Raw genomic sequence first — 288,358 nt, 5'->3', positions numbered from 1 at the left:
TGACATGGTTGCTAAGCAAACCATGTGACTGAGAGAGAGAGAGACACTGGGAAGCATAAAGTTCTTTCATGCAGCAATGCCAGTGTTACTTCCACTCTGGTGTGCATTGTTGTCAGGTGCAGAAATTTGGATGTAAGTGCACACATTGGTCAGAAAATGATTTTTTTTACTACCATTTATTGCCATTGTATTTGTGAATGGTTGCTATCTGAGACAGCAGCTAAATGAGGACTACCTGTATTTTAAAGTACCATCTGTATTTTCCAGCTCGGAATGCTTGTAATAGTGAACACAGCATACTAATGATTCCTTATCAGTGTTAATGGGTCAGCTTCCCCATGTTGATAACGTAACAGCGGACAGAGACAAGCCCTACAACAGGCCTTGTTTCCTGGAAGGGGAAAGTACTGAATTAAACTGGCCTTGGAAGAAGGAGGAGAACCACTGTAACACTACGGCTTCCACTCCCAACCTTTGGAGATGGTCCAGGAGGATACCATGGTTAATGGTACTGAAGGCAGTTGAGGACAAGGAGGACCAGGAGGGTTACACTCCCACCAAAGCCATCCACAAGAGTGGTCAATGTGGCCTGGCCTTAAACTTGACTGAAATAGTTTGTTTCCTCCAGGTCCCTCCACTACTGCAGCCCTACCACTTTCTCAATGACCTTCCTTATAAAGGGAAGCTGGAGACTGGATGACAGTTCTCCAAACTAGTCAGGTTACAGCAATGGTCTCTTTGGCAAGGGACACACCACTGCCTTTTTCAAGGCTGGAAGCACTATACCATCCCTTACACTCTAACCATGGCTCCTGTCACCTCCCTGGAGGCTTTCACCAACCAGAAAAGGCAGGGATCTAGCTTACATGGGCAGATGGCTTGGACGACCTTGTTGATTTCCTCAGGAAGATTTTGAAGGTGGAGCTCTCTCAATATTGATCACTCCCACCTATTACACCTTCTATATTCCTCCTCCATCCCTGCTAGCCTGATGATAGATCACAGGCATGGAGGAGGAGTGTAGGATGAAGTGGGGGGGGGGGAGAGCTATCTCCTTTTCACCCCATGCCCCTTCTGTGTTTGGAAATAGCACAATTGACAGGTCACACATGTGGAACACCTCTGCACTTGAGACCTGAAAGATGGCTTAACCTTCCATCCCAGACATTCTCCAACACACATCCATCCCTGCTTCCCCATATGTTAAGGAGAACACTTGGCAGTTGGTTTTCCCACCTGTAGCTGAAACTTGATGGAAATGAAGCCAGGAGAATTTGCCAGTTGGCTTTCCTTAACTGGTGTCCCATTAAAACTCTAAAGGACAGAACTCACACTGTCCTTGTTCCTGAGGCACAACAGGGCTCAACAGTCAAGGCAGTATGATTTATAGTTTTTGCTCAACTTAAGGCCTGGAGGATAGCAGTTTAGTGCAGCCATGAGGAAGAGTCAGAGAAGTAGAAGTAACAGATGGCAAGTAATGGTAGTTTTTATATCTGTAAGCATATTTGCATTTCTGTGTGAAGTTGTGAATGCCATGGAAAACTAGAGCAACCATTTCTGGAGTGTAAAAATATGGATGATCACTAGATGTCAGCAAGGAAGTACAGTAAACTTTACCCTTTGCTACCTCCTAACCACTGTCTGGATTTTTGCAGCCCAGATCTGTGTGTGCCTATGGAAAAGAGATATTTGGAAGGAGGAAAGCTTTTTAACAGAGCCTTGGAGTGTTCTGGTTCATGGTTTTTTAGAGTGCCAGCATCCTTATATAGACAATTTGTAATTCATCTCAAAGGAGGAAGCATTCTTATAGGAGTGCTAAAAAGAGCTCAAAATTCCAATCTCTTCTGGGCATTGGGCCTCTCCAGCCTTCCATTTCAAACATTCCCCATAGATAATATAATCAAACAGCCAGGTATGTTAGATAGTTGCTGTTGGTTATTTGAATATGCAAATATACAGCACTTTGAAAAGTTTGTAATGGAAAAGCATTTTAAGATGGGTGAACATGTATGAATGCAGCCACTAATCAGTCAGAAAGGAAACAAGGCAGGAAAGGCAAAGCATGGCTTCTCAAATTCTTTCCAACCCATTTACCAACAGTGGCCATAGGAGGCATCTATATTTTCTTATGTGTAACAAAGTAACATGTTTATGTGCACATGCATACTTCTGCTTTCTCATGTTGCATTTGTGTGTGTATCTGTTTATGTGTACATTGGGAAGCACAGAGTAGATAGCATACATTTTGCTCTGGGTCACATGACCAGAACTGGGGAAAGAGAAGTTGAGAATGGAGCAGTTTGATGAATTTTGAACAGCTGCCTAACTCAAATCAAATCTTTGTTACAGGTAGTCCCCAGGTAAAGAACATCTGATTTAAGGATGACCCATAGTTAAGAATGGAGCCTATTGTTGCAAAATTTGAGTTACATACACAATGATTTGAGTTAAATACACAATGGTTCAAGTTAATTGTGCAATACTACTGGTTCTGGTTTACATAAAAATTCAACTTAAGGACAGACCTTGGAAACGGAACTCGTTCTTAAACTGGGGACTACCTGTACAGTCATCGACTAGCATAGCTGCCTAATTCCTTTTCCTTGGGTTTTTTTTTTTTCTGGAATGTTTTCTCTCCAGCCCCCAGCTGGATCCAGCCCATTTTCAAACTTGAACTTTTGTTTGCAAGCTTCTCCCACCATACCAAATTTGGTCCTTTTTGGAGAGTTATCCTGCTGAGGCCCAGGCAAATGGACAGATAGGCAGCACTCAGACCCTTTTTGCATAATTTATTTCCAACATTCTGTTGAATTGGAAAAAAATAAAAAATAAATCAGATCTAACTCTGATGCATAGGCTTGCATGCATAGGTATTGCAATCTTAATTGATAGCCACATACATATTCATATAGGCAGTCTCTTCCATACCTTTCTGGTCATAAATGAAAACCAGACATTGAAGTATGAATTCTGAGAACTTATATATATGGAGGTGACTCTTTTTACAAGGCCTGGAGATACTAGTCTGAGTTTTCTTTATGAACCTTTGACCAATATGGTCAAATAAATTGACCTAGCTCTTATTTACAGATTTCATATCATCAGCCAACAGAAAAAATGAAGCTGACAATTCAAGCAGATGTTAATGTTGAATTACAGAAGTCTCAAAAAGCCCCAGGAGGAAAAATTAACACATACCTAGAATGAATGTCTAGGCGCTTTTGTTGCGACATAGAAGGGCTTATTAGCTCAAACCATGCATTAAAACTATCATCAAGAGTTTCAATATCTTTATTTAAACACATCAGGTTAAATGCCATCGATATAGGCTGCTGGAAAAATAACATCAACATTTCTGATTACCTTCATACTAAGTAAGAGAAAATTGAGTTGGCCTGGAATAGTAAGTAAGTAAGTAAATAAAGGTTTTTGTAAAAGTAATGTATGCCATTTGATGACTGGAATAAATGTTCCTTTAAAGTTACCATAATAGTCTGCAAAGTATTGCCCTGAATGGGGTTCCTTACTTTAACATGCTGATGATGAAAATCACTGCATGGATTTTGCACAAGCTGATTACAGATTAGCAAGTTGTTGTACAAACCTATAATATAAATTTTCAGAAGAGGGTTAGGTTAAATGCCATCGATATGGGACTGCTGGAAAAATAACTATTTATGCTCTACCTTCCTTAGATGTTAAACCTTCTTTTTCTCTTGGGAAGTCTGCCAAAAGAGATAGGAATGGGAGAAGCCAACGTAATCATATCACTGGGCTCATTTTGAAAATCATTTGGAAGATACATTTTGCACTTCCAAGCACATCTCTCCTATTCATTAAAGGAATCTGGCCTTTTTTCAAGTTTCTACACTAGCCTGAAAATGCTGCTGCTTTAAAGAATCCACTTATTCAAATTAAGATGACTCTTAAAACAGTACAACCTTTTTTTTTTTCAAGTTAAGACAGAAGCCTGAAAAAGCTGGGTTGCTTTATAAAGAGCAGAGAAGTGCTGGGTTCAGCCAAAGCCTGGAATGCATGGGAATCATTTTCAAAGCATGCTCAACTCTGTTCCTAACATAACCATAAAACATTTCCCTTTCATCAGTCATTAGAAAGTGATAAATTTTCATCTGTTGAGCTTCATAACTTGACTTCTTGCTCTTCTTCATCTTATGACTGCTAAGAATGCCTGGAAAGAACTAGAAATGATAGGGAAACAATTTCTTGTATTAGTTATATTGTCATATCTGATTCTAAAAATCATATCAAAATGGTTCAATTAATTATCTTATTCTTCTCTTGAATTTCTCATCTTGCCTTTTGCATCTTATTATGGATGCATCTTCCCACTTCATCTCACTTCTGCACAGTCTTCTGGCTGGCCTTCTTACAACAAATGAGACACCTTTTTGGCAAGGAGTAACAGGAAGATGGTACAATGTTATAGATAATTTGAAAATTGAAATGATAGCTCCCTCTCTTTCACAGAACCATGTGACCTACAAAAAGAAGAATGGTCCATGAAAGTTTTATTCTGATATGTGCGTTGAAGTTAGTACTGGATAGTCTACATTTTAATCTGTCTTTTTCTCCTTAATATTTCTGAGCGGCAGAAAAAAGTAGGAAGAAGTGATAAGGAAACCCAAGTTACAAATAGAAGACTAATTGGACCCCTGTAATTCTGCGAATAAAGTTGAAGGATTACATAATAAAAGTCTTATCTGAGAAATCCCAACACAGAGACCTCTTCCTTCTGTTTGTTTCTGGAGAGCAACACTTTCCTGATTATCTGATGGCTCATAAAATGTTGGCCTCTTCAAAGACAGCCCACGGTAATTCTAAGTGGGTTTTAATGTTTTTTGTTGCTAAGATTTTCTCAGGTCTCCACGGTGCCTCTGAGAACTTCTCAAAGCCTCCTGAAAATGGCATCCATCTCTAGCTTCTCCCCGGACTGATGCCAAGGTATTAAGTGACTTCAAACCAGGCAGCCAGCCTCTCAGATAATATCACAGGGATCTCAGTATGACTATAACAGCTGGATAGAAATACAATGTCTGTATGTGTGTGTATGTATATGCACTAATAAATGTATGCCCATACTGCACTCTGAAAGCAAGTAATCCCATTTTCGATTTACATATCCCCTTCAGCAATTTTCCATGCCACAAATTTGAGTTAGGTATGTAAATCTTTACCTCTTCATCAGCTTTGAATATTAGAAGATAGCCTTGTTAGTGTTCATCATTCCACAGCTTTTTTCTTTTCTAAAGAAATCCACTCTAAATTACACGATTATCATCGTAATCAAGGTCAGTTGTGCAACAGTTTGCAAACTGATGCAGTCTTCATTTTAAATGTCTTTTTTTTTTCTTTTTGTTTTACTCATGCCATAGCTCTGGTCAGAATTTACACTGCTTTATTTTCATGACTTGGTTCTTCTTCTTTATTTCCTTGCCCTTCTGCAGTTGGAGAGACATACAAAAACTGGTATGTCCAAAACAGGCTTTCCACAGTTAAGAAACAAAATCCATACCCACCCAAACTGAGAAACAACAGAGCATTCTGACCCCTTTCCCACTGGCTGCATTCAGTTGAATTACCTGCATTTGTGTCTTCAGAGCATACCAAGACGACTCTGGGCCTGGTGCTCAGGCATTGCAGTTATGCACTGTCCCTCCCAGTTACAAATGCATTATTTGGGTATTACTTGCAAGACAAAAGTTTGGTCTAGGGGTTAGGGTACCAGGCTAGAAACCAGGAGATGGTGAGTTCTAGTCCTGCCTTAGGCATGAAAGCCAGCTGGGGGACCTTGTGCCAGTCGCTGTCTCTCAGCCCAACTCACCTCACAGGGGAGTTGTTGTGGGGAAAATAGGAGGAGGAAGGAGTATTAAGTATGTTCACTGCCTTGAGTTATTTATAAAAATAATAAAGGTGGGTAAAAAAATCTAAAAAAAAAAAGTAGATATGATCATGAAATAACACAGATCACCAGGTAACTTTCTTGTTTATAAAGCTAGTTTTTGAGGTCTTTGATTATTCTTGTGGCTTTTCTCACACATTCTCCAACTGACAGAGTGCTTTAAAATATAGAAGTCACAACCACATACAGAGCTATTAATGCAGTGTATTAAGGAGAAAATATACCTGCATCTCTTTGTTTTTCCCATATTAGATCTTTATGCCAACATATTCCACCTAGATTTCATTTTTCATTATGCAAATCTTATTCAGCTGAGCATCTGGATTCATCTGCAATATGATAAAACCACCAAGGACTGGTTTCTTTGTCATTATGGATGATGTGATTATTGTGACATATATTCAGGGTATCAATCATCCATAGGGCCAATAATTGTGTGCCAACACACTTCCACATAAATATTTCTTAATGGTAGATGCATACTTGTGTTTCAGAATCTGGCTTCTTCTGTATATGTGATATCTTACCATGTATGTACACACTTTTAAAATACGTGCTTCTTGGAATCTTTAGTAAGATGGTAAATTTAACATGCAATCACAAAAGAACCCCAAATGTTTATATTTTAATACATTGAAAGAGATCATCAGAACTATATACGGTGAGTGAGGGTTTTTAACATGGTGATGAGTTTCATGCGTGCAAAATGTTTTATCTTCTGCTGCATTACGCATACACATGAAACTATTATAAATCACTTCTACACCAAATGGTCACATTAATCAGTCTTAAGATGGCAATGCTTACTTTGCCAAGATATTAGAAGAGAAATTCCAGAAATGCTTATAATAATAATAGAATATTTATCGTTTTTTATTGTTTTTGAGACTTGAAACTAATTTTGCAAATAGTTTCTCATCAGTACCTCACAATGAAGAATCCCATTTTTGTTGCCTAAACAGAATAGTGGTCCAAAATCTGTGATCAGGATGCCATTAAACAGTGGAACCTAAGAGGCCCATATGCCATGCTCTGCCTTTCTTGAATAGTCCAGATTCTCTCCTTTAGATCCTTGGTGACATTATTTATAGGGCATTTACTCACATAGTCTGAGAGACATCAAATATTTCTAATTATATCCAGTCATGTCAAATGACAATTATGTCTTTAGACAAGTTTGCCAAACAATGCTTTACTGGGAAAGGTTAGCCAAAAATGCCTTGAGTGAAGAATGGCTGGGGGGAAGGACAGGGGATGGTTCTTATGTTCATCCAACAGTATAAAAGTGTTTCTGGGACCAAACGTGCCTTGTCCTTCCTAAGATTGTAGTAGGTAAGTGCTGGGCAGGGGGTGTAAGGTCTGAATGGGTGCAGCACCAGTACATTCCACTCATACTGGTTCATTCTTACTGCCTTGCTATTAAAGCAAGAGGATTTACTTGGATCAGAGGCATTTCAAAGATACTCATTGAGTTCTAATCAGTGACTTGTAACTGAAAGGCTTAGGAAACAAAACCAAACCAAACCAAACCCATCAGTAAGAAGAGACTGACATTTTATTTTGCAGCATTGGCCAGTGTTGAGCCTGAATACCACCTATTCTCTACATCAGGAGGTAAGACGGTGCTTACGCTCACTCTTTGGGAACTGGGGACAGTCTTTGGGAACTGAGTTTGTTCTTGGGGACCGAGCTGAGCAGTCAGTTTCTGAGCCCTCCTTATTAATGCCATGCATGATGCGTTTTGTAGAGATTTTGTTCGGATTTTAAGGTTTGATGCTGATAGCGTTTGGTCTTGAGTCTGTTAGGTGAGCTATATTAGCATCTCCTGCTCCCTCTAAGCAGATGGCAGGATTCTGCAAAGTGGTTTATTCTCATTAATTATCAAGAGTGATAATTAAAAAAAGAAAAACAGTAATGGAATCTCTTTGGAAACATGCATATTTGGCCAGTAGTCACATAGATTTATAATGACCCTTTGCTTTTGATTGAGTCTTAGAAAACATAGTTGAAGTCATGTCCATTTTTCTTTTCTTTTGCTTTGATTTACTTCAAAATGGACTAAAACTTTCCAGCTGAGTCTGTAGGCCCACTTTTCAAGCTGCTTTATTCTACATAAATGGAGACGGTTGATCATGGCCTAGCATACAGTTCTTGCTCTCAAAGCAATAGGGGGTTAGGATTTATGCAACAGGAATCTACCTTGATTACAAGCAGAGAAATAGAGCTGAAAATATAGGGGGCAAAGGAGACATAGATTAAGTTTGTAGGATATAACAGTCTTAGTCTGTGGTGTAAGCCCACAACCATCAAGATTTGTGTTCCATGGCTTATGGTTTAACATAATGTGGAAACTCAGCTTTGTGAGAGGCTGGTTCTTGACCAAATCCTCTCAAAGTTATTAATTATAAGGAAACAGCTTTCTTTTCTTAACTTTAGGTAAGTAAAAAAGAGGGCTTTTTAATGAAAGAAACAATGGATGGATTACATGTAGAAGACACATAATGTAATGCAGCTTCCCTTAAAATTAAAAGGATGAGGTACAGTGATTACAAAATAAAAATGTCACCTGGGAGCACCTGATCACTAGACTAAAGATCTGTCTTCACTAGCACTTAAGCACAGCACAATCATGCCCAGACAACAAGAACTTTTTCCCTTGCCTCCATGATACTTACACTATGAGAGAGACAGACTTAAGTTGTCACTAAGAGTTCTGTATAAAAGTAATATTTGAGTCCTTATTCCAACACTGGCAGATTACAGCCTTAGGGATGAAGTCAGGTGATCTGTTGTGGTGTCATTAGAGATGTGTTTGGGGAAGGCTAGAAAGTGCAGGCATGACCCGTCCCCTCTGGTTACTAGCCAACCTCTGGAACATCCATTTCTCTCCCAGCCTTTGCCCTTTTCATCAGCACTTGCTTTCATGACGTCTTTTCATATCTGTCACATTTCCCCACCAGCACACTTTTGACATCAACTTCTCCCCAGGCTTCCAAACAGAGAAAACGGCAGACCTTCACTATTTAATAAGGGAAAGAAGGTCTATATTTGTGCAAATTGGCTTTAGAAGTACTGTATTCTGAAACATATAACAAATTCATTATTAGAATAAGTGGTTGTGTTCATCCAATATACTGAACCACAAACTAAACAACCACATTTTAGCAAATTGTGTAAATCAGAGCTGTGTAGTTACTAGAAGGTTGAATACGTTATGGGAATTGAGAATTAGTTAGATTAATTTAATAAACTATGGTTAAGTGTGCCATGTAGACGTGCATATTTTTCAGTTAAACTAAATAGTCTACAAACTTTTCCATAATGTGCCCAGTTTTCCTAATTCTTGCAAGGATTGGTTACCCACTTATTAGTAGATATGTATTTCTTTGCTTGTGTGAGGACATTTCTTCAAATTAGATTGAAACAGTCTTATGGTAGCAAAGTGGGAGGCTGCATAAAATGGCACATTAAAATTGTGATCTCCATGTGAGTTGTTTCTCTCTTCACCAGTGCTCTCTCTTAAGCTGCAGCCATGTCATCTGACAGTGAGATGGCAGTTTTTGGGGTTGCTGCCTCCTTTCTCCGCAAGTCAGAGAAAGAGAGAATTGAAGCTCAAAATAAGCCCTTTGATGCCAAGACATGTGTCTATGTGGTGGATCCTAAGCTTTCCTTTGTAAAAGGTGTTATCCAGAGCAGGGAAGCGGGGAAGGTCAACGTTAAGAAAGAAGGTGGAGAGGTAAGTAGAGAAATACCTTACAAGGAGAAAAGTAAGACTTCGTTATCTTCTGCATGCTTTTAACTGAATTACCTTTTGTTCCCTTGCAGTCTGCGACTGTTAAGGATGACCAAGTCTTTCCAATGAACCCGCCCAAATTTGACAAAATTGAGGACATGGCCATGATGACCCACCTCAATGAACCTGCTGTCCTGTATAACCTCAAAGAGCGTTATGCAGCCTGGATGATCTACGTAAGAAGAAACTGAGCATTACCATTGAATTCAGAATCAAATATTTTATTTGCCCAAGCAACCAACTAGCCATCTGTCTTTTCTTTACAGACCTATTCAGGTCTCTTTTGTGTCACTGTCAATCCCTACAAGTGGTTGCCAGTGTACAACCCCGAGGTGGTTAACGCGTACAGGGGGAAAAAGCGACAAGAGGCCCCACCCCACATCTTCTCCATCTCTGACAATGCATATCAGTCCATGCTAACTGGTGAGTAAATACAGATAAGCAGTTCTCCAGACTGAGTCTTTATCCTTTCCAGAAAATATAACAATGGCCAATTATTCGTGGTTATTAAATTTCAATGGAACCAAACTCTCCATAGTTCCAGTTTACACTGTGTCAATATTTAGGACACTCTTCTTTACTTTCACTGGATCTGGGGTCAGGAGTTGAGGCTGAGCCCATGCATTGCATATGTTGACTTATGATTGATGGGTCTGTTTTTACCTCAGTTTTTGTTTCTATGTGTATTGGTTTTTGGTTTTTTGCTTGTTTTTTTATGCTTTTATATTTTCTTTTAATGCTATTAATCACCCAGAGATTGAAATAATAAATAAATAAATAAATAAATAAATAAATTGGTATTTGTTTATAATTCAATACTGTACAGTATAAGATACATAGGAACTGTAAGAAAGACAATTAGATTAAAATTTATTGTGTGCATACTAGAAGGTTTACATGACTATTAACAAATCTGCTGGTTTGGGGTTGAAAGTTTATAACAGAAATAAACAAGTAACATTCTATTTATTCATAAGTATAACCCAATAAACACAATCATTTATTTGAATTTTGATTACTTCTTTGTTTCTTTGCTTTCTAGATCGTGAGAATCAGTCAATTCTGATCACGTGAGTATACTTCCAATAATCATGTTTCTAATCAGCACAAGTTTCACAGAGCAATACACTGGCTAATGGCGTGGTCTTTTCCTCTGTTTTGACAGTGGAGAATCTGGTGCTGGAAAGACTGTGAACACAAAACGTGTCATTCAGTACTTTGCAACAATTGCTGCAGCTTCTGACAAGAAGAAGGAAGAACCAGAGCAAACTGGCAAGTTAAAGGTGAAATGCAACTTTGGGAGAAGATTAAACATTCATTTCTGGTAACTTCACTACATTTAAAAGATAACTTAGTAGTGCTTCTTTTACAGGGCACCCTTGAAGATCAAATCATCAGTGCCAACCCGTTGTTGGAAGCTTTTGGAAATGCCAAGACTGTGAGGAATGACAACTCATCTCGCTTCGTAAGTTACAAGTTCAAAAATGTGAGAGTGTACTAGTGTAATTACTTTTGTGCCAGTGTTCCCGACAACGTTACCTTGTTGTGAAGTTTGCTAGAATAGATACAATATTACTTGTTTTTCAGGCTAAGAATGCCTTACATCTGGGATATGCAGCAGTGTCAAAATAGCAAAAGTAGTGTTGTGCTGTTGAGTCACAAGCTCCACCCCTTTGGGATGTGTGTGTGACACCAAAATGCATTTACAAAAGGGGCAGGGCTTGTGTCATGACAATGCAATGCTACTTCAGTCATCCTGTCCTTCCTTGCCTACCCCACAGCCCACCCACAGATGTTGATGGAGATGTCCAACCCACTTGGCCAAGTCCCATTTGGAACACTGAAAGCCAGGAGTAGTTTAAGGAAGCTGGGGGCCCAGTGCAACACCAGGTTATCAGCCCTCCTCCCCAGTTTAACGTGGTACATTGTGATACTGGGCTACAAAAGGGCAAGAAGGGTGCTGATTTCTATCTGGGCCACCTCATTTTTCCTTGATCGCAATTACCATCTGCAATGTTTCACATTCATGTTCATCTCATTTCATTAAATAAAGAACAAGCCCCTCAATCATTATCAGCCTTTACTATTGGGTCAACCCATTTTGTCATTATTCCTCATAATAAACCCTCAACTGTTTTTCTCCCTTAACTCACATTTTACACTGTAAATAAAGTTTAATAATTATCATGTCATGAATATTATTAACGTAAAGCTTCAAACATGGTTTATTACGAATTTTGTGCTCTTATAATGGTAAACTACTGCTTTTTTTTCCCCTTAAAACCTCTGAGACAAATTAGGTTAAAAAAAATGCTAAATATATTTGAATTCCATACATTTTGACATTAGGTCAAAGAAATTGAAACTGCCTCTATTAAAACATCTTGAAAAGGAAGATCTAATGGGACTGCTTTGTACCACCTTATTGTACAGTTAATTAAATACATTGAAAATGTCTTGTAATTAAATGCTATTTTCCCACAGGGCAAATTCATCAGAATTCACTTTGGTGCAACAGGCAAACTGGCTTCAGCAGACATTGAGACATGTAAGGAATTTTGGTAGAAGATATTCCTCTCTTTCTCCCTCCCACCATCACTCCTTTTACTAATTCAACTTCATTGCTTTGCCAGATCTGCTGGAGAAGTCCAGAGTTACTTTCCAGCTCAAGGCTGAAAGGAGCTACCACATCTTTTATCAGATCATGTCCAACAAGAAGCCAGAGCTGATCGGTAAAGAGAAGCATCCATTTGGAGGACTATTTCAACTATTAAACATTCAACATTGGCTGATGCTTGAAAATGAAGCCATGTTTGTGTTTCTTTTTATGCAGAAATGCTTCTGATTACTACCAACCCATATGACTATCACTATGTGAGTCAGGGTGAGATATCTGTTGCCAGCATTAATGATCAGGAAGAGCTGATGGCAACTGATGTAAGTAACTTGTAGGATTGCACATATGAAATATTAACCTGATTAGACAAGCAATAATATTTGGTTTAATTGTTTCAGTGGGTATGGGATTTGGACATATGATTTACCTCTACAGTGGCTCTCTTGGAATGATGCCTCATCATGATGAAAGGCATAATATTCCAAGAGGAACACTGGCAGAGAAAATTACAGGCCACTGTAATTGCCAGAATGACACTTCGAGTGAGTTTGAATGGCTAGCTTGGCTCACTGCTAGATTAGACAGAATCCTTTTCTATTGATTGAATTAATAGGAAGCCATTGACATTCTGGGCTTCACTGCTGAAGAAAAGACAGCCATTTACAAGCTGACGGGAGCTGTCATGCACTACGGGAACATGAAGTTCAAGCAGAAGCAACGAGAGGAGCAGGCTGAGCCAGATGGCACTGAAGGTATTTATAAGAATTATGGCAAAAATTGTATTAATAATCCAGAACAGATGAGGACATTCTTTTGCAAAAATCACATGACTCAAGCTTCCCTGATGTTTTCTAGAAGGATAGTCATATTAATCAATTGGAGTAGACAGTAGACTATGAAGTATTATGCTATAATATACTTATTAGTATTTAAGCAGCAGGAAGACTCTTCATTATTTTTACCAATATTATAGTAAGTACCGTTGTAACACCCTCCTTCTTTTCCAAAAGTCACTTTTTGGGGAGAAGGATGAAACTATTATTTTAGAGAATGAACATTCCTAGGATTGAGCCTGTGGAACTCAACCAACACTAACCAAAAGGCTCTTTTATACTTTTCCCATTCTAATTCTGTTTACTATTTAATTATTCCATGCTGCATGAATACAGTGAGATTTATAATAAAAATAAACTCTAACCCTCAACTCTTTCCTGTCTATGCTCAGTGGCGGACAAGGCAGCCTATCTTATGAACCTCAACTCAGCAGATCTGCTGAAAGCTTTGTGCTTCCCCCGAGTGAAGGTCGGCAATGAATATGTCACCAAAGGCCAAACGGTCCAGCAGGTAACGTGACATTAAATCAACCCTCACAAACCTTGGCATCCTCCAAAAAGTAGGGATTTATAATCATAATGCTTGTAATATTAATATTCAAAACTGTAATTAAATATCAATTTTTCCCTCTTATCTATATTCAATATTCTAAGGCACCTAAATAATAGAATATTAAGTATCTAAGTATATTATATAAATATCACCGCACTGAAATAACCTATTGTACCAAAACTGAGAAGATGGAGCAATAAATGGTCACTATGGCTTGATTTAATAATATGTAAAAGAATTGAGCTAGTTCTATAATAATACTTTATATATATATGTTTATTTTTTAGTTTCTACAAAGGTAACTCATTTAATCACTATTCTGTATATTTCTTCTGATTTTTATTAGCACTGTTATATTTTTGGTTGTACTTCATATCTTCTGGCTGATAGATATAGATGATATAGATGATATAGATATAGATATACTGTAGATGAGAAATAAAAATTCTTATGGGGATGTTTTTTCAAAAATAGGTATGAATTTGAACTCCCAGAATTCTCAGCCATTCTCATGGTGGGCAATGAGTTTGGAAAAGATTGCATGAAACACATAGTTTTATTTAACAATCTATGACTTCCTGCCCTCAAGTAATTGTGTAATTGACCAGAGATTGGGACTAATTATTAATTTAAATATATCCATCCCCTATATATAGTGATTTTTGCCATTATCTTGTTCTACTAGGTATACAATAACGTTGGTGCTCTGGCTAAGGCTGTCTATGAGAAGATGTTCTTGTGGATGGTGATGCGCATCAACCAACAATTGGATACTAAGCAAGCCAGACAGTACTTCATCGGTGTGCTGGATATTGCTGGCTTCGAGATCTTTGATGTAAGGAAACAGTGAGGAAAATGTCTATGTAACAGATAAGAGGAGCAGTGTTTTGCTTTACTAAATCAAGTTTGTATCATCTTCTGAAATATTTGCTGCCCAGACTCTTTGATTGGGGCAGCTTATAAATCTGGTAAATGAATAAACAAACAAACATCATAAATTTGACTTAACTAGGATAAAGCAACATGGGGTTCATCATTTAAACTTACTGTATAAAGGTTTTCAGCTATAGAAAATATAACTAATTTGCACAGGTGTTAAGTATATTGTTCAAATAATAACATAATAGTACTGCACAATAGTGGAAGATACATAAGATCTTTTCTAGTGTACAGATCGTAGCTGTTAAGAATTATGAGTATTAACAAAAATATCTCTTCTTTTCCTCTAGTTCAACAGCTTGGAGCAGCTGTGCATCAACTTCACCAATGAGAAACTGCAACAGTTTTTCAACCACCACATGTTTGTGCTGGAGCAAGAAGAGTACAAGAAAGAAGGAATTGAATGGGAGTTCATCGACTTTGGAATGGACCTGGCTGCCTGCATTGAACTCATTGAGAAGGTCTCTTTTATAGTATACATAATTGATGCATTCTGAAATGTTCTTTGTTTCCGGACTTCAGATGGGATAAGAAATGCCTTAGGTTCCTCTCAGAAATAAATGATGAAAATCCCAACTGAAACTACTCATACCATCATCTTTCTTTTGTCCTGCCCACTACAGCCTTTGGCTGCTCCCCTTCCCTTATTATTATTTTTCTAGAAAGTTTAGCTCTCAACTTTTCTAATGGCTTCATTAGAAAGACAACCTGGGAAATTGTCCAAGAATAAATAGAATTATAGCAGGATTCTATTCAATTTATACTAGCATGCTCAAAGCAATTCTTGGCATAAAAAGAAAAGTATATATAGAACATATATAAGTATAAAGTCATGCTAGATATTTCTATTTGCTCATCGAAGTGTGATATGATTTAGAAGGTGTAGTCTAGTTTTCAAAGACAGAATGTGTCTCCATGTTCATATTTGGTTCCTTTTCAACATCTCCATTCTGATTTCACTTGTGTGTGTATATTTTTATGAAGAAGTATGTTATTCCAAAGTTCAATCATTTCTCAATATGCTGTCTAAGAAATCATGTCATTGTTCTTTCCAGCCCATGGGCATATTCTCCATCTTAGAAGAAGAGTGTATGTTCCCCAAGGCAACAGACATGTCCTTCAAGAACAAACTGTATGACCAGCATCTTGGCAAATCAGCCAACTTCCAGAAACCCAAGCCTGCCAAAGGCAAGGCTGAGGCCCACTTTTCCCTGGTACACTATGCTGGCACTGTGGATTATAATATCGGTGGCTGGTTGGAGAAGAACAAAGATCCCCTAAATGACACTGTAGTGGGGCTCTATCAAAAATCATCTATGAAGACTTTAGCTTTGTTGTTTGTTGATCGCCCTCCAGAAGGTAAGAGCTGTAATGAGAGGGTTTTTTTTCCTTGAATGAGAAAAAAAAATGTTCAAGAAATATAAGGCTTATTTATTATTTCTGATCATTTCCATTTTTAGAGGGTACTACCAAGAAGGCTGCCAAGAAGAAGGGTTCTTCTTTCCAGACTGTGTCTGCACTTTTCAGGGTACAGTATAATGCTACAATGTAATTTCTTTGTGAGAAAGAAAAAAATGTTTCATTTAACAATAACAAAACTTATTTGGGTGTTTTAAGAAAGATATTGAATTGGACTGAATTTGTAGAATATATCCTTCTCATTCCGCACCCCGCCCTATCCACTCCTGATTTAAAATGCGTCTTCACATGCTTCTGAATAATTCAGATATAAAGAAAACATATGGAATATTATTGGCTGGTAGAAAAAATCAGTCCTGAAAATAAAATTCATACAAGTGCGATGACGCTTTACATGCTCTTTTGCTTAAAACATACATCTCCTAGTTCTTCTTTAAAGTTCAAATCCAAAGAAGTCATATGCATTTAGGGCAGTTCCTTCCATCAGTAGGGTAGACTTATATAGGCAGGTGCCATTATGGACATTTATATAGCAAGGAAATAAGCTACTATTACCGTGGAACTGCACTTTGGTTCACTGCAAGCACAAATGACAGCAGCCCCAAAATCAAATGACGCTTTAACTTCATATGTTAGGACTTTGTGGAATTTGACTTTTATTCCTTATCATATTTTTAATCCACCCAATAGCTAGAATTTGTTTACATTCAGCAGAGCTGCATACCCCTGCTTCTTTGCATACATGATTTTATTTTGCAGGAATATATTGCTTTCTTGGGAATTTTGTACAAAAATACTTCTTTTCTGGTCCTATAGGAGAACTTAAACAAACTGATGACCAATCTGAGAAGTACTCACCCACACTTTGTGCGCTGCATTATTCCTAATGAAACAAAAACACCTGGTAAGGCATTGGGGGAATGATAGGTATTTACAATCCTTGTCTCTGTATGTAGTTTGGTGCTAATTCTTTCTTTCTTTCTTTTTTTTAATCATCTTTTTGAAAGGCGCTATGGATCATGAGCTTGTACTGCATCAACTGAGGTGCAACGGTGTGCTGGAAGGCATCCGCATTTGCAGAAAGGGATTCCCCAGTAGGATCATTTATGGTGATTTCAAGCAAAGGTCAGCTTGACCTTCTTATAGGGTTCCATACATCTATCTCTCTGTCATTCTCTCTCTCTATTACTCTATCTATCTATTCTCCCTCCCTCTCCCTCTCCCTCTCCCTCTCCCTCTCCCTCTCCCTCTCCCTCTCCCCCCCATCTCTATATAATCTATCTATCGCTGCCCATCTCACATAGTGACTCTACATGATAGAGTACTGCTACCTTAATTTATTTTAACATGTAAACAGGTTCAAGATATTAAAGGATTGGATTAATTAAAAACAACAACAATATTGGTAGGCAGAATAGAATGGTGGGAAGAGGTTCAAGGGGAGTTTGCTCATTTCCCCCTTTTCAAACTTTTATTCCTTTTGACAGTTTCCCTTCCACTGAAACTAATGGGAAGGGAATTGTAAATGTTGTCTTTGTTTAGGGGTGAGTGGGCTTTTGATCCTGCTGATTCAAAAAAAATCCCATCAATCTGTCCTATTTATCATTCCATTTGAGACCAAGAGTGCTGGAAAAGGATATGCAAGCATGGACATGGACGTATTTTCCTCCAAGGACAAATTTATCTCTCTCTATCTTCAGAGGAAAGATCCAGCCTGTCCCATGATACCTTGGAAACCCTTCCACATATCGTTGGCTTGTAACCTTAGAGCAATGCATTAAATATAAATTATTTTGAATTGAACGCTCTTACTTTCTCAGTGTAATGGTATGGTTTAGAGTTTAAGAGAGTTTTCCATTCTGGACACCTAGACAAAAAAATAATTTCATCACCAGTTTGCACAGAGGCTGTGGTTAAGAAGTTGAAAAAGTTCCCACCTTAGCAGGCTAGGAGTTAATATAAGTGGGGAAAAAACAAACCTCCAACTGTTGAGATTTCTGTAATCTAATCTCTTTCTCATTACAATAAACCTAGTTAAAGAAGCCTCTCTTGAGCCTGTGGCTTTTGGGTATAATTGGCTATCAAGAACTTGACAAGCCATATTTATTTATTTGTCACATTTCTAGGCTGCTCAACTCCCAAATGATCTGGGCAGCTTCACAAACTAAACACACACACACACACACAAATACAAAAACAATATCCAGCATAGTAGTCACATAGGAGACCACAAAACAACACAACTTACTTCTACTAACCCTTCACTAAAAGGAGACCCACCCAAATCACTTAGACCCATACAGAGAGATAAATAAATATTTTATAACATTTCATATTTATGTTCAGTTTTTTTTTAAAAAAACTGAGGATAAATAATTATAAAAAACTGCTATGCATAACACAGAAGATTTACAGGTGGTGTTTTTTCTACCAGATACAAAGTGCTGAATGCAAGTGCCATTCCAGAGGGTCAGTTCATTGACAGCAAGAAAGCTTCTGAGAAACTTCTTGGATCCATTGATGTGGACCACACCCAGTATAAATTTGGACACACCAAGGTATATATCAGTCTTTTTTCTAAATACCCTATTGCAATTTGCAGTGCTTACATATGACATTCCATAATGTTTTACTTTTTTTCCAGGTGTTCTTTAAAGCTGGTCTTTTGGGTCTCCTAGAAGAAATGAGAGATGAAAAGTTGGCCCATCTAATAACACGAACGCAAGCTATGTGTCGTGGTTTCTTAGCAAGGCTGGAATATCAGAAAATGTTACAAAGGAGGTGAGAATCTCATAATCATTTAAAGCAAGTGGGTCAGAAGGCTTAGATTGGTGGATCTGTGTTTATTACAAATAATTTAAGGCACATCTTTTAACTTCATTGATAGGGAGGCTATCTTCACTCTTCAGTACAACATCCGTTCATTCATGAATGTCAAACACTGGCCATGGATGAAACTGTATTTCAAGATCAAACCTTTGCTAAAGAGTGCTGAAGCAGAAAAAGAAATGGCCAATATGAAGGAAGAGTTTGAGAAAACAAAGGAAGAACTTGCAAAGTCAGAGGCTAAGCGAAAGGAACTTGAAGAAAAAATGGTGACTCTGACGCAGGAGAAAAATGACTTGCAGCTCCAAGTCCAATCTGTAAGAATTTTGATAACATTAGAGATTTTTGTACTAATAACCTAATTCTAATCTGTGACCTGTATACATTACGTATGAGACAAAACTGCAGAAAATCTTGCACTGAAATTATTTCCAGCTTATTCAATATTTTTATACTTAGCTTATAGATATTAAGTACAAATGGAAACCCAGAAGAAAGCACTATTAAAAATTTTTTTTAAATCTTTGCCTCACCCTTCTTTTTGATTTCACTGTTCTATCCATGGGCTCTCAAAAAAGTCCAAGCTGTAAGCATATAGGATAATATTAAACTTTGTTCTTTTATTGAATAGTCCAGTGTACCTTAGTAAGCCATCATTTAGAAATTGCAGGGGAAACTTCACTGGAAATATCTGAGATTATTTAGAAGTTCACCCATATTGCTACATATATAAGTACCTTATTACATACCTGTACACTGTTTCATCATTGTCAAAGTTAAACAGTAGATGATCTTTTGCATGAAGGTACATAAACACTGTATATAACAGATAAACTATTTTTGTTTTTATATTGTATGAACTAACATTACCAATGTTTATTAAAGAGTCAGCTGGAGTCAGACGACATCAAAAATTAAATCAATATATTTTGTGCATCATATTGACTTGCCCAGTATACAAGAACTAATTACCTTTGATTATTGTTCCAATTAATATAACTACTGAGAGTTGATCTCTGCATATTTCTTAGTGAAATGTTATTTTCTCCACTAGAGTAAGTAATTTTGCATGTGTGCAAATATTTTAATTAGGAAACTTATTTTATCAAAATGGCCTATGTTTTCCTCCAATAGGAAGCTGAAGGCTTGGCAGATGCTGAGGAGAGATGTGACCAGCTAATCAAAACCAAAATCCAACTGGAAGCTAAAATTAAGGAGCTGACTGAGCGGGCTGAAGATGAAGAAGAAATGAATGCTGAGTTGACAGCCAAGAAGAGGAAACTGGAGGACGAATGCTCAGAATTGAAGAAAGACATTGATGATCTTGAGTTGACACTGGCCAAGGTTGAAAAGGAGAAGCATGCTACAGAAAACAAGGTACTGGACAAAAACATACTGACATCAAATTACTATCTACCATTGCCATTTCAGAGCATAGTAGAAGATTATAACCCTGTCTGTTCAACTTTCAAAGGTGAAAAACCTTACAGAAGAGATGGCGGTCTTGGATGAGACCATTGCCAAACTGACCAAGGAGAAGAAAGCCCTGCAAGAGGCCCATCAACAGACCTTGGACGATCTGCAGGCAGAGGAGGACAAAGTGAACACTCTGACCAAAGCAAAGACCAAGCTGGAACAGCAAGTGGATGATGTAAGCACACTATCATCTCCGGGGAAGAACCAGTCTGAGGTGGAGGTGCTGCTGTGACGGCACAATCATTGTGATCTCTCTGTGTTCAGCTTGAAGGGTCTCTGGAGCAAGAGAAGAAACTTCGCATGGACCTTGAAAGAGCTAAGAGGAAGCTAGAAGGGGATTTGAAGCTAGCTCAAGAATCTACAATGGATTTGGAAAATGATAAGCAGCAGCTGGATGAAAAGCTGAAGAAGTAAGTAGTTATGTCCATTGTGATGGATCTTTGTGCTAAGTGGAGTTTTCTTACCATTTAATTTGGAGGCTAATCCATCATGTTTTGTTATAAAAAGGAAAGACTTTGAAATCAGTCAACTCCAGAGCAGAATTGAAGATGAGCAGGCCCTGGGCTCCCAGCTTCAGAAGAAGATCAAGGAGCTGCAGGTCTGTCAGAGGGTGGCTCCTTTGTGATTGGAAGAATGAAGACCCTGGGAGACAGTTGTCAGGGTTCACGGCTGCTTCTTTTTCTCTAGGCTCGCATTGAGGAATTGGAAGAGGAGATCGAGGCAGAGCGGGCATCTCGCGCCAAAGCAGAGAAACAGCGGGCTGATCTCTCCAGGGAACTTGAAGAGATCAGTGAGCGTCTGGAGGAAGCTGGTGGGGCAACTGTAGCTCAGATTGAGATGAACAAGAAACGTGAGGCAGAATTCCAGAAAATGCGCCGGGACCTTGAAGAGGCCACATTGCAGCATGAAGCCACTGCAGCCGCCCTCCGCAAGAAGCACGCAGACAGTGCAGCTGAACTTGGGGAACAAATTGATAACCTGCAGCGTGTGAAGCAGAAGCTGGAGAAGGAGAAGAGTGAACTGAAGATGGAGATTGATGATCTTGCCAGCAATATGGAGTCTGTCTCTAAAGCTAAGGTATACTGTAGTACGTAAAAAAGATACTAGTTTTATATATGTTTCTTTGTTCTGCACTGGAGTTAAAATTGTGTTGTTGCTAATGTTTCAGGGTTACTTATGGGTAGCTAAATAAGAACATTCACAATTAGAATGCAAACCTTAGACTTCAATATTTATAACATACAACTTGTATAATAAATATTCTATTCAATAAACTGTAATACATCCCTATTATATTTCTTCAATGTGTAATATAATTTTTTTTTAATATATAGCAAATTCCTTATTTTGGTAAAGTACACTTTCATAATTCCTGATTCTTTTATTCTATGCCAGACATGCCTTATATTCCACTTTATTTCTGGAGGCTGTTCTCTTTCCTTATACACTTCAGGCACCCTTACTAAATATTGTATGCTATAATATGTCAAAGTGAAGCTGAATGCTAAGTCCTGTGGAATCATTTAAAAGGATGGCTGCCTCTCTTTTCCCATGTATGCTTAGGCCAATCTTGAAAAATTGTGCCGCACACTAGAAGATCAGCTAAGCGAACTTAAAACAAAGGATGAAGAGCACATACGCACTATTAATGACATGAATACTCAAAGGGCTCGCCTGCAAACAGAAACAGGTAAAATGCTGAAACATATTTGGGGGAAGCAATTTGGCTTCCCTTTTTGCCTGATATGAAGACTCTTGCTACGTTAGATGACCTAAACTGCTTATAGAGCTGATAATGAGAGCTAGAGTTGAGCTGATCGATTAAATCCTGAATCTTCTCCACTTCAGAAAATATTAATCTAGCATGTATTTCAAAACTGTCATGTATTCCTTGCTTCAGGTGAACTCTCACGACAGGTGGAAGAAAAAGACACTTTGATCTCCCAGCTGTCCAGGAGCAAGCAAGCTTTTACTCAACAAATTGAGGAACTGAAGCGACAGCTTGAGGAAGAGATAAAGGTGGAGAACTTGAATCATGCGTGTCTTTTATTGTCTTTCATGCTACCAGCAGTACTTGCTGTACATCCAGGGCTGCTTCAGATGGCTTACCTAATATAAGACTTGCTTTTGCTTGTGTCTTTATTGAATCTTTATATGTTCCTTTCCCTCTGTTCTCATTTCTTGTGAAATCTTACCCTGTGAAGATGGTTTTCAGTTATGCAGGATGACCTAGCAATTTGCAGGATCTCTAATGTTTGGTTAACTCTACAGGCCAAGAATGCACTGGCTCATGGCTTGCAATCTGCTCGGCATGACTGTGACCTCCTTCGAGAGCAGTATGAAGAGGAGCAGGAAGCCAAGGGTGAGCTGCAACGTGCGCTGTCCAAGGCAAATGGTGAAGTTGCCACATGGAGAACAAAATATGAGACTGATGCCATTCAGCGGACTGAGGAGCTGGAGGAGGCTAAGTAAGTTCAATGAGATGCTTTATAAAAATATTTAAACATTCTAATCTATTAGCAGTGTGAGTAGAGTTAGATGAGTGGCTTTTTCAGAGAGGGGTGTTTATAATAATAAAGAGAAACATTGTTCATTATTCAAACATAGTTCACTGAATAATATTTTATTGTGTGACTTGGGATTGGTGTCTAAAATAGTATTGTGTATTTATATTAACATCATGAGATTTTGCAATCCCATTTATCCTAAATTTTCCTGAAGCTGGAGCAAAAGTACTCTAATCAGATGATTCGCTTAACAGCTTATTCAGCCAAATCAAGTATTTACTACTAGGGAGTATTGGGTTTATGTTTCTTCAGGAAGAAGCTTGCTCAGCGTCTGCAGGAAGCTGAGGAACATGTAGAAGCTGTGAATTCCAAATGTGCTTCCCTGGAGAAGACAAAGCAGAGGTTGCTGAATGAAGTGGAGGACCTGATGATTGATGTAGAACGGTCCAATGCAGCCTGTGCAGCTCTGGATAAGAAGCAGAAGAACTTTGATAAGGTATTTTGAATTGCTATCATCATTATCATTATTACTGTTTTAAAAGTAGAATGTACTGCACAAAAGCTTTGAGTTTAACTTGTTTCTTGCTTTTTTTGTTTTGTTTTGTTTTAGATTCTGGCAGAGTGGAAACAGAAATATGAGGAAACACAGTCTGAACTGGAAGCTTCCCAGAAGGAGTCTCGGTCTCTCAGCACAGAGCTCTTCAAGATGAAGAATGCGTATGAAGAATCCTTGGATCACCTGGAAACCCTGAGGCGTGAAAATAAAAACTTGCAGCGTAAGCCCATACTCATATATGTGTTCACTCAAGTCTGACTATGATTTTATAGTAGGAGGTTTCTACTTCATTTTCATCCAGTCTTTTTCCTTTGATGAGAGATGGGGAAGTTATACTCCTCCATGTATTACTGATTCCACCAGGTATTACTGAGCTGCAACCTCCACCATCACCAGCCAAGATAACTAATGGTGAAGGATGTTGGAGGATGTTGGTCAACAACATGTGGTTAGTAATAGCTTCCTCATTGTTGTCCTAGGCTGCTGATACCTTTGATCCATCAAATATAAGGCATTAAAATGAACAGTAGAACTTGTATTACTATTAAAGGCTAGATAACATTTCGCTCTCTGTTTGTAACTAAAACAGCAAGATTTCTATTTGATGTTCTACTTTTTCTCTATTTTTGTGTGAAATCAATAGAGGAGATTAGTGACCTCACGGAGCAGGTTGCTGAGGGTGGAAAAGCTATTCATGAGTTGGAGAAAGTGAAGAAGCAGATTGAGCAAGAGAAAGGTGATCTCCAGAGTGCTCTAGAAGAAGCTGAGGTAATAATATAATCATTTTGTAGGATAAATTAAAAAACAAACAAAAATGCATTCTAGGCATTGAACTAAATGATTCTACCAGTAAGATATTCCTGCCTAATAGACTTTCAGATGATAGCTCCATAATGCTTGCTTTGTTGTCTTTTTATTTTTAAGGCTTCTCTGGAACATGAAGAGGGCAAACTCCTCCGCATCCAACTTGAGCTCAACCAGGTGAAATCTGATATTGACAGAAGAATTGCAGAGAAGGATGAAGAAATTGATCAGCTGAAGAGGAATCACTTGAGAGTGGTCGAGTCCATGCAGAGCTCATTGGATGCTGAAATTAGGAGCAGGAACGATGCCCTGCGGCTTAAGAAGAAGATGGAAGGAGATCTGAATGAGATGGAGATCCAGCTCAACCATGCCAACCGTCAAGCTGCTGAAGCACTAAAGAGCCTCAGGAACACACAGGGACTGCTCAAGGTACATATACACTTCTATATTCAAGAAACACTTGCAATTTTTATTGTGCATCCATTTCCCAAGGCAAATATTGCAATACCCTCTTCTAGGATACTCAAATACACTTGGATGATGCTTTGAGAAGCCAGGAAGATTTGAAGGAGCAAGTGGCCATGATTGAGCGCAGAGCAAACCTGATGCAGGCTGAGATCGAAGAGCTCCGGGCAGCTCTGGAACAGACAGAGAGGGCCAGAAAGGTGGCTGAACAGGAGCTTCTGGATGCCAGTGAACGTGTGCAGCTCCTCCACACACAGGTAGAGAAGCTGTTAGCTTGAAAGTAGCTTTTTCTAATGCAATAGTCTTGTTCTGATGGGTAGACTTATATTAACAGTTTTATTCTGGGCTCCTTCTTCCTTAAGCAAAATTGGAAATGCTTTTGTGTTTCCTAATTGCTTCGGGACAATTATGGTAAATCCCAAATGGCTAGATAGTGCTAGTTTGATACCTAGGAACTTACCCTAAATGAACAGTTTTAATGCCAAAGAAGAGAGGCCAATATATAATTAGAAAACAAATCCTAAGTAGTTAACCAAAATCTAACCTCTTTCCTCTATCCAAATTTTAAAGTTTCTTGGGGGTAAATATGCTTATTTGCTCACTGGAAACTATACAAATTTTCTCTCAAATTAGAGCAAAATTCCACTCTTCTTTGTATTCTCCTCTATTCTGCAACAATCATTCTCAAACCCAACAGTTCTAACAGTCAGTTATTTTCCTTCCCTTCCTGGAGAGGACAGAGAATTTCAGCTCTTCAGTGGCAACCAGTTAGTATATGTATGTATGTATGCACGCATGCATGCCTGTGGCTTCTGTGTTTTTTGAAATTTGACTCACTAGATTATTTTTAAACAGAACACCAGCTTGATCAACACCAAGAAGAAGCTGGAAACAGATATTTCCCAGATCCAGAGTGAGATGGAGGAGACTATTCAGGAGGCACGCAATGCTGAAGAGAAGGCCAAGAAAGCCATCACTGATGTGAGTAGAATGAGTTTCCTTTGAAAAGGTTAACCAGTTCACACCAGGCATTCTTTATTTTCTGAACTCCTTGGTTCATTTATTATTAGGCAGCCATGATGGCAGAAGAACTGAAGAAGGAACAAGACACCAGCGCACATCTTGAAAGGATGAAGAAGAACCTGGACCAGACTGTGAAGGACCTGCAACACCGTCTTGATGAAGCAGAGCAACTAGCCCTAAAAGGAGGGAAAAAACAGATCCAGAAATTGGAGGCCAGGGTATGAATAATTCATATATGAGCAATTTCCATGCATATCTTTGTGAATTTTTGATTTATTTGCTTCTTCTGTAAAAGAGAAGTATTACCTGGAAATTCAGAGAAAGATTGAAGAGCAAAAAATATGGTCTGCACATAGTCTGCCCAGCATAAAGTTGTCCTACACATCCCAAGGTTTGCTCCCCAAATCATTTTATCACATATTTAATTTTGTTCACTTTTAACCCTCTTCACCCACTTCCAAAATATTTTTTTTCATTTTCATTAAAACTACACCACTGTTTTTGCCTCCCTTAACCATTTCTTATTTTCTTTGACTACATTGTTTGCAACAATCTTTTTCTCTCTGTACACATTATAGAATAACTTTCTCTTACCTCACTTTTTGCCCTTTTTGCAGACTTTCTCATCTGCAGCCTTTTTCATGAAAACATTCCAGGCTTGTTTTTCATACTTCCCATTGGTGTCATTCCAAAAACGTCTGTGTAACTCTTGTATTCTGAGACCTAACCAGTCTGCAGGATTTTTCAGATTACTGAGAGAAGGTCTGTAATCACCTCCATTCGTTCTTTCAGTACCCTAGAAAGTAATCCATCTGGTCCTGGAGATCTGAATGCATTCAGATTAGCTAAGTTGTATCTTATCTTCTCCTTGTCTGGTTTAAGCTACCGTTCCCTTCTTTTCTCAGTGGCACAATGGTGACCAGCTAGGGCTCTATTTCCACTCTGAAAGAAGACAGATGCAAAACAAGAGTTAAGTAGTTCTGCCTTCTCTCTATTACCCATTACCAGTTCACCACTTTCTACTCACAACAGACCTATCCCTCTGTGGCTTTCCTTTTGGTTTCTAATGTACACAAATAACTTTTTTTGTAGTTTCTGATATTTCTTGCTTGCAAGCCTCAGCTCCTGGTGAGCTTTAGCCTTTCTGACACAGTTTCTGGAGTCTTCTTCTTTGGGCATTCTTCCATTTCCTGTACATGTCCCTTCTCTTTTCCCCACGTGGAGTCCTGGGTGCTCTCTGAGCTTGGCTGTTTCCTTGCAGACATTTCATTACCCAACTAGGCAACATCATCAGTGCAAGCAAGTGTGGGGTTTCTGTCTTTTCACCATGTTAGAGAACTTTGCACGTATCCATGCCGCTCTTAGATTTCTCTCATTTTTTTTTCTCTTTATGGGGATTGTTGTGACTTGCCTTCGGTATCTTGGTTGTAGGATTTCCTATCCTTCCTGGATACTTTTCTCCTTCAAGATTTCAAACCATTGGGTCCAAATTGCTTTCCTTTGGAAGTCAATTCTAAGTCCCGAATTTATGTAGAAATATATGCTTTTCTTTAAATACAGTGTAACACCTCCACTCTTTCTGTTGAGTGTGTTCCTTTCAAATAACTGTAGTGTTTCAGTGCTATATCTTAATTAGGAGTATCATCCCATTGTTTTAGTAGTGCCATATCATATTTGTCTTTCTTATTTAGGCTCTCTAATTCTCCGTGTTTATTTCCTATACTCTGTCCATTGGAGTAGAGACATCTGATGTTTGGTGTAGCACCCCCTACTAGGCTCTCTGTTGCAATTTCTTGAGGCACTCTGAGTCCCTGCTTTCCTGTCTGTGTCCTACATTCTTGGCCACAGTGCTTGGCTGCCTATTTGATTCTGGGCTTTTGCCATTCTCTTCATTTTGTTCCAGTTTAACGCCCTCCTGATGAGATAGATGAGGCAATTACCAAACGCCTCTTTCCCAGATTTCATAAGATATATTCCTACAAGGTTAGATATATTCCTACAAGATTCTCTTCCCAGGAATTTTGGTGAAGGTACCATTGGCCATTGTCACAAAGTCCAAGCCCTTCTTAGTAACACCATCTACAGTACATAGCCAGGGTTTGACTTCCAGGGCTCTGCTTTCTCTTCTTGCACCATGATGCTCAATCAAAAATATTGATGAAAAAACTACTTGGGCTCCCAGTTCCTTCACCTTCCTGCCCAAGGGCTTATATTCATCAACTCCACTCTACTTCATTCACACTACATCCTGCTCCTTTCTCTTAGTGTCATGTATACGCAACATATCTATTTTTCATCGTTTCCTTTGTAAATTCATGCTCTTTACCATTTAGTCCTTTTACCTTCTAAACTGCATTCATCCATATACCATGGTTGTCACTAGATGGAACCGTCAATATTGATCTGTACCTTCCACCATGGCTGTACTCAATTATGGCTTTCCTATAATACATTTTCATAATATAGAACAGGGTAGACAGGTTACCAGCCTCATTTGTACACATGTCACATGCAGCACTGCCTGTGATGTTAAGGAAAGTACCATTCAGTTTTGAAATGTTTTGGCAAGGATGCTACAAATGCAACCAAGGCCTAGTTTATCCTAAGTGTGCTGTCAGGCCCAGCTCAAGAATAACAGGGAAACAATCCAGCCAAGTTCAGTTCTTTATTGCTTACACCATATAGACAGAATCTTGCCAGACTAAATCTGTACTATACTAATGTAATAGATATACTGTGGGAGAATCTAGGGAGTGGCTCTCTTAAGTCTCTTCTTCTTCCCATGCTCCTGCTCTGGACTATGTTACCTTCTGTCTCCCACTTTTCCTTCCTGGAAAGTGCTCCCTTTGTCCTGAGAACCTGGATCTCTACTGCATTCCATCACACATGCATACACTATTTTAGTCAGACTAGGATCTCTAATCTAAGGAGTCTCTTTCAAGCCAACTTACTTTGCCCACATCCTGCACTTTCCAAATGCTGTGTTGGATGCTGCCAGAAAAGTAATGAAGAAAGGAATGGAGAAGACTCGTGTAAAACAAAGTTGGACAAATACAATAGGAAGGGAAGTTATGGGCAGCATTCATCTACATGCTTGTGTAGCCAACCATTATAGCCATGTTTCCACATGCAGTTTCACAATTTAGTGGGCATCTCTACTGCTAGGATAACATGTTTTAATTTTATTTTTCATGTCAGGTTCGTGAGCTGGAAGCTGAGTTTGAGAATGAACAGAAGCGCAGCGCGGAGGCTATCAAAGGTGTACGGAAATATGAGAGAAGAGTAAAGGAACTAACTTATCAGGTGAGAATGGAAGCTGTCATTTATTTCAAATACGTTTAGAAAAACTAATAAAGGAGTAAATAATTTGCATGCTTACTCACTCTCTCCATTCTTTATATCCTCTTCTTAAAAAAAAGTCTGAAGAAGACCGGAAGAATGTTCTGAGACTCCAGGATCTGGTAGATAAATTGCAGCTTAAAGTGAAATCATACAAGAGACAAGCTGAGGAGGCAGTAAGTACACAGAAGGACCTAGTCCAAAAAAGTATCCCTGCACAATTAAAACACGTTATACATAGTGCATAAAATAACGGTGGTTAGTCTTGAAAAGCTCACATTTTATATTTCCTGTGAATATAAAGCTTTATTTGCACGAGAGTTTGTAAAATGTCAGCCTATTCTTATGCACTTCTGATGAATGAAGAACCTCATGGAATTAATCTTTTTAGCATCATGAGATTCTTCCCATGCATCTAGTTTGAGATTTCAGATGAACATTATGCCCTTAAAAAGGTTCAAAGAAGAATTATTGTGCACCTTTTTCTCAGTATAGCTGGCAATTAAATTTGATTCTAACAGAAAAGAAGGAAGGACTTAATTTTATGCTTTCTTAGGAGGAACAATCCAACGTGAACATTTCCAAGTTCCGCAAGATTCAGCATGAGCTGGAAGAAGCTGAGGAGCGGGCTGACATTGCTGAGTCCCAGGTGAACAAACTCCGGGTGAAGAGCCGAGAAGTGCATAAGAAGGTGGTTATAAGCGAAGAGTAAACTCACCTGAAAACTGCAAAGTGACTGAGGAGAAGCGCAAAATGTGAAGCTCTTTGTCACTCCCTGTAATTATTGTTTATTTTGCCTCAATGTCTAGAAAATAAAGATGGTAGAGAACTTTGCATACTAAGAACAGACGTGGCTTCTCTTTCATTCCATTTAATGCTAGAAACTGGAGAGGATTTATGTACTTCCAAATTATCATATTTCCTTTCCATTATTATGCGTACATTTCAATGAGTGTTATTAATACCTAATATTATTATTTCTATAAATGTAGAAATATATTATTTCTGTAATTATAATTTCCATAATATAATCCCCATAATTATTATATTAATTTCTGTAAAACTGGATTTCTCTTGGTAGTTGGAATTAAACAGGTAGCAGAATATAGGGACCTTGGCTGATCTCAGAAAACTACATAGGATTGGAAACTCGTTTGGAGAGCTGAGTACCAGGAAAGGTACGTAGATTAGGAAGGAAAAGAAAAGAAAAGAAAAGAAAAGAAAAGAAAAGAAAAGAAAAGAAAAGAAAAGAAAAGAAAAGAAAGCTGTAGAAGGAAGCAGCGGCAAACCCCTACTATCTTGTTGCCAAGAAAACTACATGGAATTTAATCAAAAACTGAACTTGATTTAGGGGAGCCTTAACCTGGTAACTCTCAACTTTGCAATAGAGGCGTCACAGATTTTAATGGAAAGGCAGATGACATCTTTTAAAAGAAATGGGTAAAATAATGTTAGTTTAAATAGGCCCAAATAGAACATATTTCTATTTTTATGCTAAAGCCTGTTCAAGAGCTGAATGTAGAATGAAACTGAAAGACCAAACTTTTATTGGTCATGAATATATGTGGACAAGTTAGTTAATCTTATAGTATTTATGAAAGCAATGCAAGTTCAAGATATGTGTTTTTTCTACTACTTCTGAACTCTAACCCAGTGAAAAAAATTGGCAAAATAAATAAATAAATAAATAAAAAACCCCACCCAAACCCCAAAACAAAACTGTCCTAGCTTCCTCTTGTTCCAGCAGCAATGTATACAGTTGCCCTGAACTGTAATTATGAGATCAAAAGCTGCGGCTTGGCTTTTGGTTAATCCTAATGATGCACACAATTGCCAACATCACAAAAGTTCAAGAGGCAGAAACATGAGTATATAAGACTTTCATTACCCAGCCATATTATCTCATTTATAATTTTATAAAGTATCCAGATAATCTACTTTTTCATTTTTCCTTTGTTTTCTCACTACTGTTTTCTCACTATAGAAGATGTGTTATGGGGGGAGGGGATGGAATAGTGACACACTGTACAGCCATCATATGTCCCTAAGCAAATAGTTTTCAATACTATCTTGGTACTTAGTCATACATCTGTTTTTAAGGAATCAGCTCAATGATGAAAGAACTTTTAAAAATACATGTAATGGAACTAATACAGACACTGGTTATGAATTAAACTGAAAACAGCACACAGGGGGAATAAGAATAAACTTTATGTTCATTATAACTTTGTTATACAAGCTATACTACAAATAGTATTGGTCGTTTTGCAAAACGATAATTAGATCTTGGAAAACTGGAATTTGAATAGTGATTTATTAGACAACCAAACAGAAGGTAGATCTTGGTGCCTGCTGTTACAAAACTGTATATAATTCTAATAAGAGAATCAATCTTAGCTGTTGGGGAAAAATCTGTACATAGGATTCTACTACTAAAACATCCAGCTTATGTATAAGAGGACAGAGAAATACATAATTATGAACTCACATATGGAATCACTTAGCACACATCACACATATGGAAGTGCTATTTTTGGTGTCGGCCTTACACCATCTGTAAGTGATATTACTTTTGCCTGAATTGTTTCTTGCCATTGTTTATCCAGTTCTTAATCTAAATCAAAAACAAAACCCTAAATTCAAATCGAAATTAGCTAAGCACAAATGAAAATGACATTAACTATCAACTAACTCCATGTAGGCTTGAAATATATGCAGTTAGTTGATAGTTTATGTTCTATCTATCTATAAGTAGATTTCTTCCCCAGAGTTTTGACAAAATTCTATGGGTTTCTTAATCTCTGAGGGATAAACAGTAACTGATTAAGCAGACAATGGAAAATTTTTCTAAAGTTCTAACCAATAAGATCCTCTGCTTGTGAAGCACATCAGTGCTAAATGATGTATAACTTTATAATTGGTTGTGTTGCGGGTCAAGGAAGAGGAGGATGAAATTCAGTGGCCAACACATCTCTTAGAGTAATAATGTCATTAGCACTTAACCCACTAAACAAGTGAAAAAGGAGGAATATTGCAAGCAACCCCCACTCCTACAGCACATCACAGTGCTGAGGGAGAGTGATCAAGCAATACTGAGTAAAGGTGGATAGAACATGGAGAAGGAATGGCACAGTTCCTGGAAGGAGAAGGTGAAACCAATTAGCTTGATGTGGAATTTCCCAAGGATTGTGTCTGAGAAAGAACACATTAAAGGGAAGTTTGAGTTTGCCACTCAGGACTTGGGAAAATACATTGATGCTTTCTTACAGCATACCAGAGCCTCAAGCTCCTTATACTCTTTTATTTTTCCATCATCATCATATCTCTTTCTCAATAACCTTTGGCTTGCTGTTACAAGGCAGAAGTATCTCTTCCCAGCCTCTTCTCTTGCACGCTCTTACGGAGCACATGCTCCTTATAACTCACATTCTAAGCATGGTCCAGAGGGTGTATGAATACTGCCACGGTAATCATAGAAGGCATGCCAAGAGCCCCAAGTCTCCTATTCCTTACCCGTCATCATGACTATTTATCAGGCGTTGTCTGAAAATAGTACACAGGTTTTCCTATTCTCACAAAAATGATTTTATTGCAAAGTAGGCTTTGGACATATCACAATTGGGTTGGAATAAAATATTTGGCAATTATACTTTTTATGTTCATCTTGTGGTAGCACTGACACCATGCATTATTTCACTTCTGCAAAGGTGCAGATGAAAATGGTTTAAGAAAAAGTCATTTAAATGTTACTGAAGCTATTTAAATGTTATGAAGGTTCTTTAAATAACTTTTTAAAACTGATTTCAATGGGAGGGGTAGTCAGTAGCGGTTTTACATTAGGATACTTTTACTGAAAATGTTACAAGTTAATGACTTCCATCAAATATATTTAGAAATGATACAGGCACTTGCAGGAATGCAGTGGCTCAACTCTAAATATATCCAGGGATAATATGAGTAAGAATTATGTTTGCAGTCAACTTTGCCAAAACAATACTTGGCCAGAAATATTTGACCTGTGGCAGAGGAGGTGCTATGGGCTGAGCAGATATTATAAAAGAGTTTCTGGGACCTGCTTTATCTTTGATCTGCCTGTACTTTGCCTACAGATTCAAGGTAAGTCATGTGAAGAATGAACTTAGAATTGGAGGGAAGATCGCAGGCAGGCCTGGAATTCTACACACCCCAGGGCCATCTTGTCATCTCTGGAACTAATTTCTCTGTGAGATTCAGACCTGTTCTTGAATATGTCTATACATTTCCAATCTGTATAATGCATATTCTTGGAACGTTTGGGATTACAAAGAGAATCATCATTTTTTTTTAAATTTATTTTTTGGGTAGTGTTGGCCTGCCTCGAGGCTGCATATAACTTCTTGCAGAAGGTGAGGTAAGGCATAACAATACTAATTCCCATAATATAGATAATATTATAATTCCCATAATATAAATAAACCTGTATTTGAAAATGTAGTTGATATGTAATGTCTAATACACATTAAATATAAACAAATCATTAAAAATGGAGATTCTAGCCCTGAGAGAATTAAAAGAATGTAAGCAAAACATTTTTAAAGTAAACTTTTAAACATTAAATAATAAATGGATCCCCAAATCTATTCAGAAATTAATTTTTAAAAAAAATAAAAGTGCAATACTACAATACTTTAAGAGAGACAGAACACTGGATTCTATTTCAGAACTTATCAGGAAGGCACAAATCTTGTCCTGGACCTCTATCACACCTAATAAAGATGTATCATTTTGCTGGGTATAACAAAGCATGGTTTCCTGGTAACAATCTTTTGGAAGATGCTTTACTTCCAGATGCACAGCAGGATGCATCACAAGCAAGCTTCTGTACTTTCACTTTCAAATTTCTGATAAGAGAGACTGGAATCGTTCTAATTCCGAGGGATAAAGGGGACAGTATTTAATTTCATAGACATAAACATGCTTGTGAATCTCTCTTTTTCAAAACAGTAGAGTAAAAAATAATGAAATATGCATACTTCAAAAGTAGGACAGCCTGGATGCAGGAGATAGAATTAGTTTTTGTTGCTGATTAAATTCACAGTTCCTTCATTACTTTACTCATCCCCTATTGGAATAATATCCAGTGATCAAATATTTTATATATATATGATAATGTTTTATAGCTGTTCTGTGAGATATGTTGCATATAAATCACAATTTTTTTTCATCCACCGACATACTCAACTTCTTTCTCTGCTTCACTGTTTCAATATTTTTTTTTTTTAAATACCTGCTGAATTCTCAGTAGAGCCCTGTTTTGTTACCTATACTTAACTAAAGCCATTGCTTATAGAATACAGTAGGGAAATAGGGTGCTATTATGCCCTGTGCTGAATTATATTTCCTTCCAGGGTTGATGTTCAGCTCTACCAACTGGCATATAGAATATAAAATTGAGTGGGACATAAAGGCAAAATAACAGACATTAGAATGTCACTTTTGTGAACGGAACAGATGTTCATGTTTCACTGGGAAATGGCAACTAATACTAATATATCCCAAGGAAAAAAGCAATATTTATCCCATAAGAGATGGATACAAGCTCTGTATCTTCTCTATCACTATCTTTATCTCTATTCTCTAGCCTAAGCTCATACATCTTTTGTCTATTCATTCACGGTTTATATTTCTAACTTTTACTCTTGGACACCTTGAGTAAAAAGTTGATGGTAATGATGATGACAGGGGAAGGATTCAAACCATATTCTGGTTTATTAATGTCTGCAAGTTCCTAACTGAACTGAAGTGGCACATTTTAAGAGAGGATTACTAGATATATATACAAGGGTGTGATGTGCCTATATTTATTTACTGACATTTATTTATTATCTGTTACACATTTTAAAAATATTAAACCAACTTAACTCTTGGGTGAATTTCTCTCCCTCCAGAAAAGGAAAGATAGGTTCCTTCTGGCAGAGGATGTGGCTTCCATCAAACCTAGAAGAGTCTTGTACTCATAAGCAGTTGCTAAGTGCACATGATGGAAGGTTGCAAAACAAAACAAAACACTAAATTAGCCTTTCAGAAAAGCTTGTGTTGTATCTATAACCCGATGGAACATTTTTCTCTCCATAGTGTTCACTGCTGAGGTGCCTCTTATAAACTGTAGCCATGTCGTCTGATGCTGAGATGGCAGTTTTCGGGCCAGCTGCTTCCTTTCTTCGAAAGTCAGAAAAGGAAAGAATTGAGTCCCAGAATAAGCCCTTTGATGCCAAGACCTCAGTTTATGTGGTGGATGCTAAGGAATCCTATGTGAAAGCCATTGTACAAAGTAGAGAAGGAGGGAAAGCCACAGTCAAGACTGAAAAAGGAGAAGTGAGTAAAAGACACGAAACTTATTGTCAAAAGTTATCCTCTATAAGATGATGTCAGCTTGTCCACTTTTTTTCCTTCCCTAGAGTGTGACTGTTAAGGATGACCAAGTCTTTCCTATGAACCCTCCCAAATACGACAAAATTGAGGACATGGCCATGATGACCCACCTCAATGAACCTGCTGTCCTGTATAACCTCAAAGAGCGTTATGCAGCCTGGATGATCTATGTGAGTGCAGGCATGGTTTCTGTTTGCTGCCTTCTGCTAATGCAATATTGTGGGTTTAAATAATAAATGTACAATCTCTTAAGACTCATCAGGTTCATGTAAAATCTGAACAAATACCCAATAGAGATTTTAATGATAACAGAGTCAATTGATGACTGCATGTTTTACATGGTCTCTAGAAATGGACACTTCCAGGATAACTATCATAGATTAAGAGGAGAATAAACTGCTCAAAGTAAAGTTCATGGAGTCCAGTGTCCAGATTTGATAGCATCCTCCAACAAACAGCCTGTTGAAGCATCATTCAGACTCTGATTTTTCATTGTCAGAATAGTCTATAAATCAGTTTGGTGATCACATATTTCTGCACACAATTAACATTCATATAGCTAAGAGGTGGGCTATTCTATGCATATAAGTGATGCTGGGGGAGGGGAGTAGACCTCTATGCATGAGCTCTATGGGTTGATACAGCAGTTTCTGTACAATACTATGTACTGTGCACATACTTTCTACAATAAGCCTTTAGTAAGTATGGAACATATGATTTTGTTCCCTTCATGCTACACTGAAAATATCTATCATGCTATGGATAAAAGAAATACAGTAGATGGGCACAGGATGACTGAGAACTTAGTGTGGCAAATTTGCCCTTTTTAGTTTACCACTCCTGCTCCCCAGTCTTCCTTTGTTCCCCACCAACTTTCCTCATTTTTTTCCTCCACAACCCTAAAACGTCTTTAAATGACCTTTAATTATCTCTACATCAGCCTCAAGAATCATGATGTTGAGGAGAAGGATTAGGATATTATAGGAAACTCTTTAATAAGGAATAGGAACATGCTGGGCATGTTATCTTTGGACTTGAATTTTGCTCCTCAGACTCAACACTGTGAAATGAGCAAATCAAAGCCAGACAATAAGACACATTTGTAATGTTATATTATATACAGTATTTTAGAAATGGTACTTTCTTATTTGAGAGAAAATGTATGGGTTTCTAAAGAGGACATACTTCCAATTTTGGACAGTGTTTTAATATTTGGAAGGACTACTTTCTCCCACGGTACTGAAAATTGAAGTGTTGAGTTTTTAATCTTAAACTTAATAGATAAAATATTGGTTCACCAAGTTTCAGTTGGTCTGATTTATTTATGTATTTATTTCCCTTTTCCACTCTTTCCCCCTTCCATAGAAGTCTTTTATACATGATTAGTTTCCTTAGAGTTCAAGGAATATAACAAGCAAATAAACGTGGATACTTGTGTTATACTTTTGCAGACCTACTCAGGTCTCTTCTGCGTCACTGTTAATCCCTACAAGTGGTTACCAGTGTATAATCCAGAAGTGGTGGCTGCCTACAGAGGCAAAAAGCGACAAGAGGCCCCTCCCCATATCTTCTCCATTTCTGACAACGCGTATCAGTTCATGTTAACTGGTGAGTAGATGAGTGTCTCTGAAAAAAAACGAGGCAGGGAAAACAGGAGGAATATGGCTTCTGGAATTCTTTCCAGCCCCTTAAGAATAGTTCAACCACAGACATTTATTGTGATCAAATAAATAACAAAATAAATACTACATACAAAAAACAGACAGACAAATACGGCAATGAAATCACAGTGAGCTCTACAGGCAATAAAACAGTATCAGAATCATGCTGATAAGATGGCAACGGTTCTCAATACAGCCTGGAAAATTGACTAAGAAAAGGTGACAAGATGCATCCACACACCTTTATAAAAGGAGTAATGAACACAGGCAACGCACTGAATGGCAAATGCTTCATAGATATGGGATTTTTAAAATTTCCCCTCAACAGTAGTAATTGAAAGTACCTTAAAATGTGTTTTAAGAATAGCTTTGCTCCATGTCTTGGGTAGGGAGAGAAGGGTACTTAGAATGAAGAAGTCACCAAGTTGCTGAGCTGTTGCCCAATGGCTTGTCCCAAAAGGATTAGTTGAGGCAAGTTTTGCGGATTTTTTTTTCTCCCCTCCATGGCCACAGCCTGATCTGGCCCTTTTTCAAACATGATGTTTCTTCTGTTGGGTTCTCCTGCCACACCAATCAGTTAACCTGCTGATGGACTAAAAGAGATTGAGTCCTGAGCCTTTTTACTTTCTTTCCAAATCTCTTAAGTAGGAAAAATTAATTTTTTCCTACTTATGTCCTTTCTCCTTTAAAACGACCACTGCTCAAAGAGAAATAGATGAAAACTACTTATTTAGGATTTATGACACCTATATGCATACATTGGGAAAAGCGAGTTCAGAAATTTAGAGGATAATGTTCTTCTGCTCACTTATATTTAAAATGATATGTTTTGTTTTAAGAATAGCTTTGCTCCATGTCTTGGGTAGGGAGAGAAGGGTACAAATCAAAAAAATGATTTTTTTGAAATGTGTCATATAATTGTAAAAAGTTACAAGTCACTTTTTTAAAAACTTCTTTTCAGATCGCGAGAATCAGTCCATTTTGATCACGTAAGTATTCTTTCTTAAGTGGTTGACTTTTGTTCTATTGACTGCTCTGGAATAAAATTAGGACCACTAGCTCTCTGTTCTGAAACAAACTGCAGGACTCTTGGGTATCACAGGACGTAACTACATTCAGTTTAAATGCCGTAACAATAATAATTCCTCGACAATACTCAGCAGCTCCAAAGATTCTTCACCAAATTGCACTGGAAACAATTGAAGTTAGTCTGGTATAACAGACAATGAATATGCTTATAGTCTTTAGAATAAGTATGGGAAAATTATTTTAGCTAGAAGGCCAAAGGTGGGTGTACCAGCCGAGGTTTGCACACACTCTTTTGTACTCTTTTACGCACACATGAACACACAAACAAAGGATTGAATCCTGACCTCCATTAGGCTTGAAACTGAGATTCCTCCATCTGTCCTCTCACTTTATGGTGCAACTAGACTTGAAAAAAACATCAAAACAACAGCATGGGACAGTTGAGAGAGTTGCAGAAGAGAATTAATTCATCTGCATGAGTTTTTGCTATGTCTTGCTGAGCCAGAATTAATATAAATTTTGTGGGTAGGCAGAGTATGCGGAATGAAAGCTGCAATTTCCTATAGTTCAATCAGGCTTGGAAAGCCTTTCCAATTTCCCAGGTCTGAGGGCAGATGAGGTCAACCCCCATCCCTACTTCTTAGTAAACTGGAATTGGAATCTCAATGAAATGATTTCTGACACATTAATGGAAGTCTTCTTTGGATCAATAGTGGAGAATCTGGTGCTGGAAAAACTGTGAACACGAAACGTGTCATCCAGTATTTTGCAACCATTGCAGCTGCTACTGACAAGAAAAAGGAAGAACCAGTTCCACAAGGCAAAATACAGGTGTGTTTTATGCAAAAAAAAAAAAAAAAAGTGAATACCTATAATTTCTCTGTGACTGAAAAAAATGAAAACTAATGATATTTTCACTGAAGGGCACCCTTGAAGATCAAATCATCAGTGCCAACCCCTTGCTGGAGGCTTTTGGAAACGCCAAGACTGTGAGAAATGACAACTCTTCACGCTTTGTAAGTCCTGTATAAAGTGTGACCAAGTACTTAACTTTCATTTCTGAAAAGTTGAATGCCATCTATGTTTGCAAGTTAACTCTCTAAAGTACATGCAAATTCCATCTCCCAGGATTTTTAACGTTATGCCTTCTCTTCTTTAAAGGGCAAATTCATCAGAATCCATTTTGGTGCCACTGGCAAACTGGCTTCTGCAGACATTGAGACCTGTAAGGGATCTTTCTTGGTGTGTTTATCTGACTCTTTCTTTCTTCCTTAACTAATTCAACTTCATTGCTTTGCCAGATCTGCTGGAGAAGTCCAGAGTTACTTTCCAGCTCAAGGCTGAAAGGAGCTACCACATCTTTTATCAGATCATGTCCAACAAGAGGCCAGAGCTGATCGGTAAGGAGAAGCATCCGTTTGGAGGACTACTTCAACTATTAAACACTCAACATTGGCTGATGCTTGAAAATGAAGCCATGCTTGTGTTTCTTTTTATGCAGAAATGCTTCTGATTACTACCAACCCATATGACTATCACTATGTGAGTCAGGGTGAGATATCTGTTGCCAGCATTAATGATCAGGAAGAGCTGATGGCAACTGATGTAAGTAATTTGCAGAATTGAGGACATGAAATATTAACTTGATTACATTTCCACTTGTCGTGTACCCTTTTCAATGGAATTATGTTGGGGCAAAACTATTTTTAAATGTCCTAATAAAAAGGAATGTGAAATGTTTCAGTCAGAAAGCTTCAGGGAGTAGCAATAGCAATAGTGGCAAGACTTTCCCTTCTTCCATCTTTCTTCTAAACAAAACTTATTGCTACTGCTTCTGCAAAAAAAGATGAGCATCTATCAGTGTTTTGATATTCCCCCTTTCAGATTGTTCTCTTTTTATAATGATACATCATAGTTTAGCACTGCTCAAAAACATTCTTGGTGGGGAGGTGTGGGAGTGTAAGAAATCATGGGAACCAGCAGAGCCTGCTATCCCTCTTCCTCTCAAATGAAGTTATTTCTTGATGCACTGCTTCAAGAATGGACATTATGGAGTAAAAAATGACAGACCACTAATTACTAAAAGGTTCTCCAACTCCAAATAGGGATTAGCATTGAAGAGCTTGCTTTCCTCCAGCGATCAGGCAGCATTTTGATTATAGATTCAATTGCCAGAGCGCCATTGACATCCTGGGCTTCACTGCTGACGAAAAGACAGCCATTTACAAACTGACGGGAGCCGTCATGCACTACGGGAACATGAAGTTCAAGCAGAAGCAGCGAGAGGAGCAGGCTGAGCCAGACGGCACTGAAGGTATTTGAAAAATCCCTCATACTGCTCAGCTACAGAATGACAAACGTTGCATGCTAAGACCCAGAATATGATACGGAGGATGCAGTATAACATATCAGTTACAGGACTGTGCTGTGTAGTCTGCTAAGATATGGCAGTTTATTATAAGTATTTTCCTTACCAGACTAACAAAGACACAGTGCTTTTTAAAAGATTAGCTTTAGAAGCAAATACACGGGAAAATGAAGATGTATTTTAAGTTGCTATTTTCCTATTTGATAGATATACTTCTTGCAAACTTTGGGAGTGTGGTCATCTCCACTTCATACAAAGCTGACTGAAGTTGTACACATCTGCTTTAGGGTTCTCTCCCCCCCCAATAATATATTATTTTAACAATTCAATTGTTAAAATGCTAATCAAATTGGAAGATAGTGAAAAACAGATAATTATGGATGGCCTATTTGGCATAACTTGGCATAACATATTTGGTGGCTGGCGACATACAGTACGTATCACATATATTATATAATTAAGATGGCGGAGACAGAGGGAGCTGTAGTTGGGCTGTACTCGTGTTTGTTGTGGTGTGTTTGAATATTTTTTTGGTGGCATTTACCTGGATGGATGTGGACTTTTCAACCTGTTTGGGCTGGAGGTTTGGAGGAGTGGGCCAGACCGGACTGGAGCATGCCATGCTGGAAGATGGCCATGTTTGTTGTTTTGTCACTGTTTGCTGTTTTGCGGCATTTTGTGGCATTTTGTGCAGCACTTTTGCAGTGTTTTGCTGGCAACACCTGCTGAATTGTCCTTGTTTGTGGCTTCAGCTTTTTTGAACTTGAACCTGGCAATGGTTGGACCTGGTGGCAGTTTTGGGCTTCTGGGCTGTCTTGGAGGAGAGGGCTGAGAAGCGGGCCGGAGGACAGGCCGTGCTTGTTCTTCTGCTGTGCTGGGTGTTCCGACTGTGTCTGTGGACTTGGCGGTGCCTGCAGACTCAGCTGAGTTTGGAGACAATCCCCTCCTGCACCCCTCATCTTGCTGCTGCTGCTGCTGCTGCTGCTGCTGCTGGATGCTTCTTCCTGTACCATCTGCTTTTTTTGCTGCTGGACCCTGGGGCTTTGGAGGTGTGGCCAGTGGCTGGGCAGGGGGAGGGTGTTACAGTAGAGTAGCAGGCTACTGTGGACCCCCCTCCCCCCTTGGAGACCAATTTTGCTTTTCCTCTGAGTAGCCCTGAGAAAGAAGGAGGAAGAAAGAAAATGAGATGGCTCCATGTGCTGACTGAGTTGCCACTGTGAATGGATAATTGATTCTTCCTCTTGGGTGAGAGCCAGAGGAGGAATTGGTGGTGGCTGAATGGAAGGGATCCTCTATCAGCTGGTGGGAGTAGCAGGAGAGGGTCCCTATGAGTAAACATGTGTGAATGCATTGTAGTGTGTGTGTGGGTATGTGTTATGGTAAGTGGGGAGGTGATAGCTGGGTACCCTGATGGGGCTGAGAGCTAGTGAAGCTAAAGTGCCTCGGGGTGTCCGGCTTCCCCTCCCAGGTATGGTTGGAGAGAACAGTAAGAGGTCCCTGGTCTTAGGTCTTGGGGGCCTGGATTTGGGGATGGAACTGCCCGGGGGGGGGGGCAGAGGTGGGCCATAGTAGTGTGGTGGTGATGGGCATGGGGAGATATGTAGGAGACAGGGAGCAGGCCACTCTCAGGAAATGTGAGACCCAGTCAGCAGATCTTCAGTGGCCCTTTCAGCTGCTGCTTCTAAATGCCAGGTTGGTCTGTAATAAGACCTCCCTCATTAGTGATTTAATCATTGATGAGAGGGCTGACCTGGCATGTATTACCGAGACCTGGATGACTCCGGAAGGGGGGTTAGCCCTTTCAGAGATATGCCCAGCTGGGTTTTGGATGTGGTATCAGCTGAGACTCAGGTGCAGGGGTAGAGGTGTGGCAATTGTCATCTGGGAATCTCTTAAAGCTTTCAGGGGTGCTGCACCACAGGTCACCGAATGTGAGACCCTGTTCATTAAGTTGGGCTCTAGAGACCAGCTGGGATTGTTGCTGGTACAAACCAGCTTCCCTGCTGCATAGCAACCTCCCTGCCTGAGCTCCTTGACTTCATTTCTGGGTTGACAGTGGAGTTCCCCAGACTTATGATTCTGGAGGATTTCAACCTGCCTTCTCTAGGAGTGGGGTCTAAGGTGGCTCAGGAGTTCATGGCCACCAAATCCATGAACTCCTAAATCATCCAGAGCCAGACATGGGACGGTGGTCATACACTGGATCTGGTGTTCCTGTCAGAGCAGTAGCTATGTGATCTGAAATTGGAGGAGCTCTTGGTGTCTCCCTTGTCATGGTCAGATCACATCCTGATTTCCATGGGATTCTCTAGTGCCACTATTCACTGCAGGGAGTTGGACCCTTAGATTGGTCTATCCCTGGGAACTGACGGACCTGAATGGGTTTCAGAAGGAGTTGGAGGTTGTTCCTGCTGGTCTGCTGCACAGTCCAACCAAAACCTTGGTTGCTGCTTGGAATAAGGGGGCAGCTGAGGCATTGGATCGAATTGCACCCATGTGAACTCTCCCCTCTCTGGGATTCTGTCACTGCCCATGGTTCACAGAGGAGCTGAGGGAGATGAAGCAAGAGAAGAGACATCTAGAGCATTGCTGGCACTCAACAAAGGATGAATTTGACCAAACATGGGTTAGAGCTGCTATTAAGGCCTACCTTGTGGTCGTAAGGGCTGCAAAGCATCAGTACTTCTCTGCCCTTATTGCATCCATGGAGAGCCATCTCACAACCTTGTTTTGGGTGACATGAACCCTCTTGGGTAGAGGGGGCCCGAAGAACCTTTTGCAGGGGTCTGCAGAGGAATTTGCTCAGCATCTGTCAGACAAAGTTGCTTGGATTCGCTCATAGTTGGATGCCGGCCTTGCTGCAGGTCCAGAGGAGATGCCTGGGGTGGAGTCTTGCCTGGTTACCTGGGAACAGTTTGAACCTGTTGGACCTGAGGAAGTGGACAGGTCCTTAGGACTGTGAGCTCAGCCACCTGCTCTTTAAATCCATGCCCCTCCTGGCTTGAGAAAGCGGACTGGGGTGTGTGTGTCATGTGAGAGGATTCTAGTGGTGGTTAATTCTTCGAGTGAGGGGGTTGTACCTTTGCCTCTTAAAGAGGACTTGGTTCTCCCCCTTCTCAAGAAGCCATCACCAGACCCCACTATGCTGGACAATTTTCATCCAGTATCTCACCTCCCTTTTTTGGGGAATGTGGTTGAGAAGATAGTTGCACAACAACTTCAGAGGACCTCGGATGAAGTGGATTATTTGAGACCTTGGTATGGGACAGAAACGGCATTGGTCGCACTTTTGGATGATCTCTGGCATGGGCGGGATGGGGGTTGTGCATCCATCCTTGCTCTACTTGACCTCTCAGTGGCTTTCGATACCATCGACCATGGTATCCTTCTGGATCGGGTCAGAAGATTGGGGTTGGATGGCCCAGTGTTGTGCTGGTTTGCCTCCTTTCTCCGGGGTCGATTCCAGTCAGTGGTGATTGGGAAGGAGAGATCCTGCCCTTGGCCCTTGCTATGTGGAGTGCCACAGGGTTTGGTACTCTCTCCTCTCCTATTTAACATCTACATGAAGCCACTGGGTGTGCTTATCTGTTGCCATGGGGTGAGATATCATATCTCTACCCCTGGTGAATTAAGCGATTCCATGAATGTCTTACCTCTATGCCTGGAGGCTGTGAGGGTCTGGATAGGGAACAACAGGCTTTAGCTGAACCCTGGCAAGATTGACTGGCTTTGGATTTGGGGGCCTACCAGTTCTAGGACTATGCCATCTTTGGTGCTGAATGTAGTTGCAGTGCCCCAGACAGACCTGGTGCACAATCTGGGGGTCCTCCTAGACTTATGACTCCTGCTTGAAGAGCAGGTGGCAGCTGTGGCTAGGAGAGCCTTTGCACAGCTTCATGTTGTGTGCCAGTTGCACCCATTCCTGGATTGGGGGGCTCTGCTCTCAGTCACTCATGCCTTACTCACCTCCAGATTGGACTACTGTAATGCACTCTACATGGGTCTGCCCTTGAAGAGTATCTAGAAGCTTCAACTGGTACAGAACGCAGTGGCGTGGGCAGTTACATGTGCTCCCAGAACAGCACATGTCACATCTCTGCTCCACAAGCTGAACTAGTGACGTTCTAAAATGGCTCCACCATTGTGGTTAATATTCACTCTCTCCTGTGCCTTGTAGTTATATTTCAATTTTAATAATGAGTGTTTTATATTTTTATAATGATTCTTTTTATATATTTATTGTTTTATTTGATTGTTGTGTGCTGCCCAGAGTCACTTCTTATGAGATGGATGGCCATATAAATTTGATAGATAGATAGATAGATAGATAGATAGATAGATAGATAGATAGATAGATAGATAGTTGATAGATAGAATCTGTTTGAAGACAAGATTGTTTTGATCTTCTAGAAGAGTTCTGAATTATAGCCTTTCTAATGCACAGTGATCATATCTTTCTTTCACGACTCTGCTCAGTGGCGGACAAGGCTGCCTACCTCATGAATCTCAACTCAGCAGACCTGCTGAAAGCTCTGTGCTACCCCCGAGTCAAAGTTGGCAATGAATTTGTCACCAAAGGCCAAACTGTCCAGCAGGTAACTATTTATAAAATTAAAGGGAAAGCTTTGATATTTAAATACATTCCTTAGGTGCTTGTTCTATGTTTTATATGTCACCAATTTGTGTATATATCCTGTTCTTCTAGGTATATAATAATGTTGGTGCTCTGGCTAAAGCTGTCTTTGAGAAGATGTTCTTGTGGATGGTAATACGTATCAACCAACAACTGGATACCAAACAACCCAGACAGTACTTCATCGGTGTGCTGGACATTGCTGGCTTCGAGATTTTTGATGTAAGGAAATGAAACCTTGGGACCAAGGAGCTGGTTTTTGTTATCCAGTCTTTCTAATTCTTTTTTGTTGTGCCATCTTTGTTCTGAAATGCCTTTATTAGTTCCTAACGTAGGCTGTAATTTTTTGCAATTTCCAACTGAAAAAACATTGCAGCAGACTTTTAAAAACTGTGGCAACATGCATAAGCATAGAATTGACCGCAGATATATTCAGAATTGAACAGTTAGCCAACCTGGAGAAAGCTCTGCAAGGTACTAGCAAACTCATGACCAAGAAAGAAAGTTCTAAATACAAAAGAGAAAATAAAAGGCATTTAAAACAAACATATAGCAAATTTATTCAGTCAAAAATTAGTATGAGTTCTGCTTATAGTATCTGTAACTATCTTTCAGGATAATAATCATGTTTTTAATTCAGTATCAGAAGAAAAGTTCTTATAAGTCAGCAAAACACTGGTTTTATGCAGACATACAGATGAAAGATACTTTATAGTTAAGTATTTGGAAACCAAAATTAAGAACAGATAATACATTGTGTGTTTTTAAAACAAATGCTCCCCTTTCCCCCCAAGTTCAACAGCTTGGAGCAGCTGTGCATCAACTTCACCAATGAGAAACTGCAACAGTTTTTCAACCACCACATGTTTGTGCTGGAGCAAGAAGAGTACAAGAAAGAAGGAATTGAATGGGAGTTCATCGACTTTGGAATGGACCTGGCTGCCTGCATTGAACTCATTGAGAAGGTCTTTGTCAAAACTTGCCATAATTTCATCTAATGATCCTTAACTGTCTTGGCATAAGCAAGTTGTACCCCTGGTTGTAGCTGTAGTTTTGCGAGCATAACTATAGTCTTTATGGTGCAGCTGTATTTGTTACAATGTTTCCTACTCAAGATGTTTTAAATGCTTGTTTGTTCTGTTAATGATATTTCTTCATAGGTAGGCTATCAAGAGAAAGCCATTCTTTTTGGCTCTAATGGCCAATACTATGACATTATTTGAGATAATATATAACAATAGAGTCCATGTGGTGGCAACTTCTCTTTCTCTCATTGCCTTACAGCCCATGGGCATTTTCTCCATCCTGGAAGAAGAGTGCATGTTCCCCAAGGCCACAGACACATCTTTCAAGAACAAGCTCTATGACCAGCACCTTGGCAAGAGCAACAATTTCCAGAAACCAAAGCCGGGGAAAGGGAAAGCTGAAGCTCACTTTGCACTGGTACACTATGCCGGCACTGTCGATTACAACATCAGTGGCTGGCTGGACAAGAACAAGGACCCCCTCAATGAAACGGTGGTGGGTCTGTATCAGAAATCTTCCATGAAGACCCTGGCCTTACTGTTTGCTGACCGTCCAGCGGAAGGTAATTCTTAGGACTTGAAACAGATTCATAAACATCATTCTGAGGAGTAACAACAGCTGCCCGTGTAAGGAATACTTCAGTACTATCCCCAGATGCACACTCAGAGGTAGTGCAATGGTAGCCAGTGTTTTTCTTTTTACATTTTTTGAACAGATTGCTTGACACTGCACATTGAGCTAAAAATCCCATCTTTAGCCTTGAATAGTATTTTCTTCTCATTGTCCCCCTTCTTCACATAATGGAAGTTGCAAGGAAGAAGTCAAATGAGCAAAGATCTAGCTGGTAGACAACATATCACTGCTGTGATATAACCAACTTAGCTTGTGACATTCAGGATCATTGTTCTCACTGAAATATTGTAGTGTGTCATATCTACACTAAATGGCAGCAAAGAGTCAGATTCTCTGCATCTCTTTCCTGCCATCTAGTGCATTTTTACAACCTAGATAAAGTGAGCCTTAATTACGGAATGAATTAGATAATTTAGTCAGTTTATCCATTTTTGGGGGGGATAGCATGCTAGAGCGAACCATAAACTAGCCACAAGGGCTGGGTTATACAATGTAGTGGGCTGAAATGTGGTTCGCTAATTTGTAGTTCAGTATGCTGTGTGGGCAGCCTATAGTTGTAAGCTTAAGGAATATTTTCTATACAGGTTAGGGAATGCCCAGCCAAGGAGCTCATATTCGTAAACCTAAAGATTGAAAAATCACATATCTTATACTTGATGTCCAGAGGATCCTGAAGACACCATTCTGATAAATTGGTACTTTGTAAATGATTATGTCCCCAGTAGCAAGCTTTTTGTGAATGGGCAAGCCCCCAACAGCCATTTCGCAAGAGTGTCCACATTCTCAACCTTTCAAATGTGCCCATCAGCCCCAAAAGGTGGTGCAGTCTGCCTTAACATAGCTCCAATCAGATATTTCCTAAAACTTGCTTAACAAATAAAACTGAATACATATGCAGTCTTTATAGTCCTTTGGCTTCTCCTAAAGACCCTCAGCCCATACTTCAGCACAACCTTAACCCATGTTCTATAAATTACCGTAACATTAACATTGGCTAAAGTACTTATGTTTCACTTTTTCTCTGAGAGCTTTATCCTCATGACAACCCTATGAGCTTGATTGGGATGAGAGACAGACTAGCCAAATGACCCACACTGACCCCAAATCACCCACTGGGTGTCATGCTGAAATCTCTTCGCCTATACTACACTTTTAATTTTCTCCCACAAAAACTCCAAATATGTAACCTTCAAATAAATGCAAGTAAATATGATGAGCTGATCTGGTTCAAACATGCTAAGCCACAGTACGCTTCACTGTTTTTGGATTAGCATGACGGGTGAACCTACCAAGTGTGGTTTAGTAACAGACTTCACATCAGTCCCTGCAATAAAACTCCTTTCTTCAGAAACCTGGCCCACATGCAGTAACTAACTGCAGACACATTTGGATGTAGCATGAGTAGCATTTGCATGTAGCATGAGAAGTTCATACTAAAGACATGAAACAAGTCATAGATACATGGAAGATAAGCCTATGAGAGAGCAAGGAATATTTTCAATCTTAAGCCTTTTCCTCCTATTTTTTTCAGATCAACAGAATCTTAATTGTTCTGTCTCCCACCTGAAAGGCTGACATCTGATCAGAGTTGGGCTAATAATGTTGCCTGGCTTTAATCCCTGCCTCACCAGCTGCAGTCCGTACAGCTAGCATCACATACATATAAACTGATATATCTTGCTCAACAAACTGAAACACAACCAATGTGATATAACTATCGTTAGTTACCTGTGCTGCAGAATAATTAAGTCCCAGATAAAAGTGTCTAATTGTAGTCCTCCCCGCCCCCTTTTCTTCTTTTCCAGAGGGCAAAAAGGCTGCAAAGAAGAAGGGATCTTCTTTCCAGACGGTCTCTGCCCTTTTCAGGGTACAGAACTCAGATGTTTTATTCTTTATTCCTTGTTGGACACTCACACAGCAATGATATGCCTCTCTGTACAAACGTAGGATATCTGCAGGGGGTAGAATATGGGGGAGAGATAGAATATATGCCTTACTGCCACACACAGAAAGCAATTTCTGGCATCTGCAGAATTGCAAATGGGAGAGCCACCGTCAGGTCCCTGATTGGCAGTGGCTTTCCAGGGTGGAAGATAGGAAAAGAGCTCAACGGCAGAGCTCTTGCCAGTTCATTTGGCTACATAGATTAACTTGACATAAAACAGCTTTTAATATTCATAAGCTGATAGAGCAATAAACACGTTTAGCCTCCTCAGAAGAGGAAAAACAAGATAAGTACAGTTGAATGTTAGGCCAAAGCATTCTATAACAATTCAAGTCTACCAATGGTCCTTAAGGGGAGAACACATCGCAGTGAAGATTATAGGGACTGAACACAGTTCACAACTGAGCTGTTTTTCTTTTAAGCCACTGAGTTGTGAAACAGTTATTAATCCCAGCAGCATTTAATTAAGGTATCTATAACAGGCTCTCCAAATATAAAGAACAGGCACCGTCCTAAAAAATGTAACCAATGTACCACAGTCTGAATATTAACTGGTACAGAATGGTGCAAAAGTGTTAAATTATGACAAAGGGTGTTTGTGAGAATGTGGGGAAAACTCACAGTATTTTATTTATTTATTTATTTATTTATTCATTCATTCATTCATTCATTCATTCATTCATTCATTCATTCATTCATTCAGCTATCTATGGCAAAATTTGGAGCTCATTCCTTAGTTTTTTCTTAATAGATAAAGATGCTTTTTTTTTTTTTTTAAGAAAATAAGTTTTTGCTTTCAAATCTCACAGGAGAACTTAAACAAGCTGATGACCAATCTGAGGAGCACTCACCCTCATTTTGTGCGCTGCCTCATCCCCAATGAAACTAAAACTCCTGGTAAGGTGCAGAACTGTATTTTGATTTAAAAAGAAAAATGTAATCCACCTACAGTATGCATTATAACTGCTTTTTTTCTTTGGTTTTCTAAGGTGCCATGGAACATGAGCTTGTCTTGCACCAACTGAGATGTAATGGTGTACTAGAAGGTATCCGAATTTGCAGGAAGGGGTTCCCCAGCAGGATCATTTATGGTGACTTCAAACAGAGGTCAGACAATTTTCCAGCTACTGACTTGTTTGGTCTTTAGTTGTTTTTGATGTCTCTACCTTGCAGCAATACATTTTAGTGGCTTTGAATTATTGAATATCACTAGTGCCATATGGTAATGTGGTTAAGGCTGTGGACTAGGAGCAGAGACACCCAAGTTCTAGTCTTGCCTTGGCATGGAAGCCAACTGGCTGAATTTGAGCCAATCACTCTCTCTCAGCCCTAGGACAAAGGAAATGGTAAGCCATTTGAGAAAATGTTGCCAAGAAAACTGCAGGGATGTGTCCATGTAGTTGCTAGGAGTCAGGACTGACTGGAAGGCACAATAAATAAATAAAATCATATAACTTACATTAAGAATATAAGGGGAAAAAATCACAACAAAATCTTATTACTCCTGTTTGTAACTCTTCATGTTACAGAATGGAATTTGGAATATATGATGAAGAATTATGCATTTGGTTCAAGAGTTTCAGATTTTTATTTGCACAGACTTGAGTATATTCAACATACTTATATGTATTACTTTGCATTAACAAAAGCATTTGGAAGCATGATGAAAAGTTGACACTGGTAAAAACTCTCTAGCAAACACAATCACATTGGCCAATCTTTTTGCTTTTGGGAAGTAGTCATAGCTGGTAGGTCTGAGAGTTTCTTCTCACACTGATTGAAATGACTCGTATCAAACAGTGAACAGATACCCACTACCTCCCCTTCACTAGAGGCAAGTTTTCAGTTCTCTGAATTGAAAACCCAGGAAGAAACAGTTACATTTTGCTGCCATCATTGGCTATAGAGAGATGTTCCATTTGAAAGCAGGATACTTAGTAGAGTTCTTGTGTGTGACCTAAGCCTTCCTAGTAATAGATGCTATTAAACAGAGCTCTTATCAAGAGTGTCACCTGGGAGGTGTTGGGGGGGTGCAAAACTGGCAAGTTGGTGGAAATGCGTCATAATGCAAGTCTCATGCTCTTTTCCACATACTTCGGTGTCATATACAAGTTTTGATCCTCCCCATAGACATCATAGATTCTCATTACAGAATCAGACTGTGACTGTGTGTATGTGGGGGGGGGGGGGGGGGAAGAAAGGGAAAGGTAGTCTGATAATCTTTTCTGTGGTTATTTACCAAAATGAGTTTCATCCACAAGAGTCTTCTTAATATTATGGCTTCCAATGATAAGCAGCTGAAACCTCTGCTTTCTTTAACAGATACAAAGTTCTAAATGCAAGTGCCATTCCAGAGGGACAATTCATAGATAGCAAGAAGGCTTCTGAGAAACTTCTTGGATCCATTGATGTTGATCATACACAATATAAATTTGGCCACACCAAGGTAAGATGACTCTTTGACTCATGAATGCAACATTATTTATGGGAACAATTCTTTATTATATTTTCTCTTCACGCCCCAGGTGTTCTTCAAAGCTGGTCTTCTGGGTCTTCTGGAGGAGATGAGAGATGAAAAGCTAGCACAGCTGATTACACGTACCCAAGCTATGTGTCGTGGGTTCTTAGCAAGGAGTGAGTTCAAGAAAATGATGGAACGAAGGTAGAGTTTTGCTATTACAAATAAAAAGTCATACACACAGAGACACATATCGGGATCACCTACAATATCCAAACAGATAGCTTGTGAACCATGAACCATAGTAACATTTGGAAAATCACTGTAGCATCCACATCTGACTATAATATATAGTATAGAGCAATTTAAGAACATTTAGCAATAGCAAATTTGAGAGGTCACAAATACATGATGTAAGTAGGCATGATAAATCTCAGGTCCTCAGAATAGTTCATTATGCAACATGGCAATAATTGTGCATTTAAAGCATATATTTATTTCACATTTATCTGTACAATTTTTTAAAAAATCCATCTTAAAAGCCTTGTGAAGTAGCATTAATCTATATTTCTTACATCTTATATTCTTTAACTTATGTTAGTGAAAATTATATAAATGCAGTGTAGTATAAATTGGTGTGTATAATATGTACAAAACACACTTGTGTCAAAAAAAGCAGAAGGCCATCTGGGCAAATTTAGAGATATCCAAGTATTGAGATTTATTTGTGCCAATCCCATTTTTAAGTCCTTCATTTCTTTATTGCTCCTAGAGATATAAAATTGGAAATATGTTAAAATCTGATGACAGTTGGCCAATGTGTTGTACAATATATCAAACTAACGCCTTATCCTGAAACTGGATAAGAATGGTGATTAAGCAGAGAGCTTGGTTCTGTATTACAGAAATATAGACCAAATTATATATATTCCAGGTTTCTGCTAAACATATCAATTTTATTTTGCCTTCCCTCCAGAGAATCCATCTTCACTCTTCAGTACAATATTCGTTCATTCATGAATGTGAAGCACTGGCCTTGGATGAAATTATACTTCAAGATCAAGCCCCTGCTGAAGAGTGCTGAGTCAGAGAAGGAAATGGCCAACATGAAGGAAGAGTTTGAGAAAACAAAGGAAGAGCTTGCCAAGGCAGAGGGCAAAGTGAAGGAACTGGAAGAAAAAATGGTGTCCTTGATGCAGGAGAAAAACGACTTGCAACTTCAAGTCCAATCTGTAAGCATGTTAGATATTAAATATTGTTGACCTATTGAACAGTCCAGTGTAGTTTAGTGAGCAGTAATTTAAAGCTTGCAGATGAAACTTCACTGAAAATATTTGGGATTATTAAGATATTTCCCCATATTGCTACATATACTTAGAATCTTACTTACTTATTGTATATCTGTAATATTGTTTCAAACTGTTGTAATTAAGCAGTAGATGATCTAACACATAAAGCTACATAAGGTAAACTATTATTCTTTTTACATTTTGTCAACTAACACTACCAATGTTCATTAAAGAGCCAGTTGGAATTGGGCAGCATCACAAATCAAATAAATAATAAATAGTGAATATATTTTGTGCATCATATTGACTTGCCCAGTATGCAAGAACTAATTACCTTTGATTATTGTTCCAATTAATATAACTACTGAGAGCTGATCTTCACTAATATTTCTTAGTGAAATGTTATTTTCTCCACTAGAGTAAGTAATTTTGCATGTGTGCAAATATTTTAATCAGGAAACTTATTTTATCAAAATGGCCTATGTTTTCCCCCAATAGGAAGCTGATGGCTTGGCAGATGCTGAGGAGAGATGTGACCAGTTAATCAAAACCAAAATCCAACTGGAAGCTAAAATTAAGGAGCTGACTGAGCGGGCTGAAGATGAAGAAGAAATGAATGCTGAGTTGACAGCCAAGAAGAGGAAACTGGAGGACGAATGCTCAGAATTGAAGAAAGACATTGATGATCTTGAGCTGACACTGGCCAAGGTTGAAAAGGAGAAGCATGCTACAGAAAACAAGGTACTGGACAACAACATACTGACATCAAATTACTATATACCATTGCCATTTCAGAGCATAGTAGAAGATTATAACCCTGTCTGTTCAACTTTCAAAGGTGAAAAACCTTACAGAAGAGATGGCGGTCTTGGATGAGACCATTGCCAAACTGACCAAGGAGAAGAAAGCCCTGCAAGAGGCCCATCAACAGACCTTGGACGATCTGCAGGCAGAGGAGGACAAAGTGAACACTCTGACCAAAGCAAAGACCAAGCTGGAACAGCAAGTGGATGATGTAAGCACACTATCATCTCTGGGGAAGAACCGGTCTCAGGTGGAGGTGGTGCTGTGACGGCACTATCATTGTGATCTCTCTGTGTTCAGCTTGAAGGGTCTCTGGAGCAAGAGAAGAAACTTCGCATGGACCTTGAAAGAGCTAAGAGGAAGCTAGAAGGGGATTTGAAGCTAGCTCAAGAATCTACAATGGATTTGGAAAATGATAAGCAGCAGCTGGATGAAAAGCTGAAGAAGTAAGTAGTTATGCCCATTGTGATGGATCTTTGTGCTAAGTGGAGTTTCCTAACCATTTAATTTGGAGGCTAATCCATCATGTTTTGTTATGAAAAGGAAAGACTTTGAAATCAGTCAACTCCAGAGCAGAATTGAAGATGAGCAGGCCCTGGGCTCCCAGCTTCAGAAGAAGATCAAGGAGCTGCAGGTCTGTCAGAGGGTGGCTCCTTTGTGATTGGGAGAATGAAGACCCTGGGAGACAGTTGTCAGGGTTCACGGCTGCTTCTTTTTCTCTAGGCTCGCATTGAGGAATTGGAAGAGGAGATCGAGGCAGAGCGGGCATCTCGCGCCAAAGCAGAGAAACAGCGGGCTGATCTCTCCAGGGAACTTGAAGAGATCAGTGAGCGTCTGGAGGAAGCTGGTGGGGCAACTGTAGCTCAGATTGAGATGAACAAGAAACGTGAGGCAGAATTCCAGAAAATGCGCCGGGACCTTGAAGAGGCCACATTGCAGCATGAAGCCACTGCAGCCGCCCTCCGCAAGAAGCACGCAGACAGTGCAGCTGAACTTGGGGAACAAATTGATAACCTGCAGCGTGTGAAGCAGAAGCTGGAGAAGGAGAAGAGTGAACTGAAGATGGAGATTGATGATCTTGCCAGCAATATGGAGTCTGTCTCTAAAGCTAAAGTATGCTCTAGCAGTGTAGACAATGTTTCTATTTTGTTGGACAGAGTCAGAACATTATTCACATCATTTGATTTATTTAAAAAAGTGGGCAGAGCAAGTTTCAATAATTCTTAGGCGTTTCTTACGTAAGCATATGCATATATAAAAATACGGTACAATAAGTAAGCAATTCATATTTACATTGAATCTCCAAATTCTAAAATCATTTTTAAAGATACTTACAAATATTTTACATATAACTTAAGATTATAAGAAGTGCTTACAACAGATCATACACTTATCTGCATAATATTCTGGGCCAAACATGATTTCTACTTTGTAATGTGTGATGGGCTGAATGAAAGGCATAGGAACATGTCGCCCCAGTGATGGACTCTGAAGACATTTCTTCTCACTGTTGGTTTTAAGGTGATGGCCATGATTTTTAAAAATGAGGACATGATTTTTAAAAATTGCTTTGTGATTAACTATCCTTCTGAAGCAAATTCTGGTACTATATCCTTGGCATACTGTTGAACTCTAAAGGACAAAAGTTGATCTAGCAATATTATAAAACAGAAATAACTATTTTAGTACTGTTGTGATTTATCATGTAAATTCATTTCCTACATCCTCCCCTGTCTGATATTTCCTTTTTAATTCTAGTGTAACACTGCTAGCATCAGTGAAAGACAAAAGACATTGGGAGCTGTCTATTTTATCTTTAAAGAAATGCTAAAAGTCTCTATGGAGAACCATGTGCTTGATATATGAAAGGCCACTTTCCATTTTTTTTTCTATTTTTGACATTTTACATTTAGGCAAATCTTGAGAAGATAAGCCGTACATTAGAAGACCAGCTCAGTGAGATTAAAACAAAGGAGGAAGAACATGTGCGCACAATTAATGACCTCAGTGCTCAAAGAGCACGTTTGCAGACAGAAACAGGTAACATAGAGGAGCAAATTATGTTATTTTGTAATGTTTAGCCATTAAAGACCTTATTATTGCATTTATAATACACTTGAATCCTCCTGATTCAAGTGTGTGAATTTAAAACTCCTTCCTTCCTTCCTTCCTTCCTTCCTTCCTTCCTTCCTTCCTTCCTTCCTTCCTTCCTTCCTTCCTTCCTTCCTTCCTTCCTTCCTTCCTTCCTTCCTTCCTTTTTGACTCATGGTGATTGCCTAAACAAGTTTGTGCAGTTTTCTTGCCCAAATTTTTCAGGAATGGTTTGCCCTTGCCCTCTTCCTAGGGCTGAGAGTGAGTGGCTGAAAGTCACCCAGTTGGCTTCATGCCTAAGGCAGGGCTAGAACTCACGGTTGCCCAATTTCTAGCCTAGTGTCTTTAATCACCACACCAAACTAGCTCCCCACCTGTTTCTACACCTGTTTGAAAATAAATCCTACTAATTTCAAGAGGACTTGCTGTCAAATAAATGTGCAGCAGCTAGGTTTAGACATTCTTGTTATTTGTGACCACTATAAAACAAATTATTTTTAAAAATCAATCAATCAATCATTATAAGCAAATGTCTTTCATTAGGTGAACTGTCCCGCCAAGTAGAGGAAAAAGACGCATTGATTTCTCAACTCACAAGAGGCAAACAAGCCTTCACACAGCAGATTGAAGAGTTGAAAAGGCAGCTTGAGGAAGAAGTAAAGGTGTGGAATTTGTCCATATATTGCATGGATCTGAACCCCATCCTTTGGTGCTCCATTACTGTTGTGAATAATTGAATCCTTATTTTTTATGAGATAATGTCACTACAGACTTGAAAAGAATTGGATTTGCATGTTCTTACCAGCTTCCCCATGAACAAATGAATGGAATCCCCAATGTTCTTATTTGAGAAGCCCTAATGAGGCTTAAAAACTTTTTAAAATTGTTTGTTTGTTTGTTTATTTATTTATTTATTTATTCAATTTCTCCCCCGCCCATCTCCCCCCAATGGGGGACTCTTGGCTATGATGTCTTACTAAACCTGAATTCTGCTTATGTTCATATGTCTTAGTGGCATGCTCTAACTTTTTGAGTGTTTATTTTTTTCTAATAGAAAATAACATAATTTACCCTAGTATAACTAAATACTCTGGTATTTACTCTGCATAATTTAATATGGCATGGGGCTGGGTTATCTGAGAGACTGCCTCTTCCCCAACTATGGCCACTCGTCCCATTAGGATTAGGTCTGGCAGGAGAGATATATTCTGGGTCCTGTCTATTAGGAATGCCATCTGGCGGGGCCTGGGAAGGGAGCCTTTTCTGTTGCAGCACCCTCTCTTTGACATGAGCTTGGTCCTGATGGCCTTTCTCATGGCCTTCAAGGCTTGGGGATACAGATGGGTGGCAGAGCCTGTGCAGCGGTTCTGTTGATTTATTGGGGGTGGTTCGGGTTTATCCTGGCTGCTGATTATGTGTGTTGTTTTTATAGTTATGTGTTTTATGATGTTTTTAACTGTTGTTAGCTGCCCAGAGTCATGAATTTGAGATGGGTGGGTGGATAAGTAAATAAATAAATAAATAAATAAATAAATAAATAAATAAATAAATAAATGCTTAGAGAATTAATGAAGAAGGAACTGCTTTGTAAGTTAGGTATTAGATAGCTTCTTATATGGAATGGACTATGATCCATGAGAGTTATAACACCATATATTTGTTTTACATTTTGCACTGACATCCCCTCTTCAGCAATTTTGTCAATGCAGCAAATAAAACACTATAAAATAGATTTCAGGCATAATAAGTAAATAGATAAAATAACATAGACATAAGGTAAAGCATAGAAAGTAAAACAGTATTTTGATTAAGGTATCATTCTGAAAATTATTGCTATTGAATTCTTATGTCAGGCCAAGAATGCACTGGCACATGGCTTGCAGTCTGCTCGCCATGACTGTGATTTGCTCCGGGAGCAGTTTGAAGAGGAGCAGGAAGCCAAGGGTGAGCTTCAGCGGGCATTGTCTAAGGCTAATAGTGAAGTTGCTCAGTGGAGGACCAAATATGAAACAGATGCCATTCAGCGCACAGAAGAGTTAGAAGAAGCCAAGTAAGTGAAAGTGTGTTTGTGTGTGGCAGATATGTGTCTGTGAAATAGAAATGGTGACATCATTAACATGTAAATGTCAAAACATCAAAGATATATCTTGCAGATGTGATGGGAATTTGTCTATACCAGTGATTCTCAACCTTTTTGAAGCTGCCGCCCCCCTAAGGAGCGGAAAATTTTTCAACCCCCCCCCCTTTGTGAAAATCCTGTAATTTAGGGTATGGGGGGGGAGTTACTGAGTTATAAAAGGCAAAAATTTTAAGTAATTTTTTTCAGTAGACTTACACACCAAATTTGTTCGATTTAACTCGATACTTTTGCCCTGGAAGGTAATTCCATTCCTTTTATTAAAATTAAAATGACTAATGCAAAAAAATAAAGATAAAGAACTAATAAGCACACTTATCTAGCCGACTGGCCAAATAAACAATGAAAGTAAATCGAAACTGAGGGGAAAAAACAGAAATGAATCGAACGAAAAGCAACTCAAGAAACACGGGTCAAATCAAACATTCATATTGAAAGGACGCTCAACGCGTGCACTGCAATTAATCGTGCGGGAAGACAGCTGACGCATGCGCTGCGATTAATCGCGCGGGAAAACAGCTGATGCATGCGCTGTGCTGGTTGGGATCGGAGAAGAATCGTAGTGTTGAGTTCTTCAAGGTCAGCCTACCTAGAATACAAATTCGTCTCACCATTCTTAGAAGTGCGTGAGGGCAGCTGTCGCGTAAGTTCGTTTTATTGCTGGTACAAATGGTGTAAACCAGATAATCGATTTAATAAATTTTTTTGGGAGTTTTAAAATTAAGTTCAAATGCCAAAACATGCTCATCGCCCCTCTACCGCCCAAAACATGCCCACTGCCCCCCTACCGCCCAAAACAAGTTCACCGCCCCTCAGCATCCTCCCACCACCTCCCGGGGGTGGTACATACCAATCGTCTATACATACATTTGATTTTAAAACGTGTCTACATGTAAGTGCTCAGGTCAAGTTACTTACAAGGTTTGTGCTGAGGTCACAGTGATGCACACAAATGGCATTATTGCACATGATAATATGAAAGAAGGCTCTTACACCAATGTGTTGGGATATTATGATCCCAGGACTCCCTAAATATTTTCTAAACATGTGTTGTAATTCTATTCTATCAGGAAGAAGCTTGCTCAGCGTCTGCAGGAAGCTGAGGAACATGTAGAAGCTGTGAATTCCAAATGTGCTTCTCTGGAGAAGACAAAGCAGAGGTTGCAGAATGAAGTGGAGGACCTGATGATTGATGTGGAAAGGTCCAATGCAGCTTGTGCAGCTCTGGATAAGAAGCAGAAGAACTTTGATAAGGTATTTTGCTCCTAATGATAAAAAAGAACACTTTGCACCAAGAAGTTGAGCCAATTAAATTAATTATTTTATTTATCAAATTTCTATGCCACCAATGACTCGGTGACCTTTTACAGATTCTGGCAGACTGGAAACAGAAATATGAGGAAACTCAGTCTGAACTGGAAGCTTCCCAAAAGGAGTCTCGGTCTCTCAGCACAGAGCTCTTTAAGATGAAGAACGCGTATGAAGAATCCTTGGATCACCTGGAAACCCTGAGGCGTGAGAATAAGAATCTCCAGCGTAAGTTGTTTTTATCCTAGTCATGGACAGAACTATGAACCTATTAGTTAACTGGGAGAGCTAAGAAAAGAAATCAGATGAGGCAATCATTTTGTTGCTTGAGGCAGAATAATATTCAGTGGCCCATTTTACTCATTTGAGGTAACTATGGATGATCATGTTATTTTATCACTCAATGCAGAAAATCCCTTCAAGTGCTTTTCCTTTCTAAAGTAAGTACAAAAAGAAAAAAAGAAAAAAAAACCCAGCTAGTAACTGATGTTTCACAATATTGAAATAAACATAGTCCTGTATGGCTGAAATGTCTTCATACTGTCCTTTTATCCAAGGCCCGAAAAGTATGCACATGTATAGTAGCTCCTGTTTGATGTGGCAAAATGCAGAGGGTTTTTTCCCCCTTTTTCTTAATTTTACTTATATGGCTCTTTGATAATTAGTTGTTATAAGAAAGCAAATATAAAGTGTGCTTGATGCCAATGGTCTAGCAGTCCAGAACAATTCAATTATTAAAGTAATCATATTTGGCCATAAAGGGATGAGCCGGATGAATCATGGAAATTGCCAACTCTCCATATTCTTATAATTTTTATTTAACTTTTTTTTCTTTACTTGTGTGAAATTAATAGACGAGATATCAGACCTCACAGAACAGATTGCTGAGGGAGGAAAGGCCATCCATGAACTGGAAAAAGTGAAGAAGCAGATTGAGCAAGAGAAGTGTGAACTCCAGGCTTCCTTAGAAGAGGCTGAGGTAATCATGTCATTATTCAAAGAAAAGCAAGTAACATTTTAAATAATTAAACAGGGTACTTAAAAGACTGTAAGAAAGTAAGTGGAGATATACCAGATCAGGGCAAAAGTCCATTTAGCCTAATAGTTTGCTGGCCAGCAGGAAGTTTAAATCAGATCATGAAAGCCCTCTGCAGTTCTTGGCCTTCAGTAAAAGCTACCAAGTACCGTACTGACTCTCAATCTGGAGACACCATGACACTAATTAATCTATTATCACAGTATTTGGCAGCATGCATTCCATATTATATATATATATATATATATATATGAATAAATACTTCATTTTAAAATTTCCTGCTAATAGGTTCATTGGATGAATCTGAGTTCTATTCAGGATCAGGGAAAACAACTGTCTGAATGCATTTTTTTCCAGAGAATATGTACTTTTGGAAATTCCTTTCATGTGGCTATACAAAATGCTCTTTTATTACCTTTTATGCTTTAAGGCCTCACTGGAACATGAAGAGGGCAAACTCCTCCGCATCCAACTTGAGCTCAACCAGGTGAAATCTGATATTGACAGAAGAATTGCAGAGAAGGATGAAGAAATTGATCAGCTGAAGAGGAATCACTTGAGAGTGGTCGAGTCCATGCAGAGCACACTGGATGCTGAAATTAGGAGCAGGAATGATGCCCTGCGGCTTAAGAAGAAGATGGAAGGAGATCTGAATGAGATGGAGATCCAGCTCAACCATGCCAACCGTCAAGCTGCTGAAGCACTAAAGAGCCTTAGGAACACACAAGGACTGCTCAAGGTACATATACACTTCTATATTCAAGAAACACTTGCAATTTTTATTGTGCATCCATTTCCCAAGGCAAATATTGCAATACCCTCTTCTAGGATACTCAAATACACTTGGATGATGCTTTGAGAAGCCAGGAAGATTTGAAGGAGCAAGTGGCCATGATTGAGCGCAGAGCAAACCTGATGCAGGCTGAGATCGAAGAGCTCCGGGCAGCTCTGGAACAGACAGAGAGGGCCAGAAAGGTGGCTGAACAGGAGCTTCTGGATGCCAGTGAACGTGTGCAGCTCCTCCATACACAGGTAAGTGTGACATAGTAATCATAATATCGATTACTGCATTTATGCAAGAAAGGACAATCATGCAAACTAAATATGGACTTGCAGAAGTTTAAAAATATACAAATGTTTTATAATAATCTGATATGGATTCCCATAACTAAAAAAAAAAAACCCTCTAAAGAAAGCTTCTTATATTTATTTGCTATTTATCTGAAAAGTTTTAATGCTGCTCTTTAATTGAAGACACTTACAGCTGGTAAGTAAAGAGACAAAAGCATCTCTGCTTACAAGCTTGCTTCTTAAAAAGCACAACCAAAGAGGAAAACTAGAGAAGAGAAAAGAAGAAATTAAACAAATTTGGGTACCAGTTCTTAATAGTTACATAATAAATCTCAGCTCTGCCAGAGTGAATGGAGTTCATTCCAGCCACAGCAGAATCAGTGGGGGCACTATTCTGCCATCACAGTTTCTTCTGTAGCTTGATTACTAACAGAGGAGACGGTGAAGCAGGCTGGTCTCTCCATTGTAGGATAATGGGTGTAGAGTATTTCTAAATAGCTGCAAATATGTTCAGTTTGCAAAAGAAAAGGAATCCAAATGACAAAGTCAGCCTTGGTGCTTTACAAAAAGTCTGATTTTTCCCCAAATAGAATACCAGCTTGATCAATACCAAGAAGAAGCTGGAAACAGATATTGCACAAATCCAGAGTGAAATGGAAGACTCTATTCAGGAGGCACGCAATGCAGAAGAGAAGGCCAAGAAAGCCATCACAGATGTGAGTTGGACCACCCGTCCTTTGAAACTGTTTAAAATTTACCTGCATGGGTTTCTGAATGGCAGTTATTTCTCTGTAAATAGGCAGCTATGATGGCAGAAGAACTGAAGAAGGAGCAAGATACCAGTGCCCACTTGGAGAGGATGAAGAAGAATCTAGAGCAGAGTGTGAAGGATTTGCAGCACCGTCTTGATGAAGCAGAACAGCTGGCATTGAAGGGTGGCAAGAAGCAGATCCAAAAATTGGAACAAAGAGTATGTATTCCTTGTACACACCTTCATGCATTTCTAACTCTATAATAAAGGTTACTAATGGAAGTGCTAAGTGTTTGTTGCATTTCAGGTGCGTGAGTTGGAAGCTGAAGTTGAGAATGAGCAGAAGCGTAGTGCTGATGCTGTCAAAGGTGTTCGTAAATATGAGAGACGAGTGAAGGAGCTGTCTTACCAGGTGAGGACAGAGATTATCTTGATAGTCCCCCAAAGGTATCAGAAATCTACATCGATAGACAGACAGACAGATATAGAAAAAAAAAACCCTCACAATTTTGCCTGCTTTTCTACTTTGTTCAGTCTGAGGAAGACCGGAAGAATGTTCTGAGACTCCAGGATCTGGTGGACAAATTACAACTGAAAGTGAAATCATATAAGAGGCAGTCTGAAGAAGCTGTAAGTATACTTCTGAAGTTGGTGTTGCTTGAGCTAGAATTATGAATGTGAATGCTAGAGAAAGAGTAAAGTTTTTGTTATCAGTTATTACAAATCAAATTAACCTGCATATGGCACAATGAATTGAGGGATGTAAAGAATAGAAACAAATGAAGCTCATTGTGACTGGTGCAGGAAAGATGACCTCCCTAAGGTAAAGCCTTCTCCTTGTATGGGTCACAAGAGTAAGTCAGGCTTTGAAGGGGAAAACACTTGTTAAAAGTTAGCTATTAAAGCAGCACCAAATAGCAATTGATCATATTACTTTATATCACTGGTCTGCACATTTTCAATTCACAATAAATTGAGTGTATTTGAGGAGTGTAGAAAAGGTATTACCATTTAGCAAAATAATGTATAAAGAATAATCCAATCCATATTATATTTATAGGCTACCTTTTTTTTCAAGATGCTTAGGACTCATTCCCATTTCTAGTTTTGTTTTCAGAACCTGGTGAAGATTAGGGTAAGAAATAGTGCTTGGCCCAAAATTTCTCAGCTAAGCTTCATGGCTTTGTGAGAATCTGAACCTGTTTTTCCCACTTAAAAACAACTTTCTAATTACCACTCCAGGTTATCTCTCAGTTAAATGGATCAGGTATATTTATTTCTCTTAATCAGTGGGGTTTTTTTTTCCATTTATGAATCCACTAGTATATTTAAATATGATTCCTAGCAACTTTTTCCTTGATAAAGATATAATGATACAAGGAATCAGTACAAAATATGAGTGGCTAGAGACATGATTACATGTATATGGAACTCTGCATACCTATCCATACCACGTAACATTAATAAAGATCACCTGGAATTACCAAATGTGTATATGGATCAACGTATAGTTGTCAGGTTCAGCCCAAGAACCACAGCAAGACAATCCAGGAACAGTTCAGTTACTTTATTAGCTTACACCTATTAAGCAGAATCTCATCAGACTCACTCTAAGCCCCAATGATAGCAACTATAACCCTGAATCCCTTAGGGAGGGGCCAATCTCCTTCTCTTCATTTTCACACGCTCTGGCTGGAGGCTGAGGAGATACTTGGAATGCCACTCCCCCTCCCTGTAACCTTGAAGCTCCATTCCAGGATCCTCCTCGCTCATGCCTTCCATCACAGTAGTTGTACATCTTCAGCTGAGTCTGATTCAACAAAGCCACATGGACACTCTTAGAATAGGGCAGTTGCTTCCAGGGCATTTTTTTCTGTTCTGAACCTTACACACATATCCATATTCCCATGGTTGGCTTTGGAATTTGGAGGTCATAGCATTTAAATGCTCACTACAATGTGCAAAGCTGGCTATTTTGAAACATTCCTTATTACAATGCGGTCTAAATGTAATACTCATTTTTGTATGAACATGCCTATTTTTCATTAAATGCTATGAGTGTTAATCCTGCTCAGGATGGAGTACGTACTGAAGATGTTACCTAGCCAGGTAATGAAACGTTTGCAAGAAAACAACCAAGCTCAGAGAACCCCAAGGACTCCACAGTATATTCATGGTACAGTTCCTGGAGAGTACAGCTGAGCCCATGAGGGGAAAGGCTGGAGATCTGAAATCTCATCTCTCAGGAAACTTTTGGGTCATTCATCTTGGCCATTACCCCTCTTGACTGTTGGGATAGTGGCTTGGTAGTTTACGCTGCCATCGCCTATCTTCTAGGGCAGCAGTTCTTAAACTGTTTGACTCAATTACCCTTTTTCCTGGTTTTGAATAATGTCATCCCCCCACACAAAACAAAATAGACTGTTGCTTTACACAGGTGTCTCAGCAGTCCCAAACTGGATCCTTGAGTCACAAACAAGCAATAACAAATTGCTCCATTAATCCAAGATATGTCTAAATTACCCCCAGTTTAAGAACCACTATTATAGGGGATGTCTCACTTGGCATCTTCCCCCTAATCCTGGTGTGTACATGAGAGAGGGCTTTCAATACCTGCACTGCTTTTTTTTGGCAATTAAAATGTGAAAAATAAGTGAAGAGAATTGCAGAATTATAGGGTTAGAAGGGACATTGGATGTGTCTCTAATTCTTGCATTTATATACATTAGCTCCTTGCTGATAGGCAACGAGAATCCAATATGTAATTCCAGTATCTCCTTAATGCTAACTAAATCCCAGGAACACTATGATTAGGCAAAGATTAATAAATTCTGAAGGACCATTTTTTAAAAGATTTTATTTAACTTCCATATAAAAGAAAGCATTCTAAAGATATGTCAAAACAGGAAAATATTTTCCATCTTTTTAAACCCTCCTATGTTTCCCAACACTGCTGGGTTTTTTCCCCCCTTACCTTTAAAAAAATCTCTTATTGAGGGAAAAAAATTACAATATCTGCATAGTGTTTTTTGATTGGTAGCTTTATGAACTTTCCATCTGGAAGCATGCCCAGTGAGGACAAAATGGGGTGCAAAGGAACCGTTTCCTGCTGGTATTTTGCAAGAAACAAAGAATCACCTGTGGATGTGATAAGATAATCTGAGGAGATATTCTGTTAGAGAGACAGAAAGAGGAGCTATTTTTGGTTATACCTACATTTCCTTCCTCTTCCAAAAACTATTTATACTATCTAAGTGTCTCATATCTTAATCTATTTATAATATTTGTCAATACATGGAAAATACTACTAGTACTACCACTACTACTACCACTACTACTAATAATAATAATAATTTTTAGGAGGAACTATCCAACGTGAACCTTTCCAAGTTCCGCAAGATTCAGCATGAGCTGGAAGAAGCTGAGGAGCGGGCTGACATTGCTGAGTCCCAGGTGAACAAACTCCGGGTGAAGAGCCGAGAAGTGCATAAGAAGGTGGTTATAAGCGAAGAGTAAACTCACCTGAAAACTGCAAAGTGACTGAGGAGAAGCACAAAATGTGAAGCTCTTTGTCACTCCCTGTAATTATTGTTTATTTTGCCTCAATTTCTAGAAAATAAAGGTTATAGCAAATGGAAAAACCAATTGTTGTGATTTATTTTGCAATTATTACTATGCTTGTTGATACATCTTTTTCTTGTGCCCCCTTAATAAAAATGAACTTCCCAATACACAGAAGGAAAAAATGTGTTTTGAAATTGTAGAGAGTAAGGAAGATGACCTTGACAGAGATACGCAGGAACTGTTACCTAGGCAAAAGGGGCTGAAGTATTTTTTAAAATCCAGAACAATGAGATAACATTCAGAAGTGGCTCAAGAAGATGCCCCTCTAATTCCCTGGACTATAAGAAGGAGAAGGATGTAGAGCATAATCAAACTTGCAAGTTTAGACACTCTCAGTAAAAGTAGTTTTAGCCTTCCTGCAGAGTTGATTTCCTGGTCTACCTAGTGGGGTTGACAAAAACATATATTATTCTATTAGTTTGTTATAGGAGCTAAATACCATAGCTCTTCAAAGCAGAGATTGCTTCATTGTAGGATTAATGGTAAAAAAGCACTAGATTTGCTTCTTACTATATAAATGTCTCAGGGTAGCTTAAGCTGATAATCTGTTTTCTCATAGCCCACCTAAGAAGATCCTACCATATCAGGTTAAGAGCTCACTTAGTCCAGCATCCTATGTCAAACATTGCATTTGGGATGTCAAAACACAGACAGGACTAAAGCTTGCTTCTATTGTTGTTCCCATGTACATGATATTTAAAGTATGCTGCCTGTGATTCTCAGTGCAATATAATGACATCAAGACAGGTAGCCATTTCTAGCCCATTTGTCCATGTATTCCTAATCCCTTGTTTTACAATCATTTAAATTGGTAGCCATAAATACAACAAAAGGTAACAAGTTCCATAATTTAATTAAGTATTCATTAAGCTTCATTGTTCAATGTATGACACTGAATTCTAACATGGAGCACTTCTAGACATTCCCTCACTGGCTGGACAACATGTATCAGTCTTGTGATGCTCTCCATGAACAAGATTCAGTTCAAATTTCTAAAACTTCTGATTTCTCACCAACATCAGGACCCTTTCCAGTTCTGTCATATTTCCATTGTATCAGCTTAAAATTACACATCCCCATGGTTCTTAAGACACATGGTTTCTTTGCCTTTCTTAGCCATTGGTCCATCAAGAACTGAATAATTGTAATATGTTGGATTTTACTGCAGACAGCTGAGGAAGACAGATTATGTTTACACTGCGTGTCACAATGTTTAGAATTATTTATTACTTTTTGAAACAGCGTGATCAAGGAATGAAACTATTAATTTAATTATCTAAACTCTATTTTTGATTGTTGCATGCTGTGAGAGATTGTACGGTGGCTGAGAAAAAAAAGGAAGAGATAACAATGTGTGAGTCAATTCATAGACTATCTACCTCATAAAGGACAATTCAGCTCAAGTTGGGGAAAATGGGGAAAAAGCATTTCAAAGTATTCAGAAAGATTCTGCCTTAATAAATGAGACTGGGGAACTTCTATTACAATTCCGAGATTCTGTATTTGCTCAGAACTAGCATTAAAGGTACCTTATGAAATCTGTGTAGTTCTTGATTCCTTTATCTTGCCAGCTACAAAGCGTTGACAATACATAGATACTCATCACATTATTCCCTTCTGGGATAAAGCAATATTATGCCCTGGGTAGAAAGACGGTAAGAAATTAAAGGGAATAAATAAGAAAAGAAAATATACCAAAATCTACTTCAAGCCAATATCATTTCCTAAACGTTCAATATCCTTACAAAACATACTTGTTTTACTATATCGTTTCTCTTCATAATATACTCCCCCACAAATGTTGCTTTTGGCCTTTAAGCTACTCACCTATTTCTTTTTGAGAATTTCACCGACTCCATCCAACCATGACATTCTTGTCTTCCATTCTTTCTTCCTTTGCATATGTTTTTCTGATATTTGATCCTCATTCATATGACTGAACCATCTTAAAATATGATTTTTTTGCAATCCGCATTAATTCAATACTCACAAACTTTTGATTCTCTTTGTTTAACCATTCACATTTCTTAAGGACCCCATTGCCACTGCACTCACCTTGTATATTACTCCTGACATACCCACCTCTCACTTCCACACACTAGTGTGGGCAGAAGCAACATGTCATACATTCACTCCACAGCAAACCACCTCCTTATTTTAACATTTCTCCAGTGATAGGATTCTATGTGGGACAAAGAAGCCAGATGTTGTACAAAATAATTAATGGTATCAGGTTTGATGTCAACACTCAGAACAAGTACAAAGTAATATCAGAGCATCCCAGGACACTCCATTACTAATCTCAAAGTAACTGTTTTGGAACAAAAAATCTTTAACAGTATAGCTGAGTGAGAGACTGCTGAAATCACATACCCAAAACTTTCAGGCAATCTCAGAAGACTTCAACAAATACAATGGATGTTTAACACATTACACTGTTAACTGATAAGGTCCTTATAAACTGTCCCATATGTAATATGCATAGTCACCCTGACTTTTCCTCTGTTTCCACCGTGTTTCATCCCAATTTAAATCATACATCGGTTTAGCCACTCCATGGATCGGATGAACTGCAATTCATGAAAGCTTATGCTTTCAATAAAATTTAGTCTGAAGAGATGCCACCAAATTCCTCCTCATTTTTGCTTACTATAGACTAACACAGCTGTGCTGCAATACTGAAGATATTATGGCTTAATCAAGAATGAATTGTCTGAGAATATGTACTCAAAGGATTAAATTAAAGTTTATGTTCAAAAATATTCATAGGCATGTATAGATTTAAGAGTAATCCTAAATCCTAAAGCAATAATATTACAAGCAATAGTGTAATGTAATTAATCAACTTGTTTGAGATGTGGTGCTAGAAAAGGCTTCTGCGCATTCCTTGGATAGTAAAGGTGACAAACAAGCAAGTTCTGGAGTGTATAAAACCAGACATATCACTGGAAGGCAAAATCACAAAATTCCACCTTAATTATTTCGGCCATGTCATGTGAGCAAACTCACTGGAAAAGGCAGTTATGCTCAGAATGGTCAGTGGTAAAAGGAAACAAGGCTGCCAAAAAGCACCGTGGCGAGACATCATCAAAGCCGACACCAACCAGAGCAGAAAACAACTGAAAGAAGTCATATAATGTTGGAAAATGTAGAGAGAGCTGGTCCATAGAATTGCTGAGAATCGGACACAATGGAATGGATAGCATCATCATCATCATTATCAGTGTATTTAAGAAGCATGTGTGGGGAGAATTCTGGCAGTGGAGAGAAAGATGAAGAGATATAAGACAGGATCTGCATATGCAAGAAATCAAAAAGAGATTCTAAGGGATGTTTGGAGCAAGACTGAGGTTACTGCAGATTAAAAAGGAAGTTAACATGCTGCTGGGTTATCTTTTGAAACCTGCTGTTTAATGTATAAGTTACATTCTTACAACCATTATCCAGAAGGAGTACAAGACAGTAGGATACAAATAATCAGATGTGTTGCATATACTGTATGGTTCTTTTCTTAGACTTATCGAACCTACATTACCATGACAGACATATCTCAGTTACCTTTTGCAGAGAACAGTTCCCAAAATAAGAGAAGTCTCCAACTCTAAAATTGTGCTCAAATATTCTGGATCATTGCCAAAGTAATTGACCAGAGAGAATTGTAAGTTCAAAAATGAGATATGTAGATAATGTCACCTCATCTGAATACATCTTTTCTATAAAGTGAAGTTTTCTTCTAATATTTTTTCTATGTTTGGAGAAATAATGGTTAGAAGAGAAATGAATTATTGTAAATTTTATTTATTTATTCAATTTATTTAGCCGCCCATCTCACTTTTATGTGACTCTAGGCAGTTTACAATAAAACAAATAAAAATGCAAAATACACAATACACAATATAAAACAAAACTAAAAACACATAGCAGCCGGGCATGATCTAATCCATCATCCATATAACCAGGAGAGGGGCAGGGGCCTAACCCACGCCCAGGGCCCCAGGTTCAAGCACAAAGCCAGGTTTTCAAGGCCTTACGAAAGGCCAACAGGGACGGGGACAATCTAATCTCAGAGGGAATGAAGTTCCAAAGGCAGGTGCCATGGCAGGAAAGGCTCTCCTTCTGGGCCCCGCCAGCCGACACTCCCGAGCTGACAGTACCTGCAGTATGCCCTTCCTGCCAGTTCAGATAGGATGGGTAGAAACAATTGGGTAGAGACGGTCCTGTAAGTAACCTGGTCCTAAGCCATGAAAGGCTTTAAAGGTGACAACCAACACCTTGAATTGCACCCAGAAGGACACCAGAAGCCAATGCAGCTTGCAGAACAGTGGTGTCACATGTGCCAAATAACTGGTACCAGTAACTTCCTGCACCACTCCATTTTGCACCAATTGAAGCTTCCAAACACTCTTCAAGGGCAGCCTCACATAAAGTGCATTGCAGTAGTCCATTAAAAAGCAGGTTGTGCAACATTGTTAACCGTGGGCTTGTCCACCCTGCCTAGTTGCCCTGTCCCTACAACTGCACAACAACCATTTCTTGAGAACAGAAATGGACCATGTCAGCCTGTCTCATCTCCCTCCCATTGCAAATGTGACCTGTTTACATGTTCCTGCTGAAGCCTGAATTTGCTCCTAGTGTTCATTGTCGGTTTGGCTGGAGCTCTTCCTTATAGGCTAAAGCTAGCAGTTCACTGGCTATTTTACAGAGGAGAGAATACAGTTGAGACAATACTGTAGTTTCTTTTGCCTAAGAGCTCCTAAGACCTTTCTTTTTCTATTCATATTTTGAAAAGCACTGTGGCTAAGTATTTGTACAGAGGTTGCTGGTTCAAAACCCAGTAAAATGTTTTTGTTTAAATTAGTATTTCCTTCATCCACCCAGCTTACTCTAGCTAACTGAGGACTTTGAAAAAGTGTAGGGTTTTAACTCAGGGGATGGGCGAAATGTTGAAACACTGAAACCTTGCCCTTGTTTTTGTTTAAAAGGCCATTAGTTAGCTAGGGAAAGCTAAGTAGGGAAAGAAAATAATAGTATATATATTTTGAAGTTTTTTATGGGTTTTGAACCAGCAACCAGGGGCATGTGCTAGGGTGTGTGTGTAAAAAATAAATCAAGATGGCAGCTGCAACTGTGTAATGAAAGTTCCAACCTTGTTGGATGAGAAGGAAGAACTATTTCCTTTTGAATACCAAATTATAGTTAACAAAAGGGATTGTTTCTCATCACCATGAAGGCCATTCTCTTATGGGTAAAAATGTAAAGTTAGGAATATTTTCAAGATTACCTTCTGGGATAACTATTTGAGTAATAAATAATTTAGGGTGAAAAGGATATTTTTCTGCAGGAAATACAAGGGATACAGTTTGTACGGTGCTCTATAGATATTTAAACAATCAGAAAATCCCTTTGTAAGTAAGTGTAAAGAGATCAGAACTGAGAAGGCCATTAATGTAATACTGTCCTACACCAGCTGAATTTCTGATCCTCAGCTTTCAGATTCTTGGAATGCCAAACACGTCTGTAAATTAAGTTTGTGCCAAGCATGAAATGTGACTCCACAAACTTCCCCTAAGGTCCCATCACTCAAAGTCAGAGCAACCCTGCCAAAAGAGGATGACTGCTCCAGAGAAATCTTGGACTTCTTTTCTGCCCTTTGTAATGAAACTGGGCCAAAAGTAATGGTCCCTAGTTAAGGAAATATAATTCTGAAATCTTTCTAGATCTCAGAACTTTTATGCTTTGCTATGTTTACTGCAGACATTTCTTAGGCAGAAGAGCAGTAGATACAAAAATAATGACTATAATTATTCAAGAGGGCGAGAAAATGCAACCTTCACACTATCTGAAGAGGGGGTATATCTTTTCAAGCAATACATAATCTCAAACACTTATCAGTTTACCTTCCTTAATTTTGAGACTACAGGCATCTATAGTTGCTCATAGAGAAACATCAGACTTATGGAATACATTAGCCTCCATCAGAATCTACTGTCTTCTTTTTACACAGCATTTTCACCTAGTCTACTTCATTTCTTTCTTTTCCCTCCTTTTTTCTTCAGTGTAATCCTAACAATAAATGAAGTGCAATTATTTTTGTATTAATTCAAGACACTTTTTCTGGTGTTCCCTTTATTTTTTCCACATGCTTTTATAGGCCATTCACATTTATAGGCCGTACTGTCTTAATGCTGGTGTTCTTAAATCTGTCACTGTGACTTTGCTTTAGACCCACTCTTTCTTTTACCCTCACCTTTCACGTGTTTACTTACTGTCCTAGCTCCTGTTGGTGATCCTGAGAAATCCATGTTCCTTTCTACCTGTATTGATGACAGTTTCCATCTCTTTAATTTCTAATATTTTTGCTAGCCACTTGCTCCATTTCCAGGAATATACATTTCCAATCCAGGGCTGGAGGTCCTTTAATTCAGTCTCTTGCCTCTAAATTTCACTTTATAAAGAACAGGAATTCTTTCTTAAAATGTTTAAACCGATAACAGAATCAAAGCACAATATATAAATTCCCATCCACATTCCATACTCCTTGTCAAATTATTTATAGACTGATCCATGATGTTGATATGTCTAATTATATCTATTTGCGTCAAATATGGATGAGAATCTTGCTAAGAGTTGCTAAGATTACTGAAACAGTTTTGACCTTAGGAAGAAGAGGAGGGTGCTGTGTATGCAAATCACTTCATATATAAGTGGCCCTGGGACCAGCCTCTTAGGTCCTTGCACCAACAGCTGAAAGGTAAGAGGGTGTAAAAGGAATAGGAACTCACCCTAATTCTTCACATCTCAATTCATTCCTGCTGGTTTTGGCACAACTGAGCAGGGCTGCCTATGTCACTAGGGATTTAAAACCTGACTTCATCCATTTAAGCTACATACTGGACGTTTTGTAAAGGATCTATCATTTTTACTTTGCAGTATTGGCCAGCTCGAGCCTGCATTTAAATCCATAGTACCACACAAGGTAAGACCCTGATTGATTACATCTCTGGGGACAGCCAGATTAATGACAAATAAATACTAGGGATTGATATGCATGCAGTTCAGGGAGGAAGCGCTTCCTTTTAATGGGTTGTGTACTGTGTATAGCTGTGTCATAATTTGCACTGAGGCTGCATTCTAGTACAAGTCAACTAAGGTACTGTCCCCAAAGATATTGGTACGTTTTACCAGACTTTCTAAAGGAATATTTGCACTGCCACAAAACCACTGATCAAATCCACAAAGCACGCTCTATGACGCAGGTCCAAATTCTGGATCATGATAAGCATTAGTACTGCGGGTGCATGCAATCATTTAAAGGATATGGGATATACAAAAGATTTTGACATGGAATTTCCCATAGGACATCATTTGTGCTGCAAATTAACTATGTTAAGCAATAATATATCAAGAACAAATATAGAGTTACTCTAAAGTGTTTCCCAGTGTAGGCCTACTGTTGGCCCCCAGATGGAAATAATAAAACATTGTATAAGTTTCAAATTCCAACAGTTCAGACATTCTGCTTTAGCTGAGCAGATTGCAATAGCCAAATTTAAGTGGGCTTCCAGGGACAGAAACTTTTTCCAGTAAACATATTTAAGTCTGCTGAATTGGACTTTAATGGACTTTAAAGTCCAATCATTTTATGCATGACACCAATAGAAAACAGTAGATAATTTGCAACTAGAATGATAATCTAAATATAGAGAACAATAAGATAAACTAAACTTTTGTGACAATTAGGACATTTTATTTTTTTTTTAAATAATACACTGTCCAAACGGTCATTGTCCGATAGATTATAGCGTCCTTACTTCTTAAATATAGTACCTCTATTTTCATACTTTCCCATATTTTTCCTGCTTAAATGTCTCAGTGTAGTAGCTTGGTTTATATATTTATTTGATTAATTTATACTCTGCCTTTCAACTGCCTTGGCAATTCAGAATAAAAAGCAAAGTTAAAATTCATCAAGTAATTTGGTGAGTGAGCTCTAGCTGTTCTTTCAGCATCAGTGGTTTACATAATCTAATATCACGGATAATTGAACAGATCTCAGGGATATGAAAAGATTTATGGTATAGAATTCAATATTTGTCTAAACAGTAAAATCTTCTACTTCCACATAAAAAGAAACTTTGGTTCAAGTCAAGGAAGAACAAATCCCATGATGTGAAAAAAGGCCAAAGGGAAAGTTAAATATAAGGATTTCTACATTTTCATGAATTGATCTGTGTGTTTCTTTTCTTTAGTTTTCTTCCTTGTTGAATTGCACAACATAAACTACAGCTATGGCTTCAGATGCTGAAATGGCAGTTTTCGGGCCAGCTGCTTCCTTTCTTCGAAAGTCAGAAAAGGAAAGACTTGAGGCCCAAAATAAGCCCTTTGATGCTAAGAATTCAGTTTTTGTGGTGGATCCTAAGATCTCTTATATCAAAAGCACTGTCCAGAGCAGGGAAGGAGGGAAAGTCACAGTCAAGACTGAAAATGGAGAAGTAAGTAAAATATTTATTTATTTGATTGATTAGTTGCCTAACTCTCATAAGCAACTCTGAATGACTTGAAATTGGATAAAAACATAAACACAAAATAATTGCCAAAAAAAAAAAAAAAATCCTCATCAACACCCAGAAAGGAAAATACAGTAACACCATACAGTGTTCAGTTCACTCAAAACACTTTCATTTTTGATGGGTTCATCTTGTGATCTGGCCCACTGCCTGGAGAAAGAACCAGGTTTTCAAGGCCCTACAGCAAGGTCTGAACCTCAGGGGGAACGAGGCTCCATAGAGCAGGCACTGTGATAAAAGGTCCCACTAGATGACATTGTTTCCTAGAAGGGACCCAAAGCATCTTCATTGCGCAGGATCTCATGAGATGTGCAGAGAAAATAAAGTGCAATTGCTATAGTTTTCTTCTCTCCACTTTCTAAGATAATATATACAGGTCTGTTCTTTCCTTCCTAGACTGTGACTGTGAAAGAAGATCAAGTCTTTTCCATGAATCCTCCCAAATATGACAAAATTGAGGACATGGCCATGATGACTCATCTCCATGAACCTGCTGTCTTGTATAACCTCAAAGAGCGTTATGCCGCCTGGATGATCTACGTAAGCATATGCTGTGGTGGCCTTTTTCTATTCTTTTATGGTGGAACTAGGTTTTAAGACCTAAGAATCCTTTACCTCCTCACACCAAATAACTTCTTATGTTAAGTTGCCACTTTGTTGTTAATTAATTCATTAGTAACCCTGCTCTTTAAATCCAAAGTAACTACTTGTTTCTAAATTCTGTCCTCTTGATGTTTCAAGGAAATACATTTATTTATTTGTGTTATAATTTTATTTAATAAATATTCTATTGAAGATGCTTTTGAAGAAATTGTCAACAAAAGGTAAAATAGATTATGCAAATTCTGTTTTATTTTTTGCAGACCTACTCAGGTCTCTTCTGTGTCACTGTCAACCCTTACAAGTGGCTTCCAGTATACAATCCAGAAGTGGTGACTGCCTACAGAGGCAAAAAGCGTCAAGAGGCCCCTCCCCACATCTTCTCCATCTCTGACAATGCGTATCAGTCTATGTTAACTGGTGAGTAGATGGATAGTTCTGAAGGAAGGAATGTATTTTTATGAGAAGCCTCAAGGTTTTTCCTACACGATGTGTTCTTCAGGCCAGACACTTAATGTGCTGAATCATTTGGAGTTACAAATTAATTAGTTCCCTAATAATGATAGTTTTCCTTCAGCCTAATTGCTCACATTAAAGCCTTTTTTATGTTTCTTTCCAGATCGTGAGAATCAGTCAATCCTGATCACGTAAGTTTATTTCCTTACTGAGCTCTGTATTTGCTTTATGGTAGAGTACCCCAAAGTGTAAAGCAATTTCTTAGGATACTTGTAGACTTCCAGAGTGTAGAACCTGATCATGTATGTGAATGCCTTGTTTTATGCTTTTACTATTAGATCAGTAATTACATAAGATATTTCTATAGATAAACTTCATAAGTTTCAAAGTGGGTAGCCATGTTATGTGGCTTATGTGGCCTTTGATCTCCTAGTTTGCTTACTCTTCAGCTATGGGAGCTCCCATTTCAGTTGTGGAGAGGATGAGTTACACCTTAACACTCTGTTACCCTTTTGGTCAACAGTGGAGAATCTGGTGCTGGAAAGACTGTGAACACAAAACGTGTGATTCAGTACTTTGCGACAGTTGCAGCTGCTACTGACAAGAAAAAGGAAGAACCAGCCCAACAAGGCAAAATGCAGGTAGCTTGTCTGCCAGAAAAGAATGACCTGTGATTGTGTAACGTTTTTAAAGGATGGACGATACATAATCTGACAGTAATTCTACTTTTCAGGGCACCCTTGAAGATCAAATCATTAGTGCCAACCCTTTACTGGAGGCTTTTGGAAATGCTAAAACTGTTAGGAATGACAATTCTTCACGTTTTGTAAGTCTTACTGATTCTGAACATAGCACTTGGCATTACGTAGAAATACGTAGAAGATGCGACCTTGGATTTGTGATGATATCCCTTCTCTTCTTTAAAGGGCAAATTCATCAGAATCCATTTTGGTGCCACAGGCAAGCTGGCTTCTGCTGACATTGAGACATGTAAGGGATTGTGCTTGCATGTAAGGGATTGTCCTCCACCCCATTCTTCTTCCCTCTCTCCCCCTTTTTCTTTCTCTCATTCTTTATCTGCTTGTTTGCTTCTCCTTTCTTGGCAGATCTGCTGGAGAAGTCTAGAGTTACTTTCCAGCTAAAAGCTGAAAGGAGCTACCACATCTTTTATCAGATCATGTCCAACAAGAAGCCTGAGCTGATTGGTAAAAGGCATCTTTTACTCTTCCGGGGGCAGCTGCTGAATATGCTAACCTTGAATCCCTATTGTTGCTGTAAATGATATCTATGTTGAATAAAGCAAGTTAACCCCCTTTTATTTTTCCTTCAGAGATGCTCCTGATCAGCACAAACCCCTATGACTTTCTGTTTGTAAGCCAAGGAGAAATCAGTGTTGCCAGCATAGATGATCAAGAAGAGCTGATGGCTACGGATGTAAATAATACAAATACATATAAATATTTTAAAAACCATTAGTGTACTCTAGCTGGAAGTAATATAAAGAATAGTTACTTATCTTGATTCAATTGCCAGAGCGCCATTGACATCCTAGGCTTCAACGCTGAAGAAAAGACAGCCATTTACAAGCTAACGGGAGCCGTCATGCACTACGGGAACATGAAGTTCAAGCAGAAGCAGCGAGAGGAGCAGGCAGAGCCGGACGGCACTGAAGGTATTTTCATAGTTGATGATGGAATTACCTGCCAAAACCAAATCAAACAAAAACCCCTCTTGAACGTCAGCTGCTTTAACGTGAACAGCTGAAGTTTAATGCATAAGAATGAATTCCTAAGGCTGTGGAGGAGTTAACTTTGGAGCAGTATATGTTTATGCTGTTAGTCATATAGCTTTAACATCCTTTCAGCTCTGTAATAATTTCATAGGAGATGATCTGGAAACTTGAATGAAGGCAAATAGACTTCATAGTTGCCCTAAAGCCAGTGAATTTCTTCTCCCCACTGCCCTACCCCCTCCCCATATTTCTGATATTAAGATGACAGCTCCTTAATTATGAAGAATGAATATGCTAATTGCTATTTTGTGCAGTTTTGGATTTGTAATTTTATTTATTTATTTATTTATATTTCAAATTTAGATACCGCCCATCTCACAAAAAAGTGACTCTGGGTGGTTCACAATAAAACATCAATAAATATTAATTAATATACAGTAAAAACAATATAAAATACAATAAAATAGAATAAAAACCAAACACTTATGCAAATAATATCTTCCAATGTTATTAGTAATAATATAACTGTTACAGTAATAGTTATGTTAAGAAATAAGCATTGCAGACAGATCTTGATAAATCTTGCAGGAAAATAATTTGGCTTGACTTCAGTATTGCAGAGATAATAAGTTAGGGTTTGAAATTAATGCTCTTTTTTCCAGTGTCCTACACATACAAAGTAAATATTATCTGTTTTTATAACACACTAATTTATACAGGTAATCCTCACTTACTAACTGGAATTGGCACTGGTAATTCCATCGCTAAGCGACATAGTTGTAAAGTGAAAAATCACGTGACTGCACCTGACTTACGATTGCAGTTCATCACTTCTGGCCGTGGTTGTTAAGTGAATCACTGTAGGTCACTAAGTGCAATGTCACGTGACCACAACTTGCAACTTCCATTGACTTTGCTTGTCAGAAGCTGGCTGTGAAGATTGCAAATGGGGATCATATGACTGCGGGATGCTGCAACCATTATAAATCTGTGCCGGTTGCCAAGCACCTGAATCATGATCATATGAACATGGGGACACTGCGACAGCCACAATTTCGAGGACTGGTCGCAAGTCTCCTCATTCAGCTCTGTCATAACTTTGAATGGTTGGTGAATGAATGGTTGATAAGTGAGGACTACCTGTACTGTAATATCTACTTTGAAATGAAATAAGGAATAACGGATGACAAAATGTTGTCACTAAACAAGTGTTTTTATTTAACCTCATGAACTTAATTTATGTTCAGATAGACATAATTATTCCTTCCTTCCTGCACCAACAAAAATTCATCTTAAGAAAAGATTGTCTGCTTTTTCTTGTACTTATTTCTTGGAAATGTGTCTTATATAAAGTGTCATATAGTGTTTGTCTGTACATGCCTTTTCCAATACAGAAAGCATACATTTTGCTCATAAACCTTTCCTCTTATTTTTGTGCTCAGTGGCAGACAAGGCTGCCTACCTCATGAACCTCAACTCAGCAGATTTGCTGAAAGCTCTGTGCTACCCCCGAGTCAAAGTTGGCAATGAATTTGTCACCAAAGGCCAAACTGTCCAGCAGGTAAGGACCTGCAAGAGAAGGTTTCATAGGCAATGGATTATTGGCCCAGTTATATGCTGATACAGTCCCTTTCATTCTGTTTGTATAGGTATATAATAGCGTTGGTGCTTTGGCTAAGGCTGTTTTTGAGAAGATGTTTCTGTGGATGGTTGTTCGTATCAACCAGCAGTTGGACACCAAACAACCTAGACAGCATTTCATAGGAGTGTTGGACATTGCTGGCTTTGAGATATTTGATGTAAGGAAACCGGGCCTTGGTGGCATAGTGTTGGAAAGTAGAGATGTGATGTTTATAAAATGTTTAAGCAGTTAATGAGTGAAGTACAGTTCAACAATGTTCTGAATGCAAGGCACTAAAGTAGTCAAATCATTTCTGAGCTGTTGACTGGAAGGATGATTTAAATAGAACTATCTGGCACAGAGAAGAAACTGTAGAATTTTTTGGCATGAAGAGTGTGGGTCATAAATTCAAGTCAGCTGTGGCATAGATATAGTCTTTGAAAACACTGGAGGTAGTGAGTATAGGGCATACTGAAAAAAAAATGGATTTAACAGCAAAGAATATTATGAGCAGACCTGCTAGCACTGATTCAAGAAGGAGGTTAGATATTTGTACATTTACACAAACCTTAAATATTTAAGAAAGCCTAGGGAAAGGAAGCTATATTAGGAACATTGGTAAAGGTGATTGTTATTTTCAAATTACTTTGTATTGTCTAGTTTAACAGCTTGGAGCAGCTGTGCATCAACTTCACTAATGAGAAACTGCAACAGTTTTTCAACCACCACATGTTTGTACTGGAGCAAGAAGAGTACAAGAAAGAAGGAATTGAATGGGAGTTCATTGACTTTGGAATGGACCTGGCTGCCTGCATTGAACTCATTGAGAAGGTCTTTTAAAAATAAAGTTTTTAACCTCCAAGATGATATATGTTTTCTAAACCTGATATAGTATACATGTATATAAAATTGATGAATTCTTAATCCCATTCTGCTACAGTCACAAATGCTTAATGCTGACTATGAAAAGTGTAATTTCGGTTACAGTGAAGAACATTTCTTGTAGCAATCTCTCTTTCTTGCTCTCTCCAGCCCATGGGCATTTTCTCCATCCTGGAAGAAGAGTGCATGTTCCCCAAGGCCACAGACATGTCTTTCAAGAACAAGCTCTATGACCAGCACCTTGGCAAATGCAAGAACTTTGAAAAGCCTAAGCCAGGGAAAGGCAAAGCAGAAGCTCATTTCTCCCTGGTGCACTATGCTGGCACTGTGGACTACAACATTACAGGCTGGCTGGAAAAAAACAAGGATCCATTGAATGAAAGTGTCATTCAACTGTTCCAGAAATCCTCCATGAAGACATTGGCATTACTCTTTATGGATCGCCCTGCAGATGTTGGTAACTACATATCCAAAGAACATTCCTTTGAAGTCTAAAGAAATAATGTTATATATTTTCCCAACCATGTTTTAATTGCATCATATATATTTATATTTTTCTCCTAGAGGGTGGTGGCAAGAAAGGTGGAAAGAAGAAGGGTTCTTCTTTCCAGACTGTATCTGCTCTCTTTAGGGTAAGCACAATTCTACTATTTGTGCAGCCTGAGATGAACCTATTTTAAATAAATTGTTAACAATCTATTCCTGAGTTAGAGCAGAAACTGATGAAACAAATTCAGAGGATGCTTGCCCTAGAAAGGGTGATTCAGGGATCCAAAAGTACTCTGTCAGTACAAAAGCATGCAAAAGTGTAGTCAGTGAAGCCTGATTTTGTTCCAAATATTCTCTTTAGTTGTTCCCTTGATCAGTGAGCTCAGTCTAATGGTTAAGATATTGGACTACAAATAGAGAGAACCAGGTTCCAAATCATTGGTGTTTTGGAATTCAAAACAGTAACATTTTCCCCATGGGAAGGATTCTTATAATTAATGTCTAAGTCTTATTTCAAGTCCATCTAGACCCTTAGTCCGTTTATAACTTTCTAAAATCAATGTTCTAATCACCTTTTTGCTGTTTATTCCAAAAGAAGATTTTTTTTAAAGTCCTTAATCTTGTATTAAAAACTTCTTTTGCTAAGGATTGAAGAAAAGTCACCTGGTGAGTGCTATAAAACTTGCTGCTCTGAAGGTTCCTAATAACTGAAAAGCAATTAAGAAGTAATTCCAAAACTGATTAAGACATTAGGCTCAGCTGAATTTTGTGTCCATATAGGCTACATTATGGCTGTGAGCTTGATTGAAATCCCTTGACTCCCAGCTGCTCAACTCACAAACTGACTCCAAAAACCTCGGTTCCTGCAGTCTATTCACAAGGAACAGCTGTCCAGAGTGCAATTGGGCAATCTCACAATCTCTTCTTTTTCTGCAGAGATTTCGCCAGCCAGAATCCACCAACTACCTGGTGATCTGGCTGCAATGCCATCCACACTCCTTCAGGGACATCTAGTTCACTATATATCCTCACTCAAAGTCATGAATCCTCACCTAGATTTGAATTCTAAAAAAAATGATAAGATGGGACTTTGAAGGTTGGACACTAGACAGAACCAGAAGGAACTAAAGATTACAATTAAAGGAGAAGAACACTTAAATTTGCCTTACTAATACAGAATGGAGCAAATCATTGGTGTTTTGGAGCCAGTCTCTAGTTTCTCAGCCCAATCTTCCTCATAGGGATTATGTTATGATCATAAGGCTAGATTCAAAATTGCTATGAATTCCACCTTGAGCTGTTGGGGAAAGGTGGGATAGAAATCTAATAAACAATTTAAAGTTGGCTTTTTAAAAAAAGTATTGGGAGTCATGAAGTCTACTTAGATGTCACAAATATTTCTGGTCCTACAGGAGAACTTAAACAAGCTAATGACCAATCTGAAGAGCACTCACCCTCATTTCGTGCGCTGCCTCATCCCCAATGAAACTAAAACTCCTGGTAAGAATTATACACTTTAATTATGTATGAGCAGCATTGCTCTGAGTTCTATTCTGTACTGCCAATATATTCCAACATCATTTAAGGTGCCATGGAACATGAGCTTGTCTTGCACCAACTGAGGTGTAATGGTGTGCTGGAAGGCATCAGAATTTGCAGAAAGGGATTCCCTAGTAGGATCATTTATGGTGACTTCAAACAGAGGTCAGTGTGCTAAATATTAGCCTTCTTCAACTTTGTGCCTCCCATATTTGTAATTATAATTTTCCTTGAAGCTAGTGCATTTTGATATTTTTAGATATATAAACTAAGCTTCTTCCAACAGATACAGAATATTAAATGCAAGTGCTATCCCAGAGGGACAGTTCATTGACAGCAAGAAGGCTTCTGAGAAACTTCTTGGATCCATTGACGTGGACCACACTCAATATAAGTTTGGCCATACCAAGGTAAAATTACTCTCTGTTACAAAAAGTTTAAAAACTGGGTCTGTTTGAAGAGACCACAACTTTGCATTTTCTTCCCCCTCAAGGTGTTCTTCAAAGCTGGCCTTCTGGGTCTTCTGGAGGAGATGAGAGATGAGAAGTTGGCTCAGCTTATTACACGTACCCAAGCTGTGTGTCGTGGCTTTCTGATGAGAGTGGAGTTCAAGAAAATGATGGAAAGGAGGTAGAGTTTTACCATTTATAATAAGGCTCATGATCACATTAATTTAATGAGCCTATGTGCACAATAAGACAATATATCACAAATACATCAGAATTAACTCAAGCTGATTAATAGAATCATGCTTAAAATTTTGTTTGCCTTCCTTCCAGAGAATCCATCTTCACTCTTCAGTACAATATTCGTTCATTCATGAATGTGAAGCACTGGCCTTGGATGAAATTATACTTCAAGATCAAGCCCCTGCTGAAGAGTGCTGAGTCAGAGAAAGAAATGGCCAACATGAAGGAAGAGTTTGAGAAAACAAAGGAAGAACTTGCAAAATCAGAAGCAAAACGGAAGGAACTGGAAGAAAAAATGGTGACCCTGATGCAGGAAAAAAATGACTTGCAGCTCCAAGTCCAATCTGTAAGAATTTTGATAACATTAGAGATTTTTGTACTAATAACCTAATTCTAATCTGTGACCTATATACATTACGTATGAGACAAAACTGCAAAAAATCTTGCAGTGAAATAATTTCCAGCTTATTCAATGTTTTTATACTTAGCTGATAGATATTAAGTACAAATGGAAACCCAGAAGAAAGCACTATTAAAAATTTTTTTTAAATCTTTGCCTCACCCTTCTTTTTGATTTCACTGTTCTATCCATGGGGTCTCAAAAATGTATCCTGCTTCCATGCATTCCTCTCTAACCATATTTCAAGTCTTTTCCCTCCGTCTTTATCAATTCCATTCCACTTCAATGATGTGCTGTAGTTTTGCTCATCCCCACCTTCCCATTTTGTGGACTGTTAGTAAGGATCAAAGCAATCATAATCAGAACATAGACACAACCTGAACAAACATACATGTTTTATTTTTTCCTACATCCTAGCTTCCATTCAGTAAAACAGAAAAGCTTAAATAGGGTACTGCTGGGAAAACTGAATCCACCATCTGTTTTCAGTGTCCTAAATATGTCTAAGATTATAGCCTTTTTATTTATCTGTGCAGGAGATTAAAATCTGAACTTTCATCCGACAATGAATTAGCCAGGAGGGTTGGGCTCAGAAAGAAAGTAGGAATCATGTAGATAGTTTTTTTTCCATAAGGGATTCTAGACCTTTTAGTCTCAATCCTATCTTCATTGAGTAAAGATGGTCTGAAGGGTCTGTAAACATTTTAAAGAGCCGAATGTAGTTCAAGAGTGTATACTGCAGTTATTCTTCTGAAATATTCATAAAAATGCAATCTTTTGATGAAAAAAAATGTGTAGTCACTTTTATAACAACATGTTAGTATTAGCTACAGAGCATATTCCTTGTCAGTATGAACATATATGTCATTATCTAGAATTGTTTCTTAAACCCAAAAAGAAATGAGAAGATAAAATATTTTTTACAACCCCTTTTTCTTTTGGTACTTACAGGAAGCTGATGGCTTGGCAGATGCTGAGGAGAGATGTGACCAGCTAATCAAAACCAAAATCCAACTGGAAGCTAAAATTAAGGAGCTGACTGAGCGGGCTGAAGATGAAGAAGAAATGAATGCTGAGTTGACAGCCAAGAAGAGGAAACTGGAGGACGAATGCTCAGAATTGAAGAAAGACATTGATGATCTTGAGTTGACACTGGCCAAGGTTGAAAAGGAGAAGCATGCTACAGAAAACAAGGTACTGGACAAAAACATACTGACATCAAATTACTATCTACCATTGCCATTTCAGAGCATAGTAGAAGATTATAACCCTGTCTGTTCAACTTTCAAAGGTGAAAAACCTTACAGAAGAGATGGCGGTCTTGGATGAGACCATTGCCAAACTGACCAAGGAGAAGAAAGCCCTGCAAGAGGCCCATCAACAGACCTTGGACGATCTGCAGGCAGAGGAGGACAAAGTGAACACTCTGACCAAAGCAAAGACCAAGCTGGAACAGCAAGTGGATGATGTAAGCACACTATCATCTCCGGGGAAGAACCGGTCTCAGGTGGAGGTGGTGCTGTGACGGCACTATCATTGTGATCTCTCTGTGTTCAGCTTGAAGGGTCTCTGGAGCAAGAGAAGAAACTTCGCATGGACCTTGAAAGAGCTAAGAGGAAGCTAGAAGGGGATTTGAAGCTAGCTCAAGAATCTACAATGGATTTGGAAAATGATAAGCAGCAGCTGGATGAAAAGCTGAAGAAGTAAGTAGTTATGTCTATTGTGATGGACCTTTGTGCTAAGTGGAATTTCCTAACCATTTAATTTGGAGGCTAATCCATCATGTTTTGTTATGAAAAGGAAAGACTTTGAAATCAGTCAACTCCAGAGCAGAATTGAAGATGAGCAGGCCCTGGGCTCCCAGCTTCAGAAGAAGATCAAGGAGCTGCAGGTCTGTCAGAGGGTGGCTCCTTTGTGATTGGAAGAATGAAGACCCTGGGAGACAGTTGTCAGGGTTCACGGCTGCTTTTTTTTCTCTAGGCTCGCATTGAGGAATTGGAAGAGGAGATCGAGGCAGAGCGGGCATCTCGCGCCAAAGCAGAGAAACAGCGGGCTGATCTCTCCAGGGAACTTGAAGAGATCAGTGAGCGTCTGGAGGAAGCTGGTGGGGCAACCGTAGCTCAGATTGAGATGAACAAGAAACGTGAGGCAGAATTCCAGAAAATGCGCCGGGACCTTGAAGAGGCCACATTGCAGCATGAAGCCACTGCAGCCGCCCTCCGCAAGAAGCACGCAGACAGTGCGGCTGAACTTGGGGAACAAATTGATAACCTGCAGCGTGTGAAGCAGAAGCTGGAGAAGGAGAAGAGTGAACTGAAGATGGAGATGGATGATCTTGCCAGCAATATGGAATCTGTCTCCAAAACCAAGGTATAGGTATTTTCATACATTAGCGAAAAATTATAAGAATTATTTCATCTTCTCAGAAGTGTGGCATGATTTACTAACTACTGGATATGCAGAACATCCACAATATACAATATTAATTACTGGATGAGCTAAGAAGTTGACTAAGGTTTTTCTTATGAAACACAGAAATACATTTATGCATCCACTGCTACCTGTGACTGCCTTTAAAGACAGTTATTCAAAATTTATCTTCATCAGGTCAGATTTTGGGGGGGGGGGGTGTTCACCTAGGAATAGATGGATCAGCCTACTTTACTCTGATCATAATGATCATTTATGAGTCTGTTCCAACTTATTCTTTATTAATATTATTGTTAAGCTTTCTATACTATCAACCTCCAGACATTCCTGGTGGTTTTCAGAGTTACATAAAACCATAAAACCATAGCATATAAAGCCTCTCTGACACTACTAAAACCCAGTGTCCTATAGCAATTCCTCATCAACTGTACAAGAGAGTTCTATCTTCAGAACCCTTCTGGAAAAATTTCAATTGGATCCCATAACAAAGAGCATACACAGAGAAGCAGCATTCTCATGCTCCTCCATACCTGACCTCATTTTAAGAGGGTGTCACTCTTAAAATCCTAATTATGGCTGCAGACATTGGGCTCTTTTCTATGCGGAGCAGGCATTCCTTCAGAAACGTAGGTGCCAAGTCATGAAGGGCTTTATAGGTTACAACCCACACTTTGAATTTTACTTGAAAGCCAATGCAGTGCTTGTAAAACAGGTGCTATGTGGTGGTGGCAGCTCTCACCCACCAGTATGAGAGTAGTTACATTCTGTGCCACCTGCAATTTCTAGATAGTCTTCAAAGGCAACCAGACATAGGGTACATTGCAGTAGTTGACAGGAGAGATGGTGAAGACATAGGTAACCATCACCAGGACCCGAGGCTCAGGGAAGGGCCACAACTTGTGCACCAGACAGGATTGGGCAAAGCCCTCACCCTAGCTCCGTGCCTATCCAGGAGAAGCAATATGTCTAGGAGGACTCCTAAATCACCAGCCTATTTCTTCAGCAGTCAGTAATGCCTATGACAGGTAGACTGATTTTGATGTAGCACTTTGTTTTGGCTGGAATTAATAATACTGTATATGGCAGTAATCCAAATGGATGAGTAATTATATCTGGTCTTGACAGCACTTCCGCTTTACCTTCCTGATTTTCAGATAAAGTTCTCCTTTATTAGTTTGCAGGATATTTCAATACATTTCCATTTGCTGATTTCAGTCAACTCTTGAGAAATTATCCCGCTCCTTGGAAGATCAGCTGAGTGAGATTAAAGCAAAGGAAGAAGAGCAGCAGCGTACAATTAATGACCTTACTACTCAGAAAGCTCGCCTGCAGACAGAAGCAGGTAAGAAGAAGTGGTAAAGTATTTATTCTGCACACCATTAATGGTATTTGAATTTGCCTGTAAGTGCTCAGAAGAGCCATAACTTGCAATTAATGCTAAAATCCAAGGAATACAACACTGGCTAGTGAAATTTGAAATATGTATATGTATATAAACCGAAGTGTTTGTCATCTGTGATTTGACTAAGAAATATACTTAGGTTGCTGCTGAAGGGAAGATTGGCTTTACTAAATTAAGTGGCCCAACTTAGTTACTTCTACATGCAAGTGATCCCATTTTTCTTTCTTGCTGAAAGTTATGTTTCACAACTCCATCTCTGATGAGACGTGCTAATTCTTCTAGTATCAGAGGTATCACAGAATTTATGGGAAATATGAGAGACCCCCCTCTCCCAATTTATATTTCAGGTGATAAGTGTAGCTCAGGAAGATATTATAAATAACCTAAAATACAATTAATATCAAATGCCATGTATTTGATTTTGTTAAAAATTTCCAATTGCTCCTATTCTTCATCAGCACTTTCTTCAACAATTAGTTCAGTCATGTCAACTCCCTCTCGTCTGTCTTCTGCTTCTCAGGTGAATTTGCCCGCCAAGTGGAAGAAAAAGACTCTCTGATTTCCCAGCTCTCGAGAGGCAAACAAGGTTTCACCCAGCAGATTGAAGAATTGAAGAGGCAACTTGAAGAGGAAATAAAGGTGTGTATTAAATCAAGATCTACAGATGAGAAACTTCAGCAGCTTCCAGCACAACCAGCTAAAGGTGCTCTTTTTCTCCTTCTCCATTACTAGAATTGCTAGTAAGACATATGTGCAATTCTGCATTTTCACAAGTAAACAGCTGAAAGGTTTAAATCCCAAAGACCACAAAACAAATCCGAAAAAGAAAGTGGCACAGGTGGGAGGTGCTAATAATGCCACCACTAGATTTGGGCAAAGCATTTACAACATCTTTTCTTCATTTCTCTAGGCTAAAAATGCACTGGCTCATGGCTTGCAATCTGCTCGTCATGACTGTGATTTACTCCGGGAACAATTTGAGGAAGAGCAGGAAGCCAAGGCCGAGCTGCAGCGGGCCATGTCCAAAGCCAACAGTGAGGTGGCCCAGTGGAGAACCAAATATGAGACTGATGCCATTCAGCGCACTGAAGAGTTAGAGGAGGCCAAGTATGTGGAGCTGGGAGTAGTTCTGCAGTGTAAATAAATTACAAGGACAAATGGGGTATAACTACCATAAGATGAAGTAATTTTAGCCGTATCTCTGAGAGCGGACTATGTTGCAGAGCTACCATAAGCTATTCTCCTTCTACACAGGTGCCTCAGCTTGCTGCAAAAAGGATGTAGCAAGAAGTGACATTCCAGTCTTTTTGTAGATATTCTCTTAGCTTAAATTGCAACAATGCAAGAAAAAACGATTGTTAAGTTTGCAGGATTGTTGTAAACCACTCAAAATCTTGCAGAATAACTAATCCAGAACAACCTTTCTTATGGAACAAAATTATTTGCAGCTTATCCCTTATTTCCAATTTTTTCAAACATTGCATTTGAAAAAGAATATTTGTACAGAGTGAGCAAACCTCTATAAAACATTTTATGTAATAATTTCATGACCTTTTGTAAATTAAAATAGTAATTCATTGCAAAAACTAATATAAATATAATTTCCCTTTTGAAAATTTAATAAATCCAAACCCAAGTCTTATGCTGATTATCCATGGAACTTTAGAGAACTTTATAGTTCTTATTACTTGTTGATAACCATTCTCATTCTCAAAGGTTTGCAATCTATCCTGCATGACAAGTTAGTGTTTCATGAGATCATTTGCATTTTGCAGAACTGCTTTGTATAAGTCTTAAAAAGCTAGAAAATGAAATAGATTTCCATGCCCATAGTAGAGAAAAGGGTGTCATTCTTATGATTGTAAACTTTTCTTCTTTTCATATTTTCTAAACAGATTCATGTGTGAATCATTGCTAATACTTAACCATTCATTCCTCCAGGAAGAAGCTTGCTCAGCGTCTGCAGGAAGCTGAAGAACATGTAGAAGCTGTGAATTCCAAATGTGCTTCTCTGGAGAAGACAAAGCAGAGGTTGCAGAATGAAGTGGAGGACCTGATGATTGATGTGGAAAGGTCCAATGCAGCTTGTGCAGCTCTGGATAAGAAGCAGAAGAACTTTGATAAGGTATTTTGCTCCTAATGATAAAAAAGAACACTTTGCACCAAGAAGTTGGGTCAATTAAATTAATTAGTTTAGTTCTTTATCAAATTTCTATGCCACCAATGACTCGGTGACCTTTTACAGATTCTGGCAGACTGGAAACAGAAATATGAGGAAGCTCAGTCTGAGCTGGAAGCTTCCCAGAAGGAGTCTCGGTCTCTCAGCACAGAGCTCTTCAAGATGAAGAACGCGTATGAAGAATCCTTGGATCACTTAGAAACTCTGAAACGTGAGAACAAGAATCTCCACCGTAAGTCTATAAGTTTCTTACTATGTGTTTATGACACTGAAGATACAAAACTGAGAAACTATTGATTATGTAATGGTTCTACCCCCCCTCCTATGGAGCAACAAGTGACAAGCACAGTAAGATAATCTCATATATGCATTCTCTTCATTAGAAGTGTTGTCTGCACATGCTCATACTGACCAGTTCCAAATGGATGAGTTTGGAAGAGCCAAGGAAATATTCTTTTCCCAAATATCCAGCTTAAAACTGTTAATTCTTATCATATAAACACTAGTTACCTGTCCTTCTTTATTTTGTGTGAAATTAACAGAGGAGATATCTGACCTAACGGAACAGATTGCCGAGGGAGGAAAGGCCATCCATGAACTGGAAAAAGTGAAGAAACAGATTGAACAAGAGAAATGTGAACTCCAGGCCTCCCTAGAGGAGGCTGAGGTAATCATTTTATTATGCTTACAGAAAACAAAAGCACAAATTCTTTAATGCATTATAAAGCACTCTAAAATATGTTTAGAGAGCATATTAGACAAGTATGAACAATGCTGTTATTTAGATGACTCATTAATAACAGTTGATATACTTGTTTTTCTTAAGGCCTCACTGGAACATGAAGAGGGCAAACTCCTCCGCGTCCAAATGGAGCTCAACCAGGTGAAATCGGATATTGACAGAAGAATTGCAGAGAAGGATGAAGATATTGATCAGCTGAAAAGGAATCACCTGAGAGTGGTCGAGTCCATGCAGAGCACATTGGATGCTGAGATTAGGAGCAGGAATGATGCCCTGCGGCTTAAGAAGAAGATGGAAGGAGATCTGAATGAGATGGAGATCCAGCTGAGCCATGTCAACCGTCAAGCTGCTGAAGCCCTAAAGAACCTCAGGAACACACAAGGACTGCTCAAGGTAAGTACAAAGCAGTTTCAAGAAACCATCAGAAAATCCCTACAATTGTAAAGATTTCAAGGGCTACCCTAATTTATTTCATAGGACACACAACTGCATTTAGATGATGCTTTGAGAAGCCAGGAAGATTTGAAGGAACAAGTATCCATGATTGAGCGCAGAGCAAACCTGATGCAGGCTGAGATTGAAGAGCTCCGGGCAGCTCTGGAACAGACAGAGAGGGCCAGAAAAGTGGCTGAACAGGAGCTTCTGGATGCCAGTGAACGTGTGCAGCTTCTCCACACACAGGTAAGAATCTAATTATTTGTATCCTCCTATAACCACTAGTTGAGAATGACAGGACCACATATGCACTACTGCAGAGAGAAAAACTGGAGTATTTTGAATATTTGAATATGGTCAGAAATAATTAAGCTATGCTTAAACGATATTTGCAGAGCTTTACATAAAACATCTGTAAAAATTATTATTAATCTTCCTTTCTTCTATTATATTAGATTAGGCGCTATGACACTTCTGTCTTTTTTGAAACTCTGAGGGAAACTTGAGAATAAGACTAAATGAAGAAATACAAAATAATGTTGCAGGCATTATTCTTTCAATATACAGGTTCATTTTTAGAAGAGACCATTATTTTCTGTGTTTTCAAAAAAAATATGTATTGGTTATTTAAATTAATCATTTCATGTTTATTAGAAACTAACAGTATATTTTTCCAAAACAGAACACCAGCCTGATCAACACCAAGAAGAAGCTGGAAACAGATATTGCCCAGATCCAGGGTGAAATGGAGGAGACTATTCAGGAGGCACGCAACGCTGAAGAGAAGGCCAAGAAATCCATCACTGATGTGAGTTGATGGAAGCCTTCTTTTGAAATCTGATCCTATATACACTTGTAGCAGCAGAACTGGATTAGTATCTTTATTAATAGGCAGCCATGATGGCAGAAGAACTTAAGAAAGAACAAGACACCAGTGCCCATCTAGAGAGGATGAAGAAGAACCTAGAACAGACTGTAAAGGATCTGCAGCACCGTCTTGATGAGGCAGAACAATTGGCAATGAAGGGAGGCAAGAAGCAGCTTCAGAAATTAGAGCAAAGAGTGCGTAACCATCCCTCTCTATACGTACAGACTTTATAAGGGTTGAATGCAATAGAGCATAGCTGATATCTAATTTTCAACCTTTTCTCCCTTAGGTACGTGAACTCGAAGCGGAAGTTGAGAATGAGCAAAAGCGCAATGCTGACGCTATCAAGGGTGTACGCAAATATGAGAGACGAGTGAAGGAGCTGACTTACCAGGTGAGGGTGATAAGCATGGGGTGAAGTTATTTATCAACCAACTTGGGAACAAAGAATACTGGGAAAATGGAACTGGCTTTTTTTCATGAGTTATACTTGCATAGGCTTATTTATAGTCTAGCTATTCCAGACCTGATCACAATTTTACTTAGCTGAAAATTTTGAAATCCCTGAATATTTTGAAATCCACATTATATAAGACTTAATTGACACCTTTACCTCCCCCTTTCTTCATTTACAATATAAAAAAAACACTAAATAGTAACTGTTTGCAAAGAGACCTAAAACAAATCATCCTTATTCTAATTAACCAACATTATCACCAATATAAAATATCTCCCTTAAACTTCATGGGTATTCATTTCCTGTAAGGAAGCTCCAGACCTCTCTTGAGTCATTGTTGACTCCTGGTGACTGCCTGGACTAGTCCCTGAAGTTTTCTTGACAAGATTTTGGAAGTGGTTTGGCCTGGCCTTCTCCCTGGGGCTAGGAGAAAGGGATTGGTCACCCAGCTGGCTTTCAGATCTAAGGTGAGACTAGAACTCACTCTCCCAGTTTCTAGCCTGGTGCCTTAACCTCTACACTAAACTGGCTCTCTAGGAAAAAATACTCACTTGGAAAGTCATTTAAAGGGATTTAAATGATAGAAACTCGTATTTTTTCCCCTGTTGTTATAACTTTATTTAGTCTGAGGAAGACCGGAAGAATGTTCTGAGGCTCCAGGATCTGGTGGACAAGTTGCAAACGAAAGTGAAAGCATACAAGAGGCAATTTGAAGAAGCTGTACGTAATGCATTAAAAATGGAGCAATAATTGTATTTCAAATGAATTTGAGTGGCTCTGGATGTTTGGGCCTTCTGGATCTGGGGCTTACCATCTTTGGTACTGGATGGGATGGCACTGCCCCAGACGGACCTGGTGAATAATGTGGGGGTCCTTCTCAAGGAGCAGGTGGCAATCATGGCCAGGAAGGTCTTTGTACATCTTCGTGTTGTGCGCCAATTGTGTCCCTTCCTGGATCTCTACTCACAGTTACTCATGCCCTGGTCACCTCCAGAATGGATTACTGTAACATGCTTGACATGGGGATGGCCTTAAAGAGTATCCAGAAGCTTCAACTGGTGCAGAACGTGGCTGCGTGGACAGCTATATTCACCCCTAGGATGGTGCACATTACACTTCTGTTCTGTGAGCTGCATTGGTTGTCAGTCTGCTTCTGGGTGCAATTCAAGGTGCTGGTTTTGATCTTAAACCCTACATGGCATGGGATCAGGTTATTTGAGGGACTGCCTCTTCCTGATTTCATTTACCTGTCCAATCAGGTTGAGCAGGAGGGCTGTGCTGTGGGTCCCGTTTACTAAGGAGTTCCATCTGGCAGGACCCAGACAGCGTGCCTTTTCTGCTGTGCCCCCTGTCCTCTGGAACATCGTTCTCCCTGAGGTGAAGTTGGCTCCATCCTGGCTTGCCTTCTGGAAAGCCCTTAAAACATGGTTTTTCTATCAATCTTGGGGATCCCATGGTGGGCTGTATGACATCAAGTAACTGTTGTTCTGCAGTCTTGGGTTTTTTATGTTTTCTTTTTTACTTATGTTTGAGTGTTTTATGGTTTTTAAATTGTCATTATGTTTGCATGCTGCCCAGAATCACGTTTTGTGAGATGGGCAGCTATATAAATTTGCTAAATAAATGCTAATCAAAATTCATTGCCTATAAGGTACAGCATTTATAAAATCAACTGAGCTTTAATTTTTATAGAATATACCTTAAAAGCCTTATAAAGTAAACTAATTCTTTATAGAATTAAACAGATTAGATTCAGCTGACTCACCAAGAATTTTTACACTAAATATTCTCAATTTGTGAAAGGCAAATTGAACTTTTCATTTACCTAAAATTGCATAATGGAGACTCAAATCTTTCCTCTTCACCATAGGTAAAAAACATTACATGGAATGCAAAAGGCTATTACCTGTTTGCATTCCATATAAAACATAAGTAGACTTGTTTTTTCACCATACTTTCTTCATTCTCAGGAGGAACAATCCAATCTCAACCTCAGCAAATTCCGCAAAATTCAGCATGAGCTGGAAGAAGCTGAAGAAAGGGCTGATATTGCAGAATCACAAGTCAACAAACTGAGAGTGAAGTCTCGAGAAGTTGGAAAACAGACATCAAGTGAAGAATAAGTTTGTCTAACTGTTTCAAGGTGACTGGAGAAATGCACAAAATGTGAACCTCTTAGTCACTCTGATTTGTAATTATTGTGTTTTCTGTCTTTGGTGTCTAGGAAATAAAGATTGTAGAAACGTTTGCATACATAAGTTGATGTGATCTTGTTGTGAGTTCTGCCCTCCCATATGAAATATGAAGCTTCTCCTTAGAGGAATAACACTATCAGAACATGATAATCATTTGTGTACATAGTTCAGGAATCACTTGCTATAGGTCATGTTTGTAAGGTTTGCCCCGTTCGACAGAGAAACTCTCGTGACACGTGTGGTTCACAAAGAAGGTTTACTCATGCGTAACGTAGTAGTCACAAGCAAAGCCAGGACTGGCTTGGTACAAGTGCATCACTTGTTATATTCCCCCCTTCCCGTGCTTTTTCCCCGCCCCGCGATCACGTTGCAGCTGCGGATTATTGGCCCCCAATAATCCCCCTTGATTGTTCATGATGGCAGGATCGGTCAGGGTCCATTGTCCTTGATTGCCAGTCCCCCTCCGGCTGGGTTGGTTCCTCCCCGTTACGTGCAAGCCCGTGGGTTCTGTGCTGCGTTGCGATCTTGTTTCGCTGCCTGCGGCCCCGTTCATTGCTGGCTCGCGCCATTATCAGTTTATAGTTAAAAGCTTTCGCTGCGGTTTTCCTGTTTGGCTGGGCGCAGGTGGCCCGTTAATTAGCGGCGCTTTCAGTTCCTCTTTTCCCTGCTAGCTACCGCCGGTGGATTCCGCGTGGTCTGGCTGCGAGCTTCCCTGAAGCCCTGTGCTTCCCTGAAACCCCGTGCTGACCGAACCTGACATACCGCCCCCCTGCCGACAATTCCCCCCCCAGCTCTATTTCGGCTTCCCGGGGTATTTTTTGTAAAAGTCCCGCACTAGGTCCGGTGCCCTTATGTGGGTTTTACTCACCCATTCGCTGTGGGACTTGGGAAAATGTTTCCATTGCACTAGGAGCTAGGTCTGCCCCTTGTGCCTCCGGGCGTCCAGTATCTGGTTGATCTCGAAATGCTGCTCCCCCCCGACCATGATGGGTGGTGGCACTCCCTCTGTCTTGTGCCAGGCGTTCCCCGGCTGGTGCAGCTTTAGCAGGCTGCAATGGAACACCGGGTGGATCTTCCCGAGGCTTTTCGGGAGCGTCAGCCTGACGGTTACTGGATTGATGACCTCTGCAATGGGGAACGGCCCCACAAACCTCGGGCTGATTTTACGATGCCTGGTGCGTCATTAGGTTTTTGGTTGACAGATACACCTGGTCCCCACTTTCCACTGCTCCTCGGGGAGCCTCTTGTGGTCCGCGTGTTTCTTGTAGTCGGCTTTGGCTCTTTGCAATGCCGCGTGCGCCGCTCGCCGGGTCGCGTCGATTTGGGCGAACCAGGCGTCCAGGGAGTTGATCTGGGATTCTGGCTGAGGCAACTCCGGCATGGGGACGAAGTCTCTCCCGGTGGCTACTTTGAACGGAGAGAACCCGGTACTCTTGTGGACGGCGTTGTTGTATGCCACTTCCGCGAATGGTAGTAGCTCCGCCCAATCGTCCTGTTGGTGCCCCACGTAGCAGCGCAGGTACTGTTTGAGCCCCCCGTTCAGGCGTTCTGTGGCTCCGTCCGTCTGCGGATGCGCCGCGGAAGAAAGGGCTTGTTTCGTCCCCACCCGCTTCAGGAACTCCCTCCAGAACCGCGCGATGAAGTTGCCGCCCCGATCGCTGATGACCCGTCGGGGCGCGCCGTGGAGCCGGTAAACATGTTGCACGAACAGTCTCGCCAACCCCTTTGCCGTGGGGACTCGCCGGCACGCTACAAAGTGCGCTTGTTTAGAGAATAAGTCCGTAACCACCCAAATGGCGGTCTTCCCCTTACTCTCCGGGAGCTCTACTATGAAGTCCATGGCGACCTCTTGCCATGGGCCGTCGGGTTCCGCTACCGACTGGAGTAGCCCTCTAGGTTTGCCTTTGGCCCCTTTCGCCGTCGCGCACACCGGGCAACCCCCCGAGTACGCCTCCACGTCCTTACGGAGCGTGGGCCACCAAAACTGCCGCCGGATTAAGTGGAGCGTCTTTACGAAGCCGTAATGCCCCGCGCTCCGGCTGTCGTGGGCTCTTTCCATGACCTCCCGTCGGCAACCCTCGGGCACATACAGCTTTCCTTCGTGCCACCACAACCCCTCTTGGCTGGTTAGCGCCTCTCGGTTCTGCTTGAGCCAAGCGTCCCGCTCCACCGCCTCCGCGAACCCTTGCCTTACTTCAGGCGCCGCGTCCCGTCGCTCCCCCTTGGTCTGGCTTCGGGTCACCGCCTTTGCAGCCAGTCTGCTGGCAGGGATGATGGAGTCCACGATCTCCTCCCGTAGGCTGGCGTGCTGGGGCATGCGAGACAGTCCATCTGCTAGGAAGTTGCGCTTCCCGGGGATGTGTTTTAGTGTGAACCTGAACCTCCCGAAGTATTGGGACCACCGCGCCTGTTTGGGGGATAGCTTACGCGGGGTCTTCAGGGCCTCGAGGTTCTTATGGTCCATCCACACCTCGAACGGTTCAGCTGCCCCCTCCAGTAGATGCCTCCACGTGGCCAGTGCCCACTTGACTGCGTACGCCTCTTTCTCCCACACCATCCACCTCCTCTCCGTCTCGGTGAATTTGCGGGAGGCGTAGGCGCATGGGTGGATGGCCCCTCCGGGCTGGGCTGGAGCAGGACTGCCCCCGTTGCCACGTCTGACGCATCTACTTGGATTATAAACCGCCGATCTGGGTCGGGATGGCGCAGGATCGGCTCCGCTGTGAACTGCCGTTTTAGCTCCTCAAATGCCCCCTGGCATTCTGCAGTCCACGCAAGTGCCATGCTGGGCTTGGGGGGTTTCCCAGTGCCCTTGGTCTTTAGCAGGTCGGTTAGGGGAAGGGCGATTTGGGCGAAGTTCGGGATAAACTGTCTATAGAAGTTCGCAAACCCTAGGAAGCTTTGGAGTTGCCTCCGGGTTCGCGGCGCTTCCCAGCCCAGGACATCCTTTACTTTCGCTGGGTCCATCTCAATTCCCCGGCTGGATATTCGGTAGCCGAGGTAGTCTAGTTGCTCTCGATGGAACTCGCATTTCGATAGCTTCGCGTAGAGCTGTGCCTTCAGCAGTCTCTGGAGCACCGTGCGCACCAGGCTCACGTGCTCCGCCAGGGTTTCGATGTAGATGAGGATGTCGTCCAGGTAGACAAGGACGCCCCGGTAGAGTAGGTCGTGCAGCACCTCATTTATTAGCTGCATAAATACCCCCGGGGCCCCTTTTAATCCGAACGGCATCACGGAAAACTGGTAGCTTCCGAGCGGCGTGTTGAACGCCGTCTTCCACTCATCTTTTGCGCGGATCCTGACTCGGAAGTAAGCTTCGCGCAAGTCCAGTTTTGTGAACACCCTCCCCTTAGACAGATGCGACATCAAGTCCTTCATCAGGGGGAGGGGGTATTTGTACTCCGTGCTGATTGCGTTCAGCCCCCGGTAGTCCACGCACATTCGGAGCGAGCCATCCTTCTTCTCCCGGAATAGTACCGGGGCCGCTAATGGTGACTTCGCGGGTTGGATGAATCCCCGCGCTAGGTTCTTGTCTATGAACTCCCGCAGAGCCCCCATCTCTCTCCTTGACAGGGAGTACATTTTCGGCTTAGGCAGGGTCGCCCCTGGCTCTAACTCGATGGCGCAATCACTGGGCCGGTGTGGTGGGAGCTGGTCGGACTCCTTCTCCCTGAACGTTGCCGCCAGGTCTCGATACTGCCTCAGGATTCCGCCGCCCATCGTGGGTTCCCCGGGCCCGGCCTCTCTCTTTGCGGTTGTCTCGCCAGTCGCCGCTGCCTCCCCACACCTCGTGATCGTTGCGGGTCTCCGGGGTCCCGGCGCTGCTACTGCTGCTGTTGCCGGCCGGGTCTCAGGCTCCGTCTGCTCTCTCCCCGTCTCCCGGTGTCCCGGACCCTCCACTTGCCCGTCTGTGGTTGCGGCCGCACCCGTCTCCACGGCTCGGTCCCCTCTGCTCTCGCACTTCGCCGGTCTGTCGACCCCGAACCGCACTGCCTCCGCCGTCCAGTCGACCCGTGGGTTCCGTCGCCGCAGCCACGCCAAGCCGAGTACCACCACGTAGTCGGCCACCGGGACCACCACAAATCTCAGTTCTTCCCGGTGACTCCCGATCGTCATCTGGACCGGCTCGATGTAATACTGAGCTGGCCTCCCCCCTGCCAGCGTGCCGTCTAGCTGGCTGAACGCAATGGGCTCCCGGAGGCGCCTCAGCTGTAGTCCGAGCCCCGAGACCACAGCTGGGTGCATCAAGCAGTGTGTGCAGCCTGAGTCCAGTAGCACCCGCAGCTGTGCCTCCCCTCCGGATCTCACCCCCCGGATGTGTATTCTCACCCGGAACGGAGGGCAGTCCTCATCTCCTACTGGGTCCGCGCGCCTCGACTCCCCTGCTCGCACTGGGACGCCGTTCAGTGCGAGCGCGCCTCGTTTCCCGCCGGCTCCGAGTCCTCTCCGGAGGACGCCGTCTCCGGGGTCGACCACCCCCCGCGTCCTTTCTTGGTCACCGCCGCCACTGCCCCCTTCCGCGGTCGGTCGCCGGCCCCTTTTCCCGGTCGCACGCGGGGGCTTGACTTCAGGCCGTGGTGAGGCTCCTTCCCGCTCCGTCGGGCACTGCGCCGCTCGGTGGCCTCTGCCTCCGCACCGGAAACACAGGTTCGGGGCTCTGGTCGCCTCTCGCACCCCGGTGGACTGCCGCCGACTGCTCCGCCTTTCCTCGGGGGTTCTCTCCCTCGGCTGGTCCCTCGTCTGGTCCCGTCGCCTCGCGCTCTGTTGGATCTGCCGCCATGCCGATTCCGCCGTTCCGGCCAGCCAGATCCAATCTTTCACTGTGGACGGGTCGTCCCGCCCCAGTGCCCGCTCCAGGATCTCTGGATTGAGCCCCCTCTTAAAATACTTCACCCTCAGGGACTCCGGCCAGTCCGTGAGCTTCTCTGCCAACCTCCGGAACTCCAGGGCGTACTCTGATACCGACTTGCCCCGCTGTCTGAACTGCAGGATGTCGTCTTCCGCCTGCTTGGCGCTCAATGTGTCCTCGAATCTGTCCCGGAGCGCCTGCATGAAGTCCGGGAAACTCCGTAGTTCCGCCGCGTTGGCATCGTATAGTCCGATCACCCAGCTAGCTGCTTGACCATCTAGCAGCTCGGCCACGTAGGATACTCTATCCTCATCCCTAGCGAATAGGTGACCACCCCTCTGCATGAACCCCCTAACGTGCGTCAAAAAATGCGGCAGCTGTTCAGGGTCCCCTGAGAACTTCCCAGTGATACCTCGAAGTCTCAGGGCGTCTGCCGCCCGTTGGTCCACCGACCGGGGCATCGTGGGCGGTGCCGGCTGAGGTGCCGGACCGCCACCCCTGTTGCTCGCCCCCTCGCTCACCGCTGGTGGTCCCACTCTCTGTAGCAGGGTCTGGAGCATCGCCTCCATGGCGTCTAGGCGCCGCTCGACTCTCTCCTCTAGTCGGGCGAACTTCTCGTCCCACTCGCGGTTCCGGGACCCTGAACCTCGGGTCATCGTGACGCCTGAACCGTCTGGCCCTTGGTTCACGCCCATCGACCACCGCTCGGCTGGAGGGCGCCCGGTCCTGGCCGCTGTCCCGTCGCTCCCGGGTGGCTCTGACCGTCCCTCCTCGAGCCTGGGTTCCTCGTGCTCCAGCTGACCCACGGATTCCTCGTCGCTGGTCATGCCTGTATTGGAAAGGAAACGCTCCTCGGTGGTACCGGGTAGCGCTAACGGTGAGTCCTGGCTTTATGTAAGGTTTGCCCCGTTCGACAGAGAAACTCTCGTGACACGTGTGGTTCACAAAGAAGGTTTACTCATGCGTAACGTAGTAGTCACAAGCAAAGCCAGGACTGGCTTGGTACAATTGCATCACTTGTTATATTCCCCCCTTCCCGCACTTTTTTCCCGCCCCGCGATCACGTTGCAGCTGCGGATTATTGGCCCCCAATAATCCCCCTTGATTGTTCATGATGGCAGGATCGGTCAGGGTCCATTGTCCTTGATTGCCAGTCCCCCTCTGGCTGGGTTGGTTCCTCCCCGTTACGTGCAAGCCCGCGGGTTCTGTGCTGCGTTGCGATCTTGTTTCGCTGCCTGCGGCCCCGTTCATTGCTGGCTCGCGCCGTTATCAGTTTATAGTTAAAAGCTTCCGCTGCGGTTTTCCTGTTTGGCTGGGCGCAGGTGGCCCGTTAATTAGCGGCGCTTTCAGTTCCTCTTTTCCCTGCTAGCTACCGCCGGTGGATTCCGCGTGGTCTGGCTGCGAGCTTCCCTGAAGCCCCGTGCTTCCCTGAAACCCCGTGCTGACCGAACCTGACAATGTTGGGGCTGATGTAAGTTGAAGTTAAAAACATGGAGAGGGCACCAATTTGAATGCCCTGATATAGTGGATTCCATTCATACATAATTATTTCTTTTGCACCCTTAACATATCATACATTTTTCAGATAATCAAACTATGGACCCAGCTGGATTAGAATAAAGACTAATTTAGTCCAGTATCCTTAGCTGACTAACTCATTATGATATAAATTCAAGAAACAGGACATCAGTGGCACATGATGGTGGTCTCTAGTCTTTGATAGTGTTTCTCTCTTAATGGCATCCCTGGATGTGTATTCATTAATTCATTGAAATTATTTCTATATTATCTTTCATCACATACTCCACCTAAACAATGTTTAAAAACTATAAAAATACAAATGAAATAGTTTAACTATGAGATTAAAATAATACTTAAAACACCTTAAAGCAAATATGAGAAACCACTCAATAAAATACTGGCTGAAAGATGAATATTCAAGGATGGAGGGCATACATATTTCAGAAGAATGGATCACGAATCCATATTCCTACAATTTGGAGAAAATGTCAGATGATGAAGAGCTTTAGGAAGATCTTATTGATTTGCAGACAAATCAAGCTCTTGAAATGCAATTTAGAAGCAAGACTTTGGAGGAGTTTTGATGTGCAGCACTGGATATGTTCCCAAAACTTGGTGGAAAAGCACTCCATGTCCTCATTCCATTTGGAACAACATACTTGTGTGAATCTGGATTCAGTTCTCTTTTGTCAATCAAGACAAAATCTAGGAATTATCTGAATCCACAGGCAGACGTGTGGATCACAGTCAGCAGGAAAGTTCCACATTTTGACAAAATCATGAATGAGAAGCAGGAGCAAAGAAGTCATTGAATTTTATGTTCACAATTGGGATTGATTTTACCTTTTACAATTTTTTTCTGAATAAATTAGAACTGAATTGCTCAGTTTATAATTGCATTTTATGCACTGAGTTAAAAGCTTATTTTTTTAAGTTCAATTTGTTCACCCGTAGTATTGTATGTGGTACAATTTGTGGTTCAAAAATTAGAAATTAGACTTCTTCATCTTCAAATGTAGGGGGTGCAAACATTAATCAAACATTTCCTAGGGGTGTGGGGCGTAGAAAAGTTTAGGAACCGCTGAACTACAGTATTCCATCTTTTCCTCTATGGAAGACTGTGTATGAAAAACTAAATGTTCAGAAAGTATAACAAGGTTACAAAAGAAAAGTCATAAAACCAAAAATTATCATTAAAGACTCATGAAGCCCTCCAAATCTTAAAAATAACCCTTGAGTCTTTGTTAATACCAACATTCACTGTGGTTTATACAATACTATGCATCAGAAGATATGTACATATTCCAAACTGATCATAGGAGGGATTAACAAATGAATTCAGAATATGTGTTCCTCTCAGTATAAAGAAGTGAAGTTGGTCTGCAGGTTTGATTGATTGACTGATTGATTGATTATGTGCCATCAAGTCATTTTCAACTCCTAGCAACCACACAGATAGATTTTCTCCATGACAGTCTATCCCTAATCTGTTCTTTCAAGTCTCCCAACGGTGTACCCATCGCCATCATAACTTTTACATATGTAATAGCCAATGAAGCATTTGGGCTTGTCTGTAAGAAAATAAGCAGCTCCCTCCAAAGTGGACATAGAAGGCTCCTTTCAAACTGCAGCAGGAAAATGTGCCAGAAGGTTGAATTTGTGGTGGGAGAGACGTGAGTAAAGACTGACACCATCAATTTCTGTCCTCAGAAACTAGTTACTGTCCTGTTATGGTGATGGGGCCACCAGGCAGCATAGTTAAGCTCCAAGATAGACTAAGAACATTGATACCACCGTCACTTTCACTGACCAGATAGGTATTGCTGGCGCAATTCTGCCTAGCATTTCAACTCTTCAGATAATTTATATATTTATTTATTTAAAAGACTTATATGGCCGCCCATCTTATATACAGTGACCTTGGGTGGCTGACAGCATAACAATAAGCTATAAAAGCAAACAATAATGCTCACAATAAAAAATACACTTCATGGTACCTCAAAAAGAACCCTCCTCCTTACATCCACTGGGCTCCAGCCGCATCTGAGCCCAACACTTGGGGAAGAACCAGCTCTTTGCGGCCTTCTGGAAGGCTAAGAGGGTGAAGGAGGATCATGGGGGGAGGCTGTTCCATATGGCAGGGGCAGCTACGGAGAAACTGGGGGAGTCATTCTGGAAGGATACCCTGGTTGATGATATTGAAAGTCATGGGAGATCCAAGAGGACCAGGAGGAATGCACCATCCCCGCCATAAGCCTGATCTCAGATGCTGAAATGGCTGTATCAGTATATCCCCAAAATAGAAAAGAAAAGCTAAGCCCAGAATCATCCATTGGATGCAAAATCAGCCTGCTTTGGGGGTGGATGAGAAAGAAATGTATGTGAGGCGTAATTCCATCTCCAAAGCTAAATCACTATAAAGCAGAAATTGAATCTAACTATTTTCTTGAATCTTTTCTGAGTGCTGCAGCCTCAGGAGCTGTTGCTTTCCAGACAGTGAACTGAAGGCCATAAATAGTAAATTTAAAGTTGGCACTGTCTAAATTAAGGCTTTACATGGAGCAGGTGTCCTCAGATATAATATTACATACAAGTATATACAGTTCCATAATATGTAGTAAAACTAAAGACATGTAACATTAATCGTTCTGTGTTGAAAGATGGGACGTTTTAATGCATTTTGAGAAACCTACCCATCTGTGTGTAGTTGTGCTTATTTATTTATATTTTCAAATGGGCTTTAAATGCCACATACTAAAGGGCCACATGCTGGGGGCTGACCTTATCCCCGTTCTTCCTAAATTATTTCTAGTTTTATTTTACAGCTTTTATTATTCCTGTTGGCATGCAGGAAACGATGCAGGCCCACACAAAGCCAAAAGATCCATTAAAGTGTTATTTATTCCTATTTACAACTGTTTACAATAACAAGGCGATGGGATTTGAGTGCATGTACAAATGAACGCAAAAACGATCACCAAGAAATGGTGTGCTTATAAGTAAGAGCAAATATGAATTCCTCAGGAAAACATTAACAGTTCTTATTCTGCAAACTGCAAACTTCCTTTGCCTCCTCCCTCCTCCCCCCGCTGCTGATCTAAAGTGTCAGCTTTGGAATGCTAATTGCTTTCCTTCACTAGCCTGGCCGCTGCTGCTCCCAAAAAAGCTTGTAATGAAAGGGAAAAGGGGACTATGGCCCTTTCATTCAAACTCCCTCTAGGTCTAGCACCTGAACCATTTGGGTTTTGCACTGCAATGGTGCTCAGTCCAAGGCTTCCTTTTCCAGTCCTGCTTTGGTTCTTTTTCTCTCTGCTGCTCCTTCTTAGCTTTCTGCTCCTTCTGCTGCAGATGTCCTCTGGTTCCTTCCTGCTGCTCACCTGTGGTTCGCCTGGGCTCCTTGCTCCTCTTGGTTGCTTCTCTCCTCCTTCTCATTCCATATCTAGTCTGGCAGCATCCCTTACAGAACCTGAAAGACCTCCCCCACCCCTCTTTGGCTTTCTTCCTCTTCCTCTTATATACCTTATCTCTGACATGCTTATATGGCAGCCTGTTGCAGATGCTTCCAGGGAGTTTAGGATACTTTTTTCTCCCTGCCTTCATGCTCCGAAAAAAAGTTCTTCAATCTGGGTAGGTACAATTCTATAAAGAAAATTCGTCTTCCAACAATTCTAATTCTGAAATTTTGAAGCCGAGGCCTTCACCTTGGCTAGGTTAGGTGCAGTACCCTCCACAGTCCTGTGGGGGCACTACAAAAACATTCCTCTTTAGCAGGGATTATGCCCAGCTGGAAATGGCTCTGTGGAATCCCTAAGCCATAGGCTCCTTTGTGGCTCTCTCTATAGGGAATCTCGGAAGAAATATATTTATCCCATTTTAAAGAACTACCCTGGTAGAGAGCACAGTGTTTATCTGTCACTGCTTCTATCTGACCAGGACCCTGACATATCTTTCCAGGCTGGCCAATTTTGTGCTACCATTTGTTGTATCCACCCTACATACAGTTGAAGTTTAGCATATTTTTCGTGATTGCCACTGCTATCTGTATTACAGTTATTATATTAATGCATTTTATGTAATTTTATTGCATTTTATGTCTTTTTAAAATGTTATTAATAATAATAATTATAGGTTTATGTATATTGTGCTTGTGCTCTCTGGCCTAAAGGCCATAATCAAGGTTTTGATTTGTTAAAGAAAATTCTAGAGCCACAAAGGAGCCTATGGCTTAGGGATTCCACAGAGCCATCTCCAGCTGGGCATAAACCCTGCTAAAGAGGAATGTTTTTGTAGTGCCCCCACAGGACTGTGGAGGGTACTGCACCTAACCTAGCCAAGGTGAAGGCCTCGGCTTCAAAATTTCAGAATTAGAATTGACCCTGACCCTGCCATAATCCCTAAAGAATTATCCATTGTTATTAATTAGCATTCCTGGATAATTTATGTAGGAAACAAATTTCAAGCAGTTTTAAGAGCAGTGTAAACTAAAAGCCAGCTTTTGTTGTTGTTCAGTTGCTTCTGACTTTTTGTGATCTGATAGTCTCTTAGCCCAACCCACCTCTCAGGGTTCTTGTTACAGAGAAAATAGGAAGAGAGAGAATTATGTGGCAATCCTGATTGTTCAAAATGAAGGCGGGATATTGACTGAATGAATGAATAAAACCTAATCCCTAAAAACCAGTCACAAGTCCCATATTAAGTTTAAGATGATATCTGGATTGACTGGGAGATTGTAAACTAAATTGAGAAATTGAAAACAAAACAAAACAAAACTGGAAGAAGGCAATGGCAAACCACTACTTTATAGTTTTGCAAAGAAAATTGCATGGATGTGTCCATGTACTCACTGGGAATTGAGTCTGACTTTATCTACCTACATGTATGAAAACAGAAACCTTGCACCCATTGTACTTTCTTGGAGTGTTCTTTCTGCAATTCTGATTAGCTTCAACCAGAATTGGTACGGTTTTTGCCCCAAGTCTATGGAGAGCTCTTTTTGCAAATACAAGATTAACTTGAAAAAAGGGAGCACAATTACAGTCAATTTTTTGCCATGATTTGTTGAATCCTTCTACCCAGTATTGGGGGACGCGGTGGCGCAGCAGCTTAATGACGCTGAAAGTTGCTGGCCAGAAATGGTCGATGCTTCAGCGGTTCGAGTCCAGCCTTCGCGTTAACAGGGTGAGCTCCTGTTTCCTCCCCAGTTCCTGTCAACCCAACAGGTCGAAAACTCACGTGAGTAGATAAATGGGTACTCTCACTCCGGTGGGAGGAAAAATGCTGGCGGCGCCTTGCAAAAAGGAGTCGGGAGCAGTTGCTGGTAAGCGCGAAAAGCCGCGCGCGCCCAAAAAGGGCGCGAAGCCACGGAAACCCCGCCTCCTGCGCTCGCCAGCTGGGCTCTGCTCTAGGAAGGAGGCTCTGGCAAACCACTTCCGAAACACCTTGCCTTGAAAACTGCAAGGACTCGTCCAAGCAGTCACTGCAGAGTCGGTAACAACTGAGCGCAGATTAAAAAACAAAAAAACAAAAACCCAGTATTATCAAAAGTAGTTCCCAGTCTGGGAAACCAATATTTTCACTAGGATGTACCTGCTGTGTTGTATACAACTATAGAACATATAGTACTGAATACTGCTTATTGCACAGATGATATATTCAATACTTTGCAAAAATATTCTTAAGGAACTGGGAAGACTCTAGAGAAGAGCTTGGCTTTTGGAATATAAACACAAAAGAAGATGGTTTATGTAGCTTCCACTGGTATAGAAACACACTGACCTTCCTACACCTTAACTTTTCTCCTGTGAATTTTAATCCATTCCTTTCAGGCTTAAAATAACCATTTTAGTCCGCAGTTGCTGAAAGACATATCAAACATAGATATAAGCATCAGGGTTTATAGGTTTCTTCCATTATGATGTCCCTCCTGCTCTATAAATCATTATGCTGTATTTCCTTTTTTCTGGTCTTCATCAGTTTGGTATGCTTCAGTTGTTTGGACTATAGCTTGCATAATCAGAGTTGTAATTCACTGCATCTGAAGGCCATTGGACCGGGGAAGGTTGCTGTAAGTCAATGAAATGCTCAGCATGTATTGCATAATATCCGAGGTGCCTGTATTGGGTTCCAAAGGGATAGCAGTGGCAACAAGGAAGGTGTTAAGAAGCTGACTTCTCCCACCAAGTGTCTACGTTCAGAGCACTAGCAACTATTTCAGTCCCATTCTTTATGGTATAGATCAGCACACGCAACGTGGCAGCCCAAGGGCCGCCTGTAACTTTGTCTAATTTCAGGCAAGTGATGGTAGCCTTGAGGGACAAAAGACAAAAGGAAGAAGTAAATAAAAATGGAATGATACCAAGAAAGTGAGAAAGAAGAACAAAGAATTGAAAGGTGCTTTGGTACTTCTAGCAAAAGTGAGCTATCCTTCTTCATTGCCTCATTAGTTGGAGAGGGGAGGGAGAGAAAAGAAAAAAAGAAGATAAAAAAGAAGATAAAGTAGGGGGAGGCAGAGAGTAAAAGGATGACTTTTCCGGAGGCATGGGGGCCCTCTGCAGACTGTCCCCATGGGAAATAGGGAGTGCATTCTTTGGCAGAAAAAAAAAGGCTCCTCACTTCTATAAATTAAAATTAAAAGTCTATTTTTCCCATAACTTCTGACTGAAAGGTGAAATGGACATCAGCTGGTGATATACCAGGTGCATGGTCCTGGGTCTTGGACTGTATCTGAATTTGTAGGAAAGGTAGAATCCTTTGTGTTGTCACTTTCATCTAATAGCCATTTAGCGCAATTTACAGGATCACTTATTCTCTGTGCAAATTCTGCTCATACTCTTGTCTGAATAACTTCTAAAATATAACATTACACTCTTTAGTATGGAGATGGGCAACCTTTTGGGGGCCAAAGGCCCCACTTCACATTCTGGGGGAATCTGAGGACCATAGTAATGAGGCAGTGATGCAGCCTGGATGGGTATGTGGTTTTTTTCTGTAGGTTCAGAGGAATATGTATTGATTTATATATTGATTTAAGTATTTATTTATATATTTATGTGTTTATTTTTAAGTAGAGCTTCTACTTTCCATGTGTTTTCTGCCTCAAAATGGTGAGAAATTATTTTCAGCAATTTTTTAAAAAAAAAATCAGAAAAGGCTCTGGGGGCTGCAAGGGAGACACTTAAGAGTCCTAACTTGTTCACCTCTGGTTTAGGAACTATATATTTATTCAGTTCTGTGTTTTGTGCTATGATAATAGGAAACAAAAAACCTGTAAGAGGGCCAGTTAGTTATAGATACTACTGAATTTCGTTCTACTCTAACCAGTTGCAATCAAATTAGTTTTGTAATAAAAACTCCCCACTCCCTTGCTTGCCCCATAGGACTGGTTCATAAGTACTATTTAGTGAAACTGCTATACTGTTGTATCTCTGATACACACAGCCATTTGTCATAACCAAACTGCAGATGAGGAACTTTTCACAGACAAATACAGGGAATTCAAAGATGACTGATGACCCCTGGAAGGGCCTTCCACTGCATTGGTGGGCCTACTTAACAGTGGCAACAGTGATTAATCCTCTAAGAAGCCTCAACATGTCTGTGTTTGGGTTCAGACATAGGCTAAGCCATGTCCCTTTTTAATAATATTTTATTGAACAAGTCATAATTACCTAGTTTACTGAGCCATAAACCATGACTGAGCTTGCACATCACATTAAGCCCAAACCAGATAGATCACATTTTGGTTAGGGTAAATCCTAAAACCAATGCCGGAAACTGAATGGCAGTTAGGCTGAAGGACCAGGTGCTACTCAAGGTTCCCCAGGACAGGTGAACCCAAAGCAGGTATCAGTGGTGGGCTATAACAAAGTGCTGGTGCTCTGTTATTTATACAGAGGCTCTAGGTACTGCTTCTAGCCCTATGAAAGGGTCACATGTAATATGCTTTTTCCCCCCTGTGCAGACACATAGCCGGATGCAGTGTTGTGTTCTTCTGCTATATCAGCATTTATATTTTATATGTGCTGACAGAATGGAATCAAAAGTAGCAGACATGAACTAGAACTTGCCCAGAAGGAGTCATCATCTCAGCCTACTGAAACTTTAAAAACGAAGAATACTTATAGTGTAGTGTTAAGAGCAGCTTGAGACAGTCAGGCAAAAGAATGAAAGCATGCAATGTAAGCGTCTTTTCCCAAGAATCTTTTTTGGATTTGACTTAGAGTTTTTGTCAGAGCAAATTCACGCCATCACTCCTCCCACTTGGTAGAATTAGTATTTGTTGTTTTACAGCTTCAGAATAGAGAAAGATTACAGTATATAGACATGCTGTCAGCTAAATGCTGTAGAGGTCCTTTATCTTACCCATAAACATTCATCACTTGATAGCTCTGCATTAAGTGGAGATTTGCTTGTATGAATCCACTAACAGCAATCGAACAACTTATCGTTTTAATGAAATGGGGTATCCTGTCCTCCCTCCCCCCCAGTTTCCATATCATCAAATTACAAACATGGGCACTGAGCTGGCTTTTAGCTATAGACCTCAAGAGTTCTGCCTACTGTATAATATGGTCCAGCTACAGCATGTTGTAGGAAACACTATTACTCATAAGGGTTTCCCAATCAGCTGGAGCTTTTCTGCTCCAGATGCTCTCAGTGTGAAAAATAACTTCTACTGAAGCAGTATTTTCTTGGGAATGTACTATAATTAATATTTACTTTATTTATTACATTTTTAATTCTGCCAGTATCTGAACTACTATCTGGCTGAATTACAGAAAAAGAATAACATCCAAAAATATCCGAAGTAAAATTATAGTACCTAAATTTCCTTGACAGAGAGGCCAATTAAACATTCCCCGTTTTTAACATTAGGTGAAAGCTTTATCAATATTCCTGCTCTTTATTTTTTTACTTTTAAACCACAGCGGTTTTGACTGAATTTTGTCCAGAAGGCAAAGGAATTTTTAAAAAAACTCAAAGAGGAATTGGGTGAGATCCAAATGGAGGTGTCAGAGGAGACTACACAAAAACTCCAACAGGTGCAACAAGAAATTGAAAAAGATGATACTGAACTAGGCACTACAGATATAGATGTTTCTAAACTTTTGGCTTGAGGATAGATTACAAATGCTTCATGTGGAATATAAATGGAGCAAATGCTCCTCAAAAGAGAGAAAAAAGCATTCATTATTTGAAAAAATTTAATAAGATATAATTTGCTTACAAGAGACACATATTAGAAAAAAGGCCATTCTTACTATTAAATTCATTTATTATGTTAAAAGGTTTTTTTCTTCTTCTCTTTTGAACCTTTGTATGCTATTTATAGCTTTTAAATAAGCTTCTAATTGGATTATGATTCTGGTCCAATTAGAAGGGTTTAAAGTGCTTATTAATTTCAGTTTGATTATTTCCTTTATACTTTTTTTTATTATTGCCTTTTTAGTGTTTAATTTTGAACATACTAGATAAAAATAAGATATATGTTTACATATGAAGCAAAAGTCTGTTGTTTATTGACTGGAAAATCTTTTGGTCAAAAACATTGCATCTGCTTGGCTGCAGACACTCATAGTTTGATTCCAGTGCAGTGTTTGAAATCGTATTAATAATGCTAACAATTTTTTTTATTTTTTTTCTGCAGAGGAAATGTCTCATCTGACCGAACAGGTTGCTGAAGTTGTAGAAGCAGCTATTAGAGAAAACCTGAAGCAAACTCAACAAGAAAAGTGAGGCCTTCAAGCTGCCTTGACAGACCTAGTGTTGAAGATGGATACTTTCAAGTTACAGTATTTTGGCATGCTATAGATGGAGTAATTCTGCCCTCCAGAGGCAGCTCAGGGGCAGCTACTGAAAATCAATTATTTCCACAGTTACCTTCCCTGAACAGTTAGTATTGTAATAGCTGCATCAGTGTCATAGTGCAGAATCCATTATCCAGCTAAAGCCTCTGAAAGAGTTTTAGTGCCACCTCCTGGCTAAAAACAGGATGCGTGATTACACTGAGAACACCCAATTGCCCTGTCATGAAGTTCTCAGAGCAGCCAAATCAAACCAGAAAAGCATCTCTCTTCCCCCCCCCTCCCCCCACGGCTTTGGAGGCTGGCTCAACAAGCATCTAAGAAACATTTATTTTGATATACATGTTGGTTTTCTTATTGCATTTCTGTTGTAAGACTGTAATTTCAGAGTTCAGGATTCTGAAATAAAGACACTTCAGCACCAAGCTGATTGTGGCTGTTTTGAAAAAGCTAAGCAACAGCACATGCAGTTAGCACTTGGATGGGAGACCACCAGGTCATCCAGAATTGTAGGCTAGATTAAGAAATTAAGAAAAAATTCTGGAAGAAAAAAGTGGTAAGATACTTTCTCGTTGTTTCAGACAAACGAACAAAACAACAACCCCAAAACAAACATGGACATTTAATCACTAGAAACTGAGTTCAACCTAAGGAGACATAATGTAATGATGCTTAAACAAAATCATTTAATTATCCTTAAATAAAACTAAGCATTTTAGTATTATTTAAAGCAGTCTGACAAAAGTTTGCAGATCGGCTATTTTTTAAGGGCAAAATCAATCTTCATCCTTAAAATTTAATAGGTATGATACAAAAAGAAAAAAGGATGGAGAAGGAGAAGGAGAAAAAAACAAACTCAGCCACTAGTTCTTAAACTTACATAGTGCTTATAAGGACCAATTGGGATGGAAACAACTCAAGGCACCTGGTCTCTAGTAATATCAGCGAAATTAAGGCCATGTTTTTGGAGCTTCCATATTACAAATTGTGCTCATTATAACTGCCCTGCTCCCCTTCTGGAATAATGGTAATTTTTATCCTAAAATGAACACTCTGTTGCATTTATAGATACCAGCTGTATTTATAGACGTATTTCTTAGCAAGACAGATACTGGTATGGTGACCATTTTCATAGCAGGAACAGTAATATTTTAATGCAGAGACAGAATTAAAATGAACCATTTTGTTTAGTGATTCAGGATTCCATAGAATACAAATGGGACATAATTGTGTGTGTTGAGCTACAGTTGAACCAGCTGAAGCCTGAGACTGACAGGGAAATCACAGAGAAGGGTTAGGGAATGAAATGATTGACAGAGAATGCCAGAATCCCAATAAAATACAATAGCCAGCAAAGTGCAAAGCGGGAACAATGCTTTGAGATTTGAGAAAAGGATTGGAGGGAGTTCTGAATGAAATGCAATCCCAACATGAGACATGCTAACTGTCAAGCCGCAGAGACACAGAAACACTTGAGGAACATCCAAAGTTACTCAAGTTCAACATGATTGCATTCCATGATCTTTTTAATGCTAAGATAGGAGGAAAGAGTGATTATGATTAAAGCCTATAAGGTGGGGAATCCAGTTCCCATCACCTTCACTCAGTATTACCAATTATCAGGGATGATTATTGTACAGTTCAACAATATCTACAGTCCAATAGGATCCCTGGAGGCCACAAGTTATCTATTCTTCTCTATAGATTTATTAATAATGTTTTAAAAATTAATTGGAAATTATTGTTTTAGCTTTATACAGATCATCATATCTGGTGTCATAGGAAATGGTGGAGACAATAAAATAAAATAGTTTATTTTATGTGTGTCTGGGTGTTTAAAAACAATCTTATCAAGGCCCATATTGGAAAAAAAAGATAGAAAAGGTACTCTAGGGAGCCTTCAGTTTTGACTTCTGGGCCAGAACAGCAGAGGATGAATTGCTACTTCACATCTGCTTTCCTTCTTGTAGACTTCCTTCTGGTTTTCACTGCCGTTTGATGTTTTTGTCATAATTTCAGCCAGCTGTAATTGGGCCAATGAGGGATTGGCTTTATTCAAGATCTATTAAATGTGACAAAATGCTGACTGAGCACTGGAGTTAGCATTTTGTGATGATAACATCACATAAATCTGAAGTCCATAAGCCAAGTTACTGGTTTCGTTTTAACATTTTATTATTTGTATAATAATAAAAGCAATTAGAGGGGGAAAAAGTTACCCCTCCCCTTCTCTCTCTCTTTCTCTCTGTCTCTGAAAACACTGAAATTAGCTTTGGGAAAATCTCTCATGTTTGTTCTTCATTTATGAGGAGGCAATGACACAAGAGAGGAATTGACTGTGTTTGTTAAGATTGGACTCAATTCTAATGTGGAACAAAAAGGAGTTTAAAATATTGCATGGAGCATATCATTACTACCGCAACATGGGAAGGTTGAACTAATGGTAAACACCAGCTTCCTCACATCTCCTTCTTTCTAAGTAAAATAATGTCCTCATACAACATTCAACAATGTTCAATTAGTCTGTTCAGTTTCTTGATTATATGTCTGTTCCATGTAACTCGTGTATTAGGATCTGGATATCCTTTGCCACTCTCAGCTGGTCCTGGCTGTTCTAACTTTCCTCTGAAAATGCTTTAGATTATTTTGTGCCTTTATTTTCAGATGGAACTAGAAGAGGTTATTGACTATGTAGAAAAATATTTTCTGATTCTGTTTTAATCCAATAGGGTTGCACTGAGCTTTGTGATATCACTTTGGCTTCAGGTTCCCAGTATTTTGGATCTTTTACTCTGGCACTTACATCTGGAAAGAGTAGATGAAGAGATACCACTCTGTCATTGTAGCAAGAAGGTATGCATTTCTGTCTTTTGCTCAATATTGCAGAATTCCTATAAGGGTTCCCATGGATCTACAATGGGAAGACATATCTAATGTTTCTCTCAAACAAAAGTTCAGCTGGGACTTCCTGTATTGTAAAGGCGATGATCTATCATTCATAAGAAGGCAGCAAGAATCTCAGCATCTCCAGCCTTTCTCAGGAGAGTCTTGACCCATCCTTACATCAGGTTCGACAAGTCCATTTGATGTTACCTATTTAAATCCATGTGCTATGGCAAAATTTATAAATGTAACATTGCAAATTGTGATCCATTTTCTATTATCACCATGTATGCCATGTCAAGCAAATACAGTTTTGATGTGTTTAATTATCATGCTAACAAGTCCTCCAACTGAGCAACTTCTGGATAATTTGAAAAGTGGTCCATTATCACAGTACTGTATAGTCTTTATCACATAGTATGCGCAAGTCAATGCCTACTTTTTCCCTTGGGGTCAAAGAAAATCCTAATCTCTGAAGCATTCCTTTTATAAACTGGGATGATATTATCTGACAAACCTTATACTGAGCAATCCACGTTTCAGTGTCAGAGTTCATAGTAAGTCTACACAAGGAGTCTCTGGTAGGTCTCTGGGATTTCTTAATCCCTGTGTGACTTTCATTTGAGTAGGCTAAAATGGTGGATTCTAATGAGTGATGTATGATAGTGCAGTGACCTTGGGAAGCACACTTTTATATCCTGAAAGTTCAGGCAAGAGAGTCTGAAAACATCCAGGTATTGTACATTCCCATGTCCTCATGTTACCTCAGAACCTTCTTAAGAATTTCATCTACTTTAGTGACCTCTGATTTGCTGCAATATGTGATGCTCACTGAATGGCTTTGCTCTGTGACATTTGCATGAATTTCAGGGCCACAGTTTACTTTGATAATCACCATTTGATCTGGGTTGTATGTTTGAGAAAGAGCATTTGCCATTACTAAATCTTTGTTTGATTTAAAACTGAGGTCAGTCATGAGCTGACTGGCACAATAGTTGCTGTATTTTGGGTGGAGTGTTAATTAGTCTTATCTTCAATATAGTGATCAGAAGTTTGTGATCAGTTTCCACTGTATATTTTTTCCTATGTAGATTAACATGAAATTGCTTGCACCCAAAGAATAATCCAAGTGTCTCTTTTTCTATCTGACCATACCTTTGCTCAGTGAGGGTTAATACACAGGAAAGCCATGCCCTGTCACGGACTGTGTAAATACAAAATAAACAATGGGTAAAAAGAAGATATGACACTGAGTGTAACACTAGAACCACTATACAGAGAGTTAAAGGAAGTGACATCTCTCTAGAGAAAATAGATGAATATCTAAAGAAACAAAATTTACCAAGGATTACAGAGAAACAGAGACAGATTATGAACAGACCTATAACAACAAGGGAAGTTTCTGAAGCTATAAAAAAAGATTAAACTAGGAAAGCTGCCTGGAACAGATGGATTATCAGGTTCTTATTATAAATGTTTTGAGGATGAACTTTTACAACCTTTACAAAACATGATGAACTCTATCCTACAGAGAGGAAAGATACCAGAGAGCTGAAAAGAGGCCAATATAGCATTAATACCTAAAGAGGGACAAGATTTAACTTTAACAAGAGACTATAGGCCAATATCATTATTGAATAATGACTGCAAGTTGTTCACAATGATTCTAGCTGATAGACTGAAAATAATTTTGCAACACAAGGATCATGTTACCTAAAAGACAGTTAAAGGACAATGTTAAAAATGTGTTGCACATTTTGGAATTATTTGGAGCAACATAATGAAAAACAAGCCACACTGATTTTGTTAAATGTAGAGAAGGCCTTTCACAATCAGAACTGGGCTTTCTTGTTCAAGGTTTTGGAAAATATGAATTTTGGAGAGAGCTTTATAAAACGGGTAAGATTCATTTACATTTCACAGAAAGCACAAATTGTTAATGGAGATTAATAAAACCACGTGAGATACAAAAAGGAAATACAAAGATACAAAAAGGATGGGGATGTCCACTGTCTCCTCTTGTTTATTTTGGTTCTTGAAATACTAAATACAGGTAGTCCTCAGTTTAAGAATGAGTTCCATTCCCAAGGTCTGCCCTTAAGTCGAATTTGTTTGTAAGCCGAAACAGTATTATTGTGTAATACTGTATAAGTGTATTGTGTAATGAACTTGAACCATTGTGTATTTAACTCAAATCATTGTGTTTTTAACTTGAATTTTTCTACAATAGCTCTGTTCTTAACTATGGGTCGTCTGTAACCCAGGTGTTCTTAACCCGGGGACTACTATAAGACAACATGAGAGGATTGTGGGAATAAAGATTAAAAAAGAAACATATAAATTAAGGGATTTTGCAGATGACTTGATGTATTGAAATATTATTGGACAAATTAAAAGGATTTGGTGCATTAGCAGATTTCAAACTTAATAAACAGAAGACAAAGTTGTTAACAAAAAATATGAAAATACAAAATCGAACAGAATTGATAAAGAAAACAGGTTTTAAGATTGAGAAGGTAAAATATCTGGGTATCACTATGACAAATATGAACTGTATGTTATTTCAAAATAATTATGTTAAGACATGAAATAAAGTTTAAAAAGACATGTTAAGATGGAAGTAATTACAACTATCATTGCTAGGGAGAATTTCTATGATAAAAATGAATATCTTGCCTAGAATGATGTTTTTGTTTCAGACAATACCTGTTTTGACAACTGATGCACCATTTAAACAATGGCAGAAGGATATATTGAAATTTGTGTGGCAGATGAAAAAAATGTAAGTTAAATACAAGATGTTACAAGATGCAAAGGAAAGAGAAGGACTGGGTTTACCTGATTTGAACTTGTATTTTGCAGCTTGCTATTTGGTTTGGATGAAAGAGCAGGTGCTGCTGAGAAATAGAAGGTTTTTGAAGGATACAACCTGAGATTTGGGTGGCATGGATACTTGTGGTATGACAAAGTTAAGATTAATGTGGATTTTAAAAATCATTATTTTAGATGTGCTATATTGAGGATATGGAACAGATACAAACCCGGGTTGTGCCCAAAAACACCTTTGTGGCTCTCAGCACAAGAAGCATTTTATAGATGAGAAATAATAGCCAGACACAAAGGCTAACTTATCGTGAGATACTAGAATTTTGTCAATGGGAATATTAAATAAAATCAAGAGAAGAACTGGTGGCAGAGGGATATACAGTGGTACCTCGGGTTACGAACACCTCTGTTAACGAACTTTTCGGGTTACAACCAGCTCCGGCTGCAAAAATTTACCTCGGTTTGCGAACTCCGCCTCGGGGTACGAACAGGATAGGCGGCCATTTTCCCTCCCGTGACATGGTCTGCAGTCATTTTTCCACCCCTGATGTGGTCCGTGGCCATTTTTCCGCCCCTGACACGTGGTCCGCAGTCATTTTCCGCCCCTGACGTGGTCCGTGGCCATTTTTCCACCCCTGACACGTGGTCCGTAGCCATTTTCTGCCCCTGACACGTGGTCCGCGGCCATTTTTCTGCCCCTGACACGTGGTCCACGGCCATTTTTCCGCCCCTGATATGTGGTCCACGGCCATTTTTCCGCCCGACACGTGGTCCGCGGCCATTTTCCACCCGACACGTGGTCGTAGGGAGGGGGACTCTCCCTCCAAGCAATAGCCGCCTCCCTGTCCTCCACGCCAGAACGGATTAACGGTAATTACATTGAACCTTTATGGGGAAATTTCCTTCGGGTTGCGACCAATTCGGGGTGCGACCAGAGTCATGGAACAAATTAAGTTTGTAAACCGAGGTTCCACTGTAGTTGTCAATGGTTCTCTTATTTACAATTATTAGAAAATTTTAAAGTAGACAAAAGTATTATAATTCTGAACATTGTAAGACTGAGTTTGAAATAGAATTGTGTACAAATGATGGACATGTAATTGCTAAGTGGATAAACTTTTATTGAAAATTAAAACAGAAGAACAAATGAAAGAATGTATGATAAAGTGGACTAAAAATTGGTTATAATATACAGATGGAACAATGGGAAAATATGTGGCTGAAAGGACTGAAATTTCACTATATTATAAACTTAAAGAGAATTTTTATAAAATGACATACCATTGGTATATGTCACCAAAGAAATTGTCTGGAATGTATAAAGGCACTTCAAATTTATGTTGAAAATGTGAACAACAAGAAGGCACATTTTATCATGTTTGGTGGACTTGTAAAAAAGCTAGAAGATTCTGGATTCAAATACACACACTGATTTTAAAGATTAATATACAATTGAGACTAATTGGGGGGAGGGGAATGAATGGACAAAAAGTTGGAAAAAAGTTATGGAACTTTGTTTTTGTACATGGTAACTGCAGTGAGATTATTGTATGCACAAAGATGGAAAGATTCAGCACTACCTGCAATGGAGGAATGGTTGGTGAAGATGATGGAACTGGCTGAGATGGCTAAATTAATTTATGTTTAAATAAATTATGTTTATTGCTGACTGGAAACCCCTTATGGACTTTTTGCGTAAAACAGAAAAAAAATGAACTTATGATTTATGGTTTGATGATTAGAGAGGATAGATTATAGAAAGAAAAGAGTTACGTTGTAACCATAGAGTAAGAGGCAAATTTATAATTGAACTTATAACTGCTGTAAAGAAGATTGGAAGCTACTGTACTTCTTTGTATCTTTTTTCTTTCTTTCGTATTTTACTTTATTTTCCATTCTTGCACTTTTAGCTTTACTAATAGAGGTGAATATGTGTAATTCAGGGTTGAACTGTGGGGTCCTTGGGGTTCTCTGAACTTGGTTCTTTTCTTGCAAACGTTTCATTACCCGGCTAGGTAACATCTTCAGTGCTAAAATGGGATGGGGTTTGCTCTCTATTTATGTACTGTGGCCCGCCTTGCCAGTGCTGATGGGGGTGGGGTTTTTGTTTTGCTCCTCTGATAGTTCTTTGATTGGCATAGGTTTGCTGCTTGATTGTGTGCCTGGTGCACCAACTAGCAGTCAGAAGACCTGATGAAAACTCCTTAATCTCACAACACATGGACAGACTCAACCATAGTTTTAACTGGGAAACTGTCAGCATTTTAGAACAAGCTAAATCCAAATATGCGAGAGAATTCTTGGAAGCTTGGTATTCAGACAAAGCAGCAATCAACAGACACATAGAGATAAACAGCATCCACATACTAATCAAAAGAGACAAAAGACTAGAAGATCGCCTCACCAGCAATCATCCCCAGCAGTCATCACCCAGATAAGCAAAGGTTACCACCAGGCACACAATCAAGCAGCAAACCTATGCCAATCAAAGAACTACCAGAGGAGCAAAACAAAAAAACCCCCACCCTTACTAGCACTGGCAAGGCAGGGCACAGCACATAAATAGAGAGCAAACACCATCCCATTTTAGCACTGAAGATGTTACCTAGCCGGGTAATGAAATGTTTGCAAGCTCAGAGAACCCCAAGGACTCCACTTTTAGCTTTCTCTTTGATTTTTTTCTTTTCTTTTTCTTAATTTATATTAGTTGTATTAGTTTTTATCTTCCTTTTTAAAAATCTTTAATAAAAATTAAAGATTTCTTAATTCTTTAATTCTTTTTAAGAATTAAAAAGATTTTTATTCTTTTATATATATATGAATGAAAACCTTACGGCCTCATTTCTAAACATAGCATTTCAATACAATAGAAAAAGTATGTTAAACATCCAGCTAAAACTTGAAATATAATTTTTTTCACTTTATTAAAAGTCAGTTTATAACCATCTCCCCTCTCTGGCCACATCTTTGTCCCCTAATTAAGAAAATGACTAGCAATTTCAGTTTAAATATTTTAGGATGGCGTAAGAGGCAATAATAATCTGGAACAGCGCTGATGGTGTTGAATAAGAACAACAAGCTCAAAGAGATGCAGACAGCTCTGGAACAGATTAACCTTGTTTCCCAATTGTATGAACAAGAGCTGACAAATGCAATTGAATGTGCGCAACTGTGACATTCTCATATATATTTTTTTTAAAACAAAGGCCACTGAATCTCACTCTATAACCCTGCAGTGTCCCTTTATCCTTGAGGATCTCCTAATCCCAGCCTCTGGCATACAGAGAAGGCTCACTACACCAAGATTCTTATGGAGGAAATTCTTAGGGGTTACTTGTGATAGACAAGGGAGGACAAAAAACTCTGTCGTCATTGTCCAAGCTTCTCTGGAGCAACTCCCCACTCCTCTTTTCTTATCCCCATGTAGTTTATATGATGAGCAGAAGCTTTCCAATGAATCATCCCAAGGAAAATGTAAAAGGACATCTCTTCCAAAGCCTAGTATCTGAACCCTTTATTGTGGCAAAGCAAATGGGATTGCATTGGAGCATAGAGATAACAGAACAGCCAAATGTACCACAAAAAGCAAGCCTTTTGAACACACAAAAAAAGATGGGGTGGGTCTTGTTCAGTTCCAGGGTGAGATTAATGATGCCGTCCAAGAGACAAAATGCTGAAGAGAAAACCAAGAAGGCAATTTTGCTTGTATGCATCTGCTTGGGTAGTTGCTTGAAATATTATAGCATGTTAGCAGATGCATATGGCAAGCCATTTGTACAGTCTTCATCATGGGAGCTGAAAATCATAAAGTGTTTTTAATTGCCAAGGTCCTGCAGGAAGCTGTACCCAGGTACTCCTAGCTGTTATTTTCCAGGCAGAATTTAGTGTTTGCATGTGTGAATTAAGCTTTATGATGTACAAAGTGGGGAGATGCCTAATTATCTTGTCACCAGAAAAGACAGATCCTTGATTCTTCTGTATTTGAAAACAGTTTTACTTAACAAGTTTTCATTATCCAATTATACCGATCTGTCTACTTTTCTTGCTTGAGTTTAGGTTCTGCTTTAGTAAACTAGTGCTTTTTTCTACAGTACAGCCCCTGACATTGTTGCTTCTTATCCATTTTTCAAGTGGTTTCTTCTAGGTGATATTCCCTGGGGAATATAGGTGAAACAAGAAAGAACTGTGCTCTCACGGAAATATTTGGCAGTAGCACTTTGGCAGATATTTTCCACAAAAACATGCTGTATCTTTAACCTTTCATTATTTGCGATAATTAACATAGCAAAGAATGCTTTAATCACACTTTAAAATTTGATTCTGTTTTTCCCTCAAAGTATTTTGTGTACGAAAGGCCTGCACACCTGTACAATGGTCTGGTTTCATACTCCCTAAGAAAAAAGTAGTGCCCTAAAAGAAGTTTGTGTTTTTGTACTGTAGTGCAAGTAGCAACACAGAGTACACAAACACTGTAGTGGTTTCTCTAGCCAAAAATAAGTATCACAGCAGAATCCCATACGTAAAGATGTATTCTAACCCAAAGTTTTTGCATATTCCAGCTGGATTCTGGATTCTGGATCCCCACCCCAGGAAGACAAAACAAAGAAATGGATTGTGTATACCTCAGATAAATGTCTCCATTGCATATCTTTTTCTCCTTCTTATTCTACCAGTTAACCTATTGTTCCTCTTTTTGCCATACCTCTGAGCCAGGGAAATAATAGCAGGCAATTTCACTAGCTGTAGTGTCAGCAAACCCCTACCCCAAATCACCTGTGCATGAGTCTTGGTGTTATATCAGGAAAAAGAGTGGAGGTACCTGTTTTTCATTCTTTTTCTATTCTATTACCTACATTATCTTTAACAATTAAACTTATTTTTGTACAGAAATCTGAAGAATAAGGTAAGGCTGGTAACAGCTAGTGATTCCATCCCAGGTAGAGTTTCTTTTTTTTCCCTTGGTCAGGGAATATATTCCCTTGGAGAATTCCCTGACCAAGGGAATTGACTCCAATTCCCTTGGAGAGAAATATATACTGCAACAGATTTCTGTCCTGACTTTTTAATATCACATCAGAAATTGGAAACCTATGAAAACATATTTGAATTTTTTTAAAAAAACCCATAATGGTGGAAAATCCTATGGGAATATGGGCAACAAACTTAATACAGAAATTGTAACTTTTCCAGGCCATCATAGGACACTGAGCACCCAAGCCAAAAATCAAAGTAAACATATGACCAAAAAAAAAAAAAGCAAAAACAAAAAACCCAACCCCCCCCCCCCAACTGATGGTGCTCTGAAGGCTGCTAATATTTATTTAATAGGAAGGATATATCATACTTGGATTTAAAAGTATAGACTGAATATTAATTTTTAAATGTTTATAATGCTTTCTGCTATCCAATTACAAGGAAAGGTTAAATACAGAGGCCTCTAGTGAAATGTCTAGGTGAAAAACCCTAATCAGCTAGTAAATCAGGTTAGCTATCCTGCATTCCATCCCTAAGCAGTTGTGCTTACAACTAACAGCTCATTGAGGATTAATTACTAGGTAAACGGATGTGTGCATTTGGGAACATCTATATTTTATTTACATGTTTAGGTTTTTAAAAATGTGATTTATAGCCTGTGTGTTGTTGATTACGAGCATGATTATAACAATAACAACTCCTTGAAGGCATATTTGTAGGCAATTATAGGCATATTTTAAATAATTTAACATTTTTTAAAGTTTAGGGAAACAAGGGTAACCTAAATAAAGCAACAGTACAATCAAATCTTATCAGAGAATGGGCTAAATATTAAAAACCTATCTGGGTAGATGATTTCAGGAGAAGCACAGAGTTAAACATCCAAAACGTAATATTACTCTGTGGCTACCTTTGTAAGTTGAGGTGTTTCTCTGGACACTCCCAATAAAAACTTTACTGTGAGGGGATATTTCCACTGGTTTCAAAGGCCATTTAACATGGGTCAGGAGCAATATAGCTTGGCATAATATGCAGAATACTTTTTATGGGTTTTTTTTTTTTTATCCGCACTCAATTGTTACTGATTCTGCAGCGACTGCCTGGACGAGTCCCTGCAGTTTTCAAGGCAAGGTGTTTCAGAAGTGGTTTGCCAGTGCCTCCTTCCTAGAGCAGAGCCCAGCTAGCGAGCACAGGAGGCGGGGTTTCCATTGCTTCGCGCCTTTTTCAGGCGTGCACGGCTTCTGGGTTACCGGCATCTGCTCCCCGTCTCCCATGCAAGCGCCGCCAGCATTTTCCTCCCACCGGGGTGAGAGTACCCATTTATCTACTCACGTAAGTTTTCGAGCTGCTGGGTTGACAGAAGCTGGGGAGGAAGCAGGAGCTCACTCTGCTGCGCGGAGCTGGGCTCGAACCGCTGAAGTGTCGACCATTTCTGGCCAGCAACTTTCAGTGTCATTAAGCTGCTGCGTCACCGCGTCCCCCACTTTTTATGGTATAAGATCATATTATCACATTATAAAATCCCACATATTATTTTATAAATCCCACATATTGTATAGTACTGAGAACTCACCATTCCCATTTACTACTGCTGTGCCCTTTTTATCCACCATCCCATCATAAAACTACTTGCCCAAGGCTATGTTAGACATTACACAGGAATGAAGTGAAATCCTTTGTTCTACTTCTCTCTCTCCGTCACACACACACACACACAGAGAAACGTATTTATACATAAATCATGTTTTGACCTCAGAAAGGCATGCTTATTAGAGTTCTGCAATTGGAGATAGCAGTATTGTTTTTTAAAGCACAAATTACATTTATTAAATGTATGTCCCATATTTTCATTTATTTTAACAATTACTATTACAGTAAAATACTCATGATAATAACAGTTATATTAATATCACTGACATTATCAGTATTCTTTTCTGTGATGCATCAGGTTATATTTTCCTTCTCAACATCTGCAAACTCAAACCGAATGATATATTAAACACTGCCCAGAAATGTATCTACAAGCTTATATAGTCACTGGAGGTGATTTGTATGCAAGGTTGAACTATAGTAACATGAAGCTCTTTACTCATTTAAATGAATGACCACATGAACAGAATTATGCACAATGATCTGGCCAGCTGAAGAATTCTACAACTCAAAGACCAATATCTATATCTTCTCACATTCAGGGAGAATACTAAAAGGAAAGGGAAAATACAAAGGAACAGTTTTCATTTAAGATTTTTAAAAAATCAAATAAAAAAAAATATGGGATTAGGAATTTAGGAGACAGTAGAAAATGAAAATCAGGTGTACCCATCTCTAGAAATAGCCATTTGTCTTAAAGTAATTTCACTCATATTTACTCATTGGAACATAACTTACTGGTGTTAAACAATGAGCTATTTACATGGCAATTTTTTCCAGGCAACTTTGGAAGCTGCATTTTTTGTAAACTATGCTGTTTGTGGGCCACTTTGTGCTTTATTGAAATATAATTCCCAGGGATGTTTGATTAGGATCAATGAAAACTAAGCTGAAAAAAAAAACCTATCTGGAAATGTTTTTATTTGTTGTATGTTGAGAATGAGTCAATATTAATGCAGACATGTTATTAATGCAAAAACAATCAGATTTGGATGATCTTAGGGACAAGTCAAATCTCATAAATTAGCACTACACAAAATAAAAATGACCAAGATATGGTCACTGAGAAAGAAGGAAGCCGGAAGCATTAAAGTGGGGGCATTGGCTAAAGGAGAAAACCCAAAGGAATACTCTGTACAATATCAGCTCCTATCAAGGAACTAAAAGTGAGTTTAACAGCCGTTGCAAATACTAATGATGCGTTCAAGTCCTAGATCAGTATATAAGCAGATCTGTTAGGCAGGATTTCTTATTCACCCATTACCAAATGCAAATGTTGAAGGATTAAAGTTTTCATGACAGTATTTATTCTGAATTTCTTGGGTTTAAGGAATTAGGGCCTCATTTTTTTATCGTTTTATAAATATGGCATTTTATATTTAATTGTAGAGATTTTCACTGAATGAGTCATGCTTAGAGAATACCAGCTTTATATACAGATGGCTGCTGAACAGAGACACCATTCAGAGACAAATACTGAAATGGCTATGTCATATAGATACAAGTACATGTCTATACATCTAGACCACAGAAATCTGCCACACGCAGTTTTGCACAAATAAAAGAGAAACCTCATTATGAAATTCCAATATACAACAAGCAGCTAGTATGATGTTCTTTGTATTATCACACATACCGAATTGCAGTTTTAGTGTTTTTAAAAAGTAGTATTAGTCTTTATAAGTGCATCAGAGTACCCCAAAATAAGTCAATACTTTTTATATGATGATGGTTTAAGACATGAATGTGTGTGAAAAACTAATTTGTGAACATGTTAAGATCTTCTGGGAAGATTCAGTTCCATGTCCTACCACACATTTATAATGCATCTCAGTGTTTTGTTATTACTACTTCAAAATCACTGATCGGAGTTTTGATAAGGATAATGGTCTTGTGAGGTACTGGGGAGAATGCTGTCCCCTTGCATTTTTTTTTTCTGAACAAAATCACCCTACCTTGAAGATTGTGTTTAGCTATCAGTGTGAGAAAATTCAAGTTTCCTCAGTGGTGGAAGCCACAGTCAGAATAAAACTGGGGGCAACTTAGAGCAGGAATTTGAAAAGGGACATAAGCTTGAGTACTACATGGAAAGTCACTCTTCCACAACCTGATGTCCTCCAGTAGTGTTTAATTGCTACACCTGAGGTGGCAAAGATGATGAAAGTTATAGTCCAACACATCTGAAGGGGATCTGGTTGGGGAAGGCTGTTTTAAAATAGTATAAGGATAATTGTGAGTTTATTGATAAAACAACTCTGATTTGAACAACTCTCCTGTGTCTAATAACACTGAACTAATACTGATAACAATGGAAGACATAGACAAACTGAAATTTAATCCAGATAAAATGAGGGGGAAACTCTGTTATTTGGAGATGTTGAGTCAGCATTCATTTAACCCCGTGGTCAAGGTTTGCTCAACAAAACCCAGGCTAAAGTATGGCTGGGTTGCTTGTGATGTATTATGCTGTACAAATCCAGCTGATTAGAAGTGCTTTCTATAAGCTTCAGCAGAGCCATTGTGATGCAAGAGGGGAGAGGCCTGAGGTATCTACTATTCACTATAATGGTGTGTTTAGAAGCAGAAAGATTCACATTCTAACCTGCTGGACATTCCTCCAGTGTAAGTTAAGAAAACAACCTCCTCCCCGTTCTTACAAATGCCATGAGTAACTGGCTGAGAAAGTCTTCACCTTAGGAATCGGGAAGGAGCGCTGAATTCTCAAGGAGGGACACAATCCAACTGCTGAGGTTTCTGTACCCATATCCTATGGTCTTTTAATACATCTTAATCAAGAAGCTCTGGAAAGCTCTTCCTTTCTGTGAAAATGGGGTGGCCAAGGACTTGACATTTTCTTTGCAGCAACCATTAATGCATCTCACAGTTGAAATGTGTACTTTGGATTCAAAATAGATTCCAAAGATATCACCAGACTTTTGGATAACTGAAATATTTTTATTTTCTCCTGGTTGCCTTTTGTTTCCCAGGAAGATTTATGGTACTGGTTCTTCCCTTTAAATAGCCTGGGACGTGGGTATTTGAAAAACTTTGGGTTTTTGTAATGCCTTCATTTAATAACTTCTTTGTACACATTAACACATCTATTCATGTTCTTCCACTTTCAGAAGTTTGTTGGAATAATACAAGGTGCAGTGCCTTTTCTGTTGTGGCACCGACATTGTAAAATATCTTTCCCTCTACTTCCTCTTCTTTTTATTCACAATACCATACCAAGAACTCTCAGAGGTCTTTGGGAAAAGCTGATGGTTATGCTCCTCTATTCTATTATGCTTCATTCTGGACTTTTTTTTTTTTTGCTTGGATGAATGTTTAACTCCTAGATATACTGGTTTAGATTGTCGGATAACTTTAACTGCTGTTGGTTTTGTTTATTTCAGACCTTTCTCATCCTTGCCAAAGTTCTAGGTAACTTACAACCTGATTTAATAGCAATAACAATATCATGTTATTTATCTTCCCACATTTGGAAATCAAATATTTTGCCTATAAATATGATGTTTTATAGTTAATGTTATAAAACTGGTATTTTTGAATCTGAATGTGCCTAATCCTTTGAATAAAACAAGAGCAGTAGCCACCATGCATTATGGGAAAGGATTTTTCTGAGTGAATTATAGAAGACTTCCTTTTCCTTGAAGATAATTCTACATGGAATGTAATTCTAAAGTTACCTTTTTTCATTTTCATTTTCATTTACTGCATTCCCATCCCAGCAGATGGAGCTGAATACAAACTCATGCAAGGTGCTATTTCAACTTCTACCTTTCTACATATTCTGCAAAACTGTTGTTACGTTTACAAGCATCTTCATCTCACTTGTGGCCTATGGGTTTCTTCCATAAATTAGTGAATCCGGAATGTCTAGCCTGAAAACAGGCTGAGGTATACATAGACTGGATGGGTTCAGACCATGGTTTGTTGAATAAGGCATCATAGCATTATGCAATATGACCTGGTGCAGTGTGGGAATCTAGTTATTTAAAAATATAAGTCGTCATAAGAAACTTAGCATTTAGGAAAAAAAAATAATACTTGTTTTTCCTCACTAGTTTGAAGAAAGGAAAACCCAGTGTAATAAACTTGCATATAGTATATAAATATTGAGGGGACATAGCAGACACATCCACAGAATAAGATAATTAATTCCAGAAAATTATCTCCCAATGAGGGGAGTATGTATTGTAATACCACATAATACATAAGAAAGTATATGTAAAACAAAACACATTGATGTAAAACCAGTTAATACATATATACACATGGAGGTATATGTGTATGTAAAATCTGAGCTGATGACAACTCCCTTCCTAGAAAGGGAAGTTAGATCTATACTACAGAGGGAAGCATTCTGCAGGCAACCCCCCACCCCCCAATAGTCTAAGACCACAATTCCTAAATCTAATGGCAATTGACCAAATTTTGGCAATGTAATTTAAGGGTGTTTTTTTTTTTTTTAAAGGATGGGAATGAAAGCTATTTGCCTCTGGGAAGCCTCCTGGTGCCATCCCATCCAAAATTTACAAAAAAAAAAAAGTCAAAAAAGATCCCCAAACACCCCAAATGCTCATTTTGGGGAGTTAGGGTAGAGTTATTTTTTATTTTTTTATTTTTTATTTATTATTAAATTTATATGCTGCCCATTTTCCCCAGAGGGTGACTCTGGGCAGCTTACAATTAAAAACCAAGACAATAAAAACAATAAAAATATAAATATCCCCCAATTAAAATCACAAATAACAATTCTATAAAAGCCAGTACACAATTCAAGATGATGGGGGGAGCAGTACCAAACATTCCAGCAGTGAGTTCCCACAATGCAAGGGCCCCCAGGCCATCTGGCATAGCCATGTTTTTACACCTTTTCACCTCTGCTCCCATCCATACCTTTACCCCACCAAAAGAGAAAAAAAGATTGAAAATGGATCATTTTCCAGATTTTGAAGTTGTTTTAAGAATGGGGAGCACTTTGCCTCTAGAAACCTCTTGCTATCACCCTCATTCTTAAATTCAACCTAGATCCCTCCCTCCTTAAAGTTAATAAGCCCCTTCCAGTGATACAGCATCACCAGATGGACAGTTATAACATTTCAGAAAGTCAGGAGGCTGTGCCTTGACTCCTCAACACTGTCCACCCCAGGTCTGCACCTTCTGTAGGAATAGCAGGTAATTCCAAACTCAAATGATCATAAAAAGAACTGCAATTAAAACTGTCAGCCCTGTCACATATTTGTACAAATCCATAGTGCAATCATTCATAGAATGCCATGTACAATTCTACATGTCACAACACTCCAAAAAGAATATGGTAGATCAGAGGAAAATGCAGAAGAGGATACCCAAAATTATCAAGGGCATAGGCAATGAGGCCTTTGATTAAAGTATCTAGAGCTTTTTATTTAGAAAAAAAAATTGAGAAATGGGGAAAATGATAGAATGATATAAATTATGCATGGAGTGGAAAAAGTGGATAGGGATAAGTTTATTTTTCATTTAGTATTTTTTTCATTCAAAATACTAAATGGTATGAACTGTGTGATAGACAATAGTAAATACTTCACTCAGTAAATCACAGCTAATTTCTCAAATTCCCTACATAAGAGCAATATTGGCCACCAACTTCAAAGGAGATTAAGCAAATTAATCAAGGGTATCAACTGCTAGTATTGATGTCCACTGTATCTTACTTCCATTATCAAATGACAACAAGCATCTCCATAGCAGCTGACTGAGGAACACACACAAACAGGAAAAAAAACAGTGCCGCTCTCATCTTTTCCTGCTTGTGAAATTTCCATTACCATCTCATTGGCCGCTGTGGCAGCAGAATGGATGGGCCTAGCAAACCAACATAATATTCAGTGCAACTCTCCTTATGTTCCTTTACTCAAACAGACAAAGTGAAACTTGGCCACACAGAAGGCAGAGCGTACAGAAGAAAGTCATGGTGGATTGAATAGGTGAAAGACACTGGCAAATGGCATTTGCTGAACTGCAGGCAAAATGATGTTTTGATGGAGATTGAAGTCATAATATAGGTGGAGTCCAATATGTAAAATAACTTCAACAAGCAAATAAGTCTTGCAGCATCAGAAAACTAACAAATATATTAAGACATAACCTTCTGTAGTTTTTGTTAAGTTAGAAGACAATAAAATACAGAAGGTGCAGACACTAATAATCACCTTCTGACCACTTGATGACGACCTTGTTAGATGTAACACAGAAGTTCTTACATGAGTTTAATTGCATATACTTATTTATGAACATTTATATCCTGCCCAGTTCTACAGGCATATACCATATTGTTGATCAGACAGGGATTTTAATGTGATTTGGAAGCTAACCACATTTCTACCCATCACAAAATCCCAGCACCAACCAAAGTATAATATGCTGTAAAATTCTACAGAATGTAGATCCTTAACACAACTAGGTCTTTCATGTTTCTCCAGCTTGCCCCAGATATGGAACAAAGTAAGCTATCCTATATAATGAGCATATATTGTGCTACCTGCCACATCTCCCATTTCTAATCCAGCTTCAGGGGAAAGTAGTTGAAATTTTTGAATAAAAGGGGGGAAATAGAGGCTTGTAAGATGTCCTGGAATACTTCACCAGGCTGGCTGCCATAGTATAAAGGTGAAAATAAGCATTTTCTCCTCTTTCTGCATATGCACACAGTGCTAGAAGTTTGGGGTAGGACAAAAGTTAGCAGCCTACAGCTATTGGCTAACTCTGGCCTATAACCTCAGTGCAATGTCTCATCCAGAAATGATGAGGTCAATCTGGGGGAAAGCATGTTGAAATTAAAGTGCTTTCAGGATGCTTTGCATATGAACCAGGAATTGGTTTGGAAGATTTCACTGGAAGATAAACTGCCAGGGGCATCCTGTAGCATTTCTTAATCAGTCACAAATTGTTGGTTCATGATAGGCTCCCAAGAGAACCAGTGAGGACAAGATATGGAAATTCAGCAGAGCTGTACACCTGGACACTGTGTCTGCTGCTGTCTTGAAAGTGCTTCAGCTATAGAAAGGAAGTGGGGAAATTCAACATAGAGACATTCATACTCAGAAGTCAACCCAGCCCTGGGTCAGAAGGAAATTGGATAAGAGAGCCCAGCATTTCACAATTAGTGACTGTGGTCTAGTGATTAAAATGAGATTCAGTCTATTGTGGTTGAGGTGCTGTTCCAGGACTGGGGAGATCCAGTTTTGAGTCCACTCTCAGCCTTGCAAACTTATTGGATGATTTTGGGTTGGTCTCTCTCTTGCAGCTCAAGGAAAAACAGATTTCTGGAAGGTCACCCCTCATTTTAATAAACGATTGTCCCAAGAGAAAAGCCATACAACAAATCCCACATGCCAAAGACACTGGAACATTCCTTTTCAGATCCTTGGCAAATGCAATTATAGAAAGGAGATGGGAGAAATTAAACCTGAAGAAGAAACAAAGAGAATGCAGAAGCTGGTGAAGATGAAAAGGTCAAAGGAAGAGAGCTAAAGGTAATCACAAGGCAAAATAGGAGATCACAGGGCAAAAGCAGGAGCAGCAAGACACAGAGAAAGGATTGGCATGGCAAGAACACCAAGAAGGAATGGAAAGGGGGCAGTGGAAGTGGTTCCATGATATTCATCCTGAGATGAAGTAAGGCCAAGTCTAACATTAGGTAATGTGAGGCAGTGGCCTCAACAGCCAGATGCTAGAGGGGCAGGGTACGGATACGAATGGAGAGAAGGTGTTCAAGGACAGAGTCACAGATCTGCATGGCTACAAGGCTTTGGCTCCCTAAACTAGCCTGCTGCTCTGAGCTGCACTGGAGGACTGTGTCTTAGTATTCAGTTGCTTATCTAGTCAGTTTTTATCAATGGAACAAAACAGGGAAGTGGTTTTCGCTCCAGGCAACAGAATCTTTTGGGCAAAGCCTTGCAAGAGTGCCTGATATCCCAGATCCAACTTCTTACCTAGAATTCCTTAACAGTGGGGGGAGGTGGGGCTATGAAAAGAAGAAATGTTAATCTCAGAGAAATACTAATGGGAAGCTGTAAAAGGCAAACTCTGCCTGATCCTTTGCAAAATGGCACATTGTGGCAAGAATTGCCTGTCTTTTCTTACCAGTGCTACAGAAAACATACAAGGTTTGAAACTCCATCACTAATAAGCTATTTTAAGCCTGTTCTTGGTACCAAATTGGAATATAACCACTGATTTATTTAAAAAAAAATTCAGGAAATTATAAGCTAATTTGTTTACTTCCTCCAGGTAAATTAATGTAATATAGAATTGTAGAATAATGAGATGTGTGAAAGAGAATCAGTGCTATTTAATTTTTTTCACAAATGGCCTGGATTTAGTGTGTACAATAAAATAGCAGAGCTTGCAGGTGATACTAAATTATTAAAGAGTTAAAACTCAAGCAGGCTGTGAATAACTCCAAAGGAATGTCTACCAACTGGTTGACTGGGTAACAAAATGACAAATGAGAGTCAATGGATGTATCTGCAGAATGATCCACAATGAAGCAAAGTATCCAACTTCCCAAATATAGAGAACAGATCTCAACTGGCAATGATTAACAAGGAGCTGTGCTTTGTGACCAGATCAGTGAATACATTGTGGGGCAACTTTGAACCTCTAGTTCATCAGAGTTTGGAAATGGAACTGCCAATATCACAATGATGTTATAAAACAAATTGGAATTGAGTTTACACTTGGAATTCTGCAGAAATACAAATAACCTGTTTTCAGGAAGGATATTACAGAGCTGGGAAAGGTGCAGGAAAAAAAAAAGGCTATTGTGGGTATCTTCAATGAACTTAGAAAGCTGCTGCAGCAAACAGGTTACTGGAGTAGAAGAGCCTTTGGCCTTATCCAGAAGGGCTCCCTTGCTGATATCCTTAGGAACATATACTGTACTTTTCTGTAAAAACACATTTTTCCTACTGGTCCTGAATAATGAGAGTGAGACAACCAGCAGTTACTTTGAGTCAACTGAAATTAAAAGGAAGTTAATCGTTTAATCTGTCCAGAAAGCTCCTGCTTAAACAATTAAGTATATATGGTAGTACTTTGGTAAATTACTCCCAAAACTATTAATACAACAGAAAATACCCACAATAGTGACAGTTGTTACAAACACATAAATTGGAGGGCAGTTTTGTTTTTGTTTTTTACATCCCAATTGCTCTTATACTCTGCTGCTCTCTTGTCAAGTAGTTTTCTGTTCAGCAGTTTATGGCTTTCACCTTCTCTGTCTTTTGGAGAAAGTATGCACATTTAACTGAAATTGATCTCTGCCTAATGTGGTCCTTGGGCCTAGATTGGAATGAGATGTGCAAGATACTGACTTTTAAAACCACAGACCATAAAATTTATCAAACATGAAATAAAACATGCATGGCCCAAATTAACCAAAAGTCCTCTTTTGTTTAAGATTTTGCTTCACACTTCAGTCATTCAGCTGCATCTTTGGCTCCTTAAAATGCATGCAACAGGATAATGACAACTGGTAAATTAGGATTTACATCTTGAAGGCCTGCAATAACAATGCAAAACTTAAAAACCCAATATCAAGAATACAGAAATTGATTTCCCATCTCCTTACAGTTTAGCTATGCATTTCCTCAGTTCAATTTATCTAATTCAGAGTCATAAAGGCCTATCATTATTATAAAGCTTCAAAGCAAAAGCACACCAATATTTTCATTTCAAGCATCTCAAGAATAGTAACTTCACTTCTACAGGGCTAAATCAAGCAGCTCTTTGGTAGGGGCGGTGGGGTATACCTACTAGCAGACTTTGTTAAGGAAACAAAAGTATATATTTATAAAACTAATAATTTCATTCGGGTTTGGGATGAGCAAGAAGTATAAAAGATATGTAAATTTCATCATGCTTTTTTGATTTATGTTTACTTTTATCTGTGCTGTGCCATTGCCTATAGATTGGTCATATTTAGCTTTTTTCTTACTATTTTTTTTCCATTTAGAAAGTTGAAAAATTTAATACTGAACTTCTCTAAAACATACACATACACTTCTATAGAGGCACAGATGTACTACTACTAAATGCCATGCTGGAAGTCACCAGCCAATGGAAAACCATCTGTCAGTCAATCACTGCTGTGATTGGTGGATGGTTATGAGAGATGGCTTAGACCCTTGGGGGTTTAGCCATCTTCAGAACTCACTCTGGGCTTTATTCCTGGCTTCCCCAAGCAAAGCAAGACCAAGTTATGACAGGGTTTCCACTATTTGTACTAATGCCACTCAATCCAGACTTTGCCCCTCACTTTGACCCATGGAATGGCAGCAGGTTTGGACAGCGTTCTGGCTTTGTCTGGTCAAACCTGATCAGCTAAAAAAAAAAAAAAAGTAACCTCCCTCTAAAAGCATGCAATTCACAGTTCCAACTTAAAACATTCTTCCCACTGAGGGCCCCAGATCTTACCTATTGATAGCCCAGATCCCACTAAACGTATGGCTTAATTTCTTGCCTTAATGCAACTGTTGGTAATTTGGGTGGCTTGCATGCCATCAGGGTGATTGTCACTATCCACATGTACACTACAGCACTGAGTTAGGTAAACTTGGACAAATGAGTAAAATTCAGTGGTCATAGAAACTGGTCTCACAATTTCATCAATGCTGGCTCAATTCCCCATTTTTTCAAAAAAGACCATATACATATGTATGTATGTACAATGCATTCGGAAAGTATTCAGACCCCTTTCATTTTTTTCAATTTTGTTATGTTGCAGCCTGATGCTACAATCATTCAAATTCTTTTTTTTTCTCATTAATGTACACTCAGTACCCCATAATGACAAAGTGAAAACAGAACTTTAGAAATGTTTGCAAATGTATGAAAAAGGAAAAACTGAAATATCACATTGGCATAAGTATTCAGACCCTTTGCAAACAACACGTGAAATTTAGCTCAGGTGCCTCTTGATAGTTGCTGAGCTGTTTCTACACCTTGATTGGAGTCCACCTGTGGTAAATTAAATTGATTGGACATGGTTTGGAAAGGCATATACCTCTCTATAGAAGGCCTCACAGCTGACAATGCATACTGCATCAGAGCAAAAGCCAGGAGGTCAAAGGAACTGCCTGCAGAGCTCAGAGACAGGATTATTGCAAGGCACAGATCTGGGGAAGGCTACAAAAAAAATTCTGCTGCACTGAAGGTTCCCAAGAGCACAGTGGGCTCCATAATTCTCAAATGGAAGAAGTTTGGCACAACCAGGACTCTTCCAAGAGCTGGTTGCCTGGCCAAACTGAGCAATCGGGGGAGAAGAGCCTCAGTAAGAGAGATGACCAAGAACCCACTGGTCACTCTGACTGAGCTCCAGACATCCTGTGTGGAGATGGGACAAAGTTTCAGAAGGACAACCACCACTGCAGCCCTCCATCGATCTGGGTTTTCTGGCAGAGTGGCTAGACGGAAGCCTCTCCTCAGTGTAAAACACAAAAGCCCGCTTGGAGTTTGCAAAAAAGCACCTGAAGGATTCTGACTGTGAGGAACAAGATTCTCTGGTCTGATGAAACCAAGATTGAACTGTTTGGCCTCAATTCTAAACATTCTGTCTGGAGGAAACCAGTCACTGCTCATCACCTGCCCAATACCATCCCAATAGTGAAGCATGGTGGTGGCAGCATCATGCTGTGGGGGTGTTTTTCAGCAGCAGAGACTGGTCAGGGTTGAGGGAAAGCTGAATGGAGCAAACAACAGAGATATCCTCAATGAAAACCTGTTCCACAGTGCTCAGGACCTCAGACTGGGCTGAAGGTTCACCTTCCAACATGACAACGATCCTAAGCACACAGCCAAGACAACACAGGAATAGCTTAGGGACAACTCTGTGAGTGTCCTAGAGTGGCCCAGCCAGAGCCCTGACTTGAACCCTATTGAACATCTCTGGAGAGACCTGAAAATGGCTGTCCACTGATGGTCCCCATCCAACCTGATTGAGCTTGAGGATTTGCAAAGAAGAATCCAGGTGTGCAAAGCTTGTCATGTCATACCGAAAAAGACTCAAGGCTGTAATTGCTGCCAAAGCTGCTTCAACAAAGTACTGAGTAAACTGTCTGAATACTTAAGTACATGTGATATTTCAGTTTTTTAAAAAATAAATTTACAGACGTTTCTAAAATTCTGTTTTCACTTTGTCATTATGGGGTACTGAGTGTAGATTAATGAGAAAAAAATGAATTTGAATGATTGTAGTATCAGGCTGCAACATAACAAAATTGAAAAAAGTGAAGGGGGTCTGAATACTTTCCGAATTCGCTGTCTGTATGTATGAATGAACAAGACTGTGTTTGCACTTCATGTATTGTCTGCTTTTGGACCTTGGGTCAAGCTGTGATTAAGCTGCAGTGCCATAACCATGGTTTTTACTCAAGATGTCTTGTGATAAATGTACCTTAATTGGGGCTCCAATTAAGAACACCTACTGGGGCTCCAGAAGTTCTAAGTAAATTAACACTTCATTCTAGCTTCCTGTCACAGAGATGGGAGACTAGAATAGCTGCAAAATGATGCTCTTCTAGTCACACCATTCTTTCCCTCTGTGTTTTTTAATTCCCCTTGGAGACACATGGGAGGACATCTGGAGGCAGAAGTAAGGGGAAGCAAATGTTCACATTTCTCATCTGTGTTGACTTTGATCATGGATGGAATACTGGCAAATATAGTTGCTCCAAAACAAACCAGTAAAGTTTTATTAAAATTCTGTCAGTCAACAATTTATCATTTTCAGTTGTCATTGTAGATACAACCAAAGTTAAGCATACTGTGAATATAATTATATTTGATACATTAAGATGCAGAGATATATTTTTGTATTTCAGTGTTAATTAGCTTATTTTGTTTGTCATGGGCCAATATATGCTACCTGCAGTATCTGTAGTGTGGACCAATGAAAACTGTCACTGTTGTGAGATGGACAGCCATATAAATTATTTAAACAAATTGATTGATTATGTGCCATCAGGTCAAAGTCGAATAATCTGTCCCTAAATAAATACATTATCCTTAATCAACAACTTCCATTTGCTGTTGTGGTGGTGATATGTCCAGCATTTCTTAGCCACCAACTACCAGAGGGAAAAGCTAAAATATCATTAAAACATACAAAGATGTTTTAATGATATTTTAGCTTTTCTCTCTGGTAGAATATAACAATTTTATACAGGTGTCTTGCTGTTGAATGAGGGCAACCAGTGGCTTTATTGCTGATTTATGCTGACTCTACATTAATTAAACAATTTGAAGGAAAGGGAGGATAATTTTGCTTTTTTTGCTGGAGCATATGGCTGGCAATAAAACCGAACTGAATTGATAGGCACCAGGCTTTGCCCACCTCTCTATGGCGCACCTGTACCAAACACGTGTTGGCTGAATTCACATACGTCGCTTAAAACCCCGTTGATGCATAGATTGCCTCTAGAGCGTTTTACTATGAGCCCGACGCCAGGTCGCTTTTGATGAAATGTAAACCCCTTTCTGCTTCGGGGGGCGGGGAGGTGAAACTTGCGGGGGCGAGAAGGCGCTCCTGATCCGCCGCATCTCGCCCCCGTCCTCCTCGCCTCCCCCCGCCTGCAATCTCAGCCGAACGCAGAGGGGAGGGCCCGCTTTGGCTCCGGTGTGTGTGGGTGAGTGTATGAGGGCGGGCGCGGAGCCGCGGTCCGCCTGTCCCAGGGGGCGGCGCGGGGAAGCGCGGCGGCCAATCCGCCAGTTGGGCTGACAGGGGAGAGTCGAGAGGGAAGCAGCGGACTCCCGGCAGCCAGAGGCGATCAGCTCGGCACCTGTGGCGGCTCGAGCCGAGTTTCTTGGGCAAGTCGCTGGGCTGCTGTGTGATGCCACCACCCGGGCAGGAGCGGGGGGTGCCTGTGCTGGGGGCGCGCTGCAGAACCCTCTACCCCTTCTCCGGGGAGCGACATCGACACGGGCTGCGGTTCGCTGCGGGGGAGCTGCTCACCGTCCTCCAGGCGGGGCCCGACGGCGGTTGGTGGGAAGGGGAGACGGCCGAAGGACTGAGGGGCTGGTTCCCGGCCAGCTATGTCCAACTAATTGAGGTGAGAGAAGAAGGGGGAAGGAGGGGCAGACCAGCCACTGGCGGGCTCACCTTTGGGTGGCCCTAGTGGAGCGACCAGGGGTAGGTCTTGGATATACCAACATCCAAGCTTCAAAACCTCGTTGAGGGGAGCCTGTCGCTGGGGCGGCGGGGGGCGTCATTCTCCTGCGGGGGTCGGGTGCCTGGCTCTCAGCTGAAGTCTTGCGAAGTTTGCTCCCTGCCGTTGGTGTGGGGCGCCGCTGCCGTATCTGTGCGTGGCTCTTCTTGGCCCTCCTACACGCTGGCTGGGGAATATTCGGGGCGGTTCTGTCAGCTGCAGCAGAGCAGGCATCCCTTGCGGAGTAGGGTTTTTGTTGCGTCTGGCCGCGCTCGGAAGTGCTGAAGATTCGCGGAGGGGGCTGAAGCCTGTTGAGCGTGAGGGGCGGGGCTGGACTCCTTGGAAGCCTGGCTGGATGGCAGGATCTCCTGGGGAGGCGAGATGGCGCGTGGGCTGCTCCCCTGTGCGGAGCGGGTGTGGGGAGAGCTGTGGTGGGAGGCTGTACAAGGCATGCTGGGAGGTACTTCAGGTTAAAAACCAGAATGCCTTTTCGTGGTTATGACTGATGGGTTGTTTTCCCAAGGATGACAAGCAGACGGGCAACCGTCACAGATATTCTCCAGCATGTAGAAAGACTGCCACGTCCTGTTCCACTTTGTGGTAGAGCCTCATTTTTCCACGCTGCATAGTGAGTTCCAAACGTGCATGAAGGGTTCCCTTTTCCCCCACCCCCTTCCCCATGTAGGAGCTTTTGAAACTGCTAAAGGCTCATTTCAGCCCATGACAGTGAGTAACTTCCCCTCCTGCACAGGAAGATAGACTGCCTTATCCTGAGTCAGAGGGTTGCTCCATCCTGCTTCAGATGTTTGGGGATAACAACTCCCTCTCCCCCAAGAGGAAAAGGGCGAGTGGCAGAGCATGTGTTCAGTGCTGGCACCTCAGGGTAGGTCCAGGAAAGACTTTTATTTGAAGCCTTGGAGATCTGTTACCCTTTAGCTTAGAAGACAATTGATCTGATTTTATAAGGCAGCAGTTTGTATTCCCATGAAAATGGGCCTTGGTGTGCAAAGGTGCAATCAGAGAATTGCTTTGCCCTGTTATCAGTTGTCATACATACATGTAATACACACATGGTGCTGTGCAGCCAGCTGCTGCTTTTTTTAAATGGGTACTTGTTCCTGGGTTGCTCATGTTGCCTTCTTGTGGTCATGACATTAGTATGATCAACAGAAATACACTCAAACATGCATATACAGAGATTAATATGCACAAGTGATACATTCACTCTTTCTAAGCTTCCGTTGGAAGACTGCAATATTTATGTATGATTAACTTCTGACAGACCACTTCACTGAGCTAAGGGAGAGTGGTGAGATATTCCTATTTAAACTTACATTAAGTGCTGTAGGTCATAATCTAATTAAAATACATGCATTTTTAAATTTTAGTTGGATTTCTTAAATAATCAGTATCAGCACTGCTCTGCTCACACAATTTTATTCTAGAATGTGTACAATTGTGCAAGTATAATTGAGTGTCAATATAGTATGGTCCTGTAGCACCACTGAGCCAATCTCATCATCTGCATTATTGAATATAATATTTTCACAGATTGCTTTGAAAGGCTGCTGGCAAAGCTTTTAACTTGGCAGGGGATTGTCTAATGTAACAAGTGCTTCTGTATAAAACAGGATTCTGTTTCCACAATGGCCAAACAAATGTCTGTGAGTACCAAAAAGCAGGACAGGAGTACCATAGCATTCTCTAACTCATGTTCCCCAGCAACTGATATTCTATGAGATATGGGTTGCTAACTCTGGATTCCAGCTGGGAGATTTGCCAAATGTTGTTCTGTACCTGTATGTATATTCCTTTTAAAACAGTTTCAGGCTCATAACTTGCTGACATAATCATACTTTAATATATAGTATTCAAAACTACAAGGATTTCTAAGGAAACCAGCATCACTGATTTCACATCTAAGTTGGAATGGGAATTATGCACATGCCATCAAAAATGTGACATACTGCTAAGAAATGATAGGTGTCTATGACAAATTAGACAAGCCAATGATGATGATAATGGACGTAATATTACTTGTTCTGACTGCAAGATGGGTCTTAATTGGCCATCATGCAATTTTGGATTGTTTTCTAGGGAACAAAGATAATTATTGTTAGTGTGTAATTGTTAATAATGGGGTATATTTATGAAATGTAGGTGGGAGTGAGACTTCAAGTCATATGTTTGTGTTTTTGGATAGCAATCTGAATCATACATAGTGTTGCTTAGAACATACTTATATGACCACAGTAATGGTCATCTGATTGAGTAGAATAGTTCCAGGGAACCAGGCAGGAAATCTTTTGTGACTTGATTTTCACACTGTTCTAAGAAACATAGTTGGCTGAATTTGTTGCAACACAATAACCATGAACAGTTATTTTCACACCGCACTGCTTAGATTTACACTAAGCCAAAATCCAGTAAACCACAAAATGGGTTTAGTGCTACTTGGAAATGCAGCCTGCATGAACTTGATGACCTATTTTGGGGATAGGCACATGGTATCAATAACTACTATTGTAACCTGTAGGCCATATTAAATAAGCATCTCCTGCTACCATACATAAGCTGCTCTGATGGCTGTGATTTATTTGGTTTACTTTTCTTTCATAGTGGCCTGAAATGCTAGGCTGTGAAGTTCATTTGAACTCCATATTCAAAAATTTAAATTTGTCCATAAACTCCAAACTTTTTCTATCTACCAAAAAGGACAAAATAGGGATGTGTATGAATAGTTTCTCCTTGTGGGTGTCCACAGTGGGGATGGTATAAGAAGGAACAAGTGATGTTGTATGTATCATGAATTGTATACTCACATAATTTTGCATTGTGATGTGAGCACGATTCACATTATTTGTATGATGATGTCATGACACATGTTGTTTCATTTTGACGTCAGCATAGTGTCATTCTTCTGGACACTTTAGTGCTCCTATAATATCAGTGGGCTAGCTCAGGTCCTGCATTTTAAGATGATGCTGTGCATCACAGCTTATAATTGTGTCATATATGATAAGCTAACAAGAGTCTTTGAGCTGGTTGGCCAGGTTGCCAGTTAAGTCAGATGTTTCTGATGAAAATTGTTCTGCCTTCCCTTATAATATATGGGATTATGGTGTAGTGTTTGTTAATATTGATGCTTATTAGCTGGTCCTTGCAACCAGTAACAGAAACCCTTGAAACTGTGTCTTACAAGAATAAAGAGTGCTTTGGAATACAATCTTAGAAGCTTTAGCCACTGACAGTTTGCAAGGATGTATATATTTGACACTGAATTCTCCCTGGGCACCATTTTAGTTCGTACTAAAACAGTTGTAGCTTTATATTTATGTCTGTATGTTTAAATAAAATAACCAGACCTGGGAGCCAGGTTGTAAAAGATATTTGAGAAAGGACCTATGCACATTCCCATATGGAGGGTAATTTGATGTAGCCTGATAGTGCACTCCCTTTCCTGTTTTGGAAGATTAAAACCCTTCGGCTGGTGCACTAATACCTAATCTCCTCATTGGTGTTCTCAGCTTCTGAACTGCTCCTTATCAGATGCTGTTTGTTTCACTATGAAAATATAATTGCCTTCAATGGGTTTGTTCCTGTTAGGCCTGTTTGAGATGATCGGGTAATGACCATAACCCTATTTATGCTGTAAGGCATATAAATTTATACAATATTGTTGAGACTAATTATAAATCAGAGGATTACACAAAAAGAAGAGGATATGGCAAAACATCTGTAGGGTTGGGAAATATAACTCTGCTATGACCATATGTTTTTAATCATGTATGTTTTCAGTGCCTTCTTGTAAAACTGGTCTGATAAAACAGACCCTGTTTTCGAGTGATGGAATAGTGTTCGGGAACTGGTCTGGTCTGTTCCAGCTCTGTAATTCTTGTTCATAATCTTGGGGTCTGAACAGTAGAGAGATTAATGGAACCAAGATGACCAGAAACCCTTCCTTTTCTTTATTAGGAAGTTTCTCTTTGGTTGTGTAGCTCTCAAAGAAGGAAGGCAGCCAGCCTCTTTACCAGCCAGCCATTCATTTGGGAATCAGGTCTTACAAAGTGGGCTCAAAGCCGGAGATTAGGAATCCAGGTTTTTAAAATTAGGGATGTGAACAGCTTCCATTAATGCATCTGAAATGTAAAAAATAACTTGGTGTCTGATTTGGAGGACACAATTTGATGGCAAGTTTGTCCTCATGAGGACAGAGAGCAATAACTAAATATTTAAAAAATGGCCTGGTGTGGAAATAGATGAAATGAATGCCCTTCTATACCCTCCAACATATCACAAAAGGTGGTGGTGGTGGGGAGATTGCTCTAAGTGTTCGGCTATCCAGGCTGCAGAAATCTGGATGACCATTACATGGTAGCAAAGAGATATAGAAAATTTCAGCTGTCCACATGTTTGCAGCCCAGGTAATATAAAGCCAGAGGCCAGTTCCTCTATTACTGTATCCTGCTGAGGGCTGCAGATAGTGTTTATCTGAAAAAGATTTATTCAGAAAGAATAATTTTCCTACTAGGGCTGCACTCAGTGCCAATATTATACCATGGGTTAATGTTATAAGAAGATCTGTATGCAAAGATTGTACTAAGAGTTAATATGGTTTGTTTAGTTTTGGTAATATATTGTGTGAACCCAGCGAACTGTGATTAATTCAGCAAACCATGTTTAATGAATGGCTTAGTGCAGTGAGTAAATCAGGTTACCATGGTAAATTCTGAGCTTGAACCTGTCCATTTCTCTTTCATCCAAGGAAGAAAATGTTGGGAAAGTAACTAACTTCAGTATTGAGAAGTCTTGGTACTATGCTCCAAACTGTATTCAGCCTTCTTTCAGAAATCAGATACTTAGAAACATGGATGAGGGGGCCGAATTCCAGAGAACAACAGTTTTAGTAACTGATACTAGCAAATAAATATGATCAAATTAATGAATTTTAAAATATGTAATTCATGTTGTCATATGCTACTGGAATAGAACATAAGAAGGATGTTCCATATGAAAAATACTAATGGAATATGTGCCCTTGGGTACATGACCCACCTTTTCTGTTCTAGGTTCCTGCTCCAAATTGTAAAAAAGATATTTACTACAGTAAATGATTTTCATTTCATTATTAAGAAATTAATCAGTCTGTTTCCTGGTACCTCATTTAAAAGGAAGTTACATGCTTTTAAATGGGCAAGAAATCTTGCCTAGCATGGGTGCTGAATTCCAGCTTTTTCTTTCAGGCAATAAAGAAATGAACTGGCATGGGGAAAAATACATTATTGTGTATGCTTTAGCCTTCTGTATATCAAGGAAAGAAATTTCAGTAGAATGCAGTTAAGAACATTCAAAACAAAATTAAAACTTAATTTTAATGTCTGATTTGCTGTACTTATGGTAAGATTGAGCAGTGCAATTCTGTGCATAGTTGCTTGAAAATATAATTTTCAGTACTCAGTGGAACTTATCTCAAATAGGCAGAGGACTGCAGCTTAAATTGTTTCAGTTTGTACACACATACACACATAAAACAAAATTGGTGTGCCACTCCTTCACCAGAGTCCAGGTGGTTTATAACAACAACATACCATTAAAAACAACCCACAATCCAATAAATAAATAAATAATTAAAAAAAGAGATCATTTGGAAATTAATAAAAGACACCAATGCTCCTTAATTCCTAAATGGTTGATGGAACGAGATAATTTTAATTGCCTTCTTGAAACAATGTTCTTCTGAAGGTAAGTGATTCTACAGTGATGGGAAGGCTACGTGAAAGCTCTGTTCCCATGGCCCCATCACTTCTCTCAAGTTAAACATCTGAGGCATCTTCTCTGAGGAAGACTGCAAAGGATGGGCAGATTCATTCAGAGGAGAAAGAAAAGAGGATTGAGCCATATAAGATTGGGTAGATGAGCACCAGTATGTATATTAATATATCAGCTAATAGTTCTCTGCTTGCCAAACCTAGGCCTACCCAGTGAGTTGCCCTCATGTAACTCACTGTTTTCAGTAAATGCAGCTGATCTTGGGATGGTGACACTTGCATGTATTAGTTTTAGAGCAGATTATTTTGCTATATGTATCAAATCTCCTTCTTTTTCTTCTCCTTCATTGATGTAATGAAGCAGCTGCCAGGGTAAACCTTGCACTATTATAAACTATCAGTACTTTTTATAGCTGCTGTCTTCTCCCATAGTTGGACATCTCTTTTATGAAGAATAGTGTATGATTCCAGTAATGATGGAGAGCTTTGGAACTCGAGCTTCTGTCTGCACCCATCTGTTTGCTGAGTTTTTTTTGTCTCTAGTGGGTTGTCTAAAGAAGAAAGACAAGTTTCTCAGGGATTACAGTAAATAGATAAGAACAGAATATTAGCTGAATGCCTTCCTTTCCTCTTCTCAGCTAACTATGGGCGGACATTAGTCTTGTGGCTTCTAGTTTATTTTCATTAGAATCTCAAGGTCCAATGATTGGTAGCAAAAGCAAATACTGGTTTTGGAAAACAAATATGAAATTATGAAGCACCAAGCACATGTTTAACCCAGGAATGTGCATTTGGAACAAAAAATGAAACTTTGAAACATACAGATGTGTGTGTCTCTGCTGGGATTAGAAACCCTTGCTAATCTATTACAAATCTAGAGAACTACCAGTCAATCCCAATTTACATTTCACCCAGCAGTTGGTATAGGGACAGTTTATTCAATAAGGAGATATGGAAATATGACCCCTTTTTGATCATTTACAATGTGCAGGGTTCTCACATTATAACGTAAGTGGCACATGTCTTGTTTATTGGGGTAGTGGTGGTGTTACCTTTCATTGAAGCCAGAAAGGAAGATGCTGTCGCACCCAGTTTGTAGACAGTCATCCTGTCTCTTGACTTGCACAATATTCAGTATGAATCAAAGAAGAGAAGATCCCTGGTGTGGTTTCTTTTGCTACTTAACTGGGAAGGTCTGTTAAAGGGTCAAATCATGCGCAGAAGTTAGTGGAAAGAGCCTCACTTATAGCCCTTGCTCAACTCAAAGTGTGGCATCTTTTAGAAATTAGCTTCTAGTTAGGGCTCTATAGTTTTTGATCCGTGGTAAAACCTACAAACTTTAATTCTAGTTAAAACTAATAAAAGTTGATTAAGTAGTGTTGAGAACATCCTGTAGTAAAGCTACAGGTTTAATTAATGGGAATGTGATTTGAATCTTTGCTGAAATCATGTTCTCACTAAAAGGCATGCCCCTTAATTCTCACTATTTAAAGCAGGCTATAGTTACTTAATAGGAATGGGAGGTCAATTTAATCTGCTCAAGTGTCCTCTATTTTACTCCTCTAATTAATAAACCTTGTATTGTAAAGCAGCAACACACCACCGTTTGGATCTGAGAAGCCACTTTCTTGGGACTTGAGGACATAAAAGTCAGTGTACAGTACTATATCTTCCAGTACAGTACTTTGTATTGGAAAGTTCTTTGCCTAAGCTTTTCTATATGGCTTTACTTGAGTTTTTGAGAGAGGAGCCTTGTTAGTGGAATACCCCTTTTAGGGAAGCTTGTCTAATACCTCATGTTTGTCTGGCAAATGCATATTATCATGAGATCAAATCATATATATGCATACATTCATTCCTAGCTTTTTTGAAGTCTTATTGAAAGGAATTGCTTTTTGCCTGCTCTCACTGTCAGGTCGTCTTCTGTCTCTCCTGTTTTTAATCTTGAGATGCTATAGTTCGGATTGTGTGTGTGTTTTATTGATTTGTAATACTATCCTGAAGGGTAGTGTGTATATTTTATAAATAAACCACAAATTCTGCCAGGCAGGCCTCGTCCAAGATTATTTCCTGTGGCTCTGCTCTGAAGCAGGTTCATTGTTTTGGATTCTTTCCAAACTGTACCACCTTGTCCAATAAGACAGTATTTTTAAAGCCAGAATTTAGCAAGCTGAATCCTTTTTTAAGTTTAAGCAGTTCCAGACTATTCTTGTTTCAGGAAATGTTCTGAGACTGAGCTTTAGATATGAAAAAATTATTCTATAAGATCCCCCACCCCCGGCTTTTCTGGACACATGACATGCTGTAGGATTGTGGGATAGGGTTCCCTATTATAATAGAACTGATAGTATTATAGGAAGTAGAAAATAAGATGAAAGACACAAAGAACTGGTATACATTGTAGGAATGTCAAATTTTATAACTCATGGTTGAGTCAAATAATTCTTTCTCAGTTGTATGAAGTCACAGTCTGAATTGGCATTGACTAGATCAGACTTTGGCAATGAACTAAACTTGGGAATCACAAGACACACCACATGTCCAGCACCACTCATGTTGGAAGTAATTTGTGTAGATCTCTCTTACACGCATCTGTAAGACTAGAACACTCTAGTGCTTGAATGGCAAGGTTGGTGATTAAGGGTATTTAAAAAAGCAAACACTTTTAACTATGATAAAGATTCACTGCTTGGGCAGCTGTTACTTGTCCCTGGACTGTTAATGGCACAAATAACATTTATGCAGTGGTCATATTCCACAGAGCATTCACAATTGCAAGAGAAGCCATTTGGGGAAAAATGGCTATCTTCTAATAGAAAATATTACAGCATGATGTATACTGCTGATACAACAGCGTCTGGGCTGTATCTGCAAAAATGGAGCAACAGGTGTACTATTTTCAGGAAGAGCATTTTGGTTGGATTCCATGGAGAGGCTAATGGCTGTGGTATTTTTGTGCTAAAATCAATCAACTGGAAAGGCCCTCACACTGCCCACTTTGAGACAGATGGATAGATATAATACTGTTTGCTTAAATAAAATACTGCAGCTCCAAACAGGCTAATTACTATGTGTTCTTGTCTTTGCATGTCTTGTTTGCTAAACCCTATAAATCTAGAATAATCCAGGAAATAATAACTATGAGAACTGGACCCTGGGATAGGAGATGCTTCTAATGAATCCCCCTGATAATTGTTTAGATCTGAATATACTAAATTAGGCCACCCAGTATTTTGTAAATCTGTAACATATACCATTGGTAAGACGTATCTCATTTAATCTCTTTGGCCCCCCTTGTGAACAAATGACAGCAAGGGAAATGAATGGGAAATGCTGATGCAAAACAAAACAAAAACAAACCTACTGCATCACTCTAATAGCAATCATATTTAACATATTATATAAGAAGCTAGCTCATGTTTTTCATAGAATAAATACTCAACAGGGAACTACATAAGAGTCTGGAACAAGGACAAGCTATCTAACCCAGCCCAGTCTCTTCTAACTAACAGCAGTTCTCTTGTGGCTCAGGCACAGGTGTTTCCCATCATCTGCTACAGGTAGTCCCCAGGTTAAGAATGCCCTGTTTAAGGACGACCCATAGTTAAGAACGGAGCCCGTTGTAGCAAAATTCGAGTTAAGTATGCAGTGATTCAAGTTAAATACACGATGGTTTGAGTTAATTACACAACACTACTTATACAGTATTACACAATAATACTGTTCCGGCTTACGTACAAATTCAACTTAAGGACAGATCTTGGGAATGGAACTTGTTCTTAAACTGGGGACTATCTGTATTTGATGTTTCAAGACAGGAAATGACTACCCCAGCCCCAGTAAACTAATGGGGTCCATTGCAAGTGCTTACCTGGATCCCCTGGTGTATTTTTTTCCCCTGTCCGAATAGCTTTTTCAGGCCCTTGTCAAGCATCATTTCTGTCCAGCACTGCCTAGAACTTCTCAGGCTACTACGTTGCCTTTTTGTATATCCCAGTGTAATTCAGGAGCATTAAAAAGATGACAAGACCAGATGCCCAACATGGTTCACAGTCCTGCTGCTGCAACTAGGTAAACATAGAAAAACAATTGTCTGAGGAAGGAACCAACTCATTACAAAAAGTTTTCTCCGTCCTGGACCTGGTCTGCAAAATATTATGCATATGTAAATATGTAATATCTGAACAGGCTTTACCTATGTTAAACTTATCCCAGTTCTTTTCACTTTATATGAACTAAATTTAGGCTTTTGCATTAGAGAAAGGGAGACAACTGTTTGGAAACTGTAAACTACTCTTAACGTTTGGGAGACCAAGGGCCACAGTGGACAGGCTGATGATGTAAACTGGATGGATGAGGATCCTTAATTGTCTTTTCTTTTTCTTCCCTTTTCTTGGGCGGGGGGCAGGGGATGAGTATCTTCATTTAAAAAAATCTAGTGTACAGCCTAAAATAAGATTAATATTCTAAAATCTATTTTCAGACTTACATGCTAATGTCTATGTTTCCCAATTCAAAATAACAGGAAATTGTTCTACCCATTTTTAGCAGTTCTGGTTGGAATGGATACCAGGAGCTGCACAAATGTCATGTTGGAGTTGTATGTGACTTTAGGGCATTAGGTTGCCTATCCTTGCATTAGAGGACTCGTTCTAAACATCCAAGATGAGTAACATGGAAGTATAAGATATACTGATTCATAGGATAAAGCTGTTTAGTGAAATGGTAAACATTTGCCTCTTGGTATATTCTATATTTGTGGAGAACTATAAACTGCATGTGAATTCAATAATGAGCCAATTTGGACTGTCTAGTTCAGCCACACTAGAGGGGATGGTAGATCTTTTCTAGGTGTCTATATGTTTTAGATACAATGGGCTGGTGGGCCTCAAACAGACTGGAGAGAAAGGTTAAGATTTCTACAGATTTATTCTCATCTAAAGGGCCAGCCCCCTGAGGTAGGTGAATGGTGGCCCAGTTTATGAGGTGGATTTAATCCAGCCACGCCCAATTTGTGGCTGCTTTAGTTTGAAAGAAAGCAAAACAAAGAGATCAGGGTCCAGTTGCAAAATAACTCAGTTTCTCATTTAGTTTGGCTGTAATATGATAGTTTTAATATGGTTCTTCTTTCCTTTTCTCTTTTGCCAAACAATTTGGTGGTTGTTTTGCAATATTTTTCTAAGAAGTGATTCAGATGACTTCTTTCTTGCATCATTTACTCATCAAGCGTTAGTTTTGGCTCACTTCTTCTGTCCTGTCACTATACGTTCTTTATTTTCATCTTTAAAAAACTGAATTCACCTTTCTTTTGTTTTCATTATGCACATGTTGCCACATATGTTAAAAACTGTGTTTGTTTGTTTTTAAAGAATCTTCTTCAAATTTAACTGGCTCCTAAGAACTGGCTCCTTAGAATGTTTTGCCAAATGAGTCTTGCTCATTAGTTTCAAAATCAAAGGAAGTTTTATGGGGTGGCCAATATGAACATGTAGCTGCTGCCAACTCATTTCCATTGTAACCCATATCTGCATCTGTACTCATTAACCTCATCAATGTCTCATGCTGGCCTAATTAAAATCTTATTGTGCTGATAGCTTTGCCCAAACCTCCACTGATAAGGATGTTCTGTAGGGGAGAGCTGATGCAAATCAGCTGTCTATATGTTCCGGAATGATGTGGCTTCCAGAATATACAGAAAACCTGCACATATTTTCATTAGATACAAGCCTTTGGCGAATGGTACAGCAGCAAAAAAGAGCACCCAGGGCTCCTCGCTGGAATCTTTTCCTTGATTTTGTCATCTGGCCGCACTTCCCCACTGAAGGTTCAGTATATTCAGGGTTTGTTCACTGAAATGGGTGAAAGGAAGCAGTGGAACATGGGATTGAGAAGCAGCAGAAAGGCTACATGTATTCAGTGTCCATATCTTATTGTGTCTGAGACACATCAGAGATGAGGAAACTGGATTTAAGCCACGCTGTCCAGCATTAGGCATGCTGATTGATGTTGCTGGGAGTTGTTGTTTAGTTACATCTGGAGATTTGCAATCTTCCCATTCCTAGACTAGACAGTGTGAATAATACCCAACAGAAGTTGGTTTATATAACCAGCTCTTCTGAAACTGATCACATACTAAGTGTTTCAGATGTTAAAGGAGTGAGTTTCATCCTCTGAAAAAAAATGAAGCCTCTGCTCATTTAATCAAGTTTATTGAGCAATCACCCATATAATTAGTTTAAGTTCCCAAAGTTTTGATGAACTTAGTTTGCCCCAAAACGTATTCATTTAATTTAGAGTCAGCATGTTTTCTAGAGCTGAACATTTTTATATGCAGTAACCAGTGATTTGCTTTTATAAGGATGCAATGCTTTGGGTTGTGCCATCTGAATTGGCAGTGTGATTATAATTGCAGGTATTTTATTAGGGCTTGCTCTTTATTTTTGCTTATAAATATGCATCACAGCAGCATGGGATTATAGCTTCATTTGATTGGCAGCTGTGGGATTTTGCAATCCTTTTCACTAGAACAAAACTAGGCTTGTAACTCACGGAAATGAGCCTCTCTTGTGCAATAGAGAGATGGCTATGCATTTCTTTATACCCTACAAAAGCTTGCTTAATAAAGAAGTCTGTAGCAGCTAAAATGACAAGGACTAAGATTATTCAGCATCATTAATTTACTTTTCCTTGATTATTCTTTCCCTACCACCACTGTATTGTCTGAATGACTTTCCAAATTGGTTGTAGAGCAACAGGTGCTTCATCTGGGAACTAGAATGAGCTCTCAGTTTAAAAAGATGGCACCACTAGCCTCTGTTTATATGGCCCAGAAGCTGATGTTTTTGATAGGTAACTAAAGTTGGACTACTTATGATATGTTTTTTTTTAATACTGCTCTTCAGCATAGTTAATTTGATGAGATACTACATAAAGAGATTTGTGCAAGAGGTCTAAGAAAATAACTACCGAGCATGTGAGTAAAGTCTGTGAATGTACACTGAGTTCTATTTTTCATTAGTATGGATGCTTGTTTCCAACTGAAGAGTGATATATAGTTTTGGGGAAGTAAAAGATCCCCAGACCTTAATATTGAATAAATATTTGGACTATTGCAACACACTCTACATGGGGCTGCCCTTGAAGAGCATTTGGAAGCTTCAGCTGGTACAGAATGCAGCTGCCCGGGTTGTAAATAGTGTCGACTACTCGGCACAAGTAACACCACTGCTTCGGGAGCTGCACTGGTTGCCGGTGTGTTTCTGGGTACAATTCAAGGTGTTAACTGTCACCTTTAAAGCCCTTCATGGCTTGGGATTGGGTTACCTTAGGGACCATCTTTTCCCAGTTGTTTCTGCCTGTCCAATCCAGTTCAGCAGGATGGGCACACTCCAAGTCTTGTCTGCCAAGGAATGTCGGTTGGCGGGGACCAGGAGACGTGCCTTTTCTGCTGTGGCGCCTGCCCTCTGGAACATCCTCCCTCCTGAGATTAGGATGGCCCTGACCCTTTTGGCTTTTCAGAAGGCCTTGGACCTGGCTTTATGCCTGGGCCTGAGGCCCTGAGCGTGCAAAGGGCCCCATTTCATGGTTGTGCTGACACCGACGGTTTTTAAAGATCTCTTGGCTGCATTTATATTTAATTTTCTGTACTGTTTTAATTGTTTGATTGTTTTTATTATTGTTAGCCACCCAGAGTCACTGGTCTGAGATGGGCGGCTAAATAAATTGAATGAATGAATGAATGAATGAATGAATGAATGAATGAATGAAATATGAGTAAAGTCTGCGAATGTATACTGAATTCTATTTTTCATTAGTATGGGTACCTGGCTCCAGCTGAAGAGTGATATATAGTTTTGGGGAAGTAAAAGATCCTCAGACCTTAATATTGAATAAAAGTTTGTAAATAATTGCTTCCTTTATCATTAAATGTTAAAAACGACTGTTTTTGTTTTGCTTCGTTTTCAAGTAATGTATCGTAGTATCTTAATAGTAACTAAGATATTAGAAGTTAGTAGTTGGGAATATTGTTGAAGTAACTGTAAAAATAAGGATTGATATTTTGGCTATTGTGTAAAATATGATATAGGACCCTTGCTATATTTTACAAAATACTACTGAATGATTTTCCATGGTAAGGAGACTAGTAAATTAAATATCATTTGGGGAGATGAATGGGTGGTTTCTGCTTGTTAACATAAATTCACAGGGTAGGTTTTGAAGATTTACAGTCATAGAGGATTACTGAAAGAAATTATTTAATCCTTTCCTCTCTTTCCATTTTTAAATCTCTGTGGCATATTTTCATTGTGATGTATCTTTGTTATGTTCTTTCTATTGTGCAATTTTTATACTAGTACATAGCAATAGCAGAACAAATGACCTTATTGTTAATTGAAACATCATGACCAAAAATGTATAGCAGAAAAATACAAAATTTTCAAGCTGCATTGGAGAGCTAAAATATTTTGACCTGTATTGATTCTTCTAACCTAGCATCTCATTTGACAGTGTTTCACAATGGAATCTTCAATAGTCAATAGAAAGGTTGTGAACTGAGTAATACTTTCCAGTTAACTACAAACATTTGATATGTTAGTGCTGAAATATCTCTAAATATTATATAATAGTTTTAAATACATTTTTCAGTATAAAAATCACATATTTTCGGTGCCGAAATCAAGCATAGCACAACACACAGACTGTGTATCCAGGTTCTTATTTACATTGAGCGTGGACTCTTAGATAGAAACTATCCTATGGGCCTTGATAATCAAAGGGCAGAATTAGATGATCAGTTAGGTGTCTTTAAGCTATGATTCTATGAATGTTTTCATTACAAACCCTATATATTTCCTGAGATGGAGAAAAATTAACCTTTTTTGCCATCGTGGACAGAATAACAGTGCTTTCTTGACTGGGAAGCAATTTCTTATAATAGGAATTTATGTACACTTTTATGCTCTAAATGGACATATGTAGTTTTTATCCATAGAACCTGGTGCAAGTTGGGCAAACCTGACTTCTTCCCCCCACCCGCCCCCCATTGTATTGACCCATGAATGCACATTGAATTATTGACAGAGCTATGATTGCTGTAAATCTCTACCATGGATGGTTTTCCCTTCACCAACTAGAGCAGTAGTAATCTGGAAGTAAGTGGAAAAGTGACTTAGTTACACAAACAGATGGCATGACACAAATTTTGTCTTAGGAAGTTGTAGAATCAAGCTTAGAGAAATCATATAAATATAACTAACAGATGTGACTTAGGTTTGTAAAACTGCAGGTTTGAACAGAAGATTCCTGTGGTCCTTCCAGTCTTTTTGCTTGTTGTTTGTTCTGTGGTATATATAGTAATATATCGTATAAGGCTCAGGTACAGTCTTGCCAGCTGTAATCAGGAATTGCAATTCACAACAGGAGGGAGCTTTCTATAAGCCACAGTGTCAGTAGCCTCTGACTTCTTATCCAGTACCACCTGCTTCAAAATAAGAATACCTCTTAACCCAAAGAATTCCATCCAATTAGCATTTTTGTTAAAGAATTTTATTAAATTTCAACAAACAATAAAATATAAGAAAACAGAAAAAAGGGAGAATGAAAAAAGAAGATCAGGAAAGAAAAGGAAATTTTAAGTGCAGAAAAGGAAAAGGGAAAAGAAAGAAAAAGATAACTTCTGACTTTCTTTGGTACAGGTACAAATATATAATACATTCATCTCTTCTCTTGAACAGTGCTGAAGCTCTTTCCTCTTGAATTTTGTGAAACTAGGTTTTACAGTGGTAATCTCTCAGTAGTGATTGGGATTCTTAGTGCTCCTGTGAAGAATGCAAATGAGTATTTACTTTCTATATATGGTTAGTTTGTTAATTATTACATCTGATGGAGCGTGTATTTATTTTGCATCAAGCACAGGAAGATAGTGCTCTTGCCTTCCTCAATATAGGACTTGTAGAGGGCAACCTTGAATCTGTTCCCATCCTACTCATTGTTGCTAGAATATTTTTTTGATAGTCTATTACTACTTAGTTGTAGTTTATCCCTTACGTTAAGTATATGTTTCCTAAATATGTTTAAAGTTATGTTAAATATATGCACCCCTAAATGCCAATAATTTACATGCATTATACAAAAATAATAGGGTTAGTTACTTTCACACGAAAAAAGATGAAACTAAAGCACTAATTGAGAGAGACTGATGAAGCATGAAGTGTTCAATCCAATTTTGGTATTAGCAGGTACAGATTGTGGGAAAATGAGATTGCTGAATGAGGCCAATTGTGGATCAAAGTCAGTGCAGCAGCGTGTAAGAAGCAAGTGTTTGTAACTGATTAACTCAAGCCCAGTTTCTACACTTAATTTTGACTTGTTTCTAATATATCAGTTTGTGAACTGTGCTACAGTTTTCTAGTTGTCTTAGAAAATGCTATTCTAATCTTTTCCCTTTATTTTTTCCTTGGATGTCCAATATTCTGAAAATAATTAAAAAGGAAAGTTTGATGCTAGTTGCCAGTTCTGATTCTGGCTGAACTGTGCACATAAAGTGTGCTGGGAAATTGTATGTACTGCAGAAAATGATTCAGTATGGGGGTTATGTTGTCTTCCTCCCACTGTGGCTGTTTGCCTATGAACATCTGGCTCATGTCATAATTCCACTATAGATAATATAAGGATGATTTTATTGAATGGCAACTGATTAGATGATAGTGCCAGTGATACTACAAGTTTGAAAGGGCCCTGAGCTTTACCCTTATTGCCCCTTTTAGGTATGCATTTTCTTCTTTTCCATTTTTTTTCTCCTACTCTAGCCCTCTTGCTAAGCTTCATCACTGACACCTTTTCTTTCTCTCTCTCTTTTTAACTGGACATACACAGTATCTTTTCTTTCCAGAGGGCCTTTGAGGGTGTACATTGGGAGGAAGGGTGGGGTGGGTGAACAGGATTAAATCCCAGATTTTTAAAAAACTCTGTGGCACTGGATTTGGAAGTTGTCTAGGCTGCAGAACTATGGACCTTTGCTGGTCCAGCTCTAAGCAGCACTGCCGCTTAAGCATTTTTATACCTAAAGCAAAGCATTATGCAATGTGTGAGTGCAGAATATAGAATGCAGATGGTACGGCTGAGGTGGTAAGAATAAATGCAATACTGCTCCATTCTAAAAGACTTCTCAGTTTTCATATTGAGTGAACATATAGAAGTGTGGATTATATGGATTTTTGTATACAGCTAGGCTTGTCTGGATCATTCTAAATGCAGCTTCTATTAGTGTTGTATGCTGTGAAATATTAGCCCCTTTCATTAAAGTATTTTGCAAATTTCTGAAAAAAATAAAATAAAAAATATACAGCTCTCCCAAATGCCTTCTTTTGGTTTTGAATACAGGCAGTCCTTGTTTAGTGACCACAACTCAGTCATTAAGCAAAGTGGTCGCTAAGTGAAACCGCAACTGTGCTTACAGTCTTACTTCAGCTTCCGTTTGCTTTACATATCTGTGAAGGTCATAAATGTGGGGATTAGTCGCAAAGTTACTTTTCATCACCTTCATAACTGCGAATAGTCACTGTCTGAGGCAGTTGCCAAATGAGGATTAGCTGTACAACTTTTGAATCAAGGAATATTTTGTTATTACTTTAGTGGACTCTGTAAATTCTAGTCCACATTTGCACATCTTTGGTAGATTATACCATTTTGCTTGAAAAGAAAAAAGGGTGATTTTCCATGTGTTTTAAGCCCTAGTATGTACATATAGATAGACCCACCCATTATACTACTCTATTTGGGGGTAAGTAGCATTATGCAAAATGCAGAAAAAGAGTGAGAAGTATTGAGCAGTAGAAATTGGAGACAGGAGATCAATCTTCATACTTTTCCATCCTTGAAAATTATTGTTGCTTCTGTCATTCTGTACACCAATTCATGTATTGCCTCTTGTTCTTTATTTAGACTTTAGTAAGCGTTTAATATACTCAGTCATAATATTTCATAGTATATGCTAGTCCCCATAGTTTGATGCCTGTTTCTCATAGCTATGCAATTTGATTTTGATTTTTCAGTGAGAAGCAGTTATTTCTTTCCAGTGTGTAGCTCTAGCTGAGAATCCTTTACAATTAATGGGAGAGAAAGGAGCCATTGTATGAGATTCATTATATTGGCTGAATATGAGATTCATTATACAATTGTTTTTCAATAGTCTCCTGTCACCAATTCTGTTCACTTTAGGCATCACAGAGGAGGTTTAAACTGGTGATTAAAAAAATCTAAGTTTTCCTCTGTCATTTAGGCAAGAGTTCACGTGTATATTGATTTCTTTTCCATTATTCTCAGAATAATCCCTGACCATGGAATCACTGTTTAACTGGTAATTCAGTGATAGCCCCTGAGGTTTATGTAGGGTTGTATAAATATGTTTTATCGTGATTTTGTATTGTAGCAGCGTTGAGCTTACCAGTTTATGGAGACCTGTAATAATGCTAATTATTAATAAATAATTTCATAGTAAGATCCCAGTTGCATAAATACTATATGTTCATTTGGCACATAGTTCAAATAACAATCCTTAACGAATTCTAATGATCTGATCGACAGAAAAGCTTTCTTCATACAAACATATTAAACTGAGATGGCCCAAGGCTTTTGCCCATCCATGCGACCCCTCTGAATAGCTCATAACAGCATGTAGAATTATAGCATAATAAGAGCATTTAGATGTCATTTTTACTGACCTTTTTCTTCCTTAGGTACTCTTTTAAGATGTAATGACCTATGCAGATTAGAAATGATAAAACTAATTTTTCAGCTGCATTTGGAATGCAGCAGAAAATGCACATTACCACACGACTAAGTTGGTACAGGTATGTTCAGAGATAATTTAACCTTACTTGGACAGCTTTGTTGACATAGTAGGTAGAATTCCAAGCCAGTGCAGAACTGGAAAATCTGAGTACGAAAAGAAACTTGGGCTGCATGTCTCTACATGCTTACATGGGGGAAAAAACCCACCTAGCTATTGTAATTTATTTTCTAGTAAATATGATTTAAAGGTAACCTATTGAAACTAGCTTGGTAGGAATTAAAGTGCAAGCAAGGGAAAAATTCTAAAAGATCATTGTGGGTACCAGAGCTTGTAGATTTGATAAACTTTGATAAGATGCCTGTTGACTCCAGGCAGAACTGGTAAGAAAATAAGAATTGATAAAAGGCATTATGATAAGCTGTTTATTGTTTATTTCTTTCTAAATATTTCTTGGGGTAGGTACCTTCCTATCATAATGGTAGATCAGGTATGAGTTTTTGATGAGGCTGCCATGTTAAATGCTTTGTAGTGACTCTGTTAGTAGAGAAAGATATGAATGTGGGAGTTAGTATCATAACGTGTGGATTAATATCATGTTACTTATCTGTTTCCCTTGTTCCTTTTTGCAGGACATTAGTTTGTGTTCATGAGCTCAAAAAACAACAACAATAAAAAAAACAAGATAATAGATGAGATAGTTTTACTAGCTGGCTTCCTTCAAGCTTTGTCCCTAATTTGTGACAGTATTATTTTTCATCTCCTGCTATTGCACAACAGAGTAGCATCTTGAAGATACCTTGATTCTTTTGTGTTAATACTCCAGGAAAACACTTTGCAAGCCAAGAATGTGATGGAAAAAAGGCTTTATAACTGACTTCCTAAAATATATTACAATATTTAAGTCTTCTTTTTATTCTACTATTTGATGCATTCCAGACTACTCTTTTAAGGAAACTGATTGCTTACTTTTATAGAATTCATTAGAAATCTATATGCTTTAAAAACCAAAAAAGAGAACAAAAAAAAAAAAGAGAACAATATTAGCTATGTTGCTATGGTGCAATGTGGGGGTGGCTAATTAGACACAGATATACACAGTCATCTGGTGTCCATGGCAACTATCAGGCATAAGAAGAAGAAAAACATTACAGAAACTTGATTTTCTCCTTTTCTGAATAGTATAGCTGTTACGTTTGTTTCACTTATGAAATTTTGCAGTTAAGTTAATAGAAAAATAATTTCAGTAAGAACCTTTTAACAGATGGGAAAGGTTGAGCCTGCATGTACTTATCACCTCCATCCAAAAATTAAAAGGAGACCTCTTTATTTATGATACAGTGTTTTGTTATAGTTACTCTTTGTAGCATGCAGGCAAAAAGGGAAACCAAATGTTAGGCTGAGATAAGGCCAATTCATATGACTTGAGTATTTATGACTTTTGTACAGGTGTGCTTTTGACAAACCACCTGTTGTGTTTTTACTAGTGATTAATTGAAAAACACTAGAGTCAGGAGTTGGTTCTCTGTTGCTTGCTTTACTGAAACCTCTAGAAGAACCAACTCCACTGAGCCTGAATTACAATATATCTGTACAGCCAGAGTAATTAAACAATAATACTAGGTCACAGGCATGCTTAATCAGTCAATGGTAACAATAAACATATACAGGTAGTCCCCAGTTTAAGAACAAGTTCCATTCCCAAGGTCTGTCCTTAAGTCAAATTTGTAAGCTGGAACAGTATTGTTGTATAATACTGTATAAGTAGCATTGTGTAATGAACTCGAACCATTGTGTATTTAACTCGAACCATTGTGTATTTAACTTGAATCATTGTGTATTTAACTCGAATCATTGTGTGTTTAACTTGAATTTTGCCACAATAGGCTCCATTCTTAACTACGGGTCATCTGTAACCTAGGCGTTCTTAACCTGGGGACTACCTGTATACTTTGCCCCTCCCAGCCAAGTTACAGAGCCTATCATACTTACAAGTCTAGACACTGTGGTGGCTTTGTATGTGAATAGGGTAACATTTGTCACCGCTAACAGGAACACTCAGATAGTGTGTCTGATGATACTGGCAACCATGGAGCAACCACCTGTTATATGAATACTCTAGGGGTACCTGTTACTTATGGTAATTCAATAATTATGGTTGAGTCTTCAACTACGTCAGGTAGAACTTCTTTCTATATTCATTACGTGATTAGTATGCGGTCTCCAAATATTATCAGAAGCAATCTCTATAGTAAATGAAAGAGGTCCCATTCTTTGTTTGATCTTTCCAATTACCTGCTTGCACTATAGTCCCTTGCTATTGTCCAATGGACAAGTACTTTTTTCAGCATGATGGTATTGGTCAGCCTGTTTCAGCTATTTGTCCTAAATGCCTCTTCTTAAATTAAGTTTGAGAGGTTTCAATCTGGAACATAAACTTTGACCTAAGAAAAACATAGTTGGTGTGTGATTTGCTATTCCTTGTACTGCTTTGCAATATGCAAACATAGAATTTGCAAATTTTGATTCAGTGTGATGTTTTCTTTGGACATTGTTCAAAAAGCATTCTTGAGACTTTGAACAAAACTTTCAGCCAATTTGTAGCTAGGTGATTTGGTGCTGTTGTATATCTGTTTCTATTGTTTTCCAGAAATGTCTAAAACTATAGCTACAACTATGATCTGCTGTCATTCACTAATGGCCTTGTTCTCAAACGAGTTCTTTGAATACATGAGTGGTATGCACAACTTTTGGTAATTGGAAATACCGTATCTCTGGCCACTTTGAACTTACAGGTTGTGGCCATACATTGTCCTATATGAATTCTTTGCCATGGCAAGGCACACCTTTCCTGCAGGGGAAGTGGTACTGTTTTGGGCATCTCTTGGATATGTTAGTAACCTGAGTTACTCACTGCAAGCTACTCAATTCACTGGTCTATTCCTGGCCACCAAACACAACTATAAGCTAATGCCTTTCCCACTTTACTACTACAAGATGGTCAACATTTTGTTTGTTTATTCAGTTTAGGAGTGACTTTGGGTGGCTCACAATACAAGGGAATATAAAAATAGCAATATAAAAATAGCAATCTATATAAACAGTAAACAGATGGTCAACATATAAAACAAATATGCAAACAGCAGGGGTTTTCTGATGGTGTGCCTGTCCCCCCTACTCAGTGGAAGACCCGCAAGTTTTGGGGAGGGGGGAGCAGAAAGTAAACAAGGCACTACAATAGCTACAGGTATATGGAAAAGACAGTCTTGAAACAGAACTTCAGCCTATTTCAAAAGCTGTACAATAATCACACGCCAGAATGCAGAACAATAAGCATTAGGAATAACAAGAAGCATTAGGAGAGGAAAATGTGTGGGTGGTGGGATGGTGGATACAGAACACATGCCTGCTTTGAATGTTAGATTCTGTGCACAGGGTCAGATGCTGTAAACATGTGTCTGCCCCAGCTTCCTAAGGGATTTGGCAAAGTCAAGGCAAGCCAACATGCTCACAACATATCTGAGGTCATAGGTTCGTGAATTCTCTGAATAATGCAGTGCAGTCTTCATTTGGGCTCATGCTGGGGTCATCTGGAGTTAACTGTGAGTTGTAAATAAAACTCTCTCCTCCAAATGGGTTATTGAACTGCACTTTGTGATAGCAGTTTCTGTTAAGAACTTTGGGATGTGTTCCTAGCTTTTCTTCCACTCCCCAATCTCTTACAGCAGAGCTGCGTGAACCAGCCTACCTACTGTCTCAAAGAATAGTGGGAAGAAACAGAGCTTTAAAAACAACGGCAAGCTCTGACATCAGCTAGAATTGTGCTGATTGTACAGAATTTCACAGAAGATCCTTGACATGTCTTTCTGCTGATCTTACCAAGAAAGGAGCTTTCCCCACACTTCAGTTCCTCAGTGTCCCTCTCCCATGTTCCTCCCGAGTTTTCAAAATTTGGCAAGGCTTGTGCTACAGGTGGAGACACAAAGTAGTAGAATGCACATTTGTTGGATGATTTCAGGTAAACACCCAGATAAGAAAGACGGCCATTCACATTTAAAAGAGCTGTTTCCTGCCTTAGAGATACTACAACAGCCGTAGAAGCAGTTCAGAAACAGGCAAAACACTGGAGAGAAAATGGCCACTTTGCCTGTTTTTTTCAGAACTGGGAAGGAGCAAGGTATTATGCAGTCTAACTCAAGATCATCCAACTATGAATCAGTTTGTACAGCCTAATTCCCAGAATGCCCCAGAACAATTTACTGAAGAATAGAAGAGGAACTTCAGCTAACATAAATTCATGAGATTTGCATTTCTCGTAAGTACTAGAGAGGTTTCTGTTGGAATTGGGGGGAAAAATATTCCCAAAGTTTCTTCATTCCACACTTAGATAAAATACACTAAATATTTGTTCAATATTCAAAGTGAATACTTTGACTATAGATAGGTAAAATTTATTATAGTCACAAATACCAGTTTAGTACAATTATTTGCAAAAATGCAAAGGGATTTCCTATAAATACAACCCACAATACCCAAGGTTTATCTCTAAAATCTTAAAAATACCATTCAGTGTTCAAACCAAGTACATTTTTGGACTGTCTTTATCTACCAACAAGCAATGGCACAAACTTTAGCCACACTGTGCAATATGCTTGGATTATATATAAATAATATACATAAAAAGAAGGGTCCTTTTTTTGGCAAACCTCATAGCAGAGGTGAAAGTAAAATCACATAAAAATATCTGTAGAAGGGGCACTGTAAAAAAATATAAGGGTGACTATAAAAGGAAGTGTTATTTATTTATAAATTTTATATGCTGCCGTTCTCCAAATACCTATCACAGCTGGTAAAAAATACAAGTGTATATGAAAAGGTCTGTGGAACAATGTTGTCATCGTATCTGCCCATTAATAGTGCTGAAAAGAAAAAGATTAAATCAAGCCTACCCACTATTTTGGCACTCTAATGCTAGATACATAAGAGTTAACAGTAAATCTGTTCTTAGAAATCTTTCTAAAGGAGGACTAGAAAATGGATGTTTTGTAGCTTTAATAACTATTTTAGCATTTTTCAGGACCAAGCACAATTCCATAAGAAAACTAAGCTGGAAGCTGCTTTTCCAATATCTTCTTTCAGATAGATTTAAATGTATCAATTGGAACTAATAGATCAAAATGATGAGAGCAAAAACAAGTTTCAACCAAAAGTTAAAGAAAAGGAATCAAACATGCATCTCAGTTGAAATAGTTCTCACTTCCAGCTTTATTTATTTATTATATCAATTTTATATGATTCCTTAGGGACAGATTTATAGATTTAGAGGATGTAATATATACAGTACATTTGGACTGCACTGTTATTCTCTTGATATGATGGCATGATACGGAAACTCCAGTGACTTTAGGAGTAACCCTGGTGGGATCATGAGTTTCTGGTAGAGTCCCTTGTGCTGATAAGGTTAAAAGGGAAGGGAGGAAGTTAACAGAAATCCATAAAAGGCATGAGGGCAAGTACGACTGTTGCTCTGGGGGAAATCCAGCTGATCTAGAAGAAAAATCAAACCTGGGAGAAGTGCCAAACTACTTCAGTTGTGTTGCCAAGAACATAGGATATGACTGTGACATTCAGATGTGTTTGGATGCCAGATGATGAGAACCCCAGGTCAAAAAGCACTTCTTAGTTATTGGAGAAGAGTACCAAACTTATACAAGTAGATTTGGAGATGATGATGTGGCCAGACCAAAGTGCAAGAAGTCTTGCCATGAATGGTCCCACTATTGAAAGAGAGGTTTCTCATTTTACACGGGTGTGTACAATGTGAGAAACATAAACCAAGTGAAATTCTAAATTATCAGTGTATAAATGAAGAGTGCCAGTTGGATATCTTGAGAATTAATGAACTTAGGTGGATTTTAACTTAGATTACTATATAATACTGTGTAACATCATGAATGATGTGCTCAGCTATAATCCTATAAATGTCCTCAGATCATATCTATGAGAATTAGTGGATATCAGGAATATCAGTGTTATACAAGTACGTATGCTTAGTACAGATGCAATGAAGGATGTTGCTAGATGTAATATTAAGAAAGAACATAGTATTTCTAATTGGTGGCAAGAATGTAATAGATGACAGAAATGGAAGAATCTGCAATTACAGGACATTTGCTGTTCTATTGCGTACAGCAAGAATTGATCTCAAAAATTTTGTTTGCACTGTTTCCAGTGCATCCTTATTCACATATATTCCTACTTGTGCCCCACAAAGGATTTGGGCCAGTGGTTTAGCCTCAAAAAGTTTTAATGCCGCAGGGATTAATTGTCCTCCGCTTGTATAAAAGAAGTGCTTAATAGCACTTGTAGACCTAAGTTGCACTACGTGATTTTGGTTCATGTTCCAGGTGCCTTTAGAGTTGAAAACCACCTCAAGGTATTTAAATGCAGTAACCTGTTCTAAATTATGCCTTTCTACTCTCCAGGATTGTTGGGTGGCTCTCTTAGCAAAGACCAGAATTTTTGATTTATCAAAATTAAGAACCAGGTGATTTTGTCTGCAGTACCAGAATATTGCTGCTATTGTTCTTTTCAGCCCTATAGGGGTTTGTGAATTATGGCAGCAGCATCAACATAGAGGAATATATGCACCCTGCTAGTTTAGGTGCATGGAAATCCGGATTATGAAGAAGGTCCACCATTAAATTAACATACAAGTTGAAAAGAGAAGGGGCAAGAATACATCCCTGCTGCACTCCTTTCTTACTGTGCCAGAGAGGGACCCTTGGTGATTGCACCTCACTCTTAAGGTGGTGTTGGAGTATAATTTCTGTATGAGAAAGAGGAGGTGCCTGTCAATAGTTGTGTCTTTTAATTTTTCTCAAAGGGCATTGAGTCAAAGGCCTGTTTAAAATCTAGAAAGGCCACAAAAAAGGAGGATTTCTTTTTATGAGTGTATTTTTGTGCAAGATGGTGGAGCCACAGAATGTGGTCTGCTGTTGACTTCCCTTCTCTGAATCCTGCCTGCTCATCTTGGATTATGCCCTCTGTCTATCCAGTCTTGGAACTTGTGATTTAAATGTTTGGCATATAATTAGCTAACAAGACTCAAAAGGCTGATAGACCTGTAATTGCATGGATCATTCTTATTGTCCTTTTTATAAATTGGGACTATTATTGCCAGTCCCCAATCTTTTGGAACATAACCAGTCTGATCTTCGAATGTCAGTAGGGATGCTAGCAGAGGCACCCGCCAGCTGGGATTCTTTTTAACTATTTCAGGCAAAACACAATCAACACATGGAGCTTTGTTCACCTTAAGGGATTCATTCGATTGGGTTATCTCTTGGACAGAGACAAGGGGCCAATTTTGAATGCCCAGTTAAGGCTTGAGACAGGAACGCCTGCAATCCAGGTAAGGGGTTGGAGGGTGATGATAAACTGCTTACTGAAAATCCAATTCTCGTCAATTGGACTGACCCCTTTAGTTTTAATAGACAATTTTCCTTCTCCCTGGAAACAGGCTGTAGAGTAGAAGTTGGCATTATATGGGCTTTCTGTACCATTCCTAATTTCTTTAGGATATGACCAAGCCAAACAACCGCTCACTCAAAGAATAAAGGATATGGAGCTTCAGACTGAAGTTAATGGGCTGCTCCAACATAGCAGAAATTGGATAAATAAGGGCATTTGGGAACCAGCAAGATATCTACAAAATCTAACTTTCCCCAAGCTAAGTATAGTATTTTTCAAAGCCAGGCATAACATCTTACCATCTGCACTGCTGCAAGGTAGATACTCCAAAACCCCATTAACTGAGCATACCTGCCCCTGTGGCGACAAGGAGATTGAAACCATTTTGCATGTATTACTACACTGTAAACTCTACTGGGATATCAGATCTCCTTATATTCTGCCCTTAATATGTAAATTTCCAGGAAGGCCAGACAATTTCTAGGTGAGACATATTCTAGAAGATTTGAAACCGTTTATCACCTGTGCAGTAGCCAAATTCTGTGTTGCCGCAATGAAAATAAGGCATAACTGGTTACAGAAATAATCACTTCTGTATTATTTATCACTTTAGAAGTAACATGTACTAGCTATCTTATTTTTAGATAATATATATATTTTACTTCATAGTCTGTAATATTATAGATTTACACTCGCACAGGCAATTAATGCACCATTATACCAGTGTATGTCACATTTTGATGTGTTATTTGATCTTTGTTATGCCAGTATTTTATCTCATCTATTTGATTTTACTTTGATGTTGCTGTTTTTTTTTTTTTAATTTTTGCTGGTCATTGACTGAATAAACTATAATATATATGCAATTACAGGAAGATTTGTATTGGATAAATTCAGCAGTGTAGAAGAAAGGTTAATAAAGTTCTGCAAAGGGAGTTCTTTGTTTATTGCCAACATTGGCTTCAAGCAGCGTAAATGTAGATTTTGCCTATGGATGGACAACACTGGAATCAAAAAATTACATTACAGAGGATGAAGAAGTGGGATCCATTCAGCCAAGACACTACCAGACAAGTGTAAATTCTGTGGAATTGAACATGAATTACTGGTGTCAAATATATGGGTTACGCTAAAATAAAATCAAAGAGTAGATGTGCTAGCAAGATATGATCTGGAGAACATACTGCCAGAATATAAGATCAGGACAAGAAAAAATCAAGTGTAAAGGACAGATTTAGCACACAACTCATATGAAAGAGAAACTGAGGAGCTATATGAAGAGGTAAGAGACATGTGAAAAGTGAAGCAGAAAAAATATTCCAAAAATCTCAAAGAGGAAAAGAACCAACTGGCTTTCAGTTCAAACTATTATGCTAGCCAGGGAAAGATGGAGGATGAAAACCTTGGTCAAGGAGGATGTACGGCAATTGAATGCATGTTTAATATGTCAAGCAAAAAAGAAAATCGAGAATGTCAACAAATTGAAAAATGTAACAAAAAAAGGAAATATCTTTTTAAAAACATCAAAGTAATCACAACCAAAATTACAGCTAAAGTAGAAATACTCAAGAATAACCCCAAAAGAGATCTGACAGAAGAAAATGAAATTAAAGGAATATATAAATACTAATCTGGCACCTTTATAAACAAGCTTATTGAATAAAAGAAACATCTGCAGAATCTGAATATATCCAGGCATCCATTCTATTGGAAAATGATATAAAACAGACAGAAGATAGACTGTCAAATAAGGAAGCACGAGACTCAAATGATATATGCCATGAATTGTTTAAAACTGAAGAGGCAATTACAATGGTAACAGTTCTGTGTTAACAGTCTGGAACCTTAAGTTCCACAGAAGGCCTGGAGGCTGAAAAAGATTGATGCAGGTGAGGGTGTATACCATGATTGCAACCATTACTGAGCTAGTGCATTTTGCTTAAGTGTTTCTTAAGGATAATAGAGCTCTACATATAGAGAGAAATGTGAATATTCAGATTTCATAAAAGACAGACAGACATGAGATAGCCAACCGAAGGTAGATAATGAAGAGAACAAAGAAACAGAAGTAGGAAATTTACCTTTCTATCACTGATTACATCAATGCCTTCAATTATGTAGAATTGTACATTATGCCCAAATGTGGGACATATTAAAGCTAATTAGTGTACAAGGATGTCTAATTATTCTTCTGAGGAAGCTTTACAATGAACATGAAGTTACTTTAAGAAATGAATTCGGAGAAAGAGAATTGTTCAGAATAGGGAAGGAATTAAACAAGAATGCATACTGTCCCAATATCTGTTTAACTTATAATAGCAAGTACGGTATAAGAATGGCAGGCTGAAAAAGATGGGGACTGGAATAAAAATTGGAGGTTCAAGCACTACCAGTTGGAGATATTTGATTTGATTTGATTGTATACTGTCCAGAGTCAGTTTGGAGTTGGGCGGTGCCTAAATTAAATAAATTAAATTAAGATGCACATGACAGCATTTTGTTAGATAATAGTAAAGAAGACTTAGAAGAACATGTTGTGAAAGTAAAACATCCAAGTTAATTAAATATTAAGAAAATAAAGATAATGCTAGCATAAAATTTATAGCTGATGGGAAAGAAGTGAAGGTTCCCCCACCCCCTTTTGGGCTCAAGAACTGATAAAAATGAATGATCTATTGGAGAAGTAAAGATGATATTAGTTCTAGGGAACAAGATAAGGGTAAGAACATTTTGATAATAACAAAGATCAAGATAGTTTTTTTTCCCCCCACTGGTAATGTATGGCTGTGAAAGCTGATACTGAGAAAGAATGAGAGAAAGAGATATACCTTTGAATTATGGAGTTGGAGATGATTACTAAGAGTACCATGGACTGCAAGAAGAGCCTATCAGCTCATCTTGGATCAAGTAAAGTTTGGCTGTCTGCTTCAGACATGTGATCAAGCAGATGATGGACTAGGAAAAATGGTTATGCTTGGCAAGGTTGAGGGAAGCAGAAAGTGAAGACAACTAATAAGATGGATGGACAGGATCAAAGGGATTACTGGAGTGTCCTTGGAAGATTTATACAGTAGTAATAAAGTCAGGTCAAGATGGTGAACTTATATCCATATGGTCACCAGGAGCTGAATCTGACTTGATGACAACCAGCTAACTGACCTGTAACATTCCAGTCTCTGTGGAAGCTAATCTGTCCTCTACAGTATAGATAAATAGAGCATATCTTCTTCACAATTTTTCAAAGCTTTTAACTGAGCCGCCCAGAGTCACCCTCCGGGGGAGATGGGTAGCATACAAATTTAACAAATAAACAAACAAATAAATTTCTTCTGTAGAAGAATGAAAATGGTGTCCGCACTTCTGTGAACTCATTCCACAAAAGTATTATATGTTCATCTTTCCAGATGTTGAATCTTGGAAGACAATCCCCAGATCTTTAAAAACTTAGGTAGTTCAACATGATTTCTCTTTATTTGTCACCTATATGTTTGTTTGTTTTTTAATCCATAACTTTTGGATTTTTGAGGGTTTACCAAGCAGCTATTCAGATTTAAAATAGGTTTTTAAAATATTTTTTAGTGAAAAATAACAAAGATAAAAATAATGCAGTAGTGATTATACAGATAAAAATATATACATGTTAGTGCTTAAGATGAACTAAAACTTTAAAAAAGGATAGTACTAATTTTTGTATGCGCACATCTGTGCCATCAAGTCTGTCTTGACTCCTGGTGATTACATGGGCAAGTTTTCTTGGCAAGATTTTCCAAAGTGGTTTGTTCATGCCTTCTTCCTGGGGTTGGAGAGTATGACTGGCCCAAGGTCACCCAGCTGGCTTTCATGTCTAAGGTAGGACTTCAATCTCCTGACTTCTAGTCCAGTGTCTTTACTCACAACACCAAACTGGCTCTCATATTAAAATTATAGTATATATTAATATTAATGCTGAACTATTTCTGTCCTTTAATGTATTATTAAATCTAGAACATATGGAAACATACTGCTCATTTTTACAATATAAAGTTAGTTCAGAAAATGATAGATTTGTGGTGGGTAGTAAGTCCCTGGGCTACTCTTCTCAGGCAATCAAGTGTTTCGGGGATAAGTTCTGCATCATCTGCATATAGGAGAATGAGTAGGGATTTACCAATGAGCTTGGAGGAGGATGACAGACACTTGACATGGCACATGTATATAAAAATGAAACGAGAGGAACTAGATTGCATCTCTCCCTTATTCCTTTCTGAGCAGGATTTGTTTAAATAGCTCACACTGAAGTTTACTCCTAACTCTCAAATAAATGTTACTGTATAGCTGTCAAATGAGCAACAACAGGTGCCTATCTATGGAGAACTGCTCCTAATTTCCTCCATAATATATCTCTAAAAGTCAACTTTAAGGTCAATAAATGCAGAATATAAAGCTCTACATGGTGAGACAGTGTGTTTCTAAGCTGACCATGTCTATTTGTAGTTAAATCTTAATTTCATGACTTACCTTTACCAAATATCTGGCAGCAATTTATGGTGAGATATGTTAGGCAGCATTTGATAGCTGATGCAGTAGCTGATGTTTGTTATTGCAACTTTGTCAATATTTGATAATTTGACACTTAACACCTTAATGAGCAATATTGACTGCCAACAAAGCTAAGTTACCCAGGTCTAGATTTTTGATGTATGGCAAAATTTTGCAGGATTTCAGTTCCAAAGGTGATCCAGTGAGCTATTAAATGGTTCATAGTAATCTCTTGCCAGAATCTCTGGAATAGCTATACAGGTACTATACTAAATAGCTTTACAGGTACTATACTAAAATAAATCAAGTATAGTACCTGTAAATAGCTTTACAGGTACTATACTAAAATAAATCAAGTTCTTCTCCAGGCTATAAGAATGAAAACTAATCCTGTTTGCACTTATTTGTTTGTTTGTTTGTTTGTTTAAGTAGATTGAAAGCTTTTCTGGGAAAGAAGGCCTGGGTGTTGTGAAAAGAAGGCATATCAGTTATTTGGAGCTTCAAGAAGGAAATAATAAGTGCACTTGCTAAACCTCTTGAAAATCCATCTGTACAGAAACATGCCTTTCCATAGGGCTGTGAGGGAGATACAAAGTTGGATATGATTTTAGTTTAAATATCATTTAATTGCTTTTAAATGATATTAGGAAAAGGATAGTTAAAATATTTGGGGGTTCCAGATTTCTGCAGCAGAGTCTCTGCTTAGCTGGGGTATAATCAGTTTGAAAAAAAATTGCAAGGGCCCCTAAAAATCCTGAAAAAGGAAACTCTAGCAGGGGTATCCATTCTTCAGTCACATTCTTTGGGCTCCTGGGCATTCTGTACCTAAAATAATTCTTGATAGGTCTAACCTATTTTGTTCATGGGCAAAAGCTGAGCCTCTCTTCAACACAGGACTTTGCTTGCTTGCTTACGACTGGAGATGATTGATGATGATGATGATAGATGATTAGCAAGTCTCACTGCTTGCTAATCAACCTTTCTGGCTTAGCATTTTATCCGAATATAAGCACAGTCTTCTCACCCTAACCTCTGATTTTGTTCTAGGAATTCTCTCTTGAGATTACTTACTATATTGTGTTGAATGTCACTTCTAATTTTTAGAGTAGCACATATCATCAGACATCTACATTGACTTTTCTCCACAGCTCATGGTATAATGATCCATAATATATGTTAGTAGTGAAGGTGCACATTCCCAAGACCACCTAGTCCTTTGTGTCCTATTAGGTATCTCTGAGAGTTAATAATGCCATCAAGCATTTGCACTAAACTTTTCTTATGAAAGTAGCCACTGCAGACCTACCAAAGTAACACTCTAAATGTTTCATGCCTACCTTTCTGAAGGTCAGAATTAAATTGTAAAAACTGAATGCATATTAGTGAATCTTTGTTTTGTTTTTATGGCTTTGTGTGTCCCAGAAGATGGGGTGGATGTTAACCAATGTGATTCAAGGTGCTGTTGCTACGTATAAAGCCTTATGCGGATTCCTGAGGGACCACCTGTCTCCCATAGTATCTGTCTGGCTGGTTTGATCTGGCAGAGTTGGCACGTCTGGGTTCCATTGACTGAACAATGCCACCTATCAGGACCCTGGAAGTGTGCCTTCTCTGTAGCAGTGCCTGCCCTCTGGAATGAGGGTCCTCCCAAGATTCGAACAGCCCCCACTCTACTGGTATTTTGAAGGTCCCTGAAGACATGGCTCTTCACCCAGGCCTTTGGCGAGGATGACTGATGCCCCCTTCTTCCTTTTCCTTGTTTTCTCTGCCATCTTTGTTCTTTTGTTTTGTGCTCTTTTTGTGTTTTTGTATTGTTCTTTGTTTTTAAACATTTATAACAATTCTAAACTGCCCAGAGTCACTGGGAGTTGGGTGACCTGTAAATTTAATAAATTATTAAGTTTAAATAAAATGCAGCTGCTTGAGTAATGTGTATATGAGACACAGTAACAGGAATCAAAGTGTATGTGTGAATAGAAGAAAGTTTCTTATGTAAGATTAATTTTGAAAGGAGGGACAATGCAGGCATAGGTCTGCCTGATTATTAGGAATTTAAAACATCTCACTTCTGTACTTGATAGGTTTAATGTGTGTGTCTGCAGTGTCTCATCATCTAGAATCATGTAACTGAACTGAAACATGTTTATCCCGCCCCCTCTTTTAACTTTGTACACTGTTTGACAACCTTGAGTTGAGCTAATAAAAGTTTTTAGTATGAAGTTTGTTTGTTTTTCTCATGGTCAGCATGGCTGTTTTTGCTTTTTGTAAGATTTCCTGCAGTTTATTGGAAACATTTCATCCAGTATGCTGTCTGAGCATACGGTAGAGGACAATCCATGCAAACATTTGTGTGAGCCAAAACAGATAAGTATGTCGACTTGAAATTTTATTATATTTCTGCGGAAAGTAGTTCTTACTCCTATAGGTCTCATTTCTGCAGAATAAAGTCATGACATTATATTAGGAGGGTCAGTATGTATTGCTGCCTCATCTCTTACAAATAAACTTTGCAGTTGAGTCCATTTTTAACTGCTCATTTCATTGGTAAAACTGATTGCAATCTTCTTTTAGAAAAGTGTTTTTGAACATTTCATTACCCAATTCTGGTGACAATATCAGCTTCTGAGATTCTGGAACCACAGATTTTCATAGGTGCCCAAAGTTTCAATGCCTGGCATGGAAGAATGTTTAAATGACCAAATCTCATGAACTGTTAATCTGTTCATACACTTTCAAAATCTAACATGTGCCCCATTTTCTAATTGTGCTAAGTTTGCACTTTTGTAAGCCTTTTAGCTAACCGTTATTCTTTTTTTCCCGTACAAAGTGAAGATACTTAAAGGAATTATTTAGGCATTGCCAAAGCTGGTGTGCTTTGATTTCCCTAGCTCAGCAGATTTGGAGCCAAATCTGGGTTGCTTCCATATATATAATAGTTCTAAGTAGAGGGGCAGTTTGGAGGTATAAGTAACAGACTGAAGTTTAATCCCTTGTTTACTAGCCACTTAACTTGACCAATGCAAATTCTGCAATCTCTATTTGGATTAGAGCAATAACAATAAAAAAACAGAGGAGAAGCGATAAATATTGTTTTACATTGGCCTTCCCCAACTGGTAATTATTCTAAATATTTTATTTCTCTTGATACTGACTTGGCCCAACTGTTAAGTTCACCTAATATTCTCTTTTGTTTTTAATGAGTTATTTTTATTCTATCTTTAGTCTGCTTTTACTACATCTTTATTTATTTTTACCATGTTTTGAAACTCTTATAAGCTGCTTCAGCATTTTTCAAAATAAGCAGTACACACAGTCCATATAAATAATTCTCTACTGTTCTTTTTTTCCAAATTGCTTTACTTTTTCTGCTTTTTAAAAATTTGGCAATGCTGAATTAGAGCCACATTATCTGAAGACATTAATGTACAGTTACAGACTGTTGTGTGATTGGCCAGTTCCTAAAAATCTATTGAGTGATACAGCATAATTACTGAAGCCAGGGTTCATATTCTTCTCTCCCTTCCTCAGGGTGAATAAATGATGACAGAATTCTGAAAATAGATGTTTCAAATAGATGGAGAAGTGCTGGACATGTTCAAAAGACCATAGGTCAGGTTCTCCTATGTTCTGCCTACATGAAGCCCAAATTCAGAACTCTGTGGGAGATAGATAATACTTCTAAACTGAACTACTCTGTCATGGCTCCCGCTCTCTGGAACACCATCTCATACAAGATCCACTTTAGCCCTGTGTAAACAAGCCCTTAAAACCTGGCCTTGGGTTAGAATGGGTGGTAGACTGCTTGTGAGATGTTTTGGTTGCTTAATGAATTGTTCTTTTCCTCCAGACTTTTTTATTTATTTAGAATATATATTCTGCATTTTAATTGCTTTACTGTTTTATCCTGTAAGCCGCCCAGAATTATACAGATTGGGGTGGCCTATAATTTAAATAATAATCATACTATAGAAGCTGCCTTTATCTGAATTTTGGAGTGAATGAACAGAGCTTGCTTGGATTACGATTGCCTGTGACCTGCTGGTACAGTGTGCTAAATTATGTTTAACTGTTTTTTATTGGATGAAACCACAATGGCTGAGGTCACACAACATGCTTAGATAAAGCCAAGCAAACTACATTCTGCCTTAGTGGTATGCGTGAACTCTGTCTCTATTTGTGGAAAAAGAAAGACAGATCTGCAGTCTCCACATTGGTTGGCCTTGCTGGCTGGGAAGTTTTGGTACAATGCCATCATGTCTGCAAGGAACCAGGTTACAGAAGGCTGATAAAAATTGAGACTATATTACTATATGTAGGTGGTAGAATTCACCTCCCCTTTTAAATGAATAATATGCAGGATTACATCACATTTATGTTATGTGCTGATTTCTACACATGACAGTAATATGTGTGTAAGGGTTCCTTGCATGTCAGCTCTTCCCATGTGAGAAAACAGATGTGAGTTAAGAATAATACTTGTAATACACAACTGTAGAACAGTTCTTGCAAGAAAGGAAAACTACTACTACGTTCAGAAAGTTCATCTGAAGGGATAAATGTGCATATCTGTATTTACAATAACCCTTTTGGAGAATCTTCTACTCTGCCCCTCTGCCCCTCTTCTCCATGAGAAGAATATTAAATTGTCTGTCTCTAAATAGAGTATTGTTTCACTTTATTTTTCTTCTTGGATCCAGAAAACAAAATCTTACAAAGGTAACTGTGTTAGCTTCATATTTTTTCTTACAGGTTTCTTTCTATAAAGTGCTTTTCTTATATAGTGGTGTGATTGTATATTCTCACTTGTTTTGGTAGAGTAACACATGCCTCCCAGCTGCAAGAGGGAGGGATTATGCTTGCTATAATTGCTTTTTCCCCCCTAAGACTTCCCTTCTACTGAATAGTTCTGTTTAGCTAATGTTCCCCTTAGCTACATTTTTCCAACCTGAATCTCATTTTATTATTTCCTGTCCATAATTCTGACCTCTTTAGTTTCCCTTTATGGCTTGCTTCTTGTCCATAGTGCAGCTCTGTATTTACAGCATTCAACATCGTTTCTGTAGAGTTAGTTGCTTTTCCTTTCGTTACCAACAAAATTTGACATTTTCCCATATTCTGCAGGAAGTAAATTCCCCTTTCTTTGTACAGTTTTAGTCAGTTGAAACTTTTGGGTTTTGTTTATATTGTAAATTAAAAAACTGAATGAAATTGCTGTCAACAGCTATAATATGAAACTAAGGCTGCAGGGTTATGCAAGTTAGAGGGAATAAATTCCAGTGGCCAGGCAGACTGCTTAGCAAACATGCATAAGAAGATGTCTTAAATGCCAGGGATGCTACTTTTGGTGCTTGAAATAATTTTTGAATATGTAAGTACTGTTATCAGTCAAATCACTTATGTGCTTGAGGTCTTGGACTGGAATCAGTTTAAATTGGGTTGTTAGATAAAAATTGCAAAAAGTAAGAGTCGCCCATGCCATACAAAGCAGTGTGGAGGCAGAATACTTTATGCAAAAATAATGGAAATGTTGGGTCAGTGATGAAGTACATTCCATGAAAGAATTACTTCATTCCAATAATTCAAAATATAGCATAGCTTCCATTAAAGACCAGGCTCTCTGTTTTAATGTAAAATCAGTCATTTGGTTATTTCTTTCTAACATTTATTATTTTCTGCTAGAAGCTTATATGGTTACCAATAAAAATACACAAGAAATCCTTTAAAAACATAATAGTACAATAATATATTTAAACCATGAAGACTTAAAAACACAGAGAGAAAAATGTTAAAAATGTAGCATAGCAGCAAAACACAAGGAAATTAAAAGACATCAAAGAATTAAAGAGAGCCAGTTTGGTGTAGTGGTTAAGGCCCCAGGCTAGAAACTGGGACGCCATGAGTTCTAATCCTGCCTTAGGCACGAAGCCAGCTGAGTGACCTTGGGCCAGTCACACACTCTCAGCCCTAGGAAGGAGGCAAGGGCAAACCACTTCCCAAAAACCTTGCCAAGAAAACTGCAGGGACTGGTCCCGGTAGGCACCAGGAGTCAACACTGACTTGAAGGCACCAAAAAAAGAATTAAAATATTTACCCAGGAAAGATAACAGAATATACTGTAAAACTGAGGGATAGTAAAAAAAAAAAAAAAAAAGGCCACTCCTAAACTACTCATGTACTACTCATGGAGTATAGTATTATGGGCTGTGATGATGATAACAATGTTTGAGTAGACAGATATGGGAAAGAGTTCTCAATTGTGATGAGTTATATAGGATAACAGTAACATTTTGAATTGGATCAAGAAAAATACTTTTTTAAAGATGTCACTGAGCTAGTAAGTTAGGATGTTTAGCTGGTGGGAGGTTTTGTAAAGAATGTTTCTACAAGATGGCTTCTGGAAGATAGGAAAGGGACGGTGGGTGAACTAGAGAATGGTTTGAGAAAGACTGAGAGGTTGTTGAATGGGCAATGGGAAATTGGAAAAGGGAAGGTAAAAAGGACATGAAGTGAGAGCCTGGACTTGAGCCCTTGTAGAGAGGTAAAGTAGAATGGAGTCATACCTGGATAGTGGCAGAAATAGAGGTCATTTCCACATTAACAATGTATAATGACTTCTAGAGTCATCCATCTATCATTCTTCCAAATAACAGTAATGGAACCAAGCTTCATATCACCTCAATGATGGGTGAGTGATGCTGTGAAGACAGTGTAAATCTCTAGTGCAGAAATGACCAGGGAGGAAGAAGTAGAATGGGTGGCAGTACCTCCTGGAGACTCAGCTGCTGGGGAATGAGAGGATGTTGTCACTAAGACAACCACAGGAGAAACGATGGAGAAAATCCAGCTCGGAAAGCAGAGCCTACACTGTGAACTGTAGCCCAGCAGAGGGTAATGAGAGTGGCAGAAGCTGGAACAGGCATTCAAGAGCATTCAAGAAGCCTGAACTGGAGGCTACAACAGTTTGAATAGCAGGCAGAACAGCAGAAAGCCAGGAGCAGCCGTGGTGGTAGTGGCTTCCTAAGAGTAATCTGCATTGGCTGGAGGCTGCAGAGGGAAAGAGAGACTGGGTAGCTCAGGAGTCCAGCCAGAATAATTAACTGTGGATTGATTTTAGTATTAAGTCCTGGGATGAGAATAGGGAGTTCCCTCTTCAAGTGTAAATAAGAAGAGTAAAGCTCTCAGCCTTCTAAAGTGCCTGGGTGGCAGAGATGCATGTGGGGGGATTATGAGTCCTCTGGAAAGTTTTAGACAGGGAATATATAGGGAAGGTTGGGAGAATGGTGGTGGTTAATTGTTCAGAATTAGAATGGTGGGTGGGCACTAGGGTGAAGTGGGAGATCTTGGGATTGCGTGGATTTGGGGAGGCTTGCTAAACATTGTGGCCTGTGCTAAGTGAGATGTTTTGATGGCAGGTGCTGAGTGGGGTCTTACAGAGGGCAGGGGAGAGGTTGGGCAAGAATACAGGAGGGATAGCGTAGAAGGGGCACCTGCACAAATAGTCTTGGTCCCTTCTTCTATTCTACTGGGCCAACCCCTTGGCCTGGGTGGCTGAATTGGCAGACTTCTTGGTCACAGGCTGCTGCTGGGAAATGTCAGGCCTGCACAGAATAAGTTCATATCCACTCACATTGTGTAAGATGAATGCATAGGCTTGGCATGTACTACTAATGTCTGGTTAGGTAGCAAATGTTTGAGGTCAGGTGCACCATTCTGCAGAGGTTTCACTTCTACTTGAGCAGATGGTTTTAATCAATAGTCATGGGGGAAGACTGATGGAGCTAAAGCTTGTTCCAATGTAGAGTGCTACCAGGCTCTGTCTTCTCCCATAGATTATTAATATTTATATGAAACTTCCGGGAACTGTTATTGATCTATTTGGGTTGAAGTATCATCAGTATACTCATTTATACATTGTTGTTGCTATTATGGTTGATCGTATAGCCATCCAGATGTTTAGACTGGATTTGGCATTTTTATACACCTATTGAGTCCTTCCCAAGGACCTGGGATAGGCAGATGTTGTTTGATGATGTTAAAGGTATCGCTGCAGGATGTAAGCTCTTTCCAAGTAAAGCTACCTTTTGCAATTGACTGATGGTGATTTTGTCAATGCCGATGGTCTTCAAGTGGTGCTCCAGGTGTTTTGGGATTGCAAAACTGCTGCTGCTCTGCTGCTGCTGCTACTGCTTCTGGTTGGTCACACAGTCAGCCAGATGTTTAGATTGGATGATGATGATGATGATGATGATGATGATGATTAAAATTTGTATGCCACCCAACCCCCAACTGTTTTGGGCAGTTCACAAATAAAAATGTTAAAAACAAGAAAAAAGACAAAAGACAAAAATAAAAGAATAAAAGATGGCAAGGATGACAGAACTGGACAGGAATGAAAGAGAAACAAACCCACACAATACAAAGGGGGCTTCATTTACTATACCCTTGCCAAAGGCCTGGGTGAAAAGCCAGGCCTTCCAGACCCTTCAAAATGCCAGCAGGGTGGGGACAATCCGGATCTCAGGGGAACCTCATTCGAGAGGCTGGGGGCTGCTACTCTAGGTTGGGCTGGAGATATTATGGAAGTCTTGAACCAATGGTTGGAGGTTGTGAGGAACTGATTGGGGAGTAAAAACTATGACAACCCTAGCAAGGCAGAGATGCTGATCATCTCGGTTTTCCAGAAACATCAGTCCTAATGATTGCTCTATGTGTGATTATGTTCTTGCTGAAGGAGGAAGCCCATGACTGGCAGAGATCCTCCTGGACTCATGGCTTTTGCTGGAGCAAGAGGAAACTATAGTCAGGGGGCCTTAACTAATTTAGACTGGTGTATCAGTTATGGCCCTACTTGGACCAGGAAACCTTGGAGATGGTAACTCATGTCCTAATCAACACAACATACTGTATGTAGGGCTACATTGAGTATGTAGGATTGCTGTAACATAGAGCTGCCTTTTAAGATGAACCAGAAGCCCCAACTGATTTCAAATGCAGCAGCTGGGAATCTTACCATTGCAATGTTGTGCCTATCTTGTAGTCTCTGCACTGGTTATCAGTAGGATTTTGAGCCCAATTCAAAGTGCTGGTTATTACCTATAAAACCCTATGTGGTGTGTTGCTGGGATATGTCAGGGATTGCCATCCTAAACATGATTCTACATGCTGCCTCTAGAGGTAGTACGGCTGCCACATTTTGCATTATGTAAGGCACTGAAAGTTTTGTTTTGGTGAGTAGCCATTTAATCAAGCTGTATGACTATCATTACTTGGAGTTTTTAATAATTTTCAGCCCAGAGGTTTTTTTTTTTTTAATATTGGAGTTATATATAGATGCTATTAAGTAAGTATGTAAATAAATAAATAAATGGTGAGCTGTGCAGATAATGGAATTCTGACTTAATAGGATCATAACAGCCAGTTCTGGACAGTACTCAAACCTTCATTTATTCTGCTAAGTAAAGTTTTTGGATTGCTTCAAGAATAAACTTGAACATATATTCATTATATTATATTGTATTACACACACACACACACACACACACACACACATATATTTCAAATATTACATATATTGTAATATAAGCAGAAAGAGGAAGCACAGCTATCACTGTTTCTATCCATGTCAAATTGCAACTGGCTGGATCTGATGAAAGAGAATTTTGTGGCATGAACAAACTGATGTCACTATACTTTAAATCTCTGAATCTCACCCATTCACTCATCCTGATGGAACCCAAAACATAAAAGCTGTGGGATCAACTAGAAACTCAATCCACCATCTTCTGGCTATCCAAATACACTTGGGAATATCCTGAGACTCACACCCAATTTGGAAAGCTTCAGAAAAATAGCTTAGTTGGTGTACTGAAAGCCACAAGAATTCCAGGAGAATCAATAAGGTCATGTTCCTTTATTTCTTGTTTGGATTTGTTTTCTTAAAGAAAAATCATGAATCCTGAGGCTAATTAGTTGAATCAAGACAACTAATTTGGTTTAAGACAATGCAGTTTTTGTCTTGTGTGGTAACTTTTGAAAATGATCCCATTCTTTTCAAAGCTTTAAGAAATGTTTGTTAATTTTCTGACCATCCCCAAAGGCTTATTACAGTTTATAAGGCATCCAGATCTTGTTTTATCCTCATTCAAAGTCTGTTAAGTAGTTTAGACTGTGACAGAGGGTGACTTCTAAGGCCACCCAGGAGCCCTGTTACTCTCCCATCCAGCCTAAGCCCACATTTTTTTCTGTGTATTGGTGTATGAACGTACATACTTTTCCTAACTTTTTTGAGATTCTAAGTGTGAATCCTATATGAAGGCTAGAAGGTGCGGGGGATGGGGGTGGGGGGAAGAGTGTCAATTTTATGTGTATGGAAGATGCAGCCTTTCTCTTTCCCTCTCATTTCTCTTCCATTTTTCCAAACAAAGGAAATGCTCCATGCAAGAGTAAGTGAGCCTTAGTATGCCACTGAAGTTGGCTTTATGTAGGTAAAATTTATTAGCAATCACTCATTATCAGCATGTCTTCCTGAACTGTTTCTTGTTTGAAGTAGCCTTTAGGGAGATGAAAGTAAAATAAAAGCTAGTAGCTGATTGCTGAATCAGAGAGAAGGAGATTGAACAAGTATGGAAATGGGAAAGCAGATTGAGATCTTCTTATAGGTGTATTCAAGATTAAATTGGCAAAAAAAAAAAAAAGGGTGTGTGTGTGAGAGAGAGGGAGAGACAGAGGGTGTGTTTGTGTTTGTATACTATAATGATGCAAACAAAAGTTAGATATTCAAAATGGGTGCTATTATGTATTAAAACAGTTCTACAAAGGCCCATTTCTTGTTACTAAACTGCAAAATAGCTACTAAGCCAGCACTGCCGGGCATGAAAGAATCTTGCTTGTTTGTATGCACCAAGAACGGATGAAGGGAAATGTCCCTCCTCCATAAGCCTGCATGAAATTTTTGGAAGCATATGGCTCTCACTTTAAGGTTTGAGTATAAACCTGCATTAAAAGATACTCCATTTTTGTCTTGCAATTCTGATCTGAGGCTGGAAAATACAGAATTGTGGCTATGAGGACAATGTATATCTTTCCTTACCGGTTGTTTTTCCTACAAATGCTGTTTCCCCAACCATTTCTACATTTTGTTTTTGCCAAGTTTGTCTCTGATGTTGGAAGTTCACTCAGCTGGAGTGGGGAAAAAGAATGGTGCTGGGAAGTTCATTGCGTGTGGGTGTGACACTGACATGTATCAGCAGCCTGCCAATTTTTCCTCTGTGTCAGCCTTCCCCAGCTCAGTGCCCTCTGCTCTCCAGATGATGTGAGGCTGCTGCTCCCAAAATTTTTGCCAGCATAGCAAAAGTCCATGCTGCTGAGAATTTCAGGGCATTTCAATCACATTATTGGAGGGCACCAGGTTAAGGAATACCACCGCATGTCTTTCTTTTGACTGATTTTTAGTTTGATTCTTATCCAGTGTCTTATTCCACCCCAGTCTTTCTGGCCATTTAGGCCTTGCAGGGAGAATCATCAACAACCTCAGATATGCAGACGATACCACCCTAATGGCAGAAAGTGAAGAAGAACTAAAGAGCCTCTTGATGAGGGTGAAAGAGGAGAGTGCAAAAGCTGGCTTGAAACTCAACATTAAAAAAACTAAGATCATGGCATCTGGACCCATCAATTCCTGGCAAATAGAAGCAGTAACAGACTTCATTTATTTGGGCTCCAAGATCACTGCAGACGGAGACTGCAGCCATGAAATTAAAAGACGCTTGCTCCTTGGGAGGAAAGCTATGGCAAGCCTAGATAGCATATTAAAAAGCAGAGGCGTCACCTTGCCGACAGAGATCCGCATAGTCAAAGCTATGGTTTTTCCAGTAATAATGTATGGCTGTGAGAGTTGGACTATAAAGAAAGCTGAGCGCCGAAGAATTGATGCCTTTGAACTGTGGTGCTGGAGAAGACTCTTGAGAGTCCCCTGGACTGCTAGGAGGTCAAACCAGTCAATCTTAAAGGAAATCAACCCTGATTGCTCATTGGAAGGATCGATAATGAAGCTCAAGCTCAGATACTTTGGTCACCTAATGCAAAGAGAGATCTCTTTGGAGAAGACCCTGATGCTGGGAAAGATTGAAGGCAAAAGGAGAAGAGGACGGCAGAGGATGAGATGGTTAGATAGCATCACTGAAACAATGAGCATGAAACTGAGCAAACTCAGGGAGGCAGTGAAGGACAGGAAGGCCTGGCGCGATATGGTTCATGGGGTCATGAAGAGTTGGACACGACTTAACGACTAAAAACAACAACAGTTTAAATGATGGTCCTAGTTCAAAACCTGCTCCATGAAATAGTATTTTGAAGAATGATGTTGGAGATAATCATCCCCTTCATGAAAAATGTATGGTTGCTGCCCACTGAACTGTAGGGCTGCTCCTCTTACATTCTGTCATGTGCAGGAACATTTGGAACAGCACCCTGTAGGAATAAAGAGGGTTTTTCAGTATTTGCATGATTCATATATTCATAAGATTATAGTGCCCAGAATTGTGCTGCCACTTTAATAATATAGGTAGTCCTCAATTTATGGCCACAGTTGCAACCATAACTTCCATTGATAAATTATGCAGTCATTAAGTGAGTTGCGCCCAATTTTACGACCTCTTTTGCCATGGTTGTTAAGTGAATCACCACAGTTGTTAAGTGAATCATGCAGTCGCTAAGCAAATTTGGCTTCCCCCATTGACTTTGCTTGCTGGAAGCCCCCTGGAAAGGTCTGAAATGGTGATCATGTGACCCTGGGACACTGCAACCATCATAAATAAATGCTGGTTGCCAAGCTCCTGAATTTTGATCATGTAGCCATGGGGATGCTGTGATGGTCATAAGTGCGAGGATTGGTTGTAAGCCACGTTTTTCAGCACCGTCATAATTTTGAACAGTCATTAAATGAATGGTCATAAGTTGAAGACTACCTTATATACCTGCAGTGCAAAAATTACACACCCATTTATTTAAGAACAAGCACTTTACATAGATTCCATGTTAGAAATGACTAAAAGCTCTTCTAGTCAGCTGTAGTCCTAACAAATTTGAAGAGTAGCAAGTTGGGGAAGGCTGGATCTTTGGTAAATCCTTGTGATAAAGGCAATCCTTCAATACTAATTCAGAGTAGGAAAGTTGAAATTCAGGAAAACACTAAATTGTTATGGGTGAGTAAAACCTGAACTTCACAAAAGTCTTTTTATAATCTGAAGTGCATGTTCTAACTTGAATGAACAACAAAGCTTATACAATGAGTCACTTCTGCACACCACATCAGAATTTCAGACAATATGCATTACCCCAGCAGTCTTGTTTATTGTTTGGTACTGTACATTGGTCACATACCAAACCTTCAGAAATGAAACCCACACAGAACAGATCACAGACAGCCACAGTTGAAAAAGTGATGTATTGCATGGCGGTGCCAATGCAGCTAGTAGTTCTAGGTGACACAATCAGTCCAAGAGCTTTAGGCAGTCCCATTTTTCTCACCCATGGTCATTAAGCATTTTGATATCTCTGTCTTCATTTCTGTTTGGAATATGATCAGTAAGGCCCTGAGCAGAACCCAGAAACTAATCTAGGATTCTCTCCCCATATTTGCCAGTCAGAGATCTTTGGGAAGCCCGTAAACAAACCAGGATGACAATAGAGTCTTCTGGTTGTGTTTTTCAGCATACTGCTTCTGAATCAAGTGGTATCAAATAACCATCATTACTAATCCTGATTGAGTTTGGCTACCCCCCTTTTAAAGTAGCAGCACCTAGCCAACTTTGGGTGATATTGAAAAAAACTGAACAGGGTTGGACCTAGTCAGTGTTTGGATGGGAGACCACTAGAAAAGCTCAGGACTATAGGCTAATGGAAAGTCACCAAAAAGAAAAAAGAAAAGAAAAAAATTCCAGATGATGACAAACATCAACTCATTTTGATTTTGTTGCTGAGAAAACTATGTGGATGTCTCCATGTACTGATTAGGAGTTAGCATCAACTTGAGGGACTCTTACAAGCTTAATCGTCTTCCTTTTCTGTTTACTACAGTAGTTCCTAACGTACTGCAAACTAAAAATTCCCAAACATTGCAGCTTTTTTTCATTCAGTAGGAAGAATTGTTCCATTCCCCTGAACCTTTTGTTTTTCTACTCTGTAATGTCTTTTTGAATGTCAGCAATCACCTGCCCACAGAGAATTTTGCAGTATGCATGTCTTCACTATTCAAAACCATAATTCTCTCTGCAAACTGTAACATAAATATTATTGTTATTAGATTTTTATTCTATCTGTCTATCTGTCAATCACAACAGCCTAGCCATGAGCATCAGGTGCAAATGCCCAGAATCATAAAAGATTTGTAGTTGAAGAATTCACTGAAACATGAATTTTGCCCTGATAAGTAGTAGATTTACCCTGTGAGTTGCATGTGTTTATACTACTTTCCTATGTAGTAACTTACATTTTATTTTATTTTTTTTACTCCTCAAGTTCAAGAATCTTACTTATACAAGTTTTGAATATAACAATCTGTAACAGTCAGGCAAGCAAATATAACAGACAAGCAATATAACAGTCAGACAAGCAAAAAGTGTTAAGAAATAAGGTGAAGCTCCTGACAGCCTGGAGTACTGTAGGTCTACTAATTCTTACGGTCATGCAGGACTTTGGAGTGGAAGGGAAACAAGTGCTGCACAGCACCCGGGGCGGGGGGAGGCATCCATGCAGCCCTTGTTGGCAACTTCTGATAGCCACTGTGTCTTTTCATGAGATCTCGTAGCCCTTAACAACAGCAGCGCAATTCTGAGAAAAGATGCACCTGCCGTTAGAAGTTACCATCAGGTGCTAGGTGCATGTCTCTGGGGGCTCCAGAGTATTTCTTCCCATTAAAATCTGGAGCACTTCACAACTTCAATAATGCATACTATTTCAAGAGCTGAAATCTATGTCAACGTGTAAATAAAACAAATTGTGTTGGTATGAGCAGATTTTGCTATCCTAAGAATAGACTTTATACTGGGAATCTTGCCAAAAGTACAAGCAAATAATGTATATTTTGAAGCTTTCCTTCTATGTGTGTGTGCTAATACCATTACTTTTGGCAGCTTCACTGTTAGTATTGATTCAGGAATATAGTCTGTTCCAGCATTGTCTCATGCTTAGATGTTTCTATTATTAGAGATGGGGCTGAGAGAAAGCTAGGTCCTTAATTATGCCAAATACTGTTGTGAAGCAAATCATATATCTTTTAGATTGTTTCTTGTAGGCAAACTATATTGGAACCCAAGGGGTTATGTTAGAAAAGTATAGAAGCCCCATTGAGTTTAGTGGCATTTATTCTCATATGGGAATAAGATTACAATTTTTATGCATTGTAAATAGCACAACGTCAGAACAATCCTATGCATAGAAATAAGGCCTATTGAATTGGGTGGCAGTTACTTCCAGATAAACCTATTTCAACCTTTGATTTTTTATTATTATGGGCTGCTTGTACCAAGGATTAGGATGTCACTAGTGGCATGAAGATATGGGAGATACCCTGAAATGTAGCAGCGTAATCTATGGATTTGTCTGATTGTATGTCTTTCTGTGGAATGCCGCATTATGTTCATTTGCAAATTATAAATGCTTGTGACTTAATATTCTGAACTGCTCTTATAGAACTGGCACAACTGAAGAAATACCTTCATAATAATAAATAATAATATTCTGGCAGCTGAACACTACAACCAAATTTCCCATCTTGTGTGAAATCATATTTTACCCAGTACTTACTAGATCTTTTTTCTAGAAATTACTAGATTCAGATGAATCCTGAGTATGTTACAGTATTTTTGGAATCTCTACTTGATTGACAATATTGTCAGCCTCCTTCAAACATGGGAGGGCCACGATGTATCCAGGAATTCTGTTTAGGTACCATTCTTAACCTCCTTTCCACAAGAGGGGTGTCCATTAGCATGCTACCACAGTTTGTTGTGGGTCAACAGCTGCAATTTATAGTGAATATATAATGCGACCTGGAATATGAACTGTATTCCTGTCCATACCTATTAGCAGACCCACGTAAGTAAAGCAGACTGGAAACCACCTTGTAGTTGTTTATTGTATGATTTTTAACAGTGCTGGGCCACTTCAGATCTAAATATACACTCCTCCTATTCTCTAGAAGCTCAAGGCAGCTTAAGTGAGGATCTCTGTTCATTTTAGCCCCCCTGCCCCACCACTGCAGAATAGCAACCCTATGAAGTGTGTGTGTGTGTGGGGAGGGGGAAACGATCCAAATTCATTCAATGAGTTTTCATAGTTGGTCCTAGACTAACACATTAACCACTATACTACGCTTTCCCTCTCAAGGGGGGAAGATTTGTGCCAGAAACCATGCATACTAACTAGATAGTTCATATTCATGATATATCATAGCTATAGTTCCCATGATTCCCAGTAAATGTATGACATCAATTTGTATGAATGCCTAAAGCTGTTGTGAAACCAGTGGCCCAGCCACTGGCATAAGTCAGGTCTGTCCAGACCACTACAATGTAGTCCAAAGCGAGTGGGACACTGACTAGAGACTTAGTCACGCTGGGGATCTCTGGGTCTTGGTCAATGAGAGCACTCAGAGACCTAAAACAATTCTCCTTGGTTGTTGGGGTGGGGAGAGGCAGGCAGGGATGATTTTAAAGAAATTTAATAATATGCTAATTAATTTGGGTATAAAGTATGCAAATATATGCAAATACAGTTACAGTTCTGGGCTGCAAAAATATGGACAACTGCTATATGCAGCAAAGTGATAGTGTTCTTCATCCCTCTACTGGCATCTAGTGGTCATCCATTGTTTTACATCCCAGATCTGATAGCTCTATATAAATGAACTTGTCCATTAGCTGCAGCACAAAGATGTGTTGCTAACCATTTTTTAAAAGACGTAACCATATGACATTGTCATCATCTTATCCTGAGCCCACCAAAGAGGTACCTTAAATTAATCTTTAGCTGTTTCAGTTTTAAAATAGTGTTTTCCTCCTTCTTCCAACACAGGTCTTGCCCTACAGTCTACAACATCACATTGATAATGCTAATGATGTGGCCAGGCTGGGATCTATGCAGCTCCCCTTAACCACCTCAGGCTTATCTCCTCTTTGATCTCTAGCCATTTTGCCTCTGTCAACAGTAGAAGCTTAGCTTCCATGTAGCCATCTCTCCATGTAATAGAGTCTGAATGGTGCTTTCCAGAGCAATTTTTGGAGTTACACAGTTACACAGATTCCTTATTAACCATTCTTCTGGAAGCGTTAGAGTTCTTTTGAAAGAACATTAGCCCTGTGCTTTAAAAGTAGGGTTGGGCTTTTAGACCTTAGATATATGCATGCATGTGGGACTTTGGTGCAGTGGTACATCAGCTCAGATCATAGGTTGGAAGAAGGGTGTAGAAAAGAGTGAGATGGGATGACATTTCCTTTATTCTCCAAATTCAGGGCAGCAGAAACATCTCTGCAGCCTCATTTTATGCATGGTTGCTCAGAAACAAGGCTCACTGCATTCTAAGGAAAGCAGGGAATCTTACTCCCAGGAAAATGTGCTTCTTTTCATAGCCATAAGCTGCTATCTACAAAGGTCACAACTTGTGCCTGAGTCACTGAGTTGTTTGTCTGCTATGACCCCCAATGCCTATCTGTAGTGGGTATGTTCATATACTTTGACTATTTTGACCTTGCAGGCTGGTAAATGTTCATTTTGGGAAATTAGCACAATGCCCAATCTGCAATCTGTTTCCTGACTGCTATGCACTTTAGCTGCAGATTGGGAGGGGAGAAGGAGGAGAGGAAGAAGAGGGAGGAAGGGGAGGAGGTGGGTAGCTGTGCATATCTGTGTACATGTGAAAAAGATGGAAGAAGGGGAAATAATTGTGATAAAGAGCCCCAACCATCCATTAGATGTAGCTCCGTATATGTAGAAAATAAAAACAAACAACATGAATAATGTCTTTTTAAATGATCACCCTGCATACATGTGCGTAAGAAAGAGTATGTGTGTGCATGTGTATGTGCACGTGTACCTAGTGTGATTCTCCATACTGGGAGTAAGGAAAACTAGGTTTAGCATTTCATATTCCACGCAGAGCATCTCCTTCCCTCTTCCTAGAAACGCTGCAGTTTGCAGATGAGTCTCTTCTAATGATTTTGCTTGGAAAATCTGTTTAAGAGCCTTGTACAAAAATCTCATTCCCCTCTCTCAAATTTTAGTGGAGTAGCTCTGGGATGGAAATCAGAAAGAAACAAATAGGCTTGGAAAAAGGATCTTGCAATCAAAGCTGTTTGTTGACAGTAATATAAGTGACAATAGTTTGCATTGATCACAGGTAAGAAATAATTCAAACTTGCAAAGAGAGTTTCCTCTGAATCAAAGATGATGTTCTGTTTGGACTTTCTTTCACTGGGCAAGCCTTCCCAGGCAAGCCTTTCCGTTCTGATGACCCACTGGTTAAATGCCTCCTACATATATACCGGTATGTATGAAAATCAGAGCAAGAGAGAAAACCAGTTATCTTGGTCTCAGTTTTTGACAGATGGCTAAACCCACCAGTCTAGCCATCTATCAAAACTTGCTTCCTCTCTCATCTCCAGCCCCAGCCATTAGGGAAAGTGATTGGTGAATAATTTTCCTGCTGATAGGTGATGCTGGATAGGAGGGAAAGTAAAATTGGAGGAATCTCCTAATTGCTGCCCTTAAATTGTCCAACATTAAAGCTTTAAAGACAAAACCATTACTAAGGCTGAATAAGAGCAATTTATGCTGGCACTGCCCAGCTCAAGTATTGGAGGGAAAAACATAATGGGGCTGTGAAGAAAAGCTCAGTGAGAGAAGATTCACGTGTCTGAGTCAGCATTAAATTATTTAAACCCATTTAAACCCCCTATCAGTAATTTAGAAGTTTATTCAGTGGGAACTTAATCTCAAGAAAATGTGAATCATAGATCTGAATTGTTTCCACCTGAAGCCCAGTGGGTCATATGATGTAATGGGATAGAGCTTCTCCCTTATGCATTGTTACTAATGTCCTTATTGCTTTAAAGGAATAAAGAGCCAGTAGCACCCTTAAATCCCTGTGGCTTCTTAATTAATTGCAGGATCTATTCTAAGAATTAGATTGGGTATTTGAAGGGTAATTACATTATCTTTTTTCAACCAGGACCTAAAAATACTCCATGTAGTTTCTGAACTTTTGCTGACTTCTTGAATTTTCTGCCACTGCTTTTTTGCAAATGTAATCACTGCATTTATGGAACCTTGAAACAAAGCCAAGAAGCACTAAAAATGACAGTACATCCATTTCAACTTACCTACCAGGCAGATTGTTAACATAATTCGTTTGTTTTCATGATCAATTGTCTCCCAGTAATAATATAAAATGGATTTTATATTACAATTTTGTTTATACAAAACTGAAAGAAGCTCAGAACTTCTAGAAAAGCTTGCTTATTTGTCAGAGCAAGTTAATCACATTAAAATAGTGGTGCTAACCATGCTAGTATAAGTATGGAATTGTATTTTACAGAGGCCCATTGTAGGTAGCAAAACAAAACTTCTAGATAATATCTGCCTTATTATTAAATCCCACTGTAGTCTGTCTGTATCTATCTGTCTGCTGATTTATTTCTTCAGTCAATTAATTTAGGTAGCCACTCAATTGACCTGCAACTCAGGACAGCATACCCAAACAAAACCACACAAAGTACAGCAACAACAATAAACATTAAACAATAATAAAACATAGCACACCCAAGGTAATTTCAAGCAATCTAAAAACAATTCAAGAACAATCATGGCAGGCACAAAAACTGCATCTAATGCCTGGGGGAAAAGCCAGGTCTTAAGAGCCTTTCAAAAGGCAGGTAGGGTCAGGGCTATCTGAATTTCAGGTATAAAGCCATTCCTTTACGGGAGAGGTGCAGCGACAGAGAAGGCGTGTCTTTTAGGTCTTGCCAGATGACACTGCTTAAGTGACAGCACCTGGAACATGTCCACTTCGTCAGATTTTATCAGATGGACAGAAGTAATTGGAGACAGGGGATCCAAAGATAAGCAGGCCCTGTGCCATAAAAAAGCTTTATGAGTCACAACTAGCCCTTGGAAATCTACCTGGAAGCATACTGACAACCAGAACAACTTGTAAAGTAGCAGTGCTACATGGGCAGTCTGAAGTATGCTTATAACCACTTATGTCACTGCATTGTGGATGAGCTGTAGCTTCTGAGGGGTATTCAGGGATAGCTTTATGTAGAGCAAGTTGTAGTAATCCAGATGGACAGTCACTAAGGTACAAGTGGCTGTGGGTAGGACCTCCCAGTCCAAGAATGTGCACAATTTGCAAGTTGGATGGATTTATGCAAAGGCTCACTGAGCCACAGCTGCCACCTGCCTCCTGCTTTTTTTTGGGGGGGGGGAGGGGGTATATAATTTTTTAATTAAGAATTTACTAAGAAAGATAAAAGAATAGTAAGAAAGAATAAAAAGTGCAAGAAAAAAGAGAAAGAGAAAAGAAAGAATAATAAAGAAAAAATATATATATAAAGAAGTGACTTCCAACTTTCATTACAACAAATATAGACAAATTTAGTAACTCTTCGCCCCCTATACGGTTACAAACAGATATCTCTTCATCCCATATCCCATCCCTTATCTATAAACAAATCCATAGAATATCAACTTTTCAGTCCCGGTGTCAGCAAAAAGTTTGTAAAGGGCTGCCAGAACTTTGCAAATAAATGTCTTATTTTAACCTTGATCAAATAAACCAACCTTCTATTCATTCCTTTTACTTCCAACAGTCTTAATGTTTAGTTCATTCAAATATTGTTGTAGGATTTGATTCCTCTTCAATTCTTTTTTATCCCATGACACAGACTTCTTCAAGAGATTAACCAGTCTCTTTTGTAGATCCGATAAGAAAACATTTTCCAGGTCATTCTCTTGGTTTGTCATTTGTATTTCCCTTTTAATTTTTAAAACTTCAGCCAGTTTCTTTTGTATAACCAATAAAGTGTTCTTTTCCAAATCATTCTCTTGGCCTGTCATTTGTAGTTCCACTTTTGATACTTTCTCTGTCTTGTCAGACAAAATTTGCTCCACATCTGTCATTCTCTCATTAACATCTTTTGGACATAATCTATCCATAGAGTCAGACATCATTACTGACACTGTTGATATTGTAGCTACTAATTTCTGGCTCCATTCTTCAAAGATCTCCTTTAATATTTCCAATGTTATGATGTTTTGTGTCATTTTGTAAGTCCCAGTTAACCGACACCAAAAGCTGGCTTGTATTTCTTTTCCTTCTACTTAAAATCTTTAATCCCCACTAGTGTCCAGTTTCTAAAATCATAAAGTCACTTATCTTTGTTATGAGCCAAGATAGCCAAAATAACTATGGTTCCCACAAGAAGCTATTTATTTTTTATACTTAATTCCAAAATCCTATAGTAAAAATCAGTATTCCAAATTTAACTGGACCCTTAATCCATTTGTAACTTTCTTAGATCAAAATCTTATTTAGTTTTTTGCTCTTTATTTCTAATTCTTTAAGTACTTAAGCTTGTAATTAATTTTTCTTTTGTTCAGAGTTGAAGCTAAACTCACCCGGCAACTTTTCAAACTTGTCGTTCCGAGGGTCTCTAATAGCTTTAAGATGATAAATAGGTAATTTCTGAAAGTGATTAGAAAGTGGGGCTTGCAAACCTAGTGTCCTTTAAAAGGCTTCACCATGGCTGTGAGCAAGATCCCTAATTCCTTCATCTCCTTGTGCTAAGCCCTCAGAAGACCACTGTCCTGTGGTCTCCTCATGAGGAGCAGCCATCTGGAGCACATGTGGGCGATCTCCTGTCTTTTCCTTATCCTGAGAGGTTTCAAATAACTGGTCTACTCATTGGGTTTTTGGTTTTGGGTCTTTGCTGCAGTCGTTGGCTCCACTTTCGTGGAGATGTCTTGGATTGTCAAGGGTTGAGATGTATAACTGGGAATCATCAGCGTACTATGATATCTAATCTCACACTGACAGATTATCTTACCTGGCCTTATGTAGAAGGAGTAGGGAGACAATCAAGCCCTGAGCCTCACAAAGCAGGGCTGAAGGTTGGATTTCTTTACTACCCCCCCAATCAACACTAATTGGAAATGACCCTGAAAGAAGGTATAGAATCACCCAGATACTGTGTCTCTCCCAACCCCCTGAATTGGTCCAGGAGGATAACACAATCAGTAATAGTGATGGTTGCCAAGAGATCAAGGAGGGCCAAGGATGGATGCACTGCCCCTGTTCTGATCTTGCCATAAGTCATCCACACACACTATCAGTAACATTTTGATACTGTATTGAGGCTTGAAGCCTAACTGAAATGGGTTCAAATAATCTGCTTCCTCCAGAGTCCTCTGAAACTGCAGGCCAACCACCTTTTCAACAACCTTCTACAGAAAGAGAAGATTGGAAATGGGTTGAAAATTATCCAACAGCTGGGATGAAGCAACAGTTTCTTGAGAGGGAAAACCACAACCTCCTTAAGTGTAGATGGAGCTACCTCTCCCTCAAGGATGAATTCATCATTGCTTGAACCCACCAACATGTCACCTCCTAGGAGGCCTTGATTAGCTAAGGTGGACATGGATCTAATACTCAGGTGGCATGCAAACAGCTCCAAAGACTCTGTCACCTTCTTTGGGGCCAACAGGCTCAAATTCTTCCCAGATAACCTTACTGCATAGTGTCTCAGTCAAATCAACTGGCCCTACATAGCTGGAGTCCAACTCAAAGTGAATCTAAGTGATTTTCACGACAGATGCCTCAAGTAATTCTCACAGAAGTCCTTCTTTATCCATGTAGACTGGGATAGTTGTTTAGAGCAGTCACCCAATCCTGGGTGTGTGGAGTTCTGTTTGTATTTCTTGGAGTACAATGGGAACTGACTGCAGTGGGAGTTGTAGGCCAACCCAGCCATTCCAGTTGGAGAAGGACACTGCAGAACTTAAATAGATTACTGTTGCTATATTATTTGTCTCAAATCTCCATATCAGAGTTTCAGCTTGGTTTCACAACAGAACCATAAACTGAACATGTCTTGGAGGAAGTTTCCAACTCTCATGGTTCATTTTGCTTTCTCACATAACATAACAGTAATCTCTAGGTTTGTTTGTTTCTTACTAGGCAGTAGTTCAATCAAGACAGCCATAATGTTTAGGGCCTTAGTCTAGTTGCAGAGTTCTCCTAATTCATTTACAGTGCAGGCTGTAGTCTTGAAGTAAGGCATCACAAAGGAAATCCTTTTCTAAAGCTTGATACAAAATTCTGCATTCTCGGTCTGATTTGTCTTAAGAGTAGGGTCAGAACCTATAATGATAGTATAGCTAGAAGTACCCCATGAAGTACAAAACAGGGACCCCAGACTTTTATAATTTCTAGAGTAGCTCCTGCTTTTGAACACAAAGATAGATCTCTCTCCCAAGTTTTCTCTTTAAACTTTAAATGCTTAATGCAAATTAAATAGTACTACCATGGGCTATGATTATTGAAGGCTATGGTATTTGAGAGAGGTGGATGGCTGAAGACATTCTTAAAAAGAAACAGCTTCAATTGTCTTCTGATTCCTCTGATTTTCTGATAACTACTGAATCAAGTACTAATATGTTAAGAAATGAAATTCCCTCTGCCCACTGAAATGTTTTGTGGCTTTATTTGCTTGTTTTTGAAATAAATCATTTGGTAAACCAAGTTCTTAGGACAGGAAAGTTGAAGATAGAGAAGAGAGATAGGTGGGAAAAAATTGCAAAAGAAATCATGATGGGCTTCACGCTTCTACTAAAAACTTTGGACTGAGATTGAACCCAGAGGAATTCTAAGAGCAAATACTCTGTGCATGTTCAGAGGTGTTTTTACACCTGTATTCTAGTATGTGGACCCAGTACTGAAAATTGATTTCTAATCTGAGGCCTGATGCATTGTGTGAATTAACAAGACAAGAGAAAAAAGAAGGGAGAAGACTTGTTTATAATTAGAAAGGGAAGGGAAGAGGGAGGGTTCTGAAACAGAATAATTTTTTTGTGAAGAGTTCTTGAAAGGAATGCAAGGAATGGGCTTTTTTGTGGAATGGAACAAAATGGATGTTTATTTGGGTTTTTTTTTCTGGCAACACACATGGAGATTATTACCTCCTTTCTAGGCACAGGGATTCTGGATTTTGAGTTTATGTGAGGAATATACTATCCCTTGTTAGCCTGGCTTTTCTATTCTCTTTTGTTAATTCAGTCTTCAAAATAAATATATAAAGTCAGTTATACGTATAACATTTTACCAATGCTAAATTTTCTAAATTTATATTATTGTAAATGCATATTATAATATGCATTTATAATATTATTTATATTATTATAAACTGCATATTACTCTTCTTTCCATTTCACAAGAGTCCCAATAAATAATGCAACTCTATTTTATCCAGGATCTTATTCTAAAGTATTGCAAAAATGGGGAAAATATTTTATTTCTCTGTCAACCTGCTGTTACTATGAAACTATTTCTGAGTTTCAGTATGTACACTTTAACCCATACCGTCACTATTCAGTCTCTAGATCTTCTGTTTGTTTCATTCTGCATCAAACAGTAACTGACAAATTGGATATCCTTTTATTGAAATCTGATGGAGCTCAACCATAATGGCCCACATAATCAAAGGCTTAGATGTTAAATTATGTCCTGCTATTTGTTTGAACTGTCCTTTTCCCATAGGTAGTTTTGCTCATCTTTATCATAGCTAAGTATGTGACTAATATCTTAGCCATAGCACAACTTGTACCTTCAATATCTTATCTGCCATTTCTGACTTTACACTTGAGAAAAGCTGAGCTGAAGGAGGAGCAGAGCCCTGTCAGAAAGATGCTCCACCCACACGCTTGTTCCAGTAGCAGTGCTAGAGGCAGAAGCAGCACGTTCCATCTCTGACCTTTTTCTGGTACAAAGACTGCGGGTAGGGATAGAACACCTCCCCTTCTTGCTTCATTGTTCCAAAGCAGAAAAGGCCCATAATAGTGATAAGTGCTAGTCTGTGCCTTGGCAGTGCAGCTGGGAAACAATTCTTAGTATTTTTCCAATTTTGAAGCTGGGAAGAGAAAGGGGATCACCTTGCCATTTGCTGGATGATCTGTATTCATCTCTGAAGCTTCAGACGCTGTTGCTTCTAATAGTATGGCGTATTAGCTTTGCCAGCGGGTAGCATTGCGTGGAAAGTGGATTTTTTGAAGTTTGGCTCCTGTTATTTTTGACTTAATTTCTTTGGTGTTAAGTATTATATAAATGTGTATTTATGTGTGCATGTATTAGTTTAAATCTGTTTAGTTGAAGGCATAATACTCTTCTGAAATATACTTCCAAAATCTCTCCCATATATTTTTGTAGGAAAAGTGCCCTCGGCCTTGCTCCACTGGGTTTTAAATATTTTTATGATCTGCTGCTTGATCTCTTACTACTTTTCCATTATGTATGTGTGTGGGGAGGGGAAGATACAGTTTATTAGAGGAGAAACCTCTACATGAGGCACCATTTCATTATCATCTACTTTTTCAGCTTACAGATTCTCTGCCAAGGGTTCACTGACTTCTTTGCCTGGTCAGTAATTCCAAAGGTATAACGTGAGCCAATAAATGAGGTAAATGCTATGGAGTACTTGAGTATACTTAACTTGCTTATCCCTTGCCTAACTTTCTGTTATTTGGAGTGATCTGCATGCAAGACTTCAGATTGCATTTCATGTAACACATTGGCCTTGCAATCACCCAGTAGACTTAGTAGAGAGAGCTTGCTCACTCCTGCACAGAAATGTCACTGTTTTTATCTGAGGAATTTTGGAAGGTATGAAGATACTTCAATAATGTCTGTTTTACCCTGGTCTGTAGTTCTCTATGTGTTTTTTTCTCTTTCCTAACTCCCAATTTATCTTTGCTTGCAAGCATGTAGGTAACCAAGCAGACAGCAACTAGGCCGTTTTTGTTTTTTTTTTCCACTTCCCCAGTAGCACACCCAGAGGAATCAAACTTACAGTTGACCTAGGCAAGGAATGAAACAATAGTGGAAATAATCCCCTTTCCCTGGCAAGCTACTTCTAAGTGAGAGAAAGCAGTAGCATGACAGACCTCACCTGGCTAATGTATCAATAGTTGGAAACCAGAGAGAACCCATACTCCTTGCAGCCATATAGCCTCTCATTCCTCCTTCTCTTAGTTCTGAACTGCTAACATGCCCTATTAGCTGTTACATTGCAGCCAAAGTTGCTACACTAAGAGCAAGTTCTCATCAAGAGAACATGAAAGCTGTGCCTGCATTTGTGGTAGTGTGTAATGATTAAAGTATTAAATTAAGACCCAGTCCAACCCAAGGTCAAATCAATTCTCAACCATGGAAACTCTTAGGGCCAGCCACACATTCCCTCAGCCCAACTAGTTTACAGGGATGCTGTGGGGATAATATAAGGGAGATTTCCATGTAAGATGCCCTGAGCATCTAAACCAAAGGTGATGTATAAATAAAGCTAATGAATAAATAAAAATAAAAGTAAATAAATCTCTATTCGATTTCAGTCAACTTTTTACTTTTCAGTCTTAACTTCAATCTGTCTTATTCATGCACAAGTTTTCAGTTTTAAAAAATGCACAAACATTTGAATGCATTTCTCTGTGCATCTTTCCTAATTTGCCCATTTTAAATGCACTTGGGGGCAAATGCTTCCTAATACATATGTTTTAAATTCATTTTTCTATGGTATGAATCAAAATATGAAAGTCAGAAAACTACAGATTTGAGGTATAAGTATATCCCAGCTTAGATACATGTTTGGGAATCTTGCATTGGCTCTATTAAAAAACTGAAGTTATCACATTTCTTACCCATCCATACTTAAACTGCAGATGGGAGCTCTATTATTCCTACAAATATAAAACTAATGCCACTCTTTGTGCTGACAATGAGTTTTCTGTTTTCAGGAGTTCGTTGTTGTTTTTAATGGAGGAGAGTTTGATCTTGTGTATCTTTTTTGGCATCCTAAAATGTTTACAGTATCTTTACAGGTTTCCTGTATCATTCACAGTTTTGTGAGAACTGAGCTTGCAAATCAGTTTACAGGAGTATTACAATGTCTAGTTCAGAAGCTTTTGATTTTTGTCATCAGATAAGAAATGCACATATTTATTTGTACGTTTTAAAAAAAAGCACAAATACAAAGCCTTTCTCCAACTAAAAACTATTTATATTTATAAAACTAGCTTGTTGGGAACATGGCTGTAGATTATTTATTTTTATTGCAGTATGTGTATGGAGGACAGACTGAAACATTTGATCTCTACCTACAGCCTGAAACAGTGCATAACTGCAAGAAATATACTATGTGGAACTTCAGGATGTTTTACTTACATACCTGTACCTTTGCACAATTGAAAGATTCTCATTGAAATGTTGTTTTGCAAAAATATCTTAGATCGATGCTTCCTTTTTTTTTTTTTTGAGAGGGGCAGTATTTTTACTTCAGAGGAACTACATTCCGAATTGTTTCCTTCCTTTGCACCTAGTTCTTATTGTTGGTTTATATAAGTTCAGAGCTGAATCTTATATTGCTTTTTCTGCCAAGGTTTCCATTTCTGTTTAAATATACAGGATTTTAATGTATATTTTAAGAAGAAGAGTCTGAAATTCAAAGGAAGGACAACTAATAACTTGATTTTTTCATGCTTATATCTACCTCAGTTTCTGATGTCTAAGGGATCCTTTTGATCATCAGCTCTAATCTAGATAAGAAAGAGAAAAAATGCACCGTTGGTCTTCCATTATGGAATTCATTATGCCTATATTCCCTTTTATATCAGCCACTGAAGACTGTGTAATTTAGCAACAACAGAACATTCCCATGAATTTGTCTCAGCATGGTATGGCCTTTCAGCATGAGGCATGCGCAGCTACTTGCCATCGTTCAACTCCCTGAAGAGCTATGCATTGCGTAGAATTGAGGAAGAAGATTGTCACACAGATAGGTTCATGAACATTGGGCAATGGGCCCTCCTACACTTTATTTGTTTAAATAGAAAGCACTTATAGGTGTGATTATGAGTGCACAAGAACTGCTACTATGTTGTCACTGGCAGAGGAAATTACTGAGAAACAGGGCAAGATCTTACCATGTATCAGATGAAGCAATAGGCTTCAGATGGCTCTGTAAAGACTGATAGTGATAATTGAATGGATAGGATTAGGACATTGGTGTCTGAAATGTTCAGCAAGTCATTTTAAAGTGCAGGTAGTCCCCAGTTTAAGAACAGGTTCTGTTCCCAAGGTCTGTCCTTAGGTTAAATGTGTATGTAAGCTGGAACAGTATTATTGTATAATACTGTAGAAGTAGTATTGTGTAATGAACTTGAACCATTGTGTATTTAACTCAAATCATTGTGTATTTAACTCGAATTTTGTTACAGTAGGCTCCATTCTTAACTCTGGATCATCCATAACTCTGGCATTCTTAACCCGGGGACTACCTGTATTGTCTTATGATAGGCCCCATTTGACCTCTGCTTCAGGGTATAAAATGACTTGGGCCCAAACTGGTAAGAAATAAACGTATATTACTTCTGCATATGAACATGTACTCTCACAAACACATATGATTATCTGGAAAGGTCATAAGGAAAGATGTGTAGCTAAAGGAAACTGGAAGTAGACTAAATCTGTAATTGGTTAGAGCATGGGAGGAGTTGGAAAAAGCATAAAGGAGAGTCTTTGAAATCTTTAGGTTAGGAAAGAACTGACTTGAATAGACATTTAACTTAATTCCCATTCTGCTGTTGAAGAGGTCACAAACTACAATTTTCTAAACATGTGCTGAGTAGAACATATCTGGTTTATTAAGTTTGGGACATATTTTTTCTTAGGTTTTATTGTTTTCTGTCTGACAGAGTGATGCAAGTCTTAGATAAAGCTTTTGTTTTGCAGCTGGCCTGGTTGTTGCCTTGTGACTCCCTTCAAGGATTACTGAAAAAACAACAGACTATTCTATAGAATTGAAAAGGGCAACAAAGCCCTTTATAGAGGAATCTTGCCAATTTCATAGAGTGTATCTGTAGGAAGAATAGTATACGAATGGTACAGCACCATTCAGTTGGCTGAATGATTCCTGAAAGGGTTATCAGGGGTCATGTGGCACCATAATGTCATCAAATGTCATGACATGCCCTAGTACAACTATTGAATGGCATTCAGTCATAGCTGTTGTAGCAATGCTTCAGGCTTTGTTGATAGCTTTAAGGAATAAAAGGGAGCTTGGGCTTATTCCCTGCTAATGAAAAATTTCTGAGGGGGGTGGTCTTTGTTCAGCAAGGAATTCTATCAACTGGGGAAAAAAAATCTCATTTTGATAGGTAGAAGTTGTTGGTTACTATAACAACTGTAGCATATCTATTTGGGTGCTCACATGTTCCTTGTTCCAGTTTCTAAATATAATCTTAATCTCACATGGTATATCTGGTGCCATGGAAACCAAATGTTCAATAAAGTTGCAAGGAAAAACTAAAATTTCAGCTACATGAAAACTAAGGGTGTTGAGGAATAATGTGGACATTGTCACAGTGATAAATTATTCTTCACTTCTTATCTGAGACGATAGATAGATAGATAGATAGATAGATAGATAGATAGATAGATAGATAGATAGATAGATAGATAGATAGATAGATAGATTGATTTCTAGGGTCTTGTGACTTCTCCTGACTCTGTTTTATTGGACTCAATCAAACAAAACAATACACTTACATGGTTGTCTATGTACTGTACTGTTTGTACATGTTGCATTACTATATTCATCTCACTAATGAGACAGACTATCACACTATAACATAGGCATGCTCCAAGTATTGATCTTTCCTCTTATCTGAGTAATAAGATGCTGCTTTATACTGAATCAGACCATTGGCTTCTGTAGCCCATGATTCATTATACTGACTGGTTTATTGCATTCTTGCCCCTCTGATAAGTCTTCTACTTGAAGGTGCAGATGGCTGAACTTTCTGCAAAGCACGCAAGCTCTAATCTTGGTCAGCTCATTTTCAGTACCTAAAATTTTGAGATGGAAAGGATCTAGGTCAGCTTGTCCCAGTTTGACTTGCTTAATATTTTCAGCATCACTGAAAGAACAACCAGCATCATCTGCATTACACTGTGCTACAGACAAGGAGTTGAAAAAGTTAGTTTTTGTACGCCAGAATTCTCTGGAAGATAGTAACTGCTGCACTTTGTGTAATAAAACATATTAAGATGTTTTATGCAGCCAGTAAGCACCAATCACCTAACTCAGACCTGAAGTGCATCTAATACAATCATCTGTTCCCAGATCCCTATGGGAAGCCCATAACACATGAGTACAATAGCACCTTCTTGCCTATGATCCCTAGTAAGTGGTATTTAGAGGCATTACTGACACTGAAAATGAACGTAATTTATTTTCACTGTGCCTGGTAGCTGTTGATAGCCATATATTTCATGAATTTGTCTAATCCGCTTTTAAAGCTGGCAGTCGCTACATTTACAATAGAGATTCATAGTTTAGATGGTGTGCTGTATGAAAGAATAAATTCCATCCATCTTTTCAGTTTTGTCACTTGGTTCTGATTTTTAACATTTTGAAGGAGGGGAGGAAAACATTTCCCTCACTATTTTATCCACTTTTGGGGAGGGGGGGTTCATTCTCATACGGACTGCTGCTCTTTCCCATCAGCGCAGGCAACAGGTTTTTGATACCACAAACAACAGTGATAAATCTGGGCATCTTCTGTTCCCCATACATGAGGAGTGGGGAGCATCTGATCTGAAAGCTTTAATCAACCTGCCAGGCTAGGTCCTCCTACCTCTCTGCCTTCTTCAAGCCCTGCCCCCACCATTTTTCCGGTTTGCCCATACCTTGAACGAGAGGGACAAGGCTGAGGCACACTAGTCTGCACCATAGCTTCCCCCTTTGAATGAAAATGTTAAACATAGACAAAGCCAGCCAGCTTTACTACCTTCTAATTCCTACTGGTTTGTCCAGACATGCACTGGAAGTATCCCCCCCCCCCCGTACTGGAGGACCTGAGGAATAATCATTCCTTGTTTTATTTAAATGAGCGATAGAATCAAATAGTCAAGGCAATAGTCAAATGGCTTTTGACACCTTTCCACCACCAAAATTAAGATAAATGCTAGCTATTGTTTGAAAGCTTTAGTTATAGTGGGCAAAACGTATAGAAAGAGTTGTGTCTGTGTCTGTGGTTTTTTGGTTTGTGTGTGTAGCTTTTGTAAACAGTTGAACCTGATGCTTCAGGTTTCAGTGGTCAACTGCATGTGTGCCACGTTTGTTCTTTTTCTACAGATTGTCATCAGGGATTATAGGTGTGTGTGTGTGTGTGTGTGTGTTGTAAATGTACCAGTTATAGACATGTGGCTTTGAGTGACATCTGAAATACACTGCATTCATTTTAATCTAATCATTAATGTGTTTACATGTATGTGCTTTGCATGTACAGTACATCTGTGCATCAAGGGGAATCTCAAAATTGAACCCTATAATAAGGTCCACAGTGCCTTCCCCTTCCTGATTTCTAGACTTGTTATCATAAAAATAACAGAAATTGTTGTGATGGTAACATTTTAGTGAAACAAATCCAGTGATATGAAGTACTTTCCTGTTTTGTAGCAGGCAATGTAACATGTGGGAATTTCTGTTCTCTTTTCATGTGCATGTGTGTTTTACTTTTTTATCTCTTTTTCTCTAAATAAAGGTTGAAATGATTTGAAATATTTAACCATTTAGCGTTCGCTAATATGCATGGTGCTTCTTCTCTTTTAGGGTGTCTGTTGAAAAGACTAAGAGTGAGAGCAAGAAATGCTATTTTTGATGAAGTATCAGGCATAAATGTAAACACCATCTCAAATATGAGATATGATTGAGACTAACATGAAAGATTTATACATAAATAGCATATGTCCGTAAGATGATACCTATTTAGTTAAGAAGCATTTTGCACATTGTATATAAAAGCAACATTGAATTGGCAACTTAGTGGATACTCAAAAGGGAACAGCATACAAATGATTCCAGTGTTTCTAAATGTCTGCTGTATTCATACTTAAATGTTTAAGTATAGCATCTAAAGTATTAAAAGTTTAACTGCTATGGTTAGTCAAAAAATATTGCTTTGTGATAATAATATCTCACAGTTCCAGAGAGAGACTGCACTGTCTACACATCTCTTTACTTCTAGAGTTGTTTGCAAAACTGGGCTTGGATATTAGTGAACTCTCAGAATTTGGATTAGCCATCTCAGGGTGCAAAATGTATTCCCTTTGCAGGAATAACTACCATGAAAACACAGATGTTTCCTCTTTAGGATCCCTGTGTTCTGTGAGGGGTTTCCTGTAAATGAGAAGTGGTTTTCTCTGTTGAGTAAGTGTTGAACTTTCACCGTGGAGGGCATCCTTTTCAAAATGGATCAGGAAATCATGTGAAGCTATTTCCGTGGCAGATTAATCTGAGGATTCAACATATGCAGCACTAGTCATTGTCATGGGTTCACCGATTGACAATGTTCACAGTATGATGATGTACATTGAGTAGTGGCTACATGGAAATAATGTCTATCTCTCTGCCTCCTTAGCAGAAGGAGAGATGCAGATTTGTGAGTGAGAGATAATTTTTCTTGGTTTTTAGGAAGACCTAGAATCCTATGACAAGGTAGATCAGTGAAAACTCTTAGAATCATTTAATATTCATTCTTAATGCCTCAGCTCGAAATGATTGCTTCCATAGTGTGGTTTTGTCTCTTGCAGAGATTAGGGTGGAGAAAGGAGAGAATGCTCAACACCCTGGAGAAAGCAAGTACCTAGAACATCAACCGATCTGAGGATCGAGAAAACTGTATGGCTATTTTGCTGAGGCTTCCTAGTGTTGGATGAGACAATGTTCACATTTTCAAGCTTTGTTAAAAAGAGTAACAAAGCAATGCTTTTACAGGCCATCTCTGTTTAGCACTCCTGCCTGTCCTTACCATATGCCTTTTGGCAGCATTATCAGGATGGTTAGATTGAGATAAATACTGGCCACAGTGTCATCCAGTAACCCTCAAATGATACAGTAGGAATCTGAACCTTTACATGAAAAGTCAAAATTCTATAAAATGTATCAGTCTGCTGCTGGCCAAGCAGAATAACAATGGACATGTGCAATAAAATCATTATTAAATTAAAGCATGACACAACCACTGAGAGTACAGATTTCAGAGTTTTTTGTTTTTGTTTTTAATGTGGGTAGAAAAAATAAATAAAGGGAGACTGTAGAAAAGCACCAGGTGACCCTTTTTGGAAAGGATATTTCAAATAGTTGGTGGCACCACCACTGATAAGACCCTTTCTCATCTCAAATTAGTGCTTTGTATTAGATGCTTATGTATAAGATACCTTTTGAGGCTTCCTTCTTTTGTAATAGAAAGTTACAGTACATTTGATTTTTGAGCTGCCACACATGAATAGCATTTAAATAAATTGATGCTAAAGTAACCTCCATATGGGTAATCACACCAAGTGGGATCTTCTGTCATATCTGAAATTTCAGTTAAAAGAATTAATTGATTGTTGATCAATTTGATTCATAAAGTGTTTGATTTGTTTCTTCTTCCTAAATCTTGCTAATTTCAAAGTGACTATGTAAAATTCTTTTTAAAAAGCAAAGCAAAACAAATCTCAGTTGGAAAATACACTATAAATATGATAAAACTGGTAGAGAGAGAAACATTTTCAAATGCTTTAAAAGAGAAGTTCCCATTTGACAGGAAAAAAAATAGCATTTTCTGGCACATTTGATATCGAATTTTTAAAATGTGGAAACTGTCATCAAGATGTACATCATCTTGTGCACATTGTATCTGAAGTTATGGAATTATGACTGTCAGGTTGGGAGCATCCTTGAGACCTTTGTCTTCTGCCACCATTTACCTCTGTTGTGTCTTTGGAATTCTCCTGATACGTAATGGGTTGCCAACATCCTGTTGATAGTAAAGTTTATAACAGCTGCTCTTTCACTGAAAGATTCTAAACTGTACTATACCCCTAGTGAACACTGAGCATGTATTGATATTACAAAGTCAATTCAGAATGAAGGCAGAAAGCAGGGCGCTCTCTCTCTCTCTCTCTCTCTCTCTCTCTTGTATAGGAAGCAGTGCTGCAAACTTTTTTGCTCTTGTTCACATTTCCTCTTTCGAAAATTGTTGGAGGTAAGGCCCTTCTTGAGGACAGCATAAATAAATACAATTCATCCTATATTTGCTATATCTCACATTCTTACAGTGCCCACTAAATCATGTGATTGGGCTTAATTTTGCAACACTGGTTGGGTCATTCAGAGTACAAAGACTTGACTTTATATGAAGTCAGGGGAAAAGATTGCAGGGAGACAGACAGGCTATACAAAAGACCAAGGGAGCTGGGACTGGACCAAGGAAAGCTGGACAAAGCCTGTCTGTATGTAGGGAGCACTAGGTCAGTGATACAGACTCTTGCTTTGTGCTCTCCATCACCTACACAGACATTTGAAAATTGGCAAGATTTCTACTAGCTTTCACATCTGGAAAGCCTCTAGAATGAGTCCTTTTGATTTTCAAAAAACAGAGTGAAGTGCTGAAATATGTTGACACATAGAGAGAGACCCCTTTAAGTAGTTGCTCTTCCTCTGAGTTTTCACATAAGGCATTGGCTTTTTATTTGTGCATGGACAGCAGAAGAGGCAGTGGGTAATTTCCGTCCTCATCTTGGAAACAGAAGGGAAGATTTCAGTCAGTTCTGCCTGGATCATAGCTTCTACAAGAGATTTGGCAAAAGCACCCATTGGTAAGATGGCATTCTGTAGAGGAAAATATGGTACATTGAGAAATGCTTGATTCTGTATGTCTCTAGAGATGGTTCATTTTAAAATTTAGTCATAATTATATCTTTGGACACAGTGTTTGTCTGAGCTTTTTGACTCTGCATGAATTTAGGAATTGCAGAAGAACTCAATTAAATTCTGAGATTCACCACTGTAAGATATTTAGTGGCTCTGGTTAAAACACTGTATGGAGGGGAAGTATGTATCTGATTTTATTACTTGTTAGAAAGAAGCAAATTTAGAAGGTGTGCCCAGAGCATCTTTAATGAGAGCCTAAAGCAGTGTCCATTAAATGGTTGTGAAGCAGCTGGCTAAGCATTGCTGAAAGAATTAGACATAGCTTCTGAAAAAAACTAAAGATCATGGTAAATAATGATGATGAAAAAATGTTGGGATTGTGTGGGAGAGTGAATTCTTTGTGTTTGGGAACATATAACAAATTGGGGCAAATTTGTGGGTTGGCAGGAAGCTGCTGAGTATGATTAAAGCAAAATATGTCCTTGGACTCCTAGAGTGAAATCCTGACGGTTGAGATTGATGGTGGGAGGGCAATATTCTGTATCTTTTTTAAACAGATTGTGTCAGAATAAGCTAACTGACTTTTAAAATATGTGATAGCAGCATTGTGCATGCAAAACACCCATATCATATACCCGCACTCCTTACTCCCCACCTCACTATCCTACTAATATGCAAAGAACAGAGGAAACACTGTTAGACTTCCACACAGAAAACTGCAAAAAAAAAAAAAAAAAAAAGACTGTACAGACAACAGAAGAATCTGGTTTTCTGCTCTACATAGTAGATTGACAATCCATTTCTTCATGAAGAATGCACTGTGTACAGAAATAGGCATTACTGCACTGCATTTACAATAGCTAGTTCATCTTCTGGGACTGGCTATGAGGATCTTAGTGTTTCTATATATTCAATTATTATAAACGGTACTTTTGCACACATAGTTCTTTAATTTGATCCTAAATAAGTTGTGTGTACATTCAGAAAAATAAATCTCAATGTTTTACTCCTGGAACACTTTTTCAAAGTTAGGGCTCAAGTCCTAATTATTTAAACACACATGTATATTTCCAATACTTCTTCTATATTGCTGGGTAACCTCAGCCAGCACTTACATGGTGAGTAGTAGATAGGTCTTGTAGATAAGAGTAATTCCCAGGCTCAATTGAGCCCAGAAACATTCCAGATATATTTTCAGGATTGGCTGACACATTCAACGAAGGACAACTGATACCTTCTTGTACACTTGAATGGGGGAAAGAGACTTGTGGTAACGTACTGTTTTTGTCAGCAGCTGAGCATCTTCGAAAAGTCACAGTGCTCTGTCCAACAGTACACATATTGTGTATTTGCCTGGTTTCTGCTTGGAACAAAAACCTTCCACAAGTCTTTTATAAGTTTTACACTGCTGCTTCTGTAGCCCTCCCTGGAACACCAATTATTTCCTTCGAGCTGCCTGATGTATAGTTTAGTTTCTTAGCAAAAAGCAGCAGCCCCACATGATGCTGTTATGAAAAGCAGCATATGCACAGATTGGATGTGTGTAGCAATGAGTTTTTCTGCAGAAAGCTAGACTGTTCACTTTTTGCATGGACAGATGTACACAGATGGGTGCTAAGAGAGAGTGCAAAATTGCCATTACTGAATGATTACAGTAGACAGATTTATTTTCAGTATTATAACTGGACAGTGCTGTAGCTTTTGTAGACTTGATTTTACAGCTATAGACTGTCATGCAGCTGTAACTGCTTAGCCGAACACTGCTGGGGTTCTGGAACATGGAATGATGATCTTATCACAAAAGGTTCCAACCTCGGAATGATTATTGTTAATTTTCCTCCCACCGGCCAATAACATTTTCTGTTGACAGCAAATGGAAGAGGACTTAAGGGAGCCCTATTACAGTGTCCTATACTATCCCACCTGCTTGGTTTCAGGAAACAATGTCTTATTCTTCCAGTTGTCTACAAATCCCCAGAGATTTAATTAAGGACTTTGAGTGGGAGGTGGGGGGTATCAATCTGGACAGCTTGCTCAATGTCAGATTGTTATAGTACTGTATGTAAGTCTGAAGATTCCTCTGCAGTCCTCACCACCACACTTCAGCATATATTTATTTGATTTATATCCTTACATTCTTTATATAACTCAAGGTGGCATACATAATGCTCCTTCCCCACAACAACAATCCTGTGAGTTGGGTTGGTCTGAGGGAGATAGAGACCTAGTGGCCCAAAATCACCCAGCTGGCTTCTGTGCCAGAGGAAGGGTTGGGATTCGTGGTCTCTCAGTTTCTAGTTCAGCATGTTAATCACTAACCCAAATTGGCTCTTATCTTGAGGAACATTTCTATGTGAATATTTATTACAGACGTTTTAATGATATTTCTGCAAGAAAAGTATTCTGTCACAGTAGCTCATCGTTTTAAAAAGTAATAGTACAATAATAACCAAAACAGTAGCTATAGCCCTAAACCTTTATAATAATCCATAAAACCTAAAAGCCTAAGGAGCAGAGTAAAATATATTGAAACATTAGCCTAGAAATCAGTCAGATAATATTCCAAAATAGATCAAGAAGAATAATTAAGAATAAGTCTTTAGAGAAACATCTTTAGGCATTAATGATAGTAATAGCAATAGCAGCAACAATAACACTAAATATATTTCTCCAAGGAGAAGTCTGTACATGAAAAGCTTCTCCCTGCATCTCTCCAACATGCGTATGAGCACGCAGGCAAATTTCCAACAATTCCTGAAGGTATAACAAGCAGTCCATCAAGTAACTCAGTCCCAAGCCGTTTAGGGCTGCAGAAGTTAAAACCAGTTGAACACTAGATAGACAAAAAAAGGGACAGCTAGTGCAGCTGACATAACATTGCCATAACATCTTCCAAAAACCCTGCTTACAACACAAAACATCTCTCCTGATGAATAGTAACCATCTGAATGGACTGAATACTGAAAAGCCTTGCCTTTGGTCTTGTGCCAAATCAAGTGTCCATAAGATAGGAGTTTCTGCAAAAACGGCAGTGGGGTAGGGCCACAAATTCCTTTTTTTCCCCAGACATATACCCCACCCCCAGCCTCCACTCTACCCATACATTTTTTTTTCCTTTACATGTCTGCCAACGACCAGTATTTCCTTTCTTTTCCTATTTGGCTAGGGAAAGAGAAAACAAATCCTATCTTCCAAAATGAGTGTGTGTTGTGTGCATGGAAGAGTGTCCGGTGAAGTAAACACAGAAGAGTTCGTTATGGAATTTCCACACAAGGCTTCTGTGACAGGTTGAAGGCTACTCTGGACCTCTGTATTCCCACAATATCAGCAGTGTTGGAATGCTGCTGACCTGATTTACAACATTTTTGGCTCAGCCTTGTGTAGTTGAAACAACCATGAAACTGAGTGGGGTTGTTTCCTTGAGGTACAGTGGCTTCATTTAAAAGGAACTTTTTAAATGAAGGAATTCTTTCTTACCCCTCTCCCCAGCTCCCAAGTTTTGGGTCCTTAAAGGAAAATGGTAGCTTGAGAGCTTTGCAACTCCCCTTCAGTAGCTCAGGCAAAATAAGCAGATAATTATTTTGACAAATTCCCCTTGTCTTCATAACTTCCTTCTTGTCTGTCTGCTGTTTCCATTTCTTGTTCTTGGCATTTCAAATCTGATCCCCTTCAAAATGTTTCTGAGGTTTAGGGAAATTAAAATGGTGGTGGTGTTGAAGTGACCTTAGGAAAGAATGTAAGGTACAGTATGTATCCAGTGTATCCTGGGAGAGCAATTGCTAGTCAGTGTACCATAGGCAATGCTGAACTGGATGGACCAAATATTTCACTTGTAAGGCAGTTTCTTATGTGCTAGGGGTAGTTAGAAAAGGCAGTCATTTAGCTTACTAAGTAAGGCCAATCCATAGTTGTAAAATAAGGAGAGAAGCTAATGAACTTTATTAAAATCTAAATTTTAATCTCCCTCTCTCTCTCTGTCCTCATCAATGGAAAGTTTTGAAACTCTTAATTGGGGCTCATTCTTCAAAAGCATCCAGGCATCCCATATACCTCCTCCACCTAGTTCTGCCAATTTGTTTATGAAATGAGCATGAACCTATAGTATTAGCAGATTCTGGTTGAAGTAGAGAAACCAAATCATTCCTAGGAGCTCAGATTCCAAAAGTGGGTTCTGCTTGTGGGGAAAAGAGATCCTACTTTCACCAGGGAAGCCCTTAGACAATGGAATATACCCATGGTCACAGTGACCTAATGGAATGTTTCCTGAATGCCTGACTCATGTGGAGTCCTGAACACCTGGCAGTTAACAGCAGTATTGTGCATAGGAGCAGAAGTGAGTCATGTGTAGCACATACCATTCTAATGAGTGATGCTGTTAGGCTACTGAGATAATGAGACTTAAGGGCCTTAGTATTATGCCTTTCTTTCCCTGCAGCCTACTCTTGGAGCAAGGCTAGTACTGTACTGCACGTCACCCATAGCTGGTCAGAGAAGAGCTGGCCCTAAGTCTCCCAGCTGTAATGGACACAGCCAAAAGCTATTCATGCACAGCTGCTTGTATTCAACTTGGAGCAATGCCCAGCCGTGTTTCTGCTTTGCAACTTGCTGTTTCTTCCACTGCAGTTGCATAGGGACATTGTAAGATGATGAGCTGGAAGTCTAAATGGCTTGGTTCTTCACCCCACTCTTGCTGAAGGGAATGCAGCCTAATAAGAGAGTCCATGGGCTGCTTTCCTTTGTATGGCACTTTGTCCCCATGTGACCAGGCGTAATGTATAATTACAATGTTGGGAGTGATGGTTGTGGGGCTGAAAAAGGCTGTTGGCTGAACTTGTATATATTCCTGCCACCCTCTATTGTATGGACCCCCCAATTGCATTTCTTCTTCTTTTGTCATATAGATGATGATTTCCACAGTGCTTTAGTACTAGGGCTACATCTGGCATTAGCTTGAGTAGAGTTCTGATTCTGCCATGAGAATTATTCTTCCTGTCCTCCCCAGTGCAGCATCCTGTGAGCCCTTCTCACATGGATGATCCCACTGTTCCCACCTCTGCCTGCAGAGCAGATTTGGTTGTTCAGGAAGCTGCAGGAAGGCGTGTGATTTGATACATCAGCCATATCCATTCTTCTGCTGAATGAATATAATTGGATACAATTATCCAATAAGATAATTATTGAATAAGATAAACATCTTATATGTTTAAGTGCTTTGCTATCCCCACATGCACCACAGATTCCCTTACTTCTACTGCAACTGCCTTCACATCCTACTTCTTCCATCACTTCCTGCCTCTTCCTTTCTCAAATCTTCCTTCACTTCCCTTTCTGTGATTCACAGCAGAAGTCTGTACTGGACAATATATGAGAAATTATTTCATAAAGGTGTAGCAATATGCTGTATATTGAGCTTGAGTATTTTTCTGATCCCAAAGTGTTAGCTAGTCAAAGAGGCAATATGGCAATCTTGAGTTTTGCTTGCTTTGAATTGTGAGTCTGCAAGATGGTATATACATATGTTGTTGTTTAGGGAAGCTTGAACAATCGCTTTGATTTGGAAAGACACAAACCAGTTTCATTGTATCTAACCCTACAGGCAGTTTTCTTGTTGTAGGGATAAAGGTCACCAGCAAAATATTTATTTCACTGTTGGTCCCTGAGTTCTGTAGAATGGTTTTACAGAACCATTTGGTTGCTAAAACTCATCCAGTTGTTGTAGTGGGTTGGTGGATTTTACCAACATTGTTGATGATGTATAAGGGTAGTATAAATACAGACAGAGTATGTATTTGCCTTTGAGGCAGGGCATAGATCATGTTCCTTTTCCAACCATCATATGCAATAATATCATTGAATTGCCAAAGCTACAGTACAGGTTCCACAACATTCCATCATCTTCTCTGCTCTTATAGAATGGCTGTATTTTACCGATGATAGCCTGAATAGATTTCCAAGCTGCAGATGGTAAGATAATTGGGGTGTTTGAGCTCTTAGCAGTATTGAGTGTTCAAACTGCTATATTCTATTCCCAGGAACTTTTAAGGGTGCCTTTGAATTTCATACTATTACCTGTTCTGTAAATTCTTTTGAAGGTTCTTTGAAAAACAGTTTAACTTACTTGTTCTTTCATTCCTTCAGCAGAAACCTAGGAAGGCCACTCCTCAAGTTGGAGAAGATTCTCAAAATGGTCATCTCCCACCTGGCTGGCAAAGTTATATGTCTCCCCAGGGGCGAAGATACTACGTGAACACTTTCACCAATGGTAAGCTTAATGTACATACCAGTTTTATTTGTTCAGAAAATCCTCCTCATTTTCCTAACACCTAAGGTAGAAGATAACACAACATAACAATATGAGCAGTAGCCAAACACTTGCTTGTACAGTCCATAAAATAATTGTGCTCCCTGGCTGGTCATCGTAGGCAAACAACCTGATTATCTCTCTTTTTCCAAGTTTCCAATCTCATCTTCATTATTCCCAGCACAAAATAATGTATCTCAACTCTCATTTTTTGCCAAAGAAGGTGATCTCCTCTGTTATCTTACCTGACATTCTCTGTACAATTTGAGAACAGAATGTTTTTTTTAGTAAGAATTTTATTAAGTTATAAAAAGCATAAAAATAAAAGCAAACAAGAACTAATAATCAAAGACAGAAACAGAGAACAAGACAGAAATAAAGAATACAAAAGTGATGAAAAGGAAAGAAAGGAAAAATTACAAAAAGAATGACTTCTGACTTCTTATACAGCAGATATAGATAAATCATATAGTGACCTCTTACTCTAAAACTACATCTTAACATACATATTTTGTATAACTTCTTATTTTAACTAATCATCAAATCCATAAATCATAATTTCATTTTTTCTGTCTCCTGCAAAAAGTCCAGAAGGGGTTTCCAATTGGTATTAAAGTTAGTCAATGTTTTTTTCTCTAAGCAAAGCTGTCAATTTTGCCATCTCAGCTAACTCCATCATCTTCAGGATCCATTCTTCCATTGTGGGTAATGTCAAGTCTTTCCACCTTTGAGCATATAAAAGTCTAGCTGCCATTATTATATATAAAAACAAAGGTCCATGAGTTTTTTCCAATTGTTTATTCATCATTCCCAAAAGGAAAGTCTCTGGTTTTAACTGTATATTAACCTTCAAGATCTTCTGAATTAATATATGAATTTGGGTCCAAATTTTTTTAGCTTTAATTACATATCCACCAAAGATGATAAAAAGTCCCTTCATGTTGTTCACATTTCCAACATATATTTGAAATCCCTTTGTTTTGTTTTGGATAGTCTTTCTGATGACAAATGCCATCTATACATCATTTTATGGAAATTCTCCTTCAAGTTATAACATAGTGTAAATTTTAACCCTTTCATCCACATATTTTCCCATTGTTCCATTTGTATAATATGTTCAACATTTTTAGCCCATTTTATCATATAGTCTTTTCATCTTCTGTTTCAAATCTCAACAAAAGCTTATACATTGTAGCAATAAGGTGTTCATCACTGGTACACAATTCAGTTTTGAAAGCAGCTTTGTTTTGTTCAAAACCATATATCTTTTTATCAACTTTAAATCTTTCTCCAAGTTGTACATATGAAAACCAGTGGCATGAATGTCCTTGAAATGTCACATCCTCTCTTGATTTTATTTTAATTTCTCCTTGATGAATATCAAGGATATCGCCATAAATTAACCATTTCTGCTTAGTTACCATTTCCTTCCTATAAAATACTTCTTGTGGGGATAACCATAGGGGTATTCTTGGACACAGTCTAGGTGTGAACAGAATGTTTTGAGAACTCCAGAATGTTCTGTTTCCCTTCTGATCTGTGCTAAACCTCCCCTGGACCATGGTATTCCAGCAGGTGGTCATGAAGAAATCCAATACTGAGAAATCGGAAAATCCCAGAAGAAGGCAGTGGCAAACCACTTCCATATAGTTTCCAAGAAAACTGAATAGCCATCTCTCCATACAGCAGTCAGGAATCAAACTCAATTCAAGGGAGATTTTACTTATTTTGTATTTTGCAGTTAGATGTTTAAGAATTGAATGTTATATTTTCTGTGTTACTACGCATGTAAATATGGAAGTAGTTATGAAATTATGAAAATATTCAGCATAAATCAAGCTCAGCTAAGTCTGCTGCACCTAAAACAGACATAGTAATTGTGTGACATTTCACCAATTTCCTGTTTAGAGTCAGACCTGAAAATATTTAGTGCTTAAATTTTGTGCATTTCCTCTTCAGCTCTCAAGTGACCAAATAATTTGAATGTCCTTGAACAAAAATATAAATCTTTCCTGGAAGGATAACTCCTGGGGAGAGCAAACTTTTAATAGTTCTGAGCAAGTGAAAAAGAGCTATTTTCATAGAGTTTTACACCATAATGGGCAGAGCTTAAAAACTTTGTAATCCTTGGTCCTTTCTTTCCTTTCTCCTTAGGTTCAAAGTTCATCTGTAATCATCTCTCTTAGCTCTTTGCAGGCACAGAACCAGTTTTTGTTTTTCCCTGGATAGTTAAAAAACTTCACCATTCCCCTATTACAAAAAATGGGGAAACAGAAGTTCTGTTCGCTGCAGGGCAGGGAAATTAATGAAGGAATCAGAACATCAAAGTGATGGAAGAAGTTGTGGGTAGGATCATGTAAAACCTTCCAGCAAGATGTTTCAAACATGAGGGAATATGTATGAAGCAGCTCTTTTAAATCATTAAAGCAGCTGCTGCTTTTTCTAGATTTCAGCATAGCAAAGTGGCATGCGTGCTTATCTGGAGACCTATTTCCAAAACAGCAATATGGATTTGGAAAAAGATATAGTTGCTATATTAAGTAGAAAAAAGGGCTTTGTATGTGTTCCCTCCTGTTTGAAGCACCTTGCTTGAAGGATTTGCATTGCGTGTACTCTATCTCCAAGTTATTTAGCAGTTCTAAAAGCATATGCTTCTTCCAGTGTACTTGAAATAGTGTTAATAAAGACCCATATTTTTGTGGCTTTGCTTCAAATGTTACATTAAGTTCTGTTTTGCATCTTTCCAGTTCCCCATTCTGGGGCTATATATTTGACCTTCCATCATACAAATAATTATGTTATAAATGTGCATATTAAATTTGATTTTTTTCACTTCCTAATTAATACATTACACCATGAGTTTCACCTTTGTTGTCCACTTTAAAAATGAGTTCAGGTGTGGTGCTGGGGTTCAAACCTGAAACATAGTGTGATTTTTTATTGTATACACAAGTTTTCTTCAATAGTGTCTTTTAGTGTGTTGGACTACAAGGACTAACATCCAGAATGGAAGTAATTTGCTGGGGGTATAGGTACTGTAGTCTGGTATACATAAAGAGTACCAATTTGGAGATAATGTGGTACAGTATACAATATACAGTATATAATGTACAATTTTTACACAATATTTTTTTGTTCAGTCGTTAAGTCGTGTCCGACTCTTCGTGACCCCATGAACCATATCACGCCAGGCCTTCCTGTCCTTCACTGCCTCCCTGAGTTTGCTCAGTTTCATGCTCATTGCTTCAGTGATGCTATCTAACCATCTCACCCTCTGCCGTCCTCTTCTCCTTTTGCCTTCAATCTTTCCCAGCATCAGGGTCTTTTCCAAGGATTCCTCTCTTCGCATTAGGTGACCAAAGTATCTGAGCTTGAGCTATCAATCCTTCCAATGAGCAGTCAGGGTTGATTTCCTTTAAGATTGACTGGTTTGACCTCCCAGCAGTCCAGGGGACTCTTAAGAGTCTTCTCCAGCACCACAGTTCAAAGGCATCAATTCTTCGGCACTCAGCCTTCTTTATGGTCCTGCTCTCACAGCCATACATTACTATTGGAAAAACCATAGCTTTGACTATGCGGATCTTTGTCGGCAAGGTGATGTATCTGCTTTTTAATATGCTATCTAGATTTGCCATACAATATATTTATATTTATACAATATAGAATAAGTCTATGATGATGATGATGATGATGATGATGATGATGTCTATTATGGATGAAGCTGAAGTAGATTTGTGTTTTTCATTTCTAGAAGAGTATGTAGGATAAGCAGGACAAGCACTAAGTATCAGTACATGGATTTTATTTCTTTCAACATAAAAAATGTTTCACAATATCACAGATTTATAGGGCTCTGCGGAAACCAATTTATTTTTCAGTGATTCCCCAAATTATCATGTGATCATACAATGTCTCACTGTCCAAGAAACACTACAGAAAAGAAACAATCTCTGCATAGCTCTTCACACTGCTGTTAATGTGTGTGACAGTTTTGCCTTTAAATAAAAGGGCAGAGTAGCAAGCTATCTTGTACATTGCAAACATAAGTTCAATTAAAAATACTTCTGGGAGTAGAGATCTATTCTGCAAAATAGACAATGTAACATATCTATGACTCTGCCCTTCATTCCATCTTCTTCACATAGGCAGATATCATAATACAATGTATTAGTTTTTATTTTCCTTCTCATTAAAAATGGGTAGGTGGATTAAGTTAATTCTTCTGTTTCAGTTAGTAGTACTATTGCTACTATTACTCTTCTTTCTCCTCCTCCCTCTTCTTCTTGCCAGGGGATGTTGAAAAAGTCAAGCATGTCAGAGTTGATCAGTACATGTATGGGAGTCCACCTGAAAATCCCAGGACTAGACTAGAAAGAAAAAAACAGACTTGAAATAAAATAGTAGCAAACCACTTCCATATTATTGCAAAGGAAACTAAATCCATGCTGTCAGGAAGTGAAAAAAAAAGAGAAAAGCAGGAAACAAAATCAAAACATGGGAGTTATTCCAGTTTAATGTCATCCTTGATGAGGAGACTACTCAAGCCTTGACTGCATGGCTTCATAGAAAATCTAGTGTACAAGTCAATAGGATGTACTACAGTTTTGGGGTAAATTATCCTCAGACATTAAAGAGGACATGACTACAAGTTAGAATCAAACTAGGTACTAACATTTCCACCTAAAAAGGGGGCACTGTCAACAGTTGAACTGAAATAAGGAAAGTGTGGCATTGAAATGTTTTGAAACTAGAGCTGTATTGTTGAACTATCATCTATCCCTTAGAATAAAGGACATTTGGAAATAACAAGTTCCTTTTGTATCAGTGTAGGCAAAAATATAGTACTTCCTTTTTGGATTTTCCCCCTCTATGAAGCATTTATTTTTGTTGTGTAAGTAAATCTTCATCAGATTCCATTTTGCAAAAATATGTATCATACACAAGCAAGATTTTTTTTAACAGGAGACAAACTCCTAATCCCCATATTATGTGGAAATTCTGCTTTGTGGACTATCTTTAGCTGTGTCTAGGAAAGTCTCTAGGATTGCATCCCAGCCCTGCAACAACCAGATTAGTCTTGTTTTGAATTTTACAGAAGCCTGTCATAAATTAGTTATACATAAATACTTAGATGTTCCTTCTCATTGGAATGGAATGTTAGCTTTCATACATCTAACACTTCCTAGTCTGTGCAAATGTAACCTCTACACCAAATGTAAAGGAGAGATACTTCAATTATAGTGGTTAGTTTTTGCTTCCTTCTTTTGGGCCCAAGTGTGGTATTAAATAAAACCCCTGCCTTTCAATGAGGATACCTTATATAGAATATTAAGTATCTCCTAGCATAACCCATTCTAGGCATTAAGCTTTTTCATTGCTGTTTTAAAATTCTGGTTCTCTGTCTCAAAGATGGACCCAACATTTGTGCAGGGGGGTGGGGGAAAGGGTATAATCTTGAAACACCTTTCTAGTCATCCAAATCAATGAAATGTTATAATGAAATATAGCAAGGCTAGAATTAATAAGGAACATACTGTACTTGCCCTAAGCATAACCATCACTGGGGATGAAACTAAAGGCCAAAGATTATGCTGTTATCTTGGTCATGATTCAAAGTAACATTACATTATTTTCATGTCAAATGATAACGGGATGTAGGGATGTGGGTCTGTGAAAAAGATTTGTTGTGGGCAAGGAAAGTGGATGTGTGATAGCTTCTCATTTGTCCACTCAAACACAGAAAATCCTGTCAGCCTTTTGTCTGAGGAGGAGAAAATCTGGGGTACATGATTCCATATTCCAGATAGTGGCAGCCAATGTGAGACCTTTCTGGATGTATATACTTCCAGGGAGAAGGGCTGTCTGAATTTGGTTCAAATAAAAGCAGACAGAGAAAGAGAATAATAGGCTCTTTTCTCTTTCACACACTTATTCCTAAAATGCAGTCATTTTCACTGGGATGGGTTTATCTTAAGAGGAGGACTAAGTATTTGACTATAGCATGAGAATTTATGGAGGAGAGCTTATCTTCCCTCCTCAGTTCTTTTTAAGATAAGCCCATTTTTTCAGATTTTCTTGGGTTATCAACTACGGTTACAAACAGCATTTCAGCAATAAATTAAATTAACCATGACTTTCTAGTCAGGAACAAAGAAGATCAAAATTGGAAAGTGAAATACACATTTAATCACATTTTATGTAGATGTAGTTTCAAAGAGCTCTGAACTTTAATATTAATAAATGTCCAGTGAATTTTACCCAAGAAAAAGTGCCTCGTAAGCCTTAGAAAAAAATGGATATGTGTTGTAGACTTCCTTTTTTTAAGCTTTATTGCACTGCATAACAAATAATGGGTTGAATTCAGACCAAGTGATTCTTAAAGTTAGAGCCAATAAAATCAGTGGGACTTTAGTGAAGATTAACTTTTCCCATAGACTTAAATCAATACATTCTAAGGATGACTTTGTATGGATTCAGCCTGGAATGTATTTGCTCCAGGGGGTTATTCCTAGCCAGAGCCTGGCATTCAATATGTCAGACTGGTTAAAAGTTGTATTGGCTGGTTGAAACATAATGCAGAAGCTGGGGAAAGGGAAGAAAGGACAAATTATATATAAATGAGAACTTGATTTTTCTTTAAGGTTTTAAAGAGAAAAGGGAAGTCTTTTTTTCCCTAACTGGTACAAATATAGATCTTTTCTTCTCTGGGGAGCATTACTTGTTCCCCTATTATGAGCTCCTATAGATGAGATCTATAAATTGCTGTAAATTAAAGCTGGAAGAGAACAAACGTAAATTCCAAAATTATCCTGCAGTAACTCTTATTGCATGGAAAGCTTTTGGCCTCATGTTTAATGAGATCTAGTAATTGAGGGTGGGATAATATTAGACGCAACAGACAATTATCACTCCATGTGGCATGAGCTATGTAGTAAACTTTTGGAGTTTTCATCTTAAGAGCATGCACATTAAAATATTTAGAGCACATATTGATGTATAATTAGAATATTACCTTGCTTTTCTAGTTTTTTTAACAGTAATCTTTATTTTTTATTGTAAACAGCTGAAAATATAGAGGTATTGGAAAATCAACTTTATAAATGTTATTAACTTGAAAAATGGAGCTGTGAATTGCTGGAAAGAAAGCTTGAAGTAGAATTGTAAACTTGGATGTGTCTTGAATGTCACCTTTTAAAATAGTGTCCAGAGCTACATGCAGAATCGGGAGCTAGAATCCCCTGCTCTCTTATGGTCAGTCAGAATGGCATCTGGTTTGAAAAACCTGTATATTCTAAAGTTTGATTCTAAAAATGTAAGTACTTAATTGTTTGATAATATATCACAGATTACAGATTTACTTAGTTGCAACAGTAAACCTAAGTGCTACTATGTCTACTAATAGGAAGAGGATATGAAAACAGTAAAAGTTTTTTAAAAATAGCCAAAATTGAAGCAATAGAAAATACGCAGGCTACTCAGCTCAGTAATCAATACTGCCATATGGTTAGAATAAGATGGGGGGGGGAGTGTGGGGAGGGAGATCTGCACTATTTTCGGAGCAGCTACAAGGCGACAAATGAATTGTTTTAGTCCCCTAGAAAGAGTGCCGTAACAACCTAACTCCTATTTGCCATCTACCGAGAGCTGCATCCCGAACAGGACCTCAAAGTATGTAGTTAATTCCAGGTTTTAATAGAAGTCATATCAGCACTTTCAACTGAGCTAGGGAAATCTTAATCTTAGTAGAACAGCGCTGTTAGCAGAAGTAAGGAATGTTCTCAACAGTGAGTCCATATTAAAAACGAAGCTGTTGTTTTCTGGACTAGATGAAGTGTCTGAGCACCGCTGAAAGGCAGTTCCATGTTCCGCACATTCAACCAAGGCTGTACCATAATATTTGTCCCTGTGGAAAAATACTACATGGATGTTGCTCTGCTGGAGTGTGTCCCACTTTTCAAACGAAGTCGCACAGGAAGTTTCAAAGAGTTGCTTCCTTGCGCCTCCAGTCACAAAGTATATTTTGCTGGTGGTGGGAATTGGTTTGATCCAGGTTCCTAGTCTACTGCAGATGTGGGAAGCCTTCGGTGGCTTCTGGTTCTTTGCTAAGGCACTGAGAGGAAAATTTTACTTTTTTGGCAGAGGGCTAGAATACTAGAGCTGTTCCTCACAGCAGGTCATGGGTGTTTAAAAGGATTGAAAAAGGAAATAATCTAATGTACTTTTTCTGTTCCTTGTTAATCCAAGGCTATTTCAAACTTGGCAGTGAAGTATAAACTGGAGCCTCTCCCTTTGACATACGATATAAATCCAAAGGGATGGAGTATACTGAAATGTTTCTCTTCTCTAAAATGTTTCCAAACGGCATCCATTTTCCTTCCATTTCCCCTTATATTGCAAATGCATTGAAATCACTACCAATGTGCCCCCCCCCCCCCCCGTTCTGCTATTGGGGAACTTAATGGTACATGTTATAGACACAGTTGCCTCTGGTATGTCAGACCATCTCACTCAGGGGAATTTGTACCCTAAGAAAGACAGAAGACAGTCCTTTCTGGGGACCTCATGCTCTTGTCTGGCTCACTGCTGGTGCCTTCAGTTGTTTGGAAAATGAGGAGTTTTCAGTGTTGTATTGTTACCCTTGAAAGAAGGCAATTGTGGCTTTTAGAAAAATTAAAACGTTTTGCAGTATTCAAAATAATGGCAGAATCTGCCCATTTTGAAAAGAAACCTCTCCTGTCAGCTATTCCTACAGAAATAAACCTGATGCTTTCCTGTTTCGGGTCCTGGCAGTTGTTTCTCAGTTATTGTATATTCTGGTGGACATCACCTTTCAGATGACCAAACAGCCATTACTCCTGTAAAAAAACAGGGTGCTTTATCCCTTTTGAAAGGAATGAAAGGTATCCTACTGCATCCTGATTTATGCCTCTCTACAGTGATCCTGGTTAGAATAGCAGAAAGGTTCATGGAGAAATGTATTGTGATCACACCAGCCTTAATATGACCTTTCTAAAACTGAAATAGGCAACCACTTTAAATATTTCATGCCTACAAAATTGGCTCACCTCTGTTTCAAGAACAAACTGCTATGGAATTCTGATGGGACAACATATGCAGGATGGTGGTTCCAGGGGTTTGTTAAAGAATTGCTTCAGAAGAGGCAGAAAGGATATTTTGTTGCACAGAGGAAGCATTGCGAAGAGTTGGGGCACCCATATCTGGGGATTAAACACCATTTATCCCATAATTGTAATTGTATCAGGAAGTTTCTCTTTGGAAACCCTGCATGTACATATGTATGTATATTTGTGGGTGGTGGGGGGAGTTTTTTCTGGTCTCTGTCTTGCACCTCTTAGATTGTCTTATACAGGTAGAGGGAGGATAAAGTGATTTTTTTTTTTTTTTGACAATAGCATCTGTGCATGCCTGTAACATAATTTCAGAAGTAGTTAATTCCCTTAGCTTTTGCCATAATAGATTCTCCAAGTTCACTGTGATATATAGCAATATATCCTATAGCTCCCAAAAGCCCTGTTTTTACTACAACTCCCTGTGACCTGTGTAATGTCTGTCTGGACATCATTCTGGGCCAGGTAGATATTGTGTTGTCTGTAAATAACTCTTCAGCCATGATCACTGTGAAGGTCCTACTAGTGTGTCCATTTTTTAAAGTGAAACAAGCCAGACCTGTGTTCTGCCAAGTTATGTCAAAACTGGGGATTCTGCATTTAAATGTGCTTTGCTGGAATTTCAGGAACTAAATAACTCTGGGCTTGTTCAGATTGCGAAAACTTGATTGTGAGCAAATCAAGATTGACGTAGTACATAACGCAATGGCAGGAATTAATATAGAGACAGTTTCCCTGTCTGAGACAGGAGTTAGATGCCTGATGTTCAAGGCTGATGTCTGAAATTAAAGTCAGATTATTTCAACATAAGCCTTTTTTTGAAAAGAGAAACAAGGTAGGTTCAACCAGAGAAAGCCCTTTCTTGAGCTACATGGTTTTTTTTTCTTTCCTTTTCTTTTTATTATGTCTTAAGATGGACTCTAAAGTGGACAGTTAATGGACAAGAATCAGTGAATGTTTCCTAGCCCAGATCCAAATGCCCAAATATTCTTGGTTACTTAGAATTTTGAGGCAGATAAGTGTAAATTGGAGATAGGTGTTAATTTAAATGTCAGTGCTAGTAAAGATCATTATGTACTACGTGTCAAAGATTTATCCATTTCAAATAGAAAGCCACTTTCATGAAGCAATAACACTTTTTGTTCAGCATCAGGACAAAATCTCAGTTCATTTCATGAAAAGGAGAAAATAGCTTTTGGCTTAAGGCAATTCTTGAAAACTGCAGCAAGTGGTGGGCATGTTTGTGTAAAAACAGGTATAGATTACAAAGTAGACATAGACTGTATATTCCATTTATAGCAAGAGAAACTGCTAGTGATTCCCCATCTCCATCAGTGAGGGGGACTGAGGCTCAGAGGTGCTGCTTCTAAGTGGGAATGCATTAAGGGATGGTCTCCCTCAGGAGCTCAGACTGGCTTCTACATCCATGGCTTTCAGTGTTTCAGAGGCCCTGTGGAAGATGAAGTGATGCCATTACTCTATTTTTGTTTGTTTGTTTTTGTTTATGATGTTGATTTTATTATTGTTACATTTTAGTTTCGTACCATGGACATACTGTAGTATTGTCAGCACTGGTTTTGTTAACTGCCAAGAGTCTATTGATATAAATAAATCTAATGAATAAATAAATAAGATACAGACTTTTTTGGACTAGAGCTTTCAACATCCTAGAGCATGAAGTATGCCATCTGTGGCTAATGGAAGTTGTAGAACACTGGGTCCTGGAAAATAGTTTAAAACTAGTAACCTTTCTGGGTGCAGCACTTTGTGAATGTGCTTTGTCAAGCTGAAGTATTTGTTGAATGATTTGCAGGAACAATTAGACTCTAAATAGCAAATTGGCCTGTTATGGCTGAGTAGTAATACAAGCCTCCCCCACCCCATTTTTACTTATTTCACAAGTGGAGAAAAAGGGGGGAACAATTGAGCATGTTTTCAGCACTGGATAAAGCAGGATACTGGGGGGCAGTGAAACTCACCCACTCTAACAGTAGTACTACTTCTTAGGGGAGCTGTTGACCAAAGACTGATATTCTTGCTTGTGTATGCATACTGACAAGGTTTTTTGAAAAAATGGGTGTTGACCATAATTGTTCCCCAGTGGATCTCTCCAAATGACAGTTTGTTGTGATAGTAATCTTGTGGGAGATTTGTTTGCAAGATAAAATGACAACTGCAGCTGTTGTGGCAGGAAAAAATGGTCGCCATCACTGCAAAACAGGCAATTGTAGAGAAAGTAAAATGGTTAGGCTTTCCTTTCCTGCCCATGAAATTCCAGCCAAATGTCCTCAGACTATAGATTGCTCTTATGTCTGTCCTATTGAGCTATAATTTGGGCAGCTGTCAAGATCAGTTCTGAAAACTACTGTTTGATGCCTGTGGAAAATAGGTGTGCGTGATAACAGCTGTAACTGCTAACTCACCAGATCTTCTGTCACCTCCCTGCTATGTGACACTTTCATCCTCCACCTTAAAGAATAAATATAGGCAACTATTTCTGCAAGAACTGACTTGATTGTTCCCTCTTGCTGAGGTTCCCATAGTCCAGTCAACCATTCAGAGCTGTTTGAACTCATGGAATTTCAGATGAAAGCTGAGGTGGCTTAATAATTCATTTTTTGTGTAATTGGAAGTGATAATCTCTGATGTCTCCTCCAGGTAGCCTGGGTCTTTGTGTGACTACTACACATTTTCAAGGAAGTTAATAGTTAATTGAAGTTCAACAAACAATTGTCTGATTCAAGGTTGAGTTGATTTAGTTCTCACCCTTGCTGAAGCTATATTTGATTCCTCCTCCCTGTGGTCTAGGAATAGAAGTAGTTAAAGTGTCCTTTTTATGACCAATATGTTAGGAAGCTGGCTACAGTTTCTTATGGTGTGGGTGGTGTATTCAGCTGGAAGGTATTTGTCTGCATTGGAGGGCTTTCCTGTAGTTGTTACTGATGTAATACAGCTGTGATCCTTTCACTATACAGTTGAGGGATAAATCCTTCAGAGAATGCATCCATTCTGTCTCTAGACAAAAAATAGGTGCTTCTTTTTCTTTTTCTTTTTTCTTTTGCCATTGCCAAGAGTGTTTTATGTTGCTAGTCTGAGCTCTGGTTTACTGGATGCCTTCCTTAGTTCATTTTAAGTCAGACAACTGGGATGGCACATAGCATTCTTGCTGCTCATTAAGCATCTATTACACTTAAAGAGCTGATACACATACTATGCATGTGACCATTAGGAAGTAATTGATTCCACACTCAGTCTGTTGAATCAGAAATGACTGGATGATTTGCATTCAGGCTTCCCTTTAACTTCTGGATGCCGTAACTGAAATTCTTCTGCTTCCACAAAGTACCATAGCCCTTTGCTTTGGTTGCTAAACTTTCTCTCATCTCAACACCCTTTAAATTTTCTGGCAATAAACATCCTTCTCTTGTGCAATGTGGTTATGTAGAGCTTTTTCCTTAGGACTCATCTGCACATCCTGCTTGTCCAGTATGGGGTGGCCCACTTAATAATTCTGGACACCATGATGTCATTCTCAGCCTGCCCCTAGGCCTGCTCTGCCTGCATCAAAAGTAGTGTTTTCCAGCCTTTGCTGACAGAACTGGTGTTGTGCAGTCTGTCTGCTCTGCTCTATTTCAAGGTAAGCAATGTCTCCATTCCAATAGGTTAGTGTGTGCAGTGTCAGGCCTAGTCACTTCCTCCGTGGCCTTTTGTTCTGAACTACATGATCAGTAAAATAGTGGATCTTTGTTCTTTCTTTCATGGTCCAGTAGTAAATTGGTAAAATGGTAGATCTTTCTTTTCATTTGTTGTTTTATTTGTTTTTAACCAGGCCAGTGGTAAAATAGTGGACTTTTCTCTTCTTACTTTTGTTTTTTTAATGACGTAAAAGTAGGGAAACACTGGAAACAAAAGGCTGTGTGGCTGATAAGGAAGAAGAGAAGGCTGCAAGGAGAGGAAAGGGCAGGGGAAGAAGAATATCCTGTATGAGTGCGTACATGTGCGCTCTCACTTTGGGCAAGTACAGCAAGGAAGCAAGCAAACCCTAAACCTCTTCCTGATAATTGTAAAGAAGAGGAAGAAAAAAAACCCAGCAGCAGTAAAACTTTTGTTGAACCTCTCCTAATGGGATTTACAAAGTTAAATGCTGGGAGAATATATCTTTGGAATGAGCTCAGGATTCAGAATGAAATTGACAAGACTTTGCCTCCTTACTCAAGAAACAGCAAAAATATCTGTCCATTGGTGCCATGGTGAAATGCTCATTGTGAGCAAGCAACTCCTGTACTGGGCAGGGTATTGGACTCAATGACCTTTACACCTCTATAATTCTGTGAACTCTGGATTTTCATTTGCTAAGACGAATGGTGATGACATATCCACAAAAGCCTGCTCACAGAAAGGGAAGCAATTGGCACCTGCTTTCCCAGCACAGGGATAAAGAAACAAGGGAAGGCAACCAACTGGAGATCGTGGTAATTGCCATCTGGACAGAATGCTCAGCCAGGGTCATTGCTAAAGCTTGAAGTCTGGACAGCAATTTCTGAAGCTGGTTTAATTTCCAGATGGTTTCAGAACACAAGAGAAGTAGTTTAAAGTTGTCATGTGGAATTGTGCTTAGACTAAATTGTATTTAAAAGGAACTGCCATGATTGCTGTATAATGAAATATTAAGATCTTCATATTACTGAAATTACTACTTTTTTTCTACCCCTTTTCCTTGCTTCCTACACTTATTTATTCATTCCTTTTGGTTAGCAGAGATGCCCACTCTCATATGTGATAGCCATGTCAATATCTTGCGATTCTGCTACCTGTAGAATAAGGAGCACCCAAGGCAGACACATGATTAGCTTTAGTAGCCAGACATATATCCCAGCCCTTCCCAGGCTCCTGTTATACATACCCAGAGAAAAGTCATCCTCTTTCATTCCCATCACATCCCAGATGGTGATGTTAACTAAAAAGAGAGACTCACTGTGAAGAGGTGGGTGCAACTTTTAGATAGTTGTTACAGTACAATCTTTGGTAAATGAAACCTTTAAGGGGTAACTGGAATCAGTGTAAAAAATGGTGGAGGGCAAAGGAGACCCCTATTCCCTGTGCTCTGTGTCTGAAGAACTGCCTCCAACTGCTTCCAGGAATAGTTGAGAATAGTTGAATTGATTGTTGCTTTGATGCTCTGCCCAGAGTTTTAAAAGTAATCCTACCTACCTGTGGACTATATTAACAGGATTGTGAGCTTTTCTTCTCCCCACCATACTGTTCCATCTACCAGATTGCCCCTCATGAAACCTAATGAACAAGATGAACTTCTAAATCTACAAAAACTCAATACTAAGCTTCACTATATCAAATAATATTTATCCCAAGCTAGGGAAACGAAAACCAAACCAAACAAAAAACAACCCATACCTATCATCTCCCAGTCTGAGCAGCATGGAAAAATAACTTTTTGGACCACTGAAAGCTTAATTCACAACTATTTAAAAAAGATATTATATACATTAAAGATGGGTGGGGATGCTTTATTTATTCCAGTTTATTGGGCCTGGAGGTAGAATTGCTACAGAGCCCCTGTTGGTTTTTCTTTGGGATGTTTTTTAGGACATTGTCTAGGCATCCATGATTTTTCATGATTTTTCTTTCTGTTTTTATTGTTTTTTATTGTTTTTTATTTTATTTTTATTTTATTTTTAAAATTAAACCACCCAGAGTCATCTGGAGTCAGGCAGCCTCTCCATTTAAATAAATAAATATTTCCCTTCCAGCCCTGTGGAACTCAAAGTAGAACAGATAACACACATACACATACATATTCACATAAACCATTAAAGCCCCAGTTAAAAATAAAGAAATAGAAGTTAAAAGAACCATACATTTTGCCAGCCAACTTTGAGGCCAGGGGGCATTTTTTTTTTTTTTTAAAGAAGCAGTTTAAATCCTACTGTTAAATATTGTAAGAAGACACAATTCTGAGCCCTTATGAGATTTTCAAGATTTCATTTTGCACTAGTGGAGATCCTCTGGCTACCATAAGACCAGAATGTCTGTGAGATGAGAATGTCAAGTCACCTGTCAAGGCTGCTGAAATCTTCCCTGTAAGCAATTCCTATGGGTTGAGACGTTTTCTTTACTGGCTCCCAAACCTGGCATGAAGAGTAAAAGTACATCAGTACTACTTCTCTAAATTGTCTGGGTACTTTTCTAATCCATTCTCTTCTTTCCATCCACTCATATAGACATAATTTGGTACAGATTGTTGTTCTGGGGGATTGTAAGCTAGCCAGAATTTTCCTGTTGACTGTTTACTATGTGCATTGAACAGTTCTAGGGAGTGTCTTCTTTTCTTCAATGGTTTGTATTTGGGTCTGGTTCAATCTAAAGAATTATATTGCAAGAGGTTTTGCTAGACAGTACAAACACAACAGGGTGTTTCTCTTACTAATGCTGTTGCATAAACTCTTGGTGCTCCAGATGTTGTAACCAGCCAGCTACTCCTGCGTATATTGCTAAAATGTTTTTTTCCCCCCAAATCCACTGCCAGCACTATTTAGAAGAAAGTTTTTTTTCTTTTTTCTTTTTTAAAGTGATTTTGCAGAATATTAAGTAAATTCAGTTTCTTGCTTCAGTGGCTCCCTTGTTTTATTTCACCATGGCATTGATTCAGAGCTCAAATCAGTCAGTTCTGAAAGTTCCAACCCCATATTGTGGGAAAGCTAAGTCTAGTCCTTTCTTGGATAAGTGATAACATTAACATTGTCAAGGTTGGCTGTGCTCAGTGAGGAGATCCTGCCAAGGGCACCACGTGCATAGTAATCTTTTGCACACATAATATTATGTGCACATAAAAAACTACTTGTCAAAGTATGTGCATCTGTCCTCTCTCTTTTGTCTTCCTTGCCCTTTTTTCCCACCTGTTGAAGTTTTATACAGTTGTCTGATTATCATGTGCTTAACTTAGAGAAACTGGATTTGCTTTTTCATCATTCTATTTCCTTCAAAACAGCTAGCTTAGGAAAGTGATGCTTGCCTGAAGCTCTCTTCAGATCCTGAATTATAAAGATATTGCTCTTCACTTTATTTGGCTCAGCCACTATTTTCCTGCTAGTTCTGTATTACAGGTGCCTGGCTTTGTTCTCTGTTAAGTACCTAGCTTCTAAGTACAGTGGAACTTCGGTTTACGAACTTAATTCGTTCTGTGACTCTGGTCGCGACCCGAATTGGTCGCGACCAGAAGCAAATTTTCCCATAAGGTTCAGTGTAGTTACTGTTAATCCGTTCTGGCGTGGAGGACAGGGAGGCAGCTGTTGCTTGGAGGGAGAGTCCCCCTCCCTACGACCATGTGTCAGGGGTGGAAAATGGCCGCGGATCACGTGTCAGGGGCGGAAAAATGGCCGCGGATCACATGTCAGGGGCGGAAAAATGGCCGCGGACCACGTGTCAGGAGCGGAAAATGGCCGCAGACCATGTGTCAGGGGCAGAAAAATGGCCGCGGACCACGTGTCGGGCGGAAAATGGCCACGGACCACATGTCACGGACGGGAAAATGGCCGCGGACCGGGTCACGGGAGGGAAAATGGCCGTGGATCCTGTTCGTAACCCGAGGTGGAGTTCGCGAACTGAAGCAAAATTTTGCGGCCGGAGCTGGTCGTCACCCGAAAAGTTCGTGAACAGAAGCGTTCGTAACCCGAGGTTCCACTGTAATTACTTTTCTTCTGTGCCTGAAACTCACAATTTTTATTTCTACAAATTCTAACCAAAGAAGTATAGATAGTGCTTTAATCAACAGCAGGTAGAGGCTTCAGAATGTGTGAAACTGTATTAGAACCAAGCCTGGCTGGAGAAAATATTCTCCAGCAAATGCTTCTGTTGTGTCTTGATGCTAGCATAGTAAATTTTGGATGGCACTGCTATATCTATTAAAGTGCATATTACAATGATTTTGTATTAGATTTTAGATGTCATAACATTTCATTGATTTTGCTCCAGTGATGGGAGTATCTCTCTGGAAATTATGAAATCAGGCAGCATTTCAGCTGATAACTATGTAGAGTATATACACTTCTTTTCACTGTCTGCCTTTCTTCGGTCCTTGTGCTATGCAATGTATTGTACCTCAACATGTTGAGAAATCTTGCTGCTCCTCAGCAGTGAGACAGTAAGCATGTCTCAACAGTTTGCTTAGTAATTTATTTTACATTTACATTTCGGGTTTTTTTTTTTTAGGTTTGCTACTTGCATTGTCTTACTCAAGTAATCTGTCCATTTGGAAGTGTGCTTCTTTGGTGCCTTACATTATCAAATAATAGAAATGTTCTTTAAAAACTTCCTTATATATTCTGGCTTTTCTAGATGTTGTTATCTGATGAGTTTGGGAAGCAGAACAGAACTGTTGCTCTGGCATTCTGTAAACTAAAGACTAATGTAGCACTTGTTCCCAATTTATGGTAAAGATTCATTAGAAGCAGACCACATATTGGGATGATAAAAAAGCAGGGTTTTTTTTTTCCCAAAGAAATGCAAGGAACTAATTATTCATTAGGGAAGAGGGTAGGTAAGAAGCACACTTCTTTTTTTCTTGTACAAGAAAAACGTGCATGCTTTCAAGCCTGATATCTGAAAACGCCTCATCTACTTGGTGAATAATATGTTTCCAAAAGTATTATTTTCTTGTGTTAATAAGACCTGTAAAAATTTATCTGTTTTTAATGGCTAGGGATCTTTTCATACCACTTATTTTTCTCTTGAGCACCTGTTTTCATGAAGAAGTGCAAAGGGTGTACAATCGTTTACTGATCTTGTCAACAGCAATTCTTGTGATCATGGTGACAGAACAAACACTGCTGCTATTATTAAGATTACTGCCAATTATATTCCTAATTTGCCAGGTTACATTTTACTGATAAATAGGTTCAGTCCTGTTATAGCAGTTGGCAATGCTTGGCCAATCTTAGTTATCTCACAGAAGTTAAACAGATGGGAGCTTCCAGGAAAATGCAGGGCTACAGGCTAGCCTGGAAAGTTTTTAAAAATCTAGAAAAATGCAGTAGTAAACAACTTCTGAACAACTGCCAAGAAAACAACTTGGATGTATCCATATAGTCTCCAGGACCAAAGTTTAGCTCAAGGGAAAGTTTACTTGATCAGGACCGTTGGTACTGAACTAGTTGTAGATTTATTTACTCAGAATTGATGAATCAGAAGATAGTAAGAGATCCAAATCTATCTTAGTGGGTTTCCTTGTGGTGGAATAGCAAAAGTTGGTGTCAGTTGATTGAGGGCCAAACTGATAGACTTCTATTGTTTATCTCATTTCTCTTATCTTGGCAGGCCATCTTCAAAATGTTTTACTGTTATATCTTGCAGAGTTGACATAAACATTTCCAAAACTGTACAGTTCTGACCGTAGCTAAAAGGCAATATGTTAAATAATAGTTACTGTTAATCATACAGGGCTTTTTATTTGGGGATCAAGAAACTATGCTAATATGCACACTACTTTCACCAGTAAATAGCAATGAAACAATATCTTGATCATGTTTAAATGTTGTGGTACAGAGAGAGGTTTGCTGATTTAACGTCTTTTCTTTATCTCCATCCATTGGGGGAATAGGGGATGGAATTTGTGCTCTGAAGGTAAACAGTTCCAAAAATGGGGTGAGACAGTACAAGACAATGGGACTACATTGCAGTAAATGTAGATCTGATGTCTAGAGCTCACACTTTTGTTACAAACCATTTTAAAGCAGTGCCTGCTGAAGCCACAAGAACAAAAATGCAGTATATACTTTTAAAATAAGTACTGAACGTGGCAAGTGTTTATAAAAGTCTTCCAATATAGGTAGCTCAGGATTGAACTGTGGAGTCTTTGGTGCTCTCTGAGCTTGGTTGTTTCCTTGCAGATGTTTCATTACCCAACTAGGCAACAGTATCAGCACTGGTGAGTGTGGGTTTGTTCCCTGTATATAGAGTAGCTTGCCCTGCCAGTGTTGGCGGGGGTGTGATTTTCTCCTTGGTAGTTCTTTGATTTGGATATTGTTTCTGCTTAATTGTTTGCCTGGTGTTAATAAATGACTTGCCTGAATGAAGCCAATCACATCTGCTAAGAGAATATATGTAGCTCACGGTTGAACTATGGAGTCCTTGATGCTCTCTGAGCTTGGTTGCTTGCTCAGAGCATTGATGATGTTACCTAGTTGGGTAGTAAAATATCTGCAAGCAAGCAACCAAGCTCAGAGAGCACCAAGGACTCCACAGGTATCGTAGTTATAATGGGTAATTATTGATAGAGAACTCATTCTCCAAGAATGCACTTGGAGAATAAAGATCTCCTTTGAACTATTCTGCTTCTTTTTCTTGAAGCATTTCTAAATAGACAGTTGAGTTTTTAGTTCAGAGTAGGGAATTCCTGGTGGAGTTTTTCAAATTATGCTTTCCTATGGTTTTATTGCAACAGCAACTGAGAATAATTTTAATTGAAATGTTTCTAAACCAGCAAGCTTAGTTCCAGTGTAGTCTTTGGTAGAATTGCCCAATTCTTTTCTTTTCTTTTTTTTAATTGTCTAAGGAGGATTTTTTCCCTTTTAATCAAAGTATAGCAGTGACACTTTTTATATCTGCTCTATCTATGCCAATATAGGCAGTTATGAGACAGAAAGAAGAGGAAATGACCATGGATGGCCAGAAGACCAGAAAGAGATATTTAAAGGAAGCCAAATTAAATCTCAAGAAAAAGAAAACGAAAAATCTAACTAGCCAGGCTACTTTCTTATCTCCAACAGAGTATAGATAAGACTGTAGCTCAGTAGTACAACCATAACCACTGGAGCTGGGCAGCCAAGACTTGTGTAAAACCACCCAAACCTTCAGCTGGTCTAAAAGTTTTGGGTGCCCACACTTTGCCCATGTTACATTGCTGCTGCACAAACTGCATTGGTTCTTTCTAGGTGCAATTCAAGTGCTGGTTATGTGCTATGGTTAGGTGCTGGTCATCATCGTTAAAGCCCTGTATGGCACTGGATCAGGTTATTTAAGGGACTGCTTCTCCCTGAGTGTATCTGTCTGTCCCACCAGACTTGATAGGGTGGGAATGCTCCGGGTCCCTTCCCTTAAATATTGTCATCTGGCGGGACCAAGGAAGGGAACCTTTCCCATAGCCGTGCATATCTTATGGAGTAGCTTCCCCCGAGATACAGAGGGCCCCTATCAGAAGGCTGTTAAGACCTGGCTTTTCCCTCAGGTGTTGGGCTAGGTTGAGAGTGAGCCCAGCATTTGTGTCTGTGTGTGTGTGTGTTTTAAAAGTAATTTTTTGTATTATATTGTTGTAACATAATGCATTTATATAACGCATTATATTGTTTCAATACAGTGGTATTTATACAGCGTTGATTAAAGTTTATTAACACTCTGATGTTTAAATAGCTTAAACTATTGAAGATACAAAAAAGAAAGAAATATTAAATCAACCTTAATTATGGTTTAAGATGTCTGTATTAATAAACATAAGATTATTTGGCTTTTTCATTCAGAATTGAATATAACAAAAAACTGCTGTAGATTATAGAAAGAAGAGAGTCATGATGTAACTTTAGACAGCGAGGTTAAATATAATTGTACTTATAACTGCTGTGAAGAACATTGGAAGTCACTTCTTTATACCTTTATATATATTTTTTTATGTCTTTCTCTTTTTTCCTACTTTCTTCTCTTTTTTTTTCTTATTGCACTTTTAGCTTCTTCTGTTATTTCTCTTTCTCGTTTTCTCTGTTCTATTTTAGTTAGCATTAGTCGTTATTATTGCTGTAAACATTTTCATTAAAAATTATATTAAAAAAAACTGCTGCAGCTTGCATCTAAGTATTTGTTGCACAGTAAAGATTTCGGTCTTAAGCTGATTGCTTAGTATTAAGATCTCCATTGTATTGTTACCTGATGTTGTTTGTGCACATTGTGAAAGGAAAAGGGAAGATAAAGCAAATCTGATAACAATTGCACTAAATAATAACAACAACAACAACGACAGTAGAAAAAAAGGAGGAAAAAAAAAAGAAAAAAACTGTTTGGTTTCTGACTCCCCCCTTTCTGTGCTTCTGCTAATTTACACTTTTTATAAACATTTGGGCCCCCTTAAAAGCCAGACTATAAATGTTTGTATTTGCCATGCTGTGTGATGTATTGTATGGATGGGAACCACCCTTGCTTAAATTTGGTTAAGCTTCTTTTGTGGATATATACTGTTAATTTTGCCATTTCTGCATATTTTCCAAGTTTAAGTTCCCAATCATATATTGTGAGAATCGTTTCTTTCTTCCAGTATTGGCAAAATTCAGTATTGTGTTTTACTTGGGAGGGTAATGTTATGGCATCTGGTGGTGAGAGTTTTTGGTTTGTTTGTTTTTAACCTTGCATATTTTATTATTTGTAGCCGCAAATTATTGTTATTTTATAAACCTTATGTACAAATAAAATAAAAACAATGTATGGTTTAATGAAAAGTAGTACAGCTTTCTGTATTTCTAACATCACACGTGCAAAGCAAAATCAATATCAGTGTCATGTGATAGTTAAGGAAGTAGAATAAAATGAGGGAGTCCTAAGTTTAAATCCATCCTGAGTATGGATCTCCCTGGGTGACTTTGTGTCAGTCACTCCCTCTCAGCCCAATCTACTTCAAAGCAGGATTGTTGGGGTGGAAATTGAAGGAGGGGGTGCTGTGGATATCACCTTGAACTCCTGGAAGAAAGGTTGGATTAAATAAATTAATCACTGAGATGCTTGGGATGGTGGAACAGTAGGAATATTGGTTTGAGTAATGTAGGAGGAAGAAACCAGACATTCATTAACACATACCTTTAAAGCTATTTCAGGAGAGAGAGAGTTTGTAGCTTCCCTCATTTGTTATGAACCATAACTCCCAATAGTCCTAGCTAAGCATAGGAATGGTGATGGATGGTGACAATTTCTGCTTCTCTTGTTTAATTATACATAACCCTGCATCAAGTAGCTTCTGTTGTCTGAAGGTAGGATCCTGAGTACTGAGACCCATGACTACTATGATTTTTGCTCTGTGTGCATGCAGCCAATCTCATGGAAGAGTGCTGGTTAGTTCAATTACATTGGAAGTAAATTATTTTCGAAGATAGGAGGTAATTCTTGTAACTTTCAAGGAGGCTGTAGAGGGGCCATTCTTTAAAAAAAAAAGAAAAGAAGGAACCAACCTTCCCTCAACCTGCTGATCCAACAATTTTAGACTAATGTTCAACCTCCCTTATTTAGGTTTTAGAATGTTTTAACCACTCTGTGATACTTCAGTGTTACTAATTATTTTGATATTTGCCAGTTTTGCTTTTAACTAAGTTTGGCATTAGAAGCCCCCTTGGGTCAACTCATATGTGCTGACATATGCGCAGGTGGATCCTTTTGTTGATCCTTATCTTTTAAAAAAATATTTTGATTATTTTTTTCAATACAGTGGAAATATAGAAAATTAAAGAAAAAATAGGAAAAAGAAAAAAAAAGTGAAAAAATAAAGAGTTATGACTTCCACCCTTCTTCCCGTCGAGTAATTGTCACCTTAATTTCTCCTCTTCCTCTTTAACCCTTTTTAATCCCCAAACCCATATATCACCAATTCAGTCTCTTCTTTTTGCAACAAAAAGTCCATATAAGGCTTCCAGTCTTTTAAAAAAGTCTTTATCATTTTTTCCCTGACCAAAATGGTCAGCTTTACCATTTCTGCAAGCTATGTCAATTTTATAATCCAATCTTCTGCTGTGGGCATTTCATTATTCTTCCATCATTGTGCATACAATAATGCTGCAGTTACCATATACAGTGTTAGTTTCCCGTATTTCTTTTCCAGTTCAGTGTCCATAAAATCCAATAGCAATAATTCCAATTTCATTGTAATATTAGTCCACAATATCTTTTGTAGTATTGGTTGAATTTGCACCCAAAATTTCTTTGCTTTTTCACAACTCTACCATGCATGGTAAAAAGTCCCCTCCTTGTTTTCACATTTCCAACACTGGTTTGATGTTCCTTTGTACATTTTTGACAGCTTAACTGGTGTTATATGATCTTCTTGTTGATATTACCACTCATGGGATTCCTCTCGAGAGTTTTGCTACAATCAGAAGCTCTCTCTGTGTGTATGTTTGTGTGTATGCAGATTTATATATTTATATTTATATTTATTATATGTATATTTATTATAAACACACACACACACATATCTGTAATTTTTCTTGTTTTTTGAAAAGCATAAAATTGATCTAAGATTTTTTTTAAGAAAAATCTGTTCATTGAGATCATCTTCTGAGTCATTCCTCCAAATTATCCAGCAGTTGGCATCGCTGGCTGGGGTTTCCTGGGATTTGATTATCTTCACAATGGCACTGAGATATGGAACACCCTCCTAGGAGAAGTTTATTCCACCCTCCACTCTCCCCTCCTGATCTTTGAATGCCAAACTTCTAAGAAATACTTTTGAGAGTTTCTGAGTTTGACATTTTCGTGGTTTGCTGTTCCCACTGTTTGTTTCCTGCTGCTGAATTTAATTAGTTATCAGTTTCCCGTTGTGTTCTAGCTATTTACTTTGTGTGGTTTTGATGATTTACTTTTGCAATACGGATTTAAAATTTTTCCAAGCAGCATTTCAGACAAAGCATGGAATAGGAATGTTTTAATAAATAAAAATATTTGTCATAGCAAAAAGCCACAGCCAGTTTGGGGTTCTTTTGTAAACTATAATATATGAATTTTAAAAGCTACCCAGTCTTTTTTTTTAAATCATAGTGCAAATACACAAATTTAGAATATGGCAATATTATAAAAGCAAAGGGGAGGCCCAATATAGGTTTCTTTCTTAAACCTGTGGGTATATTGTAAAAGTTCAGCATCTGATGGCTGTTTTTATCTTAATCTAGTTTAGGGATTTAGATTCTTGAAAATACTAAATGTATGAAAGAATCAGAAGAAGCATATAAGGCTTGTTTTCTCTTTTCATTCTACTCTAGACACTTGTAATAACTCCCATCCAATGTGTTGTTGGTCATTCCAGAAGGAGCCAATTACACATGTATAATTTTTTCTTTATGAGAGTTAGCACCTTGATATACAAAGTTTGTTGTTCTAGTGGAGAAACCCCTATAAATATTGAAATACTGTAGTCCTTTCACTTATGGCTGAGCCAATTGGCCAATGGAATGAAGCTAACTGTAGACATTCCTATTGTCCCTTTCTTGCATTAAGTGCAAAATGTGCATAGAGTATTTACAATCTATAACTGATCGATTGATTGATCATTTTCCATCAAGTCATTGTTGACTCTTAGTGATCACATAAAACAGGGATACTTATCACACACATATGCACAAACCTGAAAAAGAAGAGTCATCCTGCATGCAGGAATCCATTATTTTGCTGTAAAATGTAGTGCCCTCTTCTTTATCTGTTTAACTTTTTAAAATATGTTTTCCAATGTATTCCACAAAATTGTTCTACTTTAAATTAGTGGTCATAAATGTACAGATTTATGATTGTGAAAATAAAAATGTAAGTAGTGAATAGGGAAAAATCCCATTCCAAAGGATTCAGATACTGAAAGAGTTAAGGAAAAAAAAGCTGACTCATCAGTTCAGGTTTTGGGCAGAGGTGGTTGAAACTTGATAAAATCCAAAACTGAAGAGCCAATTGGGTAAGCATGACCATTATTTATTTTTTTTAATTCATTGATTTTTTTTCTTGCTATTTTGTTTGTTTTTTCTCTTTATGCTTTATTTATGATTTTGTCATAGATTTTCTTTTCTCTGTTTTTCCCTTTTTGTATTTTTTTTTTTACATACAAACATACAGTACATACATACATACATAAAATGTTAATCTGCCAGTCCAGGTAATGGATGGTGTCAGATGAAGTTCAGGTAAATTAAACCCTGATAACCCAATCAAATGAGATTTTATGTGAGAGGCTGGCAATCTCCATTTTATCTTTGTGTCTCAGGAGGAGTTATGACTAGCCAAAAGCTAAGTAAGAAAAGAGGCCCCACATCCCATCTGGGTTGGAGATAAGGGAATTACATAGCAAGCCACAGAGTAGTGAAAGCTAGATGCAGATCAGGACTGGATTTTATTTTATGAATTACAATTTGAGTTCTGAATGTATGTATAGAGAGTGGATTCCTGGCTGAAAGAACAGCAGTTGAAATTAACCTCTGCAGATATCACTGTTCATTTCTTCTTCTTCCCCTTCCTCCTTCAGTGCCTTTTCAACATTCTTCTAATTCTTTAACCCTTCAACACAACAAAGATATGGCCTTAACAAATCAGTAATATTTATTCTGGGGAAAGACTTTAGGCCACAGCCCTCACCCCCACCCCCACCCAGGATAAGTTATAATGGAAGAAGGATTGCCACTTTTCTTCTCCCACGTTACAGAAGATTTTCTCTGGAGAAAAGTGGCTGGTGGAAACATGATTGACGAGGCTGTTCCCAGAAGTTGTGAAAAGGGTGTCACAGGGTTGTTCATACGGGACCTAGAGACTCCCATAAGGATGCTAAGGGGACCCATTCTACCACATCTCATATGTGCATGTTCCACATTACATTACATGACCAACAACTTACAAAAAGGTACAATAATTGTATCCTTTATTTCTGCCTTCCTTCCTTTTACAGTATAACCCATTCCAATCCTAATCAGCACTGGGTGAGGTACAACAAAGTTAGCTAAATGCAGAAAACAAAAATACTGTAGTAGTATTAAAGTTCAAGGTAAACAGTTAAGTAACATTACTGAAAGTCTGGAGTTATATTTGTTGTATTTTCAGAGTTGTATTTTAAGTGACAATATCAAGATACTAAACCAATCTAAATAGGGAGATTTTTCTTTTTATAATGAATTTATTTGCATTTAATAAATATTTATGGAGGCTATTGCTGCATATAATTATATTTAATGCAATATCATGCAGTTAATTAGTTTCAATATCTTTCTAAAAAGGCTAATGAATAAGATCATCTGGCTGATTTTTTAAATTTGAGGGATAGGGAGTTCATTTGGTTTGTTGTTGTTGTTGCTGTATCAAGCAGTTTGAGCTGAACAATGTAGCTGCTAAATTTCAGCCAATCAATTATTCTGTCAGCTTTATCACTGGTAGGAGACAATTTATGGATTATATTTAATAGTATTCATAACTGCACGTGTTTTGTTGTTTATTAAATGTAGCATGCTATTATTGGAGTACTAATACTATTATTTATGATTGATACTTATTACATATGCCATATTTATCTAATTACTTTTTTTCCCTAAAATAAATTCTGGTGAATTGAGGTGAGTCATGTTCCATTCACTAAGAACAGAAGGTGCTGTTGAAAGCAAATGAATGGGTGAAAAGTCTAAACGGCTGCAGACGTAGCTGCTGAAAAGATGCTGATGGTTAGTTATAACCAGCAGGCACAGTAGAGGCAGGAGGTTTCACCTGTCACTTTAAGGACCTTTGTTTCAACCATGGACTACTGTGATGGAAGGCACCGCATAAGCCATGGATAATATAGGGATAAAGGACAGCTACTGGAAAATCCCATTTTCTGTGGTCAACATTTTCTTATGTTCACTCAGTACATGAGGTGAGAGTTGGCAAAAGGAGGAGAGGGCGGCAGAGGATGAGACGGTTAGATAGCACCACTGAAGCAATGAGCTTGAAACTGAGCCAACTCAGGGAGGCAGTGAAGGACAGGAAGGCCTGGCGCGATATGGTTCATGGGGTCACGAAGAGTCGGACACGACTTAACGACTGAACAACAACAACAAAAGCCCTTCACCAAAATGAGGCTTAGGCATGTAAACCTCTCAGTATATAGAGGAATCTTAAATCAATCAAAACTTTCCTTTATGTGGAGCATATCTTTACACACAGGGTCCATTCTTATTGATGTAATCACCCAGTCAGCATAGCTAGCCAGTGTGGTTCTCCTTCCCATATTCAAAGTATAAGGAGCGGCATGGGGGAGGTAAAAATCTGCAAGAAGTTGGGCATGACATCATAATCCAAGCCGCTTTTTGTCCGTGCAGGTAACATCAACACACAAATGGCACACAGCTTGGAACATGACACCATGCCTGCCATGTTGTAGAGGTTGACAACATTCTTCCTATGAATGCTGCTGGATGATTCTCTGGATACTTTTAATACCTGTCTCTTCTGAGATTTTTCCCCCTTTCCACTATATTTACAATTCTGCCATTACAGTTTTCTCGGTTCCATCTTTCTTCAGAATGTGCTCATTTCACATGCTCTATGGCATTATACCATCCTGTATACTGAATAAATTTACTAACACTTAGGAGCAAGCTAAAATAATTCACTTATGTTTGGCTGCCAAATCAGTTGAACAGAACAATTAATACAAAATCATTCTGTATGCCAGTAGTTGATAAGCCTTTTCTAAAAAAGCAGGATTGTTCTATTCTAAGAACTGCTGTAATATGGAGTGCCTTGTTATTTTAGTACCTGCCATTATTTGGCCGTGTAACACTGCAGGGTTGACATGGAATCATAGGTTACATAACAGCTAGATAATGGCGCCAGTACAGTTCATCTTTTCATGTGTAAGAATTAAGAAGGTTTGGCTGAATTATTTTTCTATAACAGCACGAAAATACAAGATATCACTTTGAAGGGACAAAAGTGATCCAATTCCCTGCAACAATTCATTTCCTTCAGTTTAGGGAGAAGAAATGAGCCTGCTCCTGTTGAATATTTCAGAATTATTCTAAAGCAACAACTGTATTAAAATTAATAGATTTAGATCTGAATCATAAACACACGCAGAGTGTAAAAAGTAAGAATATCAGTATTCAGTACTGAGGGATTAAAAAAAAAAGCAGGATTGCCCTGATTTATTTATGTAGTAATGAAATTCACATGGCATAATTTGCAAAAATAACTGAAAACCTGAAATCAGACCACCATGAGTGGACATACTGCATTGGTGCTGGGGTATCATTTGAGCAGTTCTTTATGTGAGGTTAGGTTTTTATTATTTCTTAATAGGAGATGACTAGCAGTTAGAGGAGATTTTAACTGACTGATTAAATGTCAATGCTGCAGGTTTTTCTTACACTGCATTTGCATTCTTTTGGTGGTTCCAAAGACTGATACTGTCTCTGATTCTGATTTCTGATGTGAACATAAAACAATCTAGACCTTGAGAAAAAAACTTAAACCTTGAAAGGAAAAAAAAACCATCAAAGAATACGCCTTCAATAGCAAAACAAAATTTGAATACAATTTATCAAAGAAGAAAAGCTAATGACCACAGAAGCAAACAGGGGAGGGTACAGGGAATGGGGGAAAATGATTTGTTGACAGAACTAATTACTTTTGTGAATGTTAGTCACTCAGTAACTTAAGTGTTTCCTGTCATCTAGTGAGTCTTGGTGAACCTTTTTATTACTTTTTGAAGATTTCCTGTGGCTGAACAAATTATAGGAATAACATCACCTTCTCTGTAACATCTGTTACAGAGAAAACCTTTAGTATGTCTTAAAATAATAGACTACATTTTAAGAAATTTCTTCATCTTTGTCCCATCAGTGATATTTGATCAACTTGGACATGGTCGTGTCTTCTTTTTGTACTTTATAACATCTTGAGAGAAGAGAGTTATTTTCTGAGTTTGTGTTGGGAGGTTAACTCATCAGTTGTCTATAGGTGTGATCCTAGACTAATTGATCCTTCATTATATCAGAATTAGGTCTCAAAACGTCTTTAGGAAAGATCATTATATTGGCTTACCCTAACATACCATTTATCCCTTTGGAAAAAACAACTCTATCTTGAATTGTCATATCTTTCCTAATATGGACAAAACACATTGATTGCTATGACATAAATGTTCTACTTTCATCCCTTTTTCCAGTAATCATAGAAATGAAGATAGGTCCTTTCCTTTTTCTCTGTGGGCATTTCTGCACTGCAGACTTTAGCTGCTTGTCTTCTGAAGTTAACCTGGCTGAAATGAAGCCAGCTTCAGAAATCCCTTTCCAGATTTCAACTTCAACTTCTTCCCTTTGGGCCACAGTTGTGGCCAGGTGTTCTGTCCAGACTACCCTTAACATGGTCTCTAAATGGTGAATTGCCTTGCTTCCCTTTCTCCAGTAGAGGCGAATATTCCCTTTCTCCTCCCCCCCCCCCACCTTGTCAGAAAAGGAAGCACACATTAGTTTCCCTTTTTGTGGTATGTCTTTTGGGGACTGATGGGAAAATAAAAACAAAACAAAAACCAGCCATCAGTTTCTTCCAGTCACCTGGGCTATGTGGAGAAACTAGACAGAACTGTTGTCAATTTCACCCAGTTAAATAAAAACAAAAGGCCAGCATGTCACCATTCTACAACTGATCTCTGAAAAAAAAAGTCCACCTTTTCATGGCAGGCAGCTCAGTATGAAATGGCCATCAAAGGTAGAGGGTGGGGACTGGGGGAAGGGCAAGCTTGCTACAGCAATGACAGGGGCATTTGTGTAAGATGAAATGAAGTGCAGTAAGTGGATTGGACTTGTGGTTTTGTGCCAGGAGGGAGAAAATACTACCTTTGATGCAGAATAAGAAACATTGGGTGGAAGTCACTTTCCCAGCAGCCTACAGGCAAGCCGAGAATGTCATCATTCATTCCTGCCCTTCCTAAACTGTAGGTGGCCTGTCTTCATGCTGGGGTAAGCAGGAAATGCAGGTGAGCTCTGAGTCTCAAATGATTATCATCCTACCAGCATTTGCTGCTCCTCCAATTAGTTGTTCTAGTCTAGCAAAATCTACCACAATGTGTAAATGTCTGTTTCATTTCACTGCCAATCTCAAAATAACGTCTAGTCTCTTTTAAAAACACAAAAGGCTTTCTTCTTGTTGACTAGTAGATCTAAATCTAAAATAATTATCATCTCCAGTTCTTAGGATCAGAAAGTGCTCTCCAAAGCTTGTGAACATCCTTCAGGTGCTGCATTTTGGTTATTTCCTATCTAATTCCATTTTTAAGGCAGATCCTCATAAGAAGTCTCTTTCACTTCTCTTGTGCAAAATAACCTCAGATTTGGGTTATTCTAGTAGCTTGCTTTATCCGTTTTCCAAAGACATCCTCTCCGATGGAGATGGATATTTTCTCAGAGAATTAACTTCTCAAGAAAGTTTTTCCAGTAGTAGAAAGTAATGGTAGAAGTGTTAAAATAATAGTAGAAGTAGAATTAGTAGAAGTGTTCAAATAATAGTAGAAGTGTGTATTGTTCAAGCTACCATTGTGGCATATAACTTACTTGCATCTTGCATGGTTTCCCTTGTGAATCCAAGAAGGAGGAATGTTTCTTTTTTAAAAAAGTACATCTTTCCTAGAAGTAACTGGAAAACGATAAACTTATTCCAAGGAGAACAGTTATTACCAATTTCTGTAGGCATAAACTTAGGGTCTATTTCCTTGTCACGCAAGCAGGGAGCTGACACGTTCTTTATCAGGATCAAATATTTTGCTTAGAACTTTTATTTTTTCCATTTCAAGTAACAGAGTCCAATACATCTAATGTATCTTCAGTGTTGACCAGAAAATTGCCTCTACAAAAGATGCCTGGGCTGGGTCTACTCCTTCACTTCTGTTCCAATTAATCAAAATCTCGTGTCAGTTCAGTAGTAATAAGAATAAACAGACGGTAAAAATGATCCTAGCTCTGTCCCCTGTATAGCCTGTATTAAGAATATTTCCTTCATAGAGCTCTGGATCCTTTTAATTTTCCTAAGCAGGCTAAACATTCACTATAAGTATGAAATCATTTAAACACAACAATTAATAAGATTTATATACTGTAATTTACTTTAATAAATAAATAAATAAATAAATAAATAAATAAATAAAGTACAAATATTCAAATCAACCAGAAAGTAAACATACATATAAGAATTCTGTTTCCTGAAGAAGTAGAATTATTGGTCTAATATCTGAAAAAAAAATACTGGATTTAAAGTCCAGGTCTGATTTTCTGTTGGGGTCCGTTCTATAGTCACTAGCTGTAGTCACTATTCCTTTCTCTCTCTGTCCTGTGAATTTGTCTTTGTCATTTTAATTCTTTTCCTTTCCTTAATTTCTTTCCACACACTAATCTCCTACTCAGAGTGACATTTGATTCCCAACTGCCATGAGAACTCCTCTCCTCTGGACTATTCTTTTCATCAGCTTTCTTTATTTTTTAATTATTTCCTATTCTCCCTCTCATTCCCTTTGTCTGACCCACTCATCCAACTTGGCTGCAGTACTAATAAGATATTAAAGAAATTGCCCCAACAGGTTTTGGTGCTGCTTGAGCTTGTAGGAGGAAACTCAGCTTAATGTGCCACATTCCCAAAACTTGTCTACGCCTCACTTTATGTAGGAAATACACTATATATGGCAGTAGGTGTATCATGGCAGGCATTAGCTGGGAAAGTGCTTCAGAGAATCCAGATCATTGCTTTGAGGAGCATTTCACACATCCAGGAGCTTTAAATGGAAACCTCTGGAATTGCTCTCTTGTAGCCAGACTCTTATTATATCTAAATTCCATTTTGTTCACATCAAATATATCATGTATAATCAGCACTTCAAATTTAAATGTATAAATAATATAAAAATTGCTGATTTACCCAGAGAGGATGAAAATTCATTCTAAGGTATCTAGATATATCTTAATATTATCTGATTAAGGGAAACTAGGAGAAAATAGCATAATAATGTATAGATTTCCGCATGTAGTTTAGGGGTTGTTCTTGGACTGGATGCCTGTTTTTTTCTGTTTTGTTGTTGTATAGTTTTTACTGTTTTGTTTTTATTATTGTTAGCCACCCAGAGTTCTGTGTCACAAAATGGGCAGCCATATAAATCTTTTAAAATAAATAAAATTAATCATGCAGAAACAAACAAGCTTGGAATTTTAGGGAAAACTCAGGAAATCAATGTGTGTCTAAGCAAAACAGCTGTATTTTCTGTTATAATACACTTGAAAAGTTCAGTTGTATTTTTGCAGCCCACTCAATAACAACTTTACTATGGGGCTGGAGAATGAGAATCTGAAAGAGAGGAACTCCCGTTGCCCTGCTTGGTTTCTTTCAGAACAGCTGATGATAGTAGAGCTGTTTTTCATGTCTTCTCTCCCATTTCAGCAGCTTTTAGAAACAAAACCATTTTCTCACTAATACAGTTCTTGCCATCTCTCTTTTCTGGGGTAATGCCAAAGGATTGGAGGGCATTGGATTCTGTAAATTTTTTTTTTAAAACATTCAGCCTGTGGAGCTTAGGTAAAAATAATTCCTGGAATCTCCAATCAAGAGGCAAAGTTCTAGTGATGGAAAATTGGCTGCATTCGAGTGAACTTTTTTCCCCCTTAACAGAATCCAATCAAGCTCTCACAGAACCCTGTGTAAGTTGGATCTCCCTTTCAGTAATTAGACATTTATCTCTAGACTTGAAAAGGAAATTCTGAAAAATCCTATAGAGATTTGTGACGAGCCATTGCCATACTGCTTAAAGGGTAATAGGTAGTTTGTTTTTATTAGGTTTGCATTCTCCCTGTTCTAGTATATAATACATAAATTCAAGAGTTTATGACATTTTAGAAATTCACAATTACTTTCTAATTAGCATTAAATCCTGAGAGAGTCATAGTGTCATGTTAGAAATTAATTTGCACTAATTCCCCAATCATTTAACATGTTTGTTCCTTGATTTTGTTTTGCGAGCTCGTGTATTAGAGTAGCTTTATAAATGCAGTACATAAATAGATAAATGTGGTCTGTACAACTATAGCTGGTACTCTAGGTACTGAAAAAATTAGGGTAATAGATTTCAGAGATAGAATGATTGATTTTTTAGGCTTCTTGAATATTACTTATTGAGTTTTTTTTTCTTTCCATCTTTATATCACGAATTATGTATCCACACAAACTTTCATTATGCTTATGAAAGTATTAAACACTGAAGTCAAACACTTGTATTCTGCACCATGTATTCTGCACTGCAATAACTTATTGTGACTCACTATTACCATCCCAATGCTATGCAGACATTCCAAACAAGCCTAAAATAAAAGCTGCTAACTCAGACAGTAAAATAGGAAATGGAATGCTAAGCAAATCACAGCATTAATAATATTACACTTGCTAATTGTTTGCCTTCGGTGCTGTGTTTTTATATTTTAACCTGCAGAGGCTAATCATTTGCACTTGAATGCTTGGGCCAAGAATATTTTTGCATCACTGGGGGCAGTGCTTTTTAAAAAAAATTATGAGTGTTCAGTTAATGGAACTCCAGGAGGCTGTCTAAAATGACGGAGGTTTGGCTGCTGAGTGACTACTGAAGTAACTAGGGCTGGGCATACGTATGTGGGGAGAACCAGAGCAGTTTCTGAAGCAACTGAGACTTGCAAATGATGCAACTGCTTTAATGATTGGAGAAAAGGTGTTTTGTAAGTGCTCCTTCCCATTGCAAAGCACCTCTTTTGAAAGCTTTGTGCAGCCCTAGAAATAATGCAGATAACTGTAGATTAATTAGTTGGAATATGATTTCCTATATCTGTATTATTGTTATATATGTTAGAACTAAAGCAAATGCTTCATTGTTTCAGCATTATAAGGGAAACAGCTGCAGTCAAGCAAAATACTTTTAGTATAATCTTTCACTACCTGGCAACCTCCAGATGTATTGTATTACACTTCATAGAATTCCCAGCCGGGCCGCTTTAGTATTTTGGAAGGGCAACAGGTTTATTCAGGAACACATGCAACTTTTGCATCCATTTACCCGTCAGCGGTATGAATGCATGGTGCATCTTGATACATGGATTGCATTTAGCTGGGGGTGGATTCATCATCTGAATCATTGAAAACAAATGAAAAGTGTGGATTTTTTCATGTGAACCAGAAGCCTGCTTCCTAATAGTGAGCAGTGTACTAAAAATATAGTGATTCATGATGAGTGATTGATGAACCATCAACCACAAACATAATTTGAAAAGAAAAGAAACTCCAAACATGAGGACCATGTGAAGAATCACATAAGGCATTTCCATATAGAGCTCTTCTTGAGTGCTGTGTTTGCGGTAGCTCTGATTTAATTGTACTGCAGGTGGTATCACATCTTTTGTTTATCCCTTAACATAAAGGACAACAGGTAAGTGGCAGTGCCACTGTACAGTATATATGCATATGACATGATTAATATTGATGTTCTGCTGTCTCTAAAAGGTCTTAGCAAGCAGGGTTGTGGAATCACTTCATGAAATCTTAGCTTTTCCAATAAAAATAAATTGTTCTGAAAAAGTAGAATGTGTATTAAGCTCTGCATAAGGGGGACTTTTAAACAACCTTTTTAAAGATAACAGTGGGCTTAGAAAAGGGTATTTGAATAGCTTATGAGGTAGTCTTTCTTGTGTTTTTAATGCCCTCTTGTCCAGGTATGTGCAGCATGGGCTAGGAGATGGTGCTGATGATATGTGACAGGATATTTGGGGGGGAATTCCACATAGTAAGTATCTGAAATATTAACTAGATTGGAAATCATGCTCTGCAGTTGCAAAATGTTGTACAGGGGAACTTTGTTATTAATGCAATAGAACAAAATCATGCAATCACTGAGTAATACTTGTCCACTTTCCACATGAACATAGTACAATCTTGCCGAAAAACATTTTGAGTGTTTATAGTTTACTATTATATAAAACCAATGGGATGTAATGATTGCTGCACTCAGCGCTGAATAAAGACTCCGTGAGACACAGGCTCGTATGAAAGCAGTTTACTCAGGTGCCTCCAACAGGTCGGCCACATAGGCAACCCACTCCCTGTCGTTGCTGAAGAGGTGCCCACTCTGGTCCATGAAATTCCTCACCTGCATGAGGAAGCAGGGCAGTTGCTCGGGATCCCCCAAGAACCTGCTCTTCAGGTTTCTGAACTGGAGTGCCTCTGCTGCCTGTCAGTCCTTCTCTGCACCTCCCGCGGGGCTAGCTGCTGCCGCCAACCTGGACATGGGCCCTGTGCCAGCCCCTGCTTCCGCACCCACCCCTGGGGCTGCCCCAGCCGGGGCCCTAGGTACGCAGAGCAATGCCTGTAGCATGCCCTGCATGGCCATTAGCTGCCATCGGATGTCTGGGACATCTGGGACATCTCCTCTTCCAGTTCTCTGCTCTGGGCCCCCGAACCCCACCGTGCCGTGACTCTGCATCCTGATGGGTCTCCAGGCCCCATTCCCACGCTGACGGACCATCTCACATCTCGAGAGGTGGGTGTGGGTTCCTCCTTCCTTCTCTCCCTCTGGACCATATCCCCGCTGTCGGGGTCTTGGGTCCGTGTCCCTTGCCGCACCGTGAACTCGCACCCTTGCTATCGCTTGCCATTGCTCAGCGAGTTGCTCAGGTCCAGTAGGTCATCAGCGAATGGACGAATTGTGAGCACTCCTTGATAGATTTACTCCAGGTAGGGCTCAAGGGCAATCCTGGCTTTATGTAATGATCGCTGCATTCAGCGCTGAATAAAGACTCCGTGAGACACAGGCTCGTACGAAAGCAGTTTACTTAGGTGTAATGGATAGCAGTCATAGACAAAGCCAGGAGTGGCTTGGTGCGGTTACATACAGCGGTTTTATAGGGTCCCCCCCCCTTTGATCAGGAGTTACCCCTCGTTCCCGCCCTTTACCCCGGTTCCCTGGGTTACTCAGTTCACCAGTGGTGTTCTTCCCCTCGCCTTAATGGCAGATTCAGCTGGGTTTCTTTGTCTCCCTGATTGCTGCCCTTTGTTTGTGTGATCGTTGCATTTGTTGGGCTTTTCTTCTGTGGACTAAGCCGGGGCTCCTTTGTAGATTTGTTTGTAGATTGCTACTGAATTGCTGTGCTTCTAAGCTGATGTGGTTGGCAGTGCCTGGGGTGTTTGAGGGGAGCTGGTTTTGTTACAAAGTATCCATTCCTGCCCTGAGTCAATTGCTGCCACCTGCCCTACTTCCGCTTTTCTGCTGCCTGCACCTGAGACATTGAAACTGACTAGGGCCAGTGAAACTGAATAGCGGTGTTGGCCCTGCCGTGCAGTTGAATCTGACATGGGACACACAAAAAACATATTATTATGGTGCTACAAGACAGACAGCAATGCATGAACTAAGCCGAGTTGTGTAGGCTTCGCAAATCAGTAACTGGCCCAAATCTGTTAGTGTCCAAAGAAAGAGGAATATGGAGAAAACAGAATAACTGGAAATGTACAAAAATGAAAATAGTAGGAGAAAGACAAGTCAGCATAGTATTCTGCTGGCTTGGTATAGTAATGAGCTGTTGCAAGTATTTGATTTATAGTTTTGGATGCTGTCACTGGCACGCATCCACCAAATCTTGGTGATCCATAACTCCATTTTTCAGTAGTCTGAAACTGATGATTGTGGGTGTTGGCCTATGAATGTCTTTTTCTTCCAAGCTTTTTCGAGCTTCCTCCCTGCATTACATTTTTTTGCAGCATTTTCAGATGTAGGTTTTAGAGTTGTCCCACTCTGAATATACATGTTTGATTCTTATAAAACAAGCACATAGCTTCTCAGTGCAAAAACTGTAGATGCTTTAAATCATCTGTACTTGCAGCAACTGTGGAAATAACCTGGAAGGTGGAGCTGCAGTCTGTGGCTAATTCAAAGTGATAGCACCATCTACAGTCAAAGATGCTGTCTGCAATTATCATTTGAAAGCAGCTGCAGTGATTCCTTACTTAACACTTGTTTCTTTCCTCATCCAGCCCAGATGTCATGAAATGCATGATGAAATAGAAAATGTTTTCATGTTCCAGTAGCTAAATAAAGAGGCATTTTTGCTCAGAGTGCACCCAGCAAAAATACTTGTTGATTTGAAGGAGGAAAAAAGTGCACGTCAGTGGAAAGGGAGATGATTGCTATTAAGTAGCTTGGCATGGACAGCTCTTATTTTCTAACAGAAAATGTTTGTTGACATCATGATTATGATTTTTCAGTAGTACAAGAAGTATACTCTGCCCATGCTCTTCCCTTTTCACATTGCAGAACAGTTTGGTAGCTCAGTTCGAGTGAATTCTGACATAACAAGCCTTGTAGAAAATGGAAGTGGTTGGCTATTATAAAGACACATCTAAACAATTCCAATCTGTGGGTTTGTAGCCATTTCAGGTGTGTTCCTGCAGCTTTCCTGACTCCCACAGTCTAGACATGTAGGGTGTTTCAATTTGACACATACCTGACTGCAATCACAGTGGGCTGTTGAGCCTGTAGAACAACTTTCTCCAATAAGTGGGAAGAATGCCTAAGGGGATCTCAATGAATGCCATTTTCTTTGAAAGAATTGGCATTGAACACTATATGAAAGAGCACATTTCATGAATTAACCCTTTTATCTGATAATGATTGGCATTTATAAGATCCATTATGTGTGATTGGATGTGTAGGAGTGGGATGGAAAACAAAGTTCTTACATATACCTATTAGTGATTGTGACTGCACTGACTTTGTTATTATTTTTAACAGAGACTACTTGGGAGCGGCCAAGCAGTGTCCCAGGAACTCCAAAGAATTTAGTGACCCAGAAGAACTCCTTGCCTACAGGTAGGGGACAGATCACCCACAGGCATGTGCAGTTGCTTTCCCCAAGTTGGGCGGGGGGGAACATAAAGGCTCTTACTTTCTGCACCAAATGGGAAAATCCCTCTGATAATTTCCTATTCTTAGAAGGAAAATGGTGCAAGGAAGATAATGCATGGAATTTCCTCAGCAGAGATCTGGCTCATGAACAATAATTAGGTGCCATCAAGTCAGGTACAAATTTCCGTGACTACATGGACTGTGCCTACCACCTTGACCTGACCTGGACCTACAATCTTGCAAGGACCTTCCAGTGATATCCCTGATCCTAATAATCCACCTTATATGTTGCCTTCTCATCCTTCTACTCCTTGCTGAGTGTTGTTTTTTCTACTCCATTATCCACTCTTCTGAACCAAAGTATGTGTTTGCTGTTCATTGTCTCAAAGGAGCAGTCAATCTTTACTTCTTCCAAGATTGATTCACAGTCTTAGTAACTATCTCCAGATCCATAATTCATTGTCTCCCTGTTACTCAATGTCCAGCTTTCACAGCAGTACATTACTACTGGAAAGAAGCATTGCTTTGACTACCTTTATCCTTGCTGTCATTGAAATATCCTTATCATTGCCTTCATCCTTGGTTTCATTTTTTCCCCTCTTTATATATACCTGAATGCTGTCATCAAGGTGCTTTAAGTTCTAGTGCTGGCTCCTTTGAGATCCTTGAGTTTTTAGTAGTGACACAAGTCAAGTAATAGATAATAATAGCTGAAGTTACATTTGGAGCTCATCTTACTTTCCCTGCCCGTTTTCTCTGCTCTTTAAATTGCATACAAAAACAATAAACAGTGAAGGAAATTTCATAACCATAATGAGGAATGAACTGGGATTCATAATGAATCCCTTTCTACTAATGCTTCCAGACCTAATTTTTATTTTCTAATATTCAGTCCTGCTATGTAAGTAATTGAGATCACTCTATAATATCGCTTATGAAATTATCCTAAAAAGCAGTGTTAAAAATAATGCCAGCCCAGAGATCCCCAAATGGAAGCCTGATAGACTAGAATCGGTGAAAAACAGTAACACATGCATACATATATATTGAAAGTATTACTTGAGAGATTGTGAGATTATAAAATCATTTCATTGCCTAACTTTTCCATAGGATTTTCCAGGCAGTAGAGGATTTATCCACAATAATGGTGCTCCATCAAGTGCATTTTAACAACTAGTATTGCTGCCTGTTTCAAAATCTGAAAATGTTTCAGCCATGTCTTGTTGGTGATGCTGAGGGACTACTTTCAACACCTGGACCATTGACATAATGGTGTCTCACAGGCCCCCATCTTGGCCCCCACTCATTGTCCTCATTAAACTGCTAGGGGATATCATCCAGAATTTTGAAGTCTGGCATAATCAGTATGTCCTTATTACTGTTTATCATCCAACTTCAAAGATGCAATAGGCCTTGAATGTTGTCTAAAAGTTCCAATGGGTGCACTAGTAATTGTGCAAGCTGCAAGATTCATATGATATCTAAGATCTGCAAACTTCTTCAGGCCATGGAACTTGTTTGTTTTTTTAAAAAAATCCCAGAACCCCTGATCAAGAAGGGTGGGGTTTTTCAATGTCAGCTGACAAGTCCCACCCTTTCCGCTATACCTTAAAAAGTTGCTATGGGTATCCCTGAAGAGCAGTGTCGTGGTGAGAGTGGATGGCTGAGTGCATTCAAATTTTTGCCCTTAGTCCCTTGCAGAGAGTTTTCAGCCATCTGCTCCCATCTCAATGCTGTTCTTCAGGGACTTTCATAGCAATTTTTCTAAGTGACTGACAAGGGAAAAAAACACTTTCCTCAAGAGATTAAGGGAAAAACCCCTCTCTGCAAGAGATTTAGTCCCTGGTAGCGAGTTTTTGTTCTGTTGTTCCATGCAGAAAGTTGGTTTTTTTCCCCCCTCTAGTCCCACAGAACCCATTCAAGTCCTCATAGAACTCTTCCATGGAACTCAGTTTGAAAAATCCCAAACTCCCAGATTATACAGGAGAAATCCTTTTGAAGATACCCCTTCTCCCAACACCTTTATTTCTCCTGAGGCTGTGCAGTTTTCTCCTTTGGGTTTGGGATTAGTCCCCATTCTCTTCGCATTTAGAAAATGTATAAAAACATTTCTTTTTTACTAGGTTTTTAATTGCTGAATTATTTACTGCCTATTTTAATGGTAATTTTAATCTGTTTTATTTTTTAAAACATTTGTTAGCCCCCTAAAGCATGCACAGAGTAAAAAAGTGGGCTAAATTGAATAAACAAAGTAAAATAAATATTTCTGCATTTAACAAAGAAGTGTACAGTATCTGTGGAATACTGTATTTCATACAGAGATACTGAATTGGTGCTGGAGAGTATCAAATAATATGTTAATCATCATTTAGGAAGGTCAGGTAAAATACTTGATTTTAATAGAGGGACTCAAAAGCCACCACCTCCTTTTCTGCATCTTTGGTCTGAACTTTATGTCTTTTCCTTACAGTAAACGGATATCACATACCAGGCACGTTGGCATCCCAACTAGAACCAGGCCACATGAGTCTCCGCAAAATCAGCAGTGACCCCCAGGTAAACTCAGATAATGTGCTTCAGTTTTCCTCCCTACTGTTAAGCTTTATTTAGAAACAGGGTTGGTGGATACTTCCAGCATGAGGAAGCTTGGAAGCTACTTGTTTTATTTAAAAATTGAATCACTATCACTCCATAGCAAAGCCCAAGTTTGTACTGTGAACCTCAAAGCCATTATAGTCCTGAATAGTCAGTCAGTCAGTCAGTCAGTCTCTCTCTCTCTCCCGCTCTCTCTCCCTCTCCCTCCCTCTCCCCCCTCCCTGCTGTTTTTATCTCCCAAAACTCCTGTTGATCTTGTTCAGCTTTAACTATATGTGGACATTTGGTAGCATGAAATTTTTCAGGCTAGTTTCGCAGTGTGCTTTCTTTCTGTCCAAGTTTTAACTGCAATTAATTGCAAGTAAGCATCTGCTTACTCTCTGCTTTGTGAGGCCCTTACCTCATAGATGGTTTTTGTTATCTTCAGTCAAGGCTAGGCTTCTCACATTTTTTATGATATGTGTGAACTTGGAGAAGGGTGTGTGTGACAGAAATTCTTCATGAGCCTCCTTTATTGCTATTTTAGAACATGTTGAAAGATGGCTTGAAGTTTTCTTGCAGAAATACGTGGTTTAGATCCTTAGGTCATAAATGTTGTAGATTTCTTTGTATAATTGTTTTGCTCAGTATAATAGTGTGGTGATAATGACAGTCCTTGACAGCAATCCAGCATGTCATTGCACTAGGAGCCTTTTGAGAAATTTTCACTTTCTTACATTCTAAATATCAGGATCATCCTCAACTGATCTTTGCAAATGGCATCTCTAAATTACAACCCAGTGTTCCCTGTAGCTTCCAGCCATGTTTGTAAGTACTATTCATTAACGACTCCAGTAGATTTCATAAAATCACAGAGTGGGAAGGGGCATTTAGGCCACTCAGTTCAGTCCCCTGCTCATTGCAGGAATCCAGATCAAAGCATCTCTGACAGACAGCTGCTTAGCCTACGCTTGAACCCATCCAGTAAAGGAAAGGACACCATCATTCTGGCTAATTGTTTCCGCTGTCAAATTTGCTCTTTATGATTAGCCATTTTTTCCTAACATTCATTCCACATTTTAATTCAAATTTAAATCCATTACACTGTGTCTTTCACTCTGAGACAATAGAAAACAGGTCTTAACCTTCTGCTATGTGACATCTTTCAGGTATTTGGAGAATGCTATTATATTTCTCCCTGCCTCTAATCTACTCAAGGCTAAATATACCCAATTTGTCAATTAAAGTTATTGTTTCTAGTCCCCTGATATCCCTGGTTGCCCTTTCCTGACACTGTACTACTTAGTCTGAATTCCTAAAGTGCAGCGCTTTGAACATAATACCTGAGCCGGGGTCGGACCAATACAGAATAAAGTGAAAATAGTACTTTCCATGATGCAACCTAAAATTGCAGTACATCAGCCACATCACACTGCTGATTCATATTCAATTTGTAATCAACAACTAATTCAAAATATTTTATAAGTACTATTACAAAGCCAGATATAAATTGAACTGTATCTATGCATTTAATTTCTGTTTCCTAAGTGTGTAAGTTTGCAGAAGTCTCTGTTAAATTTCATTCTTTTCTTTTCAGCACATTTGTCCACTACATCAAGATTTTATTTCTGTCTTCTAGGATACTGGCTATCTCCCCTTTCCCCAGTTTTGTATCATCTGCAAATTTCATAAGCATCCACTCCACCTTTTCATCCAAGTCATTAATAGAAATATTAAGTACAAGCCTTAGGAATCTTCTGTCACCCTATTCAATATCTCTCTCCAAAGTGATGAGGAAGTTGTTTTAAATGTTCTGCATGTCTTAAAAGGTGAGACATGATGACTAAATATAGCTGAACCAGTGCTCTAGAATACAGCATTGAATCCAAAATTTAAATCTCCATTCTGCGTCTGTCTGTATTAAAATACATTTGGCCATTTCAAACCATGATATTGCAAAGTAACTTTGGCAGTTTACTGTTTCAACCTCAGCTTCTTATTTATAATACCCACATTGTGATAATGAAGGAGATGTTATATCATAGATTACAGCAGTGTGTTATAAATTATAGAAGGTAATTATGAGCCTCTCCCTATAACCTATCAAATCCTTCTGTTATCTTTTTATATGGCCACTGATATGATACAGCTTCTTCCCAAATGCTTGTGGGAAGGACCTGCAGGCCAATTTCACAAGTGATACTTGAATAGATTTTTGTATTTTCTCTGTATATGCATTCAATACGAAAGCTACATTGATTTAAGATATGCATTTTAAACATTTCTTCCCTTTTCTGTTTATTAACAGAATTTCAAACAAATGTCAGAAAGGAAATTTGTATTTCAGACAAATGTTGTCAGAGAGAATGTATACAGTTCTACATCTACCCAAAGTTTAATTGCATGTATGATACACTAATCACAGATCAAACAGTACAAACAACACACCTGTATAGGCTACCACCTCCAGCATAACATGTTTCAGCTCATAGTATTTACTTACATTTTATCCTGGTCTTCCTTTACAGATTTAATATTTACATACCAGCCCTGTTCAGGAAGCGAGGCAAATTAACATTACTTGCTCAGGGTAATCAAACTAGCTACACAATTGAATAGCAATTTGAACCTAAACTTCCCCTGTAAAAACTTAGCTCTCTTGTTGCTATTGCTAAATTCCTTGGATATCTGCAAAATGTAGCTTCTGTCTGTATATGTAGAAAGACCAGATTTAGGAAGACTGCTGTAAGTTATTGAAAGGTTCATCATCATCATCACCGCTACCACCACCACCACCACTTTATTTGTGATCCCCCTTGAATGTATTGCAGAATAACAAATTCTGCCGGCACAATTACTTGTTATATCATGGTGGTTCAGAAAAAGTTGCTACTGTAAGCATTGATTGAGTCAGCAAGTCATATCTCTTAGAACATGAAGAACTTGGTCAAAACAGCTCTGCTGGCCTTGTACACTGCGTGGGCCCTAAGGCTCTTCTCCTCTCAATCTTTTATCTCTTTTTAGCACTGCTGCCAAAAAGAAGCCCCACTCAGAGCTGAGAATTTAGACTTCCAATACTTGGCAGTGTTTTCATTCTTAACATTATTCGGTATTTTTAATGTTTGCAGTTTCACTGTAAAATAGATTAATTTTGCCTTTGCAACATGAAGCATGTTAAGAATTGTAACAGGATAGTTCTAGAACAAAGAAGATTCTGTTTCTGGAACAAGAATTAAATGCTTCTCTTTCTTCCTATGCCCCTTGGAGCAGCTATTGTGGGAGGTTCTGTTGATGTTTAGCCTCTCATATTGTGAACCTCTCTTATTGTCCATAGCAAGTCTTTCACACACTCTTCCTTTCACATTACCTTCCTGAGGTGACAAACAAACTCCCCTCCCCCTTACTACTGGATAACTTTACTGAGGTCAGTGGTCTTACAACCACAATGGCCAACCAGAATTATCAAGCTACTTCTTATGTTCAAAGTTTCCAACATCTGTGGCTTCTGTAGCATAGGAAAAAGAAGTGACAAATGGAGGATGTGATAAACAATTACATGTGGTATAAAGAAAATGGAGAGGAAAAGTTTTTAATTCTAGAACTGTTTCATCCAACAAGGTTACATTCAGGATAAATAAAGGGATGTACTTCATATAGCACATTAAATATGGAATTCATTACTACATGATGTGATTTGGACTTCCAGCTGGAATAGCTTTAAGAGGTGGATGAACAAATCAAAAAAGATAAAGCTTTCAATACCTATCAGTCATGTTGGTTATTGTATATTACCTACAGTATAATATTAGAGGCAATACATCTCTCAGTGCAAACTGTTGGGAAATGCAAGTGAGAAGATGTCTCACACCCTACCTGTGGACTTCCCATAGGTATTTGATTGCCACTTTGGAAACAGAATGCTGAACTAAATAGTTCATTTGACACATTCACATACGTAGAAAATCACAAGGTTAAGATACTAGAGGAGAAAGCCCCCTCTGAATTTGAGTGCATTCTCCAAAACTTTGTATCTAGTAATCACCTGAAATAAATGCATTTCTGAAATAAATGCATGATTGAAATAGGTCCAACAAGAGAACAAATTCTGGATCCTTTTCTATTTTCCTTGAAGACTCACTCTTTCTAACTGAGAAGGCAGATTGAATAGTTAGTATATCCCACATCTCCCTTTATGTCTCTGGCACATCTCACCTCTTTGAACACTTTGGGAGATGACTCAACCTTACTGTGTAGATATTTCTTGCATGCGTCTACCTTGGTCTTCATTGTTATTGTTGTTGTTTTGCAGCACTCAGGATAGTGATTGGTTTTGTGGATAGTGGATCTTGTCTTGGTGTAAGAATTCAAATTAATGGCCTTTTTTTTTTTTTTTTTATTTACTGAGGGTTATACAGTGGGGCAAAAAAGTATTTAGTCAGCCACCAATTGTGCAAGTTCTCCCACTTAAAAAGATGAGAGAGGCCTGTAATTCTCATAATAGGTATACCTCAACTATGAGAGACAAAATGAGAAAAAAAAATCCAGAAAATCACATTGTCTGATTTTTAAAGAATTTATTTGCAAATCATGGTGGAAAATAAGTATTTGGTCACCTACAAACAAGCAAGATGTCTGGCTCTCACAGACCTGTAACTACTTCTTTAAGAGGCTCCTCTGTCCTCCACTCGTTACCTGTAGTAATGGCACCTGTTTGACCTTGTTATCAGTATAAAAGACACCTGTCCACAACCTCAAACAGTCACACTCCAAACTCCACTATGGCCAAGACCAAAGAGCTGTGGAAGGACACCAGAAACAAAATTGTAGACTGCACCAGGCTGGGAAGACTGAATCTGCAATAGGCAAGCAGCTTGGTGTGAAGAAATCAACTGTGGGAGCAATAATTAGAAAATGGAAGACATACAAGACCACTGATAATCTCCCTCAATCTGGGGCTCCATGCAAGATTTCACCCTGTGGGGTCAAAATGATCACAAGAACGGTGAGCAAAAATCCCAGAACCACACGGGGGGGACCTAGTGAATGTCCTGCAGAGAGCTGGGACCAAAGTAAAAAGGCTACCATCAGTAACACACTATGCTGCCAGGGACTCAAATCCTGCAGTGCCAGATGTGTCCCCCTGCTTAAGCCAGTACATATCTGGGCCTGTCTGAAGTTTGCTAGAGAGCATTTGGATGATCCAGAAGAGGATTGGGAGAATGTCATGTGGTCAGATGAAACCAAAGTAGAATGTTTTGGTCTAAACTCGTTATGTTTGGAGGACAGAGAATGCTGAGTTGCATCCAAAGAACACCATACCTACTGTGAAGCATGGGGGTGGAAACATCATGCTTTGGGGCTGTTTTTCTGCAAAGGGACCAGGACAACTGATCTGTGTAAAGGAAAGAATGAATGGGGCCATGTATCGTGAGATTTTGAGTGAACACCTCCTTCCATCAGCAAGGGCATTGAAGATGAAACGTGGCTGGGTCTTTCAGCATGACAATGATCCCAAACACACTGCCCAGGCAACGAAGGAGTGGCTTCGTAAGAAGCATTTCCAGGTCCTGGAGTGGCCTAGCCAGTCTCCAGATCTCAACCCCATGGAAAACCTTTGGAGGGAGTTGAAAGTCCATGTTGCCCAGCGACAGCCCCAAAACATCACTGCTCTAGAGGAGATCTGCATGGAGGAATGGGCCAAAATACCAGCAACAGTGTGTGAAAACCTTGTGAAGACTTACAGAAAACATTTGACCTCTGTCATTGCCAACAAAGGATATATAACAAAGTATTGAGATGAACTTTTGATATTGACCAAATACTTATTTTCCACCATGATTTGCAAATAAATTCTTTAAAAATCAGACAATGTGATTTTCTGGATTTTTTCCCCCATTTTGTCTCTCATAGTTGAGGTATACCTATGATGAAAATTACAGGCCTCTCTCATCTTTTTAAGTGGGAGAACTTGCACAATTGGTGGCTGACTAAATACTTTTTTGCCCCACTGTATCTGAATGTCCCAAAATTAGATTATTTCTAAGCACATTATTCTGTATATAGATTTCATATTCACATTAGCAGTAGGTGATGGGAAATGGCCAAGTAGTCATCAGAGCAGTTTCATGTAAGATTGAAGTGATTTTTCTTATACAGACCTTGAAATGCAAGACACAACCCAGTCAGTCACCTGGAAAGAATGGAGTGAATAGAATATTCTTGGCTTGTTAATGTTGTCAGTGACTTTGTGAGAAGAGACAAAGAGAAAATTAAAAAAAAACACTAAGGGCATTATTTGAAGGGACTAAAGCCAAGTTTGTTGGGAGCAAGGAGAAGGAATATAAAGCTGGTTTATTTGACCAAGGTTGAAATAGAAGGATTGTTATCTCTGGTAATTTTTAATGGATTCTTATGATCAGGACTGGATGATGATGCTTCAAGGTTTTGCTTATACATAAGAGTTATATGGGGAAGAGATTATTTGTTGCATTTTAAGTTTATCTGATCAATGTTAATACAGTTATGTTGTCATCTCTGGTAACTTCTGTTGGATTTCTACAGATTGGATTTGAATGATGGGGTTTGGGGGATATGTTTTAAAAATAGAAAATGAGATACAAATGTAAAAGGAAGGAATTCAAGTGAGTTTATTAGTTCAAGTTTAAAATAGATATGTTGTTATTTCTAGTAACCCTTAATGGATGTTTAGGAAGGAGGAGGATGCTTTAAAGATTTGTTTATAGAGAATGAGGTGAGCTTTGGGAGATTGAAGAGACTGTTCATTGTATTGTAAAGAGATGTTGATAAGTTGTTAAAGTTATTTATACTTGCTGGGACAAAGGGGGAAGTTACTTTTTCTCCCCTTTTTTCTTTGCACTTTTTATTTTTTTATTTTTATAGTTTGTATCAGTTTTATCTTTACATGTAATCTTTAATAACATTATTATAAAGAAAAAGAAAGAAAGAATAACATCTGTTTCAGAAGTCAGAGAAGGGGAAGAGCACGATGCTCTATTCCAGATTATACCATGGTGCAGATAAAGATGGATTGGAGAGATGTTCTAACCTGAGGAACATGCTACCTAAAGAATTGGTTGTACTTCTTTTTTGTCTGGAGTTTTGTAACTATTATCTGCCAGAGATCATTTTAGCATGTGCAGTTCAAAACAGGACTGTTGAGCTCTATTGTTTAAGTACTTTTTTGTTGCTCTGGGTAAAGCTGGGCAATACAAAGTACATTTATTTCTTTATTCTGTAAGAGATATAGACAATGAACGAACCTTTCATGAATAATGGTTACAATTAAGAATGCAGCAGGACTTGTTCCATCATGCTGTTAACTGTTGCACAGAATTTGAGATGGAACAGCAGAGCAAATGCCAGCTTAAAACGTGTAACTCTTGTCTCCTTGATAGAGTACTGCACCCTGGGCTTTTGTTTGGCTCATTTCATGTCTGTCAGTTTTATGCAGGTGATGGTTTGTAAAGCTTTTAGTCTTTCGCAAATACAAGTAGAGGAAACATAAGGGACGGCTGCACTGTGGTGTTAACCTCATTGCAGACAACTATAGCTGGATGAACACTTTTGTTCAGTGTTTAATGTTCTTGGAATTGTTCATTTTGATCTGTTTCTACAACAGTTTGCATTTTGAAAGTCCAGATTTTTCCTAATGCTAGCTAGCTATGTTTGTTTATTTTGAAAGCAGCTGTTTTTTTTTAAAAAAGTGGTGCATTTTTTGTTTTATTTGTACCAATATATACATTTCTGTGCAATCATTCCCCTAATGTAAAGACCATCCTAGGCACTCTTTGGAGAGCTGTATCATGACATTCAGAACAGTACAGATTTCACATCTGGAAAATGCAAATTAGGCAAGCTTGTGTTAAAATGAGATCTGAATTCCCTATCCCTACTCAGTACAGGTAGTCCTTGGGTTAAGAACACCCATTTTAAGGATGACCCACAGTTAAGAATGGAGCCTATTGTAGCAAAATTTGAATTAAATACACAATAATTCGAGTTAAGTACACAATGGTTTGAGTTCTTTACACAATACCACTTATACAGTATTATACAATAATACTGTTCCAGGTTACATACAGATTCAACTTAAGGATAGACCTTGGGAACAGGACTTGTTCTTAAACTGGGGACTACCTGTACCTATGTCTTTATCTTTTGTGACTGAGCTTTTAAAACCGACAGGAAGGGGATAGGCAGGGGGAATGAAATATGTCTGGTTGTATTCTGAACCTACAGTCAAAAAACTGTTTATATACATCAGCTGTAGTTTGTACATGTGGAGTTTCTGATAACTCTTTAGACCTAGTGCTGAAAGAGTCCAGATCCAGAGCCGGCATGCAGTTGAAGGGTTAATTCCAAAGCAAAACACTGATTGGAAGGGGAGGGATCATCATGTTTCGAATGAATTATCTGGCTGTTCAGAGCTTGTGTGTTGCTTCAGGATCACAGTACAGGACTCTCCCATGCAACAGCATAGCTGCCAGGCTGTGACACTTCCAGACATGGGAAAAGGCTAACCCAGGAATCAAGCAGAAGGGGATTCTGCTCCAAATTGGCTTGCATTCTGCTTTAAACACCACCTACATACACATATCCTTGTATACACAATTTCTCAAAAAACATATCATGTCGGATGTGGAATGCAGTTTTGATGATGCTTCTTGCCTCTCTCCTCAGAGTCCTGGGTCTCCATCACCTACTCGAAAACAGAATAAGGAGAACACCTTTACGGTAAGTAGAATGCCAGAGTGATGATCACCAATCCGGTTGCTATGGTGATCCAGTCAGCAAGTAGCACTGCAGGCCGGGCAGGGTGGGGGGTGAAGAGGATTTTGTGTGCAGGGGTCTGCCTCATGTTTTCCAGATGTAAACATGGTGCTTCCTCTCTCCAGCAATAGCTGCATTGAAGCCATATTTAAAAGGCTGAAGCTAGCAAAGAGCCTGTTACACAGAGATAGGAAAGAAAGATCAGAAAGCAAAAGAGAGGGTGGGAGGCACTTCTCTGAGCTGTGATTTTTAAATTGCAGTTGGAGCAGTTTTTCCTTTTGTTGAAACAATTAATTGCGAGTGAAGTCATCTAAAGAATGGAGTGTTCCTATGAACAGTATACACGGTGCAAAAAGTTGACACCAAGGTTTCATGAAACCTGCTTTATATGGTGGCTTGTCTTTCAGATTTAAATGACTAGAGAAAAATGGAGAAAAATAATCATGTATATATACACATACATATAAACACACACACACTTAGAGGTGTTTCTCAGTGTGGATGGTAAGTTTTTGATTTTTTTTTAAAAATCAGTGTAAACTTATTCTTTACTCCATTATTGCTCATAAACATGGATCACTTGCCCATAGCACAAAATTTGAATGCAATGATTAAAAAACTGTAAATGCTTCTCTGTTGAAGTGTAAGGTCTGCCTTTTTGCTACCAAATGGAAAGAATCCGCTGAAACAACAAGACATCCCTCAATGATCGAGTAAGGGAGAGAACATCAGGCAACTAGTATATGATGAAATGATCATTTATATAGGTGTTGATGTTCTCTTTTGATATCAAATATTACCATTCAGTTTTTCCAGGTTTGAAATGTAGTTTTAGTGTTTCATCAACTTACACCTTTTAGTATTTACACTGGGTTCTGAAAATATGGGTTCATTTGGATTCTGGAGTGTGCCTCGGTTGTGGAAGTGGGATTTTAGATTTGATTTAAAGAAGGGCTGCAATAGGATCAGATTTACTGAATGAATGAAACTCTTAGCAACCAAAAGAAATACCACGCTATCTTATTCTTTACACTTACTTCCAACCGAGAGAACACTAAAGCAACAGCCCCAAATCTTGATAGAGAATGTTGATTCTTCTTTGAATGCCTTCACTTTGTTGTTTATTTTGTCAGAGAAAAAAAGAGAGAGAGACAGACAGACAGACATGCTTTAGGCAACTTCAGGAATTGTTACCTTAGAATAACTGTTAAGTAAAGTCAACTCAGCTAACCTTACTTAACAGTTGTTTTGGGTCATTGCTCCTGAAGTTGCCTGAAGCAATGTTATTTTCTGACAAAGTCAGAATAATCCCATTAAGTCAGAAATGAAATAAAAGAAAGATTGTACTTTATTATTACTACTATATTCTTTATCCTGAAGTGAATTAATATTCCAACTCAATAGTACAGATTTTCTTCCATTCCTTTACTCCAGTTCCAAACTCAGCATTGAGAAATGTTATCATTTCTAATGGATACCTCAGATGTTCACCTCTTACTTCCAGAAACTGAAATCCACAAACTGTCTGTTGGTTTTTCTTGCTTGAAAATGAAGAGATATCGGATTATCAGGAGACTTATTCTGTTTATAAATAATACTAAATCATGTTTTGGAAGTAGAGGTTCCAGCACTGATCATGGCTAGGCTCACTTGTCTCTCCCCATCCTCTCTCCTTCCCTGTATATCACGATTCAGAACATCTGAATATCAGCAAGACATAGTTGCCATTAATATCAGAACAGCCAAATAACTGCAGTGATCTCCAGGCAGGCACAAACTATTATTTGATTTTCAGATGTTAAAGAAAATCACAGGTTGTACCTAAACAGATGTTTGACATCCTACAGGAGAATGTGGTATCCCTGGATTCATTCCCATAATACTAAAATATGGTATGAAAACAGCTATTTTGTTTTTTGGGAAATATAGAGTACTTACCAATTCACTGAGATTTTCCTGAACAAGTTTTTCTGTGGTTGAGAGCCAGTCCCTATACCTATATTATTAAAATCTCATTAAGGGAAAAACAATTGTTCCTCCAACTGCAGATATGGAGTGAATGAATATCATATCTACTAATATATCATCAAGGCAATACTGGTGAACAGTAACATAAATACTTTGTTCCAAACCTGGTGCCTTTTGTATGCAACCAAATACAATTAAAAACTCTTGAAACATAAGAGGTTAAATACAACATTCCTGATAGGAAGGCCTTCTCTTTACATTTGCTGGTGCTTAGTGCATGGATTCCTGGGGAAGAAGAGCCAAATTATTTGTGTAGTATTGGAGGTGGAACTACACAGCTTCCTACTCATGTGTTAACATGCATCTGTAACACTTGAAATATCTTGATTCTTGCCTGACATTTCTTTCACGCAGAAGAGTGTTAACTTTAGGCAAACATTTTAAAGCAACATCAGCAAAGATTCTTTTTCTCCACTTTCTAATGTGTGAATATTGCACCATAAAGATTATTCTTATTCCTCTTGCGTTTTCCTGAAACTCATAGATGTACACATGGACATCATATATATTCCAAGTAGGAATGCAGCTGGGGCCTTCAGTATTTGCTTCTCCAGCAAGATCACAGGAAATTGTGCTTTTGGCACTTGGTCACATTCAGTGCCAACACTCTGTTAAGAGGATTTAGTGGGTATTTAAATCATCTGGAAATGCCCCCAAACTACATCATGGCCAAATGATATTCTGTTGGGCGGCAACATCCTTCAGATGCCAACAAGTGATCCTAGAGGAGTTGTGGCTGTTAATGAAGTCATTTGATCTTTCTTGGAAGCCTCATGAGAGGAACTGTGAACTAGAGATGCTGGGCATGGTTCTTGGCATTTCCACATTGCCTTTCAGAGCGTGCTTTGGATACTATCTTTAGCTAGCTTTTCTACTGTCCATAGTGATGCTGTTCTGAGAGATGAATGAAGCACTCACTATGCTTTTAGTCTTCATTTCAGGGATGTTCGTATACTCCTCTTTTCCTTCCCTTCCCCAAAACAGCATAATAGCCATTTAAAAAGAGAGAGAGAGAGAGAGAGAAAGAAAGAAAGAAACAGCATGCCCTCCATGCTATTTTTTTCTGTGATGTTACTTTTCAGGTGAAGGACAGGCAAAGGTTTAGGGTTGTAAGAGTAGTCCTGTGGTGGGAACTTTACCATTTTGTGTTTGTTTGGGCCTATCACATTCTGGACAATCTAATTTACTCAGGGTTTTGTAGCATTCCCAGCCTAGAAAACATTTTTAAAACCCTAGAAGCATAGGCAGTGCCACTACAAGCAGGAGTACCTAGGTTGAGTGTGAAGGACATAGATGTTTCTTAGATGCTGCCCACATAGCACACATAATCTCCATATAATGATACATTCCAGTAATATTTTACATTTTTTAAAGAAGGTGTTTATAGGCATGAGGACTCACGTAGCCCTACAAAAACAGAACAGTAGTTTGTGCCTTTGGCACTTTGTAACAGAAATGCCTTTTTCTTAGAACACTGTATTTCCCCATCTTCCTTCCATACTTGATTTAAAAAACAAAACAAAACCCTATTCTGCTTGAAGGAAGACTTTCCATCTTATAAAAGTGCTGCAACCAGCTTGGGTTTATTGCCCCTGTTGAGTCAGGAGATAATCCTTGAGCTGTTTGCTGCTTTGAATTTCAAGGCAAAAAGGGGCTCTGGAGTATTTGGGGATATACAGGAAGCACCTATCTGTAACTTATTAAACCAACCTCATCTTTTCTTGGGATTGTGCTGCATCTGAGGAGGACTGTCACATGATCCTGAGAAAAGATGCGGCTTTAGGGAATTGCGGATAGGTGCTCCTTGAGCGTCCTTGCACCCTCCCAAGCACCATTTTGCCTAGGACTCTGAAGCCCTAGATAGTACTATCTATGAGCCAATAATCATGCCTGCTGCTCCACAAAAATAATCTGTACATTTTTCATTTCTTGGGTTGGAAAAATGCTCACCCATATCCCATATCTGTCCTATCAGACAAAATGCATAGTTGTTGGAGCAGTGTAAGTTGCACAGATAAATAATTATTACTGATATATGGGATAATATCAGTATATTCTCCATTATATGGATAAGGCCCTGCAGCCTTTCTTTTCTGGAGAGAGAAGACAACGGAGAGACTTTATAGCTGTGTTCAAGTATCTGAAAAGTTGTTATGCAGAAGATGGAGTAGGTTTGTTCAGGTTGTTCCAAAGACAGAACAGGAAGCAGTGGGTTTAAATTACAAAGGAAAAGTATTTTCTTTTTTGATTTTTTATTCCACCTTTATTATTTTTATAAATTACTCAAGGCAGCGAACATACCTAATATTCCTTCCTCCTCCTATTCTCACCACAACAACCCCGTGAGGTGAATTGGGCTGAGAGAGAGTGACTGGCCCATAGTCACCCAGCCAGCTTCCATGCCTAAGGCGGAACTTTGGTTAAACATCCTAATGGCAAAAGCTCTTTAACAGTGAAACAGATTGCCTTGGCAGGTGGTAGACTCTCGTCTGCTGGAGGCTAGATGGCTGTCTGTGGGAGAGTCTGTGGTAGTGGATTCCTGTACTAAATAGGAGGTTGGACTATATGATCTACAAGAACCCTTCTATAAGTGGTCCAACATTCTATAATTCTGTGATACAAAAAGCATATAAAGAGCATTTTGACATACTTTGTATTTCTGGAAATTTCATCGAAGCTTGTGCTTGCTCATATCTCTAAATCAATGAGAACTAGGAATTTAAGCATTCATTTTGGTATACAGTGGTACCTTGGGATACGAACTTAATCCGTTCCGTGACTCTGGGCATATCCCGAGTTGGTCGTAACCCGAAGGAAATTTCCCCATAGGGTTCAGTGTAAATCCAGTTAATCCGTTCCGCCCTCCGAATTTGGTCACACCCCGAGGCAAATTTCCCCATAAGGTTCAATGTAAATACGGTTAATCCGTTCCGCCCTCCGCCTGAATTTGGTCGCACCCCGAAGCAAATTTTCCCATAAGGTTCAATGTAATTACTGTTAATCCATTCTGGCGTCCACGGACCATACGTCAGGGGCGGGAAAACGGCCGGGTGCGGCGCGGCAGGAAAATGGCCGGGCGCAGCACGGCGGGAAAACGGCCAGGCGCGGGGCGAAAACGGCCGGGCGCTGCGTGGCGGAAAAATGGCCGCGGACCACATGTCAGGGGCGGAAAAATGGCCGCGGACCACGTGTCAGGGGCGGAAAAATGGCCGCGGACCACGTGTCAGGGCAGAAAAATGACCGTACCCCAAGGTGGAGTTCGCACATTGAGGTAAATTTTTGCGGCCGGAGCTGGTCATAACCCGAAAAGTTCGTTAGTAGAGGCATTCGTATCCCGAGGTACCACTGTACTTGTTATACCAAAAATAAATCTCAGGCAGACTTCGTAAATTTAATTAGTGACTTTTTTCCCCCAGAGAAGATAGTTTTAAATTATATTTAAAGAAAATAAGCATGAAAATGCAACACTTAATTGTCCTTTTTTCTCTCTCTTGAAGACCACATTATATATCTGAAAATTATTGGAAGTCATTTGCCTATAGTGATTTGTTCATAACTCAAGAGTTATCATCATCATCATCACCACCATCACCACCACAATAAACAAATCCTACATATATCATTCATCTTGTTTACTTAAAGAGATTACATGTGGAATTTTCATCTATTCATGGGATTCAGAGAATACTTACTTTCTAGCAACTTTCAGAGAGAATTGGTGCCCTGTTGCATACTAGATATATAGATAATTGAGTAAACATACCTTAATAATGATGTCTTTGGTGTTAGCATGTTCTGATAACAGCATTCCTGTGCTACACCAAGCTTTGGGGTTAGCTATTTTTGGAGTTAATATACCTGAATAGTTCCGGACTTGACTTTAAAGTGTTTTTGGCTGGATTGGTCCTTCTAGTTGACTTCAAAAGCATGAATGGATTTGTGAGGCTATACCATGAAAGCAATAGCTATTTTTAACATTTGATTATTAGTCAGTTCCTCTCTCCCCAATGTGCCTGAAAACTTTCTTGAAATATTTTAGCCACAGATCTTTTTGAGTAGTCTGATATCATCCAAGTGGGAAATAGCTTTGTCTTGAAAGGTTCCTAGATCTTTCCTTAAAAAAAAAAAAAATCAAATTGTGGTTCTGTTTTGCTTGGGGTCTCTTTTCTAGATATGGCAGGAGCTTTCAGCTAAGGAAGCCCTTTCTATCTGCTTTTGATGACATCTTCTGGCTCGAGAGAGAATTGCTTCCAACAAGCGCCTGCATCTCTGTCCTGTTCAAGCAGCCACCTTTTACATATCTATCATCTGTGAGTGCACATTTCTGAATTGCTGTCCAGCATATTTATATTACTTTCTTCTTTATTAGATAAACTGTGTGACTTTTCCCCACCCCGATGCAATGCCAGAACAGCAGTTGCTGAAACCTTCTGAATGGAGCTACTGTGATTATTTCTGGGTAAGTGAGCCGCTTCCCATATGCTGTTTACTGCAGCAGTTGAGCTTTACACAGGATCAAACATATTGCTAACATCTCTGATAGCAAACATGGTAAAATTCAAGCTTAAAAATTGATGCATAAAATATTGCAAAAGTTATTCTCCTTCTTTATATCTGAAATCCAGCACAACCCCCATACTGTTAAAACCAGGAGACGGGAATAAAGTAGAATCATTTTCTGGGCTTCCAGTCTGCAATGCCCTAAAGAAGAGATGAGCAGTTCATAGCTGTAAAAAGTGTTTCCCCACCTATTAGGCAGCAGGCCACTCAGCTGATTCCTGTCTGATTGGTTGGGGAAAACCAACTATTTTGAGGAGGGAGGGAGGAGATGGGGAAGGAGAAGGTAGCCTTCCTCCCAAAAGTCTTCATAAAATCACAGATTGCACACTTGTTATCTAGGAATCCTAAGCAGCATCTTTGGGTTGGCGCAGCATAAGACTTCCCTCCCCAGTTCCCCATAGTGTAAAACCAACAGTCTGAAAGTTGCATCACATAGGGAAAGATGTATTTTTGCTTCTCTGTTCTGTTCATTGACCAAGATTGCAGGAAGAGGGCATCTCTGTGTTTGTGCAAGAGACAATGGTTGCATGCAAGTGGGTAATGATCTCCAGCCAGTAATCACTGTAGTCATTAGAGCCGTAAAAGGTTTGTCCATCCCTGTCTGAACCCAACATTCCATATAGATCTGGGAGACAAACTAACTCATATTTCATCTTATCATGTCTTATTCTCTACAGATTGTTTCCAAAATGTTTTTGCTTCTTGTAGCAGGAGTGTGTGTGGGTATGCATGCTCATGCCTAAGTGGTGGGTAGAATCCTGGGTCTAGATTGATACCTTTCTCAATCAAGTAAATTAATTGCATGTTGCCTTAGAGCATCAAGAACTGTTGCATGCTGCATGTTGCCTTAGAACAACCAACTGTTCTCTGGTTGATCTTGAGACAGAGGCAATGAAATTTACCAAGTGCGCTATGAATGGTACACCTTCCATTCTTATTTGTTTTGTACTCTCAGGTTAGAGAGCTACAGATTTGTCTGGGCCTCATAGTAGAAGCCTCAAGACTTCCCTCCGGGAGGAGTTTGTATTCAAACTGACGGTTTATACTCACTACTGACCACTAGGAGGCACTATACAACCAGTTTTGTTCTTGTTGGAATTCATCAAGCATAGATAATTCCCATGAGTTAGATCTTATGTATTGTAGGCTCAACCCTTTAGTGGGATTTGAACTTAGACACCTGAGGCGAGTCTGGTTTGCTAAATGTTTCAAGTTTTTTTTTAGTTTTGAATACCAGGTTGTAAGCTTTCTTGAACTTTTGGAAAAGTGGAGGTGGAGATGTTTGTAATAAAAAAGGCAGAATTTCCTGGAACTTGCAACTGGTGTGAGAGAAGAAGACCTCCTTGAGTTGAAGACTGCATTTAGGCAGTCTTCTTGATAATATTAATTGGATTGCCACTGCCTTTTTCCAGAATGCTCTTTCAACTTCCCAGTCAACCAAAGCTCTGGACTCTTCAGGAGGGTCACCTATTCAATCTGTTCAAACCTGAGCAGTCACTGTTACGAGATTTTTTTATATTAGTTTTTGTCAGTTCTTGTGACTATAAAATCCCCTGCTGCTGAGTTGCCTGCTTCCTGTGTGCAAGAGCAGCCTCTAGTGCCCATGACCCATCAACCTTTTTTAGAAATCCTAGCAGATTTGTTAGCACCAGTTGTTATTAGGAGGGGGGGCGGTGTTATGCCAGCTGGAGACTTGAGGTACATTTGGGATATCTCCCAGCATATTTGCAAATACCTGTTATAGTATAAGTGTGTGATTGCATTTTCTAACACATCTCATGTGGCCCATACTTTTACTGTTCATTTCCTTTAGGCTGATAAAAAGGATCCCCAAGGGAACAGTACAGTCTCGGGATTTGAAATTCTTTTACAGAAACAATTGAAAGGAAAGCAAATGCAGAAAGAAATGGCAGAATTTATTCGAGAAAGGTAACTTAGAAGCTCAATAACGGGCTAAATTGACTCATTTGTAGTTTTGGTTTCTGTTTCCAATGGTGAAACTTCTGTTTCTATTAATATGCAACTCCAGTGGAGTGTTTTCTGTTAAACACAACTAATATTCAAAGATCAGCAAAAGGACAGCAAAAGGCTAACAAGGATGGGCTTGTTGTCCTTTCTATTCTAATAGTTTCATGTTTATATTTATTTATGAAATGTATACAGGTAGTCTTCAAGTTACGTCCATTTGTTCAGTGACTGTTCAAAGTTATGACAGTGCTGAATGAGGGGGACTTATGACTGGTCCTCAAAGTTGTGGCCATTGCAGCATTCCATGGTCACATGATTGCCATTTGTGACCTTCCCTGCTGGCTTCCCACAAGTAAAGTCAGTGGGGAAGCCGGCAGGAGGTTGCAAGTCGTTCTTGCTGCTTTTTTCTCCCAAAGAGCTCCTGGGCAGCAGGGGGATCTCGTACTCTGTAGCGTCTGGCCACACTTGTGCCTGCCCACCCTCATGCCTGCCTGTAGCACCAACTTGCACACCCACCCACACTCGCATCTGCCTGTAGCAACCACCTATGCACCAGCCCGCACTCATGACTGCCCATAGCAACCACCTACCCACCTGCACTCACAGCCACCCATAGTACCTACTTGCCTGCCTGCCTGCACTTGCACCTGCCCTTACCCACCCTGTAGCACCCATCTGCTCACCTGCCTTTACTCATGTTTGCCTGCCCATACTCCATGGCACCCACCTGCCCATAGCTCTTGCCCGCTGGCCTGCTTGTAAGCCACCTAAAAAGGAAAGGCTTGTTAAGCGTTCCTCGCTTAATGACAGCAATGGGAACTGCTTGGACTGCTGTCACTAAGCAGCATGGTCACGTGACATCACACTTTATGACCACATCATTTAGCAAGAGAAAATCCAGTTCCAATTACCATCACAACCTGAGAACTATCTGTACACTGCTTCAATCCAAACAGGCTCTGTGTGGTTTACAACATATATAATAAAACAGTAGTATAAAAGTAATACAGTTACATAAAATAGAATCAATGTGTTATTATAATAGAAACTAAAACAAGGCTCCAGAATCAGTCCTGAAAGGCCCTCCAGAAAAGCCAGAAAAACTGTAAGGGTGGGGAGGGGGCCATCCTTGTCTTGCGGGTTCCATAGGAGGGAAGCTGCCACAGAGAATACCCATTTTCAGGGCCCCTCCTGTCACACTTCCTAGTAGCCAAGGACCCTGAGCAGGTTCTGTGACTGACAGGATCAGGTGGGCAACTTTGATCAGGGAAAGGTGGTCTGTGAAATATCTAGGCTCCAAGCCATTAAAGGATTTGAAGAGAGCAACCAGTACCATGAATTGCCTTTGGTGACGTAGTGGTAACCATTGCATCTCCATGGAGTAAGATAGCAGTATCACAACTGACCAGTGACATGTGAGTTGCTGCATTTTGGACCAGCTGAAATTTCTGGATGGTCTTCAAAAGCAGCTCTACCTACAGCAAGTTACAGAATTTAAATGTTCTTGTAGAGAAATATCTTCTCGCTTCCACCCTCTCATTTTATATACAGGTAGTCCCCAACTTATGGCCATTCGTTTAGTGACCATTTGAAGTTATGACAGTGCTGAAGAAATAACTTACAACTGGTCCTCACATTTACAACCAGCACAGCATCCCCTCAGTCATGTGATCAGAATTTGGGTGCTTGGTAACTGGCATGTATTTATAATGGTTGCAGCATCCTGGGGTCATGTGATCACCATTTTCAACCTTCCCAGCCGGCTTCCAACACACAAAATCAATGGGGAACTGCATAATTCACTTAACAACCCCGTGATTTACTTAACAACTGCAGTGATTCCTATAACGACTGCCGCAAAAATGTCATAAAATCAGGTGCAGTCGCATGATGCCTCACTTAATGACCACACTGCTTAACAACATTTTCCCTCTTGTGGTCATAAGTCGAGGACTACCTGTACAGAAAAGTATCTACAGTGAGAAAACAAGCAAAAGTTTTTCTATGTAGCAAAACATCAATAGTCAAAAGTTTGTATCAAGAGAAATATGCTAATTCTTATAAATAGGGATTCTTAAGAAAATTCCATTCTCCCGTTCAATTAATCATATCCACCCCCCTCATACTGTTTTGAAGGGTTCCCCTTCCCTAGTCTGTTGCAGCTGATTTTCAGACAGTGTAACAATTGCAGTAGAGGGAGGGAAGGAGTTGGCAAAAATCATCATCCACTCCTTCCTTGGTAGGAATTTCAGTTGCAGGAGCTCTGGGTTTCGCAACATCATTACTCCAAGCTGGGTGGATTAAAAGCCAGCAAGTGCTAAGTTTCCTCAGGTGGTTGTTTAATATGAAAACAGCGCTTATAATGACTAAGGATCCATTTTAATATTTGCTACAGAAAGAGGAGTACAATTTGCTTGAGTTCATTTTGAGTCCAGATGAGTCATGCTTCTTGCTGATTTTGACATATCTCAGAAATCTCTCTTCCCTCCACCCAAATGCACACATTAGCTCTGGTAGTTTAAATAACTTAAAACGTCTGTGTGACATGGAAAGATAAACCAAGAGAGAAAGATAAACAGTTATTATTTATAGCTGCTCATTATTTATAATTTTTCTTTAAAAAAGAGCATTCTTATAAATCATTTTCCAAATAATAACAGGAGGGAGAGTTACTTCTCTAGAACTTGCAACTGGCAATTGGAACATTATGTTCCATGAATGGACTTGTCTGTCTGATCGGAGAAAAATGAAAGCACTGGTTCAGTTCATTTCCTACAATTATGCCTTGGTGAATTAATAGAGAAATGCTCTCATGACCCAATGGAAGCTTATAAGTATAAAAACTATTTAGCATTCCTTTGACAAAATGTGGGCATCAACAAATCGCCTTCGCTCTTCAGAGCACAAGAAATGTTCTTTAGCTTGAAATCTGGTTGTACTTGCTGGACCTTGTAAATCTAAGTTTGCTTCGCTCTTTGTTCGTTCCTTGTGGATGCTATCATAAAGGGCTTTTTTTTTACAGACAAGTATCAGTGGAAGCTTTTGGAAAGAAGTGGGTAAATACAAGTCTTGTATACTAATTTAAGAAAGAGTCATTCTATTTATCCCTCTTTCTCAGATGACACTGCCTTACCAACTGCAGAACAATTACCACTAACAGAAGCACATAGGATTGTGATTATAGTCCATGAGCTTAGTGAAAGTATTAAATTATCATTAATCTACTTGGCAAACATTGTGGGTAAAACTATACCCAGAAGTGAGTTGCTAAACATGCTGCATTTTATTATAATCACAAATTACATTTCTAATAAATAATAGCTTCTGGCTGATGTCACTGGTGTTTTTTTTTTCTTCAGAATAAAAATTGAAGAAGAATATGCCAAGAATTTGTCTAAACTATCCCAGAACTCTCTGGCTGCCCAGGAAGAAGGGTAAATGTGTATTCTTGCTATTCTGATTGCCAGTCAGATTACAGGCTTCTCTAAAATTGGTGGCTTTGTTAGGAGATTCACCTTGTCTGGTGTCTTCCTTAGGAAACCCGCAGATGAAGGAAGAATTGAACTGGCACAGATATTTAATTGGTTGGTTGGTTTCTTGTGAAATGTTGTGTTTATAAGGTTGTCATATCCACTGATATTGAAATAAGACACCTACTGGGCCAAAAGTGACTCTTTGTACAGTAATCTGGTCAAACCATTAGATCTTTCTCAATCAACTTTTAAAATAAATTACAATACAATTACAATTACAATTACAATTACAATTACAATTACCGTAAGTGTAATTTCAGAGTGCACATTAACAGCAAGTCCCATAAAAAAATGTTCATATAAATACAGAGAGAACAGAATGTTTTTTCAAATCCTTTACAACAGCCACAGATGGAATAGCCACACACACATCCCTCCTCAGTGGGGACCATTACAGAAGGACATTACTCTAATATCTGTGAACATAATTTGTCATCGTAGTTTTCAGATACTGGCAAACTATAGTATATAGCTTACACACCAGTAAGGCTCTTTACGTTTCAAAATTTGTAGATTACGCTTAGCTCTTGTTTAGAAATGTTAGGAGAAAATTGTAGAGAAAGCCGGATGAAATGCATTTTTCACTTACATCCTATCTTTCTTTTCATGATATTGCTGAAAGTGGTGCCTAGATTCTCCATGTGATTTCCCATTCAGGCAACAGGCCAGATCTAGATCTGCTTGTTTTCTGGTGGCTTCCGAACATGACCTGCTCTGCATGTTGTAATAAAGATGTTTTTGTGAAGTAATCACAAGAGCCTATAGAAATATTTCTCCTGAATTGTCCATCTCTTGTGTGTGTATGACCAGCAGAATCTATGTTCACTCCATGGCTAGAACTTGGTTTCATATTCTTAATATAGTTATCATACTTAGCATCTCTCTCTCTGTATGCATATGTTGTTATTATTATTATTATTAAACTTTATTGTCATTGTACCTCGTACAATGAAATTAAATGCCATCCCCAGTGCACCTTATAAATATAAAAACCATAGAATAAAAAACACACATCCTTCACATTCTATTCACCATTGCACAACCCTGATGTTACATTAATATTGCACTATGCAGTAGAGTTCAGTAGAGTTGCAGCTCTGAGATAAAAGCTATTCTTCAGCCTATTTGTCCTTGTTTTCATTATCCTGTACCATCTGCCAGATGGTAATAGTTCAAAAAAAGAATGTCCCGGGTGGGATGGATATGTGTGTGCTTACATGTGTTCAAAGCATCAGTAACTTGCTAAATATTATAATGCATGTCCCAGATATGCTAAACTCTTGCTTGGTATGTTTATGATATGTTCATAAGACAGGTGAAGTTTGATTCCATAGATTTGTAACTTCTATTATTAGCTGCTGAATTATACTAGATCAGTGGTCACAAGTTTATAGACCCTCATGCTTAGGGGATCTAAAAGTTCATTTAACAAATTTAATAAAGTTTAAAAGTCTAGTTTCTTTTCAGTTATCAGAGCAAATTAAGTTCCTGTGTTTTTTGTGATTTATTTTCAATCATTTTACATTTTCAAATTTTGTATATGATTGTACCAAAAAGAAAAACAAAACAAAACACACTCTTTAGTTAAAACAATTAAGGACCATCCCTGTAAGGAATCCTCAAGCCTAAATGTAAAGGAGTTTTATAGAGAAATTCTCTGGAGTTAATTAACATTTTATAGCTAATTCACATGACCTGCTTAAGCCCATGTTAGATTTAACTTTTGGTACTTTTATTCACACAAATCGCCTGTCAGGAGTCATTTCAGGAGTCATTAGTTTCCTCTGCTAAATCTATAACTAAGAACACAGAAAAGGTGATGATTTATTTGAAATAAATGTTAATTTTAAGCCTAATATTGTGAGATTAATTTATTAATACTGAGGGTTGGGTGAGAATTTTCTAAAGATATGCATGATCATGACTTCCCTGAATTAGGAGTATAAGAGAGAGAAATTATGGAGAGTAATGTTAAATTTTGTGCTTTGGACCCATGCTCTGGAAAGCAGTACTTCCCACTACATTCAGAACATGGAAAGCTCCTCCTATTAGATATAATGAGTTTCAGATCCTAATGGAGAAGTGCATTTCTGATTAACCAGATGTTGTACTATGCTATGCATTGCAGGACACTCGGTGAATCCTGGTCTCAACTGAAAAAAAGCATGGCTGATGAGGCAGAGGTTCATCTTAAATTCTCCTCTAAGGTATTAAATTGTGTTTTTTATGATCCTGAGATCAGCTGGTTTCATTCTTTGAAAATGTTCTATTGAAAATGACATTGCATAAAAGTTACAGTACTTTGTGGGATCATTATGGGCAAATATGACTCCGGAGAAAAAGAAGAAAGCTATTTAGGCAAATGCTTGCTATGGCCCCCACGCTGGAACATGGGAAGCTATCTTATACTATTTGCCCATCTTGGTAATAGGTGTATTCTAACTGGCAGTGGCTCTTTAACCAAGACCTTTCACATTAATTGCTTTTTCCATCTTTCCTGTGATGACGCCAGAGTTTGGACTTGGGACCTTCTGTGTCCAAGCATGTGCTCTAGAGTTCTGCCATGGTTTTCTAATTAAACGCTATAAGCAGACTCTGGGTGTGATCTATACAGTACCAGGGGCAGGGAATCTTTTTTCTGTTGAGGGTCACATTCTCTTTGAAACAAGTAATGGGAGGGAAACATCCATTCTCTAGCAACCCATTTTTTTTTAACTTCCTGACCCCTCTTTTGCTTGCTCCCGAGCAGGAAAAAGGGACAGATAGTTATTGCCAGAGGCCTTACTGATCTCTTGCATTTGGGAGTTTGAAATTAAGCTAAGAGCGGCGTAAAATTAGCACATGAGTTCCTACAGCTGCAAGTTGTTCATTCCTGATCTAGACAAATTAAGGTATTCCCAGGAGTTATTGGTTGTGATAGAATAAATTTAAGCATGTGGTAATGTTTATCACTGACTGGACAATATCATTTCTTCAGTCTTGTTCCAAAACTAATATCCTAGTGGTGGTAGAGGTATTAATAATAATAGTAATAGTGGTAGTAGCAGTAGTAGTAAGAACTGGCCAGTTATTGGGTAAGTGACCTCTTCTGTTTTCACCATAATGTACAAGATTGCAATCTTGGATAGTTTATGTAATTGGATGATATTTGGACTAAGCCCTAAATAAACGTATTGATTCAATTTTGATTGTAGATAAGCTACAGTTAAGAAAATAACTGATTCCTATGTGAAATGCTGAATTTTTAGAATGGTCTATGCTAAGTGGCAGGAATCAAAAGAACAGTATCCTAAAGGCTCATTTTTGGTTTTAGAATTTGTTATCCCTTCCCCCACCCCCACAACACATATAAAGACAGACAATTCAGACATCTCTCATTATGGAAATGGCAGCTGCTTGGAAATCTTCAGGAATCTTTTTTCCTCTCCTGATTTGAAGTGTTTGCTTCACTCAGATTATATCTGAGGATCAAAACAGATATGATAGAGAAATCCATGATTATATTGCTTACCTTTTTTCTCCCTTTCCTGCACTTTCTTCAGCATTTTCCAGATTAAAATGTGTACCTCTTCCTCTCCTTCAGCTTAACTTCAACTCCTGGTAATTTCAGGCACCTGTCCATGTAGTTTTCATGACAGTAATATAGAAATAGTTTGGGCTGGGTTTTTTTGTTTGTTTGTTTTTACTCCTCTCTAGTTCATATTACTGGGATTTCCTAGTTTTCAAATACCAACCAGTCTGACTCACTGAGATTAGCTTTTAGCCAAGATCACTAAAAGCTAATTGCTGTCCCACAATGGAGAGAAACTAATTGGAGCTAAAATTCAAAATGGAAGAAAGTATTCCTCCCATTTCTGTCACTCTAAATCAAAGTATTTCTCTTCCACCCCCGAGTTCCTGGCATCTAAAACTTCTTAAACTAAATTTCTCTTTTTCCTCCTTTATGCCAGCTCCAGGCTGAAGTGGAAAAACCTCTGCTCAACTTCCGCGAAAACTTCAAGAAAGACATGAAAAAGTATGACCATCATATTGCTGATTTGCGGAAACAGTTGGTTAGTAGGTATGCAGCAGTGGAAAAGGTGAGAATTTCTCATATGTAAGAGAACCTAGTATGCATGTTCAAAAGCTTGCGATAGAGAGAGAAAGAGAGAGAGAGAGAGAGAGATCTGTATCTGAAAAAATACAGTGTGTAGTCTAGCTTTCCCTTCCAGACGTAATCTCCCATCTCCTTGATTGTAAGAAGATGGTTTTTCAGGTTGTAAACCAACACTACAAATGGTGTGGCTGGCCATACTAGTAGAAAGAATGACACAGTTACCCTGGGAAGCAGAGAAAGTGCCAGAATAGAGATTGGAGGGCAAGATTATTTGTGCCACACTGCCTAGTCTGTTCTAGATGCTGCCCTATAAGCAATACTGAATATGTTTAATTACTAGTTTGGTCAACTATGATAAATGAAATGAGTGGATGTACCATTTTGTTATTTGCTTTGGCCAGCAGAAGGTCCTGGGTCAGCCCTGCCTGAAAGGCACCACTTTGCGGAAGGTTAATATAATCTATGCAGCAATGTTTTAAGTTGTCTAATAAAATAGGATGGTTTCCCAAGAATAGTGTCACATAGATACTGCCTACTTGTACGCCATTTTTCAGACATTGGTGGTACTTTGTTACCTAATAGTTATAGTTAAACTATGGTGCTCAAGGTCTCAGCCAGGAGATAATGCACTTGTGCATTTTGTTGATGTCCTAGCTGCAGAAGTCATCCAGCAACAGCACATGTTCCATTTTTGCAGTGATAAATCTTACGGAAAGGAAAAGGCAGATAGATATTTCTTTCTGTGGAGAAATTTATGACTATTGGTTTGTTTCAAGGCTCGAAAAGCATTAACAGAGAGGCAAAAGGATTTAGAGATGAAAACACAGCAGTTGGAGATAAAACTGAGCAACAAGACAGAAGAGGAAATTAAAAAGGCCAGGCGGAAGTCTACTCAAGCTGGTGAGTGTATGTAGAATGAGGTTATTGTGTGGTAAAAAGAAATGGAAAAAAGAAAATTTGAATGTCAAAGGGAAAATTGGGTATAATATAACCTGCTATTATTTTAGCTAGGAAGAAGAGCGTGATTCTTCTTTTTGGCATTGATCAAAACTGCATGCTTTAACTTTTTATTAGCATTTTGTTTGATGATAAAGCAGACTTGCTCTATCAGTTTGGACCTTCTGGCTCTGTTGATAGGTTCCAGGATTTAGGTTATTTTTCTTTAACAAAGACCATGATTACTATTCTATGTTTTCACTTTTAACATGTATGTAAGGAAATTAAGGAAAAGTGGCCAGTATTACAGGACATGAGTCCAGCACAATCTTCACCTTATACTCCCAGACAGCAAGGCCTTGGTCCTATCAGCTAGGATCTGAGACTCTCCAAGCCCAACATACTTGGAGAACACCAGCTGCAAAAGGCAAGCCCAATGGATGTCATTGCCGATACTTCTTAAAACTGGTCAATTAATTGAATAATGTGAGCATTTTTGATACCATAAAGATTTAGGGTCTTTTCTTTTTATGTATTTATTTTGACCATGTGACAAACAGAATTGGAGCTAGCCTTTACATGTTTCAGTTTAAAATTACTTATATTTGCTTTTATAAAAACTTTATACTGGTTGCATTGTACAGTAGATGGCAGGAGAGATATTCAAATTACCACCTAAGTCAACTTTGCTATAAAACATATGTATTTAAACTCAATTAATATACTGCTCTGTTTGAGTGGAGTATTTGTGACTCATTGAATTGCTGGGTTAGAGAGAGACAAGCATACAAAAGCCACTGAAAAGTGTGTTTTTTCAAGTGGCAAAATTGCCAATATGCAAACCTGAGTGAAGATTCATCTACTCTCAGTAAAATTTTCCTCCCATTTTGTTTTCTGACATGTGCCTCTGTTTACATTTACATGCAAAGTTTAGTTACTGCTGGTCAAATTGTATGTTTTGTTGAATCCTGAAGTGAACAGAAGCTGACACAACCTGTACATGGTTGAGGTACGGATTGAAACAGGACATCTTTCTGCAAATCTGAACACATCCTTACTATTTATGTGTAATTTTGCAAGGAAGAGTAGGGGAAAAAATCCAAAAGCGAGAATAGAAGGACTTTTAGTTGGCTACAGGAAATGTTTGGAAGTTACTATTTCTGCCCAAGAAGGTGTTATAAATTACTGACTGACTGTTTTCTTATTTTGAATTAGTAAACCACTGCACACAAATAGTTAGTATGCAATCAAATTGCAGAAAGATGTCATATTCAACTTCCATGTAGAAGTTGGATCTGCTCTGTTCACCTGAGGATTCTTTGAAACATATAATTTGATCAGTAAACTTTAGGATGTAATTTGTACACTGGAATTTCCAAAGGAAGGGAATAATATTTTTCCATTCGTAGTCAAATATTGCTTTTCATCATTTTAGGGCCAGGGATTCCAAGGGAGATCCTCTTGGAGGGGAAAAAGGGTAGGGAGTGAGGGAATTGAAGTTTGTTTCTTCATCTTCTCTTAAACATTCTTAATATGAAGTTAATGAGGCATACTGACCAGCCAGCTGAATCTGCAATATGTTTCTTAATAACTTTCTCACTTCTGCTAAGGATGAAGAGATTCATTTTTGCTTTCTTCTTAATTAATTTGAATTAGCTACTAGGGCTGTGCAGTGCAGTGCTTCTTATTCAAAGGCAGAACAGTGTGTTGGTATGCATGGGGGTGGTTATGTAACATCTGTCTTGTCACGTAGCATTTCCTTAAAGCAGCAGCCTCTTTCACCAGGATAGTGCAGTTGCCTTGCACAGCTGCAGTACAACCCCAGGAAAGATGGAAAAAGGAAATCATAGGAGCACTGTTAGTAATGCTAAAGTGTCCTTTGGGTAGGTGGATGAATTACAAGAAGAACTCACATGGTGGTTTGGGGATTTTTTTTTTGTAGGAGATGATCTCATGCGTTGTGTGGATTTGTATAACCAAGCTCAGTCAAAATGGTTTGAAGAAATGGTAACCACCTCTCTGGTAAGTTAAATTTGGCTTCATTATACAGTACATATTTCAGAAGTAAGGGTTTTTTTTCCATCTTGAGTAGAGTTACAAATATCAACCCATTTTATATATATATCAATGTTTCCAACTCTGAAATCCCTGTTCCTGAATTTTTGCTCAAAGTTACAGCCGTGGGTTCTCCTTTTCTTAGACTAAAATTATCTTTAAAAAAGAAATGAGGCTACTTTTGGAACCAGCAGTCCCAAAATGACCTTATATTACATGTTTATATTACATGTTCAACAATCTGCCCCACAGCCTGTATCATTACCCTTCACATTTCCTAGCCTTCTCTGTGCATCATAAGCTTTTGATGGTTGGGACAAGAACCTGCTCCATGTCATGTCAGTATGTAGATCTCCTGCCTCTTCCTATATGAACCTCCATGCTTACAGAGATCACCTGAGGAGGTTTGTCTACAGTTGCTGTGAGCTTGTCTGGTGCTAAATCAAGATTAAGCCTTCTTGGTTGCTAACCAGCATGGCCTGCAGTGTTGAGGGCCCAGCATCTTTATTAGCTTTTAAAAATGCCTTTAAAAAGACAATATTTTCATATAGTTTTAACTTCCTATAGAGTTTCACATAGAGTAAAATGATGATTAAAATTTTCAATTAACTTGTTTTAATTGCTATTTTAACTGTTTTTAACTCAATTTTAATTTTTTTTTTATTTTATTAAAAGCTGCTGAGGCATAGTGGTAGCCAGTGGGATAGCATGCTAAATAAATACATGATAAAATAGATCAGAGCCAGTTTGGTGTAGCGGTTAAGGCACCAGGCTAGAGACTGTGAGTTCTAGTCCTGCCTGAGATACAAATCCAGCTGGGTGACCTTGGGTCAGTCACTCTCTCTCAGCCCTACCAGGAAGGCAAGGGCAAACCACTTTTGAAAAACCTTGCCAAGAAAACTGCAGGGACTATTCCAGGCTGTTGCCAGGAATCAAAAAGCTGACTCGAAGGGACACACACACACAAAAAGGTCAAGTTGTTTTCCATATTATTGATTTATTTAGCACATATACTCCTATCTTCAAGTTTACAATCTTTGGGAAAACATTTATCTGTCCACTCATGTCAGAAGCATGAATTATATTTGAAGTGGCGGGTGTGTGTGTGTGTGGATCTTCTTAAAACTTATCAGATGCATAACTTTCCAGTAGGGGTTATTTTATCATGTTAATCAGTCTCAAATGAGGGAGGGAGGGAGGGAGGGCAGGAAGGAAGGAGAGAGAGATTGATTGATTGATTGATTGATTGATTGATTGATTTTTCAAGGGGGGCACAGTAGTGCAGCATAGTGAGAAATTTTTATTTGTTTTGCTTGCACTGTTATGGGCTTGGAGGGTTCAGTAAAACAGATATGTTAAGGGATTAAACCTATCAAAGAATGTGATGTTCTATTTCTGGTTTTATTTTATTTGTTTAATGAACAATGACACCTAGCCTGGTTTGCCATCAAATTTTGACGGCATGATCTTGAGGAGCAACAAGGACCAAAAAAGTGTCCATTATCTGTGGATTGTTCACCCCTGCTTTAGGGAGCAATCACAAATTACCAAAAGAGATTAAAAAAGAAAAAATTCACTTTATATTTGATTCACAATGGTAGGGCTTTATTTCATATCCATTAATGAAGATGTTTCATTCTTTTATTTCAGGAACTTGAGAGGCTAGAAGTAGAGAGGGTGGAAATGATTCGGCAGCACCTTTGCCAATATACGCAGTTACGACACGAGACAGACATGTTCAACCAAAGTGTGAGTCTGCTTAGCTTTGAATCCTTTCTGCCGCAGTGCTTCCGCAAGCTCTATATGAATCTGAAGAGTTATGTAGAGTCCTTTGCCTTCTAGTGCATATGACTGTACAATTACAGATGACTTGGCTCTCTTAACAAGTACTGTTTAATTTGAGTCAGAGTCAGTGGCTTGGAACTCTTGAAATGGGATTCTTGATAGTATAAGGTTAGGATTCAAGACCCATATTGGAAGTGGGTATTTATAATCGCTAATTCTGTAGAGTTAAACATGACAGAGCATAAAAGAGCCTGCATATTGAAGAAGAAAAATATATGGGCGCAGTTAAACTGTAACATCTACCAGGCATCCATTTGTAGATATTGGAAAATAATGGTGTGTGGCTCTTGTGCTTTTCAGACAGTGGAACCCGTGGATCAGTTGCTTCAGAAAGTGGACCCAGCCAAAGATAGAGAACTGTGGGTAAAAGAACATAAAACCGGTAACATCAGACCTGTGGATATGGAAATATAGACTTCTGTGACCAGGTGGGCTTTTGGCTCCACCAAGTTCGAGGGAATTCCCTAAAGCTTCAAGAGGAGGAACAGGAGAGATGTTCCACTGTCAGCTTCCGTAACTATTTATTATTGTCTGTAAGGACTATTTCTGTCATGTTTGATCATTATTCCATTCCTATAGTGCTATGCCTTAAACATCCAACATTCCAGGGTTGAGAAGCTACTCTTTTTCCTTCTTTTTGAAACAGGCTCATAGCAGCCAAGCACGTGCCACTCCCATGATCAATTGCTGGGTCTGTTTGCTGGTACAAAAAGAATTTTGCTATTCTGTGATTATCTATTTTGTGCTACTCCCCTTGCATGATGCTCTGTTTTGTACTGTAATGTTAAGACACAATAAGGCTGTGCCAAACATATGGACGGATGAGTTTGAATGTGACTCTGGAAGCAGAGAGGTCCTCCTGAACTTTCCCACCGAATTAGGTGGGAGTGGGGAGATGGTTTTAACCCCCTTCCTTCTCTCCCATCTACACTTTATGAAATGGATTTCGTAATGCTTACCTACCTCACAGGGATGTTGTGAGGATAATATCTGTAGAGTATTATGTTTTAACAACCATTGTCTCCTATAACTACAAATGCTATTGCAAGGCTACAGTGAAAAGGCTTTTTCAGGTAAAGAAAATGAGGCCATGGGTCAGGAGACAATGGACCCAAAGAAAACCGCTTGGGTTGGCCCTCTTTTACACTGTCTCTCAGGTACTACTTACTGGCTGCAGTCCTCAAGCTACTTGTGATCTTGTTGACTTCTCCAGGATCTGCAGAAACGATCAGAGAATTGGAACCATTGACCCCCAATAGAAAAAGAGCACTCTCGAGGCCCAGATGCCTCCCATCAGGTGTGCTTCAAGAGTCTTTGGAAGACTGTAAGAAACCGAATTCAAAGTGTATCTCAATCTGCCAAATAACCTACATGAAACTATTAGAGGCCAGGACCTTCCTAGCCAATATGTCTTCCCTGATAACCGATTTTGTGCTCATGTCACAAAGATCTCTGGATGGATGACCCAGCAAAATTCAAGTGGAACTTGGGTTTGGGGGAAGATTTTGCATGCCTTTGGCTCTTGAGTTCCCACACTCTGGCAGCTATTTTAAAAAGTGTTTTATTTTATAACGGAGTTCAGGCCATATTAAGTCCCATTGCAAAGCTATCAGATGGCCAAAAATCAGCACAAGTGAGTTAAGAAGTGACTATATGAAATCCAGCCAAAGATGCATTATACTGCTAGATATTTTCAGAAGTGCAGCTATTTATGACGGTACTACAAGGCCTTACCAATTTATCCTGAGCTCCTGTATTTGAGAAACTGCTGAGGGGAAACCATCCTGTTCTTCGTTCTCCTTTTTTCATTTGTCTTGCAATGGTGTTTGTATAGCACAAATATTTGCTTCAAGTATCAGAGCTTTAATTTTTTGTACTGCCAAGTATTTTGTTTGAACATGTGTCATAAACATCTACTCTTCATTTCTTTATTTCCTAAATCATTTTTTTTTTCTGGAATGCATTTGTCAGTTCTTTGACCAGACTTCCCATCAGCACTATAACTCTTGCCCTTTCTATTTTCAAAGTAATGATTTTAACTTAAACTACAGAGAAGTAATATAGATAACCTGAGCCTCTTGAACTCGAAAATCTTATGGGAGGAGGTTGGGGGTGAAAGATGGCATTGTTTTGCTTGATTATTTGATGCTTACATTGTTAAATATGAAGAAAACGATCACACAAGCTATTCCAGTTAGTTACAGCTCAAATGTGCCTTCATTTGATTTTCGTTTTTTGGGGGTTTTGTTTTTTGGCCTTTTGGCTTGCTTTTTGCTACCAATGAAATCCCCTTTTTCCATTTCTAGTGTCATCACAGGTTTATAATAAGAAATATAATTTGTCTTTTTCCCAAGAAGCTGACTGTCAAGATTTGCAAAAAGTACAATTTATCCTGCTGGTATGTGTGGGTAAATTAAGGCCTGGACAGAAAACAACATAAAAAGAATTTCTAAGACATCTATTTAGTTCCTTTCCTGTTTTGAAGCTTGTGATATTTCTGTATTCTTTGCATCCTTTCTGTAGCTGATGGTTTTCAGAGCTTCCTTCAGTCGTTGCCCATTGATTTTTTGGGCTTTTTCTGTTTTTCATACTTGACACTGTTTGTATATTCTCTTGATAAAATGGACTGCAGTTCTTTGTACATTTCACTCCAAATTTCTTCACAGTCATCAAGCAATATAAAAGAAACTGCTCACAGCAAATTACCAAAATTGCCTGCCCTTTCCAAATTATATTCTAAGGACTCCACTTTAATTGGATTGAATTTAAAATATCTTTATCTTATTTTTCTAGATAAAAAAGTATTCAAAGCACCTTAATTGCAAATGTGAGACACTGCCTGGATCATTTGGTTTTCATGTGTTTGCTGCTTGCTATCAACTAACAATTGTCTCCTTTTTCTTATACCTACATCTCTCATCATTATCTTACCCATTACTGTGCTTTTCTCTGCTTTCATTGAAACTCCAGGGACTGGTGATAGCAAAATGTGGTTTGATTACAGAAAACTCCCCAAGATTTTGCAGAAGATTGTAAACAGATTCATAGGTCTCTTGCTGTGATTATTTCAAACAATACAGTGTATTTCCCTGACTAAATTCTGACAATCTATGTCTTCTCTTTCAAGTTCTACATTTCTTTTAAAACATTATTATTTTATATGAAGGATGAAAATGCGTATTGCTCACCAGCATCCCTTTTATGCTCCCCAGGAACCCCAAAAGTGGGTTGGGGCAAAAAGATTGGAACCTTTTTGGGTGTCTTTTGGGGGCTTGACGTTTTAAGGGGCAAAATGAATGCAGTTGCTTAAGATACTAACACAGTTGCCTTGCAGTTGCTTAAGATGCTAATTTCACCACTTAACACTTCTCAAGCCACCACGGTCTCAGGGTTTTTTTTGTTTTTGTTTTTGTTTTTTTGTTTTTTTAGTTCAGCCCTCAACATGTCATGCAAAGCTCAGTGTGCCCTCAGTCTGATGGAAGTTGCACACCTCAGACAGCAACCACATACCATTTGTGTCACTCATGTAGTCACTCCTGTATGGCCATGATAATTGTAACCAGGGATCATAGTGAAAGAGCAAGGTCTCAATTGTTGATTTACTTACAACTTCTGTCTTTTGGGGTCCATTAGTTATGCCCTAAGAATTTGAGGGAAAGTAATCAGCAATTACTTTCTTCCACATTGTTCTGGCTTGGTAGAAGTCTTTTCACCAGCTTCTTCAGAAATATTGAGCTGTCAAATTTATTTGGCCCATCCCACTCAAATCACCAGTGCTGCCTTTAGTATTCTTCTTCCATTTCTTTTTCCTAGGACAAGATAGAACTCACTTGGATGCTTTAGTTGAAGTTCTCTTTCACCACCTAAAGCAGCTGTGGGTGAAACCTGCATATTTCCTCTTCAGCTGGCTCTTTGGAACATTCCACTGCTCAGTTACGTAGATGCTTCCTGACTTGTGATTTGGTCTAGTGATATCTCTACATCTAGACTTTCTTGGCTGCAAAATGTAGAACGAGAAAGCCATATATTAGAAATTCAAAGGGAGAAGAGGATTAGCATGCCAAGCTTATGAGTCTCTCTCTCTGTTTTTGAAACTCAGCGCCTCACTGCCTTTTTAATATGCCTGCTGTGACCCTTTTACATTCCAGTGGATCTGTCACTGGATTTTTTTTTTCTTCGCAAATATTACTTACTGCATTCTTTCTACATGACATTTTGGTATGACCTACAATTGTGGGATGATTTGCAAGTGTACTTTGTGCCTTTTGCTTTATGGAATGTTTATATCGGTCCATATTTAGCTTGGATGTCCATCAGATTAGCCAGACATTTACAACTTGATTTTGTTTAATGTGGTTTCTAGCTGCTTAATCTCTCTTAATTACATAGCTCCCATTCTTTAAAAACTTCCCAATGCTCAAGATTTGATTTATTCTTCTTCAAGATTCACAAGGAAGATTGTAATGCTTTGTGAAGTTTTCATTCTAACTAGCATCTTGAGAAAAGGTATGATAGAAAATTATTAAGAGAGGATTTCATTTTTGCAAAGGAAGCACTTTTGGATTACTTAAATAGTAATCTGAAGTTTGGCAGATTTTTAGTTCCGTGTCAGTGTATAGATGAATGCAAGCATAGATCAACAATGTAATGTACGTCAATGTTGTAATATGAAGGGCTTCTTGTTTAATATTCTGGATATGCCATTCTATTTTCCCCCCTTCATGATTACATGTTCACTGAGCATCATCTGTTCTCACTGAGCTAGTTGGAGGGTTCCTTCCCAAAGGTTTTCTAAAAATATCACTGCACTTTTGCAAACTTTGAGGGTCCCCTGAACCTATTGTTATTTCTGTCCTGAAAATAGATAGTGGCATTTTATATAAGGATTGGCATTCAGAAAATTGAGAAACTCTTAATATATGATAATGTTCTTCACAGGTTGTGTTGTATCCAAATAGAATGTGATATTTTGGGTTCTGTGTGGGCTTTCATCCTGTACCATCTGCCCCCAATGGGATCTGTATTGTTTTATTTTGCTGACTAGTTAACTCATTCCCAATACATGTCAGTGTGATTTGTCACAGATGCAGTCAGATCTGGAGCACGCAGTTAGGTTCTTCCATGTTAAATCTACTGACCACAGCAAATTCTCTGTTGTGGAACCTCAGTTCTGTTCTTTCGTGATCTTCATGATGTGACAATACACCTCTGCTTTTCTTATTTTAATATTGTGTCTCTGTTGTGAGTAAGGCTGAGCAGGCTTGACACTCAATTTCCAGTCCTGAATTCAGTGAAGAAAGGTCAAGGGTATGTGCGATTTCTCCATTTATGTTTTTCTCATAGGTTTCTTTAAATTATTTCTAGTTTAGTACAGGAATAAGCCTAAGCAAATAGGTTTATCCTTTTTTAGTGCAATCCTACCTGCTATTCAGAATTACATTCTCCTGTATTGGAATTGAATTCTTCCTAGCTGGCATCTTTAAGAAGGTAACCTTCATGGCTCACAAGGAAGGAAAGAAGTAACAATCTTGTTGTTGTTAAATTAATGACACAGCATGTTAAAATTCCTGCTGTAAGACACACTTCTTTGGAGGAACTCAGAACCATTTCTTATGCTTTTAAGGGCATTGTCCTCCCAGGCTGATAAAGTATGAAAAAGTTTATTTTCTGTACAGGTCTTTCCCTTTCCCCTCATTTCTCTGCACCAGGGATGAAGCCCAAATTAAGATTCTTAGATCTTTCCAGTGTGCATCTTCCTCTATCATATTTCCCTGCATGCAGCAAACATTTTTGCTCTGCTTAGCCCATGCCTAGGGAGAAATGGGAAGGCAAAGCCAACTTCTGCTTTCCATTAAAGAAAGTGCAAGTTTCTCCTAGACTTAGTTGGGCAGTGTAGCCCAACTATCATCACAGCCGCTTTCTTTTGGCATGGTGACTCTGCATTCTGTTACTAACCCAGGGTTGGATGTGAAAGTGGCAGAGAAAGGCGATCATAAAGCTAACTTTAAGTTTCCATCTTTCAAGAAAATGGGGAGAAAGGAAGGTGACAGATAGGACCAATGCCAGCTGATTTTTTTAAAAGCAGCCATTCTGAAGGCAATGCAAGAGAAAAACATCACAAGCAATTAACCTGTGCAGGAGTTTGGTTTGAGCAATTTGACGATCAGATTGGTTAAAAGAAAATGTTTGGTAAATATCTATATGAGATTTATGGTCATCAGTAACTACCCAGATTAGCTTTCCCTTATTTGCCCTTTTTGCAGGAATTGGAAGGGACAAATCTGTATTAGTTGCCCTGTTTTGTACAGATTTTCCTCCTCATAACCAAGAATAGCCACCATCACATTCAGGATGATAATAATTGTCCTAAGGTTATGTTTGAGAGACACCAATACTAGGATCCTTTCTGATTCTTTTTTTCCCTTATAGATTTATTCATCAGATATTTGGAATTCAGAAAATAGATGGCTGGGCCATTAATATACTAATGGCCATGGAGCAATATATGCAAAGAATCAATATCTTTGCATGTGTTGTGATGCCTCTGATTTGTCATCACTCAAGACTATAGCACATTGTACAAAGCAAGTCACTGATGGCCACAGTGGAAAATTAACATTTGAAATAGCCTTCTGAGACTTTTTAGATAATAATTCCAATAGCAGGTAGAGTTGGTTTAGCAATGTCTAAAGGAATCTCCACTGCAACATTAATATGAACCCATTTTTTTTCAATTTTCAATCAGTAATATAGTGTCCCTGGCTAAGAAAGCTAGTCGAAGTATTTTTAAAGGTTACTTACATTATAAATCTCAAAATAGACTGGTGGAACAGGATCTTCTGGGAATGCTGTTGTGCTTTTTTTCTGACAGCAGGATGAACATTCAGCTAAAGACAATTTGCACATATGAAAAGGGGGATTAAAGGCTTGTTTTCCAAATATTTTGACTGGGAAATTTCTATACACCACGTTTATTTACATTGTAAGTGAATATATATCAATTTAAAAGTCATAACTTCTTTCAAAGAACCTTGGAAATAATAGTTTGATGAATGGGGTGACAATATTTTATTAGAGATTCTTACCCTCCTGTTCAGAATTATAGTTTCCAGAGTCATCTGGAGAGAGGAGACATCTATCAGGATAATTTAGGAATATAGTTATGAACTTGGTTAATACCAGTGCTTGTGTACATAATATGGATAAGAATATGTGAATGGTGTAAATAAATAAATTTTATGTAGTCCAATACCTTGAACTCTTTTTCTGTCCACCAGTGGATATTCCTTGCTTTGCTAATGCTTTGCCAAAGCATAGCAAAGAATTATTATGGGCGGTGTTTCTGCTGAAAGCAGCTGGAGAGGTAGCTAAATATATTGAGACAAGCTCAAAGGTGCAGAGATGATAAAAGGCCCTCTTGATAAAACCCACTAGGATTTATCAAAGTGGATTTTAAACTTCACAGACATAGCATGCAGTTGCATCTCACCAGGAAGGAAAAGAAGAGTATGTGAGGCTTAGGTGGGAATTGGATCTAATCATCCCTTTGAATTGCAGAATTCAATTCAGTTTTAGTTGCTTTTGGATCAATTTTAGAGCTCCATGGACTTTTGTGCAAAGTTAAATTGAATTGATGATTCAAATTGAATTGACCATCCTTTGAAATAGAACATGGCTGATTTGCACAACTCTCTCAAAACATTCTCAGCAATTTGATGAGCGTTTGCTCTCAAATATAGTCTTGAACACTGTACAATGTACCAGGAGATGGCACCACATGCATCCCATGTTGCCAAGCCAGGGTGGATTTTCTTGCTTAATATTTCTGTAACTTTCACTTGCTTTTCATCTAAGCATGTCAACAAAAATGTTCATAAATCAAATGGATGTAAAACATCTTCCAAGATGTTTTGGCAGTTTGCCACTATCGTTTGCTGAAGAGCAAGGCAAGGCTATAATAGCCATAAAAGAGCGGTATTCCCTTGCTAGTTTAATATTCCCACATGCAGGACTCTTGCAGGTGTATGAGACAGTAAAGCTTTCTGGTTATGTCATAATGTCCATAAATTCTTCAGCTACTCAGAGTATTTAATTTCTTTTTTCTTTGGTCCTTTCAACCCTCCAGCTGGACAAGTGCTGAAATGCATTCTCTATTCATGTACGATGATTTGCTCGCTAAATCTGTTGATGAACAATGCACAATAATTTCTTATTGAGTTCACACATTACACTAAGCCAAGGTTGGGTAATCTGCAGACCTTGGGCTCCCCAATACCCTAAGATTGTACCACTAAAATTGGATAGCAAGGTGGCCAAATTTCAGTGCAATTATTTGGGCTGTTTTTCTTGTTTGGAGGAGATTTAAGAATAGGAATGGTAGTGGTTGCTTCCCAGAATCCTCTGCTCATTAAATATACATATACATAGCTCAAAACAGACCAAAATATTTCAGGCTCTAACCTGAATTGTGGCTCCTGTCCTTTTAGAAGTTGTCACCCCTACACTAAGCTTTAATGTTGTTTGTTTTATTTGGCTTAGTGTGTTCCATGAAACCCAATGTTTGTAGTTTAAAAATTACGGCTGCAGCTTAATATTATGTGTGAACCTGTGTGGCTTATGTTTTTTTTTAAAAAGCCTGATTAAAACAAAAATAGCTTAGCACGTTATGCTATGTGGTTACATTGATCTTGATATACTCTTATAATAGAGTCAAATATTAGTTTTATGCTAAAATTCAGGTGCCAGTTAGGATGTTTTGAAAGGATCTGTTCCAATACAATCCTGTTCATGTCAGTGCAGAAACATGTTCTATTATTTTTTCCTGAATATAGATGAATAGGATTATAACTTTAGAGACTTTAGAGATTTTGCACTTCTGAGGTAAAAATCCACTTTGTGAATTTTAATAGAATATTTTTTTACAGATTTAACAATAATAGACTATCAAACACACATGCATCAGGTGTAGAGCCTTGACATCTTTTACAACTGGTTCTCATCACACTTAACCAGGCAAGCTCCAGGTTTGGCTATCTTAGATCCACACCGATGCTGTTTCAAATTATTCTGTTTATTACCTTTTTCTTCAAAGAGAGCTTGTGGAAGGTAGTTTGAATAAATTGTAGCAAACGTTTTGGATTTTTGGAATTTATAGAAAGTGGCATGAGTCTTTGTTATGCCATCACTATACATAGATCTTTTGAACCTAAAACAGAGCAATCCTGGCAAAGAAAATGAAAGACCATCTTCAGTGTTTGAGTACTTGGTGGTAGTCATGCCTATATAGTAGCAATAACATGTGTTGCCAAACAAGCAAGTGAATATGACTGTCATCAAAAACCTAGCAAAGTGAATTTATATCCCAGTACAATTAGTAAAACCTGAACCCTATGCACATTTACTACTCCCACTGGGTATAGTAAAAATTATTTCCATGTAAGTGTTCGTACAAACCATTATCATGCTTAAACGTGTCAGTTGCATTTGAAATATGGCAAATAAAACTTTGTTCATTTCTCAAACCAATTTGCATGAAAATCTCTATTTTTCATTGCTTTTCTCCAAATTAGCTAAATTTGCTATGTATCCCTCATATCAGAGCAATCCTTTTTATGCAAACATGCATTTCCAAATGTTTTAGACTGAACACAAGCTATAGGGATAAACAAATTCAGATAATGTATTCATTTTCATTATCCAACATAACTGTTTTTCAAATATACGAGCTTGGGAGGACAGATTTGGCCAGCCATTAGCTCTCCTCCAAAGCAGATTTTTATAAAGAAATAAAATAAAATAGCATTGCCTATCTGGTATTTTTATCCTCTACCCTTTTACTAAACACTTTCTAATTTTTTTACAATAAAATGTCTTTTGCCAGCAGTAATGGCTTTGAGTTTCATAATACTTTACTGCTGATTTTTGGCTAACTAGACATTAAAACCTTAATTCAACTGTAAGCCCTGTGTATTAATAATAACAATGAGTCTTTAATCATTGTGAACACTGTTATACGGCTTTTTTGTCCCATGCAATTGTATCACTAAAATATTGTGGCTGAAGAGGTAAATGCTTGTTAAGATTCAAGGGAAATGTTGTCGGTTCAGGTATGTCTCCTGTGTGTTAATGTCAATGGAGTTGCACTGATTTACCCCAGCTAAAGATCTATCCCTTAAATGTTGAAAGTATTTGCTATACATTTTTTTTGTTTTATGTACAAACATTTCCATAAACATTGTATTTTCCTCCTATTTTAGCAAGTTTGTATTATGCACTTGAAAAGCTTTGTCTCATCTCATGTAAAATAAACTGTACAGTCCATTAAATTACTTCCTGAACTGTTTTTTTTAAACTTACACAACTTCCATGGCCGTTTTACAATGTCAAACTCATCCAAGGGTGACATATATTGTTAGCAAAATTTGAGAGTTTCTGACTCTCCCCAATTAGAATTCAGTCCAGCAGAAGATCAGACGCGAAAACACCAGCTGAGATTTTAAAGTTTTATTGAAAGCAGGCCAATAGTCAGCTGGGGTCTCCCCTTAAGGCAGAGAAGAACCCCGATCACACCCAAAGAAGATTTTATACACGT

The 288,358-nt window shown here is 38.9% G+C and overlaps 3 protein-coding genes across 4 annotated transcripts; all 3 read left to right on the top strand.

Annotated features, from left to right (window-relative positions):
- The first annotated feature begins 7,161 nt into the window (after window positions 1-7,161).
- Window positions 7,162-65,237, top strand: LOC103063242 (uncharacterized). The gene is made up of 79 exons (XM_088133653.1): window positions 7,162-7,252; window positions 7,487-7,534; window positions 9,431-9,656; window positions 9,746-9,889; window positions 9,980-10,136; window positions 10,756-10,783; window positions 10,879-10,996; window positions 11,086-11,178; window positions 12,198-12,261; window positions 12,347-12,445; window positions 12,547-12,650; window positions 12,944-13,082; window positions 13,556-13,674; window positions 14,402-14,551; window positions 14,946-15,116; window positions 15,711-16,014; window positions 16,116-16,183; window positions 16,891-16,978; window positions 17,082-17,199; window positions 18,509-18,632; window positions 18,719-18,855; window positions 18,962-19,217; window positions 20,035-20,277; window positions 20,375-20,551; window positions 20,641-20,786; window positions 20,884-20,974; window positions 21,064-21,453; window positions 21,940-22,066; window positions 22,277-22,395; window positions 22,648-22,844; window positions 23,196-23,379; window positions 23,494-23,659; window positions 24,083-24,207; window positions 24,364-24,672; window positions 24,762-24,965; window positions 25,564-25,689; window positions 25,779-25,949; window positions 28,930-29,034; window positions 29,151-29,246; window positions 29,627-29,778; window positions 33,180-33,186; window positions 35,215-35,424; window positions 35,508-35,651; window positions 36,933-37,089; window positions 38,104-38,131; window positions 38,885-39,002; window positions 39,095-39,187; window positions 39,333-39,396; window positions 39,473-39,571; window positions 39,673-39,776; window positions 40,347-40,485; window positions 45,016-45,134; window positions 45,245-45,394; window positions 45,967-46,137; window positions 46,457-46,760; window positions 48,637-48,698; window positions 49,586-49,673; window positions 49,766-49,883; window positions 51,099-51,222; window positions 51,302-51,438; window positions 52,211-52,466; window positions 53,022-53,264; window positions 53,362-53,538; window positions 53,628-53,773; window positions 53,871-53,961; window positions 54,051-54,440; window positions 55,241-55,367; window positions 55,962-56,080; window positions 57,272-57,468; window positions 58,626-58,809; window positions 58,926-59,091; window positions 59,718-59,842; window positions 60,330-60,638; window positions 60,728-60,931; window positions 61,561-61,686; window positions 61,770-61,940; window positions 62,029-62,133; window positions 62,256-62,351; window positions 65,082-65,237. The coding sequence occupies exons 3-79, from the start codon at window positions 9,453-9,455 to the stop codon at window positions 65,235-65,237; spliced, it is 11,637 nt and encodes a 3,878-aa protein (XP_087989779.1). The 5' UTR covers window positions 7,162-7,252; window positions 7,487-7,534; window positions 9,431-9,452.
- An 8,396-nt stretch (window positions 65,238-73,633) lies between these two features.
- On the top strand, window positions 73,634-93,071 carry LOC103063943 (myosin-1B). The gene is made up of 38 exons (XM_088133438.1): window positions 73,634-73,837; window positions 74,309-74,452; window positions 74,776-74,932; window positions 75,132-75,159; window positions 75,492-75,609; window positions 75,702-75,794; window positions 75,895-75,958; window positions 76,075-76,173; window positions 76,299-76,402; window positions 76,502-76,640; window positions 78,143-78,261; window positions 78,350-78,499; window positions 78,982-79,152; window positions 79,354-79,660; window positions 79,768-79,835; window positions 81,105-81,192; window positions 81,279-81,396; window positions 81,518-81,641; window positions 81,725-81,861; window positions 82,011-82,266; window positions 83,272-83,514; window positions 83,612-83,788; window positions 83,878-84,023; window positions 84,121-84,211; window positions 84,301-84,690; window positions 85,966-86,092; window positions 86,673-86,791; window positions 87,063-87,259; window positions 88,094-88,277; window positions 88,398-88,563; window positions 88,874-88,998; window positions 89,158-89,466; window positions 89,551-89,754; window positions 90,191-90,316; window positions 90,400-90,570; window positions 90,666-90,770; window positions 91,458-91,553; window positions 92,804-93,071. The coding sequence occupies exons 1-38, from the start codon at window positions 73,634-73,636 to the stop codon at window positions 92,954-92,956; spliced, it is 5,817 nt and encodes a 1,938-aa protein (XP_087989564.1). The 3' UTR covers window positions 92,957-93,071.
- Window positions 93,072-135,155: 42,084 nt separating this feature from the next.
- Window positions 135,156-288,129, top strand: GAS7 (growth arrest specific 7). Of its 2 annotated transcripts, none has more exons than XM_088133437.1 (14): window positions 135,156-135,636; window positions 207,441-207,561; window positions 245,269-245,346; window positions 247,853-247,938; window positions 256,657-256,710; window positions 263,144-263,233; window positions 265,148-265,263; window positions 268,662-268,736; window positions 270,964-271,042; window positions 272,786-272,914; window positions 273,708-273,831; window positions 275,810-275,889; window positions 277,573-277,671; window positions 278,068-288,129. In XM_088133437.1, the coding sequence occupies exons 1-14, from the start codon at window positions 135,418-135,420 to the stop codon at window positions 278,179-278,181; spliced, it is 1,464 nt and encodes a 487-aa protein (XP_087989563.1). In that variant the 5' UTR covers window positions 135,156-135,417; the 3' UTR covers window positions 278,182-288,129. The 2 variants fall into 2 exon arrangements, with proteins under 2 accessions (XP_087989563.1, XP_007429586.2); XM_007429524.3 differs by having other exon boundaries at window positions 207,438-207,561.
- The last annotated feature ends 229 nt before the right edge of the window (window positions 288,130-288,358 follow it).

The sequence above is a fragment of the Python bivittatus genome, unplaced genomic scaffold (assembly GCF_059951505.1).
Source record: "Python bivittatus isolate LINGU-HERP-01145 unplaced genomic scaffold, Pbiv_v1 ctg000080_np1212, whole genome shotgun sequence".
Lineage (NCBI taxonomy): Eukaryota > Metazoa > Chordata > Lepidosauria > Squamata > Pythonidae > Python > Python bivittatus.
This window is presented reverse-complemented; position numbering and strand designations above follow the sequence as displayed.

Coding starts and splice junctions, on each gene's coding strand:
- LOC103063943 (XM_088133438.1), top strand. CDS start 73,634: ATGGCTTCAGATGCTGAAATGGCAGTTTTCGGGCCAGCTGCTTCCTTT. Junction 78,500..78,981: donor CTGGCTTTGAGATATTTGAT/GTAAGGAAACCG, acceptor TGTATTGTCTAG/TTTAACAGCTTGGAGCAGCT. Junction 81,642..81,724: donor ATAAGTTTGGCCATACCAAG/GTAAAATTACTC, acceptor TTCCCCCTCAAG/GTGTTCTTCAAAGCTGGCCT.
- GAS7 (XM_007429524.3), top strand. CDS start 135,418: ATGCCACCACCCGGGCAGGAGCGGGGGGTGCCTGTGCTGGGGGCGCGC. Junction 207,562..245,268: donor CGTGAACACTTTCACCAATG/GTAAGCTTAATG, acceptor TATTTTTAACAG/AGACTACTTGGGAGCGGCCA. Junction 247,939..256,656: donor AAATCAGCAGTGACCCCCAG/GTAAACTCAGAT, acceptor CTCTCTCCTCAG/AGTCCTGGGTCTCCATCACC.
- LOC103063242 (XM_088133653.1), top strand. CDS start 9,453: ATGTCATCTGACAGTGAGATGGCAGTTTTTGGGGTTGCTGCCTCCTTT. Junction 45,395..45,966: donor CTGGCTTCGAGATTTTTGAT/GTAAGGAAATGA, acceptor TTTCCCCCCAAG/TTCAACAGCTTGGAGCAGCT. Junction 62,352..65,081: donor AGAGGCAGTCTGAAGAAGCT/GTAAGTATACTT, acceptor AATAATTTTTAG/GAGGAACTATCCAACGTGAA.